This window comes from Globicephala melas, chromosome 16 (assembly GCF_963455315.2).
Source record: "Globicephala melas chromosome 16, mGloMel1.2, whole genome shotgun sequence".
NCBI classification, from domain to species: Eukaryota; Metazoa; Chordata; class Mammalia; order Artiodactyla; family Delphinidae; genus Globicephala; species Globicephala melas.
In genome coordinates, this window is record NC_083329.1 from 77,160,320 (window position 1) to 77,414,700 (window position 254,381).

At 42.2% G+C, this 254,381-nt stretch overlaps 2 protein-coding genes across 4 annotated transcripts; one reads left to right on the forward strand and one right to left on the reverse strand.

The window, feature by feature from the left end:
- The first annotated feature begins 76,871 nt into the window (after positions 1-76,871).
- On the forward strand, positions 76,872-139,371 carry ERO1B (endoplasmic reticulum oxidoreductase 1 beta). 2 transcript variants are annotated; one of them, XM_030839597.2, is made up of 16 exons: positions 76,872-77,166; positions 89,294-89,413; positions 96,366-96,449; positions 101,659-101,700; positions 103,001-103,083; positions 108,284-108,357; positions 114,014-114,134; positions 114,271-114,317; positions 121,951-121,962; positions 124,446-124,472; positions 128,038-128,130; positions 128,242-128,488; positions 129,527-129,596; positions 131,800-131,886; positions 132,877-133,010; positions 137,762-139,371. In XM_030839597.2, exons 1-16 carry the CDS (start codon positions 77,065-77,067, stop codon positions 137,820-137,822), a joined length of 1,404 nt encoding a protein of 467 aa, XP_030695457.2. In that variant the 5' UTR covers positions 76,872-77,064; the 3' UTR covers positions 137,823-139,371. The 2 variants fall into 2 exon arrangements, with proteins under 2 accessions (XP_030695457.2, XP_030695458.2); XM_030839598.2 differs by lacking the exon at positions 121,951-121,962.
- A 5,640-nt stretch (positions 139,372-145,011) lies between these two features.
- Positions 145,012-198,066, reverse strand: GPR137B (G protein-coupled receptor 137B). Of its 2 annotated transcripts, XM_030839604.2 has the most exons (7): positions 197,471-198,057; positions 170,466-170,515; positions 161,651-161,873; positions 158,671-158,820; positions 156,122-156,250; positions 150,637-150,761; positions 145,012-148,617 (listed from the first exon to the last, which is right to left on the reverse strand). In XM_030839604.2, the coding sequence occupies exons 1-7, from the start codon at positions 197,837-197,839 to the stop codon at positions 148,506-148,508; spliced, it is 1,158 nt and encodes a 385-aa protein (XP_030695464.2). In that variant the 5' UTR covers positions 197,840-198,057; the 3' UTR covers positions 145,012-148,505. The 2 variants fall into 2 exon arrangements, with proteins under 2 accessions (XP_030695464.2, XP_060142407.1); XM_060286424.2 differs by lacking the exons at positions 145,012-148,617; positions 150,637-150,761 and adding an exon at positions 150,768-152,513 and having other exon boundaries at positions 197,471-198,066.
- Between the last annotated feature and the right edge of the window lie 56,315 nt (positions 198,067-254,381).

The following is a 254,381-nucleotide window of genomic DNA, read 5'->3' on the forward strand; positions in this document are numbered from 1 at the left end:
GCAATGATAGCATATGGATTTAGGATAATAGGAGACTCCTTATGTTCCAGAATGGGACAGTCTCTCGGTTGAATTGGCTTGATATACCCTTGGGGAATTGTGTGTTGTGGAAGAGGCGCAAATGAGAGTTAGTAAGTTCATTTGTCTCCTTTTTGGAACAGATATTTGCGAACGTTTATCTAGAGTATGTTAAGGCAGTGGTAGTGGGTCTCTGCTGTTTTGCCACATAACTTCTCATAGTAATGCCCCCAGTGTACTCCCGGAGAACCATCGTTCCGCTCTCAATCCATGTGATCAGGCTGTGGCACCATCACCCCTGCCTCCTGACTCTGGGGGTTGGCAAGTGACCCAGGAGTAGCCTTTCCAGACACCGCTGAATGAGCCAACAAGCCTAGGAGATGCCTCGTGCCTTTGCTGGGATGGCTGGGAGATGGGCCTGTGCATGGTGAAAGAAATGAGCAGGACTGAAATGTTTGGGAGGGTCCATATCCTGGAGAGCCTTGAATGCCATACAAAAGCACGTGAAACTATTTTTCAGCAACAGGAAGCCAGGAAGCTAGTTTTTGAAAAGTGGCATATGAAAACTGGTGTTTTTGGAGGACTGGTATGGCAGCTGTGTGTAGGATAGGATGCGGCGAGGAGAGAATGCAGGCCAAGAGACCATTTCATCTTTACAATACGCTGTAATTTACTACAGGGTTGAATTTACATCCTTGTCCAAATATGAGGGAAACTCAAATCGGAAATTTTAAAATGTCTTTTTGTGGCCTTTTTAAGCATTCACCGTCTCACACAAATTGATTGCCTTGTAGATTTGCATATATGCACAAAAAATGATGTATTCAAAAACGTTAACAGAGAGACTGAAAAACTTAAGGAAAATATTATCATTTTTGCTGCTTTGAATAGTGTTTGACAGGAGCACAACATTCTGGTGCATTTGTTTAAGCAGAAATAGTTCTTTTTTTAATTGAAGTATAGTTCATTTACAATGTGTTAATTTCTGCTGTACAGCAAAGTGACTCAGTTATACACACATATACTTTTTTTTTTTTTTTTTTGGCCACGCCATGTGGCATGTGGGATGCGGGATCTATCTTCGTTCCCCAGCCAGGGATCGTACCTGCACCCCCTGCATTGGTAGTATGGAGTCTTAACCACTGGACTGCCAAGGAAGTCCCTATATATTCTTTTTTTTTTTTTTAATTTAATTTATTTTTGGCTGCATTGGGTCTTCGTTGCTGCGTGTGGGCTTTCTCTAGTTGCAGCAAGTGGGGGCTACTCTTCGTTGCGGTGCACATGCTTCTCATTGCAGTGGCTTCTCTTGTTGCAGATCTTGGACTCTAGGCGTGCAGGCTTCAGTAGTTGTGGTGCACACGCTTATACATTTTTTTTTAATATTCTTTTCCATTATGGTTTATCTCAGGATATTGAATATTGTTAACTGTGCTATACAGTAGGACCTTGCTGTTTATCCATTCTATATGTAATCGTTTGCATCTACCAACCCCAAACTCCCAGTCCATCCTCCCCAACCCCCTTCCCCCTTGACAACCACAAGTCTGTTCTCTGTCTGTGTGTTTCTGTTTCATAGATAAGTTCATTTGTATCATATTTTAGATTCCACTTATAAGTGATATCATATGGTATTTATCTTTCTCTTTCTGACTTACTTCACTTAGTGTAATAATCTCTAGTTGCATCCGTATTGCTGCAAATGGCATTATTTCATTCTTTTTTATGGCTGAATAGTATTCCATGGTATATATGTATCACATCTTCTTTATCCATTCATCTGTCGATGGACATTTAGGTTGTTTCCATGTCTTGGCTATTATGAATAGTGCTGCTATGAATGTAGGGGTGCATGTATCTTTTTGAATTATAGCTTTGCCTGAATATATGCCCAGGAGTGGGATTGCTGGATCATATGGTAACTCCATTTTGAGGTTTTTAAGCAACCTCCATGCTGTTCTCCATAGTGGCTGCACCAACTTACAGTGCAGGAGGGTTCCCTTTTCTCCACACCCTCTCCAGCATTTGCTATTTGTAGACTTTTTAATGATGGCCATTCTGACCAGTGTGAGGTGGTACCTCATTGTAGTTCTGATTTAAGCATAAATCGTTTTTCAAGGTCTTCTACCTCTCACTTATGCAATGCCTGCCCTTCTATCTACAGGAGGTTAAATCTCTCTTGTCTTCGCCTATCAGCTTACTTTGAATTATCTATCCATCAAGATACATGAGCTAGAAAACCACAGTTTTTGTGCTGTGTTTGGTTTCCCCAAAAGGGAATGACACAGTGTGGGTGATTCTCAGTATGGTATTTGGCTAAAACGCTTAGAATGCTGTGGGTGGAGCATGGGGGATGGGAAGAGGAAAAGAGAGAGGGAAAGGTGAGGCTGGGCAGCAAGCACTTTTGTTCTAGAAATCCTCCGCCAGCCTCGGGATCCTCACTCACCCTCACACGTGTGTCCTGGTGCCTTGACTTAGGCCCTATCATACTCAGTATGATTTCCAGCTGCTTTCTTATATATCTTTATATATAACAATTGACGTCTTGCTCCAGATTTTGAGAGAAAATCTGTTCAAAGAGATGAACTTTATATGTTAAAAGCTGAAACCCAACTAGTAAGAGTCAGCCAGAGGAGATTTTGTTTTGTTTTGGTTGTGAGGAGAAAAGGGCAAATGAATATTATCAGTGATCAACTAAAAATTGCACAGTCAGCACCCGAGAGCATAGTTTCCTGTGCTTTGTACCCCCAGAATGTAGAACACAGGTTCAAATTGGTGACTTAGGAACCTACAAAATCACCAATCATTTAAAAAGTTAGTTTAACAACTTGTCATTTAGAATTTATTCTAAGCTAAGACACAAAGGTGGATCCAAGTGAGTCAACTGAGAACTTTTAGAACTAATAGGTGACTTTCGCTTGAAAGAGAGAGAAAGTTCAACAGATTGACCACCAGCAGCTTTCTTGTATACCAACGATAACCAACTGGGCAAAAATGATCCCATTTACAGCAGCAAAGAAAGCTATCAAGTAACTAGGAATAAATTCAATAAAACTGAGTAAAAAACATAGCAAAAACTACAAAGATTTACTGAAAAAAACGTGAAAATAAATCTCACAACATAAAGAGCTATACCATGTTAATAGATTAGAGGTCTCAGTACTAAAGATAGTTATGATTCCCTAATGAATCTAAAGATTCACTACAAACTCAATCACATTAACAAGATTTTTGGGGGAACAGGAACCTGATTGCAAACTCTCATGGAAGGGTAAATTCAAGATAAAATTGAAAAAGAGTAACAAAGAGAGGGGATTTGCCTTCCAAAACAGCAAGATCTTACAAACCAATAGTAACAGTGGATTAATTGAACAGAAAAGAAATTTAAGACACAGACTCGTGTATCCTTTTGGAATTTGCTATATGATAGAGACAGTTAAATGGTGAAAAGATGGACAGTTCAAAAAATTGTATTGGGATATTTTGATATTTATAGAAACAATACAATTTGTATCCCTGCCTCACTGTATACACAAAAGTAAGCTTTAAATAGATTAAATATCTAACTGTCAAACATTTTAACTTTAAAATTATTAAGAAATAATGTAAGAGAATCTCTTAATAACTTTGGTAACAGGAAAGGCTTTCTTAAGTCGAAAAATCAAAAGACGTAAAATTCTGATAAACCTGACCAGATAAAATTCAAATTCTGTGCCATAAGAAAATAGAAAATTATAAAAGAGGGTATAAACTTAGAGAAATTAATTATATATGTAATGTTCTATTTTATAATTATGAAATATAAAATAAAATATAATTATAAAATACTTGTATTTATAATTATATTCAATAAAATAGACTATTATATATAATTTATATATATAAAATAAAAGATTAGTCTCTAAAATTTTAAGCATTTATTCAAACAAATTAAAGTACAATAAACATAATTCAATATAAGGTTAGGCAAAGACAAAACAGAATTCCTAGAAGAAACAAAAATGGCAAATAAAAATGTGAACAGGGACTCAACCTTCTAAAAATAAGAGAAATACAGATTAAAACAATAATGAACTGGCAGGTTGGCAGAAACTTAAAAGGTTGCCAATATAATGTATTGGTGAGACTGTGGAGGAACAAGTCTTCGTACATTGTAGGAATGTAAACTCCTATGGTCACATTGGAGAGCAATTTGACTTCTGTACTTTCCCTAAAGGAACTCTTACACATGATGCAAGGAGACATGCATGAGATTGCTGGCTGCAGCATTGTCTGTAATAGCAAAGATCAGAAACAACCTAAATGTCCATCAATAGGAGAATGGATAAATATGATACAATCATGCAATGGAATATTTTACAAAGGTAACCAGAAATAAGCTTAAAATTTTTTTAAATGAAAAAGCAAGTTGCAGAATGATGAGGGATAGACACAAACCAATCTACGCCTTTTCTATAACATGTAAATATTTTTAAATGGATACATGCCAACTTTACCTTGCAGCCAAGACAGAGTAACAGGAAGCAGATTTACCCTCATGTCTGAAGCAATAACAACAGCAACAAAACAGACAAAATATTCAATATATGAAACAACAGTTTTTAAGGCACTGCACACCAGGCAAAGAAGGAGAGTGATCCCCAAGAGCTGGCATATAAACAGGGTGATTCCTATGACTGCCCAGCTTACTGCCTTGAGAGAATTTCCAGGTTGCAGTGCAGAGAAAGGCAACCCAGGCAGAGCCCAGTGGACTCCCTGATTTGAAGAGATGTAGCTAGAAGATCAAGACAGCTGGAAGTCACAGGACAGAGTCCTATAGAGACATCACAGAAAGGGTCCCTGGAGATCATGGAATTTCCCCCTTGACTACTCAGCATAACACTTACTGATAGGTACATTCATGTTGGACATAACTCAAGACTGGGGAAAGGACAACTAGAGGAAATACGTGAGAGGATTAGAGGGAGCAGTACCTGGTGCTCACTCAGGGCCAGTAACAGTGCTTGTTCCTATCAGGGAGACTGGGAAAAAACCTTACATTTCATGGGCATTCAGTAGAGTGTACAGAAGAGTTTTGCCTCAGTAGTGTGAAATAATTATCCCTAGACTAAGCAAGCACTGTCTCAGGTCCATCTAACAGATCTTAAAAGCAAGACCCAAAAGAATAAAACTCTTTTCAAGTAACTTAGCTGCATCCCAGGAAGCTCAAGAAATACAAATATAAGCTATAGAAATATAAAAATATCCAGTACCCATCAAGGTACATGCCCAATGTCTGGAATACAAAGATGGCCAGGCTTCCAAGAAGGAGGAAAATGTAGGCTCATAATCAAGAGAAAAATTAGTCAATTGAAACTGACCCAGAACTGACACAGATGTTAGAATTCACAGAGAAGGACATTGAAACTTTTATCATAACTGTATTCCACAGGTTCAACAAGCTAATCAGAGACATAGGAGATATTAAAAACCCAAAATAGAACTTTCGGAGATTAAAACTGTAATACCTAAAATGAAGTATACACTGGCTGGGATTAACAGCCAATAAGACATTGCAGAAGAAAAGATTAATGACTTGAAGACATAGCAACTGAAAGTGTTGAAAATGAAACTCAGAGAGAAAAAATAATTTTTTTAAAAAGTGAAAATTAACTGTGGGATAACTTCAAGTCACCTAGTAAATATGTAACTGAAATCCCTGAAATGGAAAGAAGGAGGGGGACCAAAAAATGTCTAAAGAAACTGAAAGTTTTCCAGATTTGATGAAAACCTTAAACTAACAGATCCAAAAATCCCAGGGAATACCAAGCACCAGAAATATGAACACAATTTCACCAAGGCACAGCATAATCAACTTGCTCAAAGCCATGGACAAAGACAAAATCTTAAAACAGTCACAGGAAAAAAGACACATTACAGAGGGACAAAAATAAGGATGACAACAGATTTCTCATCCATGCAACCCAGGAGACGGTGGAGCATCTTTAAAGAACTGAAAGAAAAAACTGTCAACTAGAATTGTGTACCTGGTAGAAATGTCTCTCAAAAACAGACAAAATAGGCTTTTTCAGACATACAAAAGTTGAGAGAGTTCATCTCTGGCAGACCTACATTACAGGAATTGTTAAAGGAAATCCTTCAGGCAGAAAGAATATGACACTAGATGGAAATTTGGATCTATGCAAAGGAATGAAGAGCACCAGAAGTGATGAATATATGGTTAAACAGAAAAGGATATTTTTCCTCTTATTAAGAGTACATAAAAGCTCATAGATTTTTTAAAGCAAAATAGTAACAATGTATGTGGGGTTTATACTATATGTAGGGGTAAAATTAGTGTCAACAAGGGCTCTAAAGCCTAGAGGGGAAAAATGGAAGTGTACTCTTCTAAGGTTGTAATGCAGGATTGTTATAATGTCATTTAAAGATATACTGTGATATGTTAAAGATTTATACAATAAATTCTAAAGCAACCACCAAAATAACACAAATAAGAGTTATGGTTCATAAAGCCAATAAAGGAAATAAAATGAAGTCAGAAATAATACAGCTTGGCAGTTTCCTAAAAAATTAAATGTACACCTACTATATGATCCAGTTATTCCACATTTAGTTACTCACCTAAGGGCAATTAAAGCATATTTAAAAGACACGTACATAAATGTAAAACCTAAAACTATAAAACTTCTGGAAGAAAAGAGAAGAAATTTTTGTGACTTTGGGTTAAGCAAAGATTTCTTAAGTATAACACCAAAAATACAATATCAATTTAAAAACTGAAATATTGGAGTTCATCAAATTTCAATACTTTTGCTTTTCTAGAGAAACTTAGAATAATGGAAAGACCAGCCACTTCTGGGAGAAAATATTTGCAAGCATATATCTGACACAGGACTTTTATCCAAAATGTAAGAAGAACCCTCAACACATAGGAAACAAACAACCCCCCCCCAAAATGGACAAAACATACAAAGAAACACTTCACCAAAGACGATGCAAACAAGCACATGAATCACGTCACTAGTCTTCTGAGAAATTCTAATTAAAACTATAATGAGCTACTACTTAACACCTGTTAGAAAGGCTAAAATTTAAGACTGACCATATCACGTGTTGGCAAGGATGTGGAAGAACTGGAATTCTCATACCCTGGTGGTTGACATGCTAAGAGGTACAATCTCTTTGGAAAACCATTTGGCAGTGTCTTAAAATTTTACATATACACCTACCACATGATCTTGCTATTCCATGTATTTACCCAAGTTTTTAATAAGCATGTGTCCAGACAAAGACTTGAACACTAATGTTTACGACAGCCTTATTTGTAATAGCTGTAAGCTGGAAACAACTCAAATATTCAACAGGTGAATAGGTAAAAATATTGGGGTATACCTTTATAATGAAATACTATTCAGCAATAAAGGGAATGGACTCGATACACATAACAATATGGATGAATCTCAAAATAGTTATGCTGAGTGAGAAAGGCCAGAAAAAAAAGAGTACATACTGTATGAGTCCACTGATATAAACCTATTGAAGTTCAAACTATCTGTAGTGACAGAAAGCTGATCAATGGGTTCCTGGGCCTGAGGATGGGAAGGAAGAAGACGTTACAAAGGGAAATGAGTCGCCTCTCGGTGTGATGAATATGGAGCGTGTGGTGACGCTTTCATAGGTGTATGCCTATGTCAAAACTTGTACACTTTAAATATGTGCAGTTGATTGTATGACAATTCTTCCTCAATAAAGCTGGTTTTTATTTAAAGAATGGATACATGCCAAACTCTTAACAATGGCTGATAATGGCTATCTCTGGGCAATGGGAAAACAACCAGGATTGGGAGAAAGTAATACTTACAGGAGACTTTAGCCTTGTCTGTAATGTTCTAATTTTATAATATAAATATTAATTTATGTATACCTTATTTAATTAAAAAATGATTAGAAATGATTTTCATAAATGTGCCTGCATAACAAAATCAGTCTTGCCCCTCCACAAACATTGTTTCACAGATTGATGTTTGCAAAGCTTCAGTCACCTGAAAAAATTATCTTCACTTTTCTCATTTTCCAGACTATAGAATGTTCAAATAAATATGAAAGTTAATTGTTTGGCCCTTTTTATAGAATAAGTGGTGATTAGCATATTTGACTTGAGACTATTCCTATATGCAATTGCACAATTAGCGTTTCATTCCTTTGTGTTACATTATTTTGATCCCTTTTATTTATTTATTTTTTTAACACCTTTATTGGCATATAATTGCTTTACAATGTTGTGTTAGTTCCTGCTGTATAACAAAGTGAATCAGCTACACATATACATATGTCCCCATATCCCCTCCCCCTTGCGTCTCCATCCCACCCTCCCTATCCTACCCCTCTAGGTGGACACAAAGCACCAAGCTGATATTTTGATCCCTTTTAAAAGGCAAACAGTTTTATGCTATTATCAATTAGCTTTATCCAATCAGGTTTTCTCTGGGGAACATGGGAACATTGTGAAAGGAGGAAATAATGAAGAGGAGCCAGGAGATGGAAATGCACTGAAAGGGACGGTAGGGGGCACCAAAGGCAAACAAGAGTGCAGAAGACCTATGCATGAATTACCTCAAACCAGCACCTATTAATGTAGCTGTTTCAGTGGACGGAACTAGTACTTCTTCATCAGTAATTTACACTGGGCACCATCAGCATGGAGAGAAGTTTAAGTCAGTTGAAACAGAATGGGAAGATTAGGTTGCGCATTATAGAACAGAATTTCTCATAGGTTAATAGTTAATGGACCTTTCTTTTGTGGTCATTAAGAACTTGCATTTCAGAAATGCCCATCAACAGTAATTCAATAAAAGCTCTCTCAGTTTCAGAACTCCTCAATCCTTTTGTAGAGAAAGGGGATTGTGCTGTTAGTTGTTTCAACAGGCAACTTTCTGTGGTGCTCAGAGATTTTCCATTTCAATCAGGGCAGCTGTGGAAAGAGGCCAGTCCCCATTTCTCTCCTCCTCGCCCCCTGCCACAAACGATCTGATCAATTATGAGTAATACAGTCTTTTTTTTTTTTTTTGCGGTACGCGGGCCTCTCACTGTTGCGGCCTCTCCCGCTGCGGAGCACAGGCTCCGGACGCGCAGGCTCAGCGGCCATGGCCCACGGGCCCAGCCGCTCCGCGGCACGTAGGATCCTCCCGGACCGGGGCACGAACCCGCGTCCCCTGCATCGGCAGGCGGACTCTCAACCACTGCGCCACCAGGGAAGCCCGATCCATACAATTTTAAGCCCTGAAATAGAGTGTGACCTCTGACTTTTGAAAAATTGTGTTGGAGGGAGAAGAGAGGTAAGAGGAAGATCCAAAACTTGTGTAAGAGATAGAAGTAAAGCAGCTGGACAGTGGTGAAACTTGGCCTTGTACAGTAATGAGATATTTTGTTTGAAACTTAATAGAACAGTAAGGAACCATCGTCAGGCATTTCGCCCCAGCATGACCTTGTTATTGTTTTCGCCCATCACAGGCAGTGAATCTTCCTGAGGAATGAGGAGCCATGACATAGATTTTGGTATGACTTGAGCAGCTGGAAGAGTCATCAGCTCACACCCAGCAAGCGCCAGCTTTCTGCACACACATTCAAGGGCTTCTCCATTGACTCCCTGGCTTCTAGCTGCTCTCTGGGATGTTGCTTTTCCCCACGGGCCCTCAGTCCTGTCTGACCGCCTGGAGCACTCCACTGTGGTTTCCCAAATGTAACTCAGCTTATTTCCCATCGACAAAATCTACCAGTGCAGCTTCTTGCTATCAGAACCTTAATTAATGATGAAAGGCCATATGTTATGGTGTCAATGGTTATAATATGTGGCCCTTCTCTGAGAATATAGTATTTTAAATTAGAGCCTTTATGCCTAAAATAATTAATCAGCAAATCTTTTTGTCTATAAAGTAAATGATAGATAATTTTATAATTTAGTTATCATTTCATTAAAAAGGCATATCCCTTACCTCAAAAAACTTACATATTCTTGGGAAGCCATGTACAGATAGTGAAATGAAAATACATACAGCTGGATAATGGATTGTCAAATGCTTGATACAGACAGTAAGCGCTATAGAAAGTTTAGAGGAAATAGAAATACGAAAGAGATCCTTTTGAGTTGTAAAGTTCACAAAAATAGCAAGGGCAAAAAGTATTGTTAAGCCTCTGAATGATTGAATGGGGAGCTGGGGTGAGGAGGGGGGACAAATATTATGCAGACGACACGGTGTGGACTGTTGCATAGTGAGAAATCAAACAACAGTGAGGGAACATGTGATTAAAGTAAAGATTCTTATGGGAGATAAGGTTGGAAAGAGGTGGAAGAGCCCAAGTGAGAAAGACATTAAATGTCAGCCAGAGACTTGTTTGTCCTTTTGAAGGTGGTAAATATTATGGGTTATATGATAAAATTTTACAGTTATAGAAATTAATTTTATTTGGATTATAAATGTTTTATAACAGGTACTGGGATTGGGAGTTAAAGACTACAAAAATCAACATTTCATCTTGTTCCTTCTAGAGAGCACATCTACTTTTCAGCATTATTTCTTCAATCATAATATAATCTGGTTTTACACAATAAACTTCTTTCTTTTTTGCAGAATATATGCTTTAATACAAAAGTAACCTAAACCTGTAGTGAAAGATTATTGATGGGAAGGACAGGATTCTAAAAAGAACATCTTGGTATAGTATTTAATTTTAAAACTAAATGGACCATCAATATTTACAGTAGGGGTCTTAACACTATGTTTTTTTCTATTTAATTTCTATCAAATGTATATCTACAGTAGTGTCTGAACAGTCCTCTTCTTATAAATTAATAAGCCAAAAAAATCTTAATCCAAAAGCCCCAATTTGGGTTTTGAAAAATATTGCCACTTTGTTAATGTAGAATTTAGTATTACACACAAACTTAGATATTATCAACCCCAATCACAAGAATATAGTGAACAGTTAAATGGATGATTTCATCCGCAGGCACTAGGCATAAATTTTGGTGCACTCTGTTTTTCTGGAATCTTGATTTGTTGATTTCATAAAATGTTTAAGATAGTATCTTAAAAAAAAAAACCCTTAGTTTCTATTTCCAGCAAAGATGGAGTAATATGGACTCAATTTATTGCCCATCCTGAAACAACCCCCCCAAAATAGACAAGATATATGAATCAATGGTTTTTTCTTTGCTTTTTTTTTTTTTTTTTTTTTTTTGCGGTACGCGGGCCTCCCACTGTTGTGGCCTCTCCCGTTGCAGAGTACAGGCTCCGGACGCGCAGGCTCAGCGGCCATGGCTCACGGGCCCAGCCGCTCTGCGGCATGTGGGATCTTCCCGGATCGGGGCACGAACCTGTGTCCCCTGCATCGGCAGGCGGACTCTCAACCACTGCGCCACCAGGGAAGCCCTGAATCAATGGTTTTAAAGACCCTCCACATCAAGGAAAGAAGAACAATGATCAAAACACAAAGGGACAGGGCTCAGTAGTGAGGAAGAATTAGCCCCTGTCAGAGCACTACTTCCGGCGTGCCTAACAAATTTTAAAAACAAGAACTGAAAGATCCAACTGTTTCCAAGAACAACACACAAGAAGATTTATAGGAATACAAAAATATCCAGCACCCAAGAACGTAAAGTCACAGTATCTGGTAACCAATCAAAAATTGCCAAGCAAGCAAAGAGGGAGGAATGTATGACCCATAATGAGAGAGAAATAAATCATAACTACTATAGAACTAACACAAATGTTAGAATTATATCCATTACATTTAGAATTACATTTTTATGCCATTAAATTTATTCCACATGTTCAAAAAGTTAGAATAAGCTTAGCGTTAGAATAGAAACAGGGGACATATTTTAAAAATACCTAAATCAAAATTCTAGAGAGAAGAAAATAACAATGTCTAAGTAGAAAAGTACACTTAGATGGGATGAAAGGCAGAGTATACATTGCAAAAGAAAACATTAGTGACTTTGAAAGCAATAAACACTAAACAAAGCAACACACTGTGAGAAAAATAATAGTAACAGAGAATGAAGACAGCATCAGTGAGTTGTGACATAACAGCAAGCAGACTAATACATGGATAAATTGAGTCCCCCCAAGGAAGGGGCAGATAGAAAAAAATCTGAAGAATATACACACTACTATATATAAAATAGACTAATAAGTACCTACTGTATAGCACAAGGAACTCTACTCAACACTCTGTAATGACCTCTATAGGGACAGAAGCTAAAAAAATGAGTTGATATATGTATATGAATAACTGATTCACTTTGCTGTAGAGCAGAAACTAACATAACATTGTAAATCAACTACACTCCAATAAAAAATTTTTTTAAAAAAGAAAGAATGGGGCTTCCCTGGTGGCGCAGTGGTTGAGAGTCCACCTGCCGATGCAGGGGACACAGGTTCGTGCCCCAGTCCGCAAAGATCCCACATGCCACGGAGCGGCTGGGCCCATGAGCCATGGCCGCTGAGCCTGCGTGTGCGGAGCCTGTGCTCCGCAACGGGAGAGGCCACAACAGTGAGAGGCCCGCATACCGCAAAAAAAAAAAAAAAAGTAGGCAGAATATCAGCAACAATATAGCGGACTGGAACAACACTATTAATTATTTTGACCTAATTGACTTTTATAGAACACTCCGTTCCTTAATTGCAGAATACATATTCTTCTCAAATCCACACAGCACAACAGAATCCAATGGATCATATTAAGTACCATAAAACAAGTCTCAATAAAGTTAAAAGGATTCAAGTCATACGAAGCAGGTTCTCTGACAACAATGAGATTAAATTACAAATCAATAACAAAAACATCACTGGAGGGGCTTCCCTGGTGGCGCAGTGGTTGAGAATCTGCCTGCTAATGCAGGGGACACGGGTTCAAGCCCTGGTCTGGGAGGATCCCACATGCCGCAGAGCAACTAGGCCCGTGAGCCACAACTACTCAGCCTGCGCGTCTGGAGCCTGTGCTCCGCAACAAGAGAGGCCGCGATAGTGAGAGGCCCGCACACCGCGATGAAGAGTGGCCCCGCTTGCCATAACTAGAGAAAGCTCTTGCACAGAAACGAAGACCCAACACAGCAAAAATAAATTAATAAACTCCTACCTCCAACATCTTGTTTTTTAAAAAAAAAATCACTGGAAAATCACCAAATATTTAGACACTAAATAACATACTCCTAAATAACCTAAGGTACAAAGGAGATATCAAAGGAGGAAAATTATAAAGCGTTTTGAACTAAGTTAAATTGAAAACACAACATATTAAAATTTGCGGGATTGGGGCTTCCCTGGTGGCACAGTGGTTGTGAGTCCGCCTGCCGATGCAGGGGACGCGGGTTCGTGCCCCGGTCCGGGAAGGTCCCACATGCCGCGGAGCGGCTGGGCCCGTAAGCCATGGCCTCTGAGCCTGCACGTCTGGAGCCTGTGCTCCGCAACGGGAGAGGCCACAACAGTGAGAGGCCTGCGTACCGCAAAAAAATAAATAAATAAATAAATAAAATAAAATAAAATTTGCGGGATGCCATTAAACCGGTTTTAGGGAGAAATTTATAGTACTAACACCTATATCAGAAAGAAGAATGTCTCAAATCGAAGACCTTATTTTCCTTAAGAACCAGAAAACAAAGGAGCAAATAAAATGCAAAGTAAGCATAAAAAAGGAAATAATAAAGATTGGAATGGAAATTAATAAAATATAAAATAAAAACAAAAGAGAAAATCAATGAAACTAAAAGCTGGTTCTTTGAAAGATCAATAAAATTGATAAACCTGTAGCCAGAATAACTAGGAAAAATTATTTTCTCTCTGAAGATATAAATTGCCAATATCAGGAATGATAGAGGTGACACCACTACAGATTCTACATATATTAAAAGGAAAATGTGAACAATTTTATGTCAATAAATTTAACAATTTAAACAAAATGGACAAATTCCTTAAAAGATACAAATTACCAAAGCTCACTCCAGAAGAAACAGATAATGGGAAAAGCCCTATATCTGTTAAGGACATTGAATTTGTACTTAAATACCTTTCCACACAGAAAACTCCATGTCCAGATGGCTTCACTGGTGAATTCTACCAGTAAAGTAAGAAATAATCCAAATCTACACATACTCTTCCAAAAACATGAAAATGGAGGGAATGCTTTCTGACTCATTCCATGAGTCCAGCATTAGCTTAATGCTAAAACCAGAAAAGAGATTACAAAAAGTAAAATTATACAATATATTACTTAAACATAGATGTAAATGTTCTAAACAAAACATTAGCAAACTGAATCCAATAATACATTAAAAGGATAATACATCATGACCAAGTGGAGTTTAGCCCAGGATATGAAGTTGGTTCAGCGTTCAAAAATCAAGGAATGTAATACACTATATTAACAAAGTAAAAAAGAAAAGCCATATGGTCACTTCAATAGATGCAGAAGAACATTTGACAAAATTCAACATCCGTTCCTGATGAAAACTCTCAGTAAACTTGGACTAGAAGGCAATTTCCTCAAACTGATAAAGAAAATCTTCAAGAAAGCTATATCTAACACCATATTCAGTGATGAAAACATGAACGCTTTCTTCCTACAATCAGGAACAATACAAGGATGCCTGCTTTCACCACTTCTATTCAACATTCTGCTGAAGGCTTCCACTAGTGCAATCAATCAAGAAAAAGAAATGAAGGTATTCAGATTGGAAAGGAAGTAAAACTATTGTTATTCTTAAATGACATGATCATCTATGTAGAAAGTGTGATAAATTCCTCAAAAGAGCTACTAGAACTATTAAGCGAGTTTAGCAAATTTGCAATACAAAATCAGTATGCTAAAATGAATTATATTTCTGATTACCAGCAACAATCATAAATAAAACTAAAAACTATCATTTATAATAGAATTTAAAAATTTGAAATGCCTAGGGATAAATCTAAGGATATAAAAGGCCTGTATGCTGAAAACTAAAAAACATTGCTGAAAGATGTTAAAGAAGTTATGAAGAAATGGTTACCTTTTTCATGGGTTAGAAGACTCAATTTTATTAAAATGTCAGTTTTCCCCAAGTTGATCTTTATATTCAAAGCAACTCCAGTCAAAATCCCAACTAGTTTTTCTGTGGAAATTGAGAAGCTAATTCTAAAAGTCATACGGCAATGCAAACTTTATAAAGTAGTCAAATTGCCAAAGGACAGAGTTGGAGGGCTAATACTATCTGATATCAAGAATCTGCATCCGCTACAGTAATCGAAACAACATGATATCCACTTATATGTGGAATCTAAACTATGACACAAATGAACTTATCTACAGAACGGAAACAGACTCACAGACAGAGAGAACAGACCTGTGGTTGCCAAGGGGGAGGGGAGTTGGGGGAGGGATGGATTGGGAGTTTGGGACTAGCAGATGCAAACTATTATATAGAGAGAGAATGGATAAACAAGGTCCTACTGTAGAGCACAGGGAACTATATTCAATATCTTGTGATAAACCATAATGGAAAAGAATATGAAAAAGATTGTATATATATGTATAACTGAATCACTTTGCTGTACAGCAGAAATTAACACAACACTCTAAATCAACTGTACTTCAATAAAATAAAATTTTTTAAAAAGCATGATATTGGCATTAAGATAGACACATAGATCAATGGAACAGAGTCCAGAAAGAGACTCACACATATATGGATAACTGATGTTTGATAAAGTTACTAAGACAAGGAATGGAGGTAGGATGGACATTTCAGCGAATGTTGCTGTAACAACTGGATATTCATCGCTTAGAGAAAAAAAAGAATTTGGATCCATACTTTACACCACGTACAAAAATTAACCAAAAATTGGTCATAGATCTAATAAAGCCTAAAACCATAAAACTTCTAGAGGAAACAAAGGAGAAAGCCTTTGTGAACTTGGGTTAGGCAATTTTTAGGTACAACATCAAAAGTGCAATCCATAAAATAACAATAAGATGATAACTTGGACTTAATTAAAATTAAAAACTTCTGCTCTTAAAAAAAAAAAAACACTTCCGCTCTTCAAAAGACACTGTTAGAAGAATGAAAGGACAAACCACAGACAGAGGGAAAATTTGCCAAGCAACTATCTGAAAAGGGACTTGTATCCAGGATATATAAAAATTTCTCAAAACCTGACAATAAAAAACAACCCAATTAAAACTGAGCAAAAGATTTAAGCAGACATATCACCAAAAAGATATACAGGTGGCAAATAAGCACATAAACAGATGATCAACATCATGAGTTATTAAGGAGATGCAAATTAAAACCACAATTATATACCACTACGTAACTTTTAGATGGCTAAGGTTTGAAAAGATGACAATACCAATTATTGGTAAGTACTGGAGCAACAGGGACTTTCATATACTGCTTGTGAGAATATAAAATGACACAACCACTTTGGAAATTCATTGGCAATTTCTTTAAAAAGTTAAACCTATAACTATCATATGATCCAGCCATTCCACCCCTAGGTATTTTCCTAAGAGGAAAGAAAGCATTATCCATACAAAAACCTGTACATAAATGTTCACGGAAGCTTTATTTATAATAGCCTCAAACTGAAAACAACCCACATGTCCATCAATAGGTGAAAGGATAAACAAATTGGGGTACAACTATACAAAAGAACATTACTGAAAAATAAAAAGTAACCACTGATACACAAAACAACATGGATGAATCTGAAAGTAATTATCCTGAGTGAAAGAAGCCAGACAAGAAACAGTACATATGGTATGAATTAATGCATTTGTATAAAACTGCAGAAAACGCAAAGTAATCTATAGTGACATAAAGGAGATCAATGTTGCTTGGGGACAGGTGGTGATGGTGAGAATGGGGAAGCGGGGGAGGGAGGCATTACAGAGGGTTATGAGGAAACTTTCGGAGGTGATAGATATGTTCGTTATCTTGATTGTGGTGATGTTTTCGTGGGTGTATACATGTCAAAACTTATCAAATTTTACACTTTAAAAATGTGCAGTTTATTGTGTCAATTATATCTCAATAAAGCTGTTCTTTAAAAAAACTTAAAATTTGAGAATGTACTGTGTGTCACTAAAGGACCTGCTTCCAGGCTCTGGTAACTGGTAACGCTGCCTCTCTCCTTATCTCACTAGCATCCACTTCCTTCCTTCTTTCTTCACCTCACTGTCCGGTTTGTCTTCTCAGCTCCTCCATCGTCAGTGTAAAAAAAATCCCTGAATGAAATTTCCTCTGTCCTTAACACGAAGTTGCTTCTGTTTGCCTGGCAGTACTGTCTGATATATTTGATCATCAAGCAATAAGTATATTTAATATATATATAAAGATAAATATGTACCTATGCTGGTGCATATATACCTAAGCTAGTAGATGTAGGTCTGTGTGACCTTACAAGAATGTCAAAAGACCTCGTTTTCTCTCTTTCCAGGCTCCTGGGTGTCTGAAATCCCCACTATTAGTGTCACTCCTTGTTGGCCTTCTAGAGAGATGTGCATTTATCCTGGTGGTTTTTTAGTGGTTAAAAAGGAGAGTGTGGGACTTCCCCGACGGTCCAGTGGTTAAGACTCTGCACTTCCACTGCAGGGGGCATGGGTTTGATCCCCGACTGGGGATCTAAGATCACACATGTCTCGCTGTGTGGCAAAAAAGAAACAAAAATAAAACATAGTGTGAAGCCAGTCAGCCAGTAGAGGACTAAGTAGCCAGAGGGGTGAAGGTGTGATGATGTCAGAAAAAAGATGGTAGTAGGATAGAAAGGTTCCAAAGGAGTGGTGGAGAATTTGACGATCAAGTGTACCTTCTTCACAACCGTGCTCAGAGCCATTTATTAATTCATTAAAAAATGAAAAATATATTCCTTGTGTGTTAACACAAATAATATATTTTTTATGAAAACAACTACTTTTTCCAAAACAAAAGAAGTAGTAAGAAGTGTAGCAAAGTTTTATATGTTTGCAAATCTCCTTGTGCCTGGGTTAAGAGAAGACAGTGGGATTCTCATATTTGCCTCTGAATTCAATCTCTCGTGATACGTCGTTTTGATCGAAATATATCAGGAAAATCCAGCCTCACATAGATATATGGTAGGAAAATGAAGGGTTATTTTATTTTATTTCTTTTAAAGTCTTTATTCAATTTGTCACAATATTGCTTCTGTTTTATGTTTTAGCCTTTTGGCCCTGAGGCAGGTGGAGTCCCACCTCCCTGACCAGGAATCAAACCCACACCCTCTGCACTGGAAGGTGAAGTCTTAACTACTGCACCACCAGGGAAGTCCCCCCAATGAAGAGTTATTTTAATAGCATTTTTAAACAGTTTTGAATATTCTTCTTTGATACCGGATCAGAACTTGCAAAAAGAAGCCTACATTCAGGAATAAATGTTCCAGTACTAGTACCTTATTTTAATTGGGAATGACCTAGATATTTAATAAACTTCTACCATTTAGCTTAATTTAGTAAAACTCTTCAAGTTATGAAAATCTGGAGAGATGATTTTTTTTTCTTTGGCCACACTGCATGGCTTGCGGGATCTTAGTTCCCAGACCAGGGATCGAACCCAGGACCCCGGCAATGAGAGCGCTGAGTCTTAACCACTGGACCACCAGAGAATTCCCTGGAAAGACTATCTTTAAGTAGATACTCCTAAAACATAATTATTTGTAAAGAGTTTACCTAAAAGCTTTTATCTCATTTACATTAATTTATTTATAAAAATTTCATGATACCAAGTTATTTTTCTTACTGACAAATTTTGCAACAGATATAAGATCTTATTTGACTTCTAGTAAACCTAGGCACAATAAAAGTATTATACTTAATGTTGATGACTCTAAAGACATGCCTGCATTAATTAAAGCAACAAACAAACTAACTTAAATATCAATTATTGATTTAATGTCGAATATTTCCCAGTCAATATTGAACCTGAAATTTATTTGGATTAGTTTCTTTTATATTTCTGAGAATTTATATATTCCTTTAAGTCAATTAATAGTGCTCGTTTATGAATTAATTTTTGTAATACCATCTATAGGTAAAGATATATCATATCTATAATATATACACAGACACAGAGATCTCATAGCTTCATTTTTAAAACTTAGTCATGAATCAGGTATTACAATATAAAACTCACTAGTTTATAAATAACTTTTAGAATAAGTTAAGTTTATTCACTTGAGTTCCAAAAGGACTCTTTTTCCTTTTTTTCCCTCAGTCTCAGGAATTGGAGATGATAAGATAAGAATTCCTGAGAGCACTGGTAGAACATTTATGTCTCAAGGCACAGGGAGAGAAATGCAAGCTCCTCTAGAAGGATTTGTTCTCTTAGGGTCAGTGTTCTGAAAAAAAAAGTTTCATAAAGCTGGCTTTCTCTAATTCTAACTGCATATGCAATAAACTGGTGTTGGAATGTCAAAAGAGCCCCATGTTGGCCATTTTCAGGGTGAGATTTTCTTTAATTCTTAATTAAGTAAGTACTTGTAAGTATAAGTTTCATTTGTACATAAACCTGGCTGGGGTGTTAGTTGGAGGTTGGTTTTCTGATGTTCCTTGTTTATGAAAGACATTAGGCCAGACACCCACCTAATCACCCACTCCACACCTCTCAGTGTCTTTCAATTGAGCAAATCCAAATCTTTCAACCAGGCTCCCCCAGTATTTTTTAACTGGGGGCCACTTTTCCCCAGTGTTTTTCAACTGGGTACCCCCAGTATCTTTCAACTGGGGGGCCAGGTACTTGTAATACACCACCAAATAAAACTCAAGATCATGAACCAATAATGGGGAGACCAGAGAACCAGGAGAGACTCACCCAAATTCATGTGGACTCGCCAAAGAGGCAGATGGACACAAGGGGCCCTGCTGGTACCAAGGCTCCAGATCCTTGTAGAGTTCAGGCAAAGGAGAGAAGTCTGCTCCGGGTCCCTTCATGGTTGCCAAAACTGTCAACTGAAATAAAAATGCACAACATGAGAGCTGTGAGTTTCAGTTTTATTTGGGGACTTACTGAGGACTATAGGCCAGGAGACAGCCTCTCAGACAGCTCTGAGGAACTGCTCCAAAGAGGTAAGGGGGTAGGTCAGTATATGTGTGATTCTGGAAAAGGGGTATGTGCAATTAAACACACATCTTGGTAGAAGGTTACTTCTAGTCATTAAGCACAAATATCCTAGTTAATCATTTTAGTACTTTCTAAGTATAGGAAGATGCAAGAAATTGGGTTTGTAACATTTTCTCTTGAAAATATCTAACTAACTGAAGCTCTTTACTGCCAGTTTTCCCAGAGCACAGAGTGCCTCATTCCTTATCTCCCTGAAGTTCTTTCAAGGTGTGTTAAAGGTCAGTGACTGCACTGGCTAACGACCTATTCCCTGTAAAGCTGAATTGTGAGAGACATTCTCTAATTGGCAATATTTTATACTAAATGTGTATCATATTGTTTTTCACTTGGTCCTTAAAAAAATGCTATGATTTATTATTATAATTTTATGGATGAAGGAACTAAGCCTTAGAGGGGTTAATTAATTTGTCCAAGGTCACACAGACCAACAAGTGAAGATGCTGGGTTCTGACCCTAAGTATGGCCTCCAACATTCTAGCCTTTTCTCTTACTCTGACATTTTCACCCAAAAATCCCTGGGTTTCTCATGGCACTTTAATGTGTGTAAGTCATCTGTGCACAAGCCAGGATTTGTTTCCTGGGTAGGCGCTGCAAAACCTACTTGGCATTTGAGGTCAGTACATTAGAGGAATAAACTGTGCTGTATCTAGGCTTTTAAGTATCTAAATGATTAAGAGTTCATCTTCAAAGGAGAAAAATAACAGCCTTGTACAACGGGATTACCAACGCAGTGCTTAGTATCTTAGAATCTTTAAGCCTCAGAACACAGAGCAGAAGAGAAAAAAAATACATTTCTAGCTACAAGAGAACTAATGAGCTCCAAAGGAAAGAGCCTGTCTTTTTGCTAAGCAACACCAAAAGCTGAATATCTGGTGCCTGCTCTCTGGGCAAAAGGCAGAAAAATCAAGGGATGAAAAGATACCATCTCATTTAACAGACTCTTACAGCATTATTACACGTTTCCGCAACTTTACCAAAAATAGTCTCCATTTTAAACACTAACCTTAGTCTAACATCTCTTTGTGTCAGCAAGTGTCTTGTGCATGGTGGGTGCTCAGCAGCCCCACAGTCTCAGAGTGAAAGTAATTTTTCCCACCACCTAACATAGCTGTGTGCAGATACACATGAGGAAGGAAGGCCAAGAGATGAACAGCTGGCCCAAGGTCACACGGTTCTTTTCAGCAGAGCTCAAACAGAGCCCAGGTCTGTGGTAGGTGGAAGGTAACCACCCTGGCCTCTGCTGCCTCAATTGAGGGCTCAACTCTAACTTTCAGTGATAGAGTTACCCGGGCCAGAGAAATTGATCATGCCCAACTCACAGAGTTATAGTGAAGAGTCCTGTGATACTCTAAAGGAAAGATCGGCCTTGTGGTACATGAGCGCTCTGTAAATTCACTACCCTTAGTGCCATTATTACTGACCAGCTTCTCTGAGCACCTTCGACCACACAGCCTGCCAGCTCTTTCAATAATGTCTTGAAGGTGACCGGACTAGCCACTCCAAAGTATGACTATTTGGCACACGGATTATTTTGAGCTACAGGGAATTGAGAGCCAACAGATGCAGGAAAAGTTCTTTACTTCCCCTTAACTGACTATAATAGAGTACAAATTTCCTCTTTTGCAAAGGAAATGTACATTTATAAAGGAAATTTCTGGGACTTCCCTGGCAGTCCAGTGGTTAAGACTCCACACTTCCAATGCAGGGGGTGTGGGTTCCATCCCTGGTCAGGGAACTAAGATTCCACATGCCATGCGGCGTGGCCAAAAAATAAAAAAACAAAAACAAAAAAAAAGGAAATTTCCATTTGTAAAGTTGCCTCAGTGTCAGGAAGATGGCTACACCCAGAGACAACTCTTACAATCTGAGACTATTAGCTGCACAAGACAACCTTTCCATATTTCCTCCTCTCAACTTCTTCTAACCTGCCTCAACTCTCCCAGAAGTCCCAGACTTCTTTTCCTTTGTTTAGCCTAAGATGATATTTAAGCCTCAATCACTTGGCCACCATCTTGAGTATATTTTCCTTGTGAAAGTCCCACACGTCTTTTATCAGTTTAATTTCCAAGGCCCTCAGCTGGAGAACCTAGTTGGGTAGAAGGAAAAGGTTTTTTCCTCCCATACACTCTGATTAAAATAAATTATTTATTGGGCTGACACAGGAGAAAGTTCTGGTCTCTTTTTAAATACACCAGCCAAACTTGTAACCAAGCAGGACCCTACGGGGTCTTCCTGGAAGAAGACCCCTGCCCCCCATGTCCTCTGCCTGCCTCTTGTCTGTAGAGAAACTTTAGCCTCTGAGGCCTTCCCCAAGTTCCAAAGAGTAAATTTAACCAGAGAAGTGAGAAAATGCAGAAAGAAAGGAAAACAGTCAAACAAGGCAAAATAATAATAGTTCAGCCATTAAACAAAATCAAGGACCTTTCGTTCCTTCTCAAGGGATACAGATAATATTCTGAGCCACGTCCTTTGAGGTCTTTGGCAGATACTGAAACCCTCACCAGGTGGAAGAAGTTAACTGTGTGCTGCTGACAAGCACCTAGACCCCAGACCTGTTAGAATCAGAAGGTTGATGATGCTGACTTCCAATAACCTCACCACCAACCAATCAGAAGAATGTCCACGAGCTGATCACACACCTCACAAGCCCTCTCCTTCCCCCTGTCTTTAAAAACCTTCCCCTGAAAGCCTCAGGGAGTTCAGGCCTTTTAAACACGAGCCTGCCTCGACTCCTTGCTTGGCGCCTGCAATAAACGCTGCACTTCCCGTCACCACCACCAGGTGTCAGTAGACTGGCTTTACTGCCTTAGCGCCAGCTAGGGACCCCAAGTTTGGTTCAGTAACAAAATCTGTAGAAAGTTGTCAGCATTCAGCACTTGGGATTGGAATACTTTACCACAACCTAAACTTGAACTGGGTTCATTCAGGGATTTTTATCAAGAGAAGGACCGGAGAAAAGGCAGGCACCTTCTGTACAGGAGGTTCACGTGTTGCAGCTTCACCTTGCAGTTCTGTGAGCAACGGAACTTCTAAGGTCTTGGTCCTTGTGTTTGCAAATGTGGGCCGTGCAGGTGCCGGGTTTCTGAAAGCAGCCTCTTTTTACAGTGAGACGAAGCAGAGGAGGACAGCCCTATCTTCGGAAACTTCAGGCCAAATTCTGGGCCCTCAGGGCCGTGCAAATTCAGGGCAGAAGAAGTGCAGTCTTTAGATGCACTAACGAAGGATGTGGGAGCGCGACCAAGGCGAGAGGGATGGAAAGGCGCACCGCTCCGTGCGCCCGCACCTCCTTGTTTTGGAGGCCCGCGCGGTGCCGCCTCATTCGCTGAGGTGGCCCAGGAGGCCGGGGAGGCGGAGCGGCCCCCTCAGCTGTACATAGCTCCCAGGCTTGCTCCGCCATCGCTCCCGCCTTCTGGCTCGAGGCGGTCTCGCGGCTGCGCGGAACCACAACTCCCACAAGACCCCGCGATCGGGGGCGCGGCCACGGTGAATGGGCGGGGCCTGAAACGGCTGGGCGAGCTGTGATTCAAATGGGGTCTTGGTGCTCAGCTTCTCTGCTTCCCCGCCGGGCTTCCTAGGGCTCGGGAGCTTTCTCATCCATGGATTGAGATCTGATCCTCTGACGCCTGGAGTCACTCACCGTCCGGGAGCGCCGCTTCGGACTGGCACTTGACTGGCAGCGTGTGCCTAAGTGTAGGTTGGGGAGGCGCAGGGTGGGACTGGGTTGCACTGAAGCTGCTGGTGGTCCTGGACTTCCTGGGGGAGCCTGTCTGAAGCCCAGGAAGTTACACGTGCTGGTAGGGGAATCCCGGGGGAAAAACCGGGGCCCAAACCAGCACTACGGGCCGGAAGCCAGCAATAACTCTGGGGAAAAGCCCAACCTCTAAGATGCTTGAATTTTGGCTATGAAGAAGAGCAGGAAAGATGACAGCCAAATCAATGGGATATCTGTGGACCTGTGCTGAAAATTTTAGATCTGTCTTCCAGATTTTTCTACCTGTCATTCATAGCTTTTATCTTTTTATCCCTTGTGTTGCGTTCTGAAACAATTCTTTGCCTTGGTATTCCAGCTCTCTGGTTTGGTTTTCAGCAGTGACTATTCTGCTATTCAGCCCATCTCTTGAAAGGTTTTATTTCAGTAGCTGTTTGTATTTCCAAGATATCTGGTTAACTCTTTTCGTAACTGCCTGCTCTCATTTCATGATGTGATATTCTTGTTTATCCCTATGATTATTTTAATTATGCTGGCTTTAATGGCCTGATAACTTTAAAAGAAGTTTCCTCAGGTGCAAATTCTCTCTTAAAAAAAAAAAAGTAGAAAGCATATGTTAAAGCTGTTCTTCTTTTATGTTTTGATTTTCCTGAAATGTTTGTGATTGTTGGTCACTCATTTTTTTTTGTACCTGAGATTCCCTGATTTTTACCCTCTTTGCAGAGGGAAGAGAGATAAGAAGAGGGCACTGTAGGGTTTAATTTTTTATTTTTATTTTTTTTAATGGAAGTGGGAAGAGGCAAGGTTTGTAGCCTAGTGGCTATCTGGGGGACCCCACCCTTCCAGAACCTGGTAATTATCGGGATTTTGCGTGTTTCTCTTGTTGAAGCTCCCATACTCTCTGCTCCCAGCTGGAAGCAGAGATCCCATCTTCTGCTCCCTGAAGGCTTATATTTTGGTGAAACTTCTTGTTCTCGCATCTCAGCCAGTTACCTTTCCATTTCCCTTGGCTCCCTCTCTCCAGGTTTTCAACCCCCTTTCCTTATGTACCAATAGGGATGGTAGGAAAGAGTGACCCAAGGAGCCCTCCCCAAATTTTTTTAGTCTCTTTTTTTCAGTACTTAGAAGGGAACCAAGCATCCTCAGTAGGACTCTCAAAGATGAATGAAAAAAATCCCAGTAATAATTCTGCTAAAGAAATGACGACATCAATTCTTTGTATTGCATATAAATGTTTTTTAAATTAATGTTATGTTAAGCATAAGAATTTCCTGGAGGTAATCATTTGAAAAGTGATATCTGTACGCTTATATCTTATTAGAGCAAGATGCTCTACTAAGCATCAGAGTCATGCTGATCATCCATATTCTATATAAGAACTCTTGGGGACTTCCCTGATGGCTCAGTGGATGAGACTCTGCGTTCCCAGTGCAAGGGGCCTGGGTTCGATCCCTGGCCAGGGAACTAGATCCCACATGCATGCCGCAACTGAGAGTTAGCATGCCACAATTAAGGAGCCGGCGAGCTGCAACTAAGGAGTCTGCCTGCCGCAACTAAGACCTGGCGCAACCAAATAATAAATAAATGAATAAATAAATATTAAAAAAAAGAACTCTTGGAGTTCTGTTAAGATAACACCATCCATTTAAAAAAAAAAAAAAGGTAAAACTAGAACACTGATCAAATGTTAACTCCTATCTGTGCCCTGAAGCTCAGTTGTTAGTGGGCATAATTTAAAATTTGATTATTTACCCTTTAAATTAAGAAATTTGAGTGTCTGTTGTTTTCAGCACATAAGCACTTCATTGATAGAGGTGTGATTTTCAGCATTCTTTAAGCGGATAGCAGAAGACACACAAAAAAATACAGATATTGTTTAATCTTGGTTAAAAAAAAATTAAATGACTGTGGCATGTAAAACCTTTAGAGTACCTGGGATGGCATAGTACATCCCCCTTTTTTTTTTTTTTTTTTTGCGCGATACACGGGCCTCTCACTGTTGTGGCCTCTCCCGTTGCGGAGCACAGGCTCCGGATGCGCAGGCCCAGCGGCCGTGGCTCACGGGGCCCAGCCGCTCCACGGCATGTGGGATCTTCCCAGACCGGAGCACGAACCCGTGTCGCCTACATCGGCAGGCGGACTCTCAACCACTGCACCACCAGGGAAGCCCGCATCCCCATTTTGAATTATGGCAAATTCAGGTTGAACAAATGTTTTCGCTTCCATAAATAACATCTTCATCATCCTCACTCTGGACGCCTCTGCATCTGCTGTCACAACAATAGGCAGGTACCTAAGTTACCAAGCTCCACTAGACTCTGCCCAATAGAGTATAGAATCAGACTTTATGCATTTCAAAATTTAATCCTTTTGTGCTTTACATTTCCCCCTTCTCTTTCAACAGGTAAAAAAAACCTTGCTCAGCAAAACTTTTATTTTTGACCAGTTCATGAGACAGACAATAAAAATACTGAAACCAATTAATTAGCTATTATTAGTTATTAATTAATAATTATAATTAGCTAATACTAATAGCTAGTTGTACATAATTTCAAATGTTGGTGGAGACATTGACCATGAAACTTTTTTTTTCACAGCCTGGTAGTAGAGTGAGAGTACAAACAGCTCAGCTATGACAAATTCACACACACACACACACACACACACACACACACACACACACACACACACACTACAAATGAGATTAACGGCTGAATTATGTTGGTGGTTTCTTCATACCCAGCCCCACCCTTGCTTGGGTACAAGAACTTCAAGCACCTCCATAAATATCAAGTAATTTTAAACCCTGTGTCCCTTAGGGCCCCTCTCATCTTGTACCCTATGATGTTAGACTTTTCCGAATACTGTTTTAGGAAAGCCTGAGTTTAGGGTTTCATCCTAGCAATTTGTTAGCACACTTCCTAGATTGGGGAAGAAAGAAAGCACAAATGGTGACAAGAATGCCTCGTCCACGGACAGATCGCATTCTGCTGTACAGAGGCTGGTAATATAACCCACCACGCACTCCCCCACCCCCAAGCTTCCTCGTCTCTCTAGCTCACAGATTTCAAGCAGAAACCCTGATTTTAAATTTTGTTGCATTTTTATTTTCCAGATAATATATCCACATTAACATAAGTCTCAAAAAAGGTAAGATTCCGCTAACATTAGTGCAAACAAATCAAACTCTTGTTTGGTGTAATTGGTGTTTCCTTTCTATATTCCACATGCATATTATATGATTTATGTAGTTTTAATTATGGTTGAATTTGAAAACTGCCCACTAACTTATGCTCTCTTTGTTTTTTCAAAAGCTTTGTTGTCAATCTAAGAGTACAGAATCAAAGTACATTGCTTTGCATGTGAATGTTCTCTTGAAATTATATTACTATTTAATTACAAGGAATTTGTTCATTAATAGAAAATTAATGAACAATGGGAGAAGAGAAAATGCCTTCAAATTTCCCATGCAGATGGAATTTCTTTGAGGTTAGATTATTCTCATGTGAAAGAAAGTAGGACATGAAATAAATTCACTGGAGAGAGGGGAGAGAATAAATGACCAACTTAGGATAAGTTCAAACTTAAATTGGAAAATCAAAAGCCCTTTCTAAATGCCTCTCTTATAAATAATTCTATTAAAATAACAAAGCCAACAGAGTACAAAATTATTTGTTTCCAAATATATACCCTTGAACTTTTGTTATCAGGTAGAAAATTACCCATTTGCCTCTATTGGTTGGTTGGAATTTTGAGAGGAAGCTAGTGTATAGAATAGGAGGGTTTTTAGCATTGAGTGAAGGCAAGGAAATGGGTCCCTTAACACTGCCTGCACAGTGTAGCAGCAACTTTGTGAGGTCACAGTCTGATTTTGGATGGCCATCCTTTGCCTCAGGGAGGGAGTGACTGTTCAGCATGAATGTGTATCTTTGAAGGGAGGGCCGTCCAAGCCTCTGGGGGTGCGCCTGTCTCATTCACTGGTCTGGTGACTTACTGCTTCAGAGAGTTGCATGATAAACTCTAGTCAAAATCCACCTCCAGCTACTTACAAATTATTACAGGTACTGGACCTTCAGAGGCCTAGGCAACCAGGCACCCTGTTAAAAACACAGAACAGGGTGCTATGTAGCGTACACGGTGTGAAAAATTGACATCAGTATCCACTCAGTGGTTTCAGTCCGTTGTTTTCCACTAGATTGTAGAGGTGAGAAACATCTGGAAGGTTCCCAGGAAGTGGTGGATTTTGGGGGGAAAGAAGATGAGGGTGGGATTACCAGATTTAGGAGGTAACAAATAAAGCATGAGAGGTAGGCCTGGAATCATGAACTTTTGCTGTTGTCTCGGCAGGAGTTGAGGTATTGGGCTGGCCCCAAAGTTTTTTCAGGTTTCCCGTGACATCTTATACCGAGGCTGCGTTGAAGTGGGTCAGCCACAGGGAGGTGGTGGTGATTCCACAGGGGAGTCATCATTTGGGTTTGGGTATCAAGAAACAACCAAAGTAATTTAGCCAGAGAATCCCCCTTGTAGTGTGCGTCTGTGTGTTAACTCTTCATAGCTGAGGACATTGAGATGGATGGTTACTGACATCCTATCCAATTCCAACATTCCTCATGTCTGGACGTCTTTGTTCCGCTTCTAACCAGATGTGAGACCTCGGGCAATTCCTCAACCTCTAATTCTACCCCCATGTGGTGGCGTCATGTGTACCAAGCCCCAGAGTTTGTTTTCTACGTAACCAGACACAGGTCCTTCAGTTCCCAATCTCTTAACTGGGCTGACCATTACAGTGTAGAAGGTACATGACAACCCTGGATGAGAAGTGATGGTTACTTCCCCTTGAGAAGAGTGGGAAAGCGCTGAGAGGGCGGATCACAAGGGGAAATCCTGCTAGCGCCTGGGGGCACGGGGAAGAGGGGGAGAGTGTGCTGACATCAGACTTCTGGAGGGGGATAGAAGGTGCTATCACTGGTTGCACTGCAGTCACAGAATGGGGTTGGGGGCAGAGCAAGGAGGAGTGTGGTAATGGAGCAGCGGCAGGCGCAAAGAATGACCTGGCTGAGTAATTAGAAGGGAAAGGTCTTGTTATGGGTTTTGATTTTGTGAATGTGTGTGTGTGTGTGTGTGTGTGTGTGTGTGTATGTGTGTGTGTGTGTGTGTGTGAGAGAGAGAGAGAGAGAGAGAGAGAGAGAGAGAGAGAATGCCTTACATTTTAAACGAGGGAGATAAGTGATGTTTACTTTTGTTTCTAGTGATATCTTTTCTGTGATAATAAGAAATTCATATGATTGTAAATGGAGTACTGGTGCTGGACTCCAGGCGCAGGTTCAGAGAGTCGAAGAGGGAGATCTGGGGAGCCATCCTCTTCTTTTTTTTTTTTTTAATTTAATATTTTTTTAATTGAAGTATAGTTGATTTACAGTGTTGTGTTAGTTTCAGGTGTATAGCAAAGTGATTCAGTTACACATATGTGTGTGTGTATGTATATATATATACACACACACATACATATGTGTTCTTTTTCAGATTCTTTTCCCTTATAGGTTTTACAAAATATTGAGTAGAGTTTCCTTTGCTATACAGTAGGTCCTTGTTATTTACCTGTTTTATGTACAGTAGTGTGTATGTGGGGAGCCATCCTCTTAATAAGAGAAGTAAACACTAGTCACCTTCAGAGGTCCTACAATACAGCATGGCTGATGTCATCTGGACCCTGTTAAACGTGTTTAACCTAAGAGTATGATTCTTCATTGTGTTAAGTACAACAGGCCTTGTGCAGAGCAGTGAGGGAGCTGGGGGCAGCTGTGCCATTGGGGCCTTTGTGGAAAGTACCTGGTAGTACGAATAGCAGTAGTTATCAGATTTGGAGAGCTTACTCTCCTCTGCTCCAGGCACTGTGCTATCATGTAGGTTTACAGGGGTGAGATAAAAGTAGAAATAAAAATAGATGTGGGCTCTGTTCCCATGAAGCTGAAGCGCATCTGTTCCCTTTTACTGTGCGTTCCCTTCCTGTCTTCTCTGGGCTCCATGCAGCCCTACCAAGGACCTGCAGGGTTGAAGTGCCTGATTCTGCAAAAGGACCGCAGTGTCCTGAGCGCGCTCACCACGCTGGCTCTGCCTTGAACGGTGGAGGAAGACACAGGGCATTTCTTCCTTCTGTTTGCCAGTGATTTTATCATCTGGTGGTGGTTTCTGGTTCCTGAAAGTTGGTGACATTATCTGGCGTGACCACGTAGTTAAGTATGAGATAAGAGTGGAGGAAGATAGACTGATATTGTGGAAGAAGAGCTGTCCCTGAGGGGTCCCTCCCACTCGGGGGGACAAGCAGATTCCAAGAACATGATCAGTGACCTGAGGACGGCAGGCGTGCAGCTGTGGAGTGGATGGGAGATGAAAGGCAATGTCAACAGCCCAGTTCTGTGAACTGATTTTCTGAATGCTGTTATGCCTTGTACAGAAGACAGTTTGTGCAACAGAGGGGCAGCCTTATAGAGCAAGTTTTACCAGTCATGGAATGTATTGCATTTTTCCATCCTGGACACAACGCTCATTAGTCCAGTCAATCTGTTGGTTATAAAAATTAGCTTTCCTCTAACGGACATTTCTCACTTTGTAACCTCTTTGAGCGATACGCATCCTTCTAACTTTATCCCCAAATGCCTAATCCTGTCTTGTAAAGAAAACTTGAGAGTTTTATAGCTCCATAAACATTTAAGAAAAACAATGGACTCATTCTAGTTACTTTTTAATCCTGTTGACATGCCAAGAAAGGAATCAGTAAATATCGGCAATCTTATCACCAAGCACAAATTGCGGTTTATACCTCAGTCATCAGTAAATAAATCTTCTGCCTCCTCCAAAGCCTTTTACCCACCTTCTAATATCTCTATTATGCCGTAAAAATAAAAAACAGTTACCAGTGTCCAACTGTCATTAATCACAATTCAGCTTACTCCAGAAGTACAAATAAACTGTTCATTACATTTTTATCCCATTACTTTGACCCTGATACAGAATTGCTCATTAGCCTTATTCCTAAATCAGGAACTACAAAATTTTAATAGAACAACAGTTTCCTTGATGGTATCATGGAAATGTAAGTGCCCAGTGCAATTTTCTTAACGTGTACAATTACTCACACATTACAGTAAATGGGTCAAGGCCATTGTCAAGCCTCCATCAAGGAGAGTCATTAACTAGAGGAATTTCCCCTTGTTCTTCAGCCTCTGAGCTGAAGGCCATTAGTTGGCCACACACATTTGACACCCTTGTAGACTTTTTATAGCTGAACAGCATATCTGTGTTTAAGGCATTATGATGCTTTTTCTTAATGTAAGAATGCCAGTTTTTTTACCTTTCACACTACTGCCCTCGCTAGGAAAGCTCCTGCCACAGAAGGTTTAACCAGTCCTCCAAGGGGATCACCTGAAATACCTCCAAGATAAAAGTGAAATTCTAAACAACACCCATAATAACTTTATATTAATACTGATAAGGAAAGGATTTTCCCCTTGATACCGTAATACATATATATGTACATATATGGAAAGATAACTAAAAAGAAAGAGCAGTCTGATAAATGGAAGAAAGAATAAACATAAAAATTCAGAGGAGTGAGACCACTGATATATGGGCTCCATGAGAGCAAGATGTTTGCCTGTTTTGTTTACTGCCGTGTCACGGGCACCCAGAGCAGCACCTGGCACTGTATCCACTCAAACTTAGGTTGTTTTGAATAAATCACTTTGGCCTTTGATAGTGAGGTAGTTAGTTTACAGTCCTCAGGCAAGGGGTGGGATCTGTGTTGGGATTTCAAGAATGAGAGCAGCCAAATAACAAAATAGAGATGCTAAGCTGTGCAAGGATACACTTTGCTGGATTGGGGTAGGTCAAAATGCATTTCAAACATGATCCATGTATGACTGTGGTCTGTACACATGTTGATCATTTTCCTTTGAAAATGTGAAGCACGCAGGTGTCGTCCGCAATGAATTGTTTTGTCCATATACAGAATCACAAAACAAGTTATCCTGGGCTTCCCTGGTGGCGCAGTGGTTGAGAGTCCGCCTGCCAATGCAGGGGACGCGGGTTCGTGCCCCGGTCCGGGAGGATCCCACGTGCCGCGGAGCAGCTGGACCCGTGAGCCATGGCCGCTGAGCCTGCGCGTCTGGAGCCTGTGCTCCGTAGCGGGAGAAGCCACAACAGTGAGAGGCCCGTGTACCGCAAAAAAAAAAAAAAAAAGTTATCCTGACTGGCCTCTGCCCACACACTCCAGGAGTATAAGTATACTTCTCCCCATGGTCTTTCTGACATCAAGACTAACAAGTTGACCCTCCTCTATTCAGTGCTGCTCCCATCGGTTGTACATTACTCCCAGTGTCTGCAGTCTCGGAGTTGCCGTACCGTCTGACTTTTGGTCATACAACGTCTTTGAAAACCAGTGTGTGTTTTACATTTACAGCATGTCTCAGTGTAAACTAGCCACACTGCAAGGGGTCAGTAGCCACGTGTGGCTGCTGGCTGTAGTATTTGTACAGTGCAGGTCTAGAAAGACCACATATTCTTCTACTCAAGAAAATGTCATGAGTTACTACACTACATCTTATTTCAATAATTAAGTCAAGTGATGGTAGCGACTCAATCATGGAATCAAATCTGATGAGGTAAATCCTTGCACGGCCCCTGTGCTTACATTTGCTGTTCTTCTTATTGTTGTGGTTGTTGTTGTTGTTTTAATGCTTCTCACTCACTGTGTGTTTGATCAAAGAATTAGGGAAATGTGTGACTGCAAAAAATAGGATGGGCCATGACAAAGCCTGTCTGCTTGACCAAAGTGGAGTCACGCTCCTTCGAGTCCTCTTTCTGACGAGACCCTGATCTCGGGCTCTGTTCTTTAGTCCAGTGGCTCTGCCCATTCAGTCCAGTTTTAGCAAGAATCCTGTTGAGTCGATTTGTCAGAAAATCCCCTACCCTTGATATCTGATCAAATTCCTTATCTCCCACCCTTGATATTTTATTCCCCTGGCCCGCCTTCAGCAATAATCCTGTCCATTTGATTTAGCCAGAATGCCCCCACCCTTCCCCTGATGTTTCAGCCCGCTCTTTGGCTCTAAATCTCCACTTGTCCTTGTTGTATTTGGAGTTGAGTCAGATCTCTCTCCTGTACTACAAAACCCCATTGTAGCAGCGCCCCTGCCCCCAAGAATGAAGTCTTCTTTACCATCTTTACCAAGTGTCATGAGTGATTTTCCCTTAACAGTCAAGAAGGTGCTAATAGGGAACCATGACAAAAAAAATGTAACCTCCTCTAATGGACATATGTTGGGTTTGCCTGATCAATATCCTTCCCTCTTCCCCTGAGATACTACCCTCCTCAATTCCAGACGGTCTTAGCAGAACTGCCAGCTGAGGTTTTCTTCCTCAGGGGTGGGCAAGTGAGCCGCACTAAGCCAAGATGAAAATTCTGTTGGGAAACTGAACCTTGAGGCTTCAAACCAAGGATGAAAACGGATTGATGCTGCGTTAGTCTGATGGCCCATTCATTCTTGCTTTCCTGGTTTTGCGGTCTACCATAGTTCCGCCTTTCTGAAGATAAGGTCCACTTGGGGGAGAACACTGTTCGCAGAGTCCCTCTGCAATGGCCCACGTGGGCCAAGGTTGGGGAGCATAATAGATCTCTGGAAGTTTTTAAAAGATGCCTTTTTCCCTTTTGCATGTGGCCATTCAAGACAAAAGGTCTGGGTAGAGTAGAGGATGATTAGAAAAGGTGAAGTTACAGCTACTCACTGATTTTGTGGTTGATGGAGAAATGGAAATACCCAGGTACAGGGCTGGGGGGCAGGGGTGGGGGTGAGGGGTAGGGAAGGGAGAGACATTAATAATCTTTGTCTTTCAGAACAGCCCCTGAGACATTCCTCACAAATGAAAATGCCCCAGTGAATTCTGGCAAGTCCCTTAAATTGAACTGACTGCTGAGTCTGCCATCCCCATGGCCAGATAGCTCTGACCATGATCTGATTGCCGTCCTCTTAGCCTGACAGAGGAGGCCACCGGAAACAGCAGGGAATGCCCCCAACTCCTGCATCTCCCACACAAACCAGCTGTCAACACCTATGAACATCTTCCCCACCCCCATTCCTGTAGACATTGCTCAGTCATTCCACGAGGGGAGCAAATGCTGCTAGTTGGTGGCGTGGACAAAATGAGCAAACTGGGCTTGCAGCAAAGCAAGGACTAGACTCATAATCCAAGCTGAACTAAGAACTCTAGGGCTTACCAGCCTCTTGGGAGGCACTCAACCTGTGCCCTTCCACGGATTTGGGTCACACTAGGGGGTTTCCAACAATTGTCAACAACATTTTCTTTCTGTTGGATCCATGTGACCTTCTGGGGCCCCACTTCTTGTGTAGAAGCCAAGCATTAATTTACCTCCTTTCCAAAACCACATGGACTGGTACTTTAGAGGGGTGGGCCTCAAGAGTTTAAGGAAACACCACCAGGAAGTCCTGTAGCCCTAAGATGACTGCAGAGATCTCCCCCAAATGAGGCAATTCTTGGTTACTCAGGGGAACCTTCCAGAGGGATAACTGCCTCATTATTTATACTCACGTTGCAGACAGTCTTCCCTACAATGGGAGTCATCCAGTTAGAAAAGGTGCTACAAAATTTGTCCTGACCTTAAAGAAACTGATCAGCAGTTTGACCCGAGGAGGTAGTCAGGTCAGCCTCAACTCGTGGGCCAGTTCTAATGGGTGTCAGAATTGTGGGCCACGGCAGAGACTGTGCAATCATCATTACATACTGCTGCACCCAAGGGAATGCCTTGCACCACGTGGAAAGGTCAGTAGAGACCCTTAATGACAACGACGGTTTCTGAGATTTGTTCAGCTGGTTGAGTCCAGGACGCTGGGGGGCGTGGTCGAGGTCAGTATTATGGGTTGGTCTCATCCCGCTGCTTGGGTTCTGTCGATCGTAGCTATAACTGCGGTATGAGACAAAATGAATGGATTTGGTCCCAGCCTCTACTGGTCAGAGTCATCAAAGTGTCTCACTTACGAAAAGATTCCCCAGAAGCCAAGAGAGTATAGAAATAAGGAGTGGATATTATTGGGAGACAATTTTCTGTGGATCTCTTCATTTCTGCACATCATGTGAGCAGAGGCACTGAAAGCCCTTGTTCCAGACTGGCTGTTCAAAGATATTTATGTAGTGAACATCCTTGAAATATAGGAGTGCCTCTTTCCAAAGCAGAGGGGAGGTTTGCTTACTGTCCGGTATAATAAAGATAATGTCTCCATTTAGGGAAAGGTCAGCCAGGCTTATCGTCCATTATAAAAGAGTTGGGGTCCCTATGCTCAGGGCTCCTCAAATGTGATGCAAACCTATTGTGTGCCCAGCATCCACCTGGGCTGCCCCATGTAACCCCCGTGGCACCTGAGGAATGAGGGGAACCAACAGACGTGAACATGAATCTCATGCCACTTGCTGTGCCATGAGTAATAAAGTCCTTTGTTGTTTTGACCTAAATATGCTGTGTTTTCTGACAACAACCGTGAAACTGGCAGGCTAGCTTCTTAGTTTTCAGGTAGGGTAAAATTTCAGACCCTTACAGTCCTTGATAAAAAGTCAAGTAGGCAGTTGAATGTACAAGCATGGAGTTCACCAGGGAAGTCCCTAAAGGGTTATTCTAGTTTTGAATGTTTCAATCCTTGTCAGACGTTTACCACAGTGTTTAGCACACACACACAGAAAATGCTTGGCCCTCAAAAAACCCGTTTTCTAATATTAAGACTACTTATCAGTGCACTTTTTACCCACTACCAACTGGCTGTTTTGCCAAGAACTGATTAAAGCAGAATTGTCACGTGAGACTTCTAAGCCAAACAGTGAACGCTGTGAGAACGCAGCACCTGGGAGGTTTGGTCTTGGCTGTGCACCCATGATTAGAAGGTGGCAGAACAGGCTTCAGAGACGCAGTTCACCCTTTCAGGAGCCAGTCAGTCAGGAACTTTCTCAGAGTGTTAAAGCCTCAAATTCCAAAGACCACCAGGAACAAGCCTGTTGTCTGTTAAAATCAGATTTATTGACTCAATACCGTGAGAGAAGATATTTCGCAGGAACCAAAGGCTGCTGACCAAGAGGGTGGAGCAAAGCATCTTTCGGAAGCTCCCTCTGAAGGAGTCTGAGGCAGGTCTAAGAGAAGCAGTTCTGGACTGGTTGCTGTTTCTGAGGTGAAATTAGTAGAAGCAGGGATTAATCAGGATTTGGGTGCTGTCTTAGTTCAGGCTACCATAACAAATAACCTCAGACTGGGTGTCTCAAGAGCAAACATTTATTAGTCACGGTTCCAGAGGCTGGGAAGTTCAAGATCAAGGTGCTGGCAGATCTGATGTCTGGTGAGGACCCGAATCCTGGTTTGCCGACAACCGTCTTCTGGTTCTATCCAGAGAGAACAAGCTTGCATATCTTTTCTTATAAGGGCACTAATCCCATTCATCATGACCTAATCACCCCAAAGGCCATGCCTCCTAATGCCATCACACTGGGGGTTAGGATTTTAACATATGAGTTCAGGCAGAACACAAACGTTCAGTCCCTAACAGGTGTGGCCATGAGGACAGGGTGGCTTAGCAGTTGGGTATCCCCAGGGATTTGTTAATTTTGTTGATCCTTTCAAAAAACCAACTCTTGGTTTTGTTAATTTTCTTTACCTGTTCTCTGTTTACCTGGGCTGTAATCTTTATTGTTTCCTTCCTTCTGCTAGCTTTGGGTTAGTTTGTTCCTTTTCTAGTCGCTTAAGGTGTAAAATTAGGTTGTTGATTTGAGATCTCTCTTCTTTTTTAATATAAGCATCTACAGCTCTAAGTTTTCCTCTTAGCACTGCTTTCAGTGCATCACATAAGTTCTGTCGTTAATGTGTTTAATTTTTATTTGTCTCAAGATGTTTTCCGGTTTTCTTTGTGATTTCTTCTTTGATCCATTGGTTAAGAATGTGTTGTTTAATTTGCACATATTTGTGAATTTTCCTGTTTTCTTCTGCTGTCGATTTCTAGTTTCATTCCATTTAGTCAGAAAATGTACTTCGTATGATTTCAATCATTTTTTTAAGACTTGTAGCCTAATATATGGTTTATCCTGGAAATATTCCACGCCACTTGAGAAGAATGTGTATTCTGCCCTTGTTGGATAGCGTGTTCTATATATGTCCGTTTAAGTGTTCTATTTTCTTATGGACCTTCTGTCTCGTTGTTCTATTCATTATCGAAAGTATTGAAGTCTCTGACTATTACTGTAGAACTGTCTATTTCTCCTTTCAACTCTGTCAGTGTTTGCTTCATATATTGAGGAGCTCTGCTGTTTGGTACATAGATTTTATCATTGTTATATCCTTTTGGTGAATTGACCCTCTTATCATTATATAATGCCCTTCTTTGTCTCTTGTGACAGTTTTTGATCTAAATTCTATCTTTTATATTGGTATGGCCACCGCTGTTCTTGTCTGGTTACTATTTGAATAGAACTATTCATCAACTCTTTCCTCATTCATTAAAATGACAAGTCATCCGAAAGGCAGTCATGGTAGAATGGCAATACATTTGCTAGTGCCATGGAACTGCAAATACTAAGTGCAACGTAATTCACACAATCACTTAACACTACAGTAACCTAACAAGAAGCTCTGAAGCCTCTGTTGTTAAAAAAACATCCTGGGCTTCCCTGGTGGCACAGTGGTTGAGAGTCCGCCTGCCGATGCAGGGGACACGGGTTTGTGCCCCGGTCCGGGAAGATCCCACATGCCGCGGAGCAGCTGGGCCCGTGAGCCATGGCCGCTGAGCCTGCGCGTCCGGAGCCTGTGCTCCGCAACGGGAGAGACCACAGCAGTGAGAGGCCCGTGTACCGCAAAAAACAAAAAACATCCTTAGCCAGTTGATACTGACATACAAGATTCACATTTTACTGTTAAAGTTCATAAAATGTATTTTTCTGAAACGGGCCTGAAAAAGAATGTTAAGACAAACTGTCTTAGTGCTTTCTACCTAAAAAGTAAATTTATGCTAAATATATACTGGTGAAGTTATAGAACAAAGGTATAAGGTCATAGTTGGAAAACTAATCATCACAGTGATGATGTATACATTAAAGTTTGGGTGAGTAAATTAAATTTCTACAACAAATGAATTTAAAAATTATATTTCCCAATAATAAACACATAATAAATATAGTATCTTACAAAAACTTGTAACCCTTCACTCAAGGCTTAAATTCCATAAGAGAGGGCAAAAATTTTACACTGAAAAATAGATTATTACAGGACAATGTTTTGCCTTTCACAGAAAAAATTAGCCAGAAACAACTTCATAATGCTAAAACTTAAAAATTCAGATTACGTTCAGCACTTTACCCCACTTGGCTAATTCTCTTTTCTCTTTGTGTCTTTATGGTGACTGATAAGTAAATATTTTTCAGGCTTCTCATTTTTCTCTGTCCAAGGATAGTGACAAGTTCAGTGTCGCTTTCTCAACAGTGCTTGCATCATTGATCTTATCCTCTCAAGGAAATTTTATACTGATTTTTTTTTTTTTTTTTTTGCCTATGGCATCCAATTTAGTAAGAGCTAAATCAAAATATTTAGGGTTTATAATTTTCTCTTTCTACAAGAGGCACCAATTCTAGGTTGGTCATTTGGGATATCCTTTGAAATCAAAAGGAAATTCAAACAACATCAATGATTCAATCAACAAATGCTTATTGGCAACTGTGTATAGGTACTGTGGTAAATAATCAGAGAACTATTACATGAGTAAGGAATTCTCTTTTCAAGGATGTTACAGTCTGGATAGGCTATTTTTTAAAAATATTTATTTATTTATTTGGCTGTGCTGGGTTTTAGTTGCGGGATCTTTAGTTGAGGCACATGGGATCTTTTTAGTTGCAGCATGTGGGATCTAATTCCCTGACCAGGGATCGAACCCGGGCCCCCTGCATTGGGAGCTCAGAGTCTTAGCCACTGGACCACCGTGGAAGTCCCTGGGTAGGCTATGTTACAAACACACACACAAAAGACCAGTCATACAGAGGAGCTAATGATGAGTGTGAAATAAATGCTATGGACCACAGTTGACATTGGGTCAAAGAGAGAGATTTCTTTGGCCTGTGGTAGTAAGGTTGGCTACCTAGAGGATGTAAAGAATCAGTGTAGGATGGAGAGAAGGGACAGCGAATGTTGAAGGAGGAGAAGGGGAGATATCTCCAGAATAAACCAAAATGATCTGCCATGAATTGAAGTATACTTTGGTAGGTTAGAAATTAGATTTGAATATATTTCAAATATACTGATCTGTGCATATTTTCAAACTATCCCTTTGGAAAGGTGAAGCATATATGGTTGACTCTCTTGGCCCCATCCAATGCCACAGGGTACTGCCATGGCCAATGAAATCACCCTACTGCAGGCCTTTCCCTCACCCTTAATCTCTTTCGTGTCTTAGACCCTCTTCCATATCCAGTACTTTACTTCACTGTGGATTAGGATTTATAATCTTACCATCATCAAGTCCTAAAGATAATTCCCAGCCTTCGTCTATGTAACAATCTTTTAGATGGCAGCACTGCTCAGAATTTTGTCTTCTAACAGTCCCTGGATCAATGATCATTTTAACTTCAAAAAATTTCATTAACAGCTGCTAATTAAAGATTTGCAGTTTCAGACTTAACCCATGATTTTTATTAGTCAGGATCAGAATAAAGAGAATATAGGGCTCTGGTTATCTGTTTTAAATATAGCAGTGTCTACATGCCAATCCCAAACTTCAATCTATCCCTCCCCTGTCCCCTCCACCCCCCGCCCCATAACCATAAGTTCGTTCTCTAAGTCTGTGAGTCTGTTTCTGTTTCGTAAATAGGTTCATTTGTATCATTTTATTTTAGATTCCGCATAGAAGCGATATCATATGATATTTGTCTTTAAAATAGATAACCAACAAGGACCTATTGTATAGCACAGGGAACTCTGCTCAATATTCTGTAATAACCTAAATGGGAAAAGAATTTGAAAAAGAATAGATACATGTATATGTATAACTGAATCACTTTGCTGTACACCTGAAACTAACACAGCATTGTTAATCAACTATAGTCCAATATAAAATAAAAAAAAATTTTAAAGTCATTAAAAAATAAAACAAACAAACAAAAAAGCATATACAGGTCTCCAGAAATAAAATAATCAAATTAAAGAATTCAGGAAAAAATTACACGAATGTCTGCCTGTACACAGACACTCCTCCCTGCTCACCCATGTGGAGGGCTCAAGAGAAAGACAACATCTACCCTCTCACCCCACCCCACCGTGTTAGCCAAAGAGTTGCCTTCCTTTCTAGAAAAAGCAAATGATCCCTCACTGACTGCATTGCCACTAATTTCTGATGGATTGGGGGCAACTTGCTAAACTTCTTGGTATCTCAGTCCTAACCCCGTGGGGCTGTTGGGAGAATTAAACAGTAACCTGTAAAGTGAAAAGAACACTAGTGAGTGGCAGCCCCCAGCAACTGGAGTAGTAATAGCTGCTTGCCGTATAATCCAGTTTCAACCTCAATATAGCCTTGGTATGATGAGGATAGGAATGGTGCAGAATAGGAAGAAGGAAGAAAGAAACCGTAAGAATTCACTTCTTTATTTCTTAAAAATTGGTGGAATGTTTGTGGAGTTTGAATGTTGAAGGTATTTGATGAAGAGGGTCATAATTTCAAATCCAGATAAATGTATTGCTATCAGTATAGTCACTACCGTCTGCCTTCAGTATGTTCACCCTATTAGCTGGTTACATTTCGACAGTTTTCTGGGTTTGCTACTGCAAGCTTGGACCTAATGGTGCCCGTGTTAAATTCTATAAATAGATAAGAAATCCTTTGGCATGATGAAGCAGTGGTTCTTAGACAATTTGACAGTTGTCTACAGACATGTTTGATTGTCACAACGAGGAGGGTCCTCCAGGCTTCTAGTGGGTAGAGGCCAGAGATGCTGCTAACCATCGTACAGTGAGCAGGACAGCCCCTCACAACAAAGAATCATCTGGCCCAAAATGACTACCGTGCCAAGGGTGAGAAACCCTGATGTAGGTGAAGCAATACCAAGACGTGGAATGATGGGAATACTGGCTTTGAGCCGTAGGAATGTTACTCTCATTCATGCCCTCACTATGTCACCGAAAGGCCAAGAAAATTACTTATATCCCATTGCAGAGGAAGTGTTTAATTAAGGAGACAAGGCAACCTGTTTTCCTTGCCAGCCCAGTATAATCATGAATACATCATCTCAGTGGCAGGACTTCAAGTTATGTGAAAGTTCAGTAATATGGACTTTCAATCACCAAAGCTGCCACTGTGCAGTGCCTCATCTGTTTAATTTGCGGGCCAGCATAATTCACAATAAACTCCCAATCTGGCAGCCTGATCTGAGATGGCCAGCTAGCTACCTAGTGGTAGGCCAGCAACTTTGGACTCTTTCTTCTCAGAAAGGACAGTAACTTTTCCTTCACTGAGACAGATGCATGCTGAATTTGGACTTGCTTTTCTATCTGTCCTGCCTCTCCCAGCATCATTATCTGTGGATTCTCTTTTGCAACAGGAAGTGATCAAGAATGAAGTAACGGGACAAAAAAATCATTCTGGACTGTAAAATGCAGTAGAACACATGAGAAAGAATAACCAAAATATTTTTAAAAGATCCTAAATCTGATAAAAAAATTGTTTCATGATGACTGAAATTTGATTACTCATGGGAAAAGAAATAATATTAAAGCAGGTGTTCGATTAGTATTGAAATGTTAAGTAACAAAAAAGTTTCTAACTTTCTTTTCAGTAATTTGGAAAAACAGAATTCTGCTTTGAGCAGTGTGCTTTTAAAATAAATTAGAAATGAGTTGCATGAACATAGGAATACGAATCTAATAAACTTTATTAAATATTTAAGCAACATTGCAGAGAAGATTGTACACTACCTTCCCTCACAATCACAAGAAAGCTGCTAGTAGCTCTTAAGACAGGACACTTCTTCACTTACCCCATCCCAGTTGTAGAATAAAAGCTCTTCCCATAAGTCTGACTGGACCAGCTTTGGTCACTTCCCTATCCCTGAACCAATAATAATTGCCTGATGTTGTCATGTGTTGATTGCTTCTAACTTAGGTTTCTGATTCTATTATTGTGAGGCCAGTGGAATCACCATATTTGTATAGACTAAACAGGACGCCTCTCTGTGGCTGGGAATGGGATTATTACCTCTGAAATCACATGAGTCATAAGGGGAATAAATGGAGGATGGATGGAAATTGGGGTTCTGATGCAAAGGAGGAAAGGAGAAATAGATGCTAGGGAAAGAGTGTCCACGAGGAGTGAAACTCTCTTTCCCTTGTAGAGAGAGTCAAGGTCACATCCCCTCCAACACTTACACCTCCCTTCTCGTCTGTTTTCCAGGTTGTGCAAAAAGCCAAACACAGCCAAATGACAGTGTCAACTTCTGTTTCAGCAACAAACTTACTATGTCTTGGAGATGGGGTGGGAGGAAGGGAGAACATGTCAGTAAAACCTTCAGATCTACAGAACCAAGAGTCTGGGGAAAGAAAGCAAGTGGTTCATGAGCTGTAATGTTGTGAAGAATCCTCTTATCCATCACTCAGCTCTACTCTTGGGTTCCTGTATCTCTGCATTCTGCTGTGGGAAATACAATATATGCCACTAATTCAAAGCATATATTGCATCTGAAAGGCAGCAGCCAATCCGCATTGCGTTGCTTTTGTTAGCACAGATAAAACTGACCCATGGAGGAGGGCAGAGCCCAGAGAAGATGTGAGAAATTAAGCAGGACCTTTGATCAAAATGTGCCTGAAACCTAATCTATCTTCTGACTTCATGTTCCTGAGAAAATAAAGTTCATTGGTTTTGATTCAGTTTTTTTAATTTTATTTTTTTATTGAAGTATAGTTGATTTACAATGTTGTGTTAATTTCTGCTGTACAGCAAAGTGATTCAGTTATATACATATATATATACATTCTTTTTTAAAATATTCCTTTCCATTATGGTTTATCATATGATATTGAATATAGTTCCCTGTGCTACACAGTAGGACCTTGTTGTTTATCCATTCTGTATATAAAACCTTACATCTGCTGATCCCAGCCTCCCACTCCATCCCTCCCCCAGCCCCTCCCCCTTGGCCACCAGTCTGTTCTCTATGTCCCTGATTCTGGTTCTGTTTCCTAGATAGGTTCATTTGTGTCATATTTTAGATTCCATATATAAGTGATACCATATGGTATTTGTCTTTCTCTTTCTGACTTACTTCACTTAGTAGGATAATCTCTAGGTCCATCCATGTTGCTGCAAATGGCATTATTTCATTCTTTTCTATGGCTGAGTAATATTCCATTGTACATATGTACCACATCTTTATCCATTCATCTGTCGACGGACATTTAGGCTGTTTCCATGTCTCGGCTATTGTGAATAGTGCTGCTATGAATATAGGGGTGCATGTGTCTTTTTGAATTATAGTTTTGTCTGGATATATGCCCAGAAGTGGGATTGCTGGATCATATGGTAGCTCTATTTTTAGTTTTCTGAGGAACATCCATGCTGTTTTCCACAGTGGCTGCACCAACTTACATTTCCACCAACAGTATAGGAGGGTTCCCTTTTCTCCACACCCTGTCCAGCATTTTTTATTTGTAGACTTTTTTTTTTTTTTTGTGGTACGCGGGTCTCTCACTGTTGTGGCCTCTCCCGTTGCGGAGCACAGGCTCCGGACATGCAGGCTCAGCAGCCATGGCTCACGGGCCCAGCCGCTCCGCGGCATGTGGGATTCTCCCGGACCGGGGCACGAACCCGCGTCCCCTGCATCGGCAGGCGGACTCTCAACCACTGTGCCACCAGGGAAGCCCTGATTCAATTTTAAATGGAGTTTCTGTTATTTATTTTCCCCCCAAAGCATCCAAATAGATATACTCTGATACAGTGGAGGCCATGAGGAGAGTGATGAGAATCTGAGGTTCACTCTGGGCTCTTCCTTAATTACCATTTCTAATGGCAAAGGTGCCTGAAGACCACTCTCCCCCTACACTGGCAGAAGGACCGTGGAATATGGTGGTGCTGGAAGAGAAGTGTATTTTTTCTGCCCAGCACCCATCATTTGGAGATCTGTCTTCACCTACTCTACATGGTACTTGACATTTTAATCCAGTTTCTTCAAGATTAGATGGCAAGATGGAGTTAAATGTGCAAGAAATTTATTGGGGAAGTGCTTATCAGAGAAAATGAGGAGGGGGGCTGGAGAGACTGGGAGCGTGGTCAGACTTGGATGCAGGTCTGATTAAAGAAGAGGGAAGATGGGAAGGAGATGGAGGCGTATGGGGTCTGTGCTAACCTACTGATGGCCTTCAGAGCACAGTATCAGGGACCTGCAGTTGGAGATCTGAGAGGTGCCTTCCCCTTGGCTGCACAACCAGTAGTAGAAGGGAACATGCTGGACGACGCATGCCCACTGCAAGGGCAGTGAGACTAGGTCGGGTCAATGACATACCCTTTCAGGAACTTTAATATGAGGGAGAAAACCGACAAAGGACTTAAGGTGTCAGAAGCAGAGTCACACAATGGCAGGGCCCCCAGGGCAGTTTCTTCTGCTGACGACTTCAGTGCTGCCTTGATTGCATTTCAAGGTTTTATGGTTCAGCATTTTCTTTGACTGCATGGATTGTTCAGTGTAATTGCAATACATCCTTTTGTTTTGAATTTAGAGTCGTTTTCTATTGCTTGTAGACATCAAAGAACCCTAGCTGAGGTGGGAGGAAGGGGTTAGTTTATTTTGCGGGTGGGGGGTTAGTTTTTAAAATAAGTAAATGTGGGGACTTCCCTGGTGGTGCAGTGGTTAAGAATCCACCTGCCAACGAAGGGGACACGGGTTCAAGCCCTGGTCCTGGAGGATCCCACGTACGGCGGAGCAACTAAGCCCGTGCGTCACAACTACTGAGCCTGTGCTCTAGAGCCCACAAGCCACAACTACTGAGCCCATGTGCCATAACTACTGAAGCCCGCGCACCTAGAGCCCGTGCTCCGCAACAAAAGAAGCCACCACCATGAGAAGCCCGTGCACCGCAATGAAGAGTAGCCCCCGCTCGCCACAGCTAGAGAAAGCCCGCGCGCAGCAACAAGGACCCAACACAGCCAAAAATAAATAAATAAATAAATGTAAAATAAGTAAATGCTTTTAGAGAAATAAAAGTAGGTATTAGTATTGTTTAAAATTTTTTGAAGTACATACACAATTTTATATTGAATATGTTCTGGAAAGTTGCTTTTTTGTTTAAAATTATGTCTAAAACTTCATCCATGGCTACAGTTCAGTATGGAACATTCCATTAAAGGGATTTGGTTATTCCATTGAAAGATTACAGTATTTTGCAGTTACATAGGTGAATGATGCATATGCGTCTTTTGTGCACCTCTGAAAGCATTTCTACAGAATACGTACCTAAGAGTATAATTGCTGTGTCCTGAGGTAACCACTTCTTTAACTATGATCGTATTGCCAATCGCTCTTCATAGTGGTGGTAACAATTTACTCCCCTGTCAGGAATACCGAAGATTTCTCATTGCTTCACATCACCGAAATACTTGGTATCTTTAGATTCTTTTTTTTTTAAAGCAAGAAGTAGATTTATTAATATAGGATGCTCGCTCGTGAAGCTTACAAGCGGGAAGGCAAGAGGGCTCTGCCCTCTAGATTCTTAAGTGTGGTATAGCCATAAAATATTACTTGGCAGTAAGAAATAGTGAAGTACTGGTACATACCACAACATGGATGAACCTTGAAAATATGCTAAGGGAAAGATTCCATTTATATAAAATGTCCAGGAGAGGCAAAGCTACAGAGACAGAAAGCAGGGGCTGAGTGGGCTGGACAGAAATGCAGGACGAATACCAATAAGTATACAGTTTCTTTGGGGGGAAATGGAAATATTCTAAAATTTATTGTGGTGATGGTTTCACAGTTTTGCAAATATGCTAAAGCCATTGAATTGTACACTTTAAATGGGTGAAGTAGATGATATGTGAGTTATATCTCAATAAAGCTATTGCAAAAAAACCTTTGGAGACCACTGGTCTCAACAGAGTAGAAAATATTAGCAGTAGTTAACAGAGTGGATGGTGGAGTAATACGAAGTAAAGAAGCCACACTTTTTGATTGCTTATTGGAGATGGAGTAAAATTAGAGGTGACAGATTGCAACCCAGGTAGACTTGCAGACATGTTGTATTATGAATTGAGATGCTACCAACATAGAGAGGGTGTAGACAGCACCATGTGTCTCCAACGGCTGTGATTTCAGAGACTGTCAGAGCCTAGTGATGTTGCAGAGAGCTTTGGGGCTCCTATAACATAGAAGTGCATGGCTGCCTTCTATCTTTCTGATGTACTGTGATTAAAGTATTATGTGAAAATTCCAGGTAAACAAAGACCATGAGTTGCTATATAAATATTTTAAAAGACAGAAAGTAATTTTTTTTTTTTTTTTTTTGCGGTACGCGGGCCTCTCACTGTTGCGGCCTCTCCCATTGCGGAGCACAGGCTCCAGACGCGCAGGCTCAGTGGCCATGGCTCACGAGCTCAGCCGCTCCGCGGCATGTGGGATCTTCCCGGACCGGGGCGCGAACCCGTGTCCCCTGCATCGGCAGGTGGACTCTCAACCACTGCGCCACCAGGGAAGCCCAACAGAAAGTAATTTTAATTGTGTCAATGTGGTACAGCAAGGACTAGGATTGCACATATAAGACTTCAAACTACCATGTATACTTATTGTTCTTTTGGATAGCACACCTGCTTGTCAGCAATGCTTTCTCATTCCCAGTAGAGAAATGATGAATACTTATATGGTACAGTACATGCCCTAAGAGATGCTAAATATAACATAAATCTGTAATTACTGATTACACTCAATTCTGGCTTTGATGATACTGCTGTCTTCGTTCACATCCACTTATATCTAGATGGACTTTCCTTATAGATGGGGCTATAGTTCTAGATTTTCCAGAGATCTTGATTTAGTATGGTTTAACTATTGTCAAGAATAATGAGTTGTGAAGTATATCTAAAATTAACCCAGAGTAGGATATACTCTGAAAAGATATCAAAACATAAAAAAAAAAATCTCAGACCACATATCCCAATGTGGAGGATTGAAAAACTTTTCATAAAGAATTATCATGAAGGGACTTCCTGACTCCACGCTTCCACTGCGGGGGGCATGGGTTCGGTCCCTGGCAGGGGAGAGAAGATCCCACATGCCACGGGGCACAAACAAACAAATAAATAAATAAAAAGACACAAACCGAAAAAAAAAATCACATAAAAAAAAGAATTATCATGAAGAAAATTCTCTCTACGAAGGGTTGTCTTATTCACTTATGCATATTGTATTTCAAGAGTTTTCAAGTAATAGTCCCTTCCTAAGTTAGCTATACGTTGATCATCATCACAGCTTTCTGCAGGTATGACATTTGGAGCTAATTATCTATATAATTCTGGCACTTCGTTTGTGAAATGAAAACTTAAAAAAACCCTAAGTCTTAAAATGTATATATTTTATGCTCTGAAAATGATTTATCATCAAGCAAGTCCTGATAAAAGGCCATTTGATAAAATGGATTTTCTGCATGTCTGAAATCTTCATTATTAACTCCATTCCGTTAATGGCTTCTAAGGAGATGTTTGCATTTTAGCAAGGCTAAGTTTTTGTTTGTTTGTTTTTTTAAACCTGGAAATAGCCCCTAATTGAGTAAATGACCTGAACTGACTTCAACCAGAAAAGTGCTAGGCATCTGGTGAAAGGGACTGACGTCAGGGAAAAGCCCTAAGAGGCTAGAATAGGGGTGGCCACTTTGGTTGCTATTAGGAGTCCGGGAGGTATGAACATTAGTGAAGTGGGCTGCTGGGGGTGGAAAGTGGTGTTCAGGTGTGTTCCAATGGCAGCAGCATCCCCTGAGCTCCAGGTAATGGCTGATTGTGGGACTGTTGTCAGACCTTCAGATTTTTCAATAGGCCAGCAACTTGGATACAACTGTGAACTCTTCTTATTGCTAAATGTTGACAGCTAATTACATTAAAAAAAAATCTGTAGGTCAGCCATTTGTAAGCCAAAAAGTTTAGTTCTGCAGGCTGTATGAGGCCACAGACCACCAATCTGAAATTTTCACAATAGAACATTTGCCAAAGGAAGCTGAGGAATATTGAGGACAAAAGTTGGCCACTTCTCAGTGAACCTAGAGCTAGCAGCACCAGGAATTCTCACCTCTGCTCTTTGCACAGTAGGAGTCTCTATGGAATAGGCCAGCTCCCTCCCTGAAGATGGAGTTCAAAGGCAATTCTCAACTCTCTCAACATTTTTAGAACAAGCAGAGGCCCCATCCTTTCCCAAAAGTCACAAGCCAATCTTCTGAGTTGAATAAAATCATAGGCGATACTGCTGTTACTTCTACCAGGGATTTAAGAGCATAAAAGTTCTTAGATATTTACCTTACTCCTCATTCCTCCCATATACTGGTTAGTACTTGGCCTCTTCGATGACAAATCACTGGGAGCTTAGAGTATGAAAGTCCGGCCAGGATGTTGGGAGTTGGTGTTCTATACATGACTAAGCCAATCAAGCTTCTGCTATGGTTAAGAGCGTGAGTCTGGAGCCAATCGCCTGGTCAAATTCTGACTCTACTACTGACTTAATAACTGAGCTTAAGCTATCTGTAAAATGGGGATAATAAAATACCTGTCCCTGAGGCTGTTGTGAGGATGAAGTACATTGATACTTAGTGCTCTATACAGTTGTTTGCAATTATAGGAAAAATATTATTTTGGAAATTTGAAGGAAACTGAGGCTCCGAGAAGCTAATTGATTTGTCCAAAGTCACACTACTTTTAAAAAAAGTAGGTGCTGGGATTTGAACTACAGTCTCTCTAATTCCCAATACAGTATTCTGGTCTATTTAGCCCACCCCAGATTTTCTCAGAATAGTGTGGGTTTTGTCTGATTGCTCAATAGAAGTGATTTGTACAAAACCAGCTTTTGCTGCAAATCCTGGTTGCATTGGAATGCAACATTATAGAAATCAATGGTGGTATTTCTAGGCAAATCGCCTTCTAAATGATTAAGTTTGAGTTCTTCAAAGAGGAAAACAGGTTCAGGCAATAAGAGAAGATTCACAAGGCAAAGCTGGTCCCACAACCAGAGGGCAGTGGAGAAAAGAAGTGTCTCTAGAAATAGTGGACTCCAGATTAAAAGATTTGTCCAAAAGCAGAGAAAACTAAAGATTTATCTTTTGATGCTTGTTTTGGGACATAGTAGGTCAATTCAGGGTGGAGTAGTAAAGTAGGCAGTAAAGCCTAGTGATCAAAAGAGGCCTCCTGAATTAAGTGGCCTTACAAAATTCACCTATATCCAAAAGTTCATTCAGAAACATTTTTATTAATTCAACATCTATCTCACAAGCAGCTTGATGACCACTGACAGGTAAGGAAAGCAAGGCCTGACTTTAACGAATGACTTACACGAGGTCACATGGGGAGTGGCGGCAGAATGAGAACTAGACTCCAGGAACATGTATGTCGGTGGTGAGGCCAGGACCCTGGACTGGCACACAGCCCAGTCCTACACAGACGGCTTTATCGAGCTGAGACAGAAAGGTACTTTCAGACCTTTTCAGCGCTGCCCCGCATCAGCTCACAGCAGCAAAAGCCCCAGGCAACTCACACCTGCTAGATCTTGCCAGGCCTGAGATGAGGCTTCTCAGAAAACAGGCTCACTCAGGGACACCGAATCCAGCAAAAATCGGTGGCAAGTACGTTTTCTGTTGGGTAGTCAGTCTGTGTGGACACGTTAATCTGGGTGCCTTTGGGCTAACATGCTGCAACTCCTTTTGGAGGCTGAGGGGAGAAAAACCAGCCAAGAGGACCACCATTCAACCTGCATCTTCCCCTTGCTTTATAGGCCCCTTGACTCCCTCCCTTTTTTTGCCCCATGTCATGGGCTCCCTGTGCTTACTACTCTCACAGCAAATCTCCTACTCTGCTGTGGGACCCCGAGACCCTGAGAAAAGATGCCAACTGCCCCCGTGCAACTACCCTCGAAAGGCCTGGCTGGGAAAGAAGGGGGAGGCCAGGGCTTCCCTGGTGGCGCAGTGGTTGAGAGTCCACCTGCCGATGCAGGGGACACGGGTTCGTGCCCCGGTCCGGGAAGATCCCACATGTCGCGGAGCAGCTGGGCCCGTGAGCCATGGCCGCTGAGCCTGCGCGTCCGGAGCCTGTGCTCCGCAGCGGGAGAGGCCACAACAGTGAGAGGCCCGCATGCCGCAAAAAAAAAAAAAAAAAAAAAGAAGGGGGAGGCCAGGGCCCCGTGGAGGAAGAAGGGAGGGTGCTGGACTTTACGGCTTTCACCTAGGGCTACTGGAAGCTGGAGGAAGGTTTTTCTGGCCTTTCTGAATGATCGAATCACTGATTCTGCAGTCTCTTATCTTCTGAGACCGACGCTCTAGAAGGAGACAGCCTGGGCCATGGTTGCCAAGAGGCTGCTGGTGGCAGCGAGCTCCCTGGGGAGCTCCTCCGTGGCACCCACTGGGAGGTGCAGGTGAGCACAGGTGTTGGCCAGGGTACAAGGCCAGGTGCCCAGAACAGCCAGTGCAGCCGGGCTGGGGGCTATGGGGTGGGTGGGAATGGGCTGGGCCACTTACAGTGATCTCTCTGCTAGAGAAGTTGATGAGGAATGATGATATTATATAAAATATATGTGGGTCAATATTAGAACTCTTAAATGTATCCACCATGCTTCTTTGGCTGAAATTCTTCATCAGCTGCTATCCTCATTCACCTATGTTACCCAAAGTGATTTTTTTTATTGTGGTAAAATATATACAACATAAAAGTTACCTTTTTAACCATTTTTAAGTACACAATTCAGTGGCTTTAAGTACATCCATAATGTTGTCTAACCATTGTCACTATTCATTTCCAGAACTTTTCATCATCCCAAACAGAAGCCCCACACCCATTAAATGATAACTCCCCATTTCCCGCCCCCCCCCGCCCCAACCCCTGGAAATCTCTATTATACTTTCTGTCTCTATGTAATTGCCTATTCTAGGTACCTCATATAACAGGGGTCATAAAGTATTTGTCTTTTTGTGTCCGGCTTATTTTACTTAGCATAATGTTCTCAAAGTTCAGCCATGTTGTAGCGTGTGTCAGAATTTCATTCTTTTCTAAGGCTGAAAAATATTCCATTGTATGTCTATACCACATTCAGTTAATCCATTCATCTGTTGATGGCCCCAGGGAATTTTTAAACAACTAGCTATTTCATTTCTAACATCTCCAAAATTTTAAAAATATGTAATAATCTTTCATGTATATGATCTCTTCTTTTAAATGCTTGAAGACATTAATTATACTTTCAAAATATCCCTGCCCTGTAGGCTCTGCTACCTTCGTGTTCTCTCAAGTCAGTAAGTCCCTTTATTTTCTCTCTTCCATAGTGTCAGCTTGCCCCAGGTATCTGGTCATTTTAGATCACAGGCTCATCTTCCTAGATGAGACTCTCTGTAGAATATCTGTTGCCTTTATTTGTACATCTCTCGGGAGAGGGGGACTGGGAATCCAGAGGAGCATCACAGACTTATATCCTGGCCAAATTCTAGTGGGAATGAGGGAGAAGCAGGGTGTATTACCCACACTCACACCTCCAACCTAGAGGCACATCCCCTCCCCTCTTAATGCCCCAGGCCAGAAGAGGGACAGGGGAGAGCCTAGGGGACGGGGCTACCTTTGCTTCAGTCTCCCAGCTAATCAGCTTGGCTGTTGTCCCAGGTCCTCCTCCTGTGATGCTTTCTTCCACCTCCATTTCCACCTCTGTAAAATGGGTGTGAAAATAGAAAGAATTATTCTAGTAGATTAACATTAAATTTTTATCCTCTTTTCTTCAATATTTCCATTAGAGAGAATCTTTTCTGGCTATATCAAGGATGAATAATTAACTCTTTTAAAGAAACTACATTGCACCTACGCATGTGTGACTGTGTGTGATTTTAAGTAATGCCATGTAAAAAGGAAGCGTGATTTTTAAATTATGTTTAAAATGTGACATTACTTGAAAAGGAGGCATTAAAATATTTCCATAGGGGCTTCCCTGGTGGCGCAGTGGTTGAGAATCTGCCTGCTAATGCAGGGGACACGGGTTCGAGCCCTGGTCTGGGAGGATCCCACATGCCGCGGAGCAACTAGGCCCGTGAGCCACAACTACTGAGCCTGCGCGTCTGGAGCCTGTGCTCCACAACAAGAGAGGCCGCGATAGTGAGAGGCCCGCACACCGCGATGAATAGTGGCCCCCGCTTGCCACAACTAGAGAAAGCCCTCGCACGGAAACGAAGACCCAACACAGCAAAAATAAATAAATATTTCCATAGTGCTAGGGACTGACGGGTCATATTGTAACTTAAACTAACAATAAGACAATGATCCATTCTTCTTAGGTAAAAATAATTCTCTTAAACTGTGTAAAGAAGTTAACACCAGATACGTAACATAAATAAATAAATATATATATATATATATATATATAGAGAGAGAGAGAGAGAGAGAGAGAACATTGGTCCAATATAATTATCAAATTTGTTCTTATCTGGTACAATCTCTATAATTTTAAAATGGAACCAATACCTTTAATAGAGAACTCTTATGTGGATAAAGATTTACTCCTAAGCAAGAAAAGGCAGGCAGAAAAGACAAATATGAAATTTCTAAACCTCATATACAGTCTAATGAAAAATAAAAGTAACTGATGATGGAGGAGAAGGCTACAAACTAACAGGTTTTTAATACTGTATTCCTATTTTAAGTTACCATAATTTGGGGATGAATATATTGTTGTAAGACATTATAAAGTCCTGGCTGGGGGGGCTTCCCTGGTGGCGCAGTGGTTAAGAATCCGCCTGCCAGTGCAGGGCACACAGGTTCGAGCCCTTGTCGGGGAAGATCCCACATACCGTGGAGCAACTAAGCCCGTGCGCCACAGCTACTGAGCCTGTGCTCTAGAGCCCGTGAGCCACAACTACTGAGCCCACGTGCCACAACTACTGAAGCCCATGTGCCTAGAGCCCGTGCTCCGCAACAAGAGAAGCCACTGCAATGAGAAGCCCGTGCACCGCAACGAAGAGTAGCCCCCGCTCGCCGCAACTAGAGAAAGCCCGCGTGCAGCAACAAAGACCCAACACAGTCCCCCAAAATAAATAAATAATAAATTAATTAAATAAATAAAATAAAAAGTCCTGGCTGTTTCTAAACCTGCCCTCAAGAAAGCAGGGATTCCTCAGTTCCCAGGCTCTCTGGCCAGGCTCAGCTCAGTACAACCAATGCCAGGATCAGATTTCGCTCAAATTAGAAAATGTAATCTTTCTCTTTCCTCTTCCCTATTTTCCCTCTTTCTTTTCAGGTGAAGGAAATGTTTGCTCCAAGGATCCTAAGTATTTTTCTGGTTCCTAAGATAGAGAGACACAGGACTTTTAACAAAATGACCCAGAAATGACAAAATTTATATCATTCTCAGGAGGCACATTCAACCCGTCCTTTATTATACAACTATATAACCTGGTAAAAAGAATGGTTACTAGAACCAAAACTGAATGAACCATGAACAACAATCCATCCAGCAAACACTCTAACTTGTACCAACTTGTAGACTAACTTGTAGACTGTAGGCTGTAGTTTACTACCTTCCTAATAAGGCTTGAAGAGCCAGTGATTTCCTTAACTCCATATAATACACCAAGTAATACGTTGCTATTTTGTATAATCTCTAACCGCACTGCTCATATCTACAGCTATACAATGTGTAGGGTTCAAAGTCAAACATAGAATACTGCTTAAGCAAGCAAGTAGAGAGCATTAGTATACATTTCCCAAATTCCTCTCTCTTTGGCTGCCTTCCGTATCAGGTAGAACATTACTGTACTCAGACCCTACATATGGGCAACTTTCTCAATTGGCTTCTCCAAACGGATAATCACGAGGGCCAGTCTTCATGGCCATTTGACTGACTCCTTTTTTTATTTTTTATTTTTTTATTTTTGGCTGTGTTGGGTCTTCGTTGCAGTGCGCGGGCTTTCTCTAGTTGTGGCGAGCAGGGGCTACTCTTCGTTGTGGTGTGCAGGCTTCTCGTTGCAGTGGTTTCTCTTGTTGTGGAGCACGGGCTCTAGGCACGCAGGCTTCAGTAGTTGTGGCACGCAGGCTTAGTTGCTCCGCAGCATGTGGGATCTTCCCAGACCTGGGATCGAACCTGTGTCCCTTGCACCGGCAGGCAGATTCTTAACCACTGAGCCACCAGGGAAGTCCCCTGACTGACTGCTTTTGAATTAGCCTCTTGGCCTGGGGCTGAGCATTTAGTTAGGATCAACACAGACCCCTGTTCCTGCCTTCATTAAGGTTAAAGTTTGGTGTCATTAGGAAAGTTTTGCCATTCTTACTTTTGCAATTCTGATAATCCAAAATATGGGTTTAGTTCTAAGCCCTTGTCTTGTAGTATGAAGTTGGAACCTCCGATGAAGCTTCATTGAAATTAAAGGAAAAGTGCCTGGAGATAGCAAGGAGGCAGCACCAACAAATCTTATTTTTTATTTCATTTTACTCTTGCAGCAGCCTTATGAGGCTTAAAGTAGGCAAGTACTATTGACCTCACTTTCCAGGTGAGCATATATAAAGGGAGGTTATAGATGACTTGATCAGAGTCATAAAAGCTACCAGGGGCTAGAAAACGGGACTGCAACTTTAGTTCCCTGCCAAGCAGGCTACCAGTGAGTGACATTGCTATTCTTTGCTCCTTTTGAGTAAAACCTCCTTTGTACTTCCTCCAAAGCGTCCAGCTTTGCCTGGAAAAAAAAATTTTTTTTTTTCGAGTGCATCACATCCCAATGAAAATGAAGCATTATCAGAATTAGTGTTCCTTAAGGCCCCTTTAGTCAGTTGTCTCATCAAATTCCCACTTTAAGACATCTTTTCCAGAGACTTGCACAAGTTCTGAAACTCTGGACTTAGGGCTGTTTCCTAGAGCTGGTAGTAAAACTTCAAGAACAGAAAAGGACCTATAGATACCTAGAAGTTTACCTAGGTTTGAAAGATCATAATCTTCATAAAAAGATTTGGTCAGACCTACCTACCTGCCCCCATCCAATCTTTCTCTCTAGCCAGTAGAACTTCAGTGTCATCACTAACCTTAATATCTTTACAAATTTATTTCACATGTAAGGTAGCTATATTAACATACATTTAACTAAAAATGTTAAATATACCCACATTCTTGCAAGCATATCAAACTGCTTTCATTTGTCTGTATTTTCTGTCCAGATCTTATCTATGTGCGTACAAATGCCGTATAGTTTTTAATCATGGCCCATCTTTTATTTTTTTTAATGGATATAAATAATAATACCCTAGCTGACTTAAAACACTCATTTTATTCACTTAAAAGTTTTCGGATTGTTCTAAAGGAAGGGAAATCAAAGACCATCGCTCTATACTTGAACCCTCAACTGAAGAATAGTCTTTCCTTCATGGATTAGAGGGAATAGAAGAGAGAGGTGCATCAGTTTTTGCATTTAGCCATGGGAAGTACTTTAAGGTGAGATTACACATGGAAGTAGAACAAGAAAAAAAAAATCCTTGGGGAAGAAAGGGAATAAATGACTCATTAAAAATTATTCTAAAATTTTTTTTAAAAAAGGAAAGATTGGGCTTCCTGGTGACGCAGTGGTTGAGAGTCCGCCTGCCGATGCAGGGGACACGGGTTCGTGCCCCGGTCCGGGAAGATCCCACATGCCGCGGAGTGGCTGGGCCCGTGAGCCATGGCCGCTGAGCCTGCACGTCCGGAGCCTGTGCTCTGCAACGGGAGAGGCCACAGCAGTGAGAGGCCCACGTACCGCACAAAAAAAAAAAAAAGGAAAGATCAATTTAAATGCTCTCTTACAACACAGATAATCTTATAAAAATGACAAATATAGTAGAGCATAATATTATTTTCATCAGAATATATACTTTTTTTTTTTTTTTGCAGTTTTTTTTTTTGCAGTTTTTTTTTTTTTTTTTTTGCGGTACGTGGGCCTCTCACTGTTGTGGCCTCTCCCGTTGCGGAGCACAGCCTCCGGATGCGTAGGCTCAGCGGCCATGGCTCACGGGCCCAGCCGCTCTGCGACATGTGGGATCTTCCCAGACCGGGGCATGAACCCGTGTCCCCTGCATCGGCAGGCGAACTCTCAACCACTGTGCCACCAGGGAAGCCCCAGAATATATACTTTTGAACTTTTGTTGTCTTATAATAAATTACCTATGTAGCTCCAGGATGAAAATAGCCATTTAACAGGAAAAAAAGTCATGTTTGACATGAAAGGATACCAGAACACAGGGTGCTGATGACTTTTCACAATCTATTTTTATCCCCTGAGGTTTCTCTCTCCTTTTAGTTGACCATTCTCTCCATTAAGAAACTTAGATAAGATGTAAATTCAAGAAGTAAATACGGTTAGCTCAGTGCTGCCAAAGCATATGTCTTGAATCTTCAGAGTCTAAAACCTTCCCCATAAAATGCCTAACATAATGGTGAGTAAAAAGGGAAAGGCTCCCTAAGCTGTGGATGCTATGCTCATTCATTATATGTAACTCACTCCCACACTGTAGTCTCAAGTGCACTAGATTTTAGATTTGTTCCTCCAAAAGACTGAATATGATTAACCTCTGAGGCTCTTCACAGCCCTTCAGGCCGCTCCAAACCACACCTGGTAAAATCAGGAATTGGAAGATTGACGGGGACCTTGCTACTCAAAGTGGAGTTCAGGGACCGGCAGCATCAGTAGCACCTGAGAGCCTGCTAGAAATGCAAAATCTTAGGCTCACTGCTGACCTCCTGAATCTGAATCTGCATTTTAACAAGATTCCTGGTGACTGATATGCTCATGAGAGTTTGAGAAACATGTGGCTAAAACACATCCCAATGTCTTAGGATTCGCACATCTGGAACCTGCTTCCACACTCTGGCTGGAACTATGTAGGTAGTTCCTAGTCCTTATGGAAGGATTCTTCCTTGAGTTTTCCTATTGAATGGAGACAAAGGAGTGAGAGATTTCTTGAGACCTGGTACAATCTCATATTGGTTTGTATTTATAGCAAATTTAGGGGGCGCATGTTTACCTGACTTGACAACAAAGAACAAAATAATAACTGCTAATATAATAATAATTCAGAATTTCTAGGTAACAGTGTATTGGTGCAACAGTTTGGAGATGACTATTCACCATTCCAAATTTGTCCCTAATTTGTATATTTCCTGGTGGTTTGTTTTAAGATTTTGTTGAGCAAGTGACATGGATGGTTTATTTTCAGAAGTCTGAACACTCCTGCCCACTGTGTCTTGGTGTGGGAGCTGCCAAGGAAAACAAAATACAAAGCACTGGATGGAACAACGCTTTTACTCACATGGAGACAGAGCAAGATGGGCTTCAGTAGAGGGCGTCGGTCTCCCATGGCCAGTGGTTGCCCCCTGGCAGCCTATGCAGGGCAGCTGGCTCTCATGCCCCGCTCCTGAGCTGTGTACCAGAAGGACCCCATGCCCTTCCCATATGGGACAGTAGAGCAGTGGGGTTGGCCAAGTGCCGCATGACACACATGCTGAAGCAGAACAAAGGAGTACATATTGAGTCTGAAACAGAGAAAGATGTTCCCACACAGGGTGACAAGGGCAGCACAGGCTGTAAGGATTCTACCTCTTTGGAAGGAAGTGTTCCAGGCTTACTGGGGCCGAGCGGGGGTTGAGAAACTGCACACAGGAGACCCCTTTCCCAACAGTTTTAATTTTAGTATCCCTCCACCTTAGATTAAGTTTGTATAAAGCTATTTCATGTAACAGTAACCTAAATGGAGAAGGTTCACAAACTGAGATCCATCCCATTTTCCCTCATTACGTTGGCCTGGGAATACTATTCCTGTTTCTCTCGAATGCTGACCCAAGAACGACAACCTCTGAAGATACTTTTTAGGAGATCAGAAAATGCCATTAATAACTGCCCGAGTACATACTGTGAGCCTTATGGTGGCACTAACAAGTGAATTACATCATACACATCATTCCTAGATCGACTGTTAGGTTTTGGTTTTGATCTTTTTTCCACTGAGTGGCTGAGCTAGAACAGTACATGCTGTTGCTTGGCATCATGAAATATTTTTATAGAATTTCCAGTGAACAGGATCTCAGGGCTCCTGGGCTGTTGCTAATGAACTGGACCCATGACAGCCTAACCATGTAACCACGGTGGTACTGAATGGCTACGCCCTTAGTACACGTGCTCAGGAAGAATCAAAACAAACTGACAATTTGTGATGCTTACATTTAGATGTAACAAATCTTGTCAGATTGCTCTTACTTTTCACACTCTATCGGGACTCTGAGGATAACGTGTTTTGTGACGTACTGCAACTTTGTTGATGGTATCCTTCATGGAACAGCAATCATTAATTTTGTTGTAATAAAATGTATCAGTTAAGTTTGTTTTGAAGTTGTGTTTAATCATTCCTTTTCCAAGGATGTTCCAAAGATGTTCTCCTGTATCATTTGCTATTCACTTTAAAGTTTTGCCTTTCAAATTTAGATATTTAATCCACCCAGAGCCCTTTTGTATGGTGTCATGTAGAAATAATTTAATTTTCTTCATATAGTAAATTGGTTTTTTTCTAACAACCTGTAGTAAGTAATCTGTCCTTTCTCCATTGATTTGTGGTACTACTTTTATGGTATACTTGGTTCCCATCTACACCCAAATCTATGTCAAAGCTCTCTCTTCTGCTCCATGGGGCTATTTATCTGTTCTTTGGCCACTATCACCATTTTAAAGTTTATTTAAATGACTTTGAGGTATGTCTTAATATCTGAAACTTTACTGAATAAAGGATGTTCCTTTCCTCTTACTGATTTGCTAAGAGTTTTTTCCCCTTAATTATAGTTACTGAGTTTAATATTTTTCTGCATCCTTTGATGATTATATAGATTTTCCTCTTCTGATCTGTTGAAATTGTATTAATTGATTGTTTACTGTTATTCCACTCATATTCCTGGTATATACTCAACTTTGTTGTCTTCTTCGTATGCTGCTGGATTCAGTTTGCTAATATTTGGTTTGATGTTTTTGACATCTTATTCATGAGTAACACTGCCTGTCATTTTCCTTTCCTAAACTGTGTTTATCTGGTTACACTTTTAAGGTTATACTAGTCTAACAGAATGAATTGGAGACTATTTCCAGAGGAGGTTTTATAAGTTTGAAATGATATATTCCTTTCAAATTCGGTAGAATTTGCTTTTAAATTGGCCCGATGTAGACATTTTTCTTTTCTTCTCTTTTCTTTTCTTTTTGGCAGCCCCACATGGCTTGTGGGATGTTAGTTTCCCCACCAGGGATTGAACCTGGGCCCTGGGCAGTGAAAGCACCGAGTCCTAACCACTGGACCACCAGGGAATTCCAACATTTTTCTTTCTTAAATATATATATATATATTTATTTATTTATTTATTTTTATTTATTTATATATTTCACATATAAATATATATTTCATATATATATGAAAATGTATATGTATATATACATATATATGTGTGTGTATGTTTACTGAACTATAACATACATCCCCAAAAGTGCAAATGACATAAATGTATACCTTGACTGTCACAAAGTAATTTTACTATGTAATCACTACACTGATCAAGAAATAGAGTACTGGACTTCCCTGGTGGCACAGTGGTTAAGAATCCACCTGCCAATGCAGGGGACAGGGATTCAATCCCTGGTCCGGGAAGATCCCAAATGTCATGGAGCAACTAAGCCGGTGTGCCACAACTACTGAGCCTGTGCTCTAGAGCCCATGCGCCACGCCTACTGAAGTCCATGCTTCTCAACAAGAGAAGCCACTGCAATGAGAAGCCCGCACACTGCAACGAAGAGTAGCCCCTGCTCACCACAACTAGAGAAAGCCTACACATGGCAAGGAAGATCCAACGCAGCCAAAAATACTCAATAATTAATTTTTTTAAAAAGCTTTAAAAAAAAAAGAGTACTGATCACCCATTTCCAATTTACTTGCTATTACTATCTTTTAAAACTCTTGATTAGACATTAATGGTATTGGTTTTTTTAATGTACAGAATGTATTTATATTAATTTGTATTGATTTCTTTACTCATCAACCATTTTTTTTAACTTTTATGGAGTATAGTTGATTTACAATATTGTGTTAGGTTCAGGTGTACAGCTAAGTGAATCAGTTATACATATACATATATCCACTTTTTTTTTTTTAAAGATTCTTTTCCCATATAGGCCATTACAGAGTACTGAGTAGAGTTCCCTGTGCTATACAGCAGGTTCTTATTAGTTATCTATTTTATATATAGTAGTGCATATATGTCAATTCCACTCTCCCAATTTATCCCTCCCCCCCTTTTCCCCTGGTAACCATAACTTTGTTTTCTACATCCATGACTCTACTTCTGTTTTGTAAATAAGTTCACTTGTACCCATTTTTTTATCGCTTATCCACATATAAGTGATATCATATGATATTTGTCTTTCTGTGTCTGACTTACTTCACTCAGTATGACAATCTCCAGGCCCATCCATGTTACTGCAAATGGGATTATTTTGTTCTTCTTTATGGCTGAGTAATATTCCATTGTCTATTTGTACCACATCTTCCTTATTCATTCCTCTGTTGATGGACGTTTAGGTTGCTTCCACGTCTTGGCTCTTGTAAATAGTGCTGCAATGAACATTGGGGTGCATGTATCTTTTTTACTTATGGTTTTCTCCAGGTATATGCCCGGAGGGGGATTGCTGGGTCATATAGTAGTTCTATTTTTAGGTTTTTAAGGAACCTCCATACTGTTCGCCATAGTGGTGGCACAAATTTACATTCCCACCAACAGTGTAGGAGGGTTCTTCATAAACCAGTTTTATATTTCAGACTTTCATTTATGGAAGTTTTTTTCTTTTTTTTTGAAAGTATATAGTCTATGGATTTTTTGTTGTTGTTGTTGTTTTAGTATCTGTTACAGATAATCTCTCTGGCATTAGTTAATATGAAAATGTTTTTATTTTGCCCTCATTTTTTTTAAAATTTATTTATGGCTGTGTTGGGTCTTCGTTTCTGTGTGAGGGCTTTCTCTTGTTGTGGCAAGCGGGGGCCACTCTTCATAGCGGTGCACGGGCCTCTCACTATCACGGCCTCTCTTGTTGCGGAGCACAGGCTCCAGACGCGCAGGCTCAGTAACTGTGGGTCACGGGCCCAGTTGCTCCACGGCATGTGGGATCTTCCCAGACCAGGGCTTGAACCCATGTCCCCTGCATTGGCAGGCAGATTCTCAACAACTGCGCCACCAGGGAAGCCCCCTTGCCCTCATTTTTGAAAGGTAAGTTTGATGGTATGTAATTCTTAGTTGGCACTTATTTTTCTCTCAGACTTTGAAGTTGTTTATTGTCATCCCTCTTAACATTGTTGCTTTGAGAAGTCTGCAGTATATTTAATTGTCTTTCCTTCAGAAGTGATCTGCCTTTTCTTCATGGTTGCTTCAGAGGTTTTTTCTTTGACTTTCTATTCTGCAATTTCCCTACATGTGGATTTCTTTTTATTCATCCTGCTTGAGATTCACTGTGGTTCTTAAATTTGTAAATAAAAGACTTTTATCATTTCTAGAAAATTGTTCCCCATTACCTACTTGAATACTGCCTTTCTTTCATGTTCTCTTTTCTCTCCTCTAGGGATTTTGATTCAGTGTCTCTTCTACCTCCTCATTCTAGATTTCATGTCTCTTATTTCTTTGTCATCTTTGGGTTTCTCCATCTTCTAGTTTCTATGCTGAAATCTGGGTAATTTTTTCAGAAATATTTTCCAGTTAACTAATTCTCTCACCTGCATCTAGTTAACTTTTTAATCTATCTTGAAATGTAGGTTGAAATATCCATGATTATATTTTTCATTTTTCAATGTTGTTTCTTATTCTTTTTTTACATCTACTTTGATAGCAAGGGAGTACCCTTGCTATTTCTTCACTTTTAAAATTTGGCCTTCTTTCAATGTGATCATACTTTAACCATGTCTTACACAGTTATTTTAAACTCAGAATCTGATAATTCCCATACAGGCATACCTCATTTTATTGTGCTTTGCAGATATTGCTTTTTTTACAAATTGAAGGTTTGTGGCAACCCTGCATCCAGCAAATCTATCAGTGTCATTTTTTCCAACAGCATTTGCTCACTTTGTGTTTCTGTGTCACATTTTGGTAAATTTTGCAATACTTCAAACTTTTTCACTATTATTCTGTTTGTTATGGTGATCTGTGATCAGTGATCCTTTTTTTTTTTATTTTTATTTTTTTTGGCTGCATCGGGTCTTTGTTGCTGCGCGCGGGCTTTCTCTACTTGCAGTGAGCGGGGGCTACTCTTCGTCGCAATGCACGGGCTTCTTATTGTGGTGGCTTCTCTTGTTGCAGAGCATAGGCTCTAGGCGTGCGGGTTTCAGTAGTTGTGACTTGAGGGCTCAGTAGCTGTGGCTCGTGGGCTCTAGAGCGCAGGCTCAGTAGTTGTGGCACAGGGGCTTCGTTGCTCTGTGGCATGTGGGATCCTCCAGGACCAGGGCTCGAACCCGTGTCCCCTGCATTGGCAGGCGGATTCTTACACCACGCCAGCTGGGAAGTCCCTGATCAGTGATCTTTGATGCTACTACTATGACTTGCTGAAACCTCAGATGATGGCTAGCATTTTTTTTAGCAATAAAGTTCTATTTAATTAAGGTATATACATTGTTGTTTTTTTAGATATAATGCTATTGCACACTTAATGGGCTACAGTATAGTGTAAACATAACTTTTATATGCACTGGGAAACCAAAAAATTTTATTTAGTTATTTTTTGCCACACCACAGGGCTTGCAGGATCTTAGTTCCCTGATCTGGTATCAAACCCAGGCCACTCCCGGGCCCCAGCAGTGAAAGTGCTGAGTCCTAACCACTGGACCACTAGGGAATTCCCATGTTACTGTTTCTGTGGATGAGCCAAATGTGAGAGGGAAATTAAGCCAAGGGTAATCACTAATGATATTTGATCTTTTGTTTCAGATGTCTGTTTATTGTGATAAGCATGCATACAAGAATGAAAAGGAAAATCCTATCCCACAACTGCAAACACAGCTTGAAAGAATTGAGAGAGATTGACACCAGAGCCATCTCTGGAGAGACTGACATGATGGACACAAGAGACTGGTACTTGACAAGTCTATTTAGGATCGTTGAAATAGACCAGGGCTTATGTAATACACATCCTCTTTAGCTATGTATTCATTCTGTTGCAGGGGTCCCTACTAATGTCAGATCCTCCTGGGTATTGTCAGTTGCTACCACTGCAACATGTTTTAGTTCTATAACAAGGTCAGAGAAACTAAAATATCTGTGCCCTTTAAGGCTTTTATTGAGGAACTATGCCATCCTCTCACTTGTTACTCGTTTTTCCCCCTCCATGTCAGCAGTATTCAATGAGTTTTGTTGAGTCCTTATTGTAACAGTAACAACTCACATCAACAGTCCTTATCCCAGGTTTAATAGGAAATGGGGATTCAGTAGTGAACAAGCCAAGCATGATCCCTGACTCAAAGTGCTCAAGGTAAAAATGGTTGCCCCAATCTTGCCATAAAATACTTACTACTTTTGAGAAATCAGACTGAACCTTAGCGGAAGGGTAAGAGAAAAGTTAGTATGGTAAATATAACACTTTATCATGAACTTCCAAGAAACCTAAGTATAGTAGAGATCTGCTGGGTTGCCTCAATCAATCTGCACCCACGCCTAAGTATTCTTGCAATGGCCCACTTTCATCTATACAGTTCCAATAGCATACATGTTTATACAAATCTGGTGCTTCTGTGGGGGGGTACCCGGCTCAAGCAGTTTCTGAGAATTTGGAATTAGGACCAAGAGATTATATTCTCATTCTAGAAAGGAAGAAAAGTAAATCTTAGAGAAAATGGCTGCCACGTTCTGCTTATGTGGACACATAAGCAGAGAAAGCTGCTATGCTGTGAAAAGGAAAAGTTGACACCCAGAAAAGGCAGAGATGAGATACGCTGAGATTCCTGAGGAATCTGAGCCCCTAATTCCAGTTTATTCCTCCAGCTGTAATAGGGAAGAACAAATATGACTCCATATTAGACCTGTTTCTTTTACTTTAACCTGTGCATTCTGTTGCTTTTGCTTTGAGTTGAGAATGTTGCCTATAGCCTGAAATATACAGAATAGCCCATTCTCAAGGCTCTGACCTTTAAGGGTGTAACACATTTCCATTCATATAGAGATAAAAAGTTGCAGAACAGAGAGTAACATCCTGTTGGAGGTTTACAGGAACATGGTGACCTAACCTACTGGACAGTTGCAAGAACAAAGGATTCCAACACCAAGAAGTTTGCAGCAACCAATCATGCCCCTCCCTCATCTTTGCCTTTAAAAATGCTTTGCTGAAACCCTTTGGGGAGTTTGGAGTTTTGGGGGCATGAGCCATCTGTTCTCCTCGCATGGCCCTGCAGTAAACCTTTCTCTGCTCCAAACTCTGTCATTTCGGTATCATTTGGCCTCAACTATGCGTCAGACGCATGAACTTGTGTTTGATAACACAGACTGGCTGCTTCCTTGCTCCTGTGGCCCCCGAGTCACGCCTGCATCCTTATAGCACATTGCTCCTTTCTGCTTAAATTAGTCCGGGTGGATTTCTATTAATTTTTCACTAAGTTGTAAATTTGCAATAGATCAGTACAACTATAGGGAATGTTTTTGTTTGCTAAAGGCTGAAAAGAAAGATGAAAACTAGAAACATTTGCTTTTTGATCAACTCTGGGCTTTCTAAGAACCATCAGCAGGGTAAGTAATTTTGGCAAAACTTACTGTGCTTCATGGGTCAATCTGACCTTTGCAACTGTTCCTTTTCTACCTCAATCCATTTGTATGCCCACCAGATGAGTCCCTGTTCTGAGAGAACCTGAAGAAGTACAGCAGGGAGGCACTAATCATTTATTGGTTAACAAACGATACACTTTGGGTTAATTATACTTATGCTGTGATTTTACCTTTTACTTCTTGCATCTGAACCAGCAATAGTATAGAATACTTTTCCCTAGTACTTTCCTGGTGCCTGGAGCACCAGAAAAATCATTCATGGGTTACTTTCACTATTTGTCTCTGATACATTGTTTTAATTATGCTGAACAGGAACTATGGTCTTATCCTCAGCCAGGGCAATTGTATTATCCTTACTGATCACAAGGTTACTGTAAGGAACGGCACTAAAAATGGAGGAGAGCTTAAACAAGCTTTATTTGGGTACGCTCCCGGGTGACGTTCACTCGTCCGAGAGAAAGGGGCCAGAGAAGTCGCGCCCGGGCGAGGGTTTGGGCAGAATTTATAGGGGAAGAAGGGAAAGGGGTGTGGTGAATCCGGGAGGGCGCAGGGTATTCCATATTTGGTGGTCTTTTCGGGTATCGTGGGGGACCGTTAGTCCCGCCCCTCGAAAGGCGGGAAGGCTGGGCCGGGTGGAAAGTCCCCAGGTCAGTCCCTGGAACTGGGTGGTCCGGAAAGTCTCCAGGTCAGTTTCAACCTGTGAGTCTGATTGCGTTCCCCTGCCTCGGGCCAGTTGGCCTTACAGTTACTTTTGTAACTGAGGATTGTAGGACATTTACTCAGCATGGATTAGAAAGTACTTGACATAAAGTCTACAGTGTTATTCATTCATTCAACAAATATTTATTGAGTAACTACTAGGGGTGCAGAGGAGGAATCAAATAAATATTCCCACCCCCATGGAGCTTACACTCCAGCTGAAAAGGAAAGAAATAAGCAAGATAAGTAAAATTGTATTTTCAAATAGTGCTAAGGAGAAAATAAAACAGGAAAGAGAGGAAATACCAGGGAAAGGGGGATTACAATTCTAGATATGGAAAGCTCACCAAGAAGTTGAATTTTGAGTGCAGATCTGGAGAAGGTGAAGGAGTGAGTTACATAGATATTTGGAGGAGAGTATGCCAGGCAGAGACCAACAGTTGCAAAGGCCCTTGGTGGAAGCTTGCTCACTATGTCTGAAGAAAGTGAGGAGGCAAATATGGCTGAAGATGAATGAGCCAAGAAGAAAGTAAGTGGAGATGAGGTTAAAGAGCAATTATACTCCAATAAAGATGTAAAAAAATAAAATGACAAAGAACGCGGGTTAGATGCTCTAGGGTCTTGTCGTACTCTGCAATTTACTAATAAACCATTATGTGCTACAAGAAAAAAGAAAGAAAGGATGCAGGCAGATTACATAGGGCCTCACGGGTCACTGTGAAAACTTGGGCTTTTATGAGAAGTGAAAAGGGAGCCGTTGAAGGTTGAGGAATGACATGATCGATGTATGCTTTAACACGAGTACTATAGTTGTTTTGTTGAGGAAAAAATTAAAGCAGGGCAAGGAGAGAAGTAAGAAGAACAATTAGGCTGTTACAGTAATCCACGTGGGAGATCATGGTGACTTGAACTTGGGTGGTGTAGTGGAAACGGTGACAAGTGATCAGATTCTGGATGTATTTTGAAGAGAGAGCCAGCAGGATTTGCTATTGGATCAGATTGGAGTGGGAGAGAAAAAGACAATAAAACGCCAAGGATTTTGGCCTGAATAACGGGAAGAAGGGAGTTGCCATTTACTGAGATGGGGACCATGGCAAGAGGAGCATCCCAGGGCAGGGATGCTTGTCAGACATCAAAGTGAATGTGTCAAGTAGGCAGGTGGACATGAGTCTGGAGCTGAATGCAAAGATCCAGGCTGGAGACAGAAATTTGGGAGTCACTGTCATCTGATGGCATGTAAAGTGACGAGGAAATCTCCAAGGGAGTGAAAATAAATAATAAAAAAGAAGAGCATATTTAGAGGTTGTGGAGATGAGGAAGAACCAGCAAAGGAGACAGAGGGAGGAAAACCAGGGCTGTGGTATTCCGGAAGTCAAGGGAAGAATGTGTTTCAAGGGGAGAGCGATCAACTGTACTGCTTTAGGTCACATATGTGAGAACTGAGATGTGACCTCTGGATACAGCAATCTAGAGGTCTGTGGCGAGCTCTGATAAGGGCAGTTTTGGTGGAGTAGTGAGGACAAAAACTTAATGGGTGTGGGTCAGTGAGAAAATACAATGAGCAGAATTGGACACAAGTGAATATAGAGAACTATTTCATGGAGTGTTCTGTAAAAAGAAAGGTGTGGCAGAAATAGGGCCAAGAGAGTGTTCTTAAAGGCTGGACATAATTACAGCACGTTTTTATATACTGATGGAGGAAGGCTGCAGAGTGGCAAGTTGGTACGCCGGAAACAGAGGAGAGAACTGTTAGGGTAACGCTCTTAAATTGGCCAAAGGAATAGGGCTAGTGTGTAAGGGGAGGGTGGGCAATGAGGAAAGGTAGATGCAGGCCAGGTACATGTGGTCGTAGGAGATATATGCCTATCCTTTGGTTTCTGTATGCTTTTTGCAAATGAAACAATTTTTTTTTTTTTTTTTGTGGTGCGCGGGCCTCTCACTGCTGTGGCCTCTCCCGTTGCGGAGCACAGGCTCCGGACGCGCAGGCTCAGCGGCCATGGCTCACGGGCCCAGCCGCTCCGCGGCATGTGGGATCTTCCCGGACCGGGGCACGAACCCGTGTCCCCTGCATCGGCAGGCGGACTCTCAACCACTGCGCCACCAGGGAAGACCCCGAAACAAAATTTTTGGTTATCATACTTACATATAATGATAGTGATGGGTGACATACTCACTTTGGGATGACAAGGTTATCTTTAAAATCTGAAAAGTCCAAATGTTGCTAATGCTGTTGCTGTGAACATTGAGGGAAATGGTATGCTAATATTCCAAGACAGTCTGGTGTCCTTTCTCCCAAATAGTTCTTTCTGACACGGCTATGTGGATGGTTTAAAGTGTTTCCTAAATAATCAGCTCTATTAAAACAACCCCACAATAATTAGCCCCCCTTCCTCTAAACACCAGCTATTTTTTTAGTTTGGATCTTTGAATCATAAGGCTTTTCTTGTTATTTTTTTTTCCTCAAAGTATCCTACATTCCTGTTTCCTGCACGTTATTATAGGTAGTCTAGTATCGACATACACACACTACCGAATGTAAAATAGTTAGCTAGTGGGAAGCAGCCGCATAGCACAGGGAGATCAGCTCCGTGCTTTGTGACCACCTAGAGGGGTGGGGTAGGGAGGGTGGGAGAGAGGGAGGCTCAAGAGGGAGGGGATATGGGGATATATGTATACATATGGCTGATTCACTTTGTTGTACAACAGAAGCTAACACAGTATTGTGAATCAATTATACTCCAATCAAGATCTATTTTTAAAAATCAGGAAAATATGGCTGCTGGCTGCTCCATTCACTGAATTTGCAACTTATAGCTACTTTCCTGTTCAAACTATTAAATGTGGGTTCATGGGATAATGGGTCATTTATTGAGTTGCTCATACTGAAAATCAGAGGGATCATTCTAAAATGTTTAAAATATGTTAGAAGAAGGCTTTTTGTTGGTTGGTTAGTTGGTTGGTTGGTGACAAAAGGCTTGGCGGAGCTCTCTGTTTTCTAGGTGGGATCACTGAAAGTGAAGATTGAAAAACTCTTAAAAATCATCTGGCCCAATCATTCATTTGATGCTTAAACTCCCCTATAACACCTCTGCTGAATGTGTGTCCACACTTTCCTGAGCTCTAGTGCCAGGGAACTGACTACTTCACTGCTCTGTGTCGTCTTAGAAATGAACAAGCAAGGACACATTCTTAAGTTTCTACTTAAAATGATGATGAATTGTATGAAACTTTTCAGGACAGGCAAGAGATTTTTCAGTTGTTACTCAAAGACTTGTAAGTCAGAATTATGCTTTTACATAGATACAGAATGGGGAAATGCAGGTGGCATAAGAACCTTATGCAACAGGCTGAGCTGCAAAGGATCCCAAGCTAATTCTTGTCTGAAGCACTAGTTGCTTCACAGGTGAGGGCAGAGGATAATATCGGAGGTCTGAGCTGGAGGCTGCTATCCCAAAGCTATCCTGTATCTTAATTTTCTTCCCTAACCTTGACAGCGTGGCAGATGCTTTTCTTGTCTCTGACTTAGCTCCGGGTACCTGGTTTTACTGCAAGATTTAAAATCCCACCCTTCTGGTCATCGTTTTGGTCAGAAGATCAAGTTCATAATCATTAATGTTTAGTAAGATAACTGGACACAACTATGCATTTTATTTTCTCTTAAAAGCACACAATGCAGACAGAGTGAAATCATTACAGGTTAATGATTCTGATGTTTCACTTTTGTTTTAATCTACCTATTAGAATTAATTCCAGCTGAAGTAGACTTGTCCATTTTTGACATAAACCTCAGGATAGTAAGTTTACTAGAAAACTGATTTCACTGGGGAGAAAGGAATGAATAGGTGGAGGACAGGGGATTTTAAGGGCCACCAAATGATGGGTACATGTCATTATACGTTTATCAAAACTCATAGAATGTGCAACACCGAATGAAGCCTAATATAAATTATGGACTTTGGGTAAGTCCGATGTGTCGGTGTTGGTTCATTGATTGTAACAAACGTACCACTGTGGTGGGTGATGTTGACAGCAGGGTGGGCTGTGCTTTTGAGGGGCAGGGGTATAAGGGAACTCTGCTTGCTGCTCAGTTTTGCTGTAAACCTAAAACTATTCTAAAAAAATTAAGTCTATTAAAAAATGATTTCACAAAGCCGTCAGGTATAAACACAAGTTTTTGAATAAGCACAACTACTCATTTCCAAAATGTTCTTTTGTTATTAGAAAACTTGGAACCATTTTTGATAAATTGTTACCCATTGCAATGAAAAAACTACAGTGGGGACTCCCCCGGTGGTCCAGTGGTTAAGACTCCATGCTTCCACGGCCGGGGGACACAGGTTAGATCCCTGGTTGGGGAGCTAAGATCCCGCATGCAGTGTGGCGCGGCCAAAGAAACAAACAAACAAATGCTGACAGTGAAGACATTTACTTCTTTGGTAAATTATTTTGTACAGTGAAGCATCACTCTAATTTAGTTGTATGATAAATCCAGAGATGTCTGAAAAAAGCACCACAGACTAGGAACATCAGATTTTCAGACATTTTTTAAAGCAGAACCTGAAAACTGGGGGGAAATATTCTCTCAAGTAATTGTAAAGTAATCTCTGAGATAACTGGATATTTTCTCCGGGTTTTCTGATGGTTTTATAACCTGGTGGCAACTTCAGACTGATAAAAATAGGTAGTATTTTCTAAGAAATAGTTAGTTGATTTTATTGTTTAGCAGAATGGAAAGTGAATCCCTGGGATTATGGAAGAAAAGAGAGGCATAAATGACCTGTTTCATTCTTGGGGTACTGGAATCCCGAGAATGCAGTTTAGTATGGTGATTCATCCTGCTTCAGTGGGTGACCGTGGACAATTGTCACAGACAATAAGAATTCCACTCGGATTCCAATCCTACGAGATATTAGGTAAGGGGCACTTACAGTGTCCTGCAGAGTATGTGTTATGCTCATCTTTTCTCCAGAAAAGAGCACAGGATTTTTATGTAACATCTCAAATGTAACATCATCCTGCTCCAGTAGAAGGAGAAGATCCTTGAAGAATGTGTATCTATGAGAGATTATCAAAAATAAATAAGCTACAAGGACAGCACTGTACAAGCTACATTGTACAGCACAGGGAATGTAGCCAACATTTTACAATAACTTTACTTTTTTAAATAAATAAATTAGTTAATTTTTATTTTTGGCTGCACTGTTGGGCATACGGGATCTTAGTTCCCCAACCAGGGATCAAACCTGCTGCACCTGCAGTGGATGCACAGAGTCTTAACCACTAGACCGCCAGGGAAGTCCCTACAACAACTTTAAATGGAGTATAATCTATTAAAAAAAAAAAAAAAAAAAAGAATAATTATGTTGTACCTGAAACTGATACAATATTGTAAATCAACTATACCTCATGAAAAAAAAATGTCCTAAATAGAAAAAAGGAAATCATATGAAGTGGAAACAAGCAAGTATGTGATTCTGTTAAGGCCAAATGAAATCTGTATCTGAGTCAAGATGTTGGCAAGTGAGAGAGAGTGATGCACAGGTGGTCAAGCTTCTTCCCAACTGATACTGGACAATCAAAACCAGATTCTACTGGGGGAAGGGGTTGGAGAAGGGGGACAGTAGGGCAGTAGTGGGGGAGGAATTGGGAATGTGACCATTGGAGAAGCAGCAGGAACACAAAAGATGAAGCAGCTGACTGAACTCCATATATGGAGCAACTGAATTTGGAGAAACTAAACTTCTTGAGGTTCCCAATGGCTGGGGGTACATATTGACAGGAGGGAAGAACTCAGTCATTGCCGACAGAGAAACACCTCCAACAGGAATTGAATGACCATCTATGACCTTCTCTGCCTTTCCCTATCTGCAGTCACCATCTCCATGACCTTGTCCCTCTCTCCTTCCTGGGATGTTTGTTTTTACGTCATGCAAACATTCTTTCTCGGTGTTAGCCCTCACTGTCGTGTGCCCTGGACACTTTGTGGAACGGACTGGAGTAGGAAAGTGGATAGAAGTCAGACAGTCCCAATGTGTAGGAAGCAGTGAAGAACTTCATGATTATGTGAAGTCTTTTGCATTCTAGAAATTAGGTAGGAGGATGAAATTGGCAGAATCATAATTATGATTATGTGAAGTCTTTTGAATTCTAGAAATTAGGTAGGAGGATGAAATTGGCAGAATTATGATTCTAGTTTTTCCAATTATTTACATTTAATAGGTGTTTCCCCTGATCACATGATATATGAACTTCTAGCACAATACCATAATATGTTTGTTATATAAAATAAAGTTTTATCCAAACTGCATTATCGCTATGTAAACTCCTTTAGAAATGGAAATAATTCTAACTTAAGTCTATCAGCTTTAATGCTGTTAAGTGAAAATACTTGAGTGTCACAGCTGAGTAAATATTCAAGAAAAAGCAATGAATACTTTAGGTAGGTAACTAACAAGCCACAGGCCAGCCAAGTTCTTTTGTTTTGATTACTTTTCATCCCTATTGTGAAAAGAAAAGGGGAAGAAATGCCCTCAGTAAAATTCAGAAATCCTATCATCAAGCAAAAATTCCCTTTATAACTAAGTTACAAGTAGAAATCCACTTAAAAAAATGCCATGGCCGGTTGTTAACACACCAGTGCTGTCTACAAATACAGTTGTTTAAACACACCAGATTGCTGTCATTATTCAGCAGGTGCATTAATCACAATTCAGCTTGCTATCAGGAGTGAAAATTACTGGTGTGTAAATTTCCACCCCATTCCCTTGACTTTTACAGGCTCCGGACTCGCAGGCTCAGCGGCCATGGCTCACTGGCCCAGCCGCTCCACGGCATGTGGGATCCTGCCGCACCGGGGCACAAACCCACATCCCCTGCATTGGCATGCGGACTCTCAACCACTGCACCACCAGGGAAGCCCTTCCCTTGACTTTTATTTTGAGCCATTCATCAACAATTTCCTCCATTAGAAGTCACAAGTTAACCAAGCTATAAAAAAAAAAATCAAAGAAACACAATTTGATGATATCTCAGAAATGTAAATACTTAGTGCAATTTGGTTAATTCACAAAATCTCTTAAGCATTACAGTAATCTACTAAGAAAATTCTCAAGCCTTTGTTTCAACCATTAGCTATGGACATATCAAGAAGTGCTTGAGAAAAAAACAGAACTCTTGAAGTAGTAAATTTCCAGTAACTGGTTTCAACCAGTCCTCTGACAAGTGTGTTACTCCCTCAGTTTTTTTTGCTAATCCCCCAATACACTTCTAAAGAACTGTCATCCATTGCCTTAAAGAAAGGCTGCCAGTTTCATCTTATTGCCTTCACCAGAAATGTTCCGGCCCAAGGAAGCCAGGTCCCAGCTGTCCATAGGAAATGTTCAGAGGGCACCATACCCAGGATTGGTTCTGAGATAGATGTCTTCCAAGATAAATTAAGATCCTAGATAATATTAACCAGTCAATCAACAAATATTTATCAATTACTGTTCATAGGAACTGAGATAGTTATTAAAGAGAACATAGAATAAGAAGAGCTAGTCCTCTACAACGTTACACACTAGATGTCTATAATACACGTATTCACAGGAAAAGCTAGCTTCTAATACAGAGCAGCAGATTGTTGGTGCTAAATGAATGTGGTGATAGGAACCGCCATAGACTCTGGATGACTCACTCCAGACTACAGGGATGAGATAATTCGGCCATCGACTCAGAGAAGAAGAGAGATGCGGAGTGGAAAGTAGGGGAGGTGAAACAAAGGGACGAGAGATGGGGGAATCATTTGTACTTGAGAGCAAAACGGAATCTGCAATAAATATAAATCTGTTTTTGTGCATGGTGTCAGTGTGACTACATTTCAAATATGACTATTATTCATCTTGACTTAAGCACATTTTGACACTATTCATTCGAAAAGCTGAAGCACACTGAGGTCATCCATGGCTGATTCTGATTTTGGTTCCATTAAGAATCACGGGAAATACAGTCATAGCTGGCCCTAGTGGAATTACTATCTATACTAAGATTATTCCTCCAGGTTAACCCTCTCCAATAATCTGTCCCAACCAAATCAATTATAAATTGTCATTGTTTGCAATGAAGGAGTAGTACTGATTGTCTTCCTAGCTGGCCCTTCTCAGATTAATAGATCTGGAAGGTCTATAAATTCTTCCATTTGAGCAATGTGGTCAACTTTTCTACACCTTAGTTCCAGGTAATTAGGTTCATCTAATCCAGGTGATGTTAAGTAAATCAAAAATTACATAAACTACAGGATGCATATTGTTACTATTTCTGGGCCGCCAGTGTCCAGAGGTGTGCTTCTTGGTTTTCTGCACTCAGGACATCTGGGACAATTTAATGAATGTGTGAATATATGCTGAGGTTAAAAAAAAAAGTATGTGCAAAGGGAGTACACGAATAAAAGCATGACTTCCTGAAGGGGACATCTGTCACTTTTGTCTGACCAGCGTCTTTTTCCCTTCTTTTAATGATTGAAGGCAGTAGCACTCACTATTCACCTGTGTAATTACGTCTTGCTCATTTTGTGTGGTATTGTGTGGTTGTCAATCAAAGAGCTTGCTCCCTCCCCTGAAGCTAAACTCTAGAAGAAATCTGAATTTTGATAGGAGGGACAATGACTAAAATGATTGGAACTGATCAGTCCAATGGCAGTGTCCTAGGTAAGACTCTCCTTGGAGTCCCTGAATGCTGTCCTGATGGACTTGCATTTCCGGAGGTGTGAGTGGTGAAATCTTCCTCAGTACTATAAGCTATTCCACACTTTTAAAATCTGCTATTATTAAAAAAAAATTTTTTTTTTAGCTAGAGCTGATTTTTGTGGGTTGCAACCAAAGGGAATTAGCACATACACTTTACTTCTGTTACAACTTCCAACCATAGCATTAGGGATGGAAAGGTTCAAACTGCGCATCCAAGAGAGGACCCAAGAGTAAAGATCTATTCAAGGACCTGAGATTTTATAACAAGTAAATTTATAATCCACTCTTTTTAACAACAACAAAAATTTCCCGGCATTTTTTTATAACATCATCTCAGGATGTATGTGTTACCAGTAACATAAAATGCTGAACAGAGACAAGGACTCTTGAGGAAAGTCCACTGGACTTGATAAGAGCAAAGCTTTAGCAGACTGATGGGGACAGAGTACGTTTATATGAGGGAAAGAAGGAAACGGGAGGATAGAAAATATAAGTTTGGCAAAGAAAAAAAGAGGAGGGATGGAAAAGTATTTGGAAGAATCAAGTAAAAATTCTTTTTGTTTTTAAGCTAGGGATGAGCTAGACATGTTTGCAGGCAGGAGAAAGAGGTGCTGAAAAGGAATAGGACAGCAGGGCTGGCTTCTGGGCATGTGACCTGTGCTCAGAAGGGCACTGCCCTTGGCCTTAATGCTCTGCTGTCGCTCTCTTGAAATTCTTACTGTTTTTTGAGCCAGGACCCTGCATTTTCATTTTGCACTATGAAAGTGCTTCATAAGATATATGTAGCCTGATTAATGCCCTCCAAAGGTGCCCACGCCCTAATCCCCAGATCCTGAAAGTATGTTACCCTATGTGGCGAAAAGGACTTAGCAGATGTGATTATGTTAAGGATTTTGAATTGGGAAGATTATTTTTGATTATCTGGTGGGCCCAATGGAATCACAGGGATCTTTACAAGAGGAAGGCGGTAGAGTTAGGTTTAGAAAGAGAAGGCATGTGACAACAGAAGCAGAGGGAGTGAGTGACAACAGAAGCAGAGGGAGTGAAACGTGACAATATGATGCACGGTCATGAGCTAAGGAATGCCTGGCCTCTAGAAGCTGGAAAAGGCAAGAAAACATATTGTCCCCTAGAGAAAGCCTCTAGAAAGAATGTAGCTCTGCTGATCCAGTTTGGACTCCTGACCTCCAGAACTGTAAGATGATAAATTTGTTTTAAGCCACTAAATCTGTGGTAATTTGTTATACAAACGGTGGGAAACTAATACACACTGCATAAATGTAAGGTGATGTATTACTAGTTTACTAGAAATCAAGAATATTAATAAAGCTAATAGCAGCTGTCATTTATTGAACATTTTTTTTTTTTTTTTTTCCGGTTCACGGGCCTCTCACTGTTGTGGCCTCTCCCATTGTGGAGCACAGGCTCCAGACGTGTAGGCTCAGCGGCCATGGCTCACGGGCCCAGCCACGCCGCGGCACGTGGGATCTTTCCGGACCAGGGCACGAACCCGTGTCCCCTGTATCGGCAGGCGGACTCTCAACCACTGCGCCACCAGGGAGGCCCTGAACATTTCTTTTATACTAGGCACCATACTAAGCCCTTTATGTTTATAATCTTATGCAATGCTAGAACAATGTTTCAGGTGGGTATTAGTGTGTTTACTTTATAGACGGACAAACTGAGGCTCAGAGAGGTTAAGTAACTTGTCTAAAGCCACATAACAAACTAGGATGTTTTAGAGGTGGGAGCTGAACCCAGTTATCACTCCAAAATTTTCTGTGTGTTCATCCCCATTCCCAGATTTTATTATGAACTTGGGTTACGTCCCATCCTTTGTGTTTGTAATTATGTATGTAATTATGTATATAATTATGTTTGTACGTGTCAGCATAGGAGTGGGAGCTGGACGAGGCAGAGGACGACATCCACATCTGGGGCGTATAAGATGAAGGAGGAGCCGAAGCCATCTCCACAAGTCGCAGGTGGCTGGCTCATCCAGGCACCCGCGGTAGATGTGAGGCTACAGAAAAGTGGGTGAGACAAAGAAAGCGCCCGACACTTAAAATCGAAGAGCCCTCGTTTCTCATTTGCGTAGATCCTGGAGCCTCGCGGCCGTCCGTTGTCAGCGGGCGAAGACACAGGGTGGGGCCCCTTCGCTCCGTTTCCAGGAGCAACTGCCAAGGGAAGGGGCGCAGCGGGCGGCCGGCTGCGAAGGAGGACGCTCCCTCCCACCCGCCCGCCCCGCCCGCCCCGCCCGCACAGCCTCTTGTTTTGGAGGCCCGCGTGGTCCCCAGTCATTGGCCGCCTTGGGGTCCGAAGCCCCGGGGAGGCGGAGCGGTCTCCGCAGTTGTAGTTCCCGGGTTCCCCTGCCGCCGGCCCCGCCTTCCGGCCTGAGGCGCCCTCCCGGCCGCGCGGGACCACAACTCCCAAAAGGCCTCGCGGTCGGAGGGGGCGGGGCCGGCGCAGGGGAGGCCAGGGGCGGGGCCGCCTGGGGGATGAAGTCGGGGGCACTCGACTCACCAGCCTCGCTCACAGCTGCCGGGCGTCAGGCAGAGCGTCCCCTACCTCCCGACGGGCGTGCAGACCTCTGACCCTGGAGTCTCTCGGCCGCCGGGAGTTGTCCCCTTGGGTCGTCGCCCGGGCCGCCCGCCGTTCTCCGGCCGGCCGCGGCGAGGGGAGAGGTCAGCATGAGCCGGGGGGTCGGGCGGGCCGGCGCAGGGCAGGGGGCGGCGGCCGCGTTGCAGCTGCTGGTCACCCTGAGCTTCCTCCCGAGCGTCGTCGAGGCCCAGGTGAGCCCGAGTGATGGCGGCGCGGGGACCCCCGGCCGAAAGCCGGCGGCTGCAGCGGCGGCGACCGGGCCGCGGCTGAGGCGCGGGAGGGCCGGAGCCGGAGCCCGGCGTGGTTTCTGGCGAGCGGAAAAGATGGGGGGGCGGGGAGGGGGGCTGAAACCGTGATCGTTGAGCCCAAGAAACGCCTGCGAGCCGCTCGCGGCGTACGGGGCTGGCGACACTCCTGGGGTGATGGCAGGAGAATGAGGAAGATGGTGACGGTCCCCGGAGGTGTTTTCGTTTCTGTCTTTCTGATGTTTAAGCGGCTGAGAGTGTGGCGGGAGATGGGACGGGAATGAAAACCTCCGCGGCTGTTTTGGGAAGAGAGCACGCAGAGAAATGGGGAAGCCCTCCCTGCGGCGAGCTCAGGGGGTCGGCGGGCAGGTGGAGAGGAGGTGACAGACCCCGCGGGCCTGCAACAGCCGTGTGGATCGCGAGGGGGACGAGACTTAACTTTCTCGACTTTCGGACTAGAGAACCCCTCGCATCTTCCCTCGCTCAGGACCGCCGTATTTTTACCCAGCTTGTACTCGGTCTGCTAAGTGGCGTCGCCAGGTGAGCCCAAGTACGAGACCGGAGGTCTGTGTCTGATCTTGTGGCTCCATCAGCAGTGAGGTGCTGGCTGGTAAATTAGGGTTTGGGGGTTGTCTTTGTGAGGCGTATCTTAAGGAAGGGTTCTCAATATGCTGGAAATCAGAGCGTTAGCTTCCCGCAGCCTTTTGCCTTAAGAAAGGTGTTTGCTTCTTTTTCATACAGGAGAATTTGAGTAGACCTCTGCCAGGTGCTCTCTTGCCTGCACCTGCTCCAAAGTGGCAAAACTGCTAAAAGCAAAAAACACAAAAGGTGTCTCAGGTGGCCCGATAATGAGGGAGACGTCGATTGAAGCAATTAATGCTGATTGTTAAGTAAAATTGAAGATAACTGAGGGTAACCGTGTAAACATGTTTTTCTCACTTTTTATTCAGTGTCATAGTGTTATGGTGTTCTGAATCCCGAATGCCCGAATATTCAGTTTCTGTCCCTGTTTGAAGTTTTTTTTTAAGATTTTTTTTTTTTTTTGGATGTGGACCATTTTTTATGTCTTTATTGAATTTCTTACAATGTTGCTTCTGTTTTATGTTTTGGTTTTTCGGCTGCGAGGCGTGTGGGATCTTAGCTCCCCGACCAGGGATCAAACCCACACCCCCTGCACTGGAAGGTGAGGTCTTAACCACTGGACCGCCAGGGAAGTCCCTGAATATTTTTTAAATGAATGATTTGACAAAAATAAAAGCGGCAGACTTTTGGTTTGGGTGGGGAGGGGGGATGGTAAAAATGCAGATTCTCTGGGTCCATTACCAGATGTTCTGATTTAAGGGATCTGGATGTGAACCAAGAATCAGCATTTTAAACTAACCTTGCAAGTAACTAATGCAGTTACCCTTGTAACTATCTTTTAACCCCACTTGGAAACACTGAAATAGATAGTGGCAATCTGGGCATATCTACCAGACTTACGAAAAGTATATTTTCCAAATTGTCTGGCAAAATTATTTTCTAGTTATTAGTGGGTCGTTTCTTTTTGAGTAGAATTTACATTTAGCTATTTTTTAAAATTTTGATTTTTCTCATTTTCTCTTTATATAGCATATATTAATTGTATACTTTATTACCAATGTAGAAGCTTTGTTTTAGGTTCCTATCACTAATTATGTGTATTAATGATTTATAATTCCATGTGTACTTTAAGTTTTATTATATCCAAGTGAATATATGTAATTTAAGTTTCATTATGTCCAAATGAATATATATAGTTCAGTAGTTAAAGATTTGCACATATTCAAGGTAGCATTGTACCAAACAGTCCTCAAAAATGAATATATGTTTTTTGTTTCCAGTGGTACTTTCTAATATAGTGTTGGATCATATTTTAGATAGTACTTTAATCTGTAACATGTTTAAATATACATTATCTCATTTTATTTGACATATCTGTGGGCCGATTGAGGTAACTGACATTAAGAGAGCTTACATGATAAATATCACACTTGTTAAGTAAGTGAACAAGATTAGACTGGAGCCCCAGTAGGCTTCTTTCTGGTTTATACAGTGCATCTCAGCATGCTTGCTTCTTTGCGGTATAGAAATAGAGCAGAGGGAGACCCAGGAAAATAAAAAGATGGAACCAAGCCAGTTCTTTCTCTTCTCTTTCATACACTAAATTGGAAGAAAAACGGTAAAGAATAAAGGGAAGAATTAGATTTTTTAAAAAGTACTTCTATTCAGAAGAACTTAGTTAAGGAGATGAATATTTTGAATATTATCTCCTTACATTAAAAGCATAAAATTATTTTTAAGCACACGAAATGATAGGCATTTGTACACCACATACCCCATGTTTTATAAATGAAATGCAAATGTGCTTTGTATTATGGCAAAACATAGGAACTAAAAACATAGTGCATACAAGTGATATAACAAGTTAATCTTCCTGTAAAGAAATAACTTCAGTCAGATATATTTTTAAATTTTTTAAAATGCATTTCTGAGGTGGCAGGAAATCAAGGAATACATAAAGCCGCCCTGCACCCCCCCAGGATGGAAAGCCAGAACCTTGAGACTCAAACAGTGCTGCTTCAGTCCCATTACCTTGAGGACTTCCCCCGAACTCTGAACACCTTGAGCCTTCTGCTTTAACAACTGCATGGAGTGGAGTGAACAAATAAAGCGTGTGTCTGCCCAAAGAGAGGGAAATAAAAGGAGGCCCCACCATAAAGCTTGGGCTCCACAGAGCTACATCTTCAATACAAGGGTAAATGAGAAATGAAACCCACCACAAGTAAGGGGAAAGTGAAGAAACTTGCTAGGGGAAGGGAAAAAAAAACCACCTTGAGAATTTGTAACCATGAACCAGCCCTTACACAGGGCAAATTCATGCCACCTGTACTGGGAAAAGCTTTAAGTGGGAAATTTAATTTGTAGCAGCCTCAGGTTGGTACGCTCCCAGTTTACTGGTAAAAGCAAATATCCAAATATACTGGGATTTATTTTCAACCCAGGCCCTAAAGAATTCTTGAAGATAAAGTGTCAGGAAGAATAAGCTAATAGTCAAAACACACAAAGGCACCATGAATGAGATATTAGAAATAATAGATTATAGAAATAGACCTATAATGACCTTAGATTTTGAAAATATCAGACATAATTTAAAATCACTGTTTAATGTGTTTAAATAAAAAGCCTTGAAAGTATGAAAAAGAACAAGAAATTTTAAAGAATTACCCAAAAGATTAAAACATAATGAAATAGAAGTTCTAGAAATGAAATTAAGAAATCAATGGATGGATTAAATAGCTGATTATACCTAGCAGAAAAAATGATTATTGAATCAGACATCCATTTAATGTACTTTTCTTTCTACTTGACCCTCCAACACCTCCTTTTCCATCACTTTTAGCTTCATACTTCACCAACAGAGTTGGAGTAATCAGAATAATCCACATCTGTCCACCTACTAGTCTCTGACACACATAATTTGACTTCCTGTAGATTACCATGGATGAACTGTTTGTGCTCTTATCAAAGGTCAATCCCTCCACTTGTATTTTAGTCCCATTCTTTCCAGTTCAAGGACATGGCTTGAGCAAATCTTCCCTTTCTCTCCTGGATCATTGATTTTTCCTGCTCTAATGGACTGTTACTGTCATCATAAAACATGCTGTTAATTCTACTATTTTAAATTTCTCTCTTGAGCCACCCATCTCTTCTGACTCTGCTCAGTTTTTCTTTTCCCCTCTATAGAAAAACTCCTCAGAAGAGTTACCTTTATCTTTCCTCTTCTGATCATTCAGCCCATTGCAGCCTGACTTTTGGCTCTACCACTTCTTTAAAACTGCTCTTGTCAAGGTCACTAATGTCTTCCTTGATGCTAAAGCCAGTAGTTTAAAAAGCTAAGGTTTAAAAACTGTCGGCAGGGCTTCCCTGGTGGCACAGTGGTTGGGAGTCCGCCCGCTGATGCAGGGGACGCGGGTTTGTGCCCCGGTCCGGGAGGATCCCACGTGCCGTGGAGTGGCTGGGCCCGTGAGCCATGGCCGCTGAGCCTGCGTGTCTGGAGCCTGTGCTCCGCAACGGGAGAGGCCACCGCCCAAAAAAAAACAATCAGCAGACTTTTTCACAGCTCACCACTCACTGTCCTTGAAATATGTTTCTTGGTTTTTTTTTTTCTTTTTTTGGTTTCCAGGATAGTATACTTTTCTGATTTTTTTCCCTGTCTTTCTGCAGGCCAGTCTTTCTTAGAATCCTTTGCTTGTTCCTCCTCTGTCCCTAACCGCTAATGTTGAACCTCAGGGTTCAAATCTTGTAGTCTTTCTTCTCTCCACCTTTGTCATCTCATTTAGTCTCTTGATTTTAAATACCATCTATATAACTGACTTTCAGAATCTCCAGACTAGGATTCTCAGCTCTAGATCCATACATCCAACTACCTTTTCAACCTCTCCACTTGGATAATTAATAGGTATCACGAACTTGATGTATCAGGAACCGAATTCCTGATTTTTTCCCCCCTCAAATCTGTTCTTCCCACAGTCTACTCCCCCTTAAACCTATGCTGCAGCCAAGCTGACTTCCCAGCTGTTCCTCAAACATGGCAAATGTGTTCTTGCATTGAGACTCTTGGACTAGCAGTTTCCTCTGCCGAGCTAACACTCTTCTCATGTATTCATGTGGTTCACTCGCTCACTTTCTTAGGTTTCTGCTAAAGCGTCACCTTATCTGCCATGTCCACTTACCTAAATTGTCGCCTTCCCTGACCATACAATATAAAAGAGAAACCCTTCATCCTTGCCTTGTACTCCATGTTCCTTTTAGGCTTTGCTTAAAACTCTTCCACTGGCTTCCTGCCTCACTCAGTGTTGTGCACGGTACAAAAACATACTTGCTCTTTATCCCCTATTCCTGGCACGAAGCTCCTAAAAGCCTTGCAATTTCCTGAGAAATAGGGGTGCCCCTTTCAGTCGTAGCTGAGTTTATGCTAATGAGGTGACTTAGGTGGGAACCCCTAGAGAGCTTCAGGATGAGCCTGGTGCAGAAAGGCCAAGTGCTTAGAGGACTGGAACTTTCGGCCCTACCCACTGATCTCCAGGTTCGGGCAAGGGGTGCTGTAGATTGAGCTCTGTAAAAACTCATAGAACAGTGAGATTCGATGAGCTCCCAGGTTGATGAACGCATAGACTTGCTGGGAGAGCAGTGCAGAGGCACAGAACTTCTGCACGCTGCCCCCTCCCCCCATACGCCAATCAGTACCTTGCCCTGTGCATCTCTTCCGTTTGGCTGTTTCTGAGTTGTACCCTTTGCAGTAAACCAGTAAACGTAAGTAAAGTGTTTTCCTGAGTTCTATAGGCCATTCTAGCTAATTATCAAACCTGAGAAGGAAGTTGTGGGAACCCCTCTCTATAGCCGGTCTGTCAGTTACAGGTGGCTTGGGGCTGGCATCTTAAGTCGGGGCAGTCCTGTGTGTCTACACCCTTAATCTTTGGGGTCTGCTCTAATTCCATGTGATATCAGAATTGAATTGGGCACCCAGTTAATGTTGGAGAGGTGGAGAATTGGTTGGTGTGAGAAAACACCAGACTCAGAAAAGCCACAATCTTAATAAAGGTCCTCTAATTCTCCTTTTACCTACTATGTAGTCCTCCTTATTGTTTCTCTGAGCCCTTGGGCAAAGCTTACCGCCTCAGGGCCTTCGCATTTAGTATTCCCAATGCCTGGAATGCTTCTTCCTCTCCCGGCCCCCCTCACCACCAACCCCCCACCAAAAAAGCATTGGTTCGCTCCTTCCTCTCTAAGTTTTGCTGAAATTTCAGTTGGACCTTCTATAATTATCCCTGTTTAAAAATTTAGCAGCCCCGATTCTGTAACACCTGTCTCAATTCTCTAGTTTTCCTCCATATCACTTTATTACTATCTGACAGACTCTATACTTTGGTCATTCATTTGTTTTTCTCTTCTATGAGAATTCTCTTTCTTCTAATATTACATTCCCAGTAATTAGAACAGTGCAGGGCTTATGTTAGGCTCTCAATAAATATGTTGGATAAATGAATAAATGAATGGAAGAGAAGTGCAAGTAAGTTATTCAGAATGAACCGCAGAAAGATAACAGGATGGTAAATGTTTAAGAGAGCTTAAGAGATGTGAAGAATAGAGTAAGAAGGTCTGATGTGATGACTGGAGTTCCAGAAGGTTAAAACAGAATAGGGAAAAAGCAGTATTTTTACTGCATGTCAATATGAAAAAGACAACCCAATAGAAAAATGAACAAAAGATATAAACAGACATTTTACACAAGAATAGAAATGTTTTATAAAACATTAGAATTTTGTACCTCATTAGTGCAAAAAAAAATCAGAGACCCTTTCATGCTTACTAGATTGGCAAAAATGAAAACAGATTAATGTAAAATATTGGTGAGGATATGATTCAACAGTAACTCCCATCCACTGTTGGTAGGGTTGTAAACTGGTACAACTGTTTTGGAAATAAGCCTGTCATTCCCTAGTAAAACTGAACATGTACTTCTAGTAATTCTCCTAAGCATATAACCTGGAGGATGTCTTACACACACATATATATCAGGAGATATGTACAAAAATGTTTGTATGACATTATTCTTTAGCTGATTCTGGAAATAACCTAAATATGAATTGTATTAGTTTCCTATTGCTGCTGTAACAAATTTACAAACTTGGTGGCTTAATATAACACAAAGTTATTATCTTATAGTTCTATGCCCAGAAGTCTGAAAATTGGTCTTAAAGGTGTGATAAATGTGTGAACAAGGCTTCTTTCTCCCTTTCTCTAGGGGAGAACTGTTCCTTGCCTTTTCCAAGCTTCTAAAAGCTGCTGTGTTCCTTGGCTTGTGGCCTCTTCTTCCATCTTCAAAGCCAGCAGTGTAGAATCTTCCAATCTTCCTCTGACTCTGACACACCTGTCTCCCTCTTATAAAGAACTTTGTATTGGTTCCACCTGAATAATCCAGTGTAATCTCACCATCTTAAATTCCTTAACTTAATCACATCTGCTAAGTCCCTTTTAACATAGTCACAGGTTTCAGAAATTAGAGCATGGACATCTTCGGGGGGCCATCTCTCTGCTTACCGTATATAATAGATCAACAATAGAACAAATAAATCATGACATTTTCAGATAATGTAACATTTACAGCAGTGAAAATAAATGAGTTACTATAAAATTCATCATCTTGGGTAAATGCCAAAGTAAAATGTTAGCAAAAGAAGCACATCACAGAAGAAGTCACACATTAGATTACGTTCATGTTAAAGTTCAAAAACAGGAAAGAATAACCTAAGTACATTGTTTAGGGATACATATGTGATGAAATTATAAAGAAAAGAAATAAACGAAAGTAAAATTTTTACCTCTAAGAGGAGGGAGATGGATATAATTAAAAAGGGACTTCAAAGATACTGGTGGTATTCCATTTCTATTTATAAATTTTATTTAGATATGATTGACATAATACTGTATCAATGTTAGATGTACAACATAATGATTTGGTATCTCTATATATTGTGAAATGATCACCAGAATAAGTCTAGTTAAAACCCATCACCATACATTATTAGAATTTTTTTTTCTTGTGATAAAAACTTTTAAGATTTACTTTGTTAGGAAATTTCAAATATATAATACAGTCTTATTAACTGTAGTCACTGTGCTGTACATTACATCCCCCTGACTTTATAGCTGGAAGCTTATACTTTTTAACCCCCTTCCCACATTTCCCTGAACCTCCTACCCCAGCGCCTCTGACAGCACTAATCTGTTCTCTGTATGCATACGCTTAGATTTCTTTTTGATTTTTGTTGTTGTTGTGTTTTGTTTAGACTCCACGTGTAAGTGAGACTGTATGGTATTTATCTTTATCTCCCTTAGTTCAGTAAGCATTATGTCCTCAAGTTCCATCCATGTTGCAAATGGCCAGGTTTTATTCATTTTCATGACTGGATATATTGTGTATATATACCACATTTTCTTTATTCATCCATCAATGGATACTTGGATCGCTTCTGTACTTGGTTATTGTAAATAATGCTGCAGTGAACGTGGAGCTACATATATCTTTTCAAGTTAGTATATTTGTTTTCTTCAGTTAAATACCAAGAAGTGAAATTGTTGGATCTTGTGGTAGTTCTATTTTTAATTTTTTTCTGGGCCCTCCATACGGTTCTCCATGGTGGCTGCACCAATTTACATTCCCACCAACAGTGCCCAAGGGTTTTCTTTCCTCCACATCCTCACCAACACTTGTTACTTCTTGTCTTTTTGATAATAGCCATGCTGACAGGTGTGATGTGATATCTCATTGTGGTTTTGATTTTCATTTCCCTGATGATTGGTGATACTGAGCACCTTTTCGTGTACCTGCTGGCCACCCATATGTCTTCTTTGGAAAAAGGTCTGTTCAGATTCTCTGCTCATATTTTAATCAGATTATTCTTTGCTGTTAAATTGTGTGAGTTCTTTATATATGTTGGATATTAACCCCTTACTGCATATGATTTGCAAATATTTTCTTCCATTCCATAGGTTGTCTTTTCATTTTGTTAGTGGTTTTGCTTTGCTGTGCAGCTTTTTTTTTTTTTGAAGTTTTTTCTTTTTTTTAATTAATTAATTTATTTTTGGCTGTGTTGGGTCTTTGTTTCTGTGCGAGGGCTTTCTCTAGTTGTGGCAAGCGGGGGCCACTCTTCATCGCGGTGCGCGGGCCTCTCACTATCGTAGCCTCTTTTGTTGTGGAGCACAGGCTCCAGACGCGCAGGCTCAGTAGTTGTGGCTCACGGGTCTAGTTGCTCCGCGGCATGTGGGATCTTCCTGGACCAGGGCTTGAACCCGTGTCCCCTGCATTGGCAGGCAGATTTTTAACCACTGCGCCACCAGGGAAGCCCTGTGCAGAAGCTTTTTAGTTTGATGTAGTCCCACTAGTTTGTTTTTACTTTTGTTGCCTTTGCTTTTGGTGTCAAATCCAAAAAATCATCACTAAGACTGATGTCAAGGAGCTTAACACTTGTGTTTTCTTCTAGGAGTTTTAGGGTATCAGGTCTTATGTTCAAATCTTTGATCCACTTGAGTTAATTTTTGTGTATGCTGTAAGATAATGGTCCACTTTTCATTCTTGTGCATGTGGCTGTATGCCTGGTTTTCCCAACACTGTTTATTGAAGAGACTATCCTTTCCCCATTGTGTATTCTTGGCTCTGTTGTCATAAATTACTTGACTGTATATTTATGGGTTTCTTTCTGGGCTTTTTATTCTGTTTTGTTGGTCTGTGTGTTTTTGTTTTTCTAGGTTTGCAATATAGTTTGAAATTGGGGCATATGATGCCTCCAGCTTTGTTTTTTCTCAAGATTGCTTTGGCTGTTCTGGGTCTTTTATGATTCCACACAAATTTTTAGGACTCTTCTATTTCTGTGAAAAATGCTGTTGGAATTTTGATAGGGATTGTATTGAACCTTTATACTGCTTTGAGTACTATGGACATTTTAACAATATTCTTCTAATCCATGAGTATGGAATAGCCTTCCGTTTATTGTGTCTTTAATATTTTCCATAATAAATTATAGTTTCTAGGTCTTAAACCTCTTGGTTAAATTTTTTCCTAGGTGTTATTTCTTTTTGTTGCAATGGTAAATGAATTGTTTCTTAATTTCTCTTTCTGATAGTTTGTTATTAGTGTATGGAAGCACTACACATGATTTTTGTGTATTGATTTTGTATCCTGGAACTTGTTTATTAGTTCTAACAGTGTTTAGTCTGAAATTCTTTAGGATTTTCTGTGCATAATATCATATCATCTGCAAATAGTGAAAATTTTACTTCTTCCTCTCCAACTTGGGTGCCTTTTATTTCTTCTTCCTGTCTAATTTCTGTTTTTTAAAATTTGGTTATATACAGTGTTTGTCTTAGTAGTAGCCTTTAACAGTTGGAAATAAGTTCACAGTAATTTTGTATGCCTTACTCCAGCCCCTACGCAATTAAAATTTTTAAAAATACTGTGGTTTACTAACTAAAAGTTAACAATTTAAGAAGAATTTGTAAGAATGAGCAGTCGTGGGTAAAATATTTTTAAAGCCTAGAAAGATTTTTGGTGTGTATTTTGTTTCCTCTTTTCCCCCCTTTTATTATTTAGGGGCCTAGAATTTGAAGTTTTGTAAGCAGTAAACTCAGAGCAATGGAATGAAATTTGGTGGAGTTAGTGACAGGATCTTAGTAAGTGGGATAGCAAAGCATAGAAGAACTTCAGAGCCACAATTATTGATAATGATTCCTTTTCTTTATCTCAAGATAATATAGCTCTAACTCTTTATGTTGTAGGGAGTTTGGCGACACATTTATACTCCTAGGGAAAAAGCGTGAGACAGAAACAACTGGGAAGTTTCCATTTTTTGATCGTTCTTCGCATATGTTCCTCTTATGGATCACATGAATAACCTTTAACAGGCTGAGTCCCATTTTTTTTAATTTTAATTTTAATTGCGATAATTGTAGGTTCCATGCAGTTGTGAGAAATAATACGTAAAAATGTCATTTACCCTTTATCTAGTTTTTTCCAATGGTAACATTTTGTAAACATATAGTATAATATTATAACTAGGACATAGACATTGATACAATCATGTGTATCTGTTTTACTTGTTTCATTTGTGTACCTATGGATTAGTTCTGTATTCTTTTATCACATGTATAGGTTTGTGTGTCCACCACCAGTCAAGATACTGAAAAATTTCATCACTGCAAGGATCCTTTCTGTTGCCCTTTTATAACCACACCTACCTCCTTCCTACCTTACTCCCCCCATCAAGCTCCCATCCCCTTCTCCAGTCCCTAAGCGCTGGCAACCAGTAAGCTGTTCTCCATTTCTAAACTTTTGTCATTTCAAAAATGTTCTATCGGGCTTCCCTGATGGCTCAGTGGTTAAGAATCTTCCTGCCAATGCAGGGGACATCGATTCAAGCCCTGGTCTGGGAAGATCCCACATGCCACGGAGCAATTAAGCCCGTGCACCACAACTACTGAGCCTGTGCTCTAGAGCCCACGAGCCACAACTCCTGAGCCCGCGTGCCTAGAGCCCATGCTCCACAACGAGAGAAGCCACTGCAATGAGAAGCCTGCGCACCGCAACAAAGAGTAGCCCCCTCTCAACACAACTAGAGGAAGCCCGTGCATGGCAACGAAGACACAACACGGCCGAAAATAAAATAAATAAAATAAAATAAAGTTACTAAAAAAATGTTACATGAATGAAACCATATGGTATGTAACCTTTTGGGATTGGCGCTTTTTCACTCAGCTTAATTCCATAAAGATTCATCCAAGTTGTGCATATTAATGAGTCCCATTTTTAAATTTAGCTGAAGAATGTTTTATGGAATTTTTAGACTCTGAACTCACTTTGTAAATATCAATTTCTCTTCGATTAATGTATACTTTGAGTAGTGGATAAAAGCGTAGATTTTAAAGTGCAGTAGACTTGTGACTTAAGTCTCATGTCTACTTCGGAAAAATTATTTTAACCTTGCTAAGCCTTAATATCCTTACATGTAAAATGAGGATAATAATACCATTTCTTAGGGTATTTAAAGAATAAATGAGTTAACATATGTAGTGGTCTTGGCATCATGCCTGTCATGTATGTGTTCCATAAATGGCAGTCTAAAAGAAAGAGTTACTACAGCAATATTATTACAGCCTGTGATTTCTAGGTTAATCTTGGAAGAAGTTGCCTTAGCATTCCAATGACTATTTGGATTTTATATATGTTTAGTCAAGGGAGAAAGCATTCAATAGCTTTCTTTTTGACCGCTGAACAAGAATGTTTAGTTCTTCAGAATGGGTATATCTAATCCTTCTATTGCTTTTTATTTAATTGACCATTGTAAAAAAGTGACTGCTTTAAATGTTATATATCTTAATCAGCAAATACTAACGAAGTTGAATGCATAATTTAGCTTTTTATGTAACAGTACAGATTTGTTAAGATTGAAACATCAGTAGTTTACATCTTTCCAATTATATACATGTTTCCCCCTAGGTCACCGGTGTCCTGGATGACTGCTTGTGTGATGTTGATAGCATCGATAACTTCAACACCTTCAAAATCTTCCCCAAAATAAAAAAGCTGCAAGAACGAGACTATTTCCGTTACTACAAGGTATGGTTATAATTTCAGATTCCGTTGGTACTAAAGATTTTTATATAGCTCTCTACAGGTGCGACTCTTGCGACTCTTTTGGAAACCCATTTCTACTCAGCACCCTGTGTGTATCCTTTATCATTGGAATGTATTAAGTATTGCAGTGAAAACCTATTAGTCTTTTTGAACCCTAAGAATCTGAACTCCCTTCTTATGTTTGGGGGATTTCTCATTGTTCAATTTGGGTTTTGAGGCAGAGACTCCTTCTTCTAAAGAGGTTGAAAATGCCCAGGACTTATTTTATCAGTCTCCCTTGTAACTTAGGTTCTGTTATCCAGACACACCTACCCAGGCTCTGAGTTGTGCTGATGGCATTGTCGTGTGCTGTCGTTGTTAGTGGTACATGGTTCCACAGCAGCATTTGTTGGGTAGCTCACTGTGACAGGTGGCAAAGCAGCCTGAGGATAGAAGCAGAACACCATCCATAGTAAGACTGCAGCATTGGTTCTTAAGTCTAACAATAGTCCACGCTGGACCGTTTCAGAATAACCAATGGTAGGTTAAAGGCAGTAGCAATAACACAAATTCAAAAGAACAATGGTTTAAAAGCTGCTGTTGTGTTCTTGCTCTCAGTATTTGGTTGGGTTTATAATTTCTTTGATTTTCATTTTTAGTTTATTTTAAAAAGTAAGCATGATTTCCTTTTTTATCCTGTTACTGTATAGGTTATCTTAGTCCTTTAAATATATTTTATACATTTATTTATGTATTTATTTTTGGCCGCGTTGGGTCTTCGTTGCTGTGTGCGGGCTTTCTCTAGTTGCTGTGAGCAGGGGCTACTTTTCGTTGTGGTGCACAGGCTTCTTATTGCGGTGGCTTCTCTCTGCGGAGCATGGGCTCTAGGCGCACAGGCTTCACTAGTTGTGACACTTGGGCTCTGTAGTTGTGGCTCACGGGCTCTAGAGCGCAGGCTCAGTAGTTGTGGCGCATGGGCTTAGTTGCTCCTCGGCATGTGGGATCTTCCCAGGTCAGGGATCAAATCCATGTCCCCTGCATTGGCAGGTGGATTCTTAACCACTGCGCCACCAGGGAAGTCCCCAGTCCTTTAAATATTTTTGAAGGTTAAAAAATAAAACTTTCCAAATAATGTAAGTTGTGCAGAAAGATAACAAAGTCAAAACCTAAAGATTTGGGAACCCATCCCCTTTTCCCATCAGCCCCAAGAATATACAAAAAAGTGAATGTTTCTCCTCTATACAAAATCCTTTAGGAATACAGTTGCCATAAACTTACTTCAAAAAGAAATCTATACCTAAGCAAACTATTGTCTAACATTCTAGACATTTTACATACAAACAACACAGGTTCCAATAGCTTCTTCAGATTCCCACTCCTATGTCTATAAGTCTGTCTGCATTTGTAACTGCTTTCTCTTGCTTCTTTTCTACTGCTAGGCTTAACCATATGAAATTGTTGCTTTTAGAGATCAGAATGGTTGAATGTTGCCAGTTTCATATGGTTCAGTCTAATACAGAGAAGGAAGTGTTCCTTCTATCAAAGACCATCCCTTCACAGAACGTCCAGATCACATGTCCACTCAATATGTCATGGCCCTCACTCTTTCACACTTACCTTTTGGGATTATATCTTCTGTTTCTGTATCCCCATAGATCTGGTCAATAGTAGGCACTCAAATATTTGAATAAATGAATGAATATCTCATTGAATCTTTATACTGAAATCCTGTTAGATCAACATTATCCACATTTTCCAGAGAATAAACAATGGTTTAGGTATCCTAAGGTAGGGTACTTTTGTTGGCTTACAAACGAAAGAGAAGTTTTATTAAGAAAAGGTGTGGAGCAGCTCACAAAATTGAAAGATAAGCTGAAGAAGCATATTTCAGAAAAGACAAATTATAGCAGGAACTAATGGCCATTCTCTTTATGATACTGCCAAAATTTTGGATCAAATTAACCATTTTCCCATATTTTAATATTACACAAGAGTCAGATTTCTGGGAGAGAGGGTCTAAATTGGTCTAGGCAGGGTCATATAACCCCACTACTTGACCAAAGGACAATTTGGTTAATAGTCCTGTTTGCATTTGCATATTGTTTCTCCAAGAGAAATTAGGGGATGTTACAGAAGGAGGAAAAATGAAAGTTGAGTAGGCAAAAATAACAATGTGGTCATTGGCTAGCCAACATAGAATTCATCATCATACATGCAATTTAAAAAATGTTCCAACCAACATAATGAAATTACTGTGTGTGTAACTGGAATATATTCGTACCCTTTCCCAAAGGAGGGTAATGCAATGATCTAGTTAATCCAGTTATCTTCAAGTCTAGGATATGTGGGTGCTATCTACTCTTCTTGTAGTTCTGTCAACCTGTGAATTCAAAAAAAAAAAAAGGAAATTTGACGTAGAGTACATTAGTGGTGGAAGAGGAAAGCTAAGAGAAGAGGTTAATTTTAAACACACATACATGCTTATGATTCAGCAAGCAAGGAAGTACAGGTAGAAGTAAGCCTACCTCTATCAACCAGTCACTTGGCTGCTGTAGCTTGTATTTATATTTTCTCTCTTCTACTATCCGTTACATTCCTTTATTTGCCAAGTATTTATCGAATAATTACTCTGTAGCAGAGTGTATTCTAGGTGCTGTGGATACAATAGTGAATAAAACAAAGCCTCTTACCTTATGAAACTTTTTATATGATTAGGGAGACAGACAATAAACAAGGAAACAATAAAATAGTATTTACTTTATAATCATAGGAAATTACATGGAGAAAAATAAAATTGGAGATAGAGGATAATGGGAATGGAGAAGGTAGGTAGCCCTATTTTAAAGAAGGTGGTCAGGAAAGGAAGACACTCCTGCTGTGCCATTTGAGCAAAGACCTACCTAACGTGAAAGAGTCACCCGTGACAATCTGGAGAAAGAATATTCCAGGGAAGGGGAGTTGAACTGCAGGTATAAAGGCGCAGAGTGTTTGAAGACCAGTATAGCTGGAGGAAAGTGAATGAGAAGGAGATTTGGAGAGGTAGGTAGGGGCCAGATTAAAAAAAAAAAAAAAAAAGAATTCCCTGGTGGTCCAGTGGTTTGGACTCCGCGCTCTCTCTGCCAAGGGCTGGGTTTGATCCCTGGTCAGGGAACTAAGATCCCGCAAGCCACTTGGGGTGGCCAAAAACAAACAAACAAGAAAACCCCTATGCTTTCATTTAAGCATTTAAATCAAAATTTGAGAATTAAACAATGACTTAATAAGGCCCTGTAGTTTTTTGGGTTTTTTTAAACCACAGTGAGGCTTTTGGATCCAAAGTGTGATAAGAAGCTATTGGAGGAATTTGTACAAAAGAGACTGTATGGGTGTGAGAGAGCAAACAGAGAAAGCGCTTCTGAGGCTATTGCAGTAGTCCAGCTGAAAGATGATATGGATTTGGAATAGGCTGATAGAGTTGGAAAAGGTGAAAAATGATCGAATTAGTGCCATATATGAAAGGTAACACAGCAAGCGCTTCTGATGGATTGAATGTAAGGTGTGAGGGTAAAAGTGAACTCAAAGATGATGCCTGAGTTTTGAGCATGTTACCAAAAGTAAAATATATATATCATGGCCAAGTGGATTTCATTCCAAGAATGTAAAGATGAGGCTTTTAGGTCTTCAATAAGATTCAGTACACATTCCTGATTTTTTAAAACGTTGACAAAGTAAGAATGACGGATACTTCCTTAACATGATAATTTCAACCCTAACATCAGCACTGCCAGCACCTTACTTCTGGGGAAACACTAGAGCAATTCTCCCTTAGGTCAGGAACCATGAGGAGGGGGTACCTACTATCTCCTTTACTGTTGGACCAAATTGGCCAGTATAGTCAAACAAGAAAAAGCAACTAGAAGCATAAAAATTTTAAAAGAATAAATAAAGCTATCTCCATTTATAAATGACAAAGTAGACCTAGAAAACTCTAAATTATTAAATGAACACAAATAATAAAAAATGCATTAAGATAGCAGGTTATAAATTTAATATTGAAAAATCAATATCTGCATAAATACAATAACAAGTTAGAAGATATAATGGAGAAGAAATCCCCATTTCCATTAGCAAAAAAAAGATAAAATATATAGGAATAAATGTATCAAGAAATGTGCAAAATCTAAAGGAAGAACGCTTCTAAACACTCCGGAAAGACATAAAACTAGGCTCGAACAAATGGACAGACGTCTTTCGTAGCATAAAGATGTTAATTCTCCCCCAAGTTAATATATAAATTTAATGTGAACCCAATAAAAATACATGTAGTTTTTTTCTGGAGCCGGACAAGTTGTCACAGGTTAAGTTCCCTGGGAAGCTGACTCTGAGACAGTGATTAGTGTCCAAGAGGTTAATTAGGGACAACTCCTGGAACCAACAACATAGGGAAGGAAAAGGAAGGGAGGACGTCAGGACTGGGCAAAGGGAGAAGTAAAGCTGTGATGCAGCCTCAGAGAAACCTCAGGTGACCCTTTGTGGGGGTAGTTCTTAAGATGGGATAACCCCCCAGAGCTGTCCCTACTTCAGGGGGATGTCTAGGCCTTTATATCCTTACACCAGTCATTGAATGAAGGGCATTGTAGGAAGGGGTGGTGCCACCTTGGGCAAAGTGGCTCTCTTTGGCTGCAGTGTTTCCAGGGCTGGGGTTGAGCCTTTCCTTCCTGAAGGGTGACCTGAGTAGTGTGTTGCAGCGTCTATCACAACCCACTCCTTAACACTGTGTATTAGTTATCTATTGCTACGTAACAAATTAGCCTAAAATTTAGCAACCTAAGCAAACCGAGAAGGTGGCATTTGAGGAAGACCTAAAGGGAATGAGAAAGCAAGCCATGTGGATATCTGGAGAAAGAACATTCTAGGCAGAGGGAACAGCAAGAGCAAAGGCCCCGAAGGCACACCATGGTGTGCCTCATGTATTTGAGGAACAACAGAAGGGGCGGGAAACTAGGGAACCAGCCCACGGAAGGCGTTCTCAGCCATTGAATTGGATTTTGAACTGAGCTGATTTTCAGAGGTATCGTATGTGGGGTGACAAAGAGAAGAGTCAAGGATGATGCCATGATTTTGGCCTGAAGAAGTAGAATAATGGAGTTGCTGTTTACTGAGATGGCAAGAATTACTAGAGGGTAGAGCACGGTTTGGGAGGTGATGATAAGTTTGAGGTGCCTGTGTGTGTCCTGTGGAGATGCCAGGGAGGAGGTGGATTTACAAGCCAGGAGCTCAGGGGAACCTGCAATTCCCAAGCATGCCAGGCGATCTTAAGCTTCTTTGCCTTTAGACATCCGGATCCCTGTGCCTAGAAATCTCTTCCTCTAGGAAACTTCTAGTCATACCCATTTTACGTGTTACCAAGGAGGCCTTCCTGAGACCCCGCAGGCACAGTTGACCACTCTCTCCTCATGTTGCCAGTCTCTACCTCTTTTTGCCTCTTCCTTGTAATGTGCTTATTCTTTACTTCACCTAGCATGTATTTACTGAGGTGTGTATTATGTGTGCTAGGCACTGCGATAAAATAATGAATCAGGCAAAATGCCCATCCTTACAGTCAGGGGTGCAGACAATAAATAATATTCAAGTAGTGATAAGTGCTATAAAAGCATGTGAAACAGCGTGTGGGGTGCATATCGAGCACTACTTGAGAGAGTCTGGTCAGAAAGGTCTCTCTGCTGAGGTGATATTTGAGAGAGCCTTGGAGGAGGTGAGGGGATTGAGCCATAAAAGACCTGGAGGAGCCACCAGCACAGGCACAGAGAACAGCCACCGTAAAGCCCTGAGACAGGAAGGAGCTGATGTGTCTCCAGCAAGGCCATTGTGCCTGGAGGACTTTGGGAGGAGATAGGTCAGACAGGTGGGCAGGAGACCAGGTGATGGAGTGCCGGTGGATTTACTCTAAAGGTGAGAGGAAGCCACGGGATGGTTTTGAGCAGGGATTGGTATGCTCTTAGTTGGTTCAGAGAGATGATTATGGCTACTGTGTAGAGAATAGATGGTGGTAGGAGTAGGGAGACTCGCAGTAGTCGGGGCAGGGGCAGGTGGTGACAGAAGAGGTGGTGAGAAGCGAGTAATGAATTGTTTGCAGGGGATAAAAAAGGGAGGAAAGAAGAATAAAACTTTGATTTTTGGCTTGGGCAACGCATGCGGATGTCCTATTGAATTACTGTCTTGCTGTTAGGTTTAGAATATGAAAATCCAGAGTCTGTAGCGTGGTAAAGTGTCCTGCATGATCTTGTCTATCTCTACCCTCATTCCCTGTCACCCTCCGCCTTCCCCACTAAAAGTCAGCTAAACTAAGTCAGCGCCTTGTCACCTTTCCGCATACACGCTTCCACCAGCTAAAACACTACCTCCTCAGAGACCTGCATCCACCAGCCCCGTTATTTTCCATCACAGAACTCTGGATTTTCCTTTGTAGCACTTGGAACAATTTGTAATTAAATGAACATGCAAATATATAATTCCTGTTCCCTCCAGGAAACTCTAAGTTGCAGGGGAAAAGTGCTTTTTCTGCCTCTTTTTCCCCTAGAGCCTACACAGTGCCTGATGCATAGTGGGTGCTCAGGGCACATTTGTTAAGTGAGTGGGTGCCTGGGAGAACTCAGTCAGTGAGGTGATGGTAAGGGGCTAGGAGACATTAGAGTGTCCCGAAATGCTTTCCAGGCTCTGCAGATGAGCAGTGTGCCTGGACTTTATTCCTTTTTGAAGTGTCAGAGGACTAATAGCAGTCATTTATTTTAAAAAATAAGTATTATACCTGGGATGTCTGAAAAACTTCAGTCATTTTAACTTCTGAGCTATATAGATGCCTCAGGATAGGATGCTTTTCCTTCACCACTGGGTCCCTGGAGCCCAGCACAGTGATACTTAGCAGTTCAGGACTGTGACACACACTGACTAATGCTCATTCATTCTTTCTCTCAAGGTCAACCTGAAGCGACCGTGTCCTTTCTGGGCAGAAGATGGCCATTGTTCAATAAAAGACTGTCATGTAGAGCCTTGTCCAGAGGTAAAATCAATTTTTTAAAAATTGAGAGAAGAAATGCTTTCTCTTAGACTTTTAGATAAGCACAAACTGTGCATTTTAGGCTAATGTCAAAGCATTTGGACTTGTCATCAAGTTCATATGGTCTCAGCTCTCTTCTTTTTAACCAGATTACAGAAGATTTATTCTGTACTTGCCACCAGAATGGGTTTGTAGACAGTCTTGTATCCAGTGGTGTTGGTGACTGGATGTGGAAACATAGTCTGATTCTAAAATGGAGTCCTGTTCTAGGACTGGATCTGCAGTTGGCTCTTATTTCATGCTTCACTGAATCTGCATCTTGTTTCATGGGCAAAGAAAATGCTACTGCACCTTAAGTTTCAAATTTAGAGTGGGAAATAGAGTGCAAAAACTTGGGAAATTCAAGGCTTGGAGTTAGATCTTCCCTTGGTCTTGTTACGTTGGGTGGGGGGAAAAGGGCTGTACTTGTTAGTAAGGGAAAGCTACATTAGACTACATTAGAAGACTACATTAGACTTTGTTTATTGACATCTAGCATAATTAATTATATCCCTCTTCAACAGTAATTAGTTATTTCCATTTTACTTTTTGCTTTTCTCACCTAACCAGTAAAGTCTAGTTTTTTGCCTTTAAAAACAGGAAAAAAACATCTGAACCAATATTGTTTCTAAACGGAAAATTTAAAAAAAAATTATTTACGTTTTCCTTTAAGAATAAAATGTTTTAACTTTTTAGTTTGAAATAATTTGAGACATACAGAAAAGTTGCAAGAATAGTACAAACGATTCCCATATACTTTTTATCCAGATTCCCCAAATGTTAATGTTTATCAAGTTTGTTTTATTATTCCCTCTCTATGTATATATTAATATTATTATTATTTGAACCATTTAGGTATGTAACCAACATGATGATCTTTTACCCCTAAATACTCCAGTGTGTATTTCTTTAGAAACAAGGTTATTAACCACAGCATAATTAGCAAAATCAGGAAGTTAACATTTCTGCAATACCAAAGTCTATACTCTGTAGACCTTAAGCACCCATTGCCAGTTGACTTAATAAGGTGTTTTCAGAGCAGCAGCAGCAGCAACAAACCTTCTGATCCAGAATCGTGCCTTGCATTTGGATGTCACATCTCTTTAGTCTTCTTTTAATCTGGAAGAGACCCTCAGTATTTCTTTGTCTTTCGTTGTCTTGACTTTAATGAACTCCCTCCCGCCCTTCCTTCCTTTTTTCCTCCCTCCCTTCCTTAAAATACACCAGTTATTTTGTAGAATCCCCCTTATTTGGGGTTTTCCTGGTCTTTCTTAATTATTAGATTAAGGTCATGCACTTTGGGCAGGTACACCATAGAAGTGATGTGTCCTTCTCATTGCCATATCAGGAGGCACGTGATGTCGTCTTGATCATGTGGTTATGGTGGTGTTTGCCATATTTCTTCATGGTAAAGTGGGAAAATTTTTTGAGACTATGAACTATGAAAATATCTCATTTTTTATCATATTTTTGCCATCATAAGTTTTAGCATCCATTGATGATTCTTGCCTGAATTAATTATATGATAGTTGTCAAATAGTGATTTTCTGATTCCATTTCTTCTACATTTATTAGTTGGCATTCTACTGCAAGTGAGACCTTTTTCTTTATTTATTGTATGTTTATGTCAATATATATCGTTACCATCATGTTTTTTTATAACAGCTTTATTGAGACATAATTCACATACCATAAAATTCACTCATTCTAAAGTGCACAATTCAGTGAGTTTTAGTATATTACAGAATTGTGCAACCATCACCACTATCTAGTTGTAATGCATTTTCATCACCCCAAAAAAGAAACCCCTGCCCATTAGCAGTCACCCTGTTTCCTACTCCCTCCTCCTGCTGGAAACCACTAATCCACTCTCTGTCTCTACGAATTTGCCTATTATGGGCACTTCATGTGAATAAAATCATACAATATATGGTCATTTGTGACTGACTTCTTTTGCTTCGCATACTGTCTTGAAGCTCCATCCATGTTGTAGCATGTATCAGTACTTCATTCTATTGCTGAATAATATTCCATTGTATGGATATACCTCATCTTGTTTATTCATCAGTTGATGGACATTTGGGTTATTTCTACTTTTTGGCTACTATGAATAATGAATAAATATCCAGGCACAAATATTTGTGTGGACATATGTTTTCAATTCTCAAGTATACTTTGGAGTGAAATTGCTAGATCATATAGTAACTTTAACTCTTGAGGAACTGCCAAACTCTTACCATTGTGCTGTACAATTTTACATTGCCTCTAGCAATGTATGTATGATGGTTCCAGTTTCTCTACATACTTGTCAACACTTACACTGTCTTGTCTTTTATTTTAGCCATGCTTACAAATGGCATCTCATTTTGGTTTTGATTTGCATTTCCCTGATATCAAGCATCTTTTCAGGTGCTTATTGGCCATTTGTATATATTTGTCAGAAAAATGTCTATTCAAATCCTTTGCCCATTTTTAAATTGAGATGCCTTTTTATCACTCAGTTGTGAGAATTATTCGGTTTTGCACAATATGTGTTTCTAAGTTTTTTTTTGTTTTTTTTGTTTTTTGCGGTACGCGGGCCTCTCACTGTTGTGGCCTCTTCCGTTGCGGAGCGCAGGCTCTGGACGCGCAGGCTCGGCGGCCATGGCTCACGGGCCCAGCCGCTCCGCGGCCTGTGGGATCTTCCCAGACCAGGGCACGAACCCGTGTCCCCTGCATCGGCAGGTGGACTCTCAACTACTGCACCACCAGGGAAGCCCCTCTAAGTTGTTTTTATGTTAAAATAATCAGTTATTTATTGTCTACAGTGGATTATCCTCTGTAGTCTTAAATTTCTAATAAGAATAAATGAAGGTGTTTATTTGCATGTAAATCCCCAACATAAGAAATCTAACATAAGTATTTAAAAATTTCTGTCTGTTCCCTTCCCAGTGTCATTCTCTTTCCTTTCTTTCCAGAGATGAAAACTATCCCTTTATGTTGGTTCTTTCAACTAATGTGAGGATATTTGTATTTCTCTCTCTGGGGAAAATTCAGTAGGCGTTTCATATTGAACCCAAACTTGTCATGATACAGAGTTACAATTTACATTCTATAATTTGAAGTCTAATTCAATCGTGAGGCTCACTTAATTTTGTAATTTGCAGATTGCTTCATATTGTTAGTGGCAACAACTAGGTTTATTTCATGTTTGATTTTAGTTATTAACTTTACATTTATCATTACTTTTTTAAAAATATTTATTTACTTGGCTGCGTCGGGTCTTAGTTGGGGCATGCAGGCTCAGTAACTGTGGCTTGCGGGCTCTAGAGCGCAGGCTCCGTAGCTGTGGTGCGCAGGCTTAGTGGCCCTTTGGCATGTGGGATCTTAGTTCCCCAACCAGGGATCGAACCGGCATCCCCTGCATTGCAAGGCGGATTCTTAACTATTGGACCACCAGGAAAGTCCCCTATCGTTACTTTTAATAATTCTTTTTTGTGATTTTTATGTTATTCATTATGATCATCTGTGGTGCCTATCCCCATATTTCTCAAAAGCCTGTATTAAGATTTGCTTAAGTCAGGTTACTGCATTCAGCATCAAACCTTTTAAAAAGCTGCTAGTACTTTGGTTTTAGCATATTATACTTGTTAGAGGACAACAGTAATGAGAGGGCATTTTAATAAGTATTCCATATTTTAAGTTCAGGGTCTGATAACTATAACTGTTACATTTGACTTGAGTTTTATACTTTTCTCTCTTCTGCCTTCTGTTAGTGGTGCTAGAAAACACTGAGATGATAAAATATTGGCAGCAAGTAACGTTTTAACTATATGATATTGGGGGGAAATTTCTTATCATTATTGTTTACATTCTTCAGCCTGACAGAAAAATATTTATTCTGAATATTTGACTAAACTTTATCTATGAAACATGAAAAAGTTTTAATGGGTAATTTGCAATTAATTTGATAGCCCATAGATTCAAGTGTTGGAAATCAGTTCCCTGGGTTGATCAGAGGATCAACCTGGGATTGCCTCTTTCAGATATGATTTTTGCTCAGGATTGTGTTTGATAAACCAGCTGTAATAATTGATAGATTTATTTAAGCCTGAAACTAATTATTGGTTTTACAGAAAAGAAAGACCTACGTGAAGTTCTTACATTGGTAAACCCTAGATTACCTAGATTGGTAAGCCCTAGGTTAATCATATGAGCCAAGGAAACTTTTTTTTTTAATCTTATTGAAGTGTGGTTGATCTACAATGTTGTTAATTTCTGCTGCACAGCAAAGTGACTCAGTTATACGTATATATACTTTTTCATATTCTTTTCCATTTTGTTTATTTTATTTTATTTTCTATTTTTTTTTGCGGTACGCGGGCCTCTCCCTGCTGTGGCCTCTTCCGTTGCGGAGCACAGGCTCCGGATGCACAGGCTCAGCGGCCATGGCTCACGGGCCCAGCCGCTCCGCGGCATGTGGGATCTTCCCGGACCGGGGCACAAACCCGTGTCCCCTGCATCGGCAGGCGGACTCTCAACCACTGCGCCACCAGGGAAGCCCCCATTTTGTTTTTTCACAGGATATTGAATATAGTTCCCTGTGCTGTACAGTAGGATCTTGTTGTTTATCCATCCTACATATAATCGTTTGCATCTGCTAATCCCAAATTCCCAGTCCATCCCTCCCCTACCCCGCTTCCCCTTGGCAATCACAGGTCTGGCAAAGAACTTACTCTTGCTTTCTAGTATTAATTCAAAAGTATGTAAATTTCAGATGTCAACTTAGAGTAGAAATTTAAATTAAGCATAATATATTTCAAATAATTTTTAATTTTTAAAAAGTTTCTGTGGAAAGAAAATTTATGGAAAAAGTGATTTCGCTAGGTTTTTTTTTAAACCTAAAAATTATGTAACCTATTAATTACTGCATTGAGAGTTATTAGAGCTGATTTTGACACTCTTTGTTTCAGTTTTCTATACTGTGATTTACAAGTCTGTAAATTGGGATGGTTGTTTACCTTTCACCTCAGGAGGTAGTATGAAAACAGAATTTGAATAAATGTATATTTTCTCCTCATGGACTAAAATAAAATAGCCTTTGAATTAGAACAGTGGCATTAATAATTCATGAAGAAATCTCAAAAAATAAAAATATCATTTTCTAAATTTTTGTTTTTGTTCTTCTTTTAAGAGTAAAATTCCAGTTGGAATTAAAGCTGGGAGTTCTAATAAGGTGAGTCACTTTTCTTCATTAAATATTTCTGCTTTACATAGTGAAACTTGCCCCTTACTGCTTGTTGTAGTTGCTGAAGAGAACCATGATATGGTTAGTTAGGAATGGACACATATTTGTATGAGAATCCCAAATCCTTAATTTTGTAGCAAGCAGTGAGGTGTAGTGTATTCTTTACAATTAAACTATATAGCTTCTTTTGAAATACTTTAATTGTGTTTTTAGAACTTCTAGAATAACTATAAAGTACTGTAGTCAGTGTCAGTTTACCTAATCAACAGGCATTTTGTCAGGCGTGTATTTTTACTCTTCTGTTTCAGCTGTTTTCAACTATTTCAGTCATATTCAGGATTATATTGTATAAGAGTAAACAATTATCAAGATATTTTGAGCGTAGTACTTTTCAATGGCATTAAAAGGTTATCCTTTTCCTCTTATGGGGTATGTCATAATCTACTTGGCCATTCATATGTTTTTAAATAACAGTGTGTTTCTAGCTTTTCACTATCATACATATGTAATAAAGATCATCCTACCCTCTCTCTCTGCTTCCCTGTGCATCCTCTCTCCATTTTCTTGTGCTCTCTACCTTTGCAGTCTTTGGTTTGCACTCCCTCTTTTATTTATTTTTGTTTCAGATCTACAATATATGTAGATTTTGTTAATTTTAATAGCTGCAAAATATTCAGTTGTATAGATATTTGTATAATTGTGTGAATAGCCATTCCTCTGTTGATGGACATTTCAATTGTTTTCAGGTTTTTGCTATCACAAACAATGACGCACTGGCATCTTTGTCTTTCGTCGAATTGTGCACATATGTAAGAGTTTCTCTAGGTCTATATTTAGAAGTAAGATTGCTGGGCCAAAGGGAATGCCTGTCTCAACATTACAGGAGAGTACCAAATAACTTTCTAAAGTGGTTTTGGTTTTTGTGTTTAAATGTTGCTCTGGATATGGATTCAGCAGTGGGACTGCTGGCTCAAGGGTTTATTCATGTTTACAGCTCTACATAAATAGTGTTAAATTACTTTCCCAAGAGGGTCTTCTCAGTTCACATCATCACCAACATACCAATGCAAATTGCTACATTTTTAATGTCTTTGCTTATTTATTAGGTGGAAATTTGTGACACATTTTCATTTGCATTTCTTCCATGTGTTAGGGATTCTGATAATAGGATATATCTATATTTAGTATACATCATCATTGACAAACTGACTCTTCTGCCAATGGAACCTGAAATAAAGACAAAGGTAATAATTGATACTAAACTTACATATTATGAATTTCTTTTCAGTACTTGAAAGTGGCAAACAATACCAAAGAATTAGAAGATTGTGAACAAGCTAGTAAACTGGGAGCAATTAACAGCACATTAAGGTAAATTTCATTTTAGTAGTATTAAGAAAATATTCCCTTGTTTAATTTATTTATGATAGAAATCTTTGGTTTTTCTTGTGATTTTGATTAAACATTAAAGTTTCAACTAATCTTTGAAAGGAAAAAGTTACTCTTTATCCTAAATTTCATGATAGCTTTGCTTCCTCTTAGCTTATTCGTTCTTAATTTCTAAGTCATCAATAATGACTATTAAAAAGGAAAAATTTAGGTGATTTCTCATTTAGCAGGGTTTATGGGTCCATTCTTCCTGATTATTATGGGAAAAGGAACTTGAATCTCTTAGTCTTTTTAAAATAGTAATTCAATCTATATGTTACATTTTGAATGGTAAAGGTTTCTATTAACGTAACTGTTAATGTTTCATAGATTTTTTTTTTCTGTTGACTTTATTTGCTCTAAGTACAAACCTGCTTTTGAAGGCCAACATGAGTAATTTGTAAGTGGTCTCAGATTATGCAGTATAAAATGACTGAGCAGATCTGTAGTTGTGAGTGGAGAAGGGAATATTACAGAAATTCTTTTTAATTTCCCTGTTAAGATTTGTAATTATGTACTATAATTGTTAAAGACAATAAAGTTAGTAGTTTTATGTATCTTATTTATTGATGAAAAATTCTAATATATAAAAGTAGAAAGGATAATATAATAAACACCCATATATCCTCTACTCCAAATGAATAAATGTTAACATTTTCTACCATGTTTATGAGAAAAGAGAAATGCCAAAGATGAATTTGAAATCCCCTATGTTTATTCCCCAATCCTGTTTTCTTCCCTCTTTCTTTAGAGATAACTGAATTTGGTATGTATCCAAGTCCATGTTCTTGTTTTTAATTTATATATATATATAGTTTGTGTATATGATTTTATTTTTCCTTTATGTAAATGATATAACGTGATAATTAACATTCTGCAACTCTTTTTACACTGCACATTTTGCTTTCTAGATATATCCATGTTAGAATGAGACAAATCTCTTTTTTTTAGCTGATAAATTGTTTTCATCATATAAATATGCCATATTTTGCTTATCTGTTCCCCTACTGATGGCCATTTAGGTTGTTTCAAATTTTTTACTTCTACAAATTATGCCACCTTGAGCATCCTTGCTAACGTTTTTTGTATATACTGGAAATAAAATTGCTGAACCCTAAGCGTGCCCTCTTGCAGCTGTTCTTCACATAGCCTGGTGGCTTTTCTAAAACACTTGTGTGGCTATGTATGGCCTCCAGCACTGCGAACTTGCTTTTTTCTCCACATCCTTGCCAAAAATTGGTAATGTTTGATAAGTGTGAAATAGTATCTCATTTTTCCTTAATTATATTTTGTTGATTATTAGTGAGTTTGGGCATTGTTTCCTCTTGTTTATTGGGCATTCCGGTTTCTTATTCATTCAACAAACGAATGCCTACAATATGCCAGGTGCTATTCTAGGATTATAGCAGTGTAAGTGGGAAAGAAATTCCAGCGCTCCTGCAGCTTAATCCTAGGCAGAGATGTGCAAGAAACAAGTAAAGTTAGTGCTAAGTAATAAAATGATGATGAGTGCCAGGCAGAAAAATGATGCAGGGAAGAGTGAGAGAGAGGGCTAGGGGTGAAGGTGGTTGCACTGTTTTAAATTGTTGGTCCAAGAAAGCCAGAGTGATAACAGGCAAAGCGCTCATGAAGGCCTGAGTCATAATATGGCTGCCTGGGCATGTAGCGGGTGGGGAACAGTATTCCAGGCATGCATAATGGTTAGTAAAAGGCCCTGAGGCCAAAGCTTGCCTAGACTGCTTGAGGAAGCACAAGGCCAGTGTGGCTGGAGTATAGTGAACAAGGACAAAGGAATGGAAGACAAAATCAAAAGATGCTAGGGATGGAAGGGGGCAGGAGTAAGGTGAGGTGGAGATCTTGTAACATCTTGAAGACACTTATTATGAATATTGCTTTTAAAACTGAGTGGAATGAAAAGTCACTGGAGGATTTTGAGAGTGTGTGGGGGAGCCAGGTGTTATGTCGTGGAAGCCTGCTTTATGTGGTTATTGTAGTAATCCTTGTAAGACATGATGGTGGTTTAGTTTAGGCTGGGGTGATGGCAGTGGAAATGATGAGAGGTGGTCAGATTCTGGATAGATTTTGGAGGTAGAGCTGAGAGTATTTGCTGAAGGATTGGATGTAGGGTATGAAAACAGAGAGGAGCTAAGAATGATTACAAGATTTGGTTGTAAAAAAAAAGGAGCTGCCATTTATTGAACTGGGGGCACCTACCGGAGGAGCAAGTTTGATGGGAAATTTTAGTTCAACCTTGGACTTGTTAAGTTTGAGCTGCCTGTGAAATGTCCAGCAGGCAGTTGGATATACAAGTCTCAATTTCAGGGGAGGGGTCTGGGCTATAGATAAAATGTGGGAGTCATTCAGTGAATGTGTGATATTTAAAAACCATAAACCTGAGTGAGATTACCAAGGAGAGAATGTAAATACAGAAGTGATGCAGGGACTGGGCCTTAAGTTATCATAAGATTTTGAGGTAGATTGCCTGTTAATATTCTTTGCTATCTTTTCCTCCATTGGAGAAGGGGTGCATTTTAAAATTATTCTGTAGGCATTCTTCATATAATCTGATAATAATTCTTTGTTGCCTGTATGGGTTGTTAGGGCTTGTCTTTTAACTTTGCTTATGGATTTTTGTTGTTAAACTGAAGTTATTAATTTTTTAAACTTCTAAGTTTAACACACACATAATAAAGTATACAAATCTTAAGTATAAAGGCCAATTTAATTTTACAAAGTGAACCCTCTATTAGCCACCATCCAGAACAGTATACTCGCTACCCAGAAGATCACATTATGTACTTTCCTAGCCATTACCACCTTCCAGAGTTAATCATGATTTTGAGTTATGTTAGTAAAGATTAGTTTTGCCCATTTATATACATGGAATAATATAGTGTGTATTCTTTTGTATATGGCTTATTTTATGTAACATTATGTTGAATAATATTATGCTGGATGTCTCGGCCATTTCACAAAATATTTAGGTGGATATTTGCTGGTACATGTGGTATGCATTTCTGTGGAGAATATACCTAGGAGTGGAATTAAGAACTGCCAAATGGTTTTCCAAAATGACTGTACCAAAATACATTGCCGCTAGTAGTAGTGTACAGGAGTTCCTCATTCCACAACTTCTCCGACAATCGGAAGTGTAATTTTTAAACAGCTTTATGGAAGTGTAATTGACACACAGTAAACTGCACCTATTCAAAATGTACAATGTGATGTTTTGACATGTGTACGTTCACAAAAATCAGCACAATCAAGATGGTTATGTCTGCACTCCCCAAAGTTTTCTCATGCCCCAGTGTGATCCCTCCATCCCATCCCTTCCTGTCCCTGTTTCCCACTTCAAAGATGACTACTTTAACTCACGGCACTGTCTTGATAGAAAACCCTAGGTTAAGCCCAAGAGATTCTTCTTTAAGTACCGTGGCATCCATCTTCATACTGACTTTTAGAAAAGCTGGACTAGATGACCTCTAAGGTTCCTTATAACTTGTTTATAAACCAACCTGGGCCAGCTCTATTAGCATTAGATTAACATTCCATATCTTTTCTGCTACCATGGCTTTAGGCAAGGGTTAGATGAAACGATCCAGAAAACTTCATCAAATAAGTGTGCTGAAAGTTCCTCTAAGTTAGTCATATTGCTCATAAGAAAATAGGCATTTATATCAAAATTGCTTTGTTCTTTACTATTTTCAGCAGAAGACTTATCTGATTAAACATAACTGTAGTTATCATTTTAGCTCTAACTAGAGCTTAGGCATTCTTGTTTTATGGCATCATATATTTCAACTGAGTCACCTATGATATAAAATTTTCCATTAACTTTTATGAAGTTAGTTATATATTCCCATAGGAGAAGAAAAGTCCCATGGTAAATTGAATTGGAAATTTTTATTGGTAAAGTTGTAGTGCGGCCAGCCTTATATACTTCCTGTAGTCGTTATGCTATGCAGCAGCTTCTGCATACAAAATAAGTTATTGGCTGTGACAGTACCACATTTATGAATACCTGATATATACTTGGTACATCATTTTTTTTTTGCCTCATTTTTTTTCCTTTAGGGAATAAAGATGGTATATATGCTACCATCATGTATTTAAGACAGAGAAGGTCTGAATATAGGTTAAAGTGAATATAGGTCAAAGTTTATTTGAATGAGTGTAGTTGTTCCTTTATCAGTCCTCCAGGTCAGAAATCTTGATCATAGGACTTCCCTGGTGGTGCAGTGGTTAAGCATCTGCCTGCCAATGCAGGGGACACGGGTTCGAGCTCTGGTCCGGGAAGATCCCACATGCTGCGGAGCAACTAAGCCTGTGCGCACAACTACTGAGGCTGCGCTCTAGAGCTCGCGAGCCACAACTACTGAGCCCGCAAGGCACAACTACTGAAGCCCACGCACCTAGAGCCTGTGCTCTGCAACAAGAGAAGCCACTGCATTGAGAAGTCCATGCACCACAACGAAGAGTAGCCCCCGCTTGCCGCAACTAGAGAAAGCCCATGCACAGCAATGAAGACCCAATGCAGCCAAAAATAAATAAATAAATGTATTTATTAAAAAAAAGAAATCTTGAACATAGATTTTGTTAAATGTGACATAATGTGTAAAATGAATGATATACTGTGATGAAAGTGACATTGGTGTTACTAGGGAATAGCACATTGGATGGAAGATCCTAGAAATGCATTTTTTAGTATTTTGGGTTGTATAAGTAGAGAAGCAATTTAAATTAAAAGAATTATGAAAGTAAATTTAATTCCTACTTTAGGAAAAAATAATACATAGTTAACTACAATTTCTAAGTCAATTAAAAAGACCAGCCTGAATTTCGTGTTTAACTACGTCTTATATATATTTGTAAATTAGTTTTCTGGTCAAAGTAGTTATCATTGAACTAGGGCTAAAATAGTTTTAATATAGTTAAGAAATATAAATTACTCACAGAAATAAATATGTCTTTCGTATAACTTGTTTTAATCATTCCTTCATGTGACTGCTAACTGAATTTGTAACACCATCTAATTAATAAAGACGTGATCTCAGATTATCTATTTTTAGTACACTAGAATACAGTGTTAAAGTTTTCAACTCCAGATTTAATCCTTTTTCTTTTTTGTTCCTCCTTCCCATAGTAATCAAAGCAGAGAAGCTTTCATTGACTGGGCAAGATATGATGATTCACAGGATCACTTTTGTGAACTTGATGGTAATAAAAGAAACTATTGTAATTACATTATTTTAACTTTAACCCTTTTAAGACCCTTAAATCAGTGAAGTTACAGTCAGAGTTATAGCTTAAAGACACAGGATGTTGTATGTGGATCTTATTATTCATAATGGTGTTTATTGAGAACCGATGTTCCAGGCCCTGTGCTAAGTGCCTTAAGTACATTATTTCTTAGCTTTACAACTACCCTAATAGGTGTGTATTATTTTATATCTGGGGAAACTGTCTCAAAAAGACAAAGTAACTTGCCCAAGATCACACAGTAGCAAGAGGCTGAGACAGGATTTAATCCCAGATCTGACTGAATCCCAAACCTGTCTTCTTTCCATTGTGACACCCCACCTCCTATGGACCTCTAATTCAAGCCACTTAGTTATATATAGGTCTGTGACCATGTTATAGAAATGTTCACACTCGAATTAGTTGGAGGTCTCAACAAACTAACATAAAGACACCTTCCAACATCGTGGAGGACTCTAATTTGACTTCCCCACAGCCCTCTTTCCAAGAGTCCCCTGGAATGGAACAAATGGTAGTTCAGTAGTAACTACCACTTCTTTTAACAGAAAATAATTGACGTGACTCAAAATTTTTTATCTATAGGAGAATACTCCCAATAATTGTGTTGAGTAGGCTTAAATCATTCATTTGGCCTCTCTTTACCTTTTACCTTGGTATTGTTATTTTCTGGTGGTAGAAAAGAATTTGAGGTTCAACCATGCATAACTGAAAACAGGCAGCAGAAGTTCTTCTGAATTTTTAAAGCATCTGGCATGGTTTGCTTTCTAAAGACTGTTTTAAAGATTCTTATGTAGAATTGTGTTTTTAATGCTGTCTGTAATGGAATAAATTACAGGGCGCTTCTACAATAGTATGGTAAATTGAGAAGATGCTGGGAGAGGGAGTGTTATTACCATGTTTTGTATGGTTTCAGCAAGGAAATTGTTAAGAAATCTGAACAAAGTTTTTTTTGATATGATAATGGGCAATTCATAAATACCCCTATTATGATATTTGGAATTGGCAACGGTTTTATCAGAGCAAGCCGTTGTTCCTGGGTAAGCACTCACGTGACTGACTGCTCTCATTTGCTTTTTGGCTGTCAATCTAATTATATTTGAGTGTTTAACACTCATAGTCACTTCTTTCCAACTTCTCATGTATTCTTTTATTAAAATATTCTGGATAGTGCTTATTTAACAGGTTTTCAGATTAAAAAATCATTTCTGTGAGTATATATTTCTCTTTAGGTATTTAGTAAAAAATAATTGTAGAGATTGCTTGCTATGATTAAATTGATGTGTTCTATTATCTGTCATCAGTATAAATAGTGTTAATTAATTTTTCAGTAGTAGCTTCTTAAATCGTAAAAGTGGAAGAGGTGTCCTATAAAAATTTCCATAAAATCGTCCTTTAAAAATTTTAGGATTACATATTAAAATAACTAGTTGTTTTTATATTTTTTAAATTAATTAATTTTTGGCTGCATTGGGTCTTCGTTGCTGCGCGTGGGCTTTCTCTAGTTGTGGCGAGCTGGGGCTACTCTTCGTTATGGTGTGCAGGCTTCTCACTGTGGTGGCTTCTCTTGTTGCGGAGCATGGGCTCTAGGTGCATGGGCTTCAGTAGTTGTGGCACGTGGGCTCAGTAGTTGTGGCTCGTGGGCTCTAGAGCGCAGGCTCAGTAGTTGTGGCGCACGGGCTTAGTTGCTCTGCGGCATGTAAGATCTTCCCGGACCAGGGCTCAAACCCGTGTCCCCTGCACTGGCAGGCGGATTCCTAACCGCTGTGCCACCTGTTCTTATATTTTATGTAATTCTTAAACACGTGAAACCATGCTACTAGTTGTATTACCACGATTCTCCTGGGTAGTAATGTTCATGTGTGTCCCAAAGTTTTTTACCTGCAGTTGAAAAAGAATACTATCAGAGTAGCTTTGGAGTCATTGTTTAGTTATTTCAGTAATCTAAAATCATTAGATTAGGGACTTCCCTGGTGGTCCAGTGGCTAGGACTCTGTGCTCCCAGTGCAGGGGGCCTGGGTTCGATCACTGGTCAGGGAACTAGATCCCGCGTGCCGCAACTAAGACCCGACGCAGCTAAATAAATAAATAAATATTTAAAAATAAAATAAAATCATTGGATTAAAACAAAAAGTCTAAAGAATGTTCACTCCAGTTATTGGAATATAGTCAAACACCCTTGCTCTCTGCTGTTTTGTTTTTGGTTTTATCATTATTTGAAAGGAAAGATGATCCTCATAGATCAAATAATAGGTTTTTAAATAATTCAGCGGTTTAAGGTAAGCCGCTCTCCCTACCTCTATTTTTTTTTTTTGATATTGTTTTTATGCATGGCTTGCTGCTTCCTTTGCTTCAGGTTTCTGCTCAAATGTCACCTCCTCAGAGAAGCCTGCTGTCATAAAAGAGTAACCACTTTCACTTTCTATCTCTGCACTGCTGCCTGCTCCCAGAGTACTAAGAACTATGTGAGAAACACTATTTAGTTTATCTGTATGTTGTCTGTCTTCATCTAGATTGTGAGTGACTTGAGAGCAAGGACCGTGTCTTTTTCTTCACGACTGTATCCCTAGCGCCTAGAACACTGCCTGGCCATGGTTCATGCCCAGTAAATATTTGCTCAATGAAGTAGTTAGTTCATAAATAACCTGAACAGTGTGATAGATTTTTACTTTTTATTTTTCCCCTTAAAACAGGTTCATTGATACATTAAAAATATTGCTTAAAACACTGGTTTCTAAATCTGGCTGTGTATCAGAATTACTTGGATGCTTTATAAACTATAGATTCTCCTTGACTGAGGAAATTATGTTTTAATAGTGAGTTAGTGGCAGTTTGGGGTAGCGTTGGAGATGGAGGCTTGTAGACCCAATCCTGAGTCTGTAACCTTATATTTTTTGTCTGTCCATAAGCAAAAAGCTTACATGCTAAGTTGTCCTATGCAACCATTACGTATTAAGAGATATATGGGTTAGAAGGTGGGAAGGATGCCTGGCACCATAGAGCATGCAGTGTGGCCTCGTAACTCTAACACTAAATTAGGACAGTGAAAAGAAAATTCAGCTGGGGAAAAAAGGTGTACTTGAGGAGGAGGAAAAAATATTGGTTCAAGTTGATGAATTCCCAGAATTAGGTATTTTGATTCAGTAGTAATTCTTTGAATCCTTAGGTATTGGTTAGCATGGTCAAAAAGAAAGAATAGCTTTGGAGCAGGTTTGTAGAGGGAGGAAAAAGAGAAAACTTTTTGAGGGGAGGACTTAATAGGGATCCAAGAGCATTACCTGAACATATGATACAGCTGTACAAATGGAAAGAAGTTATAGTTTGGGAACAATTTAATTATGATCATGTCACAGGTGGCCCTGGGACTAAGGATGGGTGTGTTTATAGGGAATCTCAGCCTGTGTATGCTTTTTCCCACATATGTTCCTCACTGTGGATGTCATGAAATTCTTGTCAGTATAGGTCAGGGGCTGACAAACTTTTTCTTCTGTAAATGGGCAGACAGTAAATATTTTAGGCTTTGTGAACCATATGGTCTCTCTTACAACTGCTCAACTCTGCCATAATAACGTGAAAGTGGCACATAAGCAAATGAACATGACTTGTGTTCCCATAAAACTTTCTTTACAAAAATACACAGCAGACCAGACTTGGCCTGTGGGCCATAGTTTGCTGATACCTTCTGTAGGTTAACAAAACACCTTTTTCATGATTTGAAAAAGTATTAAATTTTTTAAAACAACTTTTGATTTGGGAACTAAGGGAATGCACACTAAGAACATTAAGAACGTAAGTTTACTTAAGTACTTTAAAAACTGATATAATTGATTTTACTCATGTGACTTTCTACTTCCTTAGAGTATATTTTAAATCCATATACTTTAATATTTGAATCCAGGGTTTTTTTTTTTCTTTGTTTGTTGTTTAATTGGGCGGAGAGGTGATACTAATTCAATCTTCACATTCATAGATGACTGTACGTAAGTGAAGGCTTATGTGTGTGCACATACGTTCTTTATACATGTGTGTATACATGTATATGTCAATGGGTATATATTTATGATATTAATATTTCTAAAGCTTATATACATAACTGAGTCAATTTCGCAAGTGAACTTGAGAACAGCTCAAAGAAATTTGAAATATATAACAGAAATTAGTGAATTGTAAAACTTAAAATTTTACTGTAAAATCCATATTTCGTTAACTAAGTGATTTGAATTTTTATTTTTCAATTAAGATTTTTTAAATTATTGTTTTAAGTCCTGATCAATAAATGTCCTTCAACAGTTTCTGTTCATCCATCTGTAAGTTAGCGTTTTCTGTGCTTTAACTTATTTAGTGGAATATCTATATAATGTTAGTGCTGGAAATAGAGCCAATATTCTTCAAAATCATGTTTTCATTGTCTGTAAGTTAGACACCACTCGTTTAGTAATGATACGTTATGATTATCTTTGTACTCTTTATACATCACAAAAGTATCAGTTGGTTTTTGAAAGGTATGGATCAGGATGCTGCTTTTTTTCCCCTTAAGATTATGGATCATCTCAATCTACGGTCATTGAATGACCAATGAATATTTTTGACTGATAGGTAATGAAAGCAAGAGGGCCCATATTTTAATGACCATGTTTGTCCCTGTTTCAAGTCAGGTGTCTATATACCATTGATTTAATACCGTGACACCAAAAATTAGGAAGCATATACATAAAAGAATACATCCATGCCAACATACATAGCATTTCAGCTTATAGGTGGTATGAGCATAGATGTGTGAAGCATAGTCATTATAATTTTTCTGTAGATCGCAAAGCGTGTGCTTCCCTTTTCTACCCAGAATGTGACCATTAAGACCATTTTTCTTTATCTTTTGTATCCCCCAGAGATCTCTATCAAAATGTTGTCCAAATAGTGGAGATCTAGTAAATACTAATTTGAGTTTCAACACAGAAAATGGTTATTTAATTTTAAATGTGTTAATAAATTCTTGAAGTTGTGCCTACTCACCAATATGTTAACCAATTAATATGTTAACCAATATATTAACATTGGTAAAAATAAATTTGTAACTTTCTTTTTTACTACAACATTGTGTAACTCTATGAATGATTGAATTTGAATCACAAAGTTACTACACCATTTACTTCCTAAGTCCAAGTAGAAAGTATCAGGGAAATCTTTTCTTTTTTTTTAAGATACAATACGTGCAAACAAAATAAATGTTTCAAGTATGTGTTTAGGTAGATATATACATAGGGGGGCAATCACATAAAATATTAAGAACAGGTTATGATTCTGTTAGGTCTTTTCAGTCCTGCTGCTTAAAACTTAAATGATTAATGCCTCTAATAAGGTAAAGCCTGTTACATTCCGTAAGAGGGCATTGAGTGTCCAAAAGAAAGGGAGCAGTTATATTTCCTCTCTCAAGTTCAAGTTATTTTAAGTCCTGGGTCAAGGACAGTCACAAGTGTGCTAACCACTCTACCATTTAAGTTGGAGATGACTTGAAAGCGTAGCATTTCTCTAACCTTTGGATAGTCCTGTTTGCTTTGTAATGGTAAATTTTAGATAAATAGTGAAATGTGGATGGTTTCATGAATTGTTTCTTGTTCAGATGAGAGATCTCCAGCTGCTCAGTATGTAGACCTTTTGCTGAATCCTGAGCGTTACACTGGCTATAAAGGGCCCTCTGCGTGGAGAGTGTGGAACAGCATCTACGAAGAAAACTGTTTCAAGTAACTGGAGGGGGTAGGGGAAAGAGGAGGATTGACTAGAGGGAGGGTGGAAGAAGGGGAATACTTGTTTCTCTTGGAAAAAATTAATCAAAATGTCAAACCATTTTACGTTTGAGTTTTGTATTTTCTTTTTCAGACCTCGATCTGTTTATCGTCCTTTAAATCCTCTGGCACCCAGCCGAGGTGGGTTTTTGATACATTTTCATGCTTTTAGAAATTGTTTACGAGATACCTTTGTAATTATATGTTGAGAAAATTTTCAACTATTTTATATTTTTGCTTAATTTGAATGATCAAAAGTACAAGATTAGTTCATAGTTAGGTCTCAAGATTTCCACGTTTTATATAATTACTGTCATTTATTGACTGCCTGATATGTGCCAGGCCCTAAACTAGGAGCTATATATAAAATAAATTAGAATATATGGGTAATCCATATATATTAGAGGTTCCTGGGGAACTGGTAAAAATCTGAATGCCCGGGCCCTGTCCCATAACAGTTGTCACAGTCTTTGGAATTCAGACCCAGGCGTTGGTCTTTTTTAAGCTCTCCAGATGATTCCAGTATGCAGCCGCTTTCAGAACCAGTGACTCATAGCATGCTTCTCTGACTTCAGTACGCATACAAATCACCTAGGAGCCTTGTTAAATACAGGTTCTGATTCTGTAAGTCGTGGGTGAGACTCCCAGGTGATGCCCAAGTGCTGGTCGATGCACGGCACTCTGATTCAGAAGGATGCAGAGAAGTATCAGAAAGTTAGGTTGCCACTTTGCCACATCAGGCTGTTGAGCACATGAAATGTGGCTAGTGTGAAACTAAATTTTACATTTTACGTCATTTTAGTTCATTTCAGCTTAAAAACGGAAGCAGTATAAAATATTTTTGCCATTGAACAGAACCTGATTGTTTTGGTAGAACTACTTTAACTCTTGCATCACAAAACAAACTGTTGATGTACTGCAGTGCATGTATACCTTTTACTTTTTAAAATGTGGATATTAGAAAACATTACAAATTTTTATTAGAAAAAAATTTTAATTACATATATGGCTGTCGTTATAGTTCTATGGGACAGCATTATCTTACATAGTTGGAGTTTATTCAGTATAAAATTATTAGGCGTATCCTCAATCTATTCTCAACGAGGACTCAAACCCTGGGAGCAGCCCTGTGATTGAAGTGCCATTCTAATGCTTTCTTTAGACCAGGATTGATTTAGGAACTTGAATTTCCTGGTCTAGATTCATCTCTTTAGGCATTTCTCAGAACCAGAGTGACTTAGGAAGTTTGATGAATGGACTACTCTCAGATGTGCACTCACAGTATGGCCAGCAGTTTTCCCAAATTCATCCTGAAACTGCTTGGGCAAGATAATCAAAGTGTGAAGAAGGTGTGCATGGCTTCTTATCCTTTGTCTTTTTTACTACTTTTACCTCATAACTTTTCCGTTTTCAACTTAAATGTTTTTATTATACAAGATTTTATAAAAATTGAAACAATGCAAAAGTTACATAAAGTAAAAAGGGAACGCTTCCCCCACCCCTACCTCCACACACTTTTTCTTTTCCGTAGTACAGAGTTTGGAAGGTGTCCTTTCAGACCTTTTCTATGATCACTTACTCTTTTATTTATTTATTTATTTTTTTTGCGGTACGCGGGCCTCTCACTGTTGTGGCATCTCCCATTGCGGAGCACAGGCTCCGGATGCGCAGGCCCAGCGGCCATGGCTCATGGGCCCAGCCGCTGTGCGGCATGTGGGATCTTCCCGGACCGGGGCACGAACCCGTGTCCCCTGCATCGGCAGGCGGACTTCAACCACTGTGCCACCAGGGAAGCCCTCTCTTTTTTTTTTTTTTTTACATCTTTTTTTTTGGCTGTGCTGGGTCATCATTACTGTGCGCGGGCTTTCTCTAGTTGTGGCGAATGGGGGCTACTGTTCGTTGCAATGCACAGGCTTGTCATTGTGGTGGCCTCTCGTTGCGGAGCACGGGCTCTAGGCGTGCAGGCTTCAGTAGTTGTGGCTCGCGGGTTCTAGAGCGCAGGCTCAGTTGTGGTGTACGGGCTTTGTTGCTCCGCGGCATGTGGGATCTTCCCGACCAGGGCTTGAACCCGTGTCCCCTGCACTGGCAGGCAGATTCCTAACCACTGTATCACCAGGGAAGCCCTTTTTTTTAACATCTTTATTGGAGTATAATTGCTTTACAGTGTTGTGTTAGTTTCTGCTGTATAACAGTGAATCAGCTATCTGTATACATATCTCCCCATATCCCCTCCCTCTTGCGTCTCCCTCCCACCCTCCCTATCCCACCCCTTTAGGTGGTCACAAAGCACCGAGCTGATCTCCCTGTGCTATGCTGCTCTTCCCACTAGCTAGCTATTTTACATTTGGCAGTGTATATATGTCCAGGCTACTCTCTCATTTCGTCCCAGCTTACCCTTCTCCCTCCCCGTGGCCTCAAGTCCATTCTCTATGTCTGCATCTTTATTCCTGTCCTGCCCCTAGGACAGGATCAGTTTTTGTTTTTTTTTTATATTCCATATATATGGATCACTTACTCTTAAAGCAGAAAATATAATTGTTCATTTAATAAAAGCATCAAGTCCTAAGAAATACTTCACTTCCATATTATGATAAACTAGAGACATGAGGCTGTAGGAAAGATGAAGAGAGGAAGGAAAGTGCATAGAGAAAAGGATAGAGAGAGGAAAGAGGAGCAGAGAAAAAACAAGTGTAGAAGAGGGAGACAAAAGACTAGGTAAGGGAGAGAGTGGGTCCTGGGTGAAAAGTGGGTACCCCAGGAAGTAATGCAATAGTTCTCACTAATGCTGTTTATATGCTTTCTCCACTGAAACTGCTAATTGTTGATTAACAGCTGTTTAATATTTTTTTGAATTTTTGAATTTTATTTTTTTACACAGCAGGTTCTTATTAGTCATCCATTTTATACACATCAGTGTATACATGTCAATCCCAATCTCCCAATTCATCCCACCACCACCACCTGCTGCTGCTTTCCCCCCTTGGTGTCCATACGTTTGTTCTCTACATCTGTGTCTCACTTTCTGCCCTGCAAACTGGTTCATCTGTACCATTTTTCTAGGTTCCACATATATGCGTTAATATACGATACTTGTTTTTTTCTTTCTGACTTACTTCACTCTGTATGACAGTCTCTGGATCCATCCACGTCTCTATAAATGACCCAATTTCATTCCTTTCTATGGCTGAGTAATATTCCATTGTATATATGTACCACATCTTCTTTATCCATTTGTCTGTCGACGGGCATTTAGGTTGCTTCCATGACCTGGCTATTGTAAATAGTGCTGCAATGAACATTGGGGTGCATGTCTCTTTTTGAATTATGGTTTTCTCTGGGTTTAGGCCCAGTAGTGAGATTGCTGGGTGATATGGTAATTCTATTTTTAGGTTTTTGTTTTTGTTTTTGTTTTTTGTGGTATGCGGGCCTCTCACTGTTGTGGCCTCTCCCGTTGCGGAGCACAGGCTCCGGATGCTCAGGCTCAGCGGCCATGGCTCACAGGCCCAGCTGCTCCGTGGCATGTGGGATCTTCCCGGACCGGGGCACGAACCCATATCCCCTGCATCGGCAGGCGGACTCTCAACCACTGCACCACCAGGGAAGCCCTATTTTTAGGTTTTTAAGGAACCTCCATACTGTTCTCCATAGTGGCTGTATCAATTTACATTCCCACCAACAGTGCAAGAGGGTTCCCTTTTCTCCACACTCTCCAGCATTTGTTGTTTGTAGATTTTCTGATGATGTCCATTCTAACTGGTGTGAGGTGATACCACATTGTAGTTCTGATTTGCATTTTCTAATAATTAGTGATGTTGAGCAGCTTTTCATGTGCTTCTTGGCCATCTGTATATCTTCTTTGGAGAAATGTCTATTTAGGTCTTCTGCCCATTTTTGGATTGGGTTTTTTTTTAATATTGAGCTGCATGAGCTGTTTATATATTTTGGAGATTAATCCTTTGTCCGTTGATTTGTTTGCAAATATTTTCTCCCATTCTGAGGGTTGTCTTTTCGTCTTGTTTATGGTTTCCTTTGCAGTGCAGAAGGTTTTAAGTTTCATTAGGTCCCATTTGTTTATTTTTATTTCCATTACTCTGGGAGGCAATCAAAAAAGATCTTGCTGTGATTTACATCAAAGAGTGTTCTTCCTATGTTATCCTCTTAAGAGTTTTATAGTGTCCGGTCTTACATTTAGGTCTCTCATCCATTTTGAGTTTATTTTTGTGTATGGTGTTAGAGAGTGTTCTAATTTCATTCTTTTACATGTAGCTGTCCAGTTTTCCCAGCACCACTTATTGAAGAGACTGTCTTTTCTCCATTGTATATCCTTGCTTCCTTTGTCATAGATTAGTTGACCGTAGGTGCATGGGTTTATCTCTGGGCTTTCTATCCTGTTCCATTGATCTATATTTCTGTTTTTGTGCCCGTACCATATTGTCTCGATTACTGTAGCTTTGTAGTATAGTCTGAAGTCAGGGAGTCTGATTCCTCCAGCTCCACTTTTTTCCCTCAAGACTGGTTTGGCTATTCGGGGTCTTTTGTGTCTCCATACAAATTTTAAGATTTTTTGTTCTAGTTCTATAAAAATGCCATTGGTAATTTGATAGGGATTGCATTGACTCTGTAGATTGCTTTGGGTGGTATAGTCATTTTCACAATATTGATTCTTCCAGTCCAAGAATATGGTAGATCTCTCCATCTGTTGGTATTATCTTTAATTTCTTTCATCAGTGTCTTATAGTTTTCTGCATACAAGTCTTTTGTCTCCCTAGGTAGATTTATTCCTAGGTATTTTATTCTTTTTGTTGCAGTGGTAAATGGGAGTGTTTCCTTAATTTCTCTTTCAGATTTTTCATCGTTAGCATATAGGAATGCAAGAGATTTCTGTGCATTAATTTTCTATCCTGCAACTTTACCAAATTCATTGATTAGCTCTAGTAGTTTTCTGGTGGCATCTTTAGGATTCTCTGTATGTAGTATCATGTCGTCTGCAAACAGTGACAGTTTTACTTCTTCTTTTCCAATTTGTATTCCTTTTATTTCTTTTGCTTCTCTGATGCTGTGGCTAGGACTTCCAAAACTATGTTGAATAATAGTGGTGCGAGTGGGCAGCCTTGTCTTGTTCCTGATCTTAGAGGAAATGCTTTCAGGTTTTCACTGTTGGAAATGATGTTTGCTGTGGGTTTGTCATATATGGCCTTTATTATGTTGAGGTTGGTTCCCTCTGTGCTCACTTTCTGGAGAGTTTTTATCATAAAAGGGTGTTGAATTTTGTCAAAAGCTTTTTCTGCATTGTTGAGATGATCATATGGTTTTTACTCTTCAGTGTGTTGATATGGTGTATCACACTGATTGATTTGCATATATTGAAGAATCCTTGCATCCCTGGGATAAATCCCACTTGATCATGGTGTTTTATCCTTTTAATGTATTGTTGGATTCTGTTATTTTTGTTGAGGATTTTTGCATCTGTATTCATCAGTGATATTGATCTGTAGTTTTCTTTTTTTGTAGTATCTTTGTTTGATTTTGGTGTCAGGGTGATGGTGGCCTCATAGTATGAGTTTGGGAGTGTTCCTTCCTCTGCAATTTTTTGGAAGAGATCGAGAAGGATGGGTGTTAGCTTTTCTCTAAATTTTTGATAGAATTCACCTGTGAAGCCATCTGCTCCTGGATTTTTGTTTCTTGGAAGATTTTTAATCACAGTTTCAATTTTATTACTTGTGATTGGTCTGTTCATACTTTCTATTTCTTTCTGATTCCATCTTGGAAGGTTATACCTTTCTAAGAATTTGTCCATTTCTTCCAGGTTGTCCATATTATTGGCATAGAGTTGCTTGTAGTAGTCTCTTAGGATGCTTTGTATTTCGGCAGTGTCTGTTGTAACTTCTCCTTTTTCATTTCTAATTTTATTGATTTGAGTCCTCTCCCTCTTTTTCTTGATGAGTCTGGCTAATGGTTTATTAATTTTGTTTATCTTCTCAAAGAACCAGCTTTTAGTTTTATTGATCTTTGCTATTGTTTTCTTTGTTTCGATTTCATTGATTTCTGCTCTGATCTTTATAATTTTTTTTCCTTCTGTTAACTTAGGGTTTTGTTTGTTCGTTTTTCTCTAGTTCCTTTAGGTGTAAGGTTAGATTGTTTATTGGAGATTTTTCTTGTTTCTTGAGGTAGGCTTGTATAGCTATAAACTTCCCTCTTAGAACTGCTTTTGCTGCATCCCATAGGTTTTAGATCATCGTGTTTTCATTGTCGTTTGTCTCTAGGTATATTTTGATCTCCTCTTTGATTTCTTCAGTGATCTCTTGGTTATTTAGTAACATATTGTTTAGCCTCCATTTGATTGTGTTTTTTTCCCTGTAATTCATTTCTAATCTCATAGCTTTGTGGTCAGAAAAGACGCTTGATATGATTTCAGTTTTCTTAAATTTACTGAGACTTGATTTGTGACCCAAGATGTGATCTATCTTGGAGAATGTTCTATGCGCACTTGGAAGAAAGTGTAATCTGCTCTTTTTGGATGGAATGTCCTATAAATATCAATTAAATCTATCTGGTCTATTGTGTCATTTAAAGCTTGTGTTTCCTTATTAATTTTCTGTTTGGAAGATCTGTCCGTTGGTGTAAGTGAGGTGTTAAAGTCCCCCACTATTATTGTGTTACTGTCGATTTCCTCTTTTATAGCTGTTAGCAGTTGCCTTATGTATTGAGGTGCTCCGATGTTGGGTGCATAAATATTTACAATTGTTATATCTTCTTCTTGGATTGACACTACATTATGTAGTGTCCTTCCTTGTCTCTTGTAACATTCTTTATTTTAAAGTCTGTTTTATCTGAGTATTGCTACTCCAGCTTTCTGTTAGTTCTTATTTGCATAGAATATCTTTTTGTATCCCCTCACTTTTAGTCTGAATGTGTCCCTAGGTCTGAAGTGGGTCCCTTGTAGAGAGCATGTATATGGGTCTTGTTTTTGTATCCATTCAGCAAGCCTGTGTCATTTGGTTGGAGCATTTAATCCATTCACGTTTAATGTAATTATCGATATGTATGTTCCTAATACCATTTTCTTAATTGTTTTGGGTTTGTTTTTGTAGGTCCTTTTCTTCTCTGTGTTTCCCACTTACAGAAGTGCCTTTAGCATTTGTTGTAGATCTGGTTTGGTGGTTAATATTCTTAACTGTGTTTCTTCCACACTATTCCTGGCTTCCACAGCTAGCTTTCCAACAGCTTTTTTCCAAAAATGAAATTTTCTGTCAGAATTCCACATGTAAAGCTAATCAAGACAGGGCTGCTGTGGAGCCTGAAAGCCCAGCCTTCTGGCCTCTCCCCCACATCTAGGCAGCCCCATAACCCCTGCAGGGATGCTTTCACTGACTAGAGTTTGGGAAGTGCTTTTGTTAAGGTGAATATGTGCCGAGGAGCAGTAACTTAAAAAAGAAAAGTACTCCAGTCTGGAAACACATGTTCAGAGAGTTGTGTGCATAATGATTAAAGGAGTGACTGTATATTTGTTAATTATTGAAACTGGTGGTCTTTATGATTGTTTAGTTACTCTCTGTTACTATTTATTGCATAAAACATACGTGAAAATCTTGTACTCTTTGGCCTATATTCTTATTAAGAAGTCTTATTTACAGGGTAACTACACACTGAGCAAGGTTCATGGTATAATTAATAGTTTAACACATAGTAAGTTTTAATCCCATAAATAAATAGGATTGGAATCTGAACTGTGTAAGACATTTTCTAAAATCTTGTCTATTATTTTCTCTTTCAGGAGAAGATGATGGTAAGTTAAAAGTCTCATTTTATGTTTGCTTCAAATGTAGAAGAAATGCCTTTAATGATCAAAATTTGATTTTTTCCTGTTTTTAATTCAAAAGAAAGTATCCTACTTTTTTTCAGAAAATAGCTACCAATCAATGGTGACCAAAAAAATAAGAATGTTTTTTATAATTTAAAGTTACCCTATGTTAGGGACTTTCCTGGTGGTACAGTGGTTAAGAACCTACCTGCCAGTGCAGGGGACATGGGTTCGATCTCTGATCCATGAAGATCCCACGTGCCGCGGAGCAACTAAGCCTGTGCGCCACAACTATTGAGCCTGTGCTCTAGAGCCCACGAGGCACAACTACTGAAGCCTGCGTGCCTGGAGCCCGTGCTCCGCAACAAGAGCAGGCACCGCAATGAGAAGCCCATGCACTGCAACAAAGAGTAGCCCCCGCTTGCCGCAACTAGGGAAAGCCCACGCGCAGCAACAAAGACCCAACACAGTCATAAATAAATAAATAAATAAATTTATTTATTTAAAAAAATAAAGTTACCCTATGTGTCAAGAGCACCGTGATGGGCATTGTAAAGGATAGAAAGATGTATAAAACATGCCTTCCCTCTAGGAGCTAAAAATATGTATAGTGGGAATGATCAGCACTGTACATACGTGATAATAAAGAAGTATTACATACATAGTGCAACAGTAGGTGGTATAGCTCTTCGGAGGTAGAACAGATCCTGCCTCACTGGGACAATTTACTGGAGGAGGTGGCATTTGAGATGGACTTGAATGATGGACTGGTTTAAAGCCTGAAGAATTGGATAGTGTGTGCTACTTAGATGACAGCATGGACCAAGGGGTTGAGAAAGGAAAAACAAGGCATGTTTGGGGAGAGTAGGAAAGACTTCATATATGGGGTACTTTAAAATTAGAAAGATGAGTAGAGGCCAGATTATTGAGGACCTTAGGAGCTAGACTTTTCCTGTTAGCAGCTGGGGCTTTTTGAGTAAACAAGTGAGATAATGAATGATGTTTTGTGTAAGAGTATCATCTAAGTAAGAGTATGTTGAATGAATGATTCTCTAGGAAGATGTTTGTGTTGTTTTGCTAAGGATGAAGACTCTCAGGAGGCAAAGTAATTCCCCACCATCTAATTTATCCCCTGGACTCCTTGCTCAACTCACCTATGTGTTGAGTTTTTATCATCATGCTTTGCTTTTCGCAGTTAAAATAAGGATGAGGCCCGGAGATGGAAACAACCTAAGTGCCCATCTGCGGATGAATGGATAAAGAAGATGTGGCACATATATACAATGGAATATTACTCAGCCATAAAAAGAAACGAAATTGAGCTATTTGTAATGAGGTGGATAGACCTAGAGTCTGTCATACAGAGTGAAGTAAGTCAGAAAGAAAAAGACAAATACCGTATGCTAACACATATATATGGAATTTAAGAAAAAAAAATGTCATGAAGAACCTAGGGGTAAGGCAGGAATAAAGACGCAGACCTCCTAGAGAACGGACTTGAGGTTATGGGGAGGGGGAAGGGTGAGCTGTGACGGGGCGAGAGAGAGTCATGGACATATACACACTAACAAACGTAGTAAGGTAGGTAGCTAGTGGGAAGCAGCCACATGGCACAGGGATATTGGCTCGGTGCTTTGTGACAGCCTGGAGGGGTGGGATAGGGAGAGTGGGAGGGAGGGAGACGCAAGAGGGAAGAGATATGGGAACGTGTGTATATGTATAGCTGATTCACTTTGTTATAAGGCGGAAACTAACACACCATTGTGGAGCAATTGTACCCCAATAAAGATGTTAAAAAAAAAAAATAAGGATGAGTATAGGAAGTATATTAACTGTTTTTTTATCTTTATTGACTGCCATTTTTCTTTTCACTCAGAACAATATTAGGCTAGAAATAGTTCTTTTAGCATAGTACACAAGGAAGGCCTCTTCATATTCTGGTCGTTAACTTTTCTCAAGAATTATTTTGAAAATTTAGGGAACTTTTTTATTATCTCTTAAAACTTAGTAGTTTTAGATAATTGAGGAAATATACTTAGGTTTATTGCTCAGGAAAAACGGGATTAATAATTTGATTTTCATATTCACTTTTTTCTGGAAGTTTTGAATAATGCTATGGTTATCAAAAGCAAATTTAAGATTGTTTCTCCTCATACTTATGGATATTTAAGCCTTCAAGTGAATAAGGTTTACATAACATTTTGACTGGAAGTTTTCTCAAAAATTTTACAAGTCAAAATGTCATTTATAAGAACTTTTTCCCAAAACTACTTCAGTAACTTTTGGACTTTATCTTCTAGAACCATATGCCTATTTTTCCATTACACATGAGCAGTGGACATATTCCTTAATCTGTCATGAGAAATGTTTTATAGACTTAATTTATTCTTATTTATGCATGACCATTTAAACATTTTAACCCAATTCTGTGTGTGTATAATTTTGATTGTTTTTGTTTTGTTTTTTAGGAGAATCGTTCTACACGTGGCTGGAAGGTAAATTTAATGTCTGCATTTTAAATTTATTGGCATCTTGCAAAAAAATGAATTGATTTATTTAATATATATTTGTAAGTTTTAGGATTCATTAAATCTTGACAATGTTTGAAAGAAAATAACATGTTTTAGGTTATTATAGTTTAGGATAAAATTATTTGAAAATTTTGAGGATATTGGTCAGCTAAAAACCAGTGTTATGGAAATATACAGGGCAGATGCGGTCATCAGGGTTCCAGAACTGGGTCCCAGTCTTATTTCCATTCTGTATGTAATACTCATCCAAACTACTTTTCTAGTAACCACTATGCAAGTCTGTTTTTTTAAGTAGAGTCATTCTTTTTGGAAGGAAGTACTTTTTTTTATATATGAAATTAAGGGAAGATGAATTTGAATTCAGAAGGCTTTAAACATGTTTACACATATAGTCTAAACTTGTCTAACTAAAGGATAAAGTAATATAGATCCCAATATATCATATACCTTCGCATTCTTATATTTTCTAGTGTTGAAATTATAAACGTTATTAATGGAAAGCTGAAACATTCTAGGATTTTAACAACTTTGGTTAATAACTGGATATATGCTGCTTTTAAAAAATTTACCAAATTGCCATTAATTTATGAAACCAAAAGTTCAAATATATTAATGAAAGATAAGCAAGTTGAATGACACTGGAAAATGGATATTTCATAGCCATAACCTTATAGGAACTCTACTGAGTTAAACTAAGCACTTAATTCCATTTTATCTTTGTTAATCAGTCGTGTTAACTTATGAACATGATTTCTCTTTGTGTTTTAATGAGCTTTTTTTTTTTTTTTTTTTGGCTGTGTTGGGCCTTCGTTGCTGTACACGGGCTTTCTCTAGTTGCGGAGCACGGGCTTCTCATGGTGGTGGCTTCTCTTGTGGAGCACGGGCTCTAGGCACGCGGGCTTCAGGTAGTTGTGGCACGTGGGCTCAGTAGTTGTGGCTCGCGGGCTCTAGAGCTCAGGCTCAGTAGTTGTGGCACCCGGGCTTAGTTGTTCTGTGACATGTGGGCTCTTCCTGGACCAGGGATTGAACCTGTGTCCCCCGCACTGGCAGGCAGATTCCTATCTACTGCGCCACCAGGGAAGCCCAATGAACTATTTTTGATGTGCAGATACTGCTAGGAATTATATTGATAAATGGCCAATGTGGGAAGAGATGGTTATCTTTGTTTAATTAACTTTATTTTAAGAGCACAAATTGTGGAAAGCAGTATTTAGGTTAAAAGAGGTGGTCAGAGACTCTGCATATTGATAATGGAGGATGAGAATGAAATTTATGGGCAGTATCGGATTCTAGGGTATACTATATCAACCACTCTCCTAGTATCCTATTGATGGGAGTCTCTGAATATTGATACACAGTCCAGCGAGAACTCCTATTTGTAGGCAACTTTTCTGAGATTCAATTTCCTGATCTGGGGCACGAGAGTGGCACCAGCCATCCAGCTTACCTACACTGTGAGTGTAGATGATGCCTGTGAAAACTGCTTCGAAAATCACTAAACAGTGTACAAATGCCAAATAATAGTGTTAACAATATATCTAGCCCTTTTGTGAGAGAAAAAGTTATATATTGGTGTCCTGTAATTCAGTTGATGAAAATGAATTTGAATGAAATTAAATCCAGAAGAGGAAGAGGAGAACCACTTTCTAAATTGAACTGTTGGATTTGCCAGGCATTAGGGCTGGCAGCAGACCGCAGGCGGGGAGCACCTCTCCAGCACTTTCTGCTAAGAGTGTTGTGTGTCTTCTTGGTGCATTCACTTGGCTCATCTTTTATTATTAAGATTTTGCTTGAAGTTACCTAATTTTCACAGTTTACAGACGTACAGGTCTACTCCTTCCTTCCCTCTTACCACCCATCCCCTTTTAGGTAAGGGGCTTTGTGGGCTTTGCAAATTAGAATTCCCTCCTGGTTTTCATGTTCTCATTTTTAGGCATATGAATTTTCATGAGCTTTGCTTTACCAGTTTTCCCTTCTCTTGTCTTTAGATATTTTACTGCTTAGAGAAGTAGGTTGGAAGGAAGAGGAAGTGAACTTCAAATCTGATCATTTTCGTACTTGATAACAGATTTGATTAAAAGTTTTACTAGAGAAGTTAATACCTAATGTTTTATCAAAGTTACTCATATTGTTTATATCCCTTGTTACCATAAGCATTCAAATTTGGCCATATACTTTTATGAAGAAGCCACAAAATAGAACTGAATTTCTACCTTTTGGTCTCTATCCGTGGTGATGAGAATGCTCTAGGAAGAATTTTGAATTAGGGAATGAGATCTCAAAATAATTATTTTTTCCTATTAGAAGCTACTTGCTTCAGAGCCATCTATGGTAGAACATAAACGGAAAGTAAGTTGAAGATCTAAAAGATCCTGAAAGGATGCAAAGTAAGCCACATACATACTCTTAAAAAATCCTTCAGCATATAAATGAGATTGTTTCTTAGTTTCCACTGTTGAAGCCCATTTTTCCCCATAGGGAGAGTAAAAAAACCAAAAAGCAAAAAAGACAAAACCAAACTCTGTTGGGTGGTAGGAAAGGGGAAAAACTAATTGTTCTGCGTCTAGTGTGGATTCTTAAAACTTTTTGCATTTTTATCTATTTTTAAATTTTCCTATAAAGAAAATTTCCTAAAAATGTTTCTCTTTTTTCATTGTGGTAAAATGTACACAGTATAAAATTTACCTTAAGCACTTCAGAATTTATTTAATAGCATTAAGTTCATTCACAATGTGTATTACTCTTATAATAGAAAATATTTTTAAATGGAGGCGGGGGTTGGATAGGATGGCGAAATTATCTTGACCTCTGTTTTGAGCAAAAGCCTCTGTGGCTTAAGAAGGCTACATAAAATAAATTTCCATCACATTACTGCACTCCATCTTGATATGGTTTTACTCACATAGTAAATAATCAGCACACGTTTTTTTTTTTTAATTGGCTGAAACTCCTGGATGTCTGTTTTCCAAGTTTTTGCTCCTTACCTGTGGAACATACAGTTAAGTAGAATTAGAGAATTCCAGGGCAAAGGATTAATAAGAACCACTAAAGAATCTGGAGGAAGGAGAGAAACAGAATTCAGTCTCTTCTTCCTCCACTAACAAGTAGGTTCAAATAAAGAACATCTATAGGGAAGGGAAAAGGAGAAACAGCTATTGTTACGCCAAAGCAGTGACTTTATATGTGCTTTAGTTTAGCCTAAACCACAAAAAATCTGTGCTGTTGCCTTCTGGGTAACATGAGGACTTTTCCAAGTGCATCTATAGTGTTTGGACCTCCAGTAGCCCAGACATTTGTATCTTATTCTGCACTAAGTTATCATACTCAGTTAACTCCATTCTGAAGTCAGAATCTTATTTTATCTTCTAGTGATAGTATCTCAATCTAATTATTTTATATTAGTCTTTGATTTGTTTTTAATGTCCTCGAATGTTAACTTTAAAAATAAGCCCATGTACCTAATCCTGTTGATTCAGTATTTTTGTTATCTAAATGGATGTGATTTCTTTTTCAATATTTTTCTGAATAGGTTTGTGTTTGGAGAAAAGAGTCTTCTATGAGCTTATATCGGGACTTCATGCTAGTATCAATTTACATCTATGCGCAAATTATCTTTTGGAAGGTAATCAGATTTTTTCTATTAGTATAAAAATTGTTGGGGAAAATACATATTCTCTATAGAGCAAAAATCCTGTTTATTAAGAGTGTATAATATATTTCCCTTTCTCTTTAGAAACCTGGGGTAAACCTACCTGGGGACCCAATATGAAAGAATTTAAACGCCGCTTCGACCCTGTGGAAACCAAGGGAGAAGGCCCAAGAAGGCTAAAGAATCTGTACTTTTTATATTTAATTGAGCTTCGAGCTTTATCAAAGGTGGCCCCTTACTTTGAGCGCTCAATTGTCGATCTTTACACTGGAAATGTAAAAGAGGATGCTGACACAAAAACCCTTCTACTGAATATCTTTCAAGATACAAAGTAAGAGTTGAATTGTCAGTGATCTGAAATTCTCCACTCTGTAGTTGAGTGAGGTAGTTCTTGAAATATTGATAAAACAAAAACTGACTCCTGAAAGTTAGGAAAAGGGAGAATTAGAACTGAGAAGGAAAGTGTTCCATAGAATGGCAGCATTTTAAAAATATTTCTGAAAATGTTGACTGAAAAGCATCTATAAAGCTTTGTTGCATAAACTTTCACACTTGAGAATAGGCTGTATTTTTTTTTTTTTTTTTTTGCGGTACGCGGGCCTCTCACTGTTGTGGCCTCTCCTGTTGCGGCGCACAGGCTCTGGACGCGCAGGCTCGGCGGCCATGGCTCACGGGCCCAGCCGCTCCGCGGCATGTGGGATCTTCCCGGACCGGGGCACGAACCCGCGTCCCCTGCATCGGCAGGCAGACTCTCAACCACTGCGCCACCAGGGAAGCCTCTAGGCTGTATTTTTAAATATAACTTTAAATTTTATGTAGTACCAAAATTTAATGCTACTTTAATGTTCTTTCTACCAATATTGTATTCTTCCAGTTGCTACTTAAATTCAGATGGTAATAGGTGCTAGCATAAGGTTAGATTACCTAAGAGGACATTAGCCTTACTTTCTACAATATAACCTTTAAAAAAAAATCCTGGGTGTATAAAACTGCACTTTACTGATTGTTAAAAATGAGCACAGAGGAGAGTTGGGTTAAGAAATGTCTAAGGTAAATTATGCATTAAATTTTTTAAAATGTTTTAAAATGTTAAGAGTTTTGTACATTTTTTCACACAGATTGTTTTTAGTTAATTTTTTAGGTTATTTTTGTCACGTAATTTCTTCAAAACATTACACTCTCATAAATTACAAAGCCCTCTTTATCTTGCTTTACTCTTTGATTGAATAGTTTAAACTCTTTGCTACCTTCCCACATTACCAAACCTTACACATGAGTAAATTCTGAATTTTAAATATTTGTAGAGATAGAAAATTCTACCAGAGCTTGAATTTTTCATCTGTAGCTTATAATATTTTCATTTCATTAGGTCCTTTCCCATGCACTTTGACGAGAAATCCATGTTTGCAGGTGACAAAAAGGGGGCCAAATCGTTAAAGGTAAAAAGTTCTTGACTGGGGGACCGGGTGGGGAACAGTTTACTGGTTGTGTTTTAATCCTGTTCATCTAAACTTTCTTTCCCAGTTCACCATCTTGTTGGTCTGATTGGATTTTACTATAAATGATACAAAAAGCTCTTTCTCAATTCCTTTCTCCTTTCTAGTTTGCCCAACTGCTTAGTGAATCCTCAGTCATACCTCTGACTAATGACACCTTTGTAAATGTCTTTTCAAAAGGCATTATTTTGAAAGTTTTCTTACTTTATTTTCTTTCATTTACTTATTGCTGTTTTGATGCGTCTTAAAAAAAATCATGCACTATTAGCCACTTTGAAGGCAGTAAATAGTATATTTTCTAATGTTTACTTTACAAAATGTTACCGTTTTGAAACTATTATGTTTTTGTCCTAACGGACTAACATATAAGGCAAAAATTACCTGTTGACCTGTGATGTCAGAAGGAGACTATATTTTAGGAACATTATGCAACTTGATGTTACAAGCACTTGGTTTTCATTTGCTTACAGTAATTAAGGAATACATTGTACCCTTACAGTGTTCATAAAAGTATTCGAAATTGACTGGCAAATAGTCTTCTGCCACAGCTCCACAATTTTTTATATGCGATTCTGAAATCCAAAAACTTGAACATTTTTCTTATGTTTGGTACAAATTAATTTGTTAGCAAAACCTAACCTGAACTGGTGTAAGGATATTTGTAATGTTTTTTAAAAAATTCTGCTTTGTATGAATGTTCTTACATTTTGTTGCAAAAACAGTCATGTATTTGATTACAGGGTGTTGCCATACACTCTGGTGGGGTGTTACATAATATATAGTGTGTGTACTACATTTCTAAAATCTCAAAAATTCTGAATTCTGAAACACATTTGGCCTCGAGATGTTTTAGATGTGGGTATGCTACAAGAATGAATACATTAGTAAGAGTTCCTTGGTATTTCTGAAATGAAGTAATTTAGCCACAACTATGTTTTAGTTTTGGAAGGTCGTTTTGTTTATGGTTGTTTTAGAGGTATATTAGTATTACAGTATTTAACATAATGCTAATTCATTTTTGTAATGCTTCCTATTTTCTTAGTGTGTATACAAATATTATACTTCTGATCAAGACAACTATAATTACGTATCTTTTTATAGATGAGGAAGGTAAGACTGAGAGCAGAGTAAGGTTTCACAGCTAGCTTTCAAGTTATAAAATGCTGGAAATTTGGTTTCCCGTTTTTCAAAGGTGTAGAAAGGAGAATATAAGTCCATTTTTCCATCTGCTCCAAAGAACATGAATTACATGGGAATGGAGAGCAAAGGAGTTTTTGTGTTCTATTTATGTTGTGTTTCTTTTGGCCAAGGTATTGATTCCTCCAAATGCTTTAAGTTTTTGGGTGACTCACTCCAGCTCTTTGCAATAAAATGTTTACCTCGGTGCAATAAAATGATTTTTATTTTCTATGTTTGCCCTGTGAAAAAGATGAGGAAACTTCCTCTTAGCTAGTTTTGTCCTCAGAGAAGGTGAGACTGACCTTAGAGTCACAGAAACCCATGCACAGATGCTCACAGGCATCTTAACTGTGTGGGAAACTAATACAGCAAAAGTCAAGGATCCAGTAAGCAAGCGTCCCTGGAGAAGCTGCATTAGCAAATGTGGGGGACTGTGAGATCACAGACCCCTTGTATAGCCCTGTGATCATCGGTGCTGATGGGGAATACATGTTATAAACATGGTGTGGTCCTAAGGAGAGAGATACGGACACTGATTATTGTTTTAGGACTAGCTTTCTGATTTAGACTCACACAAAACAATGCATCAAAAATAAATGAAACATAATACAGATGTATTTACCACTGGTTGTACACAGATATCAAATGGAAGCAGCAATTAAGCTCCTTCAAAGTAAAAATCGTGTATTATTTACTTTGGTGTCCCCTGTAGGGTACATGTTGGTGCTTTGCGTGGAGTGGCCCCTCAGTCAAAAGTTTGTTGAATTAATATATAGAATGAATTTTATAAACTGCTATTAAAGTTAGCTGTTTTATGTGCCATGTTGTGCTATACAAATTCAAATACTTCATTGTTGAAAAACACAGCTCATTCATTAATAAGCTTTGAAACTTCTATTATAATTCAGACAAATGCAGTTTAATTTTAAATGTCTGATTAGAATGAACATGTGTTCTGCCTTGTTAGGAGGAATTCCGGTTGCATTTCAAGAATATCTCCCGTATAATGGACTGTGTTGGATGTGACAAATGCAGGTTATGGGGGAAATTACAGGTTTGTGTGTTGTCTTCTGTTTTGAAACTATTACTAACCTTAAATTTCTCCACTGAGAAGTTGAAAGTTTTTACTAAGATGTCCTCATTGTTCATTGAATTAGAAATCCAAAGTGTGGTTTTTCTGTTTTATTTATAAAAACAATTAATATTAGACTCTCTGTGTTATATGTGTATGTATTAGGACGTTTTTCCTATTATTGTAGGTTAATGATTTTAGTTTTATTGTTTCTGTTGGTACAATCTCAGATTCATTTTTGGAGTTGGTGGTTATAAATAGAGTGTATTGGTATTTTATATACCTATATAAAAGGTAAAATATAATTATATAAGAAATTTAATTATCAAATTTTGGTCACTTAGTTTGTATCAGTGATCAAAAGAAGGAGGCCCCCTAGTCACAAAATGGGAAAGTTCTGCCCAGCAGGCCCGTTTACCTAAATATTTCAGTGTAAAAAGGATTGTGTGACTGTTTTCTCTTTTACGAAGATGATATTAAGTCATAGAAAGTCAAGAGACAGAATTTTTTTAATGGAGGCTACACTGAAATCAGATTTTTCTTTTTCTCTGTTGCTAATAATTGAGAAATTATTAAGTGTAGGTATCACTATACCTATAAACTGATACTTATTTCTAAGTTTTGAATTGTTAGGGGCTATAAAGAATGCTTTCAGAGTTACATATTGAACACTGTAATCCTAATGTGATATTTTCTACGTTAAAAAAAGGCATTTTAGTAATTTGGAATAGTAGGATATGTATCCAAAAAGTGTTAAACTATTCAGATTTCCTTAACAGCTTAGATAAATTTATCATATGCATAATCTGTGAGGAAGTAGAAACTGTGTTTTACGTAGTTGAACATTTTGGTGAAAAGTTCAGTTAATATGAATTTCCTGACTCTCATCACAGTGAGTGAGTATTCCTTTAAACCTTTATAGCAGTTATTATTATATGAATTTAATTAAAAGTTTATCACTATTTTCTTTAGACTCAGGGTTTAGGAACTGCCCTGAAGATATTATTCTCAGAAAAAGAAATCCAAAAGCTTCCAGAGAACAGCCCATCTAAAGGCTTCCAACTCACTCGACAAGAAATAGTTGCTCTTTTAAATGCTTTTGGAAGGTAAGAACTGTTTTCATAGTGAAGACTTTTGATTCCCCTGCTGGTTTCAACAAACTGCAAAGATCATCTTCTTTGCTAAAGTAGTCTGTTTTGCTTTGTTTTGTTGACAAAGAGGGAGCATTATTTTCATATAGCATCGTACCTGCACTCACAAGCCAGTTTCTCTACAGGTTACAGGAAAAAGTAATAGTTTCAAATTGCCGGCATTTCCCAGTTTGCCTTCTCAATTTTGTGGGGAAATATTCTCCTAATAAAATTCTCTTTAGCTGGCTTTAACTCATTCAAGTACAATAGCAGGAGTAAGGAGAGTTTGGCTCAGAAGGTGAGGAAAGAAAAAGACATTAAACCTTTCAGCTGCTCTGTGTCTTAATCTGAGGAGGCATTTTTCTTTCACTCATGCTTCCCCCATTGTTTCCTGTGTACATACATACAGTTTGCTTTTTGTTTATACCACAGATGGTTTCAAAAATAATTTGAATTTGCCTACAGAGATACATGCAGTACCAACTAAGTGAAGAATACAGAAGAGAAGGAAAAGAATCATAGAAAATCAGAGGAAACAATACTATACTGCCCTGGGAAAAAAGGCAAAGTCAAATCAAGGAAGAATTAAAAAAAGAAAGAACAAAGTAATACAGAGATTATAATGTTTTCTTAACATGCATTTTTAAGTTAAAAAGAGGCAGTTAAATTAAAAATAAATTAATTGCCCCTTCCCCATCTTAATAGCAAAGATTTCACCTCTTGTTCCCCTGTATTTAAAGATGACCATGTAGGTTGAAATTTCAAACACAAGATAGACATAGCATGTCCACTAGTAATTGGTGTTTCATGAAGAATTCAGTCCACCCACTTATGAGGCTTTGTAGTAAGATAAAATAGGAGAAGCTGAATTAAATTTAAATTATTTGAAATCTAAATGAAAAAATACTTTAATCAATTTAAACACTTTTCATTGAAGAATAGTTGATGTACAGTATTATGTTACAGGTGTACAGTATAGTGATTCACAGTTTTTAAAGGTTATACTCCTTTTATAGTTATTATAAAATGTTGGCTATATCCCCTGTGTTGTACAATGTATCCTTGTAGCTTATTTTATACATAGTAGTTTGTACCTCTTAACCCCCTACCCCTATTTTGCCTCTCCCCAGTGGTAACCACTAGTTCTCTATATCTGGGAATCTCCTTCTTAAAACGTATTTAAATCTAAATAAAATTAAATTGAGAAAGAAGCAGATGTTAACTTCCTCAAAATTTCTCTGCGTCTCACAAGGAATTATTCACAAATGCAACCCTTCCAGCTAAGTTCTCTAACTAGAGCCTGCTAGTACCTTTTATTGCTCCCTAGAGAGTACTGGACTCAGAATCAGGTCCTAGCGTTCTAGAATCCTGGCCCTGCCATTTACTGGCCGCATGAGCTCAGGTACATCACTCCTTTCTCCCAGTTTGTTTCCTTTCTCTGTATAATGAAGAGGAGTAAAAACCTTTCTCACAGAGTTAACATGAAGATAAAACGAGGTCCTGTGTGACACTTTTAAATCACAAGACGCTACCTGAAGTCCATGGCCGTGGTGGGCGTGGGGATGGTGATTTACAAACACCATTGGATGTTTAGTGCCACAATATTTTCAGTACTTAAAAAATTGTCTTATTGTTTTTATGGCTAGACTAGATGTGAGAAACCTTTCTTTTCTTAAGGGTAATGACACTCAGGGTGGGATGGTTACACAAACAAGGTACAGCCTAATTCAATCTCCCTTTTCCTCCCCACAGAAAACAAATGGCAGCCACCTGCTTTTTAAATCTCTTTTAAAATATTCATCTTTCTTTCCCCCTAATATTAAAGTAATTCATGCTCATTATAGAAAATCTGGAAAAACATGTGAAAGTGTAATTTAGAAAATAAATTTAAAAATCACTCATAACCCTACCACCTAGGACGATTTCAACATTTGGCGTATTTTTTTAAATTAATTAATTTATTTATTTATGGCTGTGTTGGGTCTTTGTTTCTGTGCAAGGGCTTTCTCTAGTTGTGGCAAGCGGGGGCCACTCTTCATCATGGTGCGTGGGCTTCTCACTATCGCGGCCTCTGTTGTTGCGGAGCACAGGCTCCAGACATGCAGGCTCAGTAGCTGTGGCTCATGGACCTAGCCACATGGATCCGCGGCATGTGGGATCCTCCCAGACCAGGGCTCGAACCTGTGTCCCTTGCATTAGCAGGCAGATTCTCAACCACTGCGCCACCAGGGAAGCCCTTGGCCTATTTTTAATGTGTATTTTCCCACTACTTACACGTAAAAAATTTACGTACGTGTGTGTGTGTGTGTGTGTGTGTGTACATATTTACAGAGTTGAAACCATACATTTTGTATGCTTTCTTATCCTGTTTTACTTGGCATTACATTTAATCATTTCCCAATATTATTAAAATTTTTTTGTGTTATTTTTTTCTTTATTGAGGTATAATTGACATACAGCATTGTATTAGTTTCAGGTGTCCAACATAATGACTCACTATTTGTATATGTTGCAAAATGATCACCACAGTAAGTCTAGGTAGCATCCATCACCACACATACAGAGTTTTTCTTCTTGTGATGAGAACTTTTGAGATTTACTCTTTTAGCAACTTTTAAATACATAAGCACTATTTTTAATATAGGCCAATATTCTATTACATGGACATACCACAATTTAGTCATTCTGTTATTTCTTAGTCGAATTTAACTGTTTCCTTCATATGTATTCTATACATTTCTTACTTTTTCCTTAAAAAATATTACAGTTCTTAATAATTGTTAATGAGATACGTTCATTGTATCTTCCACCTGATTATCAGTCCATTTAAATAATAAATGATTTTGGCTGCACTAACACAAAAAATTATTGTGTTACACTTTGGGAGGGTTTGTGCATTTGTTCTTGTTAAGTGAATTGGTAGTTTTCTTGGTCTGACAACCTATATAATACAATTCTGCCTCAATTAGGGCAGCTAGGACAGCATTGCTTTGTCATGTGATGCTAGTGGGCAGAGACATACAGTGAGCATTGTCTTTGGTTCTGGCCAAGGAAGGCTGGGAAATGTGGTTTCTTTATCTTGAATACTCTGCAAATGTCTTTCCTACACTAACAGCCATTTTTTGATGGTTTCAACATTTATATCAAGGGCTTATTTTCCAGGGAACAAATTAATATACCTGTTGGCTATTAAAATATATTTTAGTATCCCTGTAAAAGTACCGGTAAAGCAGTAGGTAAATGCAGGTACACTCTGTGCCTTCCTGTGTCTGTCTTATAATAGGGAATGTGGAAAATCTCTCTTGTGTAATAAATTGTGAGGTCTGGAATGCATCTTCACAGAGATTCTGGTCCCATATAGTGCTGGCGAGTTTGTACTCCCCGCGTAAAAGGTAACCTACGGTTAATTTGTGTGATAACCTTTGAGTTTTCTGACACTCTTCATTCTGTATCTATATCAGACTTTGAGCATACTTTTTTCGCTGCTCTTTACTAAACTCTCTTTTCTTTAGTTATGGACCTTGGTTTCTACCGTATCTTCATATGTATTTTGATAGGTATTTTTAAAAACAGGTACTTTGAGGTGCAGCATATGATTTTACACATTTATTTTGTTTAATAATCATAATGTTTTTTCGTAATAAGTAAACACTGTTTCAGTCCTCTAATATTCTGAGGATTAGAGTAAGAATTCATTTTCTGTTAATCCTACAGCTTGTAAGAATATAAAGAAAATGTTTTTGAGACCATAACGGACATAGATTTTTTTTGAGAGGACATATGGTCTTGGGATCTGATGAACTGGTTAGAACCCACCTACTCTACTAGCTGAGCAGCCCTGGGAAAATTACTTGATTTATTTGAGCCTCAGTTTTCCTAAAATGTAAAATCAGGGTTAATTTTATCTACCTTGTGGAATTTTTTTTAAACAATTAATGAGATTATATCTGTGATGAGCTTAGAACGTTGCTTACCATATGTTAAGCTCTCAATATAAGAAAAGCTATTATTTATTAAGTTCTTAAAGAAATGAGCTCAGTACTGCATTCTACATTATCTTAAGCTATAGAAAGAAAAACATTAGATTTTTATTGTATCAACCCTGAATTGTACCTAAGAATAATTGAGCTTATAGAATTTTATTTTTATGATTTCCATTCTAGAGTTTTACTTCTGGGTCTGGGCTCAGAAGCATTTCATTCATTTATTCACTCAATAATTTATTGAACACTATAAATATGGGTGGATGGAGGGCATAGGGATTCATCAATAGACAGAATAAATAGAACCTGTGCCTTTGTGTTAAAACAAATTAGTGTTTGGGTTAAAACAAATCCGTCTTTGGGGAACAACAAGAAAGAAGCGGATTTGGAGAGTAATGTGCAAAATGAATTTATAAGGCCAATGTAAATGATTTGAGATTCTTTATTGTAATGAATTACCATACCACTGTTCCCATCATTAATCTAGAATCTGTTGATAATATGAAGTAACTGGCTTCCTTTGCCCCTTCTAAACCAAGAGTAGCGAACTGCAGCTCTGTTTTGTCAGTCTTTAATAATTATAGCATACGCATTTGAAAATGGAAGCTTCACTGCTTAGTGTTGTTTACAGCATTTTACTTTCGATTTTGCTTTCAAATTGTAGCCCATATAACAGCATCAATAATTTGAAATGTGTACACATCATATTAGCTGTGCTAATATGCTTTCTTTTTTCTCTTGTAGGCTTTCTACAAGTATAAAAGAGTTACAGAATTTCAAAGTCTTACTACAACACAGTAGGTAATAGAGGCTTTTATATGTCTAATTAGAGACATAAAGTGACTGTGTGAAGCCTTTTTAGTCTTGGACATTTCAGCAGAAGGAGACTAATCTTCAGACTTCAAGAATTCTGAACTCTTAAAGAGAAAATTCAAATGTTCACTTGAATATTTATGCTTCTTAATAGATTATCAATTAGAGATATTTGTAAAGGAAGTATATACTTTTAAAACATGTAAACTACACTAATTCTGTATTTAATTCCATGTGTTTCCATCTGTTGAATATTCTGCTATTCCATTTGTTTAGAATTGGCTTTGTGCTTATTCTGTTCTTTGTTTCCAGCTGTCAAACTTAAATGACTATGTCTCCATCTGAATAATACTGTTAACTAGTCTATTATGGAAAAGGAGAGCTAGGGAGCAAATGTTGCTTAGGGCAGGTATCAGTGACAACAATTCATCAGTTATTTTTAAATGTATTTTTAGCCTTGCCTAGCTCTGTGTATCACCTTCTGTAATATGGAAGTGTCAGCGTGATCAATGACCCTTCCAATGTATAGTTATAACTTAGAATCCCCAAGGCTTCGGTTTCATTGGTTTTTATTGAAGATTTTAGGTGGTTGTTGTTGTGTTTTGCTTTGGTCTAAAGGACCTGCTTCGGCAAAGGTGAATAAGTACTATCCCCATGCTACCCAGCCAGATTTCACGTGCCTGCGGTGGGCTGGCTCAAGAGGATTCTTTAGAACCTGTGAATTAGAACCTGTAAATCAGTTTCTATTGATTGTGTGTTTCTTTGCCCCTACTCCAATTTTAGAAATTTTTGTTTAATAAACCAAAAAAATTGCATAAATACTTATTTAATAGTTTCCATCTTGATAAAATTTGAATGGAATTGTATGGATTTATAACACCAAATGAAAACACTATATACACAAAACTTACTATTTTAAAGTAAGCATTTTTAAAGGACTTTATTTCAGAATACAGTCTATGCAATGCCCTTTCAATCTGATTTTCTTTGGTAGGGTATTTAAGTAGATAAATTAATTCATACCTTCTCTAAGCTTCCCCTTTCCCCACCTTTTCTTTTTTAGTTCTTTGTATATAAATGGTACTTCATGTGACTTGTACCAACAGATGACTTCATAAGTCCTAAACTGTCATTTTTTAAACCTAGGATATAAATATCCTTAATATTTAAAATATTGATTATTTTAAAAGGTGTTAGTATATATAATGTGATTAATTCGGAAGGTTGCATCTGTGTAGAAGTCACGCGGGTATCAGTCTTTCATGAAGTAAATAAGTGCTCTTAAACCCATATCTTATCCTGCCAAAGTCTGAATGTGTTCACTGATGATTTTTAGTGACATATTTTAATTTGTATTTAGTTGGCTTATCCCTTTTAAAAATACTTAGCCATCCCTTGGAGGTCTATGGTTTGAGGGAGTAAGATCTCACTATTTAATTATTTTCTTACCCCATTTCTAACCTTTATAGACCTGGAGTTTTCATTTTGTTGTTGACAGTGGTGGTATTTCTTTTAAGTTGAATAAAACAGGCTGACTTGGTTGGAGGCTCCTCTACTTTTTCTTTTCATTTTTAGGGATGCAAGTTATTGTCTGGTGGGAGAGGGGGACCTTCAGGTAAATTTGTCTAAAAAGTGAATATCTAAGTAATCTTGCTGGTAAATTAATAAGAATTATTCTTAGTGTTTTTCAGAGTCTAAGAAAATGTGAATGTTTTGCACTTTGTCTATTATTACTGTAAGTTTAAAAATCTTTTTGTCACTTCATCGTTCCCTCAGTTAAAGATAAAGGCTATTATTTAAGCTCTGTTTCCTGGAGAAGATCTTTGGTCATTTCCATTTCTTGCTTCTTTCCTTTACTGTGATTTGTTTCAAGATTAGTTACAATTGTGTATTAGAGTGAGTTCTAGGATTAAAAGATCTAGTTAGGGTAAAAAGTTCTTTTAAAGGTTTTAACAGATCTTTCACTACCAAGAAAATAAACAAATGAAGTATTCTTAAGCTGAAATCTATTTGATTAACTTTATTTTACCCTAAATTAGATTGTGGCGGGCAGCCTACATTTTTGTGTATGTGTGTGCTTTTCAAATGAATGTGTATGTGATAGGAATCTTTGTTTTGCGAGCCTGGTGATGTTTTATGGTCCTTGTGATATAAACTTTTTTCCAACTCACATACCTTTTTGTTGTCAAGTGATACTAGAGTACCGACTGCATTGTGAAAATGCTTGGCATTTTGTCTTTATCTCATCACCTAATTTAAAAGTCCAACACTTGATAATGTAACTTGACAGAAATGATTGTACCAGCTGATAAAGTAATGAAAAGGAAGAAAAGGAAAATATTCCTTCCTTCAATGGCATAAGTTTATTTTTTTTCTTAAGTGGCATCTATGTAAGTTAGAAATACTGTATATTAAAACTGATAAATTTAAGTGTTTCTCTTGTGTTGATTCTTAGATTATGAGGAGGATCAGACAATATTAGTACTAGTTTTTACAGTTTTGAAATCTGATAAACCCAGCGTTTTATTTTGACATTTTAACATTGTGAGTTACTCAGTACTTATAATCTCTGTACGTATATGAAACACTGTGCCATGTTTTACAGCTTTATCTAGGTGCCACTGTATATAAAAAAGGACAGCTATTTTGATCTCCGTCAGCATTGCCTTCATCTGGAAATTTGGGAACAGTTCACAGTAAACCTCTCAGCAGTTTGCAAACTGAAGTACCTGCAGAAACCATAGCTATTCACCAAAATACAGACTGGGTGCATGGTACCATGGAAATTATTTGGTAAAACAAAACAACATAGACACACACCAAATTTACGTGTACTCTAAGTAACATCTACAGGCGCAGCTTTGATTTTGAACAGAATTCCAAATAATTTGCTGTTGTACCCACCAGATTATAGAAAATGTGAATTAAATGTTTCTGCCATCTTCCTATCTTGTTCTTTTTTTTTTTAACTCCCTTTTAAATGTTTCCTTTTATGAGATGAAAACTGGTTATAATTTGGGCGAAGGGAGAAACTAGTCTGTGGTTGTTTCTTTTTAAAATCATAATTGCACTCACTGGCAGCCACTGTTGAAGGGCTTTGCATGGATTTATCTTCTCAGCAACGCTAGCAGGTAAGTACAATTACTTCTCTGTTTTTAAATATGAAAACTGAGGATAAGAGAGGCTAAGTAACTTATCCATAGTCGGAAATTCTAGGTTGTGGGACTAGAATTTGAAACTAGAAAGCCTGACTCTGTAGAGTCTTGGCTCAGAAGGTGGTGTATTTGCGTTAGTTTATAAATTGGCTTATTACCATTCAACTAAAAACTGGGGACTTCTGGCATCTTTTGATTGGTATTGAGTCATAAAGCTTTTTAAATATACTTATTTTATTTTTTGAAAAGGTAATAACATTCACATGGTTCAAAAACCAAAAAATGTACAAAGCTCTACAGTGGAACGTTGTCTTTCTTGGGCCCAACTTTCCGTACTGGGCATCCTTCCCCTGCCCTCACCATCAGTAACGTCTGTGCTTGGCTTCTTATGTTTCCATCCATACATCTTTAAGGCATATACCAACAAATACAAAAAGTCTTATTTTTTCTCTCATTTTTACCCAAAGAGTGGCATCATATACGTACTGTTTGCTTTTTATTCCCCCCACTTAGGTTTTCTTGGCAGTCTTCCCATGTCAGTAGATAGCTTAATCACTTTTTTTTTTTTTAGTAACTGCTTGGTATCCCATTATATGACTATGCAGTCGTTTAATTAGCCAATCTCCTATTAATGGGCATTTGGATTGTTTCCAGATATTGTATTGATGCCATTTTACACATATGTAAATACGTACTTGTAAGTCTAAATTCCCCCAAATGGAATTTTTGGGTCAAAGACCATGTGCATTCATAATTTTGAAAGATATTAGAATATTGCTCTCCACAGGGGACGGCTGTCAATTCACATGCCCACCTTCAGTTGAAGGCAGTATCTGCTCCTCCAGCCAATACCGGTGTTATTAAAAAGCTGGATTCTTGCTCTCCTAAGGTGCAAAAATTATGTATCAGTGTATTTTAGCTTGTATTTTTCCTATCACGTGTAAGGCTGACTACCTTTAATATGTTCAAGAGCCATATTTCCTTTCGTGTTCATAACTTTTACCCATCTTTCTACTGCACTGTTGATCTTATCAATTTCTAGGAGTGCTTTATTTGAGATGTTCATACTTTGACTGTAATAAGCTGTACTTTTTTTTTCTCCAGTCTGTCTTTTGACTTTGCTCATGGTGGTTTAGCCATGGAGATTTCTTTGTCTTTATGCAGTCGAATTTATTGTTTTAGTGGCTTCCAGACTTCTTGATAATTAAGAAGGCCCTTTTCACTCCACAGCAATAATTCACCTATATTTTCTTCTAGAACTTATAATATGACTTTATTTTTTTAGATCTAAATTTTGACTCCTTGGAGTGTATCCTGGCATAAAGTGCACGTTAAGGATCCAACCTAATTTTTTCCCAGACGATTACCCAGTTAATCCAGTACCATTTATCGAACAGCTCATCTTTTTTCCTCACTAGTTTGAGATGCTATGTGTATCTCATCTAAAATCCTGGGTTCTCTATTTCATGGATCTATTCACTCCTGTACCTGTACCACATTGTTTTAACTACTCAGGGCCTATGTTTTAATACCTGGTACATTGGCCCCCTCTTATCTCCCCTGCCCCCTTTCAAAATTTTAAAATGATTTTTTTTAGCTGTTCTTGTTTGTTCCATAGGAGCTTAAAAAAATAAAGTCCTTTAACATAAGAATCATGCTAAAAACTCTGCCCACCTCAGTGTTTTCTCTGGAGCGTTGCCCTTTTAACCACATAATGTGTCACTGTTCTTTTGATACTTCACCTGATAAAAATCTACTTTTTATTATCTGTTGTGTTAATCATTTCAGTATTCTAGTTGCCAGTGCCCAAACAGGTGAGAGCAAAGAGACAGAATGTGAGATGCCTGTGTAGACAGAATTTCATCTCAGTGCTTCCGTTTTAAGACCTAGTTCTCAAATCATTCTTAGAAGCTGTCTTGCTATACAATCCTTATTTCCTTTTTTACTCCATTATGGATTCTTTGTCCAAAAGTTGGATGTCTGTCAAAGATTCATAACAAAACAGGGAGGGGCCCTTAAATGAGTATTAATCTTCTAAAATTAATATGCAGTGTATAAAAGTGCAAGTGCAAGAAGTCACCTTAAAAAAGCCCCGGTGATATATACCAGAAGAAACGGGATTTGAATATTCACTCACTGTTCTAGGAGCTGGGCATATAGCAGTGAACGAAACAGACATATCCCTGCCATCGTGTAACGTATGAATTCTATAACCTCACTAGGTTATATCTAGTTGATAGCGAGAATGCACCCAGAGGAAGACTACAGTTGACCCTTGAACAACATGGGTTTGAACTGCACGGGTCTACTTAACATGCAGATTTTCTTCAGTATATACATACTACAGTACTATGTGATGCGTGGTTGGTTGAATCTGCAGATTTAGAACCGGAGATACGGAGAGCTGATTACAAAGTTACATGTGGATTTCTGACTGCCTGGGGGTCAGCCCCCTAACCTTCACGATGTTCAGTAATCAACTGTGTATCAGTCGAAGAGGAATAGGTAACACAGAAACCTGTCTAGTGGAGAAGGTCCCCTCGATGTGAATGAATCTTATTTGCTTGACAGTGCCATCAAGTTGTCACAGGCTGATTAAAACCGTCTACCTACCACCCCTTGGTCAGGGCAGAGTCTGCGTTCACCATGCATCGTTCTGATATCATTTAACTTTTCCGTGCGGATTTCCTTCACAGACTGTATCTCCAAATGGGTAAGTGTTCTGCTGTCCTTTAACAGGTTTTCAGTCTGCAGACCTGAAGCCCAGACTCTAGGCTAGTGAACGCACCAAGGGGATAGCACACCAAGGATATACAGTAGCACAAATTGAATGGCGCTGGTAAAGCATTATTTGGTTATCCTAAACTTACCCTTTCTATACCTCAAATCAGTGCCGTCAAGGAGCACGTATGACTTGGGACTGCAAAGAAACGGGAGGGACTGTTGTAGGTTAGCAAGGGTCGTGGGAAATTGAGGGTCAGAGTCAAGAAAGGTCAGAGTGACAGGGATCAGCAGAGAAGAGAGAGATTTTGAAGCTCATACAGGCTGAAAAGAAACAGGTCATGGATCCAGCTGAAGAGAGCAGGCAGCTCATCTCTAGTTCTGACTAGGTTCTTAAAGTTCAGAGACAGAAAACATATTCTGGAGATAAAAGACTCTAATATTCTGAGTGGTAGGGCACCAGGCTCCAAAAGGACAGATCAGGTTTGGAGGCTAAAGAATGAATGCTGGCAACGTATGATTAGTCTCTAGGTAAACGGGGTAGGTCCCAGCGACAGGTCAAGGGATAGAGATAGAGGTACGAATCCAGCTTTCGAGGAACCAGGTAGATACCATTAGGAGCTGCTGAGTCAACAGGTTTGGATCTGAGGACTTTGAAACCCCTACTTGATGACCTGGCAGCCAGTCTCAGAACCCCACACTGAATGAACCCACATCAGTGCGCAGGCCCAGAGGAGCTGAGTGACAGGTACGGGGAATGAACCCAGAGATCTAGGTTGGAGGCACACGAACATCAGCTGACTTTTAAGGTATTTTGACCCTTTGGTGCAAGGGCTCTTCATAAATACATACCTGCTAAGCGCCAAGAGTAGGGTTAATGTAAGGGTGGTGTTGTGTCCACAGGCTGGGCCCACAGACACAAGTACTGAGCCCAGGGTCTAGCACATAGTAGGTGCTCAATAAACACTGACTGAATTCCACTTCCTTATCCTCATGGTCCCTTTAAAAAAATGTTTCCTCACTTTAATCCGTTTGTTTATAGTCTTTGAGAAGAATTCCACTATTTAGCTTGATCCTTTCCAAAAGCTCCTCCATCTGGACTATGAAGTCTTAAGTAGTAGTATGCATAGTTAGAAATGCTTCCAATTAAAAAAAATTCTCACCTATATGGAATAAAAATTAGAAATGCACATTAGATGTGTCTTTGATCAGCCCTATACTTTATCATGCAGTAATCTAAAGACACGAGAGCAAGGGTTTTTTTTTTAAAAAAACAAAGTTTCTTTATTTGGAAATCTTGATAGTTTCAAATATTTAGACCCATTTAGTTCTAATATAAGTTCATCTTTATGGTTAAAAAGTAAAAGCAATATTCTTGTAATACTATGTAAACGTAAATGAGGACCTTTTTCTCAAAGCACTTCTCACGCTCTAGGATTTACTAACACTTATTCCTTTCCTCTTAATAGGGGTTAATTGTTCAAGGCCAACAAAGAGCAGTTCTTCTGGATTTTGGTAAGAGAGAAAATTGGGGGATGCATTAGCAAGTGTGCCTGATGTAAGCAGCTAAACACAATAACCAGCATAGTCATTAGCAGTGTGCCCGACACATTCAAGAAAGAACTCGCATAGCTAAATGTGACTGGTGTGTGTATATTTTAAGAATCAAAACCTCTTAGAGTCCACAGCTCTGTGTGTTACACTCCGGGTGTTTTAATCATCAGCCCAATTAAATGGGTTAATTGTAGAAAGGAAAAAGAGCCACTGAAGGACATCTTACAGGCAGACCTCATTCTACTGTGCTTTATTGCACCTCAGATGCTGCATTTTCTACAAATTGAAGGTCTGAGGCAACCCTGCATTGCACAAGTCTATCGGCACCATTTTTTCAACAGCATGTGCTCACTTTGTGACTGGCACATTTTGGTAATTCTCCCAATATTTCAAACTTTTTTCATTATTACTATATTTGTTAAGGTGATCCATGATCTTTGATGTTACTACTATGACTTGAAGGCTCAGATAATGGTTAACATTTTTTAGCAATATTTTTAAATTAAGGTACATACATTGCTTTTTAAGATATGATGCTACTGCACACTTCATAGACTACAGTGTAGTGTACACATAACTTTTACATGCACTGGGAAACCAAAAAAAATCATGTGATTCAGTTTATTGCAATGTTTTGCTTTATTGCAGTGATCTGGAACCAAACTGCAGTTATCTCCAAGGTCTGCCTGTACACAAATCAGTTGGAATTCTTTAGAAAATTAACTCCATAATTAACTCTGTTATGCATATTTCCAGTGGATGCACAGGAACATTCACATGCAGCCTTTTAGTGTTGAATCAGACTTAGCTAAATGATGGTACAAAATTTTCAGTGATATTGCCATACTTCCCCATACTTTTTTAACGTTCCAATTATGGGAGTTTTAATTTCATCATGTTGCCTTAAAACAAGAGGACAGTTGGGTATTTTAGAACCAGTAATCACCATTCCTTGCTTTCTCTTGGCCTTTAGTATTTCACCTAGGAGTAGCTTTGTTAGTGTACTTGGCAACACAAGTAAATTAGGAAGTTAAAGGAAATTTTAATTTTCCTTTCCACACCATACACACAACATTTCAGAGTATACGTGATCATTTACGAGAGAGAGTTTGTTACAATCAGTTTTTCATATTCTAGATGTGTTTACATTACTTGTACTTTAAGGCATTACTTTTCAAAAAGGGAAGAAGAGAAAAATAGGCACTTAAAACATTTTTATCGTTTCTGATAAAAAAATAGTTCAAATAATACTAGCAGCTTAATCATAAAAATAGATTACGGCTTTTATCAGTTAATGCTGAGTATTTCAATTTTCTTGCCAATAATAATAATAAGATATTTGTATGTCATAGGATGAGTATAATCATTGCATGATGTTTTGACCTAATATTGAAGAACTGCAGTACTTCCTGAAAGCATGATTTAAAGGATTTTTAAGCATTTGCTGAGTCTGCCTTTAAATTCTTCTAAGTATCACTAACAAAGATAGTATGACAAGTAGGGTGTTCTTAAAGCTATTTAGAATAACAACTTATAATATTTTAAGGTAACCTGAATAATCAGTGCAAATTTTGCTTCAGTGTAGAATTTTCCCTGGCAGTAACTGTTTTAAATATGTGACCCAAATTCTTCCATATACTGAAAAGCAAGAATGTTGTTGTGTGTGATTATGCAGGGTGAAGGTGTTGGTACACATGAAAAAGCCAATCATGACCCACTGAAAACTTGAGATCCTGATTTTTAAATACCATCAAGATAAGAGAAGCAGACTTGATCACTGTGAAATCAGTGCCCGGAGACAAGTTATTCCTGAAGGCCAAACTGGGAAGGAAGACATCAGAAATGGGTTTCATCACGTGGGCAGAACTTGCTAATATAAGTTCCTTTTCATCTGCCCCTCCCCTCTGTCCCTAGATGTGAGATTTCCTAGGCAGAGCAGAAAGATACTTTCTCTCTGGTAACAATACTTCCTCTAGTACTCCAGCCTCCCTGGCAGAGCCATGTACAGTCTCCTATTATAGGCAGTTTTATAACTGCAGGCCACATATATATGTATATATATAGACTTGGAGATTTTAGAATGGCATTTATGGTTGGGGAACTAGTATTTCATGACGTGTTTCACTTAAATGAAATACTACTTACAAGCAACTGTCTGGAATGCCCTTTTCCATGGCTGAGAGGCAGGACTCATGCTATAGGATACGGCAGTGCTACTACCATTTTAAACATGCAGCTTCCAGTGGGCTGCTTTCAGAGCTACTTAAAAAGTCTTATTTTAAATATGGTTGGAAACTGTAAGAAAACTGTTAGGAGTCCACATAGTCTTTTGGCTCAAGGACTCAGGGTTACCGGTTATTAAACCCCTTTTGAGAACCTCTTCGTTGTTCACTAATGAATGTTCAGTGAGCTGGGAAAGGTGCAGTCTTGAAGTCCTGAGGTAATGGGTATTAGATTCACTGGGCTAACAAACTGTGCAAAAAATCTCTGAATACAGCAGAGGAAGTTTAATAGTGTAAGTCAATTCTATCAGTGTTTTTATTAACTTTATCAACTTATCACTGATGGTATACATTAGTGCCCTGTTGAAAGGAGTACTAAATTTTGGCAAAATTTAGGAGATTCTCTGAGGAACCAACCATCTATGCCTCCAACAACTCTTAAGGAGCCAATTTACGTACTATGCAGTCTGTTGACGTTCTGCTACACTGTAACTTTCAACACTGGAGCTGCAATCGACTTTCTAGATGTCAACTGTACTTAGAGTCTACCAGAATCTGAGCGATCTGAAGAGGTAAGGATTTGAGGAATACTTTAGTCCAAAAGCCTTTAAAACAAAACCAAACAAAACAAAAACCATCAGACCATATACTGTATACTTTTAAAGTGAATTATGCATAAAAGTCTGTGCAAACTACAACATATATTGCAGTAACATTCTCAAAAAATCCTAGTATATTTTAGCATTAAGTTATATAAAATACATCTTTATAAAAGTACAGATTTTTTTTGAAGTTTAAATTATACTCACTGAAACAGGCAGCCAGGCTCACTTTTTAGTACTAAAATAAGGTTTTTATCACTCTAAATTATTGCTTAGTCCTATGGAGCCATCAGAAACCTGTAACAAAGAAAAATCAAGTCCTATTTCTTAAGGAAACATGCCCTAAAAATTCAGCTGTCATTAAATTAGTCTTTCTGAAGATTTTCAACTGAGGCGTCGTCCATATAACTGTTAACTGATGCTACCCATGGCTTGGTTTGTCAGGATCCAAAGTTGAGTCTGGTTGTAAAGTCCCTACTTGAGCCAGGAAGCTGTTAGTTTGTTGTCCCCAATCATAGCAGTCCGGAGCAAAACTTGAAAAGAAAAAGAGAGATTTCAGTGACGTGAAACATTATGCTGACTGTTGATGACATGCCAATTTTAGGCGGACAGAACTAGGGTTTTGTATAAACCAGACAATCCCGAAGCTGTTGAAAGTAGCTTCTTGAAGCCCGTTTTCCCACTAAACAGTGCTGTGCACAGTGGCTAGAAGACCACCCACAAGTCACCTGAACTCTGTACAGCCCAGAAGTGTAGTGATACTGCAGCCACTCACTGTGTATAACAAGACGCTTTAGCAACAAATTGTATCTCAATCCTAATGGAGAGTATAGCTCACTACCTGTGTCTTTTTTTTTTTAACATCTTTATTGGAGTATAATTGCTTTACAGTGGTGTGTTTCTGCTTTTTAACAAAGTGAATCAGTTATACATATGTTCCCATATCTCTTCCCTCTTGCGCCTCCCTCCCTATCCCACCCCTCTAGGTGGTCACAAAGCACGGAGCTGATCTCCCTGTGCTATGCGGCTGCTTCCCACTAGCTATCTATTTTACGTTTGGTAGTGTATATATGTCCATGCCAGTCTCTCACTTTGTCCCAGCTTACCCTTCCCCCTCCCCGTGTCCTCAAGTCCATTCTCTAGTAGGTCTGTGTCTTTATTCCCGTCTTGCCCCTAGGTTCTTCATGACCTTTTTTTTCCCCTTAGATTACATATGTATGTGTTAGCATACGGTATTTATTTTTCTCTTTCTGACTTACTTCACTCTGTATGTCAGACTCTAGGGCCATCCTACCTGTGTGTCTTTGGACAAATAACTTCTGTGCCTTGATTTAAAAAAAATTTTTTTTTCCTGTGCCTCAATTTTATTATCTGTTAGAATGGGAGTAATATTGGTAACTACCTTGTTGGACTTTTGTGAGTTAATACCTGTAAAATGTTTATAACAGAATGTTACTATACAGTTAGCTCTCAATAATATACATTATTGTTGTTTTATCATTATTTTCCTCTGTGTAATGGAAAGGGGATCTTTTCTTCTTCCACAGAGGCAGTGAGGGCACCCTCAGCTGTGTCTCTTCCGGCACGTGAGAGGTTAGGGCTGCTCCAGCAGGTTATAGAGGGACATACATAGCGAACAGGCAATGCCGTGGGGACTGGAGAAGAGAACAGTTTTAGGGAAGAGAGATGGGACACCTTTTGACCTCAAAGGCCTGGAGTTCACTGACTCCTTTCCCAATTATCTGTGTTCTTCACACCTGCTGGCTGGGTGGACTGTTCTTTTTTCCCCAGCACTATATTTTATTCTGTCGTCTGACCAGGATTTCTCTGCTCCCTGATCCACTGAGAAAGCAAGGTATTCTCCCAGCTTTTTCTGACCCTATAACAAGGACTCCTTTCAGACCTCTTTTAAGGTTTTCTAAGGATTTTACTGTAGTAGTAAAGAGCAGAAAAGCAAGCATAGCTTTATCATTTTGCCCCAGGGGGAAAAAGAATTTACCTTAATATGTAACGGTAGGTCTTTAAATTCACAAAGGGTTTCGTAAGATAAGCTTTCACTTCTAAAAAACACTCAGCCGGAAGCTACCCTGTCACAGGAACAGTCCAGGGATCCTGGGAGGACGGGCAGAGTGAAGAGAGGAGCCTGGCAAGCACTAGGTCAGCCCTTTCTGCCCCTCTCGCCCCTGCTGGCCTTGAAGTCCCAGATTCACAGGTTGAAAGAAGGGACAGGATGATCGCTGAGCAGTGAAGTGTGGCTGAAGCGTCCCTGGGCTGAAGAGTGGGAAGGGAATCCAGTAGCTACCCCACCTCCTGTTTGCAGACCACGACGTGGCCTTGGCAGAGGTCGCGAAGCACATGATCTCAGGAGGCGGGTCTCGACTCTGGTTGCAGTTAGTCTTACTACTCAGATGCTTCCCCTCCTTTTCTGTTGGCCTCACCCTACCTCCAGCTCTGGGGTTTGATGCAGGCATTTCCGTTTAGTTTGAATCCATTTCATTGGCTCGGCCCTCAGCCTCCTAACCACGCCCCTCCAGCATGAACTAGGGTCTTACCTTCCCTGAAGTCCCTGAGGGGTAATGTTCCAGGCAAGGTCATCATCACTGTCATATCTTCGAGGGTTGTCAAAGAAATAAGATCTGGGACCAAATCCATGGCTGGGGACCATTCCAGGGTTGGTCTAGAAAGACAATGTAATGGTTCAGTGTATTTTCAGACACTGTGCCTTGCACGAGGCAAAGATAAATAACATCTCTTTCTTGCAAGAGACTAAAGATGCTCGATCCACCTGGATGGAGGCACTTGTAGCTGGAGTGTTCATTTCAGTTACTGTTTAATTTAAGAGGTATTAACTTTTTCTCATCAGTATGGACAAAATCTTCTTTCAGAGTTCTGCTTGCAGCAGTGAATGATCACCGTTTTAACCTCTTACAGAAAAATCAGACAATACCCAAATCAGCCAAACTAGACAGTCCCAAATTAGATATAAACCTGTATAATGATGTGGGCATTCACAACAAACTAAAATAATGAAATGATGAAATTTTGAGAGAGTTTCTTATCCAGTTTCTATAATCTGCCTCTCCTGTTTCTGTCCCCAAGCTGAGTTCACCTCTCAAAACAAATTACAGTTGTCCACAGGGGACTGGTTCTAGGACCCCCCCCCACAGATACCAAAATCCGAGGACGCTCAAGTCCCTAATATAAAATGATATAGTACAGTCAGGCCTCTGTATATGCGGATTTCGCGTTTGTGGCTTCAACCTGGCATAAAATCCCACGTTTGTTTGACATCTTTGTACATATCATTAGTGGTCTTTTTTTTTTTTTTTTTTGGCCACACGGTGCAGCATGTGGGATCTTAGTTCCCCGATCAGGAACTGAACCCGCAGTCCCTTCAGTGGAAGCACGGAGTCTTAACCACTGGACCACCAGGGAAGTCCCTAGTGGTCTATTTAAAAGTTAACCAATAGAGTATGAAAAAAGGTTATTATAGGATGGATATCTATATGTGAATTTCTGCTTTTCTAAGACTCACCTAGCCAAACATAGGAAGCAAAGCGGAACTTATACAAGGTGGGACACCTTCAAATTTACTGTTTATAGCAGTTCAAGAATGTCTGTACAAAGAATGAAGTTGGACCCTTACCTCACACATAAACAAAAAGTAACTCAAAATAGATCGAAGACCTAAACGAAAGACTAAAAATTATAAAACTCTTAAAATATAGGGGCAAATCTTCATGACCTACAATTTAGCAAAGGATTCTTAGATATGACACCAAAAACATGAGCAACAAACCAAAAAAACAGATAAACTGGACTTCAAAATTAAAAACGTTTTTCTGTCAAAAGACCATCAAGTGAAAAGACAGCCACAGAATGAGAAAATATTTGCAAATCACATATCTTTACAAGGGACATATCTAAAATATATAAAGGACTCATAACTCAATGGTAAAAAGACAACTCAATTTAAAAGTGGGCAGGGAATTCCCTGGTGGTCCAGTGGTTAGGACTCTGCACTCACTGCTAAGCACCCAGGTTCAATCCCTGGTTGGGGAACGAAGATCCCACAAGCCATGCACTGCAGCCAAAGAAAAATAAATTTTTTAAAAAGTGGGCAAAATATCTGAATAGACATTTTTCCAAGGAAGATACACAAATGGCCCATAAGTACATAAAAAATGCTTGACACATCATTAGTCATCAGGGAAATACAAATCAAAAGCCACAGTGAGATCTCTTATCAGGGCATCCTGAATCAGAAAGATAGATAACAGGGGCTTCCCTGGTGGCGCAGTGGTTGAGAGTCCGCTTGCTGATGCAGGGGACACGGGTTTGTGCCCCGGTCCGGAAGGGTCCCACATGCCGCGGAGCAGCTGGGCCCGTGAGCCATGGCCGCTGAGCCTGCGCGTCTGGAGCCTGTGCTCTGCAACGGGAGAGGCCACAACAGTGAGAGCCCTGTGTACGGCAAAAAAAAAAAAAAAAAAAAGAATCCGCCTGCCAATGCAGGGGACGTGGGTTCGAGCCCTGGTCTGGGAAGATCCCACATGCCACGGAGCAACTAAGCCCGTGTGCCACAACTACTGAGCCTGTACGCCACAACTACTGAAGCCCATGCACCTAGAGCCCGTGCTCCGCAACAAGAGAAGCCACTGCAATGAGAAGCCCGTGCACCGCAACGAAGAGTAGCCCCCGCTCACCGCAACTAGAGAAAGCCCACGCGCAGCAACGAAGACCCAACACAGCCAAAAATAAATTTTTTAAAAAAGGGATGAAAGACTTGAAACCATAAAACTCCTAGAAAAAACATAGGCAATAACGTCCTTGACATCAGTCTTGACGATTTTTGGATCTGACTCCAAAAGCAAAGGAAATAAAAGCAAAAATATACAAGTGGGACTACATGAAACCAGAAAGCTTCTGCGCACCAGAGGAAACCATCAACAAAATGAAAAGGCAACCTACTGAATGGTAGAAAATATTGGCAAATCCTAGATCTGATAAGGGGTTGATATACAAAATATATAAAGAACTCATACAACTCAATAGCAAAACAAAAAACAAACCCACCAAAATCTGATTTTAAAATGGGCAGAGGATATGAACATTCTTCCAAAGAAGATGGCCAACTGGTTACATGAAAAGATGCTCAATGTCATTAATGATCAGGGAAATAAAAATCAAAACCACAATCAGTATCTCTGCATACCTGTCAGAATGGCTATAATCAAAAAAAAAAAAAAAGAAAGTGTTGGCAAGGATGTGGAGGAAAGGGAATCCTTGAATCCACGTGCACTGCTGGTGGGAATGTAAATTGGTGCAGCCACTATGGAGCTTCCTCAAAAAATTAAAAACAGAACTACCACGATCCAGCAATTTCTCTTCTGCATATTTATCTGGAGAAAACGAAAACACTAATTCAAAAAGATATATATACCCCCGTGTTCGCTGCAGCATTATTTACAATAGCCAAGATGTGGGAACAACCCAAGTGTCTACCAATGCATGGATGGATAAAGAAAATGTGATAACACACACGCTAGAAATATTCAGCCATAAAAAGAATGAAATCTCCTGGTAAACCATAATGGAAAAGAATATGAAAAAGAATACATATATGTATAACCAAGTCACTGCTGTACAGCAGAAATTAACACAACATTGTAAATCAACTACACTTCAATAAAATTAAAAAAAAAAAAAGAATGAAGTCTCGCCATTTGCAAAAATATGGTTGGACCTTGAGGGCATTATGTTGTGAAATAAGTCAACTAGAAAAAGAAAAAGGTCAATACCATAAGATCTCACTTATATGTGGAATCTAAAAACAAAGAAACCCCAAGCTCACAAATACAGAGAACAGACTAGTGGTTGCCTGAGGTTGGAGGTGGGTGAAATGGGTGAAGAAAGTCAAAAGATACAAACTCCCAGTTATAAAATGAATAAGTCTTGGGGATCCATGTACAACATGGTGACTATAGTTAATACTGTATTGCATATTTGAAATTAGTTATAAGAATGGATCTTGAAAGTTCCTACTGCAAGAAAAAAAATTGATAAGCTATGTGTGGTGACACATTAGTTGGACGTACTGTGGTGATCATTTTGAAATATATATAAATATCAAATCGTTACACTGTAAACTAAAACGAATATAATGTTATATCAGTTATACCTCAATAAAAACAAACAAAACAACAAATAATAATGTAACAGTGTAAAATGTCTTGACGCCAAAAAGTTTGGGAACCACTGCTCTAGATAATACCCTAAACAGTAAATATATTCGAACACAATAGCCAAGTAACTCTATACACATACACACAGAGTGTGTTAAGGCTGACACGTTTCCCTGGACAGTGAGACCTAAGAGTACAAATGAGACTATCCCTAATATTCTGTATTCACTTAATAAAATAGTACTTTGAAACTCAACCAGGATGATTCTTTATACTGTTTCTTTTTTTTTTTTTCTTCTTTTTTTTTTTGCGGTACACGGGCCTCTCACTGTTGTGGCCTCTCCCGTTGCGGAGCACAGGCTCTGGACGCGCAGGCTCAGCGGCCATGGCTCACAGACCCAGCCGCTCCACGGCATGTGGGATCTTCCCGGACCGGGGCACAAACCCGTGTCCCCTGCATCGGCAGGCAGACTCTCAACCACTGTGCCACCAGGGAAGCCCCTTTTTCTTTGATTTTAATCAACAGAGATGTGATGGAAAGAACATTAAATATCAAGAGAAAAAAAATAGTACTTTGAACAACGGTCTTTCACCCCTTAGGACTCAGATGTGTACTCTCTCCTTCAGGCTGCCTTGGGTTTAGGGAGTGTAGTTCCTAAGCCTCTGTCACACTGGTGAGAAGGCCCATGGAGCCGAGGAGAAGCACAGTGAGCACGGGGATGTTTGTTAAGAGGCTCTTTCCAGAAAGCTTCAACTGTCTGTCTTCAGAGAAGGAAAGAAAACAAGGCACTAGACTCTGGCCTGGAGTCCCCTGCCCACCTTCCCCATGTTTCTCTGCCACTGATGAGGAAGCATTTGGGTCTGACTTTACAGAAGCCTCCAGGTGTTCCCAATGCCAGTAAAGGTCAGAGCAGAGAACTGCTGTCCTGAAGCTAAAAATAATAAAAGGCGAGGAAACTGACTCTCAGATCTAGAAAACAGTGCCCACACACTCTGTCTTCAAGGGCCCATTGGTCAGGCTGTGCTTCTCCACTACCCACCCTGCTCCAGTATGACTTTTTTTTTTTTTTCCTATTCCTGGCTCACTAGTGACTATCCAGAGATGAATAAGAAAACAAAACAAAAGACAAGATAAAACACAAAACAGGTTAGTTACGTATCTATGCTTTCCCTGCCACCCACACTTTGCTTCCATTGGCCAAAAACCGTTCACTGTACTTTTCTGTGGGCTTCACAGATGAGTGACTCAAAATCCTACCACTAGTTCCTATGGATGGGATAATTCAGGGAGCAAAGCTTCCGGGAGCCTCCCCACTCCACCGGGTTTGGCATTTTTCTGCCCCGCCCCCATAAAGACATTTATATGAAGCTGGTTGAGCAGAAACATGACCAAATTGGGGGAGTGACTTTAGCATTCTTCACAATAAGGTTGTATCTCCCCATCACTCCACCCCCTAATCACCAACCAGCACAACACGGGGGTGAAGAGCTGAACTACCATTCTCTATTTTCCTTTGCTAAAATAAAGCTGCTACCTTTGGTTCACAGCAAGTCAAGCCTCAAATACTAGTGAGGTGGCTGTTTCATTAGAATAAAAAGTTAACCACTATCTCCAGGCCTCAAGATGCAACTTAAATTTTTTTTTTTTTGTAAAATAAAGCTAAACTGAAAAACAAATTTCCCTCAAAAGATAATTAAGGGAAAAGAAAGTCTCAATTAAATAGACAAGGAACTTTTCATATCAGAATAGGATGGAAGAGGCTCTCTATTGAAAAATCTAAGAAAAAATTCCAACTGTATGCTTCGTGATTAGAATTAGGAGATGTTTTCTGCAAATACAAAGTGGTTTACTTACGAGGTCCTTCGCAGAATTTCTAACTCGAAAGAAGTAGACCACTAAGGTGGTAGGTAAGAGTTCCCACACAAAGAGGACCACTCCGAATACTATGTATCCGGCATCTCCCAGCTGATTCTTCAAGTCTGCCTGTTGAAAAGAGAAGAAAATAAGAGAGTCGCTAGGTTGAGGGCAGAGGAAATAAGTTTGATTCGATTCTTTCTAACATGACAGAGACTAATAATCGAATACAGTGTAATTCTTTCCCCCAAAAATGTGCATGTTGAAATCAGATACTACTAATGGTCCAGACCTCAGGTGGGGAGTTATTTAAACCAGACAGGATAGATAATTATCTTCTTCAAAATATTCAAAGACAGATACTGCCAATCTCTGAGGTTTTATTCCTTCACCCTCCAAGAACCTTCCTTACATCCAAATTAAGTCTCTAAGCTGATTTTCTTTCCTTCAACAACTGAGTAATGAGAATGCTCTGTTGCCTTCTCGCGATTCTTAAGAGCAGCGTATCACGTGTTACCCTTGGTCTCATCCTTGGGATGAACGTGTCAGTTTTTAAACTTCTCTTCACATTAACCACATCCTATGATTTATCCTTTAAAGCTTTACTGCAGGCTAGATTGTCTAGAAAAAAATTCTCTGAGTCCAGGATTTTTACCTGCCGGACCCGTGAGATGGCTGAGTGGATGTGGCATAGCAGTGCTGTCCTCTCTGTAGGGCAGAGGGAAGGCAGAGGGAAGGTGAGGTTGTCTCTGGGCAAGTCGATCAGAAAGGCCATCATTTCAAAGGAAGACTGCACCTACATCAAACCATAGGCGCCAATCCCCTGAACGGAATCCTTTTGCCTTCTCTACTACATCGCGTGTAAAGTACAGTAACCGAACCAATCATGCTCTCCTTCGGAAAGGTCACTCTCACACTCTGCATCTCAAATTCTACTTACATGTCTCAAAAGTGTGTTGTGTGTGCTTCTTCCATTCTACATAAATAACCCGTAACTCGGGGCCGTCTGTTTTGCTTGCTGCTAGATCATTTTGGTTGCAACACATAGATCTAGATATGTATAAATAAATAGATATCCCCAAAACAACAGAATTTTTTAAATTGTGATATTTTAAGTTCGTTATAATTATAAGCTCTTAATTGAAAGAAACGTTGAAATAATTATTTTGTTTTAAAACCAAATCTCTGTTGTTCAATGGGGACAGAGTCTCAGTTTGGGAAGATGAAGAAGTTCTGGAGATGGATGGTGGTGATGCTGCACAAGAGTGTCAGTGCACTGAATGCCTCTGAACTGGACACTCACAGATGATTAAAACGGTCGATTGTGTTGTATATTTTACCACAATAAAAATCCTCGATGTATTATGAGTAAGTTTCTAGTTTATCATTGTTGGATGTTTAGATCTTTATGTGTTTGATTTCTCACAACAGGACAGAGCTTCAGCAGTGCTTTGCCCACCTTCCCCCCATCCTGTATTTGTGCTGTTCGTTTGGGTGAGGGGCGGCGGTGTTCATTGTGGCGGTTTTTATCCTTTCTAATTATAACATCTTGCATGTGCCTCTTCTGGATTTCATCTTGTCCTCACAGTTTTAACTTATCATGGTCATTTTATTCTTTCCTCCAGAGTCACAATTCAGTGCAAGGTTTGAGCACTGTTGGGATTTTAGAAGTGGATTTGTCTAGAGTTGGGTATTCAGTGTTTTCCAGGAACATCTCAGGAGCGTTTGCCATTCAATCCAATAGACTCTTACTACAGACGTTTCTGTTTCTTTGTTGTAATGGCTTATCTGCGTGGCTCTTTTCCTCAGCAGACACAAACTCCTACTGGGAGGCTTAGGTCTGTTCTTTTTTGTGTCCCCCAGCACTTTGCCCAGGGCTGGAGACAAAGAATCGATATTTCTCAAATGAGAGAACACTAATTCTCATTCTTTTTTATTTTGAGCTTTTGTGAAGATGGATGCCATATTATATTTCACTACCTTTGTTCATTTGTTTTATAATTTATGAATTTCTAGAATACATTATAAAAAAGAAAGAGTTTCATATTGGGATATAAAATGGGCTCTTACTAACACCTTAATATTCTTGGTCACGTTTGTCTAGATTTCCTCAAATGCTATTAGTTTACATGCTCCATTAAAAACAACTTCATAATTTTACGTATTTTCTGAAACCTGGATACAATTTGTTTTTACCTTTGCAAATTTCACCCTTTAATAACATCATATTACATTTATATGAAAGCACTTAAAAAACTTAAGTACTGCTTGACAAAAGCCCCAGAAAGTCGAAAGGAGAAGTGTGTGTGTGCGTGTGTGTGTGTGTGTGTGTGTGTTTCCTAGTTTTCTCAGAAGACATGTGAGCTGCAACAAGGCAGGAACTATGATCCCACTTTACAGGTGAGGGTGCAGACACCACCCAGGTAAGTGATTCTCAAGGTCACCCAGCTATTTAGCGGCAGAATCAAGGAGCTTACACCTCTCTGCCACATGGGATGCTGCAAAGCAAAGAGCCACCGATCAGGTGGCCCTCGTCGGCGCCCACTGACCTGGTCTGACACATTGTACCAGTCGTAATCAAAGGAATGGACATTCTTGCTCTGAGAAAACGACAGGATGAACAGGTTGTAGCAGGCTCGGGAGGCGTAGAGCAGGATGACGGTCACACCGACGGCAGTCACCTGACACACGGAGGAGCCCTGGAAGAGAAGGAGCCATGAGGGGGGCGCCCGTTCCGGGCCCAGGACCCCAGCCCCCTCCCAGAACATGGGCTGTGTTCGGACCTGCTAAAGCTTCGATCTCAGAGGCACTGCTGTCTCCTCCAAGCTTCTCCTCCACCCTCAGACCTTAAACCCAACTGCAAACCTCACCTCACACCACACCCATCCCAAACTTCAAATTATCTTCATAGAGATGCTTCAAAACCTGGGACTTGATCTGGAGATGCCTGAAAACAGGACCATTTGCCTAAGGCCTAGGTTTGGAAGAACAAGAAAGTCAGATGGCTTATTTGGTTAAATCTCTAAATGCCGCTGGCTCAGCTCCAAGGACCCTCTCAGCTTATGAGCCCAGCGCCCGGCCCCTGGCTTGAGGACAACAAAACCACCTCAGAGGGATGGCGGCTGGCAGACAGCGCTGCTGTGGACAGTGGCTCTGGGCGGTGAGCACTTCCTCAAGACCCAGCATCCTCTAGGCGGGAGTGCTGGAGTCCCCACGTGACTCAGGGCTTGCAATTCTGTGAAAATGCGTCATCTGTGCCCCCATTTACGAAGTTTCAATTTCCAAAGTCAGATGACCCCTGGCTAGAAACGGTTAACTAAAAACCTGAAACCGATTTTTGAGTTTTGTGTTTGAAAGTCATTAACTAAATCTAAGCTAGTGTTTTATTTTGCCAGTGGTAGTTTATTATTAGCTTGTTTGCCATAGGGGTCATCTAAACGGTACTTCGACAATCTAAGATGTGACCCCTCCTATAAAAATCACAATCCTGTCTTTAAAAAGCCTTCGCTAGCCCTTATACACGAGACACTATAAATAGTAAAGTCAGGCAAAGTGACGTCTAAAATTTGCCGACTTTTCTCAATCAGAAAACGACGGTGCCACAGTAACTTCTGGGATTCGGCAAGAGTTCAGTCACATCACAGGACGCCCTGATGAAGGCTTTGTATTTTTGAAGTTGGAGGCGCAGACTTTAATCTACTGATCACTCCTGAAGACACAGGATTGTGGAAGGCACAGCTGTTCAAGTCTTCAGACCAAAGATGTTACAGCCACACGGCTGCGAGGCAAGGAAGGCAGGGGGGTGCCCCGGGGCACAGCATCGCTGAATTTCCGAAGCAGAGGAGCTGTGAAATCACTCAACTGCTTTACACATGAGAAAACCCAGGCTCCCTGGGGCGACAGGCTGGTGGGCCTGGGGTCCCGCGGCCAGCCAGAGCCCAGGGCGTCTCTCCTGACCTCCACTCGCCACCAGGCTTCTCAATGAGGGAGAGTCGGGGACCAGGCTGGTGAGGGGCACTTCAGAACCCCTGCTCCAGGCAGCAGACCTGCCCCTCTTTGTTTTTTGTTTGTTTGTTTTTTTGCGGTATGCGGGCCTTTCACTGCTATGGCCTCTCCCGTTGCGGAGCACAGGCTCCGGACGCGCAGGCTCAGCGGCCACGGCTCACAGGCCCAGCCGCTCCGCGGCACGTGGGATCTTCCCGGACCGGGGCACGAACCCGCGTCCCCTGCATCGGCAAGCGGACTCTCAACCACTGCGCCACTAGGGAAGCCCCCCTCTTTGTAACTCTGGGGGAAGAAAAGGAGAAGACAGGAACCCTAGAGTGGGGGGCACAGCAGCTAAACAAGAGGACGGGCAGGAGCTGCCCTCTCCCAGTGTACGGTCAGCCCACTCAGGGTGGCTGTTCTCTTGCCCTCTGTCCATCCCCTGCCTGACCAGGGCCCGCTTCACCTACACCTACTCACAGGGCTGACCTGCCTACATACTTGCTCCCAGGGCCCAGCTGGTGATTGTTCTTATCAAGGGGGCGGTGAGGGGCGGGCCCCTCTGCTGGTTTCCCTGGTAACTAAGGAGCCCACCGGATGTCAATCCCCCCACCTTAACTGGTAATCTCTCCTTCCCCCGCCCCGGGAGCGAAGACCGCCACCAAGTCCTGCCTGCCGTCCACTGCACTCGGTGGGGTATTTCTGCAGGACCTTGCTTCACACGTGTAAGCTCCCCCATCTATTAAACCACTGATATCTCTGTTGCTGACTCCGGGCTCTTTCTTTGGTCTTGAAGCTGGTTATGCACAGGGATTGCAGGTCTGTGGGCTGCAGCCCAACACACAGCGTGTCTGGCTCCATCTCTGAACTGTCACCATGAAAGGTCTGATGTCCTGAACCCCGGGAGCAGTTCCCACTCTTAAGGGGGACCCCCTTATGGGCACAGCCAAGGCAGGGGTGAGCGTGGATCTGAGTCTCCCTGCACTACGACAGGGTGGTGGAGAGGAGAGACCCCAGACCCCGGAGCCAGGCTGCGGAGACCAAATCTTGGCTCTGCATCTCCTGGCTGTGTAACCCAGGGCGAGCCTCTGACCTCTTTTTGCCTCAGTTTCCCTATCTATCAAGTGAGTGATACCTACTCCCATAGAGTTGTGAGGGTTACAGTCGTTTCCACATGCAGAGCGCTTATAAAAGTGCTGGGAACGCAGGGAACACTAGGTGTGTGTTTCTATTAATATTAGTGGCACAGTCAATGCCACTGGTCCTTTAAAATGTCACTTAAACCGCTGTATCCATAAACCAGAGTCTTAGCGCTCTGCCAGTAACTCTGCACACCCCCATATGCCACAAGCCACCCAGAGCCAACTCTTCTCACATACAAAATTCAAGGAACTACAAGGCTCCCTGTTTTGGCAACCACAACCCGGCTCATCATTTGCAGAAGGTCAGGTGTGAGAGGCATTGGTTGAGTTCTGTTTGCAAACCAGGGAACTCTTCTGAGAACCAGGGGGAACCAGCGGGATCTCGACCACATGTCCACCTTACCTTAGACTCCAAGTAAATGTTGGCTAAGGACATCTTGGAGATTTTGTAGAGACAGATGGACAGGGAGACGGCACACAGCACGAAGAGTGAGTCGTTGATGGCCACACGCACGGAGACGATCCCTTTCCTCTCCCAGGTGCCCGTCTTCACCAGCACTGCACAGGTTAAATTCACCAGCAGGAAGACGAGGCTGATGAAGAGCGAGGCCAGGTAGAGGGGTAACCTGGGAAGGACCAGAGAAGAGACTGAAGGCATCCTTCCACGCATGCTGCCCATACATTCTAGATCAATCCACAAGGAAACTGATTTTTTTTTTTTTTTGGTTAAATGCTAGAAGCAGAACATGCCAAAGTTAACACTTAAGAGCTCAGAGTTTGGGGCTGGTAGATGCAAACGATTACATTTAGAATGGATAAACAACAAGGTCCTACTGTAGAGCACAGGGAACTATATTCAATATCCTGTGATACACCATAATGGGAAAGAATATAAAAAGAATGTGTATATGTGTATAACTGAGCCCCTTTGCTGTACAGCTGAGATCGGCACAACATTGTACATCAACTATATTTCAATTAAAAAAATCAAAAAAAAGAAAAAAAAAAAGAGTTCGGTCTTTGGAGGGTTCCCAATCTAAAAGATGAATCAACTACAAACTGTGCTCTCAGGAAGGTCCTTTACCCGAGCCCCGCTTCCCCTGTCCCTGGGAGGCTGTGAGGATCAGAGGGGTGTATGTACATGGGCTGATGCACCCGCTACTCACAAGAATGCAGAGAGCAGAGCCGGGCTCAGAGGCAGGGCTGGGTTTCGGGGAGAGCGGGAAGCATCCTGCACTCTGAGAACCTGGGCAAGATCGCCCTGGGTGAGCCTCAGTGTCACCATCCGAAAGCAGACTAAATAATACCCACCTTGCTGGCTGTTTTTGCAAATCAAGCGAGATAATGCTTAAAAAGGATTTTAGGGAATTCCCTGGTGGTCCAGTGGTTAGGGCTCTGCGCTTTCACTGCCGAGGGCCAGGGTTCCACCCCTGGTAGGGGAAGTAAGATCCTGCAAGTGGCGCAGCCGAAAAAGAAAGGGTTTTGCCCCCCCCCAAAGTCATCGAGTCTGGGCAGCACCCCCTTTTGCGTGGGAACACTCACTAGTGGACAGTCTGCAGTGAGTACGCCTCAGCCTCAGCACTTTCCCCGGGGCCGGAAGGGGACGGGCTATGCCACTGGCCGTTTGTTGTTTTTTTTTTTTCGGTACGCGGGCCTCTCACTGTTGTGGCCTCTCCCGTTGCGGAGCACAGGCTCCGGACACGCAGGCTCAGCGGCCATGGCTCACGGGCCCAGCCGCTCCGCGGCATGTGGCATCTTCCCGGACCGGGGCACGAACCCGCGTGCTCTGCATCGGCAGGCAGACTCTCAACCACTGCGCCACCAGGGAAGCCCCCACTAGCCGTTTTTGACTTGTGGTTTCTCAGAGCTACACGCCGCCTACGTGACCTGTGCAAGGTCTAGAGAGAGGTTTCTCAGATTTACCAAAACCGAAATCAGTTCAAGTTTCCCTCTAGGACTGTCCATATCGTGTTTACTTCAGGTAAATATCACTCAAGAGGCAAATAAGGAACAGACTGGTTTGGCTCAAAAATAGACCATTTAAGTTGAATATGTCCGCAAGTCCCAAAGCAGAAAACCAGCAACTAAAAGCAGGCTTGAAGCTAGAAGGTAGTGTTGGGGTCTTCCAAAGCCATCACAGACTGGGTCCTGGTCCCAGCTCCAGCCATCACGCCACTGACAGTAGTCAGTGCAGTGACTGCTGGGAGGCGAAGCACAGCAATGGGGCAGCTGCAGTTTGCTTTCCTGCCATCAGATGTCAGGGTGATGGAATAAACCCCCCACTTACCCAAGCTAATCTGAATGGGATTTTATGTCTTGCAATGAATGATTTACTATCCACTGGCAAAGGCTCTCACGTACTTTTTCTACCAAAGGAATTTGGCCTACCCCACCCCTCCTCAGCCTTCAGATCTTAGCTCAAACATCACTGCTTCCAAGAAGCCTTTCCTGACACCTCCTGCACACCCAGCCCTCACCAGATGCACACGATCAGGTCTCCCTGAGGTCTGCTTCCCGGTCCCCTGCACTTGAACTTCGCAGACTTATCACCAGTTTATAATGAAGCATAGGGACAGTGACCTGACCACATGCTGCTCCTACCTAGGCAGTTCGCTCCACGAGGGTCGAGATTTCGGCTCTTTCCTTCCCCGCTCTATCCACACTGTATACCGCAGGAGCTCAATAAATGTCAAGGAGGAAGAGAGGGAAGGAATCAGCCAGATGAAATGTGCACTCTGAATCCAGGAAGCGGCAGCTGACTAAACAAGGGCTGCCCTTTCTCTCCTACACACGCTACTGCAGCAGATACTAGATCCTCCCCCTTCTTGTGGAGACAATCTAAACTTGAGGGGCTGTCTCTTTCAAAGTTAGAGAGAAAGAACTGCAGTTCTTCCCACCCGAGCCCTGTGCTGGGGGACCGAGGTAACAAGATGGACAAGAGGTGGCCTGGGTCCCCTGCTCAGGGTGGCCGGGAAGACACTGGAGGGACGGACAAAGCACATGGAAGACAGAGTATGATTGGTACAAAGTCAGAGATGCAGGAAAGAGTATGCTTCGTTCGGGCTGAAGGGTGTTTGTAGGACTGAGCACCAGCCCTGCAGGGGAGACAGACGGGGGTGGGAGAGAGACCGGAGGGGTGGGCAGGACAGCCGGGGAACACTCGAGGTTGATAAGCAAAGGAGTGACCAACGTGGCCATGTCTGTCTTTGAGAAAGACGGGATGGCAAAGCAGGGAAGGGGTGAAGAGCCCGCAGTCGGCAGACAACGGCCCCGGGGAGATGAGCAGGGGGGCGTGCCAGAGGCAGGGGGGCGGGGGGCCGTGGGGATGGACACAGGGTGATGCCATTAAAGGAGATGAGAGATGTGCACAGGGGTGGTGAGAGCTGCCGCCCACCGGCCCAGGGCAAGGTCCAGCGTGACCCTCGCCCCTGGAGTTGTGCCGCGTGAGGCTGGCGGTGGGCAGCTCTTTGAAAGCTCAGAGATCCATCTTCACGTGTAGTCACGCATTCAAAGCTTTTCACACAGAAACAGGTTTGGGGCAGGGGGGAGGCACATGAATTAGTTGCCAAGGACAGGTTCTTTTATAGGACGTGATCACTGGTCCAGGCCCTTGCAATCCACCTCATCTGCTCTGTACCACGTTCTCACGGTGATGGGGGAAATCAGGGGCATGGAGAGAGAGACAAAGGCAGGACCAATGGGGAGTCACCAAAAATCTGCATTCTGGTTCCTCGAAAGCCCTATTTTTTTTTATTGTTTTATTATTATCTGCTGTGCTTTTGTGAAGAACACAATTTAGAAACATCCAGAACCCTCTGGAATCAGCCCTACCGTTCCCAGCCCCTTGGTGGTATGTGCGCACACTCTGTATACACGTGACGGCGATAAGCCTCCGGAAAAAGCACAATCTGGACATTCAGCTTTTCCGGAGGACTCCTCCTGGGTATTGTTTTAAATACCATGGTGGATATAAATTCTTACTACTCTTTACTACAGTAAATAATACAGGACCCCTAGAGGACACCGGGGACAGGGAAAGCAAAAGCCAACCAGGCCCAGCTCACCACCCAGACACACTGCTGGTGTGTGCCCCCGGCCACCCTCTCTGTCTTGAATGGTCACACGACAGCCACCGAGCCTCCGCTCCCCCCATACCCTCCCCAGCTCTGCTCTCATCTGCTGGGCGTGACCCAGAGAGCTTGGGTCACAGAGCCACGACGCTAGGCGGGTCCTCGGCCGCTCGGGGCTGCCGTGTCCTCCTCTGTGAAACGGAGCTGATCCTTCCTTCCTGCCTCAAACAGCCGCTGTGAGAATTCAAGGGACCCTGAGCTTCTCCTCTGACATCACCCAGGGAGCAGTGAGGCCTCACCCTCGTCAAGAGCAACTTCTAGAAAAAGGTGTCACCTCCTGCCCCATCACCTCCTCCGCAGGTACCCCTGCTGCCTCAAGTCCTCCCACCACCTGCTCACTGACCTCAAAGGCGTGACCCTCGCCCCATCCTTCCCCCGTCTGAGCCTGTCCCTGGAGGCCCCTGGTCCCTCTTCCCCCTCTTCTTCCCCCAGGGTGACAGCACCTATGGCTCCTGCTCTGCACCCTCTTCCTCGGGAAATACGTTCCCTCCTCCGGCCTCAGTTACAGCTCCTGTACGACCACGTTCAAAAGCGCTTGTCTCACCAACCGGACCATCCCCTCAGTGGACGACGCTCAGAATTACCTCCGGCCTGCATTCCAAGATGTCAACAGTGGCTGCGCGGGAAAGAACCTCCTCCTGAGGCCTGATGTCACCACGGAGGACGTGTGTCGGCTCTGTGCCAAGGAGTTCCAGGGGGCCGACCCCGAGGAGTCCGGGGAAGAAGAGCCCACTGCCTCCTAGGAGACACGTGAGGCTGCCCAGTGGTGCATCCAAAGAGCGGAGTCAGGAACCTGGCCTCTGGCTTCCACGTGCTCGTGCTTGAAAAGCAGTCACCTCCTTGGGGACCGCTCGGCTCAGTGACGGAGCCATCCACAGGCCGACGTGGCCAAGGGCACCTTTAACCACAACGCCCAAGCAGGGTAGCTGAGGTTCATGTAACAATAGGATCCATCCTTCGGAGCTGGAGAATTGCATCTGATGGTTCAGGTGCCCCAAGATCGTTTGCTGCCTACGCCCAGCCAGGTTCTGGGTTGGCTCACGTGTATGTATACGTACTAAATAAACATTTAAGGTACAAGCTCTTGAGTTCAACAGCTGGCTTTTGGGAAGACTGTCCGATGCGGTGCATGAAAGACCTCTCAGTTCAGTGTCTGCATCCATTCCTCCCTCCCTCCCTTCCTTCCTTCTTTTTTTAATGAAGAGCCTTTGTGTTTTTATATCTTTCATAGAAATTTTTATAGCAGTTGCAGGTAAACTGTCAGGATTGGTTTTTAAAATATTTTTGTAACTTTAAGATATTCTATAATTATGCATGTGATTTTAACATTTAATATGCAAAAAGAAATCTCTTGCTGGATTTGAGAGTACTGCATTTTAAAAGTCTCTCTTCTGTAACCGGATGTTTGGGCAACTTTGTGGGGAGAGACTGCTGGGTTTCTTACAGCCATGTATTACTGACACTGGCCACAGAATGCCTTTGGAAATCCGACGTACTGTTATCACCTTACTCACGCTCAGTGGTATCGCATTGTTTTGTGTTTTCATCAAGTGATGCTGAGGATGAGGAAAGAAATGAATGTAGAGAGAGGTCGAGAGGGAAATATACAGACGCTAACAGAGGACTAAGGGGTGGAGTCTGCTGGTTCAGGCTCCTTGAAGGAAGTGGGAAAAGGAGATAGAAGGAACCACCTATGCTGAAAATACTGTGAATATGCAGTGAGATTTGCAGAATCTGTCCCATGTTATTTGCTTTCGGAAGCAATTTTGAAAACCCCACGAGGAAAAAAACATAAGAACAATGCTTCTTTTTTTTTTCCTTTTCCACATAAATCAAAACAAACAGCATCAAATTATTTTCGGCAGAAACCACGTAACGTGAGTTTAATTGAGTTAAATAAACTCAATGAAACTCACATTACGTGAGTTTGGAAAGGAGTTTGCAAATGCACCAAAAAGCCCACCTGTGTTGTAGAATGTGTGGTGAAGTTAAATTTCTGTTTTACGAAACCTCCTTGGGCGGGGGGCAGTTTGCACAGAGGATGAGGGTCTCGTATCAACGTAACACAGGTAGTTACAAAAACATGTTATTGTACTGTGTAAAGATGCATAGTCATCTAATTTGGTTGGCTTTGTACCTTGTCCCTTTCTAAGCTTTTGCTGTACATCTAGAACCCTCAACACATACCGTGTCGTACTTCCTTTTGTAAATTTTTTTTAATGGAATTTTGCACATAATACATTATAATACTGTATGATAATCATCTGTGAAAATAATCCTTGAAATATATATTTTTTAAAAGCACTTGTCGGGCTTCCCTGGTGGCGCAGAGGATGAGCCTCTGCACATCCGGAGCCTGTGCTCCGCAGCAAGAGAGGCCACAACAGTGAGAGGCCCGCGTACCGCAAAAAAAAAAAAAAAAAAAAAAAAGCGCTTGTCTCGAGCCACTGCCTCTGTCCAAGTCGACTCACATTCCAAACAGCCTCCACTGAGGCCCACGTGCAAGCTTAATTTCTAATGTTCTTCCTCCTGCACGTCCCCAAGTTTTCCTAATACAGCTGTCCCCCGGTATCTGCAAGGGACAGCTTCCAGGATCACCAGCCAATACCAAAATCCAAGGATGCTCAAGTCCACTACAGAGAATAGTGTCGTACATGTCACATAAGGGACTGTCAGCCCCCTCCCACCCTCCAGATCTGCAGGTGCGCAATCTGTGGATACGGAGGGCTGCCTGTAAAGTATTGCTACTTTAAACTGTCCTTCTTAGAAGCAACATCATTCCATGGTAGACTCTGAAGTCCCAGACAAATAGTCTGGCAGAAACATGAACTGAACTCCTCAAAAGTAGTGAAGGGACAGACACAGAGAACAGACTTGTGATTGTCAAGGTGGGTTGGGGGAGGGATGGATTGGGAGTTTGGGACTAGCAGATGCAAGCTATTACATACAGAACGGATAAACAAGGTCCTACTGTACAGTACAAGGAACTATTTTCAATATCCTGTGATAAACCATAATGGAGACGAATATGAAAAAGAATGTGTATATGTATAACGGAGTCACTTTGCTGTACAGCAGAAATTAACACACCGTAAATCAAATATACCTCAATAAAATTTTTTTTAAAAGCAGTGAAGGGCTTCCCTGGTGGCGCAGTGGTTAAAAATCCGCCTGCCAATGCAGGGGATGCGGGTTCAAGCCCTGGTCTGGGAAGATCCCACATGCCGTGGAGCAACTAAGCCCGTGCGCCACAACTACTGAACCTGTGCTCTAGAGCCTGCAAGTGACAACTACTGAGCCCACGTGCCACAACTGCTGAAGCCCACACACCTAGAGCCCGTGCTCCGCAACAAGAGAAGCCACCACAATGAGAAGCCCGCGCACCGCAATGAAGAGTAGCCCCCGCTCGCCGCAACTAGAGAAAGCCTGCATGCAGCAACGAGAACCCAACGCAGCCAAAAATAAATAAGTAAATTTTTTTAAAAAAGCATTGAAGGGAAACATCAAGATCAGATGAAAAACAAAAACAAACACACAGCACACAAGTCTCATCACTTGTATCTTGGCCCATGTACTATCACCTAACTTTCTGAACTTCAGCTTCCTGAGATACAAAAGGAGGATCAAAACATACACTTCCAGGGCTTCCCTGGTGGCGCAGTAGTTGAGGGTCCACCTGCCCATGCAGGGGACACAGGTTCGTGCCCCAGTCTGGGAGGATCCCACATGCCGCGGAGAGGCTGGGCCTGTGGGCCGTGGCTGCTGAGCCTGCACGTCCGGAGCCTGTGCTCCGCAGTGGGAGAGGCCACAGCAGTGAGACCCGCGTACCGCAAAAAAAAAAAAAAAAAAAGAAAAACATATACTTTCAGAATTTTAAATAAAAGTCTTTGTAAATTTAAGATGATACATGTTTAAATAAAACATGTATACATTTTTACATGTTTGTAAAGTAACAAAATAACTAAAATTTCATTTTGACTCTAGAAGGTAAGTGGCCAAAGCCACCTTTCCAGAAATGTTTACCTAGGCAGCCGAGCTCTCCCAGGCAGGGAAATCAGGACACCTTGGCTCACGTGGTGCCCATCTCACACCTTCTGAACACCTTGTCTCCCTTCCCCCTCTGCCCAAGGCTGACCATTCTTGAATTTTGTTTTATGTTTTTTTTCTACACAGCAGGTTCTTATTAGTTCTCTATTTTATACATATTAGTGTATACATGTCAATCCCAATCTCCCAATTCATCCCACCACCACCACCCCGGCCCCAGGGAAGTCCCCCAAGGCTGACCATTCTTGAAACCACTGGGGTTCTTTGCTGCTGGGAAGTCAATAGGCCTCTTTGAAAACTTGGGGAAAGCGATGGACCCGCCCCGCACCCCCAGGAAAAACATGCATATCTACCTCCTGCCATCAATTCGGCATGTGATTTAAAGCCTCCCCTTCCAGATTATAAGGCTCTCCTGCTCAGCCCTGCATGGGCCTCACTGGTGAGTTCCAGAAACAGAGCCCGCCAGCAGTCGGCAGCCAGGGACTGGGGGTCAGGCCACCAGGGGGAGGGGGCAGGGCCTGGGGACAAGGCTCTACCAGAGCTGCACCTGCACCCAGAGGGGAGGAAGGGGGATGTCAGGCCCCGTGGGCATCTTTAGGGAGCTCACCTTCCTTCTGCTGAGGCCCTTGACCTCGCAAGCGCCTTGGAAAGGTTTAGATGCAGCACGCACGACTTGGACTTATTTCCCCTCTCCGTTCTCCCTGGTTAGGAAAGGCACCAGACTCTTGTTTCTTTTTTGGCCATGCCACACGGCATGAGGGATCTTAGTTCCCCGACCACGGATCAAACCCACGCCCCCTGCAGTGGAAGCTGGGAGTCTTAACCACTGGGCCGCCAGGGAAGTCCCTACCACACTCTTGTTTCTTCTAATCATGGCCAATATGCTGCAAGGCCTGCTAAGCGGTGATTCAGTGAGCAGTGAATGCAACACCCGGCAAGCAGGCCAGTTTCGGGCAGCTCACAGAGGAGTGATGTGTGCAAACCTTGAGGTCACCTGCTGTCACACAGAGAAATGTCCCGGGGGGCGGGGGGTGAACTTACCGGTATTTGAGTAATTCTGGAGAATATTTTGACTTGGCTTTAAAAATCACCTGCAATGACAAAAAAACACGGCAAGTTGGGGACACAATCTGCTGACACTGACAAACTGATATCATTGCTTAGAACTCCCCTTTCCCTTGGTGCCTGGGCGCTGGGGCACGGCCTCTGAAATTGAGATGTCTGCTTTGTGAGAAAGTTTGTGAAGCTAAACATTGTTTAGGCTGTGCATACAATTTAAATTTAATTTGAAACTTAAAAGGAAAAGTATTTACAAATGGTTAAAATGTTTTGTTTTTTTAAGGTATTACTGGTCTACCACTAGCCAGTACGTCCCTTATTTTAAGATTTATATTTGAGGGACTTCCCTGGTGGTCCAGTGGTTAAGACTCCACGCTTCCAATGCAGGGGGCGTGGGCTCAATCCCTGGTCGGGGAACTAAGATCCCACATGCTGCACAGTGTGGCCAAAAAAAATAAAAAAAAAAATTTGTATTTCAGTCCATACTTCCCCCAGAGATAAACAGTTCACTCTCACTTTATTAGGACTTTCACTGGCACCAAAAGAATGTGGTTTGAATGTACGTGTGTCCATCGACTCAGGCCTCAAACTCTGCAGCCCACTGGACTACAGGAGTGTCAAACTCGATGACATGCTGCCTGTTGGAATTTCCCCAGATTTTCACAGCCTGCACAGTCTGTTAACAGGCCCATGTGGGGGGCAGAGGCTGGCCTGGCAGAGCCTGTGAGAAGGCCTTCGAAGGGGAGACGGAAAGCAGGTGTCAGCACAGGCTCCAGCCCCATGAGACACGCGGCTCTTCCCACGGGGTGGGTGTGTGCTCGCGGGAGCCCTGAGGGCGGTCACCGGTCAGCGTCTGGCTCGGGGTGCATTGGAGCAGCCGTGCAGGTGCCCATACGCTTGCTCTCCTGACCCCCGGTGTCTGCGAGCGGGTGGCGGCAGCACGGGCAGGAGGAAAGGAAGGGTGTGGAAGAGGAGAGGAGTGAGGACATTTTTTCAGAGATGCTCCTGCCGTGGACCGCGAGGGTCAGACGACCTGCGCTCCCTGCATCCAGGCTCTCCCTCTGCACGGAACTCCCAAACACGCCCTGGGCACCCCGCCTTTCCTCCTGCTGGCCCTGAGGGCTGCGATGTCCCGCTGGGAGCCCACTATCCTCCGCCACGCGCTGTTCCCCTCTCCTCAGCCCTCTGGGCCCTTGGTACTTGCCTTGGGATTTACTCAGCCCCCAGACACCTGTCTAAGGGGGAGAAACCTTGCCTGAGTGGTAAGGAGGGAAGGACAAGGGGAAAACAGGGTGGGGAGTGAGAGCACGGTCCTGGCGACACGGGAGGAGGGGACAGGCAGCCCTGGAACCCATGGGGGCTCACGGGGGTTCCATACTGTCGCCCTCCTGTCTGAGGAGCAAGCAGTGAGAAATCAGTCTGCTGGAGGGTTATGCGAACATAATGCTGGGAAAGCCTTCAGTGGATCCAAGTGCCCTGCCGTGTCTGCAGATGTAGACAGATGTCACGAGGGGCACCGAGCCTCCAAGTGACCCTAGGGGCCGATTCCCACAAAACACGTGCAATAGAAGCAGCCATTCCCCCGGGAACCTTTTCAAAGACACTCTTCTGAGGATCCTCAGTAGTAATTCTCAGACTTATCCGTGCATAGGAATCACCCAGGGAACCTGCTAAAGATGCAAATCCCAGAGCCCCACCTTCCGAGGTGCCAAGCTGATGGGTCTGGGCTGGGGCCCAGGAATCTGCATTTTAATAGACTGCCCACCCCGAGCGAGGGATTCGGATTCGGGTTTGGCTAGCACAAAGACCGCCTCGTAGGAAATACGAAAGAGATAAAAACTGCCTGACCTATTATTCTTGAGTCGCTTTGCAATCATTCATTTCAAACGCACTCAAATACTTGATCACAGCAATGAGATGACACCACAAGAGTCCAGGTACAGTGCCAAGAACAGAGATCGGGGGACGCTCCAAGTCCACGGACAGCACCCCATGACGTTCACGCTCACGCCTGCCTCAAACTTACAACAACGTGCCACCAACTGAGGACTCTAATCCTCAGAATCAACATCTGGGTGAGAGGGGAACCACAGACATTCCTACAGACTTTACAATAAGCAAACCCACGCCCCGCTTTTTAAAAACACATTTTCAGAGCTTCACAGGGGAGCATTCCTAACTTATGGAGGAATTATTTTGTTTGTGACATGAGTTTTGTCTCTGTCCTAAATCCCTTTGGGAAGGACGTAAGAAGCAGGGGTTCACATCACAAATAAAGTACCTGGTAAAAACACAAAGAGATGGCGTGAGTACACTGCCCTTACGTCAAAGGGGCCCTGAGCTCAGCGTTCTCTGACAAGTTCCCGTGGGATTTTAGGCAAGTCACGTCACCTTTGGTATTTCTCTGCAGTCCATGAGAAGGAGAAAAGTTATAAAACAACCTCCCTTAGGAATAAGACATAGATTAATACATCACTCCAAAGTTCTGTTACTGATAATACTGAATAATACTGATTCATGCAACCTACAACAACGCTCTCAGAAAAACGCTCTTACGATACATAGTACTTGAGGATCTTGCTTTTAAATAATCAAGAGAATTTTGGGGGCTTTCCTGGTGGCACAGTGGTTAAGAATCCGCCTGCCAGTGCAGGGGACCAGGTTCAAGCCCTGGTCCAGGAAGATCTCACATGCCGCGGAGCAACCAAGCCCGTGCACCACAACTACTGAGCCTGTGCTCTAGAGCCTGCAAGCCACGACTACTGAGCCCGCATGCCACAACTACTGAAGCCCGTGCTCCGCAACAAGAGAAGTCACCACAATGAGAAGCCCGTGCACAGCAACGAAGACCCAACGCAGCCAAAAATAAATAAATTTTAAAAAAAAGAGAATTTTTCACAGATATCAAAGTGAGGAGACGGGCGGGAGAGGGGGAAGATGGCGTTAGAGTAAGACGCGGAGATCACAGTCCTCCCCACAGATACATCAGAAATACATCTACACGTGGAACTGCTCCTATAGAACACCCACTTAACGCTGGCAGAAGACCTCAGACCTCCCAAAAGGCAAGAAACTCCCCACGTACCTGGGTAGGGCAAAAGAAAAAAGAATAAACAGAGACAAAAGAATAGGGACAGGACCTGCGCCAGTGGGAGGGAGCTGTGAAGGAGGAAAGATTTCCACATACTAGGAAGCCCCTTCGCGGGCGGAGACTGCGGGTGGCGGAGGGGGGAAGCTTTGGAGCCGCGGAGGACAGCGCAGCCACAGGGGTGCGGAGGGCAAAGCAGAGAGATTCCCGCACAGAGGATCGGTGCCGACCGGCACTCACCAGCCCGAGAGGCTTGTCTGCTCACCCGCCGGGGCGGACGGGGGCTGGGAGCTGAGGCTCGGGCTTCGGTCGGATCCCAGGGAGAGGACTGGGGTTGGTGGCATGAACACAACCTGCAGGGGTTAGTGCACGACGGCTAGCCGGGAAGGAGTCCGGGAAAAATGTGGAGCTGCCTAAGAGGCAAGAGACTTTTTCTTCCCTCTTTGTTTCCTGGTGCGCGAGGAGAGGGGATTCAGAGCGCTGCTTAAAGGAGCTCCAGAGACGGGCGCGAGCCACGGCTAACAGCGCGCACCCCAGAGACAGGCATGAGACGCTAAGGCTGCTGCTGTCACCACCAGGAAGCCTGTGTGCGAGCACAGGTCACTATCCACACTCCCATCCCGGGAGCCTGTGCAGCCCGCCACTGCCAGGGTCCCGGGATCCAGGGACAAATTCCCCGGGAGAACGCATGGTGCGCCTCAGGCTGGTGCAACATCACGCTGGCCTCTGCCGCCGCAGGCTCACCCCACATCCGCACCCCTCCCTCCCCCTGGCCTGAGTGAGCCAGAGCCCCCGAAGCAGCTGCTCCTTTAACCCGTCCTGTCTGAGCGAAGAACAGACACCCTCCGGCGACCTACACGCAGAGGCGGGGCCAAATCCAAAGCTGAACCCCAGGAGCTGTGAGAACAAAGAAGAGAAAGGGAAATCTCTCTCAGAAGCTGCGGATTAAATCGCCACAATCAACTTGATGTGCCCTGCATCTGTGGAATACCTAAATAGACAACGAGTCATCCTAAATTGAGGAGGTGGACTTTGAGAGCAAGATTTATTATTTTTTCCCCTTTTCCTCTTTTTGTGAGTGTGTATGTATATGCTTCTGTGTGAGATTTTGTCTGTATAGCTTTGCTTCCACCATTTGTCCTAGGGTACTGTCCGTTCGTTTTCGTTTAGTTTCGTTTTTAATTAAAAAATTTTTTTCTTAATAATTATTTTTTATTTTAATAACTATTTTATTTTATCTTACTTTATTTTATTTTATCCTCTTTCTTTCTTTCTGCTTTTTCTCCCTTTTATTCTGAGCCGTGTGGATGAAAGGCTCAGGAGTCAGGAGTCAGTGCCATGCCTCTGAGGTGGGAGAGCCAACTTCAGGACACTGGTCCACAAGAGACCTCCCAGCTGCACATAATATCAAACGGCAAAAATCTCCCAGAGATCTTCATCTCAACGCCAAAACCCAGCTTCACTCAACGACCAGCAAGCTACAGTGCTGGACACCCTATGCCAAACAACTAGCAAGACAGGAACACAACCCCACCCATTAGCAGAGAGGCTGCCTAAAATCATAATAAGGCCACAGACACCCCAAAACACACCACCAGACGTGGACCTGCCCACCAGAAAGACAACATCCAGCCTCATCCACCAGAACACAAGCATCAGTCCCCTCCACCAGGAAGCCTACACAACCCACCAAACCAACCTTAGCCACTGGGGACAGACACCAAAAACAACGGGAACTATGAACCTGTAGCCTGCAAAAAGGAGACCCCAAACACAGTAAGATAAACAAAATGAGAAGACAGAAAAACACACAGCAAAAGAAGGAGCAAGATTAAAAACCCACCAGACCTAACAAATGAAGAGGAAATAGGCAGTCTACCTGAAAAAGAATTCAGAATAATGATAGTAAAGATGATCCAAAATCTTGCAAATAGAATATAGAAAATTCAAGAAACATTTAACAAGGACCTAGAAGAACTAAAGAGGAAACAAACAACAATGAACAACACAATAAATGAAATTAAAAATACTCTAGAAGGGATCAATAGCAGAATAACTGAGGCAGAAGAACGGATAAGTGACCTGTAAGATAAAATAGTGGAAATAACTACTGCAGGCAGAACAAAGAAAAAAGAATGAAAAGAACTGAGGACAGTCTCAGAGACCTCTGGGACAACATTAAACGCACCAACATTCGAATTATAGGGCTTCCAGAAGAAGAAGAGAAAAAGAAGGGAATGAGAAAATATTTGAAGAGATTATAGTTGAAAACTTCCCTAATATGGAAAAGGAAATAGTTACTCAAGTCCAGGAAGCACAGAGTCCCATACAGGATAAAGCCAAGGAGAAACACACCAAGACACATATTAATCAAACTGTCAAATATTAAATACACAGTGCTTCCCTGGTGGCGCAGTGGGTGAGAGTCCGCCTGCCGATGCAGGGGACACGGGTTTGTGCCCCGGTCCGGGAAGATCCCACATGCCGCGGAGCGGCTGGGCCCGTGAGCCATGGCCACTGAGCCTGCGTGTCCGGAGCCTGTGCTCCACAATGGGAGAGGCCACAACAGTAAGAGGCCCGCGTACCGCAAAAAAAAAAAAAAAAAAAAATTAAATACACAGAAAATATATTAAAAGCAGCAAGGGAAAAACAACAAATAACACACAAGGGAATCCCCATAAGGTTAACAGCTGATCTTTCAGCAGAAACTCTGCAAGCCAGAAGGGACTGGCAGGACATATATAAAGTGATGAAGGAGAAAAACCTACAACCAAGATTACTCTACCCAGCAATGATCTCATTCAGATTCGATGGAGAAATTAAAACCTTTACAGACAAGCAAAAGCTGAGAGAGTTCAGCACACCAAACCAGCTCTACAACAACTGCTAAAGGAACTTCTCTAGGCAAGAAACACAAGAGAAGGAAAAGACCTACAATAACGAACCCAAAACAATTAAGAAAATGGGAATAGGAACATACATATCAATAATTATCTTAAATGTAAATGGATTAAATGCTCCCACCAAAAGCCACAGACTGGCTGAATGGATACCAAAAAAAGGCCCATATATACGCTGCCTACAAGAGACCCACTTCAGACCTAGAGACACATACAGACTGAAAGTAAGGGGATGGAAAAAGATATTCCATGCTAATGGAAATCAAAAGAAAGCTGGAGTAGCAATTCTCATATCAGACAAAATACACTTTAAAATAAAGACTATTAGAAGAAACAAAGAAGGACACTACATAATGATCAAGGGATCGATCAAAGAAGAAGATATAACAATTGTAAATATTTATGCACCCAACATAGGAGCACCTCAATACATAAGGCAAATACTAACAGCCATAAAAGGGGAAATTGACAGTAACACATTCATATTAGGGGACTTTAACACCCCACTTTCACCAATGGACAGATCATCCAAAATGAAAATAAATAAGGAAACACAAGCTTTAAATGATACATTAAACAAGATGGACTTAATTGATATTTGTAGGATATTCCATCCAAAAACAACAGAATACACATTTTTCTCAAGTGCTCATGGAACATTCTCCAGGATAGATCATATCTTGGGTCACAAATCAAGCCTTGGTAAATTTAAGAAAATTGAAATTGTATCAAGTATCTTTTCTGACCACAACACTATTAGACTAGATATCAATTACAGGAAAAGATCTGTAAAAAATACAAACACATGGAGGCTAAACAATACACTACTTAATAACGAAGTGATCACTGAAGAAATCAAAGAGGAAATCAAAAAATACGTAGAAACAAATGACAATGGAGACACAACGACCCAAAACCTATGGGATGCAGCAAAAGCAGTTCTAAGAGGGAAGTTTATAGCAATATAATCCTACCTTAAGAAACAGGAAACATCTCAAATAAACAACCTAACCTTGCACCTAAAGCAAATAGAGAAAGAAGAACAAAAAAACCCCAAAGTTAGCAGAAGGAAAGAAATCATAAAAATCAGATCAGAAATAAATGAAAAAGAAATGAAGGAAATGATAGCAAAGATCAATAAAACTAAAAGCTGGTTCTTTGAGAAGATAAACAAAATTGATAAACCATTAGCCAGACTCATCAAGAAAAAAAGGGAGAAGACTCAAATCAATAGAATTAGAAATGAAAAAGGAGAAGTAACAAATGACACTGCAGAAATACAAAAGATCATGAGAGATTACTACAAGCAACTCTATGCCAATAGAATGGACAACCTGGAAGAAATGGACAAATTCTTAGAAATGCACAACCTGCCAAGACTGAATCAGGAAGAAATAGAAAATGTGAACAGACCAATCACAAGCACTGAAATTGAAACTGTGATTAAAAATCTTCCAACAAACAAAAGCTCAGGACCAGATGGCTTCACAGGTGAATTCTATCAAACATTTAGAGAAGAGCTAACACTTTTCCTTCTCAAACTCTTCCAAAATGTAGCACAGGGAGGAACACTCCCAAACTCATTCTACAAGGCCACCATCACCCTGATACCAAAACCAGACAAAGATGTCACAAAGAAAGAAAACTACAGGCCAATATCACTGATGAACATAGATGCAAAAATCCTCAACAAAATACTTGCAGACAGAATCCAGCAGCACATTAAGAGGATCATACACCATGATCAAGTGGGGTTTATTCCAGGAATGCAAGGATTCTTCAATATACGCAAATCAATCAACGTGATACACCATATTAACATATTGAAGGAGAAAAACCATATGGTCATCTCAATAGATGCAGAGAAAGCTTTCGACAAAATTCAACACCCATTTATGATAAAAACCCTGCAGAAACTAGGCATAGAGGGAACTTTCCTCAACATAATAAAGGCCATATATGACAAACCCACAGCCAACATCGTCCTCAATGGTGAAAAACTGAAACCATTTCCACTAAGATCAGGAACAAAACAAGGTTGTCCACTCTCACCACTATTATTCAACATAGTTTTGGAATTTTTAGCCACAGCAATCAGGGAAGAAAAAGAAATAAACAAAATCCAAATCGGAAAAGAAGAAGTAAAGCTGTCACTGTTTGCAGATGACATGATACTATAGAGAATCCTAAAGATGCTACCAGAAAACTACTAGAGCTAATCAATGAATTTGGTAAAGTAGCAGGATACAAAATTAATGCACAGAAATCTCTTGCATTCCTATACACTAATGATGAAAAATCTGAAAGTGAAATTAAGAAAACACTCCCATTTACCACTGCAACAAAAATAATAAAATATCTAGGAATAAACCTACCTAAGGAGACAAAAGACCTGTATGCAGAAAATTATAAGACACTGATGAAAGAAATTAAACATGATACAAATAGATGGAGAGATATACCATGTTCTTGGAATGGAAGAATCAACATTGTGAAAATGACTCTACTACCCAAAGCAATCTACAGATTCAACGCAATCCCTATCAAACTACCACTGGCATTTTTCACAGAACTGGAACAAAAAATTTCACAATTTGTAAGGAAACACAAAAGACCCCGAATAGCCAAAGCAATCTTGAGAACGAGAAATGGAGCTGGAGGAATCAGGCTCCCTGATTTCAGACTATACTACAAAGCTACAGTAATCAAGACAGTATGGTACTGGCACAAAAACAGAAATATAGATCAATGGAACAGGATAGAAAGCCCAGAGATAAACCCACACACACATGGTCACATATGGTCACCTTATCTTTGATAAAGGAGGCAGGAATGTACAGTGGAGAAAGGACAGCCTCTTCAATAAGTGGTGCTGGGAAAACTGGACAGGTACATGTAAAAGTATGAGATTAGAACACTCCCTAACACCATACACAAAAATAAGCTCAAAATGGATTAAAGACCTAAATGTAAGGCCAGACACTATCAAACTCTTAGAGGAAAACATAGGCAGAACACTCTATGACATAAATCACAGCAAGATCCTTTTTGACCCACCTCCTAGAGAAATGGAAATAAAAACAAAAATAAACAAATGGGACCTAATGAAACTTCAAAACTTTTGCATAGCAAAGGAAACCATAAACAAGACCAAAAGACAACCCTCAGAATGGGAGAAAATATTTGCAAATGAAGCAACTGACAAAGGATTAATCTCCAAAATTTACAAGCAGCTCATGCAGCTCAATAACAAAAAAACAAACAGCCCAATCCAAAAATGGGCAGAAGGTCTAAACAGACATTTCTCCAAAGAAGATACACAGATTGCCAACAAACACATGAAAGAATGCTCAACATCATTAATCATTAGAGAAATGCAAATCAAAACTACAATGAGATATCATCTCACATCGGTCAGAATGGCCATCATTAAAAAATCTAGAAACAATAAATGCTGGAGAGAGTGTGGAGAAAAGGGAACTCTCTTGCACTGCTGGTGGGAATGTGAATTGGTACAGCCACTATGGAGAACAGTATGGAGGTTCCCTAAAAAACTACAAATAGAACTACCATATGACCCAGCAATCCCACTACTGGGCATATACCCTGAGAAAACCATAATTCAAAAAGAGTCATGTACCAAAATGTTCATTGCAGCTCTATTTACAATAGCCAGGACACGGAAGCAACCTAAGTGCCCATGATCGGATGAACTGATAAAGAAGATGTGGCACATATATACAATGGAATATTACTCAGCCATAAAAAGAAATGAAATTGAATTATTTGTAGTGAGGTGGATGGACCTAGACTCTGTCATACAGAGTGAAGTAAGTCAGAAAGAGAAAGACAAATACCGTATGCTAACATATATATATATATGGAATCTAAGAAAAAAAAATGTCATGAAGAACCTAGGGGTAAGATGGGAATAAAGACACAGACCTACTAGAGAAGGGACTTGAGGATACGGGGAGGGGGAAGGGTAAGCTGTGACAAAGTGAGAGAGTGGCATGGACATATATACACTACCAAACGTAAAATAGCTAGTGGGAAGCAGCCGCGTAGCACAGGGAGATCAGCTCAGTGCTTTGTTACCACCTAGAGGGGTGGAATAGGGAGGGTGGGAGGGAGGAAGATGCAAGAGGGAAGAGATATGGGAACATATGTATATGTATAACTGATTCACTTTGTTATAAAGCAGAAACTAACACACCATTGTAAAGCAATTATACTCCAATAAAGATGTAAAAAATAAATAAATAAATATTCAAATTTCATCAGGAAGTTAAAAAAAGGGAGGAGAAGAAACTATAGTATTTTTTAAACCATGTTTAAATTGAAGTATAGTTAATTTACAATGTTGTGTTAGTTTCACGTGTACAGCAAAGTGATTAAGTTACACACACATACGTGTGTGTGTATATATATATGCATATATATATATTCTTTTTCAGATTCTTTTCCATTATAGGTTATTATAAGATGTGAATATAGGTCCCTGTGCTATACTGTATGTCCTTGTTGTTTATCTATTTTACATATAGTAGCTTGTATGTGTTAATTCCAAACTCCTAATTTAACCCCTCGCTTTCCTCTTCAGTAACCATTTTTGTGTTCTATGTCTGTGAGTGTATTTCTGTTTTGTAAATAAGTTAAATTGTCCCATTTTTTTAGATTCCACACATAAGTGATATCATATGATATTGAAACTACAGTATTTTTTTAAAAGTGTTTGAACTTGTCGACAAAATATACAAATATCGTTTTATTATTTCGCCACCCTTGGGGGGCTTACTCGGTGGCAGGTGTAACTCAGCTGACTCTCATACGCCAGGGCCATCGCTGGGCTCCCAGAAACCACCCACAGGTCGTACCGTCCTATGGACTCAGCTCGGTGCAAAGTGCTGTCACGGATGCAAGAAAAATTTGACCCGTTCTGCCTTCAACAGGGTTATGGTCCCTACTGGTGAGGGAAAACCTGGACTGGGCAAATGACAAGAGGAGATGCAACCCAGAAAGGCCATGGGCTCAGGTGGTCTGGGCACAGGGGGCTGATCTGCAGGTCGGGGGCTCGGCCGCGTGATGGGCACATCAACTATTCCTCGGCCACATCCTGCCTCGTCTCACCCAGGCGGCTCCTGGTCCCACCAGGACGGCACGAGAGTACATGCATGGATCAGGGTCAACCCGTGGCCCATGGGGCACCCAGCTCACTGCCACCACTCGGCCAGCGCTGGGTCTTCAGGGCCCGGGACCTGCAGATCCACACCCCCAGCCAAGAGTTGCAAAAGCAGTCACCCCTCCCGAGTGGAAGCACAGCCCACCTGCGCACCATCCTCCTCCATAAATACAATAAGAGACGTTTCTTTACTCCCCATGGTCCCTGCAGCCCCGAATGTGCATGCCGGATGGATGATGAACTGAAAGGAGTCAGGGGTGGGAGGCCAGCCTGGTCCCCAGAAGCCCCTTCCTGGAACACAGCGAAGGTCAGGGTTCCCAGCCATGACGATCAAATATCTGGTCCAGGACTCGAGCTTTATAAACGATCACATGCTTTGCCCCCATCATGCTCCTTGTAAGAACTGACGCTGAGGCCGACTTTCTCAAGGTGCGCCCACAGAACTGGGAATTCATAAAGGTGACTGGAAATAGGCGTTAGGTCAGCGAACAAATTTAGGAACTGCTAGGCTACCTAGATTTCCCCTGCACGAATTCCCAGAGCCTTTAAAAAGCTAACTACTCTATGTTGTAAATCTTCAAGGGAAACGCAAGGTATGCAGCAATTTTCCAAACTTATTTGGCCGCTGAAGGTGTACCTAATGAGTGTTCCAGGGAACAGAGTTTGGGAAACACTGCCCTTAAAGGTGCTAAGCACAGGTAGAATGTTCACTGCAGCCTTAATAACAGCAATAATAATCACAACAACAAACAAGAAAAAATGACAACTTTAAAATCATACTCAGCCTTCACCCCCGTGAACACCAATCAAGGGGTCCCCCAGGTCAAAGCATTCTACCCCAAAAGGAACCCAAAGGCCCATCCTGTAAAAGATGGGGAAACCCCGCAAAACTTAGATCCTCATTAAGTCCACATCGCAGCCTGGAGGAGAAAAGTCATCACCAGGTAAGGGGACAGTCTGACACGAAATAAACCATTGGATCCTCTCTAAGCTGAAAGCCACGGTGACAGATAACGACATCAAAATCAGAGCCTCAGCCATGATTTGTAAACGCTCTGTCCACTCTTTATAATTTGTGGCAATTACGGTTGACCCCTGAACGACGAGAGGGTCAGGGGCTCCCTGACCCTCCATGCAGGTGAAAATCCAAGTAGAATTTATCATGGGCCTACAGCATAAAGGCGGCTTCCTTGTAACCACAGACTCAACCAACCGCAGATCATGTAGTTCTGTAGTATCCACTGTGGAAAAAAAATCCACATCTAGGCGGACCCATGTTGTTCAAGGGTCAACTGTTTATGTCTTGAATTCACCTGGGCCTTTGCAAGTTGTGCTTAGAAACTCTGCCCTGTCCTCAAGTTAATCCTTAAACCTAAGTTGCTCAAAGTTGCATTTAAATTCCTGGCGTTTTAAACTGACACACTATACATTTAATTGCAGCGTCATTTTTGCCCTCATTAAATACAGTACGTAAATGCCTGGACCAAGTTTTCAAAAAAAAAAAATCTAAATCTCTCCTACTCACCCCTCCCCCACTCCTGTCTGTGTTCCAGGGAAATTCACTGAAGATTGATTAGTGCCCAGAAGTGGAGCTAACCCTCCGGGGCTGACTCCTGCTCTCTTATCAGGCTGCCCATCTCCTAAGTTTGCGTTGGTTCCCACTGACCTCAGCAGGAATCCGGCTGGGAGGAGGACAGGGCTCCTGAGGGGGAGGCAGACAAGGACGAATTACTCCTTCACATCTTACAGCCCCTGCTAGGGACAGTGCGGGCTCCGCTGGCTCCCTGCAAAACCAGACCTGCCAGATGGGAGGGCAGGACGACAGGGACCTGTGAGTGGCTGGGGAACAAGTGAGGTCAGACAAAAATTCAAATTCTCCCCACATTCAGACTGGTGGTATTGGTGACAGCTCAGCTGACACAGCGCCAGATCTGGAACCGAGAATTGTGAAAATAAGGAAACGTTGGTCCTGACCTCCAGAAACTACAACCAGATACAGACATGGTGTGAGGGGGGTGTGAGTTGTGAGGAAGTGAGACAGCCTGTGGGGAACCTGGACCCCCTGGGGTGGGCCAGGTGGACAGCAGGCTAGGCTAGGATACAAGTCCAGGCAGCAGCCTTTAGTCAGGTAAGGCACATGCACTTGCCTGTAAGAGAATCAGAAGGCTTTCAGTAGAAGCCACACAATCTGAAATCAGAGCTGTGCTTTTAGAGGGGGGCAGGGGTGGGGGGCCAGAGACAAAGGGCCTGGACTAGGGGTTCAGAGAGAAGGTGAAAACAGAGGTGTATGTTTACAGGGAAAACAAAGACAGAATGTAGCTTAGCGGTTGCCTGGGTCTGGGGGCTGGGGAGAAGTGTGGGTGACTGCTAAGAGCTCCAGGGTTTCTTCTGGGGGTGACAGAAAAATGTTCTGAACTTTTATGAACCAGAAACAGACTCACAGACATAGAGAACAGACCTGTGGTTGCCAAGCGGGGGTGAGGGTGAGGGAGGGACGGATTGGGAGTCTGGGGTTAGCAGATGCAAACTATTATCTGTAGGATGGATAAACAACAGGTCCTACTGTAGAGCCCAGGGAACTATATTCAATATCCTGTGATAAACCATAATGGAAAAGAATATGAAAAAGAATGTGTATATATGCATAACTGAATCACTGTGCTGTACAGCAGAAATGAACACAACCTTGTAAATCAATTATACTTCAATAAAAAAAATGTTCTGAAATTGATGGTGGTGATGGTTGGGCAAGTCTGTGGATGTAGAGCTTTAAATGGAGAACAGTACAGAGTGTGAACTGGTCTCAGTCAACATAAAGGAGCAGAACGGCAGGCAAGGAGCTGGCCCGGGGGTGCCAGTGGCGCGTAGGCGGGCAAAGGGGGAGAGAGAGGCCTGGGTGAGGGACCATCAGGGTGCCAGCGGCTGCTCGGAAGTAGTACTGTATAACCGTGGGGGGCTGGGCAGATGGGGAGGGGCCTGGAGGGGAAGCGGGGGAGGCAGGAGGAAGTGGCAGCGGGGAGGCTATTCTAGAGCATCAGCTACTCTTTAAAAATGTGTTTGTGAAACGCGAGAGAGATTATTCAAGGGCACTAGGACCTGGTTTAAGATCAGGAGCCTGGGCCCCGGGACCCCCGGGATGGCAGAGCAGAGGGAAGGAGAGGCAGGAGGCAGGGTTGCGGCCGGCCGAGAGAGAGGGGCAGAGCAGCAGTTTCCATGGAAACTCCCATCCTGTTGTGGGACTAAAGCATCTTCCCCGCACCCATTCCTGTCGGTCTCAGCATCATTTCCACGGCCTTGCGGAGTCCTACCTAGAACTGACGCCCAGAACGGGAAAGCCAGGTGACTTTCTGAAGGTTTAATTCCAGTTTGGGGAAGCGGGAGGACGTCCCCACCCCCAAGCTGGCCCCAGGGAGGGAGGCTGGGGTGGGGAGAGCCCGCCTCTGTTCCCAGCACCCCTCCCGCCCACCCGTGGGGCTCTGTGCCCTCTGGGCAACCCCAGGCCCTTCCCGCCACCTCCCGGATGACGCAGGAGGGCCCAGAGAGCCGCCTATGACGTACACGGGTGACAGAAGTACAAAGGTTCTAGAAGCAGCTGCTGCCCTCGGCCTCCCTCCCCTCATAAATTACAGCCCCTGAACGGCTCACCCCTTCTGTTCCCACCCTTTGAAGTCCTGCTTGCCTGTGTTTTCCTCCTACCAACCCCAGCTGGCCTTTGCTGCTTTACAATCATTTTTCCTAATGAAGCATGCTGGCTGCTTCTGGCAGAAACGTCCCAGGCTCTTCCTTGTGGGGATGACAGTGACCCGTGTGCATTCAGAGAAACTAAACAAAAGTAACCTCTTCTGTCCCCAGAGGCAGCGTCCGTGACAGCTCAATGAAGCGCTATGCCTCCAGACCTGCACTTTATTCACAATTTCTCTATGTGGCCATTTTGCTTTATAAATTCCACACCCACCCCCACACCCCCAGAGCACGACCCGTGTCACCGAGTCTCCGCTTCAGTGCCACCTCTTCCTGAAGCGCTGCCCCTTTAGAAGAAAACAGGCAGGTGGACACTTCACAACCCTCCCATCCTGAACAGGCTCCAGACCCCAGGCCCAGGCTACACACCTGCTTCTGTGTCTGTGGTCCCGCCCGGGGGCTGAGGCCCCTGGAGACCCTCACAGTTAGACCCAAGAAGGTCTGTAACTCTGTGTGTACCAAGCACAGACGCATGTCTAAACCAATCTCTGCCTCCTCCTCCTCTCTCTCTCACATACTATTTTTAAATGTATGTATGCAAATTCGTTTGAAAATGTTACACATTTATAGTAGGTTTAAACTTTACTATAAACTATGTCACATATACACAAAGAAATAACGTAACCAAAATTCACTACCCACCATGCAGTTCAGTCACCTTTGACACTGCCCTGTTCGCTCCAGTTCATTTTATTTCTAATAAATAAAAAGACACCATTGAAGCCCCCAGCGTCTCTCTCCTTGGTTCTGATCCCTCCCTCCCCTGCAGAGGGAATGGCCACCTGACTTTGGTGTTCTGATAGCCAGCAGGCTTCTGCTTTTACGAGGATAAACAATATATAGTCCCATCGTGCATGGTTTCTCACTTTGTTCGAATCAATGCCTTCCATACGCTTCTGCAACTTGTCTGTTCACCTGTCACAAGGTATTTACAATGTATCGATGCTGAGACACTTGGCTCTCATTCATGCGTTCTCACTAAGGCTGGGTATTCCACCGTCTGCAGGTCACAGCTGTGTGTCCATCTCCAGCAGAGAGACGCCTAAAGATGGTTAAGAGTGTGGACTCTGGGGAATTCCCTGGCGGTCCAGTGGTTAGGACTCAGTTCATGGAGGAGCTGCCATGGCCCTGGCTTGATCCCTGGTCAGGAAACTAAGATCCTGCAACCCATGCTGGGCGGGTTATGCATAAATAAATAAATAAATAAATAAATAAATAAATAAATGTATATGTATATATTACAAAAACTTGGGGAAAAAAAAAAGAGTGTGGACTCCGGAGCTGGCTCCCCTGGGCTTGAATCTTGGCTCCACCAATAATCAGCTGTGTGACTTTAGAAAAGTTACCTAACCTCTCTGTGCTTCAAGTACCTCATCTGTAAAATGAGACTAATAATAGTGCCCATCTCATAGGTTTTTGTGAAGATTGGGTGAATTACCACAGATAAGAGTACTCAGCCAAATGCCTGCCACCTACCAGACACTATCTCAGCATTTATGTGTTTGCTGCCCCTCCTGCTGCTATATTATTACTACCAGTCCCTGCAAACGCTCTCAAACCACGATTCTAAATGCACAGCTGCTAAACTGTGATCATAAATGCTCTCTTGACCATAAAAGGAACTTTCGTACTCAAGAAGTTTAGGAACCACTGACACATTCACGATTTGCGCTTGTGATCCCTCTCTGTTGGCCACTTCCTGATATATTGGGGGAATTATGCAAACCCTGAGGCCCTGGTCGCCCTGGGTGACAGTCATTAGTCTGTGTTTCCACATGCTAAGCATCCTCATTCACCAGAGCAGGGTGACTCAACCTGCAGTTTCTAAATTTTTGGAGCCCGCTGAATTCAAATGCAGGACGTCTCCCTTCGCATAGCAGTCCCCGCAAGGTCAACTCTCTAAGAGCGAGGGCGGCGATGTCTCTACGTCTGCAGACACTGGTCCTGTTTTTAAAGCCACAGAATACGTAAAATAGATAACCAACAAGGACCAACTGTACAGCTCAGGGAACTCTACTCCCCATAAGGGAAAGGAAGCTGAAAAAGAACAGATTTATGTATATGTATAACTGAATCACTTGGCTGGATACCTGACACTAACACAACACCGTGAATCAACTATGCTTGAATGAAAAATAAAATTTCCTCAAAAAAAGCCACGGAACCCCATGATAGAAAAAGGAGTATGCTGTCCATGCCAAGTCATTCTGGGTGCAGCAGCCTGGAGCCAAGACGTGCTCTGTGCCCCCACCTGGGCAGGTGTGACACGCCCCCAGGGAGGTGACTGGCTCCCAAGGTCAGGTCTTCACCCTGTCATCTCCTGTCTTTGAACTTGGCAAGTGCGTGGTTCAGGGAGCCAGTCCTACTCACTGCCTGGCCTCACGCTGACCGTCGGGACAGAGGCCCCCCAGCACTTAGGCGAGCTGCTTTCATTTGTGATCTCGGGACCAACATTGATGCTCCCTCTCCTCTGAACTTCTGTAAAGCCCAGAACTCCCTGGAAGCATCCTCAGCCTTCTCCCGCTCTCCTGAGAGCTCTGCTGCCCTTCCTGTCCAGCTGAGCCAGCACCGGAGAGCCCTCCTCAGGCGTGTGTGTGTGTGTGTGTGTGTGTGTGTGTGTGTGTGTCTGTGTGTGTGTGTCTGTGTGTGTGTGTGTGTGTGTGTGTGTGTGTCTGTGTGTGTGTGTCTGTGTGTGTGTGTCTGTGTCTGTGTCTGGGGAGCCCCACGAAGGCAGGAGCTCAGCCTCACACTTCTCTGCCCTGTAGTCTCAGGACCCCTTTGCAAATGATGAAGGGATGAGGTCTCGCGGGATACAGGCGTCTCCACCTGCCCCCTCCCTTCCGGAAGGCTCCTCTCCTGCTCCAGTTCCCAGGGGTCCAGCCAAGCTCCTCTCTCCTCCACCCGCCCCGGCGGCTCACCAGAGCCTCTCTGTCCCTATCAACTGAACTGCACCTCCATCCAACATCACCAGCACCCGCCAGGCCACCCCGCAGACTCTGGGCTCCACACTGGTCAAGTCAGGCCCACAGGTACCACCCACGACGGGCAGCAGCACCCTGGAGGGCACGCCTGTCCAAAGGCCCTCAAGGCCACCTGACGACACACTGAACGCTGGCCTTCAGGCGCCCTGATTTTTCCTGTGTCATCTCTTGCTACCCGAGCGTCTGGGTTCAGGGGTGCGCAGCTGGCCAGACTGCCATGAACCTGCCTTTTTTTTTTGGCCGCGCTCGGCTGGTGGGATCTTAGTTCCCGGACCAGGGATTGAATCCAGGCCCACGGCAGTGAAAGCACCAAGCCCTGACCACTGGACCACCAGGGAATTCCCTGAACCTGCTTCTTTGCTCACCCCTGATAAACTCTCTTTTACGCTCCTGGGCCTCAGGGTCCCCCTGTAAGATAAGAGGGTCAGTACGAATGTTCATCACGGTAACTTCTCCTTTCAAAACGATGACACGAAGTTCCCAGAGGGATCCCAGCCCCACAGGGATCGCTGCAGCCTTGCTTCTAAGTGGGGGTGGGCCTGACTTGTAGGGGAGGGACGCGGGCCCAGCCGCCCCCAGGGCAGCCCGGGTCACCTCACTGGCGCAGGTGGAGGTGAACAACGCCCATCAGCCTCCCTGGCAGGCGTCTCCCTCTGCGGGAGGGAGGGCTGTGGCCACACAAGGTACCATGTTCGGTACGATGTTTCTGAACTGCTCCTGCCACGATGGCAGTTCACAGTTTACCTGCCAGGGCCCTGCCCATAATTGTTCTAAACGCTTAAATAAGGTAAAGGCTTAAATAAGGTTAACACACCATAGCACGGAAGATACATTTCTCCACCTAGGAAGCTTAGCTGGGTTACTAGCCAGCCGGGCCCCAAGGCTTCAGGCTTTCGTGTGGCTGCAGCAGCATCGGGCCACGGCTCGCCACTGGACCCCAATCCTCTCGGCAAATGATGTACGAACTACAGAATAGGTAGTGAAGAGGTCTCAGGGGTTTTTTTCCCTCCAGAAAATAACTTTCTGCCTCGGAAGGAAGGACAATTCTGAGGTTTCCTGGAACTCCTGCCCTTGCTGGGAGCAGTGTGGTATTTTTTATGAACTGCATGTTTGTGTCCGCCCCAAATTCACAGGTTGAAATCCTAACCCCCACTGTGATGGTATTAGGAGGGGAGGCCTCTGAACACTCAGGTCAAGAGGGTGGAGTCCTCGTGGGTGGGATTGGTGCTCTTATCAAAGGGACCCCAAGGAGCCTCCCTCTGTTCCCTACCACGTGAGGACGCGACGGGAAGCCGGCTGTCTGCAAGCAGGAAGAGGCCCTTGCCAGAGCCCGACCCTACCGACACCCTGCCCTCAGGCGACCAGCCTCCTGAGAGAGCGAAGTGTCTAGTGTTAGTCAGAACAGCCCTCATCAAAAAGTCTACAAACAATAAATGCTGGAGAGGGTGTGGAGAAAAGGGAACCCTCCTACACTGTTGGTGGGAATGTAAACTGGTGCAGCCACTATGGAGAACAGTATGGAGGTTCCTTAAAAAACTACAAATAGAGCTACCACACAATCCAGCAATCCCACTCCTGGGCATATATCCAGAGAAAACTATAATTCGAAAAGGTACACGCACCCCAATGTTCATAGCAGCACTATTTACAATAGCCAAGACATAGAAGTAACCTAAATGTCCATCAACAGAGGAATGGATAAAGAAGATGTAGTACATATATACAATGGAATAGTACTCAGCCATAAAAAAGAATGAAATAATGCCATTTGCAGCAACATGGATGGACCCAGAGATTATCATACTAAGGAAAGTAAGTCAGACAGAGAAAGACAAATATATCGCTCATATGTGAAATCTAAAAAAAATGATACAGAAGAACTTATTTACAAAAGAGAAACAGACTCACAGGCATAGAAAACAAACTTATGGTTACCAAAGGGGAGAGGTGGAGCGGGGGGGATAAATTAGGAGTTTGGGACTGACAAATACATACCACTATAGATAAAACAGACAACCAACAAGGACCTACTGTATAGCACAGGGGACTCAATATCTTGTAATAATCCTAAATGTGAAAAGAATTTGAAAAAGAACAGATATATGCATATGTATAACTGAATCACTCTGCTGCACACCTGAAACTAACAACACTGTAAATCAACTATACTCCAATATAAAATAAAAAATTTTTAAAGAAAGAAAAGAAAGCAATGGATTGTTAAAAAAAAAAAAGAAAGAAAGAAGAGGAAAAAGAAATTCCTGGTGTTGAAGCGGCCCAGTCTGTCGTGTTTCATTGTAGCAGCCAAACAGACTCAGACGAGGTCAGAGGATGCTCCTGTATCCTGCCCAAGAGGACGGCCGGCGGTACCTCCTCCAGGGGAAGGAACGTGGTGACAGAAACTGCTCTCGGGGAGCGAGACGTGGGTCTGCTGCTGCGCTGCCCCCAACTCACTGAAGGACACTGGATGGAGACACCTGGGATAATGACCAGGATGGTGAGGGACAAACCCACATCCCATCAGAAGCAATGAAGGGAACTGAGAATGTCCCACCCCGAGCAGGGAGAACCCAAGAGGAAGCAACACATGCCACCAAGTCTGTCGTGGGAGGGGTGACACAGCTCCGCATGGCCCCAAGGGTCGGGGCCAGCCCTCCCCCAGCTTCACTCTTCCATCCTGGTGGTGGCCTGGACCCCAAGAGGCTGCCGTGAACAAAGCAGGGCGAAAGGATTTGACTTACACTTAAATAGTAGCAAAGCCATTGGTTCTGTTTAAAGCGTGTGTCCTAGAGGGAGAATTACAGAGATGACGGAGTGAATTAAGCCCCCAATCTTCTATCAGAAACATCTCGCACCTGGTGTCACCACTGTAAGGACTGTCACTAAGTCACATGGGCCACTGGCACCATGGAGACAGAATTTACGTGGTCTCTTCTTCTCCCTGTTCAACGCCAAGTTCCCTGAAAGCAGGAACTACGTGTGACCTTCACCCAATCTGCACAGCCTCCAGGGAATAACAGACACTCAGAAACACGTGCTGAAGCAACCTTAGTGTCCTCTGCAGATGAGTGGGTAAGCGAACTGTGGAACACACTTGTGATGGAACGTCAGCCAGCCTTAAAAAGGAATGGGCTAGTGACACACCCTACGACACGGATGAACCTCGAAAACGTCGTGCTGAGTGAAAGAAGCCAGACATGAAAGGCCACTTAGTGTATGACTCTTTTGATGTGAAGTATCCAGGACAGGCCAGTCCACAGAAAGTAGATCGGTGTCCGCCAGGGACTGGGGTGAGCGGGGGAAAGGGAGTGACTGCTCAATGGGCGTGGAGGGTCTTTTTGGAGGGATGAAAATGTTCTGGAACTGAACAGAGGTGATCGTTGCATAATAATGTGAATGTACTAAATGCCACTAAGTCATACATATTAAAATGGTTAATTTTACGGGACATGAATTTCACCCCAATTTTAAGAACACACTTGTCGAGTGAGTGAACTGTGTCTCCAAGGTCATGTCAGTAGACTGTGCGACTGAAAGCTGGGAGGACCAGGGCCTCTGTGCGGACAGTGATGCAGTCTCATCAGGACAGGGCTGTGGTCCTGCCGGGGCTGGGCCCACAGGAGCCAGCCGGGCTCACATTCGGCCCACGTCCCTCCCTGTCTGTCCCCGGTCACACACAACCAACAGACCGTCACATGGCCTGATGGGCAACGTGACCTCTGACGGCTCTTAGGTCTGGGGAGCGAGGAGAGCAGTGTGTGCAGACGTTTACCCTGTGCTTTACACACTATGTAGCCTGACCGGTGTGTCTGTCATTAAAGGTGACATCACAAGATGTCCAGCCCAAGGCCCCTCGTCTGTGTCTCCCCAGCTCCCCCACGCCTCGCAGGCCGGGACAGGTGCCCCCTCCCCCGGGTGCTGTGGGTGGCATGTGGCTCCCGGCACTGCCGCCTCAGTTTGTCTGTCTTTCCCTATAGTCTGTGGCCCCTCAGGGCACAAATTCCAGCTTACTGTCTCTGAGCCCAGATACCCGTGTGCAGGTGACTGATGAGATCTGTTCGCTGAGTGAACGACACTCTAACCACAAGCTGAGAAGCCACGGCCTGTTTCCAACGTGCCCGAGGACCTGTCACAGTAAAAATAACAGCAAGGTGGGATGGAAGCTTGGTGACACACGCCAGCTTTGTCCTAACCTTGTGCCGAGGACCAAGTTCAGCCTGCAGCCTGTTACCGTATGGCCTGTGAGCTAAGAATCGTTTTTATGTTTTTAAAGAGATGTCTAAAAAAGAAAGAACAACATGCAACAGAGACCATATGTGACACACAAGGTTTAAAATACTGACTCGGGCACTGTCTGGACTTCCTTTCCTGTGTCCTCCACGCCCAAGTTTGAGGAAATAACCCACTCAAGAGTAAAACCACTCGGACCTCCTCTGTCCTCAGAGGTTAACAGGCTCTAAACTTTAGCCACAGGATGAATCAAAAGTAAAATATTTACAAGCTCTGCGGACCTCTGGGGGTGCCTACGTGCCAGGTATGGTCACCTGTGTGCTGAGGCCATTTCCGTCCTGAGATAACAGACGTGCCAGACCTAGAACAGGGAAGAGGCTTCTCTCCTCTCCCTGGAACTGCAAGGCGATCAGGAATCAGTGGATGAAAACAGATCCTGGGATCACACACTATGATGCTTCCAAAAACCTGACACTCTTAGGAATGTCATTCGGATGAGTGGCATCAATTTCATCAATGCTCTTATCCAATCAGACCAGTCCTCACTGCTCCACCCGGAACCTCCGAGCTGACGTCTCTGGGGGCTGGAAGATGGGGGCGCATCACAGCCCTCTGGCGGGAAGGGCACTGCCGCACACCACCCACCTGAGCAATGAAAAGGGCCTTACGATGATGCTCTCTTTCTGCCTCCCTGCTAGTCCCTGCTCGTCTGACCCAGGGAAAGGCAGGGGAGCAAAAGGATGCAGCAAAAACCTACAGGCGTGAGGCTGTGTGGGACCAGACCCAGGCTCCAATGGGAATGGGAGCCACAGGTCTGGGCTCACAGCACAGGAACAACACTGACCATTCTCAGCTCAGCCTCTGCTGTTGAGAATTCACGGCTTCCTGGTCAATGGGCTGGAGCTCAGATACGCTGAGAAGAGGCTAACTGTTCCCACGAGTGCGGAGGCCGTGAAGGAAATTTGGTTCCCCTGACGTTGGCAGGCGAGCCCTTCGGCATTGAAGCCACAAGAGTGGGGGACAGAGAGAACAAAGAGCTAGTGCTTGGAGGACAGATCTTGCGAAATCGGGCTGTTAAAATTGGAAAGCTTCTTCTTGGGGGGCAGTTTTTAGAAGTAAAATCAGGAAGTGACTTCCTGGGGAGTGCTGGTGGTAGATGGTAGACTGAACGTTAATAAAGAAACTTCTCCTGGTCCTGCATGTGTGTGTGTGTGTACAGACACACACACACACACACACACACACAGCTCTGGCAGCTGTGAGTCCACTGAGTGACCACGAGGAGCCGCTGCCAGGGGCCGGGCAGCCACGGTTGGTGCAGAGGTGAGGATTCCCGGCCCCTGTGCAACTGTGTGCTCCTAGCTTTGAAATAAGGTACTTGGGGACCAGCAAAGGCTTCCTAAGTGTGTATTCCTAAGCTTCTTACTTCTTCATAATCATCAAGAGGCCTAGAAGCTTCCCTCTTCACAACTCCTAGATTAGGGCCTGGCACACAACAGATTCGGTAAACATTTCTTGATTAAATTGACTGCCAAGAGCCCTAGCGAGATCCACTTATGCCTGAGGTCACCACCTCCCTTTTCCCGGTGGGGTGGAGAAGACAGGGTCCCTGGATTAGCCTTCCAGCTGCCTCCTCGTTCCCGGACCAGGATGCATTGAGTTGCAGGGTGTTGTGTGCAGCAAGCACTCTTCCTGGCTCTGTGTGCCTGGCTGGGGGACCCAGCACAAGTCACCAGAATCCCCGAGGCCTCGGCTGCCTCATCTGCAGAATGAAGGGCTGGACCCCCCAGTCCCTTTGACTCTCAGCGTTGCGAGCTACAGCTGTGAGGAACTGGTGACTTCCATCCTCCCCGCAATGGGAGGCCCAGGGCCACTGCCGTTTGACAAACATAAAAGCTGCAGGTTGGTGGGAAAAATTATTTCAATGACACAGTGGGCTGATAAAGGGCCGAGCCAGTGCTGGGGCCTGACGTTCAGGACTGTGGTTTGGCCAGAGTCTGGGCTCCGGCTATTAGGAGATGCAGAAAGAGCACCTTAACTGAGGGAGAGGAGGGGCGGAAGGATGCAGCACAGAGGGCACCTCCTTTAACCCGCTCCAACCCTGGGGAGAGCGCTAGGGCTGCCCTTGTCCTGCAGCAGGTCGGTAACTGGCCCTGGGAGACACGCCAGGTGCTGCCCGGATTCACAGGCCTTTGCTGGCCCACCCTGAGCCCCAGGCGCCCACAGTAACCCCCCTGCAGCTTCCCCACCGCACTCTAAGGCGCAGTAGGTGCTGGCTCCTGCCTCAGTGTCCAGTAATCACACCACCTCTTCCCCACCGAGAGGCCTCACTTCTCCTTTTCCTTCCTCAAACCAGCCTGTAATGGCAGGAATCTGCCCCAGGGCTCAAGACAAGGCTGAACCAGGGGGCAGCTGAGCCCGCCGCATTCAGTCACACCCAGGAACCCCAGGAGTCTGAGGGCCAGACCCCAAACTAGGAGAGAGAACAGCTGGGGGAGACGGCTGCCCAGACGCTGCTGAACTCACCCCCCAACCCGGCCCTTCCCGGCCGCCCCCCCCCCCCCGCCAGACCCTCCACCCCAGCTCTGCAGACAGACCTGCCTCGTGCAGGGCTGCCCTGGCCCAGAAGCTGGCAGCCTTGGCCTCGGAGCCTCTGCTGTACAGCCTGGTCTGGTGGCGGGGTGAGGAGGTGGGGGAGGAGGGACGACTCCTGGCTCCAGGGCTCACTGGTCGTGTGACCTTGAGTGAGTCATACAACCTCCCTGACCCACCTCTGAAAAATGGGGACACCATCCGTACTTCCCTCAGAGGGTTGTTGGGAAGAATAAATAAGACAAACCGCTTAGAACCAAGCCTAGCACACAGCACAGGCTTCTTCATTGTTAGCCACTACCCGCCACCCTCCGAAATCGGATTTATGTGCTCTAAGAAGGGCCCCAGGCCGCAGTAATCCTTAAAGGTCCCCCAGCCATTCCAGTGGTTGAGAACCCTGCCTAAGAGAAGGCATGTGGGAGGGGAGGGGGGAGAGGGGCATCTGAGCAGGGAGTCAAAGGGCGACCCCTTTATAACACCCCAGAAGTATCAGAGTATCTGCCAGGAAGCCAGAGAATGGCTTCTCTGCCAGGGTCTGAGATGCCACCAGTTAGTACCACTTGCCCCTGCCAGCCACCCTGGAGATATAAAGAAAACAAGTCCTGACAGTTACAAAGAAGCTAGAGTGGTGGCTTGCAGCCTCTTGGCTTGCAAGGCTGTGGGCCTGGTCACTCTTTCCCTCGCTCAGCATTTACTCACCAGCCAGCAGATGGTGCAGAAAATGTGAAGCCCTGCCCCTAATCCAGCTCTGAGTGCAGAATTTGCATGTGAGTGCCAGAGAGCCATGGCAGTGCTTTACGCTGCCCTTTTTTTCTCAGAAAGGGACCAGAATAAAGATCTCAATATGCAATCAGATCATCGTCACAGTTCTTGAAGGAACATCAACCTACCTGACTTACGTATCTTGCTGGAATCAGCCCTTTCCATCCAATGAACAAGCCAGAGTGTCTGCAACGTAGCTGACTGCCTGAACTGGTTTTCGGGTTTAAAAGTTGTATTTGGACAGATGATACACATTACTTGTGGACTGGAAAATATGCTGATACACTGGACCGAGGAGAAGGCTTTGAGTATAGATCCCTTTTGATAAGATTATAATAGCTACTAAAGGGTACATATGTTAGTTTTTAGCCAAAAGTATTTCCTCCAAATTTTCAGTCAGGGGCTCCCACTACACCAGGGCAATCCGTTTTCTAACTTTTCTTTTTTTCCTTTTTTTTTTTTTTAAAGCAACAGCATTTTCTTTTAATAAATAAGGACACTATTAAAAGGAATGGAATGCTTGCTGGTACAAATTCCCCTTACCAGGTGATGTGGTTGGTGCCTCACCCCTGGGCAGGGTCCTAGTGAAAATGGACATTTTAGTGCTTGGAAAGCTAATGAGAAGCAGAGATGACAATGATGATGACGACGGTATTGTGCTATTACACCTTTATGCAATGCTTTTACACAGTATTTGCAAAGTACTTTCCAATTACTGTACTTCATTAAGTCAACCGTCACAGCAGCCAAGTCAATTCGCACGTTCTCCCGTTAGCTTATTAACAATCTGCCTCCTAAAACGACTCCCGTGTGCCTGTAAAAGGGCCCCAGCAAACTTTTACGGCTTTTTCTCGGGGCCTCTCAGATGAGCTCAGACAGCAACCCTGACTTCCCGCCGCATCAGCTCAGGAGCTGGGTGTTGCCCCGACTGCTGTTTAGCAATCCTGTGGAATGAGTTAGCAAGCTGCACTTCAGCAGGGCTCCCACTCTGGAGGCTCAAAACATCCCATCCAAAACAGGGCAGTCCCACCCTGCCTCACAAAGCCAGTGTCTGGCCCCAACCTGGAGGCCAACGTGCAGGTGATCTTTCCGGGCTGGGGGGTTAGATCCTTTGGGATGAGGGGATAGAGGGAAAACTCTAGGGTTCGAGTGTCCCTGGGGGGCACACCTCCCATCAATACCGATTCTCCTGTGTGCACGGAGATGCTGCTCCCCGCGCACGGAGGACCATACCCACTGGGTGATGCTGAGCTGAGGGCAGAGGCTGCGGTGGCCTCCAGCCTTCACTTTCCTGTCCCTTCTCCCTCGCCTCCCTTGGGAATGGGAGGGCGTTACCTGGGACAACGGCCTGCAGGTAGGACAGGGCTCGGACCACCCCAGAACCAATGCTTCTTCCCCGGACCCTCGCAGGCCGGTGGCTCTGTGACCCGCCCCGGCGGCTGCCATCGCCCCCTCCAGGTGAGCGCCCTCCAGGTGCCTCCCGCCCGCGGGGGCGGCCTCCCGAGACTCACCTGCGTGAAATACAAGTTCATCAGCGTGAGGGTGAAGAACTGGAGGCACACGGGGAAGCAGTAGAGCAGCCAGAAGACGAAGGGGCTGAGCGCATTGGCCGCCACGAAGTCTTTGAAGTAGAAGGAGAAGAGAACCGTCCGCAGGGAGGCCCAGAAGAGGCAGAGGAAGAGGAAGACGCTCTGGTAGCTGAGCCGCTTGTGGCGGTAGCGCAGCACCAGCCAGAGCTGCACGTAGATGAACAAGAAGAGCAGCGAATAGAACACGGTGTAGACGATAGTGAGGCCGAGCTTCACGTAGGGGGGTACGGCCGGGGTCAGCGTAGGCGGCAGCGAGTCGTTGCGTAGGGGGTCCCACGGCTGGGCCTCCATCGGGCCGGGGGCGCTACGGCACGGCCGGGGCGCTCGGGCTTCATCTGGGCTCGCGGCCGCCGCCGCCCCCGCGGGGGTCTCCGAGCATCGCGCTCAACCCAGAGCCCGGCGACTGGAGGAAAGAAAATAAGCCGCACTTCCTCCCCCGGCACCACATGATTCACTGGGGCGGCCTTTGTCTGCGATTGGCAGCGCCGCGCCCGCCAGCCCCGCGCGCCCGGGCTGTGCACCGCGCGCCCCTAGGAGTCCCGCCCCCCGCGCCGCGCCGCGCGCCCCCACGTCGCCCGCTGCCCCGCGCCGCGCGCCCCCGGAGCCCCGCCCCCTGCCGCGCGCCCCCGCCCACCCCGCCCGCCCCGCCCCCTGCACTGCGCGGTCTCCGCGCCGCAAGCCCCCACCCCGACCCCTGCCCCGCGCCGCAAGCCCCCCAGAGCCCCGCCCCGTGCCGCGCGCCTCCGCCCCGCCCCCTGCACTGCGCGGCCCCCGCGCCGCAAGCCCCCACCCCGACCCCTGCCCCGCGCCGCAAGCCCCCGGAGCCCCGCCCCCTGCCGCGCGCCCCCGCGCCGCTCGGCCCCCCCCACGCCCCCCGAGCCGCCTGACGGGTTCCGCGTCGCCCCCTTCTCCTGGGACGCAGCCCCACACCTCTCGCTCTCTGCTGATGATTACTTGTTGCTTTGCAGAAGTTAGTTATTTTATTTCAACAGCGACAAACGTTGCAATCTTTTTAAACATTAAAAATAAACTTTACGACTCTGGGGCTATGAACTAATTGGCGTTTTTCCTTGAAAATGTCATGCTGGAGTGATGCTTATTTCTAAATCCAGAAATGCCAAAGACAGGGTTTGTGTTTTTGAGGTTAAGTTTGCGTACGCAGAGTGAGGAAAAGAATGGTCCCTATGGCTGCCGCCTGGTCTCGGTGGTAAGCGGGGCTGTTTTCTCCCGGAAATCCTCATAGTGCGCCCCACACGGTGCTCCCTCGGTGGGCTGGGGGATGCTCGCCCCTCACCTCCCAGGCAAGCAGCTGGTGCGGCGGGCAGCGCGGGGGCGGGGCAGCGGAGGGAGCCCGCGGGACCTCAGAGAGCTGGTGGCCGCTCTCGGCGTGCTGCCTCCCATTCCAATCCGGCCCATCCAGCAGGACTGCCTGCCCATCAGACAGACAAGCTCTCTCGTTTGCTGTGGCTGAGGGGTCGCTCTTCAGAGGCTTTGACTGAGTTTACGCCCCAGGGAGCCTCTCTATCATCACCTTGGCGGGCGGGGGGTGTGGGCGGGAATTGTAGAGTGCTGTGGGCAGAGAGGGCTGGCCAAGCTGCCGTCTGGGAGCACTTCTAGACAAGCAGTTCGGGTAAACAAAAGAAAGGGACCCGAAATCTCCAAGACTCCAGTAGTATCTTGTGATTTATTTTTTCATCAACTTCGTGCCTAATTGTGTGTTCTCGTTCCTTAAACGAACGCGTCCTCCCCCACGGTGGAGCCTGGACCAGCGCTGCTTTTCCAACAAATTATTTAGTGCTTACACCCTCCTAATACATTTCAGGTGCTTCATCAGGGCCAGGTGTGCCTTTGGTGTCACGCTCCTTTCTAGTTCCTCTATCCTTTCCCTCTCTCACTTGCCCCTCATTGTTCTGAGGATAAAGTTCAAACTCCTACCCTAGCTGACCTCCCAGACTTGTCTCTTGAGGTGTTAATGACTGTTAACACCCCTTAACTCCTGTTGCCGAGGAAGCTCTTTCAACCCCTTCTTCCAACAATTGGCCAAATCCCATTCATTTGTAAGGGGGTTACTTCCTCCAGAAAGACTTCCCAGACCACGCCATCATCCACTCAGTATTAGTTTAGGTGCACCACCTGTGTGCTTACAGAGCATCCTTGCATAATTGTCATTCACCCCACTTGTTTATAAGTTTCCTTAGTATAGAAACATGCCTTGCTTATATTGGTCTTCCCTGTGCTTGCCTGGACAATCAAAAAAAATCTGTTTATATTTTATTTTACTGAAAGAATACAATGTCATCAAAGGCCCATGCTCTGATATTTCTCCACCATGCAAGACCTCTAGTCACAAGACAACCTTATGATCCAGGATGGCTGCTGGCTCTGCAACCATTGCATCCACCTAATGCCAGGATGGCATTAGGAGGAAGAGGGAAGGACTAAAGGGCACGTGTTCTCTCTAGTTCAAGGAGCCTTCCCAGAAATAGCACACAATGCATCTGCTACTCATTGGTAGAACTTAGTTACCTTAATAAGATAGCTACAAGAGAGACTGGGAAATGTAATTTTTATTCCGTATGGCAATATGCACAGCTAAAAGTCAAGGTTCTGTTATTATGGATGAAGGGGAGATGGATTTGGGGAGGAACTAGCAGTCTTCACCATACTTCCAAAGCAGCCCCCCAAAATGACAATGTCGACAATAGTCTGTCCCTTGACCACCCAGCATCAAATGTGCTTCTCACTATTCTTACAATTCTGAAAATAAAAACTATATAAAATAAAAATGCTCCCACTTAATATAATGCAATATTCCTTATACAATTGAAAAATACCTTCACTCCTTCCTCCAAAGGGGTCACACTGAAAGATCATTTTCTGTGTCCAGCTTGAAGTCCAGGATCTCTGGGTGATAGTAATTCCTCCTTTAATTCTGCCACAGAATTCTTTTGATATCTTTCACTAATTTATCCTACATAAAATAGAAGAAAGTTAAAAGTAAAGGATAATTAGTTAAAATAGATATAAATATACATATAACACAGCAAGGAAGAAAATATAAGTAGAAGTTAGAGTTCTTATTTTTGCAGTTGGTCGCAAGGCTTTAATTGATATATCATTATATCAGTTTATGACTCCGCTCTTTAATGCACATTACAAATCCCCTTTTCCCTTTATCAAGAATCTTAGCTAATCAGGGGATAACCCTTAGGTCTGAGGGATCTGAGTATGTTAATTTTTTTAACAAAAAATTGTTTTTCACTGGACATGCCAGTAACATGGGGCACCACCATGGCTGGATTCTATTGGCCTCTTTTATTTTTTTTAATAAATTTATTTATTTATTTTTGGCTGTGTTGGGTCTTCGTTGCTGCGCACGGGCTTTCTCTAGTTGCAGTGAGCGGGGGCTACTCTTTGATGTGGTGCACAGGCTTCTCATTTCGGTGGCTTCTCTTGTTGCGGAGCGTGGGCCCTAGGTGCAAGGGCTTCAGTAGTTGTGTCACTTGGGCTCAGTAGTTGTGGTGCACGGACTTTGTTTCTCTGCGGCATGTGGGATCTTCCTGGACCAGGGCTCGAACCCATGTCCCCTGCATTGGCAGGAGGATTCTTTTTTTTTTTTTTAAGAAGATGTTGGGGATAGGAGTTTATTTACTTGTTTATTTTTGCTGTGTTGGGTCTTCATTTCTGTGCGAGGGCTTTCTCTAGTTGCGGCAAGCGGGGGCCACTCTTCATCGCGGTGCGCGGGCCTCTCACTGTCGCGGCCTCTCTTGTTGCGGAGCACAGGCTCCAGACGCACAGGCTCAGTAATTGTGGCTCACGGGCCCAGTTGCTCTGCGGCATGTGGGGTCTTCCTGGACCAGGGCTCGAACCTGTGTCCTCTGCATTAGCAGGCAGATTCTCAACCACTGCGCCACCAGGGAAGCCCCAGCAGGAGGATTCTTAACCACTGCGCCACCAGGGAAGTCCCATATTGGCCTCTTTTGCCCATCATATAACAGCAACCTTGCATCCCCTGATTGTCACTACCATCACGCTCTTTTTGTACTCTTACCCACTGGCGCAGGGAGTCTGAAATAGCCCGGGTCTCAGTTTCAATCTTAAGGGAACTATGATTGATTTCCCCTGGTGGAAAAATTCCTTGCTGATTGCTAAGACCTTCAAACTAGCAGAGCCCAGAGGTAAAGGGAACAGAAACAAAAAAATTTGCAAGTGGGTCATTGGGTGTATTCATGAGAGACGCCATCCTCTTGTATCTATAGCCATGTATCCTGGCTTCAGGAGAAGCAACGCCATACATTGGCCTTGAGTTCAGAAGATACTCTATGTGCTATAGGACAGTCATACTGTCTTTACAGATGTGTCTTTCAGCAGGCGCTATAACTAAGTCAACAATTAATCATTCCACTATTCTATAAGCCCAGCTGCTACTGAGGGACAGAAATTAACCCACTGCATTTCTTTTTCTGGTGTAAAGTGAGACCTTGGTCAGCAGTGATACTGTATAGGATACCATGATGATGAACAAGGCATTTGGAAAGCCCAAGGATGATAGCTGGGCAAAAAAAGTAAGTCCAAGTTCCGAAGCATTGTCTATTCCAGTGAGGACAAATTGCTGATCCCCTCCATGAATAAAGAAATCCAACCTATATAATCTGCTTCCAGGTGGCTTAATCCGGTACCTTTAGGGAGAACTCATAATTGGTTAGTAAATGCTGGTAAGGAGCCAGGTTAGCCTTGATAGGGGAAGTCTGGATTGTTAAAAACATGGGTGGTCTCAGTCTCTGCCTGCACAGTCACTGTGTCCATAAATCCATTGAATAAGCACTGGGCCAGCTGGGGAGAGAAGTTGACTTACATCCATGGGGCATGTTAACCTGTCCTCCTGAATACTGAGACTCTCCTGTGTAGTTGGGTCTTTTGCTGAACCTGACTTGGTGGCTTAACGGATCAAAATAACATCCAGCTCAAGACGGACAGCTCAGACTGCATGGATCACGCATTCAATCTCTTCAATGGTGCAGTAGCGAGCCCAGAAAAATAGCTGTTTGACAAAGAAGGTGTGTGTTTGCTCCAAACGCTAATGGCTGACACTGTGACTCTCCAAACACGGCTTGTCACAGGCACCACGCATCTCTCCAATCTGCCGTTGGAGCACCAACTGGATCCACGGAGTCGTAGGTGGCAGGACAGATTGCACCACAGCCTGAGCCACATGGAAAGTCTCTTCCGCCTCTGGGCCTCTCCTCAAAATTAGCACCCATTGAGCCACCCAGTCTGAGAAGCACAGGCGAATGGGACAAATGTTGCTTCCATAAAGAGGGCCATCAAGCATTGTATCTCTCTTTCTTGTAGGAAGTGGCATAAGGTGCAACAGTTCATCCTTCACTTTGGAGGAGACATCTCAACCGAGACCCCTGGACCTTCCGAAAAGCTTCCCTAAGGTCCCAGGCCTCTGTAGGTTAGTGAGAGATATTTCCCACACAACAATTTGCGTGTTTCTTACTAACGTTATCTAGAACAGCTACTATTCCTGCTCTTCAGATCGTCAAAACATATCATCAGTGTAGTAGTCACTGTGTCCTAAAGATGATGGAGGTGATTAAGATTTCTAAAAATCACGTTGGCATAATCAAGTTGCCGTCAAAAGCAAGATGGGTAGTCATCCTTGCCAGATGAGATAAAGCAGCATTTGGAGTTTTTTTGCTCACTGGGAATGAGAAAAAAGCACTTTCCTCCAGGGGCTGTGTGGTTTGCTGTATTGACGTCACCACCTTATGAAGTTTATGATAACCCATTGTCACTATCCCGAACCTGTCCATCGTCTAGATCAGTCGGACAGTACAATTGGGGTGTTGCAGGAATTTGCCACTTCTGTAGCATTCAAGTTCAGGTCTAAGCATTGGATGTGGGTATAATGTTGTCTGTTGATGACTTAAGTCAGACCCAGAGAGTTTTGGTTTGCTTCTGTCATATGAATCATATAGGGCCATAGAGCGCTGCTCATCTATTTTGGTTCTAGGGGCCCATGATCAATTTGTTTCTGCCAAAGACATCTGACGCGCAGACAGTTCTGAGTCCCAGGCTGACCCTGTGAATGGTCATGGTCACCATTTCTTCTACCAAGATGACCTTGCCTCTTCTGTTGGTTGTACCACTTCTGGCCTCTGGCGCCTGGGATCCTGGCAAACATGACAGAGTCTGTTTAACTCCAGCATTTCTCAACAGCATCCCTGATGTACATAAAATAGCCATGACAGTGCTTTTGAGAGGTGGTGGCCTTTCCTTCACCAAACGTATTTCTCAATGCCTTGATGAAGGGAGTATCTTCCAGTCCCTTTCAGGGGACACAGCTAGGGGATTGGTGGGTGGGTCATACACAATATATTCACACCAACCTTCCCACTTCCTTGGATCCCTGCTCTTACATGATGCCAAAGAAATGCAGGCATCTCAACTACTCTTGGTATGGATTACCAGGTTTCATAGCAAGAATCAAACAGTTAGGGGGCTTCCCTGGTGGCGCAGTGGTTAAGAATCCGCCTGCCAATGCAGGGGACACAAGTTCGATCCCTGGTCCGGGAAGATCCCACAGGCTGCGGAGCAACTAAGCCTGTATGTCACAACTACTGATCCTGTGCTCTAGAGCCCACGAGCCACAACTACTGAAGCCTGTGTGCCACAACTACTGAGGCCCGTGTGCCTAGAGCCCGTGCTCCGCAACAAGAGAAGCCACCACAATGAGAAGCCCGTGCACCGCAACGAAGAGTAGCCCCCCGCTCGCCGCAACTAGAGAAAGCCCACACGCAGCAGCAAAGACCCAATGCAGCCAAAAATAAATATACAAATTAAAAAAAAAAGAAGAAGAAGCAAACAGAACCACTCTTCCCGCTCCAGGAAGCACATTGAGCTGGAATCTCTTGGAAAGGAAACATTCTGTTCTTCCCTCCCTGGTTTAGCACCCTCAGAATTAATTCCCATGTGTTTTACCGATAAAAAGAGCAAAACTGTGCAATTACTTTTGTGTACCAACCTCCTCCAGCCAGGTCTGGCTTTACAACATGAGGGATATGTTGGTACCTAGCTCTGGTTTTGGTCTGAAGACACTGAGAAAAGGGGAGGTCCAAAGGGCCTAGAATTCCGTTTACAAAATGACTTCCTCAGGCAAGATTATACTAGGTCATCAAGGAAGTGAGGAAGAGCCTCTTTATACAGAGGAAGGGTTACTTCGGAAGCTGTGTGTTCTGAGTCCTCAGGCCACCCGTCCCCATTCAGAATCTCCCAGTTCGCACTCTTTCCAGTCGGTCCCCTAACTCTCCGTGAGAGAAAAGAGGAGGTGGTGACTTTAACAGATATTGTAAATCAGGAACCCAGAGAACCTCCCTTTTGGTTTAGTTGTGGTTGCAAAAGATAAGATATGCTTTTAGCATAGTCAGTGAAAGTCCCTGGTTTTCAGACTGCCTTGAACTAGAATTTAAGACTCTGCCAATCACTTCTTAAGCTTCCCTGCCTTAGCGTCAACCGCTCCACCCCACAGCTTTTGAATCCGTTGTGCCTTTCATGCTGTTCTCTGGCAGTAACCACTTGGTTTCTCAATGCCTGAACTTCAGTGGGACCGTCACTGTGCTGGGTGGCCTTCATGCAAGCCACTACAAGTGACAGTGTGCCGTGAACTGTCTTACTACTACTTGAATTTTCACTGTCCTTAGATCCAACCAGACCAGACAATCAATCTCAAATACTCCCCTATTCCCTGAGGGTATCTGGCTGCCACCTCTCCTGATTGTCAGTTTCTGTATTTCTCGGGATTCTTGATTGCAAGCAAAGGAAATAAATTTTGTTTAATTTCTTTTACCTCAGTCTCTGCCTTCGACTTCACATGGTGTTCTCTCTGTGCCCAAATTTCCTCTTTTTATACAGACTCTGTCATATTGGATTAGGACCCCCCAATGGCCTCACCTTTTATTATTATTATTAAATTTAAGCAGAAAAAGAATGTATTAAAAGGTACTTTATGGGCTTCCACTGGTGGTGCAGTGGTTGGGAGCCCGCCTGCCGATGCAGGGGACACGGGTTCGTGCCCCGGTCCAGGAGGATCCCACGTGCCGCGGAGCGGCTGGGCCCATGGGCCATGGCCACTGGGCCTGCGCGAGCGGAGCCTGTGCTCCGCAACGGGAGAGGCCACAGCAGTGAGAGGCCCGCGTACCGCAAAAAAAAAAAAAAAAAAAAGTTACTTTATGTAGCTCACGAAATCCTTAGGCGTTCTGGAGGAGTTTGGAGGTTAAGGAAGAACGACACCCAAAATAGTGCTGCAGAACTGGTTCTGTAACAACACTCCTGCTGCCACCCCTGGCTCGGATGCGGTAGTTTTGTACCGCAGACCTCCCCGATGCTGGACACTGGAAATTGCCTATATCAGTTAGTTAGGAGTGAAGACAGTTGCAAATAATAGAAATCCTGGCTAATAATAGGTTAAACATAAGTGCTTATTTTTCTCATTTATCTAGGAATTAGTAGTTGCAAACATAGATTCAACTATCTAACAAATCTGCCAGGGATCCTGGCTCTTTCGGTGTGCTTCACCACCCTTAGTGTACTGGCTTTCATCTTCAGAGTTGTTCCCTTGTGGTTGCAAGATGGCTGCTGCAGCCCTAGATATTGCATATACATTCAAGGCAGAAATTGAGAGAAGACAGAAAGGGTGATTCCTGTATCAGGAAGGCAAAAGTTCTCCAGAAATCTCAAGACAAACCTCCATCTGCATCTTTCCAGCCAGAAGTGCGCCACATAACCATCTAGAGATACAAAAGAAGTTAGGAATGCATGACCAGCCTGGATGGTAGGGGCAGGCTAGGAAAAGGTAAAGGGTGGTAAAGGGTGTTGGGTGAGTGAATCCCTCTCTGCAATAGAGTCTGTAGTTCATGCTGCTTTGAATCAAGAGCTTCCAATTCAAAGTCTGGGGCAGAGCCATCTAATTGGCTGAGACTAGACCATGTGCCCACATCCCAGCAGCAATAGCGGCTGAGAACGTGAGACTCTAGCATCTTCAGCTTCCATGGTGGGTGCTTCTACTTCCTAGAGTAGGAAGTTCCCCAATGTAGGAAGGGAGTTCAGATGCTGGGGAGACAAAATGGTGACAAATAGCTTCCCATACTGTTATAGATTTCCCCAGATGATTACATATACATAGTTAAAAGTTTAGAGGTAAATTTTTGGAAAAGGGATAAAACATTTGCAAGAAATTATCTTTTTTTGAGTTATCTGCCAGCTACCCTCAGAAATTCTTTCAAATATTTAAGGGATGAGAAGAAGGCAGGCCAAAGAAGGAATTTCTGGTTTGCCCCTCGGCTGGTCACTGAGATCCAGCTATCACTAGGCATCTCTCCCAGCTCTGAAATTCCTGTCCTGACTGAGCGCTCAGGTAGCCAGGAACCCCCAGCTGTGTGGCTGCCCCAAGCCTACTGACCCCAGCATGCCCAGCCTCCAGACCTTTACCACACCTCCACCCAGGCTCCACGCCAAGTTAAGCGTGTCTGTCTGTGTTCCACTTCAGAGAACTAGAATTTCCAAGGTGGTAAGTAGCTCATTTCGATAAACAAACCCTTGCTGGTATTTTCCTGGAAAAGAGCACTCCTGGGTACTGCTGATTCCAGCTAGAGAAATGTAGGATAGTTAGAAACAACAGAACTAACCACAGCCTGCTCAATCTGGGATAAGAAAGGCCCCTAAAAGGGACACACAAACCAGGAGTCTCAGTCAGCTAAGGAGGGCAAGCTCCCGGGACAACAGAAACTATGATTATTTGCATGAATGGACGTACATTGTGAGATGAAACTGTTCAGCTGTTACAGTAGCCCCAGAATTATTGCTTTTTTGCATTTTTTACATTCGACCCCTGAAAACTTTGTGTCATGTGGCCTTCAGCCTCCAGATTCCACTCCTAACAAGACTGGTTTTATTGGTTTGGTTTTGTTTTAGCGCTAAGTGATGTGTCCTGCTTTGCCAAATGTAAAGTGACAGAAAAACATGACAATCTCTTCATTTCCGTGATCAACACATATTTAGGGGTGTTTGATTCATTATCGAATGAGCAACTGATTCGCTGCCTATAGTTTTTGTTCTCAGCGATTCAGGACAAAGTCAACATCGCTTGTGGGTGTTTTTGTGTTTTTTTTGGTCTAAATTGCAATCTTAAACTTTGAAAGCTAAGGGTGTCAAAGGTTTCAGGAATGCTAAGAGATTCAAGGGGTGAGATAGTATAAGTGATAAGGGTTTTGCAAGCTAAGATGATTCTTGTGGGAAAGTTCCTGTTTCAACAAATACATCTTATGTTTTGTGAAATATGATTTACATATCTATTTTCATTGATCTCATTTTTGTAATTCCTAAATGTAGACCATGAAGCATATCAGAGTTTTAAAACAACTTTGCTGGATTATATAATTCACCCATTTCAAGTGTACAATTCAGTGATTTTTAGTAACTTCACCTTGTGGGGCAACTATCACCATAAACCGGTGCTGGGTTCCAACACAGATTTCATCCCCCCCGCCCCACCCGTCATAAACACATCAGATTTCAGTTCGGTCAGGTATGGGATTCTTTACAGCAAACTCTCAATCTACGACAATCCTTAATGCTGTCTAAGCAAACAGGCAGATGGTGCAGCCCTCCTAGAGTTGCTCAGATGTGCTCTTTTCATGATTCAATAACCTCATTAAAATTTTGGTATTAAGGGGATCTGGGGTAAAAAGAGAACTTAGTGTAAATTGAAGCCCGCAGTGGTCAAGAGCATGGAATATTACCTATTTACCCGAAAACAGAATGGAATGTTTCCTACCAACCAATCCCCCAAAGCACATTCACCTCATACTCTGCTCCAGGGAAAGTATTGTCAGTGGTTTGCTCAAGTTTCTGGGCAGGAAACTAGATCCAGTTCTTTCCAGGAGTTTTTGTTTGTTTGTTTGTTTCATTTTGGCCACGAAGCACGTGGGAGTTTGGTTCCCCAACCAGGGATTGAACCCCTGTCCCCTGCATTGCAAGAGTAGAGTCTTAACCACTGGACCGCAAGGGAAGTCCTTTCCAGGAATTCTTGAAAAGGCATTTAAGCTGCTGGCTATTGCTCCACGTTCTTCTTATAGGTTCCCATTTTCATCTCCAGAAATAGTACTTCAAGTAGCTAGAGCCCAAGAGAACATTGATTCTAGCCGTGGAACTTCACTGTGTCTGAAGGTCTGAGAACGACCACATCTTATTTTCAGGGGTGTGTGCACCGCAGGGGAATGAGCCATTATGATGGCACTGTTGGTCTCCCTGGCACACACCTGGTCAGCCACTGAGAGTGGTCGGAACGTCTAGGTCCAGTGAACTATGAAGGTAGGCTGACTGATTACCCCCCAGAGCAAGACCAAAAGGATGAAGGTGAGAGGTGTGTTGAAAATCCTTCTGAGAAAGCAGTTCAAGGGGCTACACCACATCCAATTCTGTGAGTCCCGAAGCTTCTTCTTCATTGTTAGAGACCCTCTTTAGGAAAAGAAAAACAGAACTACAAATACAAAACTAGGCACCAAAATGAATCATTTCTTTAGAATAACACATCACACGTTTAAAGAAGCTGGCCAGTCCTACAAATACCACAAAATCCAGAAGAGTCGTGCAATATTTTTACTTACTCGTTGTCTGAGGCATCTCTAAATTCCCTTTTCCCTACACTTCTTTGGTCTTCATACTTCTCTTCGTGTAAGAGTGATTCTGCAATTAATTTTCTGTAGAGAGAATAGACAGAGAAATCTTTTCTCCAGCACGACTGATCAAACACTTATTATTGAAGCTCAGGAGAGTTTCAGGCTCAGAACTCGTTATTGTTGGTCATGGGGGTTTTTAGGACTGTTGTCAGCTTGGGAAAACCTCAGGGAGCTTTTTTTCACTTATGATCCATAGCTTTCAGGGCATCTCAAGTTTTCTTGTGGGGTGATTCATCTTAAGGAGTCTGCGAGTTGGTGACACTCCTTACCCAGTTTATTGTGAATTCCGGGTCGTGGTACATTAAGAGTTTTGAGGCGCCTCCGTATTTCAGGCCAGTCTGCTGAAAGGGAAAACAAAGGCCTCCCTAAGAAAAAATGCCTACCAGCTCCTGCAGCCTGGACTCGCCACACCCAGAGCCTCATTTGCAGCTTTCCTCTGTGAGGCAGTGCATAGAGATTGCTTTGTGTTTAGAAAGGGAAGAATGAGTTCCCTGCCCACGGTGCCAGGGAGCAGCCTCCTGCATCCTCTGTCTGGAGGCCAGGGAAAGGGGAGGCAGGGAAAGCAGACCAGGTGGGAGGGCCAGGCTCTGGGGGTCCTGCTGATCTGGACTGGTAGGATCTCAGAGATCCCTGGGAATGGACGTGTAGGCGAAAGTGGGGTCCTGGGTCTGGCTGCTCGCCAGTCAAAAGCCAATAAAGAGGCAAGGTTGGTGGAAAGGAAAGTTTGCTTTATTTTGGAGGCCGGCAACTGGCGGGGGGAGGGGCGGGGGAGGGGACGCTTGTCCGGAAGGCCGACTTCCCACCCCGGCCAATTGGGGGGCAAGAGCTTGTATAGACAGAGGGAGGGGGCTCCATGCAGAACGGCACAGTCAGCTCTGACGCTCATCTTGAAACTGGTCCTGCGGAGGTCTGCTCAGCATCATCTTGGCTGTTTTAGGTACAGTTAATCTTCAGTTCCAGGGTCGGTTTGCTCCCATTTCCTTGAGGCCAATTCTTGGAATTGTGGCAACTTATGTCATGGCTACAGTCTGGTCATCATGTAGTTCACTTCTTCCACCTGGTGGCGGTTTCAGTATCTATAAGACAGCTCACAGGATACGGCTCAGAATATTATCTATAGCCCTTGAGGAGGGACTAAAAGTCCTTGACTTCGCTTACTGACTAAACTATTATTATTTTGTCCCGTCTGATTGCTTTTCTTTGCTTTTGCATTTTCTTACTTCTCTGATTAACCTTATTCTTTGGCAGAAGTTTTTCCACACACAAAAGGCAGGTGGGGGACATCGGGGGGGCGGGGGGGGAAGGACCATAACGTCCTGCTCCGTTTCAGCCAACCTTTCTAGAGTAGACAGAGAATTTCAACTTGGTCCCAGAGCATCCAGAAGCAGATGCATTACAAAGTGTTTGCTAATTGTGCTCTCGAAACGTGAAAACAGCACCTGGGATCATAACTGCAACAGTAGTCACGTTTGATATCTTATCTCGGACTGAGAATAAGGAAACTAACGATATTAGTTTGTGAGGGCTGTCATAACAAGGTACCACAGACAGGAGGCTTAAATGACAGAAATTTATTGCTCAGTTCTGGAGGCTGGAAAGTCCAAGGTCAGGGTGTGCCAGAGTGGTGAGGTTCTGGAGAGGCTCTCCTTCTGGTTTCTACGTGGTCGTCTTCTCTGTGTCCTCACACGGTGGAGAGACAGTGAGCTCTCCACTGTCTCTTCTGATAAGGGCACTAATCCCATCAGGAGGGCCCCACCAGCCCAGGGCGCACGGTGAGCTGAGTAGGTGCCCAAGCTGGAGACGCGGGGCCCTTGAGCAGGAGGCAGGCCACTGGCACACCTGGTGCCAAGCTGCTGTGGCAAGAAATGGGTCACTCTGGGCTCTGCCTGGGATGGCCATGTGCTGTGCCTCATTATTTAAACACAGCCTTGCCGATAACCATGGCTCTTTCCATCCAGACTAAGGCTGTTGTGAACACGAAATAAAATAACGCATAGGAGCACTTAGACCTGGATCTGGAAGAGCCCACCCATTGGGAGTGGTGAGAGGTGCTGCTGGTGACCGTTTAGTGATGGTGGTGGTAGACCAGGAGCCGTCTTCACCTTGGCAGTGAGGGGGGTTTGCTGGCCTGTCTGCCTTCTCTTGTCTGGTTTCCTGTTGTAACAAAAGTGGCTCAGCAGCGGGTGGCCCTGAGATGAGCAGTCACTTAGGAGATGTGTCATCCCCCTGCTCCAGGACTGAGAGTCATGAGGTCAGGATGGAAGAAGAAGCAAGTGTCTAGAATTAGCTCAGGAAACAAGTGGGAACTAGGAGTGTGAACAGAAAAAGACAGGTTTGGTAGACAGCAGAGTAGAGGGGTCAGATATCACAGGTCGTGATGGCTGTGACAGGGGACAGCAGGCAGCTCTGGGATTATCCTGAGGAGGTCAGAACATGAGGAGGTGGGGTGGGGAGGGCTAAAGATGGAATTTCATAGGCTCGAGGAAAACCAAACCAACCAAACAACCACAAACACTTTTTTTTTTTAACTCCCTAAATTTTATTTATTTATTTATTTTATCCAGCAGGTTCTTATTAGTTCTCTATTTTATACATATTAGTGTATATATGTCAAGCCCAATCTCCCAATTCATCCCACCACCACCACCGCCCCTCCCCCCTTGGTGTCCATGCACACAAACACTTCTAAGGTGTTCGAATGAAACACTTTCACGCCTAGTATTTCATGCATTCCTAAGCATGCCCCTATTAATTTGTAACATGGTTCTCTCTGGCTAATGAGTGATGAAAGGCTCAGAGAGGTTAGGGGGCTTCCTTAAAGGCACACAGCACACAGAGGACAAAGCCAGCCCGGGAAGCCCCAGGTCTAGCTCTGAGCCACCGCATAAGGCTGCCCAGAGAGCACACGGATGACCCACCCCCGCCAACCCAGGGTGAGACCACGGCCGATTCCATGGGCTGTGTGGCCACGGCAGTGACCTCTGGAGCTGGTGACTTTATGAACTGTAACATCCCCTGTTCTTTAATGTACAGCCAGGAGCTGGACTCTGGTCAGCCCAGCAAGGGCAGCGAGCCCAGGTCAGCGGGCAGCCAGCTTGGTTCCGCTTCAGTACGAGCTGCCCAGTGACTGCTCTGCAAAGGCATCGTAACCACGAGCTTCTTTACGGGCTTTGTCCAGGTCTGGATTCCACCTGATTCTGCCATTGCACAGAGACCCGATGCTGGCCCGGGGTTGCTGTCTGTAAGCTTGACCGGACTCCAGGGAGTGAGAGACAAACCACCAGGGACAGGAGAGAGCACGCAGACATCCCCACGGATGCTGATGCCACACGACACAGGCATAGGTCTCGAGGAACCCAAGACAGACACACTTACACACCCATGTGACACTGGGAGCCCAGCAGAGGGAGGCTTAGCTTCTGGTGGAGAATCTGAGCTGTGTCACTGGAGCGGGAGGCTTGTTGGCTGTCAGCAGGCACTGCGCAGTGAGGGCGGCTGTTCTGGTGGGAAGCCTGTCTGGGGCCCCTGGAGAATCTCTGCACCACCAGGGCTGCAGGGAGAGGGAGGCTGGAGCCCGGCCAGCAGCCACTGGCCAGGCAACATGTGGGATCTTAGTTCCCCGACTAGGGATCGAACCCATGCCTCTGTAGTGGAAGTGTGGAGTCAACCCCTGGACTGCCAGGGAAAGTCCCGGGGATCTTATTCTTTAGAGACTGTGTTTGCCAGCACCCTCTGAGCTGTAAACTTTGCACACATCTCCGTTAACTTAAGCACAAGGAGGTGAGCTCAGGGAGTCAAAGCTCAGGGCAGGCAGCGGTGGGGCTGGTCTCAGAGGGGCTGGGTTGAAGGCAGGACTCCAGACAGGCATCTGCTCTGTCTCTGCTCCTGCAGGGTCTCTGCTTCTCAGGCAAGGCCATGGCTGTCATGCAGCTCTGTACACAGCCCTTCAAGGAGCTGGCCAGGAGGGCGCTTCCACCCCCAGGCATGTCTCAGAGCTCCTGGAGCAGATGCTGAGCGGCCTGCCCCGGTGTGCTCACTTCTTCTGCCCCACTTGCGGGTGGAAACGCCTTCACAGGTGTCTGGTGCACCTTTGTGTCCTCGTGATGGCAGAGGCCTGGCTCTAAAAACCAAACACAAGTCTTCTCTACTTTCATATCTTTGGGAAATGAAGGGCTAAACAAGGTGTCTTCATTTGTACGGGCTACCTCACAAAGTCCCACAGAGTTGGCGGCTTAAACAATAGAAATCCATTGTCCCACAGTTCTGGAGGCTGAAAGTCCCAGATCAAGGTATTGGCGGGGTTGGTTTCTTCTGAGGCCTCTCTCCCTGGCTCTTTGATGGCCGTCCTCTCCCTGTGTCTTCACATGGTCCTCCCTCTGGGTGTCGGTGTCCTAACCTCCTCTTCTTATAGGGACACCAGCCAGACTGGATAATTTAATGACCTTCCTTTATCATAATTACCTGTCTAAAGACCATATCTCCAAATTAGTCACTTTCTGAGGTACGGGGGGTGGTTAGGGCCTCAACATCTGAATTTCAGGGGGACGAATTCAGCTGATGACGCAGAACTAACCAGTCATCTGAGGTGAGTTGTGGATAGGAGGTGAGAGTGATAATAATTTCTAGTGGTTCCTGGGTTTTGTCTTTGTGCCAGACTGTAAGACCTTTTCCGTGACGTCACACATTTTGTCCTTGTAACAACCCACGAGTTGAGATGTCCCAATAAACTGCTTACCTCCATTAAAAAAAAAAAAAAGCTGAACAAAACCAAGGCCCAGATGTCAGGGTTGGTATTGAATAGGAGCAGGAAAGATGCAGGCAGTGACCTGGAACAGTCCGGGTCAGCATGTGTGTCCATCCATCTTTTTTTTTTTTTTAATTTGTTTATTTATTATCTTTGGCCGTGTTGGGTCATCGTTTCTGCGCAAGGGCTTTCTCTAGTTGCGGCGAGCGGGGGCCACTCTTCATCGCGGTGTGCAGGCCTCTCACTGTCGCGGCCTCTCTTGTTGAGGAGCACAGGCTCCAGACGCGCAGGCTCAGTAGTTGTGGCTCATGCGCCTAGTTACTCCGCGGCATGTGGGATCTTCCCAGACCAGGGCTCGAACCCGTGTCCCCTGAATTGGCAGGCAGATTCTCAACCACTGCGGCACCAGGGAAGCCCTGTCCATCCATCTTTAATGCATATCGTGAAGTCACGTTCCTTCTTGTCCAATTTTTTGTTACGATACCCATTAGTCAAATTCATCAACAGATATTGATTGCAGAATTCACTCCGTATTGGGCCCAGAGCAAGGTAGTTGGGAAATTTGTAGGTGTAAGACTTGTTACTGTGGGGAAAATCTTTCCGTGTTTGCTCATATGTGGATAAAGAAGCTCTGGAACGCGACAAAAGAGACGCATGTAACCATTAGCAGTGGGGGAACTAGGCGGGTGGGGACAGAGGAGTGAAGGTGGATTGTCACTTTATACCTTTTTGTATATTTTGATATTTTTTGAACCATGTATCTGTATGGCCTATTCACAAAAATGAAGTTTAAAAAAAAAGAGTGAAACAAGAGCCTGGGGAATTCCCTGGTCATCCAGTGCTTTCACTGCTGGGGGCCTGGGTTCAATTCCTGGTCAGGGAACTAAGATTCCCACAAGCCAGGCACAGTGTGACCAAAAAAAAAAAAAAATCAGGCTTTAACTTTGACAACACAGGCTTTAACTTTAACAACACAGTAAGTCTAAAATTATCCCACTGTCTTCACTGAACAGCCTCTGAGGATAGGTAGGAGTAGACCTTGTTAGCCTTGTTTTGCAAGTAAAACAATGAGGCCAGGAGAGGGTGTGGACATGACCACTCAGCCAGAGGGTCACTAAGCCTAAACCAGGGCCTAGTTCTCTGATTCCTCATTTGGGACCCTCTTCACTACACACATGGTTGGTCCTTAGAAAATGGGGACAGTGGATGTTACTATTATCAATCATTTAACAAATACGTTTTGAGTCTCTGGTGAATTAAATGCACATGGTCCCTGACTTTTGGGGACTTACATTCTAGTGGAAAACAAGTAGATTCTCAAATGAGCATATAATTACACATTATAGTAAGTTTTATAAAAGAAAGTAAAGAAATGCCATAAGAAAACAACAGAGTATACCTATGTCCAATGCCATTGTGTTAAATATTCATAAATTACTAATAAGTATAAAATAAAACTGACTTTTTCTACCTGGAAAAAAAATTCTCCCAGTAAACCTGTTTGGGCGTATTAAGTGTCACTGTCTATTGACACACTAAAAGCCCCTTCCTTAAAACCAGACTGTCACTGACCGGGATGTCCCCCCCACCATTGACCCTTGGACACAGATCCCAGCCCCTCTGAGGTCGATAGGGGGACCCCGTGAGCCACTTGGGACAACCAGGAGCTTGTCAGGTAAACAGCCAAAGGGAAAAAACAATCAGGACATAACATAGGGCAGGAAAAAACCTTTCTTCTACCCTTCATAGGTCCGCAGATGATGCTGTGTAATACAAAGACAGATTAACAAGACAAAGCAAAACAAGTATATTAGACCTATGGTTACCAGGGGGGAAAGGGGTTGCAGGGGAGGGATAAATTGCGAGATTGGGATTGACATATACACACTACTGTATATAAAATAGATGAATAACAAGGACTTGCTGTATAGCACAGGGAACTCTACTCAATACTCTGTAATGACCTATGTGGGAAAAGAATCTAAAAGAGAGTGGATATCTGTATCACTGATTCACTTTTCTGTGTAGCAGAAACTAACACAACATTGTAAATCAACTATACTCCAATAAAAATTAATTAAAAATAGTAAATGTGCATAGAGTTAAAAAATCATGTTTATTAACATGTTTGTCTCATGTATGTATATGGGAAAGAATAACTCAAAAAGAGGTGGCTTAGAACTCTGGTTTATATAACACCTTCAACAAAAAACAATAAATTTATAGAGAAATGGAGAGAGAGAGAGAGAGAGAGAGAGGGAATAACCAGGGCTGACACTTGAGTCTGGGTGGCCAGGGAACAGAATGTCTTTGGTGGGGGCTCTGCTGGCCCATCACCTACCCCACGTGTAGTACTGTACTCAGCTTGGCACTGGGTAATTTGGAAGGAAAAACGAAGTAGGAAACATGTTCCTAGACCTTAAGAACCGTACCATCTGGCTGCAGAGGTGAAAGTAATCTGTGAAACAATCAGAGAGGTTTAGAGAGTCGGGGGGACTGGGGAAGGAAGAATGAAGGAATTAGCCAATCACACGGGGTATGATTTGTTCAGTGGATGGAGATGTGGGGAAGGCCTGAGGGGTGGGGAATTGAGGTGCGCGGATCTGGTTATGCAGAGAGTCAGGGCGAGGTCCTGGGTTCAGGAGCGACTGTGAATCCCGGATCCTCCATGCGCCAGCTGGGTGACATCGGAAAGTTAGTTTTTCTCTCTGAGCCTCGGTTTCCTAACCTGGAAACTAAATCTTATGGGTTTTACCCCTTATGTGGTTGTACTGTAAATGAAGTAAGATATATGCAGGACTTTGGAGAGTGAAACGCCCTTGACTCAGTCATCTAGGACCTGGAGGTGGACCCTCTCCACGGGCAGCACTTGGTGAATTTCCATTGTCTGCTGCAGCCACCAGCTCAGCCTCCTGGTGAAGAATCAGCTTGGGAGCTATAGGCATCGGTCCAGATCTGTGTCCCCTGATTAACGAGTAAATGATAGGTGGGGTTTGTGGAAACCGTGATCTGGGTTTGCAAAGGGAAATCAGTCTCTCTCTCTTTCTCCCCCTCCATCCCCCTCCCTTCTCCTCCCCTTCTTCCCCCTCCCCCTCCTTCCTCTTCCTTCTACTCTTCGTCTTCTTCCTTCCCCCTCCTCCCCCATCCTCCTTTCCTCCTGGGTAGTAGTTCAGGGCTACATCTCCTTCAGTACAGCCATCTTTCAGAGAACTCCGAGCAAGGTCTCTCTCACACAGATTAATCAAATACGTCATTGACTTCAACTCATAACGCATGAAAATAGTGAAAACCAAGAGTGCAACTACAGTTCTTTCTTCCAGGGAAGCTCCTCAAATGACTGGGGCATTTATATAAGCAGCAGTCATGTGGCAGCAGGTCACGGTCACGGGTGAGTGCAGGGGAGGCTGTGATTACTAGCCCAGTGAGAGGATTCAGCCACCGCTTTGATACCTTGGAAAATGTGGATCCACTGATCCTTAAAAGCCTGGAACAGCCTTTAAACGTAATGTTTCCTCTTTCTGAGTTTTTGAGTTGAAAGAGATCTAAATACCCTTCGTTTTACACATGAATAAGGCTCCTGGGCCTTACAGAGTCACATGGCCAGTGAGTGGCGGATCTAGAAAAAACACAGAACTAAGTATCCTGACGTAGACAAGATCTCTTTCAGCTCCACTGCTCTGCCTTTCTCGTGCGAGCTCATTATGAATTAGCAAGCTCTTGTGGGCTGAGATCCATCAGGAGGTGGACAGAGCCCCTCGGCCTGGGGAGGACAGAGCGACATGCCCCTGCCCCCTCCCCACCTGCCTCTCCTCTGGGACACTCAGCAGGTGGCAGGAGAGGAGCCACTCCAGCAAGCCCAGAGGCAGCAAAACCAGCCAGGCTGTTCTTGCAATGGCCTAGGGAGTAGGGATGAGTTCCTGAGCCAGGAGGAGGAGATGTCAGAAGACCCAAAAGGTGAGAGGAAACCCCAGGGACAGGGTGTTATAGAAATATCCGGAGGAGGAAATGTGCCGGACGGACTGGAAAACAGGGTGGCCCAGCGGCGCAGACCCGAAGCCAGACAGGGCCAGGGGGCAGCCCGTGAGATTCGGCCACCGGGAAGGGCTGACAGCCTAACGGGACCGCTTCTGGGGCAGTTGTGGGCAGAAACTAGGCTGCAAGTGTGACGGAGAAAAAGGGAAGGGAGATGAGGGGAGAGGAAGCAGGCCTTGGTTTCCTTACCTGACCAGTAATAACATGTGTTATGAGACTGTGGATTCACCAGCTCTCAGAGGAGATGACGAAAACTTTCTGGTGATGGATGATGGCGTAACAGTGTGAACGTACTGAACGCCACGAAACCAAAAATGGTTAAAATGGTAAAGCTTATGTTATGTATATTTTACTACAATTTTTTAAAAGGTTAAAAACACAGTTTACAGAAAACTATAGCATTCTGTGCAAATTTTGTTTATGTAAAATATCCCAGTGGTAAGTTGGACTATGGATTACATATGGACATGATAATATTTAGGATATATTGGGTTAAATACACTATATTATTAAAATTATTGCCACATTTCTTTCTTACTTTTTAAAAATGAAGCTGCTCAAAAAAACTTTAAATCACATATGGGGTGAAACTTTGAGGCTTGAATTATATCTCTACTGGACTGCCTACTCTGGACTCTCAGAGAACGTGGAAACTTATGTGAATTCACTGTGTGTGTGTGTGTGTGTGTGTGTGTGTGTGTGTGTGTTATAAGCCTCATGATTGGCACTGCTCTAAGGGGCCACAGATAAGGGGCCAATCAAACTGTACCCATAGGGGTCCTGAGCAGGATAATTGAGTGTAGGACATCAGTCACAGAAAGGACTTCATTTAGAAAAAGAGTTAAATTAATACTACTCAGCCATAAAAAGATAATGAAATTTTGCCATTTGCATCGGCATGGATGAACTTGAAGGGTATTATGGTAACTGAAATAAATCAGAGAAAGACAAATACTGTATGACATCACTTACATGTGGAATCTAAAAAATACAACATACTAGTGAATGTAACAAAAAAGCAGCAGACTCACAGATACAGAGAGCAAACTAGTGGTGATCAGTGGGGAGCGGGGAGGGGTAATATAGAGGCAGGGGAGTAGGAGGTACAAACTGTTAGGTACAAAATAGGCTGCAAGGATATATTATACAACACGGGGAATAGAGCCAATATTTTATAATAACTATAAATGGAGTATAACCTTTTCAAATTCTGAATCACTATATGGTACACCTGTAACTTATACAATATTGTACATCAACTATACTTCAATTAAAAAAAAAAAGAGTCAAATTCACTTGATCTAACGTTAGGCTCTGCCCTGCTGGGCTTTCCCCTTGTACAGTCCAAAGCTCCACGTCTTGGGGGGACGGCTCTTTTGCTCTGGCTTCTATCACAATCTCTGGCCCCAGATCCATTCACTCACATGCAATCTAAGGAGTCAAGTTTCTGTCTGCTGAGGCTGGAGGGGCTTCAGATTTTCCAAGATGTTTCCCATAAGTAATAGTCATCAAGTGAGGTGGGAAAACATCCATTTGGCAGATGGAAACACTGAGGCCCAGAAGGCAAAAGCCTTTGTGTTAAAGAACACTGTACACTCTGTCTGAAAGACTCTTACTTCAATCTACATCAAATTAAAAAAAAAATGTTCTGACTCCAGGAATGATGTCTTTGAGGAATTACGATTCACCCTTGGAAATTTCTGAGGAAATTAGTTGGTAGAGACCAAAAGGCAAATGTGAGAAGAATATAATTAAAGAGACCACGGATGGGGCTAAAGCGCTTACTTACCTCAGGCATCTTTCAAAGAGAAAAGTCAAAGAAACCAAGCAGTCAGTGGAACATTAAAAAAAAGAACAAGACAAAGAAAAACTACCATGCTAGAGTAAGTAGATACATCAAAAAGTCAGAAAGATAATTAAAGATGAGAATCTAATTACAGAGCATATGGGTTTAGACTAAAAATCAAAAGCTTTGCAAACACATTTGGAAAGAGAGGAAGGAAAAAAATGTCCAATTTAGAGAAGGAAGTCCCACCAGTCCATCTCCCTGAACCTCAATTTCCTCATCTATAATGCTCTCCAAGGCCCCTTTCAAACCCACATTTAGGATTCTATAAGATGAATAGCTAGGGACTTCCCTGGTGGCCCAGTGGTTAAGAATCCACCTGCCGGTGCAGGGGACACGAGTTCGATTCCTGGTCCGGGAAGATCCCACCTGTCACGAAGCAACTAAGCCTGTGTGCCACAACTACTGAGCCTGCAAGCCACAACTACTGAAGCCTGTGCACCTAGAGCTCATGCTCCACAACAAGAGAAGCCACCGCAATGAGAAGCCGGCGCACTGGAACGAAGGGTAGCTCCCGCTCACCACAACTAGAGAAAGCCCGCGCAGCAATGAAGACCCAATGCAGCCAAAATAAATAAAATTTAAAAAGATAAAGAGGGCTTCCCTGGTGGCGCAGTGGTTGAAAGTCCGCCTGCCGATGCAGGGGACATGGGTTCGTGCCCCAGTCCGGGAGGATCCCACATGCCGCGAAGCGGCTGGGCCCGTGAGCCATGGCCACTGAGCATGCGCGTCCGGAGCCTGTGCTCCGCAACGGGAGAGGTCACAACAGTGAGAGGCCCGCGTACCACCAAAAAAAAAAAAAAAGATAAATAGCTAAATTAAAATGTTTTATTTTTAACTTAAAAATTACATAGGTAATTTTTTGTAGAAAAAGTAAAACTTACGTTTGAGCAAGAAAGGAGACTCAAAATCATCAATCTTACCACCCAGAGAAAGCTACTGTGACTATTTTAATGTATACTCTCCCAGATTCATATATGTATAGATAAATTTGTATGAATTTTGTTATTACTCTTTTTTCAGTCACCAAAATATTTTGAGGACATTTTCTTGTCATAGTTTTATTTCCATGCCATTGTCTTTGATGGCTGCCATGTATTATAGTTTAAACAAAGGCATCAGAGTATAATGTTAGTTGCAGGTGTGTTTTAGTGCAAATGTGGGTGTGTCCAGATTGGAAAAGATGAAGAAAGTTGAGGGGAAAAAATGTATGTTGCCTTCTAATTTACAAAGGACTCTTTACATAAAAGCTTTATAATCTACAAAGGATTTTTTGGGATTTTATTTTTTTGCTGTACGCGGGCCTTTCACTGCTGTGGCCTCTCCCGTTGCGGAGCACAGGCTCCAGATGCACAGGCTCAGCGGCCATAGCTCACGGGCCCAGCCGCTCCGCGGCATGTGGGTTGCAGGATGCGGGATCCTTCCGGACCGGGGCACGAACCCGTGTCCCCTCCATCGGCAGGCGGACCCCCAACCACTGCGCCACCAGGGAAGCCCTACAAAGAGTTTTTATATCTTCTCTATGACTGCCCAGCTAGTACAGTGTCTATTATATAGGAACCATCAATAAATATGATCAAATAACTGAAAAAATAAATATGCATTATTTTATGTATTCCTCATAAAACTGGGATGAGATAGGCACCATCATCATCATTTTACAGATTTTACAGGTTGCCTCTGTTAAGTTGGTAAACTCCATTATGATTTATATAGCATTCTGCACAAACCCAACTCATCTGAGCTTTATAACTGCTCTGTAACTAAGTAGGATTTCAGTCCCATTAAAGAAAGATGGAGAATGCGGCTCAAGTAGTCGGGGCCAGGTAGTCAATAAGTAAAAGAGCTTGACCTTGACTCCAAACCCAAGACATTTTCCATTGCTTCCCACCTGTGAAATGTTCTACAGTTTGGAATACTGGAAGTTGCTAGATACACCAGCCAAGGCTACAACCCTTGGGACTATTTTCCCCCCTAAACATCTTATGGAGGATTTTCTGCTGTGGACCTTCGCCAGAAATGGTCTGTGCTGATAAGGAAACTTCACTTTTTTGAGGGTGAACCCTGCCGACTGTGAAGCAGTGAAGCAGTGAAGCGCAGGAGGAAAGTGGAGAAAAGGCAGACTTTGGCGCCATCTTCTGGGAGCTGCTGTTCTTACATGCCATGCGTGAATTGAATAAAATTGACAAAACAGAAATTGTGTACTTTGTTCTCTGATACGCGGTCGATTTTGAAAATCTCTTGTAAGAAGAAACGTGGAAAACATAAATCTAATAAAACGTTAGTTAAATACTAACTTCTCCCCTACTAAAACATTGATCAAATCTGCAATCAGATCGAATTTTAACTCCACTGACTCTTCCCTCCCACCCTGCCCTAAAATACTATTACCCAGTAGAATAGCAACGATTAGAGAAGGGAGAATGAGAAAAGCAAAGGCTGTGCAAAGCCACTGACCTGGAGAAACTGAGACCTGATTCTAGGTGCAAAGCCGGCACAGATCGCTCTCTCAGAGGAAAGAAACGTACTTCCAGCAACTTCTAAAACCAGGTAACCGCAGCAGAACGGAATCAAGGAAAGAGGCGCCAGCTGCATGCAGCAACGAGCCGCCCCCGGCAGCGACTTGGCTGGAGAGCTTCGCGCGCTGCTGTCCCGGGCCGGAGTTGGACCTGCTGGGTCCTTCCTTCGCGGCTGCTCTGGGCAAGTTATCTCTGCGGAGTCCGACCGGCCAACGCCTTGGGGGGGACCCGGGGGCTGGAGGTGGAGACGGGGTCGCCTGCACAAAGCCTGGGTGACCTGCTCGTACTGGCCCCTCAACCGCAGGCAGCCTGAGCCGGCCCTCCGTGGAGCTGAACTGGGGGAGGGAGGGAGGGAGGGAAGGAGGGAGGAAACCATCCGAGGACCCGCTGAGAACACCTGAGCTGCTTGGGAATCGATTCACAGTCACGTGAGCACCTACCAGCTGCTGCTGCTGCCGGAACCCGAAGCAGGGCTGGGTCCCGCGCTGTCCGTTTGTACAAATGACCCCGATAGAAAGCAGGCAGCGGTCATTATCGTTAAGACAGCACGTGCTAGGAGACCTCAGAGAAGAGGTTCCCTTTTGCGGGGCCGGCGGTGGGGGTGGGGGTGGACGGGGTGGGAGGGCGCCGGGGAGCACTCAGGTGGCCAAACGGGGCCTGGAAATGGGAGTGTAGGTGTGAGGGGTGGTGTGAGATCAGAAGCAGTCATGCTCACGTTAACAAAGGCGGCCGTCCCATCCCTGTCCGCCCCTCAGGTTTCCCAGGGGATCCACATGAAATCTCCAGGAACAAGTCACGCAGGTACTGATGAGGCTGAAACTCATGAAGATTTTCTCCAAAACTGACGATGGCAAAGGACCGGCTCTCTCCACCTTTCCACACTATGGGCTTGGTTTTGGCTTTGCTGGGACCAGGCTGTGCGAAGCCGGGGGGCTGTACACTGTCACTGGCTTGGGCCAATGGGGCAGCTTTGCCTTGATTCTGGAACCAAGGGGCCTGGTGGTGAATTACAGGCCTGGCAGTTATTTCTATGTTTCCTGGGGTCTCCAGTCCTTCCTGGAGATGGGATGGTGGTCACTGAATTTGGTCCATGGTGGAGTTAGTACATCTGGGCTGCAGGAACTCTCCAACTAGGGGACACCCTGCCAGTGACCTCTGCTGTCACCCTCACGCCCCTTATCCCCCCTCCTCCCTCTGAGATGACTGTTAACAACCTTGGCAGGAGCTTCCCACAAACAACTGTGAGCAATTCCTTTTGAGTGTTTAGAACATGAGAAGCGAGGAAATGATTTCAGGTGTCCAAAAGTGAACTGCAGGTTCCATTTTGATGTTAAAGGCTTCACTGAGGTCAATAATAGGTTCTGTCATTAGGAGGAAAGCAAAATCCTACCCTCTTCGGCCTGTAAAAGTTCTACCCATTGGCAGCACGATAACAATGATTTTATCTGGGCCTCGAGACAGGGGCCCTTAAACAGAGCATGTGGGGACCCATTGCTGCCAGTGCAGTGCTGTATGCTTTGGGGTTCTCTTGGAATCCTCTGTGGATGTTAGTTGGAGAACAGGAGGTCGGTCTCTCAACAGAGATTTTATTCTCTCCTCACTTCTGTTTTCAAACCATAAACTGGATCAGAAATAGAACTCAGGTTCGTTCATTCATTTGACATTTATTTAATACTTGCCCTGAGCACGCCTTATCTTAGGCATTGGAAATGCATGTGTGATTAGAACCTGGTCCCAGCCGTATGGGATAAGCTATATCCTAAAAGTGTATTTAACACGAACCCAGAGCTCCTCAATGCCCAGGTCTCTCTCTCACTCATTTTCCATCACTTGCGCTTAGCACGGTGTCTGAGATTTAAGTGAAGGAGCTCAGGTAGGGTTTATTGAATGACTCATTGGCCAGTGATTAAGAATCTGCTTGCAACAGTGGCAATGAATCTGCTTGAGAAGACAAGTGGCAACTCTAGGGTAAGTAACACACAGATAAAGGAATGATTACTACTGCTTATTAAGAAAGAAAATAAAATAACGTGGGCACAGGGGAAAGAACATTTAGTCCTGCCTAGGAGAACTGGGATATTGAAAGGGGAAAACTCACTGTGTTTCTCTTCTACTTACCACTCTCCTCTCAATACTTCTGGCTACCAAATATGAGGGGGATTTTCTTACACCAAACAATTCTCCAACACCTGCAGGGTGTCCTACAATTCAGCTCAATTCTGACACTATCTCCGGGAGATGGCATCAGATCCCACAGTTTAAGGGCTCAGTCCCATAAGACCATGCCCCTGCCTTCACTCCAGACACCAACCTCAAGTCCAGGCTGTTACCTGTGCTTCTGACCCACTATAAATTGAGGGTTCCCATGACCCCCTCTTTGGGTTCAGTAATTGGCTAGAATGGCTCACAGAACCCAGGAAAGCAGTTTGCCTACTGGATTACTGGGGGTTGTTTTGTTTTGTTTTTTGTTTTCTGTGTTTTCTGTTTTGTTTTGTTTTTAGATTACTGGTTTATAATTAAAAAATACAACTCAGGAACAGCCAGAAGGAAGAGATGCACAGGGCTAGGTATGGGGGGAGGGACGCAGAGCTTCTGTGCCCTCTCTGGGACCCTTCCCATCACCTCTGTGAGTGCACCTACCCAGAAACTCTCTGAACACCATCCTTTAGGATTTTTTATGGAGACTTCATTACGTAGGCATGATTGATACATCATTGGTCAGTCAGTGATTGAGTCAACCTCCAGCCCCTCTCCTCTCCCTGGAGGTTTGGGAGCTGAAAGTTCCAACTCTCTGATCCCTGAGTGGTACCCTGGCAACCAGCCCTTATCCTGAGGGACTTTCCAAAAGTGACCTCATTAACATAAACGCAGCTGTGGTTGAAAGGGGCTTTTGATGAATACAAAAGACACTTCTTTGAATTCTCTTATCACTTAAGAAATTCCAAGGTTTTAGGGGCTTTGTGCCAGGAACTGGATCGGGAGGAAGACCAAACAGATATTTCTTATTATATATCACAGAATCACAGATGTCATCACAGCGAAGTTGCCAGCTGGGCTGAGTTTTAAGGGACAAGTAGAATTCACAGAAAGTAGAAAGAGGTCCCGGAGAGAAAATAACTTAGGCAAAGTCCCTAGAAAGTGAAAGATCATGACCCACCATGGAGCAGATGGAAGTACAGGATACGTGTGGGCAAGCAGAGAGACGATGCTGAGAATCTCGGCAAAGGAATGTGTTTTCTTTTGGCCATGCTTTAGAGGTCAGGCTTTCTCTTATAGGGGGTGGCAAACCCTTGAAAGGTTTTAGATCTCACTGTGCGAACAACACGGAGGTGCAGGCTCAAAGGTGGAGCGTTAATAGGGGGCGACTTTGGTCCATGTGAGCAATGATGCAAGCACAAAAAAGGGCAGCCCAGGAGATGGAGAGAAGGATGCAGAGGTGAGAAGTGTTTAGGACGAGTGATCAAGGTGCAGGGTGGTGATGAAGAGCTCAAGCTTTGGAATGAAACAGATTCCAGTGTCAGCCCAGCTGTCTATTAGCCCTGTGACCTTGAGCAATCAATCTGTCCTTCAATCTCCTCATCTATAAAGCACTGCTAATAAGAGTACCTACCTCGTATAATTGGTGTATCAGATGAAAATGTTAGTATAATATCTGGCACACAGAATGTGTCCATTAAATATTAGCTATAATGATTACTACTGATTTGACATGGGGTGGAGGGAGATGAAAATTGAGAAGTTGAAGGAGACAGGCTTCTAGACAGAGCAAGTAGGGCAAAAGTGGTGTCCTGGACCCAGGTGAGGAATCCAGGTAGAAGAGCACACTTGGGGGAGAGAATTTTGAGTTCCAGTTTTGGAAATGTTGAATTGCAGATGTCCATGGGACAGCAATGGAAATGTCCATCGGGCATTCAGTAGAGAGATTTGAGCTGGAGTTGGAAATCTGGGGGATGCACAGCATAGAAGAGGAAGTTTAAGCCAGTACAGGACATGAAATCGTTTAGGAAAAGGCCTTCAAGTAGGAAGAGGAGAGAACTCAGAGGACACCAGCGTGCAGAGGGGGCGGAAGAAAGGCCCCCAACAAGGATGCCGGGATAGCTGCAGATGGACGAGAGAGGTCTCCCAGAAGCAGCGCTGCCAGGGGAGAAGAGATCACCCAGGACCCACCCACTGGGCTCTTGCTTTCTGCTGGGCAGCTCACAAAGACAGGTAAGGCAGACACTTACAAGAAGAAACTTACAAAAAGGCTGCAGGAGCCCCCCAAACCTCACTTCAAGGGACTGCAATTCTGTTTCCGTTGGTTCTTTTCTTTCTTCTCCCTTCCTTATGAATAAAAAATCTTCACTTGCCATTTCTCTGCCCATCTCTGTCTTTGCTTATAGGATGGAGGTTGGGCAAGGCCCCATGTAGAGGACAGGTCTGCTGAATGCATTACATGGGCGGGGCAGGCAGACCAGTTGTCCCGTGCTGCCTTCCAGCCAGTCAGTACTTTGAGAAGCGAGTTAAATACTCTAGTCAGGAAGGAAGGAAGTATTGGAGGTCCGTGAGAATGTAATGCAGCTGCTTTACCATCTTTGGCATTGCGAGAGACACACGCATTTCAAATTAACGTTAAAGCTTGTCTCGTTTTGTGACAACGCCATACATGTCTAGGGCAGGCAAGAAGCTCTATTTATGTATACTTAATCAGTATAACCACATGTTTGGAGTTTGACTGAGTGGGAACTCTTAATAGTTGCTCCCACTGTCAGCAGGTTAGTGTGAAGCTCTACCTCTCCTGACCCATTGACTGTCAAATTCTCCCCTCACCGTGATGAAACGGCATCCCAGTGCAAATCTGCAAAAGATGTTCCTCAGAGCTCCCTCCATGGGTTAGAGAACTGTGTCCCAGAATCAAAGGCTGGGGTGCTTGCCCTAGGGTGGCTCGTGTCCCCCACTCTGCTGAGGGTGCACAGACTCTGAGTATCAACTGAACAGTTATTTTGGGTACCGTGCAAGGAAATCTTGGGATGCGAATCAAATCCAGTTTAGTTGACTTCTAGGTCCATAGTGACAAGGGATGAGGATGATGGGGAAAGAATAGCAAACCCATCCCTCATTCTTAAAATGGACCCAGACATTATTTTAAGTACTTTACATGTATTGATAATAGCTCCATCCTTGTGAAACAGGAGGGAAGGGCAGAGCAATCCACTTCTTACCTATCACTTCGTCTCTCACTGTATTCTTTCTGCCACGAGACATAAAGAACCTGAGCTTCATTAAGTCCCGAGAACAGGTGTGTGATCTCAATTAAAAGACAGCGGGTTCAAGTCCCATCCTGAGTTGTGCGGTTTCACTTTCAACAGCCATGAGGTAGGTGCTATTTTTAGCCAATTTAACAAATGAGGAAACAGAGAAGTTAAGTAACTTGCCCAAGGTGGCACAGCAAGCAAGTTGTGGAGCCAGGATTTGAACCTAGGCAGCCTGCCTCAGAGTCCGTGCTCTCAGACACTGTCATTGCTATATATCTGCATCATCTCACATAACTCAGCGTCACAACACTTTTTTTCAAAATGGAGCTCTCTTTTTAAAAAAATTTTTGGCCACACCCCATGGCACGTGGGATCCTAGTTCCCCGACCAGGGATTGAACCCACACCCCCTGCATTGGAAGCACTGAGTCTTAACCACTGGACTGCAAGGGAAGTCTCCAGAACTCTCTTTTATCCTGTCCCTATTCCCATTTTCACTTCTTTCTGATAATTAGCTCTCTCTAGCCCCTCCCCTTGCTAATTCACACCTATTTTCCCTTCTGGTCAGCCTCTTGGCCTTTTGTTCCCTAGCTTCCTGGTTCTTTCTTTCTAAAGTTCCCCCTTCTGGCAAGTAACTTCTCACTCACTTCACCTGGACTGTGCCTTCCAACTCCGTCAGTGTGAGGGTGTTGTGTTCAATACCATCCTCCAGAGGAAAGGCAGAGAGGCCATACTTCCTGGGTCTGCAGGGAGTCGGGGGGGATCAAGGACAGGTTAGGAAGCCATTGAAATCGACTGAGAATGACTAAAATGAAAAAGACCAATAATATCAAGGACTGGCGAGGATGTGGAGCAACTGCAACTCTCATCCATTGCTGGTGGGAATGCACCACGATACACCCGCTTTGAAAAACAGATTGGAAGTTTCTTCTTAAGTTCAATATACACCTACAAGCAGCCCAGGAATCCTCCTCCTGGGTATTGTCCCAAGAGAAAGTAAAGCATATGTTCACGTAAACCTGAGAAGAAACATGCATAGTAGCTTTATTTGCAATAGCTAAAAACTGGAAACAACCCAGTTATCCATCAACTGGTGAATGAACAAACTTTTGTGTATCCATACAATAGAATGATACTCAGCAGTTAAAAAAGAAGAAACTACAGATATTTGTAACAGCATGGATGAATCTAAAAAGCAGTAGGGGGCATCCCTGGTGACACAGTGGTTGAGAATCCACCTGCCAGTGCAGGGGACACGGGTTCGAGCCCTGGTCCGGGATGATCCCACATGCCGCGGAGCAACTAGAGCCCGCGAGCCACAGCTACTGAGCCCGCGTGCCACAACTACTGAGCCTGCACTCTAGAGCCCGCGCGCCGAGAGCCTGTGCTCCACAACAAGAGAAGCCACCGCAATGAGAAGCCTGCGCACCGCAACAAAGAGTGCCCCCCGCCACCGCTGCTCACCGCAACTAGAGAAAACCCGAGTGCAGCAACAAAGACCCAACGCAGACAAAAATAAATAAATAAAAATAAATTAAAAAAATAAAAAGCAGTAGGCTAAGTGAAAGATGCCAGACACAAAAATCACATACTATATAGTTCCATTTTTATAAATTCTAGAAACAAAATTATAGCAACAGAAAGCAGATTGGTGGTTTCCAGGGTTGGGTGGAGGAAAGGGATTGACTGTAATGGAACACAACGGGGCTCTGGGGAGGGATGAGGATGTTTCATATCATGATTGTGATGGTGGTTACAATAGGATCCATTTGTTAAAACTTGCCAATTGCGGGGAGTTCCCTGGCGGCCCAGGGTTTAAGACTCCGCTGTGCTTCCAATGCCGGTGGGGACACAGGTTAAATCGCTGGTGGGGAGCTAAGAAACTGCATGCCTCGCGGCCAAAAAGAAAAACCAACAACAAACTTGCCAACTGTGTACTTAAAGTTGGCGAATTGTATTATATGTAAGTAGTACCTAAGAGAAGAATGAATGAGGAAAGCTTCCAAAAAGACAGAAAAGAGAAGGGAACAAGGTCTTGCCAGGTAAGGGAACTGGGCAAAGTAAATAACTGCTCTCTGCCTCTATTTTCATACTTAGAAAGTAAGGATAATAATACCCAGTCTTCAATGAATGTCAAGTTTCTGCCTCCTGTCCTTCCTTTTTTCCTTTTTCCATACCACCAGACGGGACCAACTGTAAATCAAGATAATCATTTGATGGGTGGGGAGGGCAATTGTGGCTACATACCCTATCTCCAAGGTCTTTAGATGGAGATAGTTGTCTCTCCAAAGGGGAGATTTCCCCTCTGTAGATAGAATGACACAAAGACTCTCCTATATTGTTGGGGGAACACAAAGAGATACAGTATTTCTAGAGTGGAATTTCATAGTATGGAAAAAAATTTAAATGCACATGCTCTTTTCCTTAGCAACCCACTTCTATAAACCTATGATACAGAAGTGCTAGCAAAAAAAATTGCAGGACTTCTCTGGTGGTGCAGTGGTTAAGAATCCGTCTGCCAATGCAGGGCACACGGGTTCGAGCCCTGGTCCGGGAAGATCCCAAATGCCACGGAGCAACTAAGCTTGTGCGCCACAACTACGGAGCCTGCGCTCTGGAGTCCATGAGCCACAACTACTGAGCCCGTGTGCCACAACTACTGAGGCCTGTGCGCCTAGAGCCCGTGCTCTACAACAAGAAAAGCCACCACAATGAGAAATCCGCACACCTCAAGGAAGAGTAGCCCCCGCTCGCCACAACTAGAGAAAGCCCGCGTGCAGTAACGAAGACCCCACGTAGCAAGAAATAAATAAATAAATTTATTTTTTAAAAAATTGCAAAAAATATCTATGTGGAAGGATGCACACTAGACATTTGTTTGTAAGAGCAAAGATTGAAAATGACCTCAGTGCCCATCGCTAAGGCTTGACTCAGTGAATTACAGGACTTCCATTCCCTGGAATATATGTGAGCTGACAGACAGCATAAACTAGATATGTTTATACTGACATAGGGGGACCTACCCAATATATTGCCTAGTGGAAAATCTGTGTGTAAAGCAGTATGTCTGGAATGATACCATCAGAGAAAAAATGTGTGGGACAGAGATTGCTAGCTGTTTGTCAGTATCCCTTCTTTATTTCATTTAGTAATAGAATTCTGGTCTCCCCCCACTCCTGTCTATTTTAAGTGGGCAGCTAAAGACTGCATTAGCTTGTGTGGGTATGAAGATGCCAGGGGGCAGTGTAGCCAATCCTACACTTAAGTGGGCGGCCAAAGCCTTCCTTTTAGCCAGGTTTAGCAGAGAGCCTAAATTCTGGCCAGTGGGATGTGAGCAGAAGTGATGTGTGCAACCAAATGGTCACATCCTTCTAGAGGAAGTTAGTGGTTCACTTCCTCTGTCCCCTTCCTGCAGCTGGACCCCAGAGATAAGGCTTTGATGCAGTCAAGGACCCCTGCTAGAGGATGAAACTTCATGGAACAGAGGCAACTACCCGCCCTGTCCCACTCCTCCAAACACTTCTAGAAAGAGAAAGAAACATCTGTCTTGTTTGAGCTACTGTAGTTTGGGGCCTCTGTTACAGCAGCTAATCCTATATTCTAAGTAATACGGTATGTGTTTATAGTATCACCACTACTAATAATGATAATTAACACACACCTAGTGCTTATTAAGTGCTAAGCTCTGCTCCAGCCACTTTGCATGTGATAACTTGTTTAATCCTCACAGTAGCCCTATGAGGTGAGTACCATAATTCTCCCCATTCTACAGATGAGAAAACTGAAGCACGAGGAGGTCGAGGAACTTCCCGAGGTCTTCCAAGGAGAGTGACAGAGTTGCACCCAGGTAGTCTGACTCCAGAGACCATGTCCTAATAGAAATCCCCAATGACCTCTGGAGTATGGGATGCAGGGAGGGGAAAGGAGAAACTTTCCTTTCGACACTGTACATGGCTGAATGTTTGAAGTTTTTCTAACAGTCATGCACTGCTTTCATAATTTAGAAAATGAAATTTTTTTAGGTCTAGACATTTAAGGGGAAAGTAAACACAATGGAGAGAGGTAACATTTGCTTAAAATAAAACTCGAAAAAGGAGACAATTCATTTCTGGGGCTAATGGTCCCCTCAGCCTCAGAGAGAACAGGGATGCAGGTGGAAAGCCCTGATGTTGTAACAGGACAGTAGTAAAGGGTGGATTGGATGCTAAGACGAGCAGAATGGGACTGAATTGTCCCATAGATGAGCCAAACAAGTCAGCTGGTGCGATGTTGTCCAAACAACCAGTTCAACACGCTTCCCATTTTTCATCATTTGTTTTGCCATAATCTATCTTCAGTGTAAACTTAGGAAGGAAAAAAACCCTCTGAGTCAAACACTCCTGCCCTGAGAGGGTCTCAGGAGCACTGTCTCTCTTTACGTTTGTAAATATTTAGCACTCGAGTTCCTGGAAGAAGAAAAGTACTTGACTTTCCTAAACCTCCCTGGGCTGCAGGACAACCCCGTGGGGTGTGTGTTCTGAACCAAAATGTCACACCATATTTGGGCTGAAATGAGTAGATTGCTGATGGTTTTAGTTTCAGATCTTCTAACTTGAACGAAAGCTATTAGGTCCACACAGTTACCAGACATAAATAAACCGTGTAAACTATATGGATAATAGGTCTGTACACTCATGCAGAATAAATGGACTCAAGGGTTTCTGTCCATTTATTTATCTGCAGGGTTTTGTGGCAGAGAGGAAATTCTTGTGCATTACACAGAACCCTATGGGAGACCCAAGCTGACAGGTTTTAGTTAAAAGGGTATTTTGCACCTCAGTTAGACTACTTATAGAAAATAATATTTGAACAAGTTTTAGGTTGAAAAAAAAATCCACCCACAGTACAATGTGTACCAAAGATGATGTATTAGTTACAGCTTCAAAATGGCTGTTTTATTCATTTGCGCTTTTTTTAAAAAAACAATATAATAATCAGCTGCATTTTCTCCTCAATAGTATCTGTGGAATAAGGTTATCTGGACCAACGAAGACTCCATGCTGAGAGCTATCATTTTATTTTTTATTTTTGTTTTTTAAAATTTTTATTGGAGCATAGTTGATTTACAATGTTGTGTTAGTTTCAGTTTTCAGCAGAAGTGAATCAGAGGATGGACATTTTAAATTATATTTGTTTTAAACCCATCTACAACTATCATTTTCCCCAGGACCTTCCTGGACACAGGGACCAATGACTCAGTCTCCCATGCAGTGTTTGATGTTTACACCCCCATGGAGGTGGTTTTGTTATCCAGCTGGCTCCTGTCTGAATTGTTCTCATTAAGGAAACTTTGCTTTGAACAACACAGTTTCTGCTCATAATCAGTTCAGTTTGGTGAGTATTTCATAAGCACCTACTATGTGTTTCCTCCTGTGAGAGGACCCAGAGGTGAACAAGGAATTCTGGGTCTGGTAAGGAAAAAAGACTAACAGTGACGGAAGTCTGAAAGTGATACTATTCTAAGGCATGAGTGATAGAGTCTATCTTCTAAAAGAGGGGAGAAGGAGTGAAGCTCAGGAAACTGCAAGGGGTGTGGAGTGGCCAGAGCATGAAGAATGAGGTGGGGCGTGAGGGGGCCAGGGAGGGCCTCAGGGGCCCCATCACTGACCCTGCACCTCCTGCATCGGCCGTGGCTCCCAAGCAGGGGCCTGGGGTCAGCTTTGTTCTGTGACAAAGCTTTCATTAGTCCATGGTAAAACTGTTAAAAATTACATGTATTATAATTGCAAACTATATAATCACACATATGTAGTCACATATACATTCCTATATTCTTTATATAAAGTGGATGTTTCATAGTCAACCATATTCAATTAAAAAGACTCTTGTTGGGGACTTCCCTGGTGGCACAGTGGTTAAGAATCCGCCTGCCAATGCAGGGGACACAGGTTCGATCCCTGGCCCAGAAAGATCCCACATGCCGCGGAGCAACGAAGCCCGTGCTCCACAACTACTGAGCCTGCATGCCACAACTATTGAAGCCCGTGTGCCCAGAGCCGGTGCTCCTCAACAAGGGAAGCCACTGCGATGAGAAGCCTGCGCACCGCAACGAAGAGTAGCCCCACTCACTGCAACTAGAGAAAGCCTGCAAGCAGCAACAAGACACAGTGCAGCCAAAAATAAATAAATTAATTAATTAAATTAAATAATAACCAACAAGGACCCACTATATAGCACAGGGGACTCTGCTCAATATTCTGTAATAACCTAAATGGGAAAAGAATTTGAAAAAGAATAACATCTCACAAATGTTATGGTACCTTCCCTCACAAGGTTGTATTCAATCCAATTATTTTATCCCTTTCCCAAAACACTAACCTATCTTTTTTTTTTATTGGAGTATAATTGCGTTACAATGTTGTGTTAGTTTCTGCTGTACAATGAAGTGAATCAGCTGTATGTATACATATATTCCCCTCCCTCTTGGACCTTGGACCTCCCTCCCCACCCTATCCCACCCATCTAGGTCATCACAGAGTACCGAGCTGAGCTTCCAAAAAAAAAAAAGAAAAAGAAAAAGAATAAGAATGGATACATGTATATGTATAACTGAATCACTTTTCTGTACATCTGAAATTAACACAACATTGTTGATCAACTATGCTCCAACATAAAATAAAATTTAAAAAAAGAAAAGGTAATGAGGTCTCAGCTCCCAAAGTCCATTTCTGTTTGTATTTCATCGTAGAAAGCACCCTCTTCAGCCTGAATTCAGTCAATCCAAGTCCCAGCTGACCTGGATTCGCCAGGGGATGCCCTAAAACAGAGACAGCCACCTGCGTTCCCTTCCTCTTGGTACTTAGGCTGGGGGTGGGGTGTGTGGGAGTCTTTCCTTTCCCAGGAAGTGGTTCATTTTCCCTCCTCCATTACAGATCCTGAAAAACAACCACCCAGAACATCCCACTCCCTCCCATTCGGTCCTTTCATCTCTAATAGGAAATCCTTTATTTTTTCCCTTCGTTTCCAATCTGAGAGGTTACCTGAATGTTCTAGTGAGTTTTCAACTCCCCCTTAAACTGGATGCCCTGCTGATCAGCGTATATCCCTACCTCTGGCTCTTCCCCACTGGCCAGGAGAAGTGGCAGGCCTGGGTCAAGCCATGGCACAGACTGCAGAGGGTCAGGCAAATGACCCTGGGGAGGGGCTCATAGCAGATGCTTTCTGGTTTAATTGGGAAGATAGACTGGAATCAGGCTCAGGAAATGGGACAGAGTTCAGAGACCAGGTAGTGGCCCTTTCGGCAGCTTCTCCTCTCCTCATTCCGCAAACATCACACAAGCACCCCCCAAGTGCATGCACACACACAGCACGTGAGTCTATACACTGACCTCACCTACCACTCCCCTCTCTCACCCTGGCTCCAGCCAGGTCGACTGCCTCACATACCAGGCTGGTTCCTGCTGCAGGACCTTTGCACTGACTGTTCCCTCTGCCTGGAACACTCATAGCTCCTTCCTTGGCTTCCTTGTAGTCTTTACTCTATTGCCACCTTTTCAGTGAGGCTTTCCCTGACCACCTTATTTAAAATTCACACTTCCCTTCCACCACCACATTCCCCAAACCCCAACTCATCTTTATTTTCTCCATAGCACTTGGCCCTTTTTACATATGAGATAATTTACTAATCATATTTATTTTTTCTCCCTCAACTAGGATGTGAGTTCCATGACAGAAGGAACGTTCGTCGCTTTCATTCAATGCTGTATCGCCAATGCCTAAATCTAGGGGTCAACAAACAATAGCCACTAGGTCAAATCCCACCTACCCTCGTTTTAGTATAACCAGCAAGTTCAGAAATGTTTTATATTTTAAAATGTTTAAAAAAAAAAAACCCAAAACAACACAACAAAAACCCACTATTAGCTTTTCAGAGAGACAGTTGCTTCAAGATTTGAGGACATTATCTCTTGACCCACAAAGCCTAAAGTATCAATATTTACTATATGGCCCTTTACAGAAAATGTTCACCTACCCCAGCCTAAAACGATGCCCAGCACAGAGTAGATGCTGAAAGAAGGAACGAACGAATGAATGAATAAATGACCACCGTTTTACTTTTAATTAAAGAACTGAATAAAGAACAGACTTGTGGTTGCCACAAGTTGGGGAGGGGGAGGGAGGGAGTGGGAGTTTGGGGTTAGCAGATGCAAACTATTCCATATAGAATGGATAAACAACAAGGTCCTACTGTATAGCATGGGGAACTATATTCAATATCCTGTCATAAACTATAACGGAAAAGAATATAAAAAAGAATATGTATATGTATAACGGAATCACTTTGCTGTGTAGCAGAAATTAACACAACAATGTAAATCAACTATACTTCAATTAAAATATTAAAAAGTAGGGCTTCCCTGGTGGCGTAGTGGTTAAGAATCTGCCTGCCAATGCAGGGGACACGGGTTCAAGCCCTGGTCCGGGAAGATCCCACATGCCACGGAGCAACTAAGCCTGCTCGCCTAGAGCCCGTGCTCCGCAACGAGAGAAGCCACCGCAATGAGAAGCCCGCGCACCGCAACGAAGAGTAGCCCCCCGCTGGCTGCAACTAGAGAAAGCCTGCGCACAGCAACAAAGACCCAATGCAGCCAAACATAAATAAAAATAAATAAAATTTTTTTAAAAAGTAAAAAGTAAAAAAATAAAGAACTCAAATAGGAACTACGTGGCTGTATTTAGGAGGAATTTGATTTTCGGAATTACGTGGATCGAAGGGGAGAACGTGGGGGTCTCTCTTGTTTGTTAGAGGATGTCAGAGGAAACAGAAGGTATATACAGGACAAAGTAAAGGGAAGAACAAGAAGGGAATAGTAGAAAGGGAAAGAAGTGGAAGGAGAGGGAGAAGAAGGGAAGAAAATGAGGAGGGTGTGAGACCAGGGCCTCACAGAAGGGTGGTACGCACCTCGCTTCTCCCCACAGTCTGGAGGCACACCCAGAGCGAAGAAAAGTGTCTGTTCCATTTGGTCCAAAGACATTCATGGACCAACTAATGGATGCAAGGCCTTACGCCAAGCTCTCTAATGAGAATTCAGAAACAATCATGTAAATGCCAGCTGACCAGGATCTGACGGTCTTGTGCAGTGGGTCTCAAACTATCAGCACCAGAATCCCCTGGAGGGCTTGTTAAAACACAGATATGGGGCCCACCCCCCAGGTTTCTGACGCACTAGGTCTTGGTGGGACCCTGAGAATGTGCACTTCAACAAGTTTCCAAATGTTACTGCTGGCTCCACATTTTGAGAACCACTGGGCTTGTATCTCTTCACCAGGGAGGAATGATTCAAAACACTGGAGTGGTGTGGAGAAAACCTGCAACTTTGATTAAAGGCAACAAATCGATTTGCACATCAGATGGACTCCGATCCTTTGATAGAGGACCTGCTCAAGTTGTCACCTGACATCTATTTTCCATTCCACTCCCATGACCAAAAATCATTCCTTGGCCCTTGCACACACCCTTCAGGCTGACCTGTGCTTATGAATTACTTTTTCTTTCATGCCTACCCTTGAGTTTCATATTCATCTGATTTAATCTGTAGTCAGACGTTGAAAAGTGAATCAGCTGGTATGTGTTGATCTCACACCCTCTTGTATCTTTCCATAAAGGATTTGAGGGGATGTACAATTAAAATGACAACAAATTTAAAAAATTGAGAACAGATTAATATAGATGGAAGCAGAAGATCAAGATGGGAGAAATGAGGGACTTCCCTGGTGGTCCAGTGGTTAAAAATCTGTGCTTCCACTGCAGGGGCCACGGGTTCAATCCCTGGTCAGGGAAATAAGATCTCACATGCCACACAGTGTGGCCAAAAAAAAAAGAAAGTTGTGGAAATGATAAAGGAGTTAATACAGACCATAGGGTCTGCACAGCTATCAAAGGTGAACCTTACATTTTACTCTGAGAGTTCCATGAGCAGACAAACCAAAAGAGAAAATCAGTCAGTCAACTCCTCAGGGGAAAACTCATAGCAGTCCCTTAGGGAGGGTGAAGTTTCTCCTGGCACTTGGATTTGAAGACAATCTAAGACTCTGGATAACATTACAAGCAAGGTCCTCAACAATCTACAAGTGATAAATGAGAGTATTTCCTGCAGCTGTCTCTTCTAGGATCCCCCTTTGTGAGCCAGGAGCAACTTTACATGAGCCCAGGCGCAAGACAGTGTGAGCAACTCTATATGGGGCCAAATAACCTGATCAAGGTGTGCATCTTTCTGATGTTCCAGAATGTTCCAGGGCCATCAGAAGGATGAGTAGACTACATGATTCAAACAACCAGCCTTAAAACTTTGACTTTCAACCAGGCTTTGCTGACGGTTAAACAGCAAACTAGTCTTCAGGAGAGACCATAAGCAGGCATTGAGTGCTACAGATCAAGGGCTGAGCCACATTCTTTAAGGATCACCCTATGGATTGAGGGTCAGCATCTGGAATCTTTATTCCTTTTTTTTTTTGGCCATGCTGTGCAGCATGCGGGATCTTAGTTCCCTGACCAAGGGTCGAAGCCCCTGCAGTGGAAGCTCAGAGTCTTAACCACTGGACCACCAGGGAAGCCCCTGCATCTGGAATTTTTAGGACTTTTTGCCTGCAAGTCACTGAAACCCCTCAATATGGCTTGAGCCCAAAGGTAATTTACATTATCTCAAGACCAGAAATCCAGGGGCAGGGCTGGTTGATTCAGTGGCCCAACAATGTGGTTAGCTATGGGGGTCTAAGACCTCCAGTGAAGTGTCTTCCACTCACTTCATTGTCTCCAAAAAATTAGTGAAAACTAACCAGTGGTAACATTTCCAAATTACTTACCTATATTGTAGGACGGTTCAGCATAAAAATGATCTAATGTAGAATTATTCACTCTATCTAGACTAAACATTCCTATTAATATACATATTATGCACACAACATCCCTTTTGGGTATAGGTTAAAAGGTCCATCCTACCCAGCGCTGGGCTGTGGATTGTTACCAGTCCCCAATGAGACAAGTACAGAACCTGAGAGCAACTGTGATTGGAAATTTTATAGCAATTTGACAGAGTTTTTTTTTTTTTTTTTTTTTTTTGCCGTACGCGGGCCTCTCACCGTTGTGGCCTCTTCCGTTGTGGAGCACAGGCTCCGGACGTGCAGGCTGAGCGGCCATGGCTCACTGGCCCAGCCGCTCTGTGGCATGTGGAATCTTCCTGGACCGGGGCATGAACCCGTGTCCCCTGCATCGGCAGGCAGACTCTCAACCACTGCGCCACCAGAGAAGCCCTGACAGAGTAATTTTATGTCCATCCAATCTAATCATTAGAAATGTAAGATTTATGTCTTTTTAGAATTTTCATTTTAATTGCAGACCCAGAAGCACTCCTCCGGGCAGGCTCCTGCACTAGATCATCAGTCACAGTATAGGTATGGATTCCTCTCATCCCCAGGGGCTCCCAGCCCACACTCTGGACCAGATCCTGTAAAGAGTTCCTGTCACAGCCAAGTCCGGATTCAACGTGCAAGCACTGGAAAAGAGAGAATCAGAATGGACCCTGCAGGGGAAGCTTGCACCATCTGCTGTGAGAGGTTGGGGTTCTTCTACCCTGTAGACAGGGTCTCTCTTTCTGTGATTGGTCCCCTAACGGTGTTGCACTTGGCCCTTCCCTGTGATTCCTTTCTCACATGATAGAAGTCCAGAGGCCAGCAGTTCAGGCAGTGGGGCAGCTCCATGCATCCTCGGGGACCCTTGCAGCTCACTGCAGCCCCCTCCCTGGGTGGCCTCGTGATTCACGTTGACTGCTGAGCTCCAGTCCACACATCTGCATCCCAGGCAGCAGATGAAGGAAGGAAGAAGAACTCCCCAGAAGCCTCTCACAAGGTAAATGTGGAAGATACTTTTAACAAAACCATTCATATCACAGAACCTGTTGGTTTTCAAGTTCATTGGCATGCACAGTTTCTAGGTCAGGTCTTTTCCCACTGGACCACTCAGTCATTAGTAGGACATGGGTCAAACTGCTGTATGTTTCTTCCTAGCCTTAGAATGAAGAGAGGGTTAAACAACCAAGTCCTACTGTATAACACAGGGAACTATATTCAATGTCCTGTGATAAACCATAATGGAAAAGAATATGAAAAAGAATGTGTATATATATATATATATATAGTAAATCAACTATATTTCAATAAAATAAATTTAAAAAAAAAGAAGGAAGAGAGGGTTGAAATGTCCCTTCTTGATCTGTTTCCATTGTCTGGGTTTAAATTTTCTTTTTTCTTATAACTTTGTGCATAAGGAGTGGATTGTTGGTAATGAGAATTAAATGGAGTGATGGGAATTTTCCTGAATGGAGCCTGGAGAGACGGCGCAATCGCGACAGTCAGCAGATCCTCAGCTTTGATCAACGATTCTCCATCTCTCCAGCCCCTTCCCCCCACACCTTGCTGTCCCACGGCAACCTGGCCACCTCTTCGGACAAAGACAAAAAGTTCACTATTGATCTGAGTTGTTCTTTTACAGCTCTGTAAAGGGAAGAGCCCTGCCTTTGAAAACCTAGCATTGCCTTTTGCTAATTGAGTGTCCTTGAGCGAGGTATTTACTCTGACTCTCAGTTTTCTCATCTGTAAAATGAGAGTTAAAATACCCCTGCAGATTACATGAGATTGTAGATATACTTTGTAAATTAAAGAGTTCTCAGACAAGAGGAGATGTTGCTACAATCATTGATCTAATAGGGTGCAGGAAAGGGAGAGATGGATTCTCTTGGGGAGGGGTCTGGGAAGGATTTTTGCAGGAGGTAGATTTGAGCTGATTCTGTAGAAAGGTTAAAAGACACACGTCTTGTTTCTCCAGTGTTGGTGGTGATTTTGTCCACATTCTACCTCTCAACTCGCCTTACCCCTCACTCCCAACAGCGGCAATACATTATCAAGGGCCATAAAAATGTTCTCATCCTTTGACCCAGTAATCCTATTTGGGGTAGAAGATTTGAAGAAATAATCCCCAGAGAGAAAGAACAATAGTCACTGCAGATGTTTTTTAACAGCGGCAAAAAAAAAAAAAAAAAGGAAACAGCCTAAATGCTAACAGATGGGAGATGGTCAGATGAATTAAGCTCAAATAAATGCAATGTTTGTAAAGTAATAATTAGGAAAGCTACACATGGAAACATGGAAAATGGAAAGCTACACATGGAAACATGGAAAATCATGACATTACCATGTGAACTGGAAAAAAGTGAATCTAAGTGTATGGGACTTCCCTGGCAGTCCAGTAGTTAAGGCTCCATGCTTCCACTGCAGGGGGTGTGGCCTCATTTGTGGTCGGGGAACTAAGACCCCATATACTGCGGGATAAAGTGATGTATGTATACTCTAGTGGTAGCCCTGTATAGAATACTGGCATATTTGAACAGATTCGAATCCAGAAAAAATACTTGTATTTGAGTAAGTCTTATGTTGCCTTAAAAATGTTTACACAAACACTTGAATATCATTACATGCGTGCAAAGAGTATTGTGTTTGGAGTTAGAAGGAGGCACATTAGCCTCAGCTATAATATTTATTAGCCGTTGAGACCTTGGGAAACCATTTAAATACTCTGGGTCCCAGTTTCCTCACGAGTAAAGTGGAACAGACACAAGGCTGCTGTAATGATTAGATGACATCACATATATGATACATACTTTGTAAATGGCACAGATGTAACCATCCTTTTTGCCCACCAGGTGGTGAGTGAGCCAGTCCCCAAACCTCATCCATTTTCTTCGGCCTGGGGAACTACCGTAGACTCAGTGCAGGTCTCACACCTGTGAAAGGAGAGGGAGGAAACAGGAGGATGGGTGGGAAGACACTCAGGCTGCAATGTGACTCTTGGCCAAGTCACCTAAAGGAGGTGACTGCATCCCGCAGGAGTGGGGCTGTGCAGTGCCCCGTTGGACTCAGTAAAGCGGGGCCACAGCGTGATGTGTCGGTGGGTGCGGAGGGCCAGCTCTACCTACCTTTAGCCGCTCGCTATTCTTTGATGAGAGGGGGCCCATTCTTGCTGAGGAACTTTCAATTTGCGGTCCCCTGCACCGCAGCACAACCCTGTCCAGACATTCGCCTGGAATGCTCCTTCACCCTGCACACATGTGGCTCACTCCCTCACTTCCTCAGGCCTCGGCTTCAAAGGTATTTCCTTGAAGAGGACTTCCCTGATCACCCTAAATAAAACTACCTCTGACACCCACCCATGTAAATACTTACCCTAATTTTTTTCCTAATTTATTTTTAGTCACAGCACTGTTACAACAGTGTCAGGTACATAGTAGGTGCTCAGTAAATGTTAGTTGATGAATAAGTGATCAGCATAGCTTATTAAAAGTGTAACTATAAATGCTAGATAAAATTATTTGGCATTAATGAACCCATGAAAAAGTATGCCCTGGGCTTCCCTGGTGGCGCAGTGGTTGAGAGTCAGCCTGCCGATGCAGGGGACACGGGTTCGTGCCCCGGTATGGGAAGATCCCACACGCTGCGGAGTGGCTAGGCCTGTGAGCCACGGCTGCTGAGCCTGCGCGTCCGGAGCCTGTGCTCCGCAAAGGGAGAGGCCACAACAGTGAGAGGCCCACGTACCACAAAAAAAAAAAAAAAAAAAGTATGCCCTGTCCTCAGTACTTGAATGGATACACCTGGCTGACCCCAGTGGGCCTGTGAAACAGGCCAACTGTGCCTTAAGCACTCTGGTTCTTCCAGACTATTATTTTTCAGTCCTCAATGGTGCCCTCTCATACCTCTTTTAGCCCCTTGAAATTCTGTTATGTCAAAACATGCTTTTCAAAACTCACAAATGTAGGTGGCCTCTGATTTTTTTTTTAACGTTTTTATTGGAGTATAATTGCTTTACAATGGTGTGTTAGTTTCTGCTTTATAACAAAGTGAATCAGTTATACATATACATATATCTCCATATCTCTTCCCTCTTGCGTCTCCCTCCCTCCCACCCTCCCTATCCCACCCTTCTAGCTGGTCACAAAGCACCGAGCTATCTCCCTGTGCTATGTGACTGCTTCCCACTAGCTATCAAATTTACATTTGGTAGTGTATATATGTCCATATATACACTACCACTCTCTCACTTTGTCCCAGCTTACCCTTCCCCCTCCCCGTGTCCTCAAGTCCATTCTCCAGTAGGTCTGCGTCTTTATTCCCGTCTTGCCCCTAGGTTCTTCATGACCTTTTTTTTTTTTAGATTCCATATATATGTGTTAGCATACAGTATTTGTTTCTCTTTTCTGACATACTTCACTCTGTATGACAGACTCTAGGTCCATCCACCTCACTACAAATATCTCAATTTTGTTTCTTTTTATGGCTGAGTAATATTCCATTGTATATATGTGCCACATCTTCTTTATCCATTCATCTATCAATGGACACTTAGGTTGCTTCCATGTCCTGGCTATTGTAAATAGTGCTGCAATAAACACTGTGGTATATGACTCTTTTTGAATTATGGTTTTCTCAGGGTGTATGCCCAGGAGTGGGATTGCTGGACCATGTGGTAGTTCTATTTTTAGTTTTTTAAGGAACTTCCATACTGTTCTCCACAGTGGCTGTATCAATTTACATTCCCACCAACAGTGCAGAGGGTTCCCTTTTCTGCACACCCTCTCCAGCATTTATTGTTTGTAGATTTGTTGATGATGGCCATTCTGACTGGTGTGAGATGATATCTCATTGTAGTTTTGATTTGCCTTTCTCTAATGATTCATGATGTTGAGCATTCTTTCATGTGTTTGTTGGCAATCTGTATATCTTCTTTGGAGAAATGTCTATTTAGGTCTTCTGCCCATTTTTGGATTGGGTTGTTTGTTTTTTTGATATTGAGCTGCATGAGCTGCTTGTTTATTTTGGAGATTAGTTCTTTGTCAGTTACTTCATTAGCAAATATTTTCTCCCATTCTGAGGGTTGTCTTTTGGTCTTGTTTATGGTTTCCTTTCCTGTGCAAAAGCTTTGAAGTTTCCTTAGGTCCCATTTATTTCTTTTTGTTTTTATCTCCATTCCTCTAGGAGGTGTCAGAAAGGATCAAAAACGATCTTGCTGTGATTTATGTCATAGAGCGTTCTGCCTATGTTTTCCTCTAAGAGTTTTATAGTGTCTGGCCTTACATTTAGGTCTTTAATCCATTTTGAGTTTATTTTTGTGTATGGTGTTAGGGAGTGTCCTAATTTCATTCTTTTACATGTAGCTGTCCAGTTTTCCCAGCACCACTTGTTGAAGAGGCTGTATTTTCTCCATTTGTATATTCTTACCTCCTTTATCAAAGATGAGGTGATCATATGTGCGTAGGTTTATCTCTGGGCTTTCTATCCTGTTCCATTGATCTATATTTCTGTTTTTGTGCCAGTACCATATTGTCTTGATTACTGTAGCTTTGTAGTATAGTCTGAAGTCCAGGAGTCTGATTCCTCCAGCTCCACTTTTCTTTCTCAAGATTGCTTTGGCTATTCGGGGTCTTTTGTGTTTCCATACAAATTGTGAAATTTTTTGTTCTAGTTCTGTGAAAAATGCCAGTGGTAGCTTGATAGGGATTGCATTGAATCTGTAGGTTGCTTTGGGCAGTATAGTCATTTTCACAGTGTTGATTCTTCCGATGCAAGAACATGGTATATCTCTCCATCTATTTGTATCATCTTTAATTTCTTTCATCAGTGTCTGATAATTTTCTGCATACAGGTCTTTTGTCTCCTGAGGTAGGTTTATTCCTAGATATTTTATTTTTTTGTTGCAATGGTAAATGGGAGTGTTTTCTTAATTTCACTTTCAGATTTTTCATCATTAGTGTATAGGAGTGCAAGAGATTTCTGTGCATTGATTTTGTATCCTGCTACTTTACCAAATTCACTGACTAGCTCTAGGAGTTTTCTGGTAGCATCTGTGGGATTCTGTATGTATAGTATCATGTCACCTTCAAACAGTGACGGCTTTACTTCTTCTTTTCTGATTTGGATTCCGTTTATTTCTTTTTCTTCTCTGATTGCTGTGGCTAAAAATTCCAAAACTATGTTGATTAATAGTGGTGAGAGTGGACAACCTTGTCTTGTTCCTGATCTTAGTGGAAATGGTTTCAGTTTTTCACCATTGAGGATGATGTTGGCTGTGGGTTTGTCATATATGGCCTTTATTATGTTGAGGTAAGTTCCCTCTCTGCCTACTCTGGAGGGTTTTATCATAAATGGGTGTTGAATTTTGTCGAAAGCTTTCTCTGCATCTATTGAGATGATCATATGGTTTTTGTCCTTCAATTTGTTAATATGGTGTATCACATTGACTGATTTGCGTATATTGAAGAATCCTTGCATTCCTGGAATAAGCCCCACTTGATCATGGTGTATGATCCTTTTAATGTGCTGTTGGATTCTGTTTGCTAGTATCTTGTTGAGGATTTTTGCATCTATTTTCATCAGTGACATTGGTCTGTAGTTTTCTTTTTTTGTGACATCTTTGTCTGGTTTTGGTATCAGGGTGATGGTGGCCTTGTAGAATGAGTTTGGGAGTGTTCCTCTCTGTGCTATATTTTGGAAGAGTTTGAGAAGGAAAAGTGTTAGCTCTTCTCTAAATGTTTGATAGAATTTGCCTGTGAAGCCATCTAGTCCTGGGTATTTGTTTGTTGGAAGATTTTTAGTCACAGTTTCAATTTCAGTGCTTGTGATTGGTCTGTTCATATTTTCTATTTCTCCCTGGTTCAGTCTCAGAAGGTTGTGCATTTCTAAGAATTTGTCCATTTCTTCCAGGTTGTCCGTTCTATTGGCATAGAGTTGCTTGTAGTAATCTCTCATGATCCTTTGTATTTCTGCAGTGTCAGTTGTTACTTCTCCTTTTTCATTTCTAATTCTACTGATTTGAGTCTTCTCCCTTTTTTTTCTTGATGAGTCTGGCTAATGGTTTATCAATTTTGTTTATCTTCTCAAAGAACCAGCTTTTAGTGTTATTGATCTTTGCTATCGTTTTCTTCATTTCTTTTTCATTTATTTCTGATCTGATCTTTATGATTTCTATCCTTCTGCTAACTTTGGGGTTTTTTTGTTCTTCCTTCTCTAATTGCTTTAGGTGTAAGGTTAGGTTGTTTATTTGAGATGTTTCTTGTTTCTTAAAGTAGGATTGTATTGCTATAATCTTCCCTCTTAGAACTGCTTTTGCTGCATCCCATAGGTTTTTGGTCATCCTGTTTTCATTGTCATTTGTTTCTACGTACTTTTTGATTTCCTCTTTGATTTCTTCAGTGATCTCTTGGTTATTAAGTATTGTATTGTTTAGCCTCCATGTGCTTGTATTTTTTACGGATTTTTTCCTGTAATTGATATCTAGTCTCATAGCACTGTGGTCAGAGAAGATACTTGATACAATTTCAATTTCTTAAATTTACCAAGGCTTGACTTGTGACCCAAGATATGATCTATCCTGGAGAGTGTTCCATGAGCACTGGAGAAGAAAGTGCATTTTATTGTTTTTGGATGGAATGTCCTCTAAATATTAATTAAGTCCACCTTGTTTAATGTATCATTTAAAGCTTGTGTTTCCTTATTTATTTTCATTTTGGATGATCTGTCCATTGGTGAAAGTGAGGTGTTAAAGTCCCCCTACTATGATTGTGTTACTGTCAATTTCCCCTTTTATGGCTGTTAGCATTTGCCTTATGTATTGAGGTGCTCCTATGTTGGGTGCATAAATATTTACAATTGTTATATCTTCTTCTTGGATTGATCCCTTCATCATTATGTAGTGTCCTTGTTCGTCTCTTGTAATAGTCTTTGTTTTAAAGTCTGTTTTGTCTGATATGAGAATTGCTACTCCAGCTTTCTTTTGATTTCCATTTGCATGGAATATCTTTTTCCATCCCCTCACTTTCAGTCTGTATGTGTCCCTAGGTCTGAAGTTCGTATCTTGTAGACAGCATATATACAGGTCTTGTTTTTGTACCCATTCAGCCAGTCTATGTCTTTTGGTTGGAGCATTTAATCCATTTACATTTAGGGTAATTATCGATATGTATGTTCCTATTACCATTTTCTTAATTGTTTTGGGTTTGTTATTGTAGGTCTTTTCCTTCTCTTGTGTTTTCTGCCTAGAGAAGTTCCTTTAGCATTTGTTGTAAAGCTGGTTTGGTGGTGCTGAGTTCTCTTAGCTTTTGCTTGTCTGTAAAAGTTTTAATTTCTCCATCAAATCTGAATGAGATCCTTGCTGGATAGAGTAATCTTGGTTGTAGCCTTTTCACTTTCATCACTTTAAATATGTCCTGCCAGTCTCTTCTGGCTTGCAGAGTTTCTGCTGAAAGATCAGCTGTTAACCTTATGGGAATTCCCTTGTGTGTTATTTGTTGTTTTTCCCTTGCTGCTTTTAATATGTTTTCTTTGTCTTTAATTTTTGATAGTTTGATTAATATGTGTCTTGGCATGTTTCTCCGATTAATTATTTCCTTACCCATATTAAGGAAGTTTTCAACTATAATCTCTTCAAATATTGTCTCAGTCCCTTTCTTTTTCTTATTCTTCTGGGAATCCTATAATTCTAATGTTGGTGTGTTTAATATTGTCCCAGAGGTCTCTGAGACTGTCCTCAATTCTTTCCATTCTTTTTTCTTTATTCTGTTCTGCAGTAGTTATTTCCACTATTTTATCTCCCAGGTCACTTATCCGTTCTTCTGCCTCAGTTATTCTGCTATTGATCCCTTCTAGAGAATTTTTAATTTCATTTATTGTGTTGTTCATGATTGTTTGTTTGCTCTTTAGTTCTTCTAAGTCCTTGTTAAATGTTTCTTGTATTTTCTCCATTCTATTTCCAAGATTTTGGATCATCTTTAGTATAATTATTCTGAATTCTTTTTCAGGTAGGCTGCCTATTTCCTCATTTGTTAGGTCTGGTGGGTTTTTATCTTGCTCCTTCATCTGCTGTGTGTTTCTTTGTCTTCTCATTTCGCTTAACTTACTGTGTTTGGGGTCTCCTTTTCACAGGCTGCAGGTTCGTAGTTCCCGTTGGTTTTGGTGTCCGCCCCCAGTGGCTAGGGTTGGTTCAGTGGGTTGTGTAGGCTTCCTGGTGGAGGGGACTAGTGCTTGTGTTCTGGTGGATGAGGCTGGATGTTGTCTTTCTGGTGGGCAGGTCCACGTCTGGTGGTGTGTTTTGGGGTGTCTGTGGCCTTATTATGATTTTAGGCAGCCTCTCTGCTAATGGGTGGGGTTGTGTTCGTGTTTGCTAGTTGTTTGGCATAGGGTATCCAGCACTGTAGCTTGATGGTCATTGAGTGGAGCTGGATCTTGGCATTGAGATGGAGATCTCTGGGAGGTTTTCACCGTTTGATATTACGTGGAGCTGGGAGGTCTCTGGTGGACCAATGTCCTGAACTTGGCTCTCCCACCTCAGAGGCACAGCCCTGATGCCTGTCTGGAACACCAAGAGCCTGTCATCCACACAGCTCAGAATAAAAGGGAGAAAGAAAGAAAGAAAGAAAGAAGGAAAGAAAGAAAGAAAGAAAGAAAGAAAGAAAGAAAGAAAGAAAGAAAGAAAGAAAGAAGGAAAGAAAGAAAGAAAGAAAGAAGGAAGGAAGAAAGAAAGAAAGAAAAAGATAAAATAAAATAAAAAGTTATTAAAATAAAATACAAGAAATAATTATTTTAAATTTTTTTTAAGTAATTTAAAAAAAAGAAAGAAAGAAGAGAACCACCAAACCAAAAAACAAATCCACCAATGATAACAAGTGCTGAAAAGTATACTAAAACAAACAAACAAAAAAACAGACAGACAGAACCCTCGGACAAATGGTAGAAGCAAAGCTATACAGACAAAATCACACACAGAAGCATACACATACACACTCACAAAAAGAGAAAAAGGGGAAAAAATATATATATATCGTTGCTCCCAAAGTCCACCTCCTCAGTTTGGGATGATTCGTTGTCTACTCAGGTATTCCACAGATGCAGGGCACATCAAGTTGACTGTGGAGATTTAATCCGCTGCTCCTGAGGCTGCTGGGAGAAATTTCCCTTTGTCTTCTTTCTTCGCACAGCTCCCGGGGTTCAGCTTTGGATTTGGCCCCGCCTCTGCATGTAGGTCGCCTGAAGGCGTCTGTTCTTTGCTCAGACAGGACAGGGTTAAAGGAGCAGCTGCTTCGGGGGCTCTGGCTCACTCAGGCCAGGGGGAGGGAGGGGTACGGAGTGCCGGGTGAGCCTGCGGCGGCAGAGGCCGGCGTGACGTTGCCCCAGCCTGAGTGGCCTCTGATTTTAATCGGAAGGAAAACCTCAAGTTCAACAAACAAAATTAAAACCAGTGGGTAAATGGGAATTGGAGGAGTTTTTTGTACCCTCTAAAATAATTCCATGAAGGCAGTTGTCCATTTTGTAGAAAGATAAACTATCCAGAGAAGAAATTACAATGCCCAGGAGGTACCGATTCTAAGCACAGCATCTCAGCACTAAGGAAATGACATGTAGCCCATACCACAGAACTAGATTGTTCAAAGAACTTCTAGTTCAACGTATTGTTTTTACTTTATTTCCGTAAGCATACTTAATGTCATATGGAAACATGTTACAATTTTCTTTTTTTTTAGAAAAATTTGTTCCCCACTCACTTTGTTCAGTGGTTAGCTTGTCTCAGCATCAAACGTAGAACCAGAGGCTGAATGGCAATGATTGCTTAATCCAATGCCAACAAGGACATTTTTCACAAACATACTTTTGTAACTATTTTTCATCTAATTAGCTAACGCAAAGTAATGAGTCCTCGTGGTCTAACGACCTTCTTGCTGTGACTGAGTACAGTCAGCTACAGTGAACTACATTATAATCCGTCAATCGTCACAATTTATGCTGAATTTAGTTCATTATGCAAATTTCATGTTTATTTTCGTTACAATAAATGGAAATGGAACCTTATGAAGATTTATTAACAAAAGAAAATTAAGAAGAACTAATACCTTTACTTGCACTTGACTCAGATTGATATTTCACAATCTTAGGCCATGAGTGTCATCTATCACAAGTCACTACTGTTTTCAATGAAACATACAATATTAAAAATCTTTGCTAATCTCTCATAGAAACAGAGAGTAGAATGGTGGTTGCCAAGGGCCGGAAAGTGGAGGAAATGGGGAGACGTTGGTCAAAGGGTACACATTTTCAGTTAAAAGATGAGTAAGTTCTGGGGATGTAACGTACAGCATGGTGACTATCTATAGTCGATACTGTGTTTTAGACCTGAAATTTGCTAAAACAGTTGATTTTAAGTGTTCTCACCACACACACACAAAATGCTAACGATGTGAAATGGCAGGTGTGTTAATTATGATAATTGTGATAGATGTGTTTATTACATGATTATGGTAATTATTTCACAATGTGTATGTATATCAAATCATCACATTGTACAGCTTAAATGTATACAGTTTTGTCAATTATATCTCAATAAAGCTAGAAAAAATCATAAAGGTGATTAACGTATGAAAATCCATTATTGGAATATGAAAATTGTGAACTGCAGCTGAGAAGCCATAAATATAAGCTTTTTGGATTAATCACCTAAGTTTTCTGTAGTACTATCTTGGCATGAACATTTTCTTGGAACATGACATAGTTATAAAAATACTCTCACAAATTATTTTGGAGAGAAAAAAATATAGAAGAAAAATGGTATGAAGTGAAAAATTTGAAAAACAGTGATTGGAAATGGAATTACATATACGCAGATGCTTTACAAACCCTGAAAATGGGAAAGATAATAAGTCTTTATTAATAAAGAGAGTAATAATTCTGGTGCTTAAGGAAACATTACTAATTAATTTTACTTTAGGAAAAAAACAAGTGGAGAAATCTGGCAGACACCACCGTAATCAACTGATCAAAGCTAACTCCAGTGTTAATGTCCTTATTTGACAACTGTATGTGGCTATGTAAGAGAATGTTCCAGTTTTTAGGAAATATACACTAAAGTATTCAGAGGTAAAGAGACATCATGTTTAAAACGTATCCTCAAATAGTCTAGATAAAAAATGTGTGTGTGTATATCTATCTATCTATAGAGAGAGAGAGAGAAAGGAGACAGAATTAAAGCAATTACGGTAAAACTTTAAGAAGAAATCTGGGTGAAGGGTATATGAGAACTTTTTGTATTTCTCTTGCAACATTCATGTAAGTCTGCAAATTACATAAATCAAAATAAAATATTAAAACAACAACAAAAGGCAGGTTATGCTGGAGGTCTGATGTTAATGAACCAGCAAACGATCCAGATGAAAACAGGATGTAGAAATAGGAGGATTAAACTTTATCCTGAAAACTGCGGTATCTTCCAAACCAAACACATCGATGGACATAATGTGTTTCCCCCAAGTACTTTTTATCCAAATCTCCTTTGAGAATACAATAAATTGAGCACCAAATCCTGCTTGATTCTCATCCTTTGGTAGGGATGGTCACTTAACTTAGGATATCCTTATAACAGTTGAGCTTAAGTTGTTTAAAATAGCCATCACCTTATTCATGAGTTAAGTGAATTCCCCTGGAATTGAAACACTGATACGCTGAACTGTGCATGACATCTGGTAAATAAAGGAATAAATATAGCCATATGTGGTCAGTGGCCAAACCTCACAGGAGAGTGAGGTTATAACAGATGTCTCCTTCAGTGAAATAGACAACTGAGCTATTTTTCCACTCAGTTGCCTGGACATTTGTCTGAAATAAGCCAAATAGAAAAGTTACCTTGGCTTCTTATAGGTATAGCCTGCTTCCGAAATTTTGTCTTCTTGCCTTATCCCATCACAGCAGTCAATGAAAGAGTACATGTCTCAAAAGTAGGGTTTAACTTAAAGAAAAAGAAACAACTGGCAGAGTCATTTAATTGTGGGTGCATATTGCTACTGCAAATATCAAATGATTTTTTTTTTTTTGCTGCGTCGGATCTTAGTTGTGGCACTTGGGATCTTCGTTGCTGTGTGCTGGCTTCTCTCTAGTTGTGGCGTGCGGGTTTTCTCTTTCCTGGTTGTGGCGCGTGGGCTCTGTAGTTTGCTGCACGCGGGCTCTCTAGTTGAGGCGCGCGGGCTCAGTAGTTGTAGCACGCAGTCTCAGTTGCCCTGTGGCATCTTAGTTTCCCAACCAGGGATCTAACCCGCACCCCTTGCATTGGAAGGTGAAGTCTTAACCACTGGACCTCCAGGGAAGTCCCTCAAATGATTCTTAAAAGTACTATTGAATTCTCAAACTGTTGACTTTTATTAACGTGCATGCAGCATCGTGCTAGGCTCTGTGAACTTTGGAAAAGAAACAGAATAACTGATCCTCGCCCCAAAGAGCTTATATCTGGGGGAAAAAAACCCCGCATAAAACAACTAGAGAAAAACATCTAGGTATTAAATACACTTACAAAATGACCAGAGCAAAATATGAAATTAAATATTCTATGATGAAGATTATGATTACACACTAAATGTTGAAACTATAAATTCTAAAGGAGTGGCTGGCACCTGGCCCACATTGTCCTAACGGGAGGCACAGCATAGATGTCATGTCCCCTGAGCACCAGGCAACGTGTGGTGAGTGCAGGGCTATAAATAGGAAATGACAGATAGTTTACAGTATATACAAACTAACTTAAGCAAGACTATACTAATGAAATTAGGGAACAGAAGCATACATAAACAGAGCATGAACATCGTGTATAAACAAGGGAGCAAATATGTTTTGTGGCTGGAAATTGAGGGAGAAAGCTCTCCTTCTACAGACAGGCAGGAGGGTGTGGTAGAAAGAGTATCAACTTTGGTTTCAGATACACTGGGGTTCAAATCCTGGCTCTTCCACTGTGTGAAACTGGGCGCATTAACTTTTGCAGATCTCATTTTCCCTACATCTACTATAAAGCTACTAGCTTGTGCAATTGTTATTAGCATTAAATTCGATGCTCCATAAAGCATTTAGCAGAAGCAGGCATTCAACAAGGAGCATCCGCTGTTGTTCTCTGTGTCTCTGTTAAACATCCCACTGTGTTAATGTTGTGTCTGTCTTTCCCAGTAGGCTATGAGCTGCTTACAAAAGGGATTATGAGTTAATGGTCTTCGTATTTCGAATTCCTACTACAGTATCTGACACAAAGCGGATTCTTATTAATTGTGGAAATAATAAGAGTCATGAAAAACATACATTTAGATAATAATGATGGCTTAATATTAACTGAGTACTTCCTTTATGCTCCGATTCTGTGCTAAGAGCATTTCAGGGATCGTCCTATTTCATTCCCATAACGATTCTTTGTTTGTGGGAATGAACATCCCATGCAAATGAGGAGGATATAGAAACCTGCCCAGGTTCATAGGGCTAGTAAATGGCAGAGCCCAGGCCTCAGCCAGACTGGACTCCAAGCTACCCGCTGAGCGGAGAACAGCTCTTGCTCTGTATTAGCCGAGGAAAATTCCACCGACCAATAGGAGTTTCAGAAGCTGTCTGAGTACTAAAAAGGCAGAGAATTCGGGAGAGGGGGTGAGAGCATTCCAGGGACAGGCAGCGGCTTCAGAGCCAGCTCTGATGTGAGACAGAAGGTGGGATGGGGGTTTGGAAGGGGGTGAGTCTGAGGGACGGGCCGGATGGGCCTGGCTGAGCACACACTGGGAAAACTGGGGCCTGTGCAGGTGAGCACAGAGGAAGAAAGAAGAGCCTCTGTATGGGGCTCTCTCCGTTGGAAGGGGCAGAGCTGGGGCCCAGAAGCCCAGAGTCGGGCGGTGCAGCAGCTGAGGCTACGGATGGCATGGGGTAGAGTAGGAAGTCCTTCTGGGGCAGGACGGAGGCTTCAGGCTCTGGGCGCTGCAATTCTGGAAGGGAACTGAAAGAAAAGCCACTGGATCTGGCAGATTGCAGGCAGGCAGCGTTAGTTGCTCTTTAACATCAAGAGAAACAAATGTAGCAATAATGACTCCACTTGGTGTAGTGGTGAAGGGGGAACCAGACCACCCTGGGTCCCGGGCAGGCTTGCAGCTGTGCGACCTTAGCAAAGTGATTTAAACCTCTCTGGGTCCCTGTCTCTCTTCTGTAAAGTGGGGATGGTTTCTGTCTCCTAGGGGTATTGTGATTGCAAAACGATGGTGTATTTCGTTGGCTTTTTCTTCATATTTTCTACTGGACTCATGCTCCTTAAACATTATACAGAACTTGCTGTTTATTGGGAGAATTCTCCCAAACTGGGTCCCAGGTCCTTAATTTTAGTGGGCAACAGGCAATGGGGGATACCCTGTTGACCCCTCCAGGTTAACAGGTCTGACATCAAACACATACCCAACTCCCAACTTCCCAGCTCCCATTCCCTGATTTCAAAAGGCAACACATGTTTTGCAATCCTCCAGGCTCAAAACCTTCTACCCAATTTAAACTCTTCTCCTCTCACCCCATCCCCCATATCAAATTTATAATCAGGTCTTATTCCTTCTTTCACTGTAATGCCTTTTAGATTCATTTCTTCTCGGTTTCCACTTTTCTTTCCTCATCCCTATTTTTTTTTTCCTTTCAGCGATCCTCTGATGACCTCTGTGTCTCTTCTTTCAACCCAGTGCCAAATTAATGACCAACGGATTATTTCGGATACCACTTATGTCGCTTATCTCCCTTTGTCAAGAACTCTCAATAGTTCTCCTGTGAGGGTTAGAGCGAGTTCAAATTCCTAGGTTTAGTATTAAACTTACTTCGAACTGG

What these genes read in the sequence shown, in the direction of transcription:
- ERO1B (XM_030839597.2), top strand. Translation starts at nt 77,065, where the DNA reads ATGAGCCGGGGGGTCGGGCGGGCCGGCGCAGGGCAGGGGGCGGCGGCC. An exon ending in ACTATTTCCGTTACTACAAG is followed by an intron (nt 89,414 to 96,365) that starts GTATGGTTATAA and finishes CTTTCTCTCAAG; the next exon opens with GTCAACCTGAAGCGACCGTG. An exon ending in AGGGGGCCAAATCGTTAAAG is followed by an intron (nt 129,597 to 131,799) that starts GTAAAAAGTTCT and finishes CTGCCTTGTTAG; the next exon opens with GAGGAATTCCGGTTGCATTT.
- GPR137B (XM_030839604.2), bottom strand. Translation starts at nt 197,839, where the DNA reads ATGGAGGCCCAGCCGTGGGACCCCCTACGCAACGACTCGCTGCCGCCT. An exon ending in TGAACTTGTATTTCACGCAG is followed by an intron (nt 170,516 to 197,470) that starts GTGAGTCTCGGG and finishes TTGTCATTGCAG; the next exon opens with GTGATTTTTAAAGCCAAGTC. An exon ending in GAAATTCTGCGAAGGACCTC is followed by an intron (nt 150,762 to 156,121) that starts GTAAGTAAACCA and finishes TTGTCTTTCTAG; the next exon opens with ACCAACCCTGGAATGGTCCC.